Source organism: Mauremys mutica, chromosome 3 (assembly GCF_020497125.1).
Source record: "Mauremys mutica isolate MM-2020 ecotype Southern chromosome 3, ASM2049712v1, whole genome shotgun sequence".
NCBI lineage: Eukaryota > Metazoa > Chordata > Testudines > Geoemydidae > Mauremys > Mauremys mutica.
The window spans coordinates 116,600,769-116,855,087 of record NC_059074.1 but is presented as its reverse complement, the minus strand read 5'-3'; the positions used below and the strand labels follow the sequence as shown (position 1 = coordinate 116,855,087).

At 44.0% G+C, this 254,319-nt stretch overlaps 1 protein-coding gene and 1 long non-coding RNA gene across 4 annotated transcripts; both read left to right on the top strand.

The window, feature by feature from the left end:
- Positions 1-12,910: 12,910 nt before the first annotated feature.
- LOC123366197 lies at positions 12,911-37,598 on the top strand. 2 transcript variants are annotated; one of them, XR_006577958.1, is made up of 4 exons: positions 12,911-13,054; positions 13,264-13,401; positions 13,901-14,088; positions 37,003-37,598. It is a non-coding gene; the product is annotated as an uncharacterized LOC123366197 (long non-coding RNA). The 2 variants fall into 2 exon arrangements; XR_006577957.1 differs by lacking the exon at positions 13,264-13,401.
- A 4,661-nt stretch (positions 37,599-42,259) lies between these two features.
- CNKSR3 (CNKSR family member 3) lies at positions 42,260-243,508 on the top strand. 2 transcript variants are annotated; one of them, XM_045009409.1, is made up of 13 exons: positions 42,260-42,334; positions 192,594-192,757; positions 203,463-203,665; positions 205,035-205,122; positions 212,278-212,319; positions 214,218-214,337; positions 216,173-216,232; positions 225,606-225,674; positions 226,458-226,604; positions 234,075-234,199; positions 236,339-236,547; positions 237,018-237,107; positions 239,020-243,508. In XM_045009409.1, exons 3-13 carry the CDS (start codon positions 203,487-203,489, stop codon positions 239,316-239,318), a joined length of 1,428 nt encoding a protein of 475 aa, XP_044865344.1. In that variant the 5' UTR covers positions 42,260-42,334; positions 192,594-192,757; positions 203,463-203,486; the 3' UTR covers positions 239,319-243,508. The 2 variants fall into 2 exon arrangements, with proteins under 2 accessions (XP_044865344.1, XP_044865343.1); XM_045009408.1 differs by lacking the exon at positions 42,260-42,334 and adding an exon at positions 138,238-138,429.
- The last annotated feature ends 10,811 nt before the right edge of the window (positions 243,509-254,319 follow it).

Here is a 254,319-nt window from a genome sequence, read left to right as displayed (position 1 = left end):
GAAGGCCAAAACCCCACCACCAAAAAAACCAAAGCCCCAACCTACCAACCAAACAACAGAATACATTTCTTAAATATAGGTAAAATGTTAGCTATTCTCCAGTCATACAGTACTAGTACTTCTGGATAGAATTATTAAAAATGCTTGCTACTGGACTAGCAATCTCATGTGCCAGTTCTTTCAGTATTCTGAGATAGAAATTATCCAGGCCCCCTGATTTGGGCTCAGTAAGCTCTTTAAATTTTTCTTCCACCTCAGATGTGGTAATTTCCATTTCTAGTCTCTCAATTCCATCAGCCATTTTACCTTCATGCCCATGTTCCATATTATCATCTGTACTAAAACCTGAGGCAAAGTATTCATTGAGTTTTTGTGCCATGCCCAGATTATCTTTAGTCTCCTTCCCATCCATGCTGCATCCTTCCTAATCCTTCCTTATTCACTTTTTATTTTAAAAAAAACCCTTTTATTATTTTAATTGCTTTCAGAAGAGCTAATTCAGCTTGACTTTTAGCAATTCTCACTTATTCCTACATTTTCCAAAATCCATGATTTCTTTGCTGATCAATCCCTTTTTTCCACAACCTATAGGATCTTTACTTACTTCTAACAAGCTTTTCGCAGTGGTTATTAATCTAGCTGGGTCTGGAGCCTTTGGCTACAAATTGTTTCTCTTGCTTGGGATGCAAATTTCAGATACACCTCTACCCCACCATAATGCGGTTGTGAGGAGGCAAAAATCCCTACTGTGTTATAGCTGAAACCCCGTTATATCGGGGTAGGGGCGGCAGGACTCTGGCAGTGATTTAAAGGGCTCCAGTCGCTGCAGGGAGCCCCAGGCCCTTTAAATCGCTGGTGGAGTCCCGTTGCCACAGCCCTGGCGTAGGGGCGGCAGGGCTCCAGCAGTGATTTAAAGGGCCGAGGGCTCCCCGCAGCAGCCGGAGCCCCAGGCCCTTTAAATCACCAGCAAACCCCGCTACCACAGCCCTGGGGTAGCAGCGGCAGGGCTCCAGTGGGATTTAAAGGGCCCGGGGCTCCCCGCAGCAGCCGGAGCCCCGGGCCCGTTAAAGCGCCGCCGGAGCCCTGCAGCTACTGCGCTATACGCGAACCTGTGTTATATCGGGTCATGTTATAGCGGGGTAGAGGTGTAGTTTTTGTATCGCTGATTTGAAGAAATTCCAAGCCTTCTCCATATTTAGGTCCTTGAGCTCTTCAGTCCAGCTGACTTTTTTAAACTAAGTTCCTTAATTTCCCAAAGTCTGCCTGTAGCAGGGAAGGCTAATTAGGTACTGTGGTTGTAGGGGGCAGCCCATGGTAGGTAGAGGCAGCAGGTCCAAACCCCCCTTGCCAGTGATGAATGAGTGAAAAATTTCTGTTAGATTACTTTTGTTTAAACAAAACCAAATGACTCAGTCAAAACTGGGTTTAAAAAAAACAAACAAACAAGCCACAACCTTAATAACAACTTGATGACTGCAGAGGAATGAGAACCATTTATTTTTGGTCTTAATGAAATTCTTGTTAAATGTGACCACAGTTATAATCTTAGTCTGCCTGTGTACAAAACCCTCATTAAATGTGAATTTTATGGCACATATTTCCAAAAACCCTACTTCCTTTTTATAGGAGATTTTATAAACAATATCCCCTTTAACCATGAAATGTTAAATGTTATTAGTGTCTTACCCTTTACAAATACTTAGCTTTTCAGTACAGGGAAATTCAGCCTTTGTACACCAGCTGATGAAATCCTAGCAGGAGAAAATAAAGCTAGAGCAGGGGCAGCAGAACATGGGGGTTGGGAGCAGGCTTTCTGGCCCCGCACTGCCTTCTGGCTTGGCTGGGGGAAGGACCTCAGGGGGAAGGAGTGGGGCCTTGGGGGCAGGAAGCCCTGGCTCCCCCACTTTTGGGAAGGCTTCACCACCCCTGACGTAGAGTAAAAACTTTTTTTTTTTTATCCATGGGACTCTGCAACTGAAAGCACAACTTTTGTTCTAGGACACAACTGGAGATAATATGCACATTTTTAACAGTGAGGATAGTTAAGCATTGGAGCAGCTTAATGAGGGATGCAACAAATTCAACATCATGTGGAGGCTTTAACACTATATATATTTCTGAAAGATAGGCTCTTGTTCAACCACAAATGTGGCTAAAAGTAGAAGTTATTGGGTGATAATTGATGACCTGTGTTATTTAGGAAGTCAGACTTCATGATTATAATAGTCCCTTCTGGCCTTAAAAATCTATGCATAGAATATATTTCAAACCTGCTTAGAGCAGTGGTTCCCAAACTTGTTCCGCTGCTTAAGCAGGGAAAGCCCTGGGCCGGTTTGTGTACCTGCCGCGTTTGCAGGTTTGGCCGATCGCGGCTCCCAGTGGCCACGCTTCGCTGCTCCAGGCCAATGGCGGCTGTGGGAAGCGGCACGGGCTGAGGGACGTACTGGCTACCGCTTCCAGCAGCTCCCATTGGCCTAGAGCAGCGAACCGCGGCCACCGGGAGCCGCCATCGGCCAAACCTGCGGATGCGGCAGGTACACAAACCAGCCCAGCCCACCAGGGGCTTTCCCTGCACAAGTGGCGGAAGAAGTTTGGGAACCACTGGCTTAGAGGGTTCAAGGCTCTTGCAGTAGGTCTCTCACAATAATGTGTACCACTGATGGCTATATACAAACATTAGAAATCTGGATGTTTAGGCAGCATTTTGGCATTCAGCACCATGTGACATGGTGAATGTTAAGTCCTTGGGGCAGCCGGTGTAGGAAACAATCACTTGAGGCCAGAGAGCAGACAGCTAACCAAAACCTCCATTTTATTTACAGAAAAAGAGAGCTCACTCAGCCGGTTGAAACCGGCTGAGCTATCCCTGAATAGTCTAACTCAGTTGCCATAGTAACAAAACCCATGACAACCAAATACACAACATATTCCTCCCCCCCTAATAAGAACATCCCCTAAATAAAACACACACTAAACTAGAGAAGGAGGGTAGACTGCCTCCATTCCCGGCTAAACCCTGGGGATTATTTTGCCCCATAACCGTGGGTTCGCCCTAACTAAAGATCCAGCCGATGAGGAGGCCTTCTGTCTCTAGGTGGATTACAGCGAACTTCTGGTGTTGTTGCACCCAAAAGTACTAGGGGCTCAGGGTCCGCAGCACGAATAGGTGAGGAGGTGGTATCAGCTCGTGCTGGGCAAAGGGGTATCTCAGCTGCCGGCAGTAATGGAGGAGAACAGTCAGGAACAGGTGACTCATGATTCGGTGTCTCACCAGGAGGGGTGAAGTCAGACCCCTCAACTGCAGATGGGTCCTGCAGACTGGCATGACCTGGCAACAGCTGATCTACATGTCGCTGCCAGGTAAGATTCTCTGCAGTCCGGACTGTATAGGAAACAGGTCCTGTTTGAGTGATGACTGTGGCCGGGACCCATTTAGCTCTGGAAGTATAATTCTGAGCCAAAACTGGCTGTCCTGGGCTAAAGGTTCGGTCTTTTGCTCTGGGTGCCCGTCTGATGACTTGATATTGCTGCTGATGTTGCACAGTTTGTCTGGGTTCAGAAGGTTTCAGCAGATCAAAGCAAGTGCGCAGCTGTCGTCCCATCATTAGAAAGTCTGGGGAAGCCTGGGTCGTCGCATGAGGTGTGTATCTATAGGAAAGTAAGAAGGTATCCAGACGCTTTTGAATGGAGTGTTGTCCCTTTGCTGATTTCAAAGCGTTTTTCATTGTCTGCACAAATCTTTCAGCTAATCCGTTGGTGGACGGATGATATGGTGCTGACGTGATGTGGTGTATCCCATTTGCCTTCATAAAATTTTGAAACTCCTGAGAGACGAACTGCGGTCCGTTGTCGCTCACAAGTTGGCAGACCAAAACGACTAAAGAGTCCTCGTAGTTTTTGGATAGTACTCTCTGCAGTAGTGGACTGCATTATAGAGACTTCTGGCCATTTAGAATGGGCATCTACTGCCACCAAGAACATGCTTCCTTCAAGGGGGCCAGCAAAGTCAACGTGAATACGTTGCCACGGGTTTTCAGGCCAGTCCCATGGGTGTAGGGGTGCCCACTGGGGTGCATTTCTTACACTCTGACATGACATACAAGCTTTTGCCTTCTCTTCAATAGCACTGTCCAATCTAGGCCACCAAAAATAGCTTCGTGCAATTTCCTTCATGCGCACTATTCCACAGTGACTGGAATGTAGCTGTTCTAACATCTGCGATCTCAGGGGTGGTGGAATAATGACACGCCTCCCCCACAACAAACAACCAGATTGGACCGATAACTCCGTCCGCTTGGACATGTAGGGAACAAGGTCGGGTGAGACCGGAGAGGTTTGTCGAGATTTTCCATGCATCACCAGTTCCATAACTTGGGATAATACTGGGTCAACGCGAGTTGCCTTCTTTATCTGAGTAGCAGTGATGGGTGTATTCTCTACCTGTTCAAAGTAGAAGATTTCCTTTTGGGCACTATCTTGATGTTTGATCGGTAAAGGCAACCTTGAGAGGCCATCTGCATTGCCGTGCAGAGTGGATTTCCGATATTTGATTTCATATGTGTGTGCAGAAAGTATCAATGCCCAACGTTGCATACGACTAGCAGCTAATGGGGGAATGCCTGTGTAGGGTCCAAAAATTGATGTCAGAGGTCGATGGTCTGTAAGAAGAGTAAACTTTCGCCCAAACAGGTACTGATGAAACTTCCTAATTCCAAAAACAATTCCTAATGCCTCACGTTCGATTTGGGTGTAGTTAGTTTCTGCTTTGCTTAGAGTGCGTGAAGCAAAAGCAATAGGTCTTTCTTCTCCCGAAGGCATAATGTGTGACATGACCGCTCCCACTCCATAAGGGGAAGCATCGCAGGCCAATTGCAGGGGTAAGGATGGATCAAAGTGTGTTAGAACTTCAGAATTTAACAATGCATCCTTAGCTTTGTTAAATGCAACATCACAGGCTTCAGTCCACTTCCAGGCCTTGTTCTGCCCAAGGCGCTCATGAAGTGGTTTTAGCAGTGTGGCTAACTGTGAGATGAACTTTCCATAATAGTTCAGTAGTCCTAGAAATGAGCGCAGCTGGCTTACATTTCGAGGTGGGGGAGCCTCCACAATAGCTTTAACTTTTGCAGGGGCCTTATGAAGACCTGCAGAATCGATGATGTGTCCCAAATATTCAACAGAGGGCTTGAAGAATTCACACTTGTCTTTGCGAACTCGTAGGCCATACTCTTCCAGTCTTTGTAGGGTAGCCTCTAAATTCCTTAAGTGATCCTCTTCATTTCTTCCAGTGACCAGGATATCATCCAGATAGCACTGAACTCCTGACAAGCCACACAAGATCTGGTCCATAGCCCTCTGGAACAGGGCGGGAGCCGATGTGATTCCAAGGGTAGGCGACAGTATCGATAAAGCCCCTTATGAGTCACAATAGTCAACAGCTCTTGGGACTTTTCATCGACGTGCATCTGTAAATATGCTTGACTCAGATCAATCTTACTGAACTTTTGTCCCCCAGCCAGGCCTGCGAAGATGCGGGGAAGCGGGTATTGCTCTGCACACAACACTGGGTTGACAGTGACTTTAAAATCACCGCAAATCCGGAGAGAGCCATCTTTCTTCACTATTGGAACGATAGGAGTGGCCCATGAGCTATGGGTAACTGGTATTAGGACTCCATTGGTGACCAGGCGCTTCTGGTCTGCTTCAACTTTTGGCCTGATGGCATATGGCACAGTTCGGGCTTTCAGATATTTTGGTGGACTGCCAGGTTTAATGTTCAATGTCACAGTGATTCCCTTCATACTTCCCAAATCATCTCCAAAAACAGCAGCATGTTTCCTTAGTATAGGGGTTAGACTGGTTTCTTCTTTAGTCATCCGGTGCACTTCTGCCCAGTTCAGCTGAATCTTCCCAAGCCAAGACCTACCCATTAAGGCTGGGTAGTTACCTCTCACCACAAACAGTGGCAATTTAGCTGCCTTTCCATTGAGCTCCACCTTAACATCAATAGTGCCCAACATGGGCACAGCTTCACCTGTATACGTCTTCAGAACAGTTTTTGTTGCCTTAAGCGGAAGATGCTGTAGCTTTTCCTTATACACAGTCTCAGGAACCAGCGAGACAGCTGCACCGGTGTCTAGTTCCATGCGTATAGGTTTGCCCTCCAATAAGGGGGTTACCCAGTATTCATGTGAGCCCGCTGCCAAAGACAAAACATGCAGTGGCACTTCCTCTTGTGAGGAGGTGTCACCTTGATCATCCTGGGTCTGCTCTAGGGTATGCAAGGTTCCTCTTTTTGTCGGCCAGACCACAGGCCTCTTTTTCTTTTGTTTACAGGCATACTCAATGTGTCCCTTTTTGCCACAGTGTCGACACACCAGGTCCTTACACCAGCATTCTGATGCCTGGTGACCCAGCTTACCACAGCGGTAACATTCTTGACTCTGCACCGTTTTGTGGGTCAGTTCTTGTGACACTTTTTGCACCCTAGGGGATGCACCGATGTATTGTGCCTCCCTTGTAGCCAGTTCCATGGAGACAGCAATATCAACAGCCTTCTGTAATGTAAGCTGAGCCTCTGTCAGTCGGCGCTTCCGTATAGCTTCACTGCAGAGGCCACACACTAACCTGTCACGCAGGGCATCATTTAACATCTCTTTAAATTCACAGTGTTCTGCTAGCTTTTTTAAAATGGCTACAAATTGTACAACTGTTTCATCTTCCTTTTGGTCTCTTTTGTGGAACCTATATCTTTCAGCAATTACCTGTGGTTTTGGGGAGAAATGAGTCACTGTAAGATTTAGTCTCAGGCTTAACAGGGTGCAGTAAGCTGTGTAGCAGAGAGTAGGTTTTAGCCCCTACAACAGTTAAGAATATTGGCACCTTCTTCACTTCTGTAATGTCATTTGCAATACCAAAAAGCTCAAAACGCTCAGTATACACATGCCACTGCTCTGTATTCTCATCAAAAGGCTCCAGGGCCCTGGTCAGAGTAGCCATGATTTTTAGTTTCACTTTCACAGTCAGTGCAAACAAGCAGCTTTTTTTCTTTGTTTGGTCTTTACCTTGACTTCTACTTCCTTCTGTTACTGGAGCAGCACCAGGATCCCACCCTCGTCACCAGTGTTAAGTCCTTGGGGCAGCCGGTGTAGGAAACAATCACTTGAGGCCAGAGAGCAGACAGCTAACCAAAACCTCCATTTTATTTACAGAAAAAGAGAGCTCACTCAGCCGGTTGAAACCGGCTGAGCTATCCCTGAATAGTGTAACTCAGTTGCCATAGTAACAAAACCCATGACAACCAAATACACAACAGTGAACACTTGCCACTATTTGTATTAATAGCTAGTGGCTAGATTTTCAAAATTATTTAGGCACTTAAAGATGCCTCATGGGTTTTTGAAAAGCACCTAAGTGGGTTAGCCACCTAGCACGCGCGCACGCACACACACACACCTACCTATCCGCTTGAATTACAAACTCACTTCTATATTTTTGAGCTCTGCTTAGATTCATGTATTTCAAGGCCAGAAGGGACTAGTGTAAGGCCATAGGAATTAATTCAGGGAAGTCCTGTTTGAACTAAAGCATATTTTTTTTACAAAAAACAACCAATCTTTATTTAAAAATTGCCAGTGATGGAGAATCCACCAGAGCCTTTGGTAAAATGTTTAAATGGTTAATTACTCACTGTGAAAAATTTGTATTGTACTTCCTGTCTGAATTTGTCTAGCTTCAGTTTCCAGCCATCAAGAGAGCTTAAGAATGATATATTTAAACACTCGGTATATTAGTTTTTCAGAGAGAAATATGGAGCACAGACCCTGCACCACTGAAAAAATTTAAAATTAAAAAAGTCAGTAGCAACATTCCCCTGGATTTAAATAATTGCAGCACTGAACTCCTAGTGAGACTTTAAAGTGTTTTGAATAATGCTTTTGGACACTTCTGCAGTATCTGTTTAACATACCAAATAAATGTTACAATAGGTCATCATTTCAGTCACTGATATGAAGGCAAAACTGATATTTTTCACTGACCCACCTTGTCTTTTATGAATTTATACACTGAACCTGAAAGGTTCCTCAGAGGAAATCCTGTTATGCCCTTATTTCCGTCTCAATTTCCCCTCATTAGAAAATACATCTTTTACTTCCAAATACCTCCCTGTACCATGTAAACGTGGGTGAAGAGCTCTATCTTTCATGAAGTAACTGTTCTAAAAGATAGGCATAACTCCTGCTGATTTCAATCTTTAACATAATTATTGTGGTCAGCAGGAGAGTGTTAAACTTCACTGTTCATAATTTGATTTCCCACTTAAGAACATAAGTACATAAGAACAGACCAATCTAACCTAGTACCTTGTCTCCAACAGTGGCCAGTAGCAAAGCTTCAGGGGGAGTCTTGGAGAAAACCACCCCTTTCTTTCCCTCCCAGTTTCTGGCAGTCAGAGATTTAGGGTCTCTCTGAGCATGGGATTATATCCCTGACCATCTTGGCTAATGGGTGGCAGGGCTCCAGCTGTCAGTGCCACACAGTACCCTAGACTGAAAGTTAAATTGGTGCAAACACTCATGATGACGTGCACCGCCAACAGAAGGAACTAGTGTGGACATGAAAAACCAATTTAATTATGTCAGTGGCTGTACATCGATGTAACTAACTCAAATTAGTTTTGTAGTGTAGACTTGCTTTGAGTAAGTTTCCCAGACCTGAAGAAGAGCTCTGTGTGGCTTGAAAGCGTATCTCTCTCACCAACAGAAGTTGGTCCAATTAAAGATATTACTTCACCCACCTTGTCTCTTTAAGTATTGTCTTGGCATTCAGCCCCAATACAAAAGGCATACACCCCAACAGGATAAGAAAAAAATTAAAAAAAAAAAAAAACTTCCTGTGTGCATCCAAGTCAGGGGGGGCAGAAGGTGGATCAGAATCTCAGGTGCTGAATGCTAGTGTCAGGAAAACGCTGAAACATGCTTGTGTGTTCAAGAGAAGTAGGGTGGTTGCTAGCAGGCGTTTTCTCCCTTTGCTGGGAGGTCTATGCTGTCTTCACCTCTCAGGTTTTATACTATTCTGGCCTCTTTAACTCTTCAATATCCTCCTCCCTATCTATCCTAGGCCTCAGGAGAGAGAAATGCCTCTTCCTCAAAGAGCTTCAGTGCCCAGACTGTAGCTCTGAACTGTGTTTTTAACCTACTGTTGAACTTGTTACAGGTCCCTCTCTGTGCCCAATCCACACAGGATATGAATCTCTTACAGATCTAGTTACAAAGCTTTAGGTCAAACTATGCCATCTCATTAGGGTTTTAGCACTGGAGTTCCCCATTTCAAACACAGTGTGTCAGACAAGATGGCAGCAGTTACATAAGCGAGGGCTCGTCCAGGATTAAAGCTGCTGTTGCCTCAGACACACCAGTTCCTAGACACCCCAGTCTTTATTTGAAGACCTGGGGAACTGCTTTGTGAAGTCAATGGAAAACTTCTTTACCATTTCAAGACTGCTGTCTTGATGGAGAAGCTAAGAGCCATCTGCTGGTATAGAAATGTTAAGATATTTTTACAGGGGTTTACTTAACAACAATTATATTTGATATTAATTATTTGAGTTGGTTTGGAAAATTTTGAGAGACTAAATTTTTGAAAGCAAATGAAGATTTGTGTAGAATTTTTTCCCCTTGTTTTTCTGACCAGCACTATATATAATCCACTGCTTCCATTGACTGGTCACATTCTATCTAATTAACTCTTATGTGGGCCCTCCAGGGTTTCTACACCACTGAAGTCAACACTGGTGACTCAGCCCTTCTACCACTCCTAACTCTGGGTGAAATCCACCTTAATGCAGAGGGCCAACACAATGCCCTCCACGTCACTTACGCATCTCTTTAGACCTACATGGAGGGCTCCACACTAGCAGCACAGACTAGGCCAGTATGAAAGAGGCTGTATGACCGTAGCCTCATGGATCCAGTCACCCAATTACTCCACAGAGGGGACAGCTTTGACTTGCCCATAAACTGAAAAGTGAATTCACCCCAAATTTCCTCCCTATAGAGTTTCCTAGATGGACTCCAACTACTCAGGCCTTCTGAGGGAAGGGATGAATCTCACCCTTTGTGCCTATATAAAAATTCTGATGAATAACACTCACTTATCTGATAGAAAAAGGGAAGAACAGGACTGGATCTTGATATGCTGGAAAATCCATAATAGATGTAGAGATTGGTATGTGGGCGTGCACTAGTTTGCTTTCAGCCCCACTCCCAGCCCCTACCTTCAAAACTGGATATGCTTTATTCTTCCACATGTTGCTATGTTATATCAAAGATATAAAAAGGTCTTCTGACATCACATGGCTAATCATGCCTTCCTGGTGAATAGGACCTGGCCTTTACGGCCTATCCTGAATATGCTATTGACTTGCTGATAGGAAGCCCTGTTGTGATAACATAGGAATGAATGATTCAGCAGTCACAGGAAAGGGATCCACAGCTGCCAATCCATCCATTTCTATGCAGCCGGAGCTGCCTTCACATTAGGGCGGGGTCTAGCATTGTTTTGTATTTAAATCTTTCCCTTTTTTTCAAATGTCACACATTTTCCACACAATCAGTATTTAAAAAAACCCAATCCAACTGCACAATGGGAAGTCTGAAAGCATTAACTGCCTCTCAGCTGTGATAGCCACCAAATACAAAAAGACAAAGTGCTGTATTTGGAATGTCAAGACAATTTATAAAATTAGTCTTAGGAAGTTTGTGGGCTTCAGTTTCTGTCATTTTGGCCTACTGCAGAACTGTCACAGCCTCTAGGATGATCTAAACACAGTCCTACATAAGCAAAACCAAAATCCTTAATTTATTTTACTTAGATATGTTTTTTTATAAAAGAAGCTTTCTTTAGATTTGTCAAAAGAGACACCTATCCAAGGCTCTATGTAGTCCTGCTGTAAATTATGGAAACAAAGTAAAAAAGCCAGCAAAACACAGGAATATAATTTTGTCAACAAGATTCCATTCCATTTGCTAATAAATGGTTTATGAATGAGTGCAGCACACTGTAAAATGCTTAACATGGCTATGAAAATATTTTTGCTATATTTGGGCAATGCACAATTAGCACAGTTTTTTTTTCACCCTTATCTGAATTAAGTAGAAAGAAATGGAATGCTCTGCTCCTGACTTGAGAACCCATTCAAAAGTAAAGTGTATGCTATACAAGTAGCTGTTAAAATGATAGTATATGGCAGGCTGAGCACATGTCCATTTTAGAATATAAGCCCTGTAAGCTAGCAACTGGTTTAAAAATGACTATTGCTAGAAAAGTGTGATGGCTGCAAAACCAAGACTTGGCCTAAGTGTGTTATAAAATAAATAGTTTCTGACCTAGGAACATATTAATTGCCATACAGACCAGTTGTCTGTCTAGTGTTTGCCAGTGGCCAGTATCTCCCTGCATCTTTCACACACAAAACTACATTCACTACTGTTTTCGGTTTTAAAAAAAATCCACACATTGAAAAGTTCCTAAAATTGGGTTCAAAGTGGCCTATTTTTGCTAATTAAATCAATGAAAAGCTCCTTTCCGTGTCTGTTCACAGAAAGGATTGCCCTCTTGATGAAGAAGCTCAGTTTTTCTATTCACTTGTTTTGGGCTGCATTCCCATTTTTTGAAGGGCTTGAATAATCTCTTGTATCTGGTAATTTAACCATACTGTCTTTTTCTGGACTTCTAATTTCCTTTGCTGTTTAGGGGCATATATGCTTTTTGTGATTCTGTTATGTTATACTTAAAATAATTTGATTCAGTGTGGAGTCTATTTAACTTATTCACTTTTTAATTTAGGGTCCTTTTGACTAACTTCCTTATCTTTTCATAAAAGGGGAGGTAGGTGCTAGAACCCTGCATAAAGATGCAGAGTAATTTACACTGGCTTATACAAGCAAGGGAATGTGGCAGATTGAAGTCTCTGAGATACAAGGAACTAGAGTCTGGCAGAGACCAAGGAGCTCATGCAGGGGAAAATCTAGGAACAGCCATACTTGGGGGGGAAAAGCGTAGGGTGATTATATTTTGTTATTTATGATGACAATGAAAGCAAATCACAAGTTCTGGGACCAGATTCTGACCATAAATAGCATCAGAGAATTCCCTGGTGGAAGGCTACTCTTTGCTGTGTAAAGCTGGTAGAGGTGGTTCTTAGGCCAGCTACCCCAGTATAGGGAGTATGCCAACATAGGGAGAGAGCATTTTGATATGCGGTGTGGCAGTGCAAAGATCTACTCCACCATGCCACCTCTTCACTGATAAAAGTTACAGCAACCCATGGGCTGCTCTAACTCATGTTGGCGTGGGGCTGAATCAGAGTGCCATTACCCCTTCCTTGCCCCCTTTGCTGAGCAGAGCTCAGCCACAGGAAAGAATTTGACTCATATATCCAAATAAGTCTGAATTTCCAACAGTATGACCTCTAGGGAAGATATGACCAGCTTCAGAAAGCATAATTTTCATTTAGTTTGGGCTTTTTGTTATGATCTCCACAGGGATTGTGCTTGGGGTCATTCATATAGTCTCACATCCCATCATAGACCTGCTTCTCCCCTGCCCTGTGCTTTGGATAGTCATTTACATCTCTGCAAAATGGTTGTAAATACTAGCAGATTAGAATAGAAATGATTTTGCACTCACTCTAGACAGGTATAAATAGTTTCTCAAAGTGTGAGGCAGTGAACAATCAGGCCCTCCGTCTCCATTTTAATCTGGCAAAACTCATCCCTGATAGACCCTGATATAATTTCAAAACTGCTCCCAGGTGAAATTAGGGGTGGGGTTGCCAAATCTATTTGCACAAGGGAAGAGTTTACAATCAGTTTATTTGTACTCGTTCAACACCCTCAGTCCTGGACACTAGGTGGCAGTACTAGCACTGTCACACAACACCACCAAACACCAACCCAGCTTAAAAAAACCTCTGTTGCTGAAACAGCTCTTAAAATTTGATAGTGCTTACGATAATTGGTGCCTTGCAATAAAAAGGCACACAAATGCAGCCCTGGTGAGTCATTTACATACTTTATACATTTTTTAATGGGAAACCCTATTTTTCTTTTTGTTTCTGCTCCTCACACTAATTACAGAGGGAGGGGGAATGGAGTGGAAGTACAGCAATGTTTTAATGGCCCCAATGATGTAGTAACACTTAGGTTAGTATTGAAATATGGTTGTGAATTGTTAGAGTACTGTGACATCCTTTCATAATCTCAGGTTTGCAGGGTCTAGCCTCCCTTAGAAGCTGATTTTGGATCTGTTGAAGCCTGTCAGTTGCATTCCTCAGATTGCCTAGAGTGGGTTTGAGTGTGCTGCCTACGCAGGGACCAATGCTTAAAGTGCTCTGAAAAAAGTGTAAGTGGGGTCTATCATCACGTGCCCAACCCCCAAATCAATCCTGTCCCCCCCCAGCTCCCATCAATTCTGCCGTGTCCAGTCTCCATCAATTCTCCTCCCCTCCTAGCCTCACTCTGATCCTCCTTCAGCTTCTGGGGTTCTTCCCCCCCCCCCTTTCAGGCCCAGTGTGGGGACTTCAGGGAGATCCCTTCTCCTCCTTCCCAGACTAGGTGTTGTAGGGAGGAGGAGGGAGAGCACAGGAACTGTCCCTGTTACTCGCAGGAGAGAGGAGGAGGTGGAGTTGCCCTGAGCTGCTGTGCTCTTTCTGCCTCTTCCTTCCCCATCCCCTTCTGGGAGAATGATGAGAGCTCCTGAGCAGAGGGGGCTCTGCCCGGTTCCTGCAGTAGCTCTAATTGTCCATTCTTCCCCAGGAGACAGATAGGTGGGGAAAGCAGCCAATGAGAAGGGATTTTCCCCAGGCCATGCTCCTCCTCAGTGACCTTGTTTTGCTATTTAGAAATTGTATTTCCTGGATCTGTGACCCATTACTACCTGGCACCCTTTAAGCATTGGCTGGGACAGAGAAGAAAAGAGTCTGAGAATCAATCCCGGGATTCTCACATGACCATGAAGGCTGTTACCACAGGGACCGCCATGGCCCTTGACTTCCATATCTTGGCCATGCCCCAGTTCTGATGCACGTAGGTATGTATGGAAACTAGTATTAGTGTTTTTTCTGTGCACTTCAACTTTAAATTTCTAGCAGCCTGCTGTCTGCTGGAGGCAGCTGCCATTTTGAATTCCATTTCAGATGCAGCCCATTACTGGAGAGGTACACATTATGATTTCTCATGTTCTCTTATTTTGATGCTTTTCCCTTAATCCAAAGTAAGTCATTTGGACTGAACTACAGGGTTGCTCTTTTTATATGGCACATTACATTTCTTAGATTCTATTTTGTTCCGTTGCCATGCACAATTTATCTTTTTGGCTATTCTTCAATCAGTATTGATGAGGGTAAGATGGTTATTCAGTTGTCATACAACTTCCTCTCTGGACCTTCTCATTGTGCGTGGTTTTGTAACTTATTGGAGAGCTACTGAGGCTCAGATACTACCAATGATATGAATTTATCTGTTTGCTGAAGGTCATCTACCATATCCTGTTTAAAGAAAACGCTTGATAATTAAAAGTGTATTTATTATAACCAAAAAGTTTAATTAATATTCATCCCGACTCTAAACATTCCTTGCTGACCTGGTGAAGATGAGCAATAATGGTCCAGCTTCAGCACTGTCTTTGAACAATTACAAATATTTTTTAATACATTTAATTGTCTGATCTAGTCACCTTGTGGCTCTGATGCTGCTTTTTCATACATTTAGACTTCTTTCAGGAAGCTCTTTCCATTTTTCTCTTGCTGGACACTTTATCTGCTTTTGACATTGTATTGAACATATCCTCTATGTTTAGACTTCAATTAGGGGGTCAGTTTTTGCATTTGTTAAAGTCGATCATTCTTTAGTGAATTAAGGTGTTTTTTTTCCCCACTGAACAAGAATTAAAAATCCATACCCCGGAGTGGCATAGTGAAGCCGACCTAAGTCCCAGTGGAGTTAGCACTAGGTTAACAGAAAAATTCTTTCCATTGACCTAGCTACCACCTCTCAGGGATGTGGATTATTTACTCTCATGGGAGAACCCCTCCCGTTAGCATAGGTAGTGTCTATACTGAAGCACTACAGCAGTGCAACTGCAGCATTCCAAGTGTAGACAAGTCATAAGAGACTGTTACATAAGTCTTGTTTCTTGTAGTTTAGACTCCTTTTTAGCATTTTTGGCACACAGGAATACCCCATCACAGAGGTGCCAAAACAGTCCAACGCAGGGACTCGTGGGACAAAGGACCAAAACCCCTGCTAGCAATGAAAGGAGATGTGTTGCAGCCAGCAGGATGGAGATGCCTCCAAGAGGAGATGTCCAACAATCAGAGAAAGCAGGCAGCAGAATGTGATAGGTCATCCAATTACCTACTGGCTCCGTAGACAGGCATTCTTGTGAGGATCCCACCATTAGAGAGACACCAGAAGGACTAAAGGAGTCTTGAGGGGTGTACTGGCACCCAGCGCATATGAGATGACTTCACAGGAGGGACAAGTGATCTGAAGGAATAGGAGACATTTATGAGCTAGCAACCACAACACCCAGAGAAAGCTTACACAGATCATCACAAAACGGAGAGATGGAGAACCATCCAGAGGCCAACCCCACAGGGAGGAAGGAGACTCCTCAGAGAGGTGACAGGGAGACAGAGATAAGTCACGCCCAGGGTGGTTTACCTTTGAAGATACCAAACTATCTCAAAACCTATGTAGCCAGTTGAGTCCATGATCAAGATAAGATTCCAACTTGGATATAGGCTATCAACCTCTAGCTGAAGGGGCACAAGGTGGGCATCAACTATTTGTTCTTAATGTTTCTATTAAAATGTTTGTATCCTGATCAGTGGAACTGGAGCCAAAAGGCCTGTGTTCACTGAAGGAAAACCAGTGGAACAGGGACATGGTGGGGAATAAGGCTGGAAGCAACTTAGCCACATGGACAGAGCACTGTGCAGGACTTAATGAAGTTCCACTTGTTCAACTTAACCTGCATTCAGCATCATTCTTTGTGACTGAAACAAGAAGGAATTATTTAGAATATATGTCCCGGACACCTGTAAAAAGAGTTTTTTTCCGTCTATTTAATACCAAGGGAAATGAAGTCTGCAATGCATGTAACAAAAACTGTACACTTTGTGGACTGTAAATAGTTTTAACCTTTGGACTCAAAATATGGAGAAAATATGAAGGATCATGAAAAGAGAATGGAAGGAAAGGGGATGGAGTAAATGTTAACAGTCAAATGGTAACAGACTCTTAAATTAACTAACCTGTTTGAATTTTTTTATTTGATCTGTCCAATATACAATAAATCCAACATAGCTTCTTAAATTAATGAGTGTTTGGAGCAGGAGTCATGCCTAGGGGTTAGAACAGCAACCAGGGCCCAGGGTCAGAGCTGGAGTCAGGGGCCAGATGCCAGAGCCAGGAGTTGGAGCCCACATCAGAACTCGAGATCAGAGATCAGAGCCAAGGGTTAGAGTCAGAAATTGGAACTGAGGGTCAGAGCCAGGATACCTGGAGTGAGGGAAGGTAGAAGAGGACGAGGGGCAAGGTAGGAGCTGTAACAGTCATGGGTAAATGCTTTGAGCAGTCACTGAAGTGCTGCTGCTGCTGACTGTTCCAACCAGTCAGGCAGCCTACTGTGCTCATTAGGTTGTCTGCAGAGTGGCTGTATTGCAAGCCCTGATTCCTGACACTGTGACTAGGATACATTTCACAGGCAGCTGCCTATACATCTTATAGTGTCTCATCACTGCTGTTTCACTAGCACAGTAGACACAAATCTCCGAGTGTTTCTGGTCCCACAACTAGGGTGTGTTCTTAAGACTTCAGGACCCTATGTACAGAACTGCAGGTGCCATAAAGCGCACACTTATCTGCTGCTGTTGAATAAAGCTTTTGATCCTAGGCTATCATATTTTCCTTTGAAGATACAGCCCAGAGAGAGAATGCCATGCTTTTTAGACTCCTGAAAGGCTCTTTTTTACAGAAACACAGAATGACCACTTCATACCCTAGATCACAGTCTTGCTGGAATAGACTTCTTTTCTTTTTTTAAAAAAGGTCTGCTGGTCTAAACTTGTAGTACTAGGGAATGGCAGGGGGTTGTTTTGATAGGGTAAATGATTACTACTCAAATCTATATCTCCTTTTTCCAGGATGTAGCTATAGAGGGTTGCTCTGGAACTTCCAGCCCATCCCCCATTCTTTCCCATGTTACCCCCAAAGGCTATTCATCACAATAAGCCTCACTACATCTGAAGGGTGGATACCATTCTACATCCCTTATATCCAAGTTAACAAAGCACATCTGCCTCAATGGGTGCATCTACACTAGGAAACTTTGTATCTGTTTCCCAGAAATGATTGGACTGCCCCCATATGAGCAGATTTGGCAGGTTTTCATAGCATAGTAGTAAAAAGAGACAGAAGCAAAATTAGACAGCATGATGGAAGAAGTGCTGGCAGCAGGTCTGCACAAGAACTCCAATCGTTGTCTTGTAGCTATACTAGTACTAGAACAGGTCTTCAGTCTTTTCTGTATCTCAATCACTTTTTCCAGATTAGGACTCTCCTTCCATCTAGCCAGGATCTTGTCTGGATTCCCTCTGACTCCTTGACACCCGTTCATGACCCTAAAGTTGAGAATGCAAATACAAGAGCATTGGTGGGGGAATTTCAGAAACCCCTCCATGTAGACACAGCCTCATTATGCTTGACTGTAGCCAGTGAGTGGAATAACCTGGATTATCAGGGGGATATGTGTATGCTTCTGGGAGTAAAGCTGGCAAACAATTGCCAGGAAGAAAAGCATGAAAAAGATGGACAGTGTGAATGATGTGATATACAGAATTGTTTCCTCTTTGAGGGAATCTCAAGTGTCCTGTGACAGTGTCTGAGTGGAACTGATGGGACTGATCAGAAGGTTCAAATCCCATAATTATACTGGAAACCTGCTCAAAAGACAGAGATGGTGCACACATTACAGACATGGCTGCAAGGAGGATTCTGGGCCTACACAGAAAAGTTTTCCGCCCCCAGTGATAAAGCAATCTGAAACAGTTCTAAGGGGAGCTCTTTGCGTGAATGGAAAGTTTAACAGAATTCTCTGATGGCCATAGTCAATCAAGGTGGATTCTTTTAAGAGCTTAGATCATTATGGGTAATAATCAGGGGGTTCTGAGAAGTTGACCTAGTGCTGAGTAAACAGCTTTTCTCTGCTTGTTTCCATTGCAGCAAGTGCCACTTAGAATGTAATATAGTGGGCTGAAATCAAAAGGGAAGCAGCTCGGAGTGCAATGACTCCTCCAGCAGAGCATGGAATGGCCTCTCAACAGAGAAGCCAGGGACTGTGCCAGTTTCTTTCCCACAGCTTTGTCAATGAACTTCAATCATGGTCTGCAACATCCCTGCTGTTCCCAGTCCTAGGTCCCTTTTCTGTGCATAAGTGGTCCACCATGCCGAATAGGTGGATGGGTTTCTAATACCTCATATAACCAGGCTAGTTTACATGGTACTACACAGTACCAGAAGATCAAAGATAGAAAAGTTTTTTTATTATTATTATTTTTTTTTTATTTCTGGCAGGGATTTTCATGAACAGTGAAAGCTGTGTAGGCACCAAAGAAAAGAAGCCAGTTGAAACACAGCTTCTTGTCTCTGTGGCATAATTAACGTCACAGTTGTACAGTCTCAGAAAGCCAGAAGCCTGGAACTGTGCCTCTCTGTGGTTACATGTTTGGGCGCATGGTACTAGCAAGTAGTAACTGTTTGAAACTTAAAGAGGTAAGAGAACAGGGACATTTTCCTGGGAGACAAGTAAACAGCAGATGTAAATGGCCCTTGTTCCAAGCGGCCCTGAGATCACCATATTTATCCTATTATTATTACTTATCTGGATTTTCTGAAATTGGAACCCCATTGTGCTAGGTGTTATGCAGATACAGTCTCTGCCCTGAAGAGTTTACAGTCTAAGCAGATGAGACAGACAAAGGATGAGATGTGGGAAAAAGATGCACAGAGTTGAAGTGACTTGCTCAAGGTCACACAGGAGGTCAGTGACCAAGCCAGGAATCTATCTGGGGCCTTATTCTGGGCCTTAGAAGTATATCTAAGCAGGCACCTGATCTCACAAAGGTAATTTCCCCAAGGACTTCTAGATAAATAAAGGAATATTGTGGACGTCCGGTGTTGGGGCTCGGCCCTCTCAGGCACAGCTGGGACCCAGGGCGCCTCACTACAGACAGCAAGTAGGTCAGGGTCCAGACCCTTCAGCAGGGGTTGAGCGAACAAATAGTCTATAAGACCAGGCCCTGGGTCAGGGCGGGGCAATCAGCAGTTTAGAGCTCAGACCCTTCAGTGGGGGTTGAGCAAACAAATAGTCTATAAGAAAAACCTCCTCAGGCCAGTGAGAAGGGAAGTCTGCCACCCGTGGAAGGGTGGATGCAGGCCCTCCCACTCCACTGCATCCCAGCCCGGGGCCCTAACAGTGGCAGGCAGTCTGCTGCTGGGTCAATGGGGATCCTGGCCGCAACACACTGACATTGGTTCGGGGTCCCCTGGAGCCAGATTAGTGTCGGCTACCCCCGGGCCACTTCCAATCTCCCCTTCTCTGGGTACCTGTGTCTCGCCGGCGTCCTCCAGACCATGGGTTCCTGAGGATACCGGGCAGGGGGAAGTGCAGGCAACTCCTCAGGATACCGGGCACGGGGAAGCTCAGGCCGGGCGGGAGCTTGGCCACCGGCGTCTGTTCTCTTCGGCGACCAGCCCCCAAGTGAGCGCCGGGGCTGGGCTTTTATACTTCCTGTCCCGCCCCTTGACTTCCGGGGGGTGGGAACTGGCGGTGGTGGCTCCGCCCACTTTGGCGGCGTCTGAGGCTCGGCCCTCTCAGGCGCAGCTGGGACCCAGGGCGCCTCACTACAAATATATTTATATGTACCTTATTCTAATGAAGGCCAACAGTTTTAAGAGACTGGACTTGCTTTATTTATGAAGATGAAATGTGTTGATGAAACATGCTTACCACATAAAATTTGGTGGAATTAGTCTAGTAAACAATCTCTACAACATGCAGAAAGAGATCACAACATATAATACGTAGGAATAGAGTAGATATGGAAAACTAAAATTTCTGGGCCCTGATTTGGTTCTGCTGGCACTGTGGCCCCTTTATACTGGTTCTTCCAGTGCAAAGGAGCCATAAAGCTGGCTGAGCCAATCACCTGGGAATTCCCCTGCAGGGGGGTATTCCCCAGGTAGTGTTGAGCTGGCATAGCTAGGCCTATGTCACCATCCTTGCAGCTTCTTGAATTGGGGTTGTTGGAGGCATGACTGGGAAAGAGGGGGCATGGCCACAGTAATTGTGTTCTTCAGCTATTCTTGGCTGCCACAACAGCCCCATGGATACCATTGCATTTTATATCGGGGACTCCCTCACCAGCATCCAAATCCTGGGGACTGCAAAGGTGGCACACAAGCACGTTCATCCTGAGCTGTGCTAAACAGCCTGGAAAAGGAGGGGGGCGATGTTTCCAATTGCATAGAGGCCACTGGGCTATTTGATTAAAGTTTATACAATGGTGAATATTTTTGCATATATATATTTTGACTAGGGGATATTTTTCTCTTATCAATGTAAAAAAGCCATAAGCTCCTATTACTATTTTATGAACGGGAGAAGGTCTTGGATCCAAAGCCCTTCCCTTCTACATACCTGCAACAACATGGTGAAGCCTTATTTTAGCATTGTTTCTGCAAACCAAACAGTTGAGTCTTTGTTTGTTTTTCAGCTAGGCTTGGAATAGTTGCTAAACGGGGAAGCTAAGTACAGTAGTTCTGTGAGCTCCTTTGCTCATCCTCCCCCAAGCTGAGGACTTTATAATCTTGAAGCTTTCTTGAATATTTTCTCAATAGTTACTTGCTAAATCAGTTCAGATTCATGGATTATGGAGTTTAATAAACAGTCTCTGGGATATTTTTGTCTACTAGCAGTTTTGACAAACATAATATTCGAGTTTGAGGGAAGGCAAGTACAGTAACTCCTCACTTAATGTTGTAGTTATGTTCCTGAAAAATGCGACTTTTAAGCAAAATGATGTTAAGCGAATCTAATTTCTCCATAAGAATTAATGTAAAGGGCGGGAGGGTTAGGTTCCAGGGAAATTTTTTTTTTGCTAGACAAAAGACTACACACACACAGAGTCTAAGTTTTTTAAACAAACAATTTAATGCTGTACACAGCAATGATGATTCCGAAGCTTGGTTGAGGTAGTGAAGTCAGAGGGTGCGATATTTCCCAGGGAATGCGCTACTGCTAAATGATGAGCTAGCACTCGGCTGAGCCCTCAAGGGTTAACACATTGTTGTTAATTTAGCCTCACACTCTACAAGGCGGAACGAATGGAGGGAGGGGAGACAGCATGGGAGACAGAGAGACACATCCTGTGTGTGTGTGAGAGAGAGAGATGCGCATTTCCCCTTTAAGTACGCTGACCCCACTCTTAAGTACATTGCCTTGTTAAGTTAATCAGCAAGCTGAGATGCAGCTGCTGCCAAGAAGCTCCCTCTGTCCTGAGCCCTGTCGTGTGTGTCCCCTGCTCTATGGAGATGGGCTAAGTGGGGTGCAGGAGCAGGGGGGAGGGGGACATCCTGACATTAGCCCCCTTCTCCCTCTCCTCCCCCCGCACAGCAAGCAGGAGGCTCCTGGGAGTAGCTCCAAGGCAAAGGGCAGGAGCAGCACATGACAGTGGGGGAAGGGACAGGTGAACTGCCAGCAATTGATAGTCTGCTGGGCAGCTGCTGCACAGGGAACTTAGGGGGGCTGCTGGTCCACTCTGGTTCCAAGCTCCCACCAGCCAGCTGCAACAGGCTGCTCTTCCTGCAAGCAGTGGACAAAGCAGGTGGCTGCCAAACGACATTATAAGGGAGCACTGCACAACTTAAAACGAGCATGTTCCCTAATTGATCAGCAATGTAACAACGAAACAATGTTAACCGGGATGACTTTAAGCGAGGAGTTACTTGAGGTCTTCATAAAGAGGTATTTTTATACTAAGGATGAAACTTATTAGTAATGGCCAAATCTCAAAAAGTTCAGGCAGCAAAGCATCCCAAAGGTTTAATGCTTATCCGTGGTTTCTCCCATCCATGTGAACCTCTTGTATCTCAATTTTGGCCTTTGTTTTTGAAAAACAGGCCTTCTCCTAAGATTTCTGGGGCTTCCTACTTCCAATCAGCCTGACTATACTAGGAGAGCAGCTTATCTGATGATATATTACACTACTTCTGTTTCCAGGGCTAAAGTCCTGATCTTGCTCCACTAAAGTCAATAGCAAAGCTCCTACTGTCTTCAGTGGGGCAGGATCAGGCTCTTGAATTGCAGAGGGACATAACATTAAAAGTAATTGGGTGGCATGGATGGAATAGTTAGCAGAACTTTTTTGAACCCCATTAAAGAACTTTTGAGTGAAGGTTCGAGAGGGTGAGTGGCTTTTTCCTTTTGCCAAATTAGTTTCTCCTTCCCTAGTTTTAACTGGGTATAGCACTAAAATACACTAGTGTTTTATTAGGTGGAGCAGAAGAGGAGTTTTTGTAATGTCCTTCCTCCTGGTATATTGCCAACTCTATGACAAATGGAGAGAGAACAACATGAGAATATACAGGAACCTTTATCTGACCTTACTTCAGTATGCTCAGGATTATAGACTGTGTACTTAATGGCTATGATTCAAGATTCCAGATGTTGACACTTTCATGGTAAGGGGACCCCTTATGCCTTTTGAAAATACCCCTGCATCACAGCAGCCTGAATTACAGCCAGCATCCAAGGAGCTTTGTGGGCACAATGTCTACTATGGTGTCACTCCCATGATTAAATTAAAACTTAGTGTTACTGAAGGCAACTTCTCTGAGGGACCTCTGCATTGGAAAAGGGAATGATAATATGAAATGAGCTTCCAGTGAATAGATTAAATAAAAAATGACATTATTCATGTATTATATTAAAGAAATAGTCTTCTAGAATATGACGACATATTATTATGTGAGCTCCAAAATAACTTTGTAATGATTCAAGGTGGGAGGCATGGAATTTTCTGGAGCATTGTTTTGTTGCCTTTTTTTAAGGTAGGATTAATTTCCTATTCAGTGTCACCTACAGGTATGTACTTTGCCATTCTTGTCTGTTGTTATGTTTGTTTCTTTGTTAAATGCCAATTTTGAACTTGTACTATGTCGTACGACAACTGTCATTGAATCATGTGTCCAGTTTTGAAATAATAGCAGAAGATTCACCATCTTCTTTGGGTGTTCATAAAAACACCCAAACATAAAGAGCAGCTCAAACAGCAATCTATCACATCACTCAATCAGCTCAAGTTTTTGTTGTTTTTTTGTGTCTTCCAGATGATGGTTTCTGTATTATGTAAATACATCAAAGGTCATAAAATGTACAGTGGTAACTTTAGCTTCTGCATTTCAGCCTCTACTAACCACATCTGACCCAATGTACACATGAAAATGGTGAATCATCGTCATTGGCTTTGACAGTGAGGAAAGAACTAATGTGTTGATCATCTCTGTACAGAGAGAGATCTGTTCCCAGTTAGTTGTTGTTTTTTACATTTCCCTTTGTTTTGTCAGTGCTGCAAACATTCATAGTTTTCTGCTGAGTGCTTTGTTTGTATGGTTGAAGTACTCTTTAATTACCTGTGATTGGATGGTTTTACCCTTCTGCTTTTAAACCAGAGTTCACATGCTGTATATAGTCAAAAACTCTTCCCTTCCTGGTGCTTGATTTAAGCAGTAAAGAAATTAATAATAGAAAAACATAGGGTCTGATTCTAATTTACATTGAAGTCACTTTACACCACTTTGGCATGTAAATGTATACTGAGTTTAAATGTATTTTTTGCTCCCTGTAAGGGTCCTTTAAATTGATATACTAAGGTCCCTTTAAAACTGTAAAATGTCCTTAGTGTGAATTAGGGTACGTCTACACTACGGGATTATTCCGAATTTACATAAACCGGTTTAGTAAAACAGATTGTATAAAATCGATTGCGCGCGGCCACACTAAACACATTAAATCGGTGGTGTGCGTCCACGGTCCGAGGCTAGCGTCGATTTGGGAGCGTTGCACTGTGGGTAGCTATCCCATAGCTATCCCATAGTTCCCGCAGCCTCCCCCGCCCCTTGGCATTTCCGGGTTGAGATCCCAGTGCCTGATGGGGCAAAAATCATTGTCGCGGGTGGTTCTGGGTACAGCCTCACCCCTCCCTCCCTGAAAGCAGCAGACAACCGTTTCGCACCTTTTTTGCTTGGTGAACTGTGCAGACGCCATAACACAGCAAGCATGGACCCTGCTCAGCTCAATACCGCAATCGTGGATGTTTTAAACACCTCGCGCACTCTCGTGCAGTATATGCTGAACCAGGACCTTCAAACCGAGTCGAGGAGGAGGCGGATACGACAGCGCGGCAATGACAGTGATGAGGACGTAGACACAGAATTCTCTCAAACCGCGGGCCCCTGCGCTTTGGAGATCCTGATGGTAATGGGGCAGATTCTATCCATTGAACGCCGATTTTGGGCCCGGGAAACAAGCACTGACTGGTGGGACCGCATTGTGTTGCAGGTGTGGGACGATTCCCAGTGGCTGCGAAACTTTCGCATGCGTAAGGGCACTTTCATGGAACTTTGTGACTTGCTTGCCCCTGCCCTGAAACGCCATAATACCAAGATGAGAGCAGCCCTCACAGTAGAGAAGCGAGTGGCGATAGCCCTGTGGAAGCTTGCAACACCAGACAGTACCGGTCAGTCGGGAATCAATTTGGAGTTGGAAAATCTACTGTGGGGGCTGCTGTGATGCAAGTAGCCAAAGCAATCACTAAGCTGCTGCTACGAAAGGTTGTGACTCTGGGAAACGTGCAGGCCATAGTGGATGGCTTTGCTGCAATGGGATTCCCTAACTGTGGTGGGGCGATAGATGGAACCCATATCCCTATCTTGGCACCGCAGCGCCAGGGCACCCAGTACGTAAACCGGAAGGGGTACTTTTCAATGGTGCTGCAAGCACTGGTGGATCACAAGGGACGTTTCACAAACATCCACGTGGGATGGCCAGGGAGGGTTCATGACGCTCGCGTATTCAGAAGCACTACTCTGTTTAAACGGCTGCAGCAAGGGAATTACTTCCCAGACCAGAAAATAACAGTTGGGGATGTTGAAATGCCTGTCGTTATCCTGGGGGACCCAGCCTACCCCTTGATGCCATGGCTCATGAAGCCATACACAGGCAGCCTGGACAGTGGTCAGGATCTGTTCAATTACAGGCTGAGCAAGTGCAGAATGGTGGTGGAATGTGCATTTGGCCATTTAAAGGCGCGCTGGCGGACATTACTGACTCGCTCAGACCTCAGCCAAACCAATGTCCCCTATGTTATTGCTGCTTGCTGTATTCTCCACAATCTCTGTGAGAGTAAGGGGGAGACCTTTATGGGGGGGTGGGAGGCTGAGGCAAATCACCTGGCCGCTGATTACGCGCAGCCAGACACCAGGGAGATTAGAAGAGCACACCAGGAAGCGGTGCGCATCAGAGAAGCTTTGAAAACGAGCTTCATCAATGGCCAGGGTACAGTGTGACTGCTGTGTTTGTTGATGAACACCCAACCCCCCTTGATTGACTCATTCCCTGTAAGCAACTCACCCTCCTCCTTCGAGTACAGCTTACTTATGCAAATAAAGTCACTCTCGTTTAAAAATCATGAATTCTTTATTAATTCATTATAAAAAGAGGGAGAGAAGTAAGGGTGTGGTTTGGGAGGAGGATAGGAAGGATGGAGAAGGCCATTAAAAATTTTTCATATTAACGACAGCCTTCTGGTTGGGCTGTCCACGGGGGTGGAGTGGGCGGGTGCACGGAGCCTCCCCCCACGCGTTCTTACACGTCTGGGTGAGGAGGATATGGAACATGGTGAGGGTTGAGGGTGGTTACACAGGGGCTGCAGCGGTACTCTGTGATCCTGCTGCCGTTCCTGAAGCTACACCAGACGCCGGAGCATGTCAGTTTGATCACGCAGCAACCCCAGAGTTGCATCCCGCCACCGCTGATCTTCGTGCCGCCACCTCTCATCTCGGTTGTCCTTCCTGTCCTCACGTTCACTGGCCTCTTTCCTGTAATTTGATACCACGTCCTTCCACTCATTCAGATGAGCTCTTTCATTGCGTGTAACTTCCATAATATCCGAGAACATCTCATCTCGCGTCTTCTTTTTCCTGCACCTTATCTGTGCTAGCCTTTGGGATGGAGGAGGGACGCTTGAAATATTTGCAGCTGCATGAGAGGGAGAGAAATATTTTAAAAGATACATTTTACAGAACAATGGTTATACTCTTTCACAGTGAACAGCACTATTCACCTTACATAGCCCATGTGATTTCCCTACAAGGTCGCATTTTTCATCTTAATACTGAGTGCCTGCAGCTCTGTAGTTACAGATCTCACAGACACAGGTCCAGGCATCAGAATTCAGCTTGCATGCGGCCATGGTAAGCCACTGTCTTTCGGCTTCTGCAGTGATTTACCCCTCCCCCCAATGCATGGCTAATACCACGCTATCTCCCTGCTAATCAACACCCTTCCCACCCCCCCACCCACTGCGTGGCTGGTAGCTTGGGGAAGCCCCGCTGGCCAAACACAAAAAAGATCATCAGCATTTCATTCCTCCCCTCCCCCCGCTTGGCTACGTGGAGGAAAGGATTTTTTTTTAAGCTGCTGCAGTCCACGAACCCAGTAAGAAAATGGCCATCCACCTTACTTAAATTCCTGATTTTTAACCAGGTTATCCTGAACGATATCACTTTGCTGAGGATAACACAGCGAGATAAAGAGCGGATGCTTCTTGAATGCCAGCAATCACCGGGACCATACGCTGCTATGCTTTGCCAAGCAATGATACCGGACTACTTGCTACATGCATGGCGTGGTAAAGTGTCCTACCATGGTGGGCGGAACAAGGCTGCCTTGCCCAGAAACCTTCTGCAAAGGCTTCTGGAGTACCTACAGGAGCGCTTCATCGAGATGTCCCTGGAGGATTTCCTCTCAATCCCCGGACATGTTAACAAACTTTTCTAAGTAACTATACTGTCTGCGAATGCATCCCAAGTCCTCAGGGCAAATCAATCATTAAAAAACGCTTGCTTAAAAAACAATGTTTGCTATTTACAAAGGTACACTCACCAGAGCTCCCTTCCATGGCGTCATTGTCTGGGATACTTGCTTGGGAGGGCTGGGAGGAGGGTAATTCCGATAGGGTGATAAAAAGCTCCTCGCTGCTGGGGCTCACGGAGTGCTGTGTGCTCTCTGCTAGGTCTTCCTCCTCTTCTTCATCTTCATCTTCCCCATCTGCATAATCCTCAGCCATGGCAGAGATTACAACCCCCACCTCGGAATCCACGGTCAGGGGTGGGGTACTTGTGGCGCAGCCCCCTAAAATTGCATGCAGCTCAGCATAGAAGCGGCATGTTTTTCGACCTGCCCCGGACCTTCCGTTTGCTTCTTTGGTTTTCTGGTAGGCTTGTCTGAGCTCCTTAACTTTCACTCTGCACTGCACTGAGTCCCTGCTGTGGCCTTTATCCGTCATAGCCTTAGAAATTCTTTCAAATACTTTTTCATTTCGTCTTTTGGAACGCAGTTCTGTTAGCACTGAATCCTCTCCCCATATTGCGATCAGATCCAGTACCTCCCGTGCAGTCCATGCTGGGGCTCTTTTTCGATTCTCAGGAGACTGCATTGTTACCTGTGCAGATGAGCTGTGCGTGGTCACCTGTGCTGATGAGCTCTCCACGCTGGGGAAGCAGGAAATGAATTTCAAAAGTTCGCGGGGCTTTTCCTGTCTACCTGGCCAGTGCATCCGAGTTCACAATGCTGTCCAGAGCGGTCAGTGGTGCACTGTGGGATACTGCCCGGAGGCCAATACCGTCGATTTGCGGCCACACTAACCCTATTCCGATATGTTAACCCCGATATTAGCGCTACTCCTCTCGTCGGGGAGGAGTACAGAAACCGATTTAAAGAGCCATTAAAATCGATATAAGGTGCCTCCTAGTGTGGACGGGTACAGCGTTAAATCGGTTTTATGCTCCTAAAACCGATTTAAACGCCTAGTGTAGACCAGGCTTTAGAATCAGGCCATAAAATTCAGCATCTGAGGGCATGTCTACACTTACCTCTGGAGCGATCGACCCCCGGGGGTCGATTTATCATGTCTAGTGAAGAAGTGATAAATTGACCATTGAGTGCTCTCCCGTTGACTCCGATACTCCGCTGGAGCGAGAAGCATAGGCGGAGTTGATGGGGGAGCGTCATCAGTCGACCTACCGCAGTGAAGACACTGCAGTAAGTAGATCTAAGTATGTTGACTTCAGCTACGTTATTGAATTCTCCTCAGCCATACCTGAGGAGAAGTCTAAGGCCTTGTCTACCCCAGGGGGTGGGGGGTAGACAAGGCCTTAGACTTCTCCTCAGGTATGGCTGCTACTAGGGTTCTGACCTCAACACTAATCAGTCTACATCCTCACTCCTCTCTCTTGCACTCTGCTTAGGTAATGAAGCACCTGCCTCAGTGAATCAGCAGAATCCACTTAATCCTTTCCGAACAGAATAAACATCTGATAACAGAGTGGTGTGGTTCAGGTAAACGTGGCTAGCCTGTTCTATTACCAATTTCCATACTCTCTAAAAATTTCAAAGTAACATAAAATGCGATGTTTTTATTAAAGCATGTGGATTAAACAGATGGAGGAGGAGAAAGGAAAGCAGTGTGAAAAGCTAACACATTTCCAAATTCTAAAATAATTTTAGAACATTTCCAAACTCTTCTAGTTTTCCCTTAAAATGTTATGAATTTTAAAAGAAAAACATTGTTTTAGAACTTCTGAATGAAATAAAGTAATAATAAAATCTGACATTTTATACTCCCAAACTTTAAAATAATAATAATAAAAAAATATTCTGGGGCTCCTGGAGTGGCCCAGTTCTGCAGCCCTTATTCACCTGAATTAAATAGGATTATTTATGTAAGAACTATTCATAGGAGTAAGGGTTCATAGAATCATAGAATATCAGGGTTGGAAGGGACCTCAGGAGATCATCTAGTCCAACCCCCTGCTCAAAACAGGACCAATCCCCAACAGAATCACACACCTAAAGAGGTTCCTGCTCTTACTTAAGTTCTGATTTTTAGGCTGGGGGTTCTTGTCTGATCTAAACCAAGCCTCTCTGTGTTTATCAGACCTCATTTATTTGCCTCTTCTCTCTAGGGCCTGATCCTATCCCATTGCTATCAGTGGAAACAGGATAAGTCCCATGCAGCCAGTTTCTCAAAAGTGGCCATTAATTTGGGGTACATAAATTTTTGGGTGCCTAACCTGAGATACTAAACATGATTTTAACGGTGCTGAGCACCCACAACTCCAACTGAGGTTAATGGGAACTGTGGGACATCTCTGAAAAACCAAAGGTATTTCAGATTGAGTACCCAGAAGCTGAGGCACTCAAAATCAGTAGCTACATTTGTAAATGTTGGCTTTAGCATCTATTAGGGGATATGTTCTCTTGCTTCCACTGTGTTCAGGTGAAGATTCCCAGTTTTGTTTTGTATTTTTAGAGAAGTGATTCTCTTCTATCACATTTAATCCAACTCCTAGAAGAGTCAGTGGCAAAACTCTATTTGATTTCAGTGGGAGCAGGATTGAGCTCCAAATAGTCTGTTGATTTCTTACCATATGGATCAGTCACACATTACAATATGTTACTTCACTTTTTCTGCATATTTATTTTCCCAAGGGAAGAAATAATGTGTTCTAATTAAGAATTTTAAAGTTCTTAGTTTCTTTTTCTTAAAAAAACAACCCCCCCCCCAAAAACAACAAAAACTTGAGCTGATTGAGTAATGTGATAGATTGCTATTTACGCTGCTAGGAGCCTAAAAGTACATTTAGGCCTTGGCTACACTTGAGAGTTACAGCGCTGTTGGTGGCTTTATAGCACTGTAACTCACTCCCCGTCTACACTGGCAAGGCACATACAGTGCTGTATCTCCGTGGCTACTGCGCTGCTTGTACTCCACCTCCACAAGAGATATAAAGAGTATAGCGCTGCTGCTGCAGTGCTGGGGCGCCAGTGTAAACAGGGAATAATCTTAGTACGCTGTAACTGACCTTCTGAAGCTTTCCATAATCCTTTTAAATGAAGGTCCTGCTCTTTGTTTTGTTGTGAACTCCGGGCTCCCGGAGCTGCTTATCAAAAAAACAAATACAGCCACTGTTTGCTGTGAATGAGCAGAGGTGGGGGGCTCCCTTTGGAACCCCCACAGCTAGTGTTTGCTTGAAGAGAGGGGAAAGGAGGGGGCTTGAGGAGAGAAGCAGCACGGCGGGCGGGAAGCGGGGAGGTCCGTTTGGGTGAGCGGCTGCTTATCTGGTCTGTGAGGGGAAAAAAACAAACAGCTGTTGTTTACTTTCAGTAAGTGAGAGAGGGGTGGGGGAGGGGGTCGGAACTTGCAAGGCAGGGAGCTGGCACAGTGTTGGCTCCAAAAATCCACTCTCTCTCTCCCCCACGCTCCCTGTCACACTCCACCCCCCCATTTTGAAAAGCACGTTGCAGCCACTTGAATGCTGGAATAACTGCCCATAATGCACCGCTCCCAATGCCGCTGCAGATGCTGCAAATGTGGCCACGACACTGCGCTGTCAGTGTGGACAGACTGCAGCGTTTTCCCTACTCAGCTGTACGAAGACGGGTTTAACTCCCAGCGCTGTACAGCTGCAAGTGTAGCCATACCCTTAGTCAGGATCAGCTCTAGCCATCAGCAAACGAAGCAGGTGCTTGGGGTGGCACAATTTCAGGGGCGGCATTCTGGCCACCTTTATTTTATTTTATTTATTTATTTTTGTTGCTTGAGGTGGCAAAAAGCCTAGAGCACTGAGACCATTTAGAGAGAGAGTAATGAGGAGTCTACTACAGCCTTAGCTAAAGGCCATGTGGCTTTTGGCTCATGCATTTAGCTCCAGATTCAATCCCACCTGCTGACGACTGGGGTCTGTTGGTGTTACACATGCTATGTCCGTCTAACCCAGGGGTGGGCAAACCTTTTGGCCTGAGGGCTGCATCGGGTTTCGTAAATTGTATGGAGGTCCGGTTAGGGGAGGGGTCGTGGCGTGGCCCCCACCTCCTATCTGCCCCCCCCCCGGGACTCCTGCCCCACCCAAACCCTTGGTCCCTGATGGCCCCTCTGGGACCCCTGCCCTATCCACACACACCCGCTCCCTGTCCCCTGACTGCCCCCGGACTCCCACCACCCCATCCACCCCTTCTTCTCATTTCTGATCCCGCCTCGGGACCCCTGCCCCATCCAACCACCCCTTCTCCCTGTCCCTTGACTGCCCCCGGAACCCCTGCCCCTGACTGCCCCTTGCCGCCCCATCCAATCGCCCCTCCTTTCTGACTGCCCTCCTGGGACTCTTGCCCCCATTCAACCCCTTGTTTCCCCCCGACCACCATCCACACCCCAGCCCACTGACCACCACCCCGAACTCCCCTGCCCTCTATCCAACCCCCACTGCTCCCAGCCCCCTTACTGCGCTGCCTGGAGCACTGGTGGCTGGCGGTGCTACAGCCACGCCACCTGGCTGGAGCCGAGCCACGCTGCCGCCGCCGCCACCACGCAGCACAGAGCACCGGGTCAGGCCGGGCTCTGCAGCTGCGCTGCCCCAGGAGCTCACTGCTCTGCCAGTCAGAGCATTGCACCGGTGTTGGAGTGAGCGAGCTGAAGCTGCGGGCGAGGGGGGACAGTGGGGGAGGGACCAGGGGCGAGCCTACCGGGCTAGGAGCTCGGGGGTCGGGTAGGATGGTGTCATGGGCCGGATGTGGCCCGCGGGCCATAGTTTGCCCACCCCTGGTCTAACTGGTTCTAAAATAATGACCAGTAGCATGCACTATTGGGAAGGACAAAATAAGAGAAACAGTTTTGGAATTATTTTTACTTTTCTCCCCCTTACTATTAAAAGATTATATTGGGGTATGAGATTGCTGCCTCAGCAGGGCTAAAGAGGTGGGGGGAGTTAGGTCAAATGAACACACTTTCATTTACTATTGGTGAAACACCCAATAATCCTCCAAGATATGTTACACATGTACTGTAACTTGGGCTGGTCTGTGCTGGGAACTTGCATCGGCATAGCTGTGTCTCAGGGGTGTGGATTTTTCATACCCCTGAGAGAGACATAGCTATGCCGAGAGAACCATCAGGAATTCTTCTGTTGACATAGCTGCCACCTCTCAGAAAGATGACTTAATTACAGTGACAGGAAAACCCCTCCCGTTACTGTAGAGTTTACACGGAAGTGCTACAGCGGCGTAGCTGTCTGTGTAGACATACACAAACGGGTGCTAACTGTGATGTTTCAGTGCTAATTACTACATCTTTATGGAAATGGAAAAGGAACATGGCTAAGGGTAGGATGCTTCCCTAAACAACCCTTCTGCAGCAACAGTTCTACGGGAGTGAGATGGTAACTTTCCAGTCTGCCCTGAGAAATGGGCAGGGCATAGCAGCAGCAGCATCCAGGAGCAGGCCAGAGAGCACACTGTGATTCAGTCACATTGCTTCCCTGCTCCCACCCTTTGCTATGCATGGGAATCAAGTTACTTCACCCCTCTTTGTGGAGCTGCTTGCTTCCCCTGTGCACCTGACCAGCTACTCTGTCTGATGTGAAAGGGGGGCAGAGAGTGGGAGGAGCAGTGACTCTGTCTCTGCCCCCTCCCTGTATGGAATTTATTGGGTGAATGGCTCCTGCTGTCTTTACTAGGGCCAAGGTAACGATGTGAGTGGCTAAGCAGAGCTTTTCTTGGTCTCCTGTGCCACACAGTGACTGCTGTAACAATCTAGTCTGTAGTGTTAACAATTAAGATTGGTGCCATTATCTGCAGTAATGCGATACAAATAATTCAAGCTTCTGCAAATAAACTGGGCCACGCTCCTAGCTTTATGTATCTCCTTTTCTCCAAACTTTCCTCCGCTAGAGTCATCAAAAGAAACGACATGCCACGTCTAACCCATTGTGAGATCATGGGATAGGCTCTGCATCCCACCTCTGCACTTCATCTCCATGTTAATCTTTCACATCTATCTCATGCCCTTCCTTGGTACTGTTCTTTATAATTGTTTTCCTTTTTGTCTCTCTGTGTTCTCCCATTGGGCTGACTTGAAATTCAGACTCTCAGCTATCACTGCCTCCATTTATAAAAACGACACCACCACCCCGCAATCCTTTGATTCCTCAACTCTGCACTAGAAACAATATAGCCCAGAAAAAAAGTGAATCTAACTTTGTGTAATTCAATCTTCAGCTTCCTCTGATCCTTGGCTCCTAAGTGTGCTTTTGTGGTTTGTGATGTCAACAGGACCCTTTAAACTTGGATAAAAACTTGCATAGAATTTCACTAGCTGGCTTTGTTATGCCATTGAAAAGTGTTGCAGATACTTTCCCCTTTGCCAAATGAAATCTTAATTGTTGGTTGTTTTTTTTTCCCAAATCACTGGAGAAAGCCACAGCTTCATTCTGGATTAAGTGTTTCATTATATCTATTACTAGAGCTTCAGATTTTAATTCCTACTTGTCAGAGTGAAACAGTGGAGGAATTTATGGACAGTCTTCAAGAGTTTCCTCTCTCTTTTTGTCTCTTTTCCCTGGACCATTAACAATAAATTTCACATTACTACTGATGTGCTTTTTAGGTGCAGAAATGCATGAGCTCTCTGTCTTTGAATCATTGAAAAAACTTGTCTGTGTGCTAAATGGAACCCACAAGTTTCAGACATGGATATAATGGAAACTAAATTGCATCCATGTTTGGGAGGACTATTGCTTTGGCTGTGGGAAAGTTTAACATACAGGGAAAGCAGCACATTTTCCTCTGTTTGTTAGTTATTTATCTATACACACCCAAGACGACAAGGACTCCAACCTTTTAACAGAAACTGTTTGTATTTTTGTCTAAAGAGAAACTTTCTCCCTAGTTCCTATAATGTGGTGAAGACTGATCCAGCCCTTTGTCTTAACCACTGTAAATAACCACTACATGGTTCCAACACAGGAAACTCAGTTATGAGTGCACATGGTCTTATACATCAGTGCAGTTACCAGTAAATATCACTAGGGATTTCTTCTCCATTTGCTCCCACATATATTCCCATAAAGGAAGAAAAACTTTATAATGTAACAAACTTTTTTATTTAAAACACACCAAGTTTCCCAGAGAAACTACATTCCCCTCACAACCTTAATACTGACACCATTTGAGTGGCAGGGTAGATCAGCGTCCAACCACATTCAGTTTTTAATCTGTATTAAGCTATCCAACAAGGGTGCCAATTAGTGCCTATTGTGATATGGACACCTGTCTTCCGTGGTCTGAGCTGAGACCCACTAACTCATTTCACCTGAGCTATTAGACAATCATTACCTGGTAACAAATTTTGGTCTCTTAATGACTAGGGTGAGATTTGAAACAGTGATATAGTAGAGGATAAAGGACACCTGATTTTATCTTTCCTCTGGCCAGCCACCAAAGCTCCAGGGCAATGTTGGTTTAACACTGCATCCAAAGGTTAGCACTGCTGACACTGCAGCGTCTCTGGTTGCTGTAGGCCAAGTGATGTGCACAGTCCTGCTCTTCCTCTTGATGCATGCATCCCGAAACAGATGAATAGGTCCTGGGAATGGGGGGAAATCCACTGCCAGGTTAATGGAGATAAATGACAGTACTACTTATTCTGAATCAGATGGAAAAATACCTGCTAGAGATAGGCAGTTCTGATTATTCACTTTTCATGCATCCTTGGTTTCAGGTTTGGTTTCTCATCTTGGGGTTCTTTTGGTGAACAGCATTTTACTAACCATTTCGTTGCTGCCTAATGCACCAGGTATTTGAGACAACCTCTAGTGTTACCTCAAGAACATGAACCACCTGGTTTATTAAGTTCTAGTGGTGTTCCATATACCCAGTATGTCCCTCTGGAATGCTTTAGTTCCAATGAAACATGCGGCCTTATTGAGCTATACTTGGTGCTGTTAACAAAAGCTTAACTTGGCTAATAAGGAAACAAGCATTCCTTTCTCTCAAATATCAAAATTCCTTGGGGAACATCAGGAAGAATAACAAAAAGAGGGTTTATTTCTTACATAAATAAAGTTTTGTTCCTGCACTTGTGAAAAGATTCTGATCCATCTCTTTGATTATTGAATATCATTGTGATAACTAGTGATCCAAGTAATGAAGCAATGAAATGGATCAGAGTGTCTGCCACTGTAATTCCATGTTGAGGTTATCCATTATTTTTTCAGCAGCATAGCACACATTTCTGCATTAGGAATAAACTTTTTTTGTGAAGAGGATCTTCAGAATTACTTTGTTCATGATTGCAACTAAAGGTTTATACAGTCAAAGAAGGAAAATTAAGCGATTTACAAATGAAGCTTAATATCTTTAACCTGCAATTTTTTTGCCATGTACTTAATAACAAGACACTTTGATTTTGAGGCCAGATTCTTAGCATTCGACCTGCCAGTTTCCAGTTGGCCATTATTATCCTGAGGAACAGAGCAGAATCAGCAATTTGGTAGAATAAGATTTAATAATAGTCTCTCATTTTAAATGTAAAAGCATAATCATGACCATTTGTGGTCACTTAAAGTCACATGGCACTTTTCATAAAAATAAAGGTGTTGGTCCTAGGGTCCTGGACAAATTAGAATTTGTCCATCTGCATTTGGCCTGCCTAAAATCTTGCTTTTAGTGTCAATTGATAAGGTTCTCTTTAGCTTCTGCAATTCACTGAAGTAATACTCTTCACTTTGCTTTGTGTAATATTGCTGTGAGGCATTAAACAAATAACATGTGTAGCTCAGAGTTGGCTATATTTAAGTGGAGGATGAAGCAGGGCCTTGGGGGGGGGCAAGTGGGGCAATTTGCCCTGGGCCCCACAAGGGCCCCCATGAGAGTTTTTTGGGGCCCCTGGAGCAGGGTCCTTCACTCGCTCCGGGGACCCCGGAAAACTCTCGCGGGGCCCGGGCCCCCGGAGCATCTTCCGCGGCAATTCAGCGGTGGGGGATCCTTCCGCTCTGGGACCTGCCACCGAAGTGCTGGGTCTTCGGCGGCAATTCGGAGGCGGGGGCCCCCCCACCACTGAAGACCCCAGGGCCCCTGAAACCTCTGGGCGGCCCTGGGATGAAGCAATTCCTGTAAGATATTACAATCATTTATTATACATGAAATTTCTTATAAATAAAAAATTGTAAGCAATGCAATGTAATTAACTTACAGTTAAAATAAAAGGATAATAGATTTGGGTCTAAGTTAACTACATTTGACAGGTGAGGCTAGAGCTGAGACTGACTCTAGGTGTGGATCTATGAACATAAAAATGTAGAGAGTTCCTAGTCTGGAACTGGAAAGTGTAGTATGAAACAACTTTCCTTCTAGATGTGCCATCAAAAGTGACCTGCAAAACTAATACAAAACTTAAGACCAGAAATATATACTATATTTTGCTTCTAACTAGATGCATTCAGCAACGAAAATCAGTTTAAATTCCCTTTTTTAAAGTTCCTTTTCAATGTCTATGAAGTCCACCTCTGGCATATTCTGGTTTGTGAAATCCTCCCAGAATGTATCTTTGTGACAGCAATTATGCCAAAAATGCCATACAATCTATGGTAGCACTGATGTCCCAGAATGATAAATTTCGGGATGTCTAGCAATGTAGGACATGCCAGAGGATTTCACAAGTGAGGATAAAGAACTTTGTACAGTGTAGCTCTGCTGAATATCCCTGACATTTTGGATTGAGGTAGCATTTAGCGCACATTTCTGAGTTAATTCCATTTTTTATTCCAGCTTTGTAGCCCTCGTGTAATATAGACATCCTAAGTGTGAACCAGCTAGAACCTGGTAATCTTATCCAGCAGCCTCAAGAAGGCAGACTGAGGAGGAAAACTGGCTTGCATCGCCTCAAAACAGCATTGTGAGCTGAAAAGAAGGAAGAAAGATGCTTTGTCTGGCTTCAGGCATAACTGGGATAAAAGGCAAAAAATTGTGCGGCATGGTCTTGTATTTTCTGAGATCTTCATGAAATTCCACTCACCTTGACCCCACCTGTTACCTATTGTGTATAAAATGCTTATGCTTTTCATTATAAGGGGCAGTAGAAAATCTGTAGACATTTTTGGATAAAAACCCAAACAGATGAAGTCAGTGGGTGGTCTGTGTTCATTGTGACATCTCACCCAATGACTGAATGCTGAATATTTTGAAATCGCTCACTTTTTAATATAGAAACTAGGGCAAGGGGAGAAGAGGAAAGAAACTAATGTTATGTACCAAGACAATATGTTCTTACTCACCCTGATAAAATAGAAGAATGAAAAAAGGCCTTTTGGGAAGGGAAACACATAGCTGCATATTGTTAAGAGTCAGACTGTTTATCTTTTTGTGTCACCGCCCACTCGCAATGCTTTAGTGTCAGATCTCTTCATATTGTTGCTAATGCCCTCTTGCCTTGTTTTATTAAATGATGCTTTAAATCAAATGCTTATTGTCCATTAAAGAAAAGCTGGTCAGTCATAGGTCTTATCCCAATGGAAATTTCATCTCTGTTTCCTACATTCAGCGGACTTCCCTTGGCTTTCCTTAAGGAAATGTCTTGATTGCTGTACTCTTGCCAAACCTGAGGCACAGTAAGCCTTTTCAAGGGCGGGGGTCAATATGTGTGTGACTACTATGCTGTTGGACAAACGTGTTAATGTTGCTTTTCAGATGTGTGGCAATCTCTACATCAATCAGTTTCCTTCACTTTAAAAAGAAACCCCAAACCAGCAAAAGCACCCATTCACAGTTCTATTAATGTCTTCATTCAGGGCTGCCTTGGCTTCAATAGTCAGTAAATAAAGTACTTGGGCCAAATGTGGGCCCTCTGCTTCAGTGGGACTCCTTTGTACAGTGACTGAACGTTAGTTGAGAAGGCATTTAGGAATTCTCTCCATTCTTTTGTGTGGAAACAATGCCCCTGAAATTTTCTCGACTGAGATTTTAAGAAATGTCCATATCCCCAATTTTATTTGATTTTTCAGCACCTGGGACAGGTAGGGCATCAGGGCCAGTTCTGTTATGCAAACTCGCTAGTGTATATGTATAACTGTGTTGCAGGCACAACACAACAAAGCCCCAGTTCTTGATTAGGGCATCTAGGTGCTATTATAATATGAATAGTTTGCATTTTCTTTCCAAAATCAATGTTTAGTGTTACTATGTACTGCTAATCTATCCATCTACACATTGATGTTACTATCTCTCTTCATTGTTAAATCTGCGAGCTATGCACAAATCATACATAGTGTAGAATTCTTCATATACTGTAATCTAGGTTCCTATTTCCTCCACAGTGGCAGACAGAAATCTTTTTGTGTTTGTTCTCTTTCCTCTGTGTTGTTTTATTTATTTTTTATTGAAGGAAAGTAGTGAGTTTTACCCTCCATTCCAAAGAAAGTAAGGTTTGTGGCAACTCTAGCCTACTGCAGAAATGAATTTCCACTGTTGGGCTGGCTGTCAAGAACACTCTGTTTCCAGCTGCTAAACAGCTGTTGCATTCCACCCCAGAGCGGGATGCGTTTAGGTGAAATAATTCATCTTCCTGTCACACATGTGCACACACATATGTGTGTAAAATGCTTTGGGATCCATCTAGATGACAGGTAACAACTAATAGGAAAGGCATGTTTATTATTAACATTGCAACTGTAATCCTTCTCATGTTTAAATAAAATAGCTGAATAAAAAGTACCACCTACTTAATCTAAAAAGGAAAAAAACCCTACTTTTACTAAACAGCCACATCTACCTCTTACAAAGTTTTCAAAGCTCAGATCCGTTTATAGTTATTGTATGTTCCCTATAGTGCATGCTATATGACAGTAAGGTGATTTAATACAATTGTCGTATTCAATATGTATATCATACTTTCTTAGAACTATAATAAATTAAGGTAGACAAACCTTGTTTGTATATAGAGAGGAAAAAATTCAGCATCTGACCTCTAATATTTTGGAGTAGATTCTCAGCTGGTGCAAACTGGTGATCCATACCGACTGGGATCTGACCCTTGGTATTTCTATTATTGAGTACAACTTTTGTTTTTAAATATTTTGGGCCTGATGCTTATTTACACTAAGGTTCCCTTTACGTTGCTCTGGCAGCATAAATTAAATTTAACTCACTGTAAGACTCTGCCAGAGTGGTGTAAAGGGGCCTTAGTATCAATGAGGTTCAGGCCCATTATTCTGATAGGCAGGTACACCTGTATAAAGCTGATGTCAAATAGGACACAGAGACTTTTTTTTGCAACACTGTACAGATTTCTTGTTATCTGTAGTTTATATTAAACACAAGCAGAGCTCAAATGCCAATTACATATTAACTCCAGAGGTGAAATCCAGGCCCCATGGAAGTCAATGGCAAAACTCTGACTAGCAGTGAAGCCAGGATTTCAGCCCAGGGTTTTTTTCCAGTAGTTTATGTAATAAAACATACATAATTTTAAGAGGGAAGGACTTTCCCTTCCATTGTTTCAGGCCCCTTTATTGCATTTGGCAGCAGCTCAAACAGCTTTGTGACATCCATCCTATTCAGAATTTTGGATCCTTCAGCAGGGATACAGCTGGAAGTTGTTTCTGCTGTTACAGTGGATTAATAATGACACAGCAACTTTTTTGGATGTGGGGATTGATTTATTTATTTACATATTGCTTTACCCTTTGTCCAGTGAACCTGAGCTCTCTTTGACTCAACTAGCCCTGACAAGCAGCAATATTACTGAAGCTGAAGCTGGCTAAGTTTCACTGTGTCAAGATAACATCCAGCGTGCACATCTCCCATTGACTTCAGTGGGAATTTTGCATACCAGACCTCTACAGGATCAGGGCCCAAGTCAGCAGAGACTATTGGTGTTAATGCTTCTAGCAATGAAGCTGCATACACTGCAGAATAGCAGGAGAGAGTGGCTGTGCATCAGCTGATACTGCTGATGGGGTGATGGATTAGTGGAATGAGAAGAATTTGTTTTGTTCTGAAAACTAGAGGATTAACTGCTGCCCCTGTTGACTCTGGTGGTGGGAGGAGAAGGAGATGATAGGGCATTTACCACAATACCCCTCACTGCACTGGTCTTTTGCTTCACCTACATCCATCCCTGCTGTCGGCATCTTTCTCTGCCAGTTGCTGTGATCTTCACCCTTCTTTTTGCAATGAAAGGAATATCTTTGTGGGGCTTTGCTGGTAGCAGAAAAGGAGCACTTGTATTTCCATGCTCGTCCCACTCTGTCCTTGGTTGCTTTTGCTTTTTAACTCTCTTTGGTGGTGGTTTTTGTTAGTCACATTCACAGACCCTCAATTTTTTACACCCTGTTGCTCTGAACTTCCTTCCAAACCAAAAAAGAATTAGAGATGGGTCTGAACTGAAAAGCTGGGTTCCAGCCTGAACTTCCCTTATGCCAAGGTGTATTTGGATTTGAGGTTTTGGTTCAGGCCTGTCTCTTAGGAAAAAAATAATAATAAAGCAAACCATGTGTTAATTTAATTTCCTTCCAAGGAAGCAAAAGCAGGCTGCTTAGTGAAGGTGAGGCTTTTAGATGCAATGCAGCAAATATTGATTGCAGTACTTTGCATCTCAAAGGCTCTGTTTTCCTATGTCTGACACAGTTCAGCAAGGTACCTATGCAGGAGCCTATCATTGACCATGTGCGTAGTTCCATTGTAGTTAATGGGGCTGCACACTTGATTATAAAATAAGGAGAGTACCTGAGTACCTTGCTGAACTAGAGCCTCTGCCTCACCAACTTCCAGTGCCAGTTAGTCGAATACATATTACTCGAGAAAACAAATGTATAATATCCAGACAGCTGAATCCCAACACAGACCCAAATCCAGCAATTGGATCTGCACGAACAGAGCCCCACTGATTGATCCCTGTGCCACATGAGGCACGAGGATCAATCAGTTTGTATCTGAGTGCAGGGCTGGGGCCTTTCCTTATAGTTGACAACAGGGATATACATTATATAAATCATAAAGCACTATAGAATCTGAGCAAATGGTGGGCAGAGGCGTGATCGAGTACCCTGAGCACATGCAGGACTGGGAATAGGGTGACCAGATGTCCTGATTTTATAGGGATAGTCCTGATTTTTGGGTCTTTTTCTTATATAGGCTCCTATTACCCCCCTTCCCCCCGTCCCGATTTTTCACATTTTCTGTCTGGTCGCCCTAACTGGGAACCACCAACTCATTGGGTCTGATCATCCAATCAGTTGCATGTGCAACTCCCACTGAAGTCAAGAATTCTCTGTGATCTAGAACAGGTCACTGAACCTCTCTTCCCCCAGTTTCTGGACTGCAAAATGGGGTTATGTACCTATCACACAGGAGTCTGGTGAAGCATTGTTAATGTCTGTGAAGTGCCTTCACAATTAAGAGTGTTATACAAGGGCTAATCATAGTTATTCTAACAAGCAATAATAGAATGGTAGAATAGGGTATAGTGCTGTAAGAAGTATCTTTTTGCACCAATTTCTGCTGTTCATCCCGCTGTATCTGTTTTCCTTACAATATAATAAACCTGAACTGTAAAACACAAGGGCAAGAGTTTTAAACATGGGTGCCTGAAATTAGGCACTTGAATCCCTATTTAGATACCCAAATAAATGGCCGGGTTTTCAAAGATGCTGGTACTACAAGAATTCAATGCCTGTGAAAAAATTGGGCCACTTATTTATTGCAGGCACTCCAGACTTGAACTTTTTTTTAACCCTCAAATTATGGGATACTCATGTAAGATCATTACTTTTGTTTAAAACTGTAATCAAAGAAACCAAAAGAAAAGCTGTTTTACATGTAAGTATTTTGTTTTAAAAAGTAAGTATAAAGATTGACAAACGGGGGCCATTGTTTAGATGAAGCAGATCATTCTCCCTGCCCTATGGCAGGCCAGCCCATTAATAAGGCGAGTTGAGCCGGTGAGTGAGAAACAGCTGAAGATTAAATATTCCCTTTCACCTGTGGCATTTGTGATATGCTGCCTTGCTTCTCCTCACATAATAATCTAAAGTGCTCAGTCACAACAGGGAGTGGAAGCAACCAGGAGCAAAACTTGTGAGAAATGCTGAGAAGAATTTGCTGAGTGAGATTTTTTTTTTTTATTATTCTGTTTTGAAAAATGTATTTAAAGTTACTTGGTTTTGCTGGGTGAGGGAGAGGCTGGGGAGGACTTGGCCGGGGCCAGCTTTTAGATTTTCTTCTTTTGAAATGAGAGAAATCCTTTTTAACAACAAAAGTCAGAGAAATGGAAAAGGGAGGGGGGGCGATCCATTTGAGAAAACCACCAAACTAATCAGTTTTATCCTTCTATTGGATCCTTCACATTATTCTTAGACTACGGGAAATCATTTCTCCTCCTCCCCAGCCTGAAGAATTCTAGTTACATGAGTTCATTATAGTGGCACCTGGTTGCAACTGTAATAGTTAACGTTGCATCAGTGAAGTGCTGCTGCCAATAGTTTGAAGAGGGGCTCCTGCAAAAATTTCTCCTGGTAGCATGAGAGAAATCCTGTGAACTGGGCATGGTTAAACATGCTCAGACTTGCAAAGAGGAAAAAAGACATTGGGAATCCATTTGTCTTCTCATTCTTAGCAAAAATGTTTTCTCACAACCACAGCCAAGGAAGGAGGCAAGACCACCTGGCAAACAAATTTTATGAAGCTGCATCTGTTGAAATGTTTATATTGTCCTCCTGAAAACTACACTCATTAGACTGAAGGTAGTGTGTGTTGTTCAGCTTGAACAGTTAGAAGTGGGTGTGGGCATAAAGACCATGTAGGGAGTCTGGGGTTTCTTTCCCCGTGAAATTTTAGAAAAAATACCTTGCATTTGGTTCAACAGCTGTGTGCATGAGGCAAGGTATTTGTCCTTCAGAAGTATTTTTATGAGCCCCAAGGATAAACCATCCCTGGCAGGGATAACTACACTGTATTCAGAAAGGAGTGAGCCCCATCAGAGGCAGGGAAAACACCCAAACTTCCCTTCTACTGGGTGGCAACATTTTAACAAGGTGACTCAATAAGCTGCCATAAACCTCTGCAGCACATCACTGGGTTGTAATTGTTTCCATTTTAATCCCTGATTTGATAATCTGCATCTTCTTTAATCCAACTACAAAGGAAGTACAAATGGATTTTGATTAACCTGACTGTACTGTAGTAAATTCCTGTGATAACGGGACTCCACTGTTCTCCTGCTTACTCTGTCCAAGACAAGATTTATAATTCTGGGGAAGAACACCCTCTTTATAGTGCCCAACTCATATACAGAAGGACTTGGATATGTGTGGCTCATTGAGATACTTCTATGATGCACATGGAGGTCAGGCTATGAGCCTTGTTAAGATGTTTTATCTTTCTGTTCACCAATATGACGAAAATAATCCATTTAAAAAAGAACAAGTGATCCAGCTCCCTCCAGGGAGAATGGCTGTGTCTGATGTACTAAGACCCTGGAGTTGCATCTAGAATCTTTAGTAAATCCTGATGTATGTATTTTTCTGAGTTACAGCTTAGCTCTCATTGGAAAAGAGAACATGAAGAAAGGTTTTCTGGCTTTTGATCAGTAATTTGAGTTGTTTGGAAGATAAAAGCTATCCAACAGAAGTCTTTCCAAGGATTTGCTGTGGGATCTCAGATTCCTTGCACTATCTCAGTTCAAGCTGTTTTATAAAGTATCACTGTAAAAAATGATGATTTAAATGAGTTCAGAGTGAAACAGAAGGTTGATTTAACCCTTTTGTGGGTCTCTTCCAACATCAGACGTTTGTTTCCTTCTCCTCACAATGATAAAAGAACAAATAAAAAAGATCTTTTAAAAACATAGACTGCCTCTTACTATGCATGCGTACAATGCCTAGCATAATAGGGTCCTGAATTTGGAGGGGCCCCAAGGGGCTACTCTAATACAAATTATTATTAAGAAATAAATGGGTGTTACTTACCAAAACCAAAATCACATTTCTCTTCCTAGATGACAGCTGTTGGAGCTGGCAGTGTACCCACTGTGCCAATGTACTGTGTCCACCTTGGCACACACAACTGAGCCTGCATTAGTTCAGGCTACCCTAGTTCTTACCCATATAAAATTTTGAGGTAAGTTACAAAGAATGTTCCTTCCCCAGCAATCAATGGAAATGCTCTTGTGCATGAGCCAAAGGTGCTTTTCAATTGATTGCTGTAACTTCTCTAGTGTATGAGCCCTTATTGTGCAGTCCATACCCCAGCTAGCTATCGTGCCCCAGCTGTGCTGGTGGATGTACCAGTTATGCCTTAAGTTTCTATTGATCTCTGTGGAAAGTTGGGAACATAGGAGGTGCTGCCCTGGACTAGCAAGGGTTAACTTACTTTTAGATGATCTGCCTTCCTGTCAGTTTGAGGGTGTCCCTGCCAGCAGGTATATGGGATCTTGGGGAGCAATTACCACACGGGTGGGGTGCAAAATAAACTTTATTAAGAAAATACAAAAACAGGGAAAATTCAATAGTGAGGGGTATGGGGTTGTTAAGGTAGACAATTGGGGAGGGGTTCCTTTTTGGTGAACAGTAAGGGAGTTTCAATAGTGGGGTACAACACAGTAGGATGCAATACAGTGGGTAATCAGTTAACACTGAGGTATAAATGTAACAGGTAGCTAGCGATTTCTATGTTAAAAGGTGTGTCACAGCAGCATATAACCAACTAACAGTTATGGATAAAATGTGTTAAATAACAAACAATTCCAGGTAAAAATGTGTCACAGTGGTGTAAATGTAGAATGTGAGGGGTACCAGAAAGGAAGAAAGTAACCAATGGGGTTTTATGCTAGAGATTTAAACTTAGTGAGACAGAGCAAACAGGTTGCAAGCTTAAGCAGCAGAGAGAGTGTAACAAGGTAGAAAGACACAGAGAAGCTGGGGGGGGGGTGTTTGCAGTGGGAAGACAGACAATTACAATTATAAAGAACACAGCAAAATCTTATTTATGAGCTAACTTAACCAAGACTACACAAATTAAAACACAATGCAACAATTCTCTAAGCCTAACTTACAAAAGTATAATGCTAAACTTAACTTAATGGGTGCACCTTATGCTAAGGATAGTTCCAGAGGGCTGAGTGGTGTGTGTGCAGGACACAGCTCCAAAGAAGGGGGGGGGGGGTGACTGCAGCAGTGGATACAGCTGAAAACAGTCCAAGGCAAAGCCCACAGGAGCAGAACTTAGCAGCAGCACAAACTTATTTTTAGTGGCAGAGTGCCACAGAGTTTAAGAGAGAGGTTTTAGGACACAGACCAAGGTTTAGCTTGAGTCTGTGTGCTGGGGAGACAGAGCCAGCAGCCAGGATAAGGGGGGTGGTGGTGGTAAGAGAGGCTTTAGGACACAGACCAAGGTTTAGCTTGAGTCTGTGTGCTGGGGAGACAGAGCCAGCAGCTAAAATAATAAAATAAAAGTATAGAAAGTTTCACAGAGGGATTCTTACCATCCCCCAAGGCAGCAACAGAGGCAGAAGCAGCACGAACATCAGAAGGCTTGGTACAGTCTTGATAATCAGGAGATCTCTCAGGCAGCAATTCGTTCTTCGTGGGGGGGGGGGTTCAAAAACAGGGGTACGCTCAAAAATAAAACGAGAGCGGAGAAAGGACCCCCAGAACCCCTGGCTGATCAGACCAGGCAGCAATGCAAGAACCTTTCTGAAGTCTGTTCAAAATGTCTGTTTTTAAAGGCAAACCCTGGCAGCTTCCCGCCAGTAACTCTGATTGGTTCCCCTTCTCACAGGGAGGAGAGCAAGCAGGGAAAAACTGCAGGTAGCCACAGAGGCATGTCAGGACTAGTCCTGAGCCCAGAGGTATGACTCATGCCCAGGATCTTAAAAACACAATAGTCTTGCAGCTCTGGATAGAGCCTACCCTACACCCAGCCCAGGTTTTAACAAGGTGATAACAGGACTAACCCTTTGAACAGGGCAGTGGTCCCACTTAGCATAAGTGGCCATTCCTTTGAGAAGGGCAATGGCTTTTGTTAAACAACTTAAGGGGCCCTCCCTTTGAGAAGGGCAGAGGCCCTGGTAACAACTTAACAGCCAGGGAAGGGCGGCCACAGAGGAGAACAAGAACAAAATGGAGTAAGGGGACAGCTTTAAGAAACAAAATGGAGCTGTAACAGACATGCCCCCCTGGCCGACCTGAACGGGCTGTGAGGGGGATATCCCATGCAAAGACCAAAAAAAAAGGTAAAAGAGAAAAGAAAAAAAAATAGGTGTTTTACAAGTCGTCGTCTTCGTAGTATGGAGGTGGTGGTTTGCTGCTGTCCAAGGGGATGGAGGAATACCTCACCTGCAAAGGCAGGGCTGACACAACCTTACGAATTAGCTGCTTGACCACTGCCATCCCCAACAAAAAGGCTACAAGAATAAAAGCAACAGTAATAAGCCACTGCTCAATGGACTGGGCCCAGGATCCCACTGCTTACGCTCCTTACGAATCTGCATGGCGAAGGAGGACAGTTGGTCAGCCACGGCTGAGATGTTGTTCCACCCAGGCTGAAGGTGCAGGCAACATTGTCCCTTAAAGCGAGGATCAGGGTCCTCTAAGGCAACACAAAAGTCCTTCTGTAGGTTGGTCTGGATCAGAAGATGGTTCCGCTCGGCGTAGCTGGCTAGGATAGTGAGGGCGTCACTGGTGGTGTGGCACGTGAACAGAGGCTGATGAACCCAGTCTGTGTCGTTGCAGGCTGAAGCTGGATGCTGTGGAGTCAGGTTCGTGAGGGGGAGGTACTCCCAGAGGAAGGGGGACCCTCCCTCTGAGGCCTCTGGTCTTGTACAGGCAACGCAATCGTGTGATGGGGGGACATCTGACAGGTTCCCGATGAGGACCTCCTGTAGGGCGTAGGCTCTCAACCAGGCAACCAGGGGGTTTTCTCGAGGCAGGGCGGCAATCATGGCGACTGATTCCCCCCACTGGGACACCGTCTGGTCTATAGCTCTACTGGTGAATGGTGGCCCTCCATTGGTCTGGATCTCTTCGGGTGCCCCCCAGGCAGCAATTACCTGGAGAAGGACTACAGAAACAGCTGGTGCAGTAGATCGCCTGAGGGGAGAACACATTAGATACTGTTTTGCCCCCGGGAGGGGGCCAATGAGGTCCATCTGCCAGGTTTTACCCGGGCTAAAGTGCTCAGGGCTATAAGCACCATGAGCATAGACAGGATTGTTAGTGACTCGTGCTTGTTGGCAGCTCAGACACCCTTGGACAGCTTGGGTGCACTGCTGCCTACACACACTCGATGTTCGTCTCCCTCGGTCAGTCAACAGCTGATGTAGGGCACGGGCAGGCAGGTGCCCCCACTCTTTATGGAGCCAGGTGATGAAGGGATCGCTGCAAGAGATAATGTTAACCTGGAATGTGTTACATTTATATTCTTGGAGTTGTGGATCCAGGCTGGAATGAAGAGGGTTACTGTCAGACCTGTGTGAAGGACAATGGGTAACAAACCATGGCAGCTTGGACTGTGCTGCCAGTTGAGTAACCTGTGCCCATATTTCTTCATGAGCGGTGGGCCGTCCTTCTCCCACCAGGATGGACACGCAGTATCTTGAGTCCACTCCCAGGACCACACATGTTTTCGGGCGGGCTGCCACAATGTGAGAGGCTGCCAACAGGACGCCTTCTGCTTCGGTCTTCTGAGCTGAGCTGGAAAAATCTAAGGGTTTAACTTTGAGGGTGTTACAGGTAGCACATAGCATTCCTGCTCGGGGAGAAGGCGATGTGCCCCCATCAGATACAATCCAAGGGGCATAGGCACTTAGTTGGCCAATAGCCCCCGGCTCAGTGGGAGCTGTGGTGGAGGAGGACTTAAGGGCCCAATGTCCAAATACCTCTTGGGCCTGGTAAACAAGTCGCTCCCAAGTAGCAGGGGCTCCCTGGAACTGGGGGGCCGGGGTGAAGGTGAGGTATGGGAGAAGCTCCACATGAGGCCTCTTTAGGGTGCCTGTGGCAGATTTACCCCATGGGAGAGCACACTGGACAGCAAGCATGGCGATGCCCACAGGCCCATCTGTGGGTATGGGTCTGTATTTCCAGGGTGTGGGGTTGAGCAATTCAGGCTTGTGGGGGGCACTGGCACCCGATAGGGTGACTGGTAGTGCATCGAGCACGGCTTTGGCCAGTTTAAAACGCCGTAGTTCCTGAACCCCAAGGAGGGGCGTGGGTCCCACTAGGGCCCGAAATGTTATTGGTGTGTGGTTTATGTGTGCATGAACCTTTACCTCTGAGCAGGGCTCTGTGCTATTGAGGCCTTGCACATAAATGGTGTGTCCTGTGGGAGTGTGAGGGATGTGAGGGGGTACAATGGACACCTGTGCCCCCGTGTCCAGCAAAAAGGGGATGACAAGACCCTTGTCAAAAACTAGCGGATAATAGGGACGGGGGTCCCCTGGCCGGGTGCTGGCCGCCGCCAAGCACCCGGCCGCTATTCGTTTTTTGGCTGGGAAGGTTTTGGGCGCTCTTCCCATCCCAGAGCTATGGCCAAGGCTCTTTGCTGCTCACTATTGAGCTTACGTACAACCTCCTTAGTGAGGCCCTTGTACAATAAGAACCCAAAGATTTTGCGTTCTGTAAATGAATGTTGTGAGTACTGAGACCTGGGTTGTGGACTGGCGTGTGGTGGGGGTGGACTGGCGTGTGGTGGGGGAGGACTGGCGTGCGGTGGGGGAGGACTGATGGGTAGAGCTTGGGCTGAGGGCCATCTTACTTTCTCGAGGGCTTCATAGAGTCGCCCAATGGGGCGCCTAGCATACCCCCTTAGCCACAGAACTGCCCCAGTGTCAGGGGTGGTACTGCTATCCATGGCTAAGTCAATGGCAGCTTCGGCTATGGGTATCTCAGTGGGGTCAATAACATGCCTGAAGGCATTGACCTGGTTAATCTGGGCCTGAGTAAGTCCGAGAGGGTGTAGGGCAGGGGACCATAGCATGATGGACCCCCCTGCGATGGCACATCTCAGGGAAGGGATGTCCTTGACGCTTCCTCTGGGGACTTGGACCCCTTGAAGGGAGTGCTGTAAATGGAGGAAAGCCAGGGCTGGGGCAGTCAGGGGCCATGCGGTGTTAGATATCACCGGGCTCCCTGAGAGACCCCGGGACCAGCTACTGGTCCTGGCTAGTACTATGCCCTCTTCTCTATTTACTAGCTCCTGTCCATGTTCCAGGGCCAAGCGGCCTAGCCACAGTAGTGGTGGCTCATTGGCTTCCCTAGCAGTGTCTGAGATGAACTCCTTCATCTCTGCTTTGGAGCGGGGTCGGAGTTCTGTCACCTGTGTGGTGTTGCCCTGGTCATCAATCTTTATACGACTGATGGATACTGGCAGGGCTTCACCAGAGGTGACAGTGGGTGCAGGTTCATGGGCTTGGGCCTCTAGAGGGGCTGAAGGTAGGGCTGGGTATAGTGGGGTTTTCTTGAGGGGAGATGAGGCCTCTGGGCGGATATATGGGGGTGGTTTTTCAGGGGATTTATTGGGACTGGGCAGGCTAGGGGTCAGTGGTGGTCCCTCCTGGCTAGGCTGGCTAGTGGCCTCCTTGGCCGAGGTCATTAGGGCCCCATGGAAAACAGTTAGTTTATCAAGGGCCTGAGCCAGGATCTCATAGGTAACTGTGGCTACCTTTTGGGGCTTATATATGTCATGCCACAGTTTCTTGGGCTTTCGAATTTCATCCAGCTTCTGCACCAGTTCTGTTAATATCTGGTGGGTGGGGGACCCCTGCAAAATTCGAGGTTCAGGGGTGAGCTTAGATGGGGCCCCCCCGCAGGCTTTCATGACCCTTCCCACCTCTCTCCAGAGGCGGGTGGGATCTGAATCTGCGGCTGGCTCTCCTGCCTTAGTGCAGACTGGCCGGAGGCTGGAATCAGCAGGGCTGGCCCTGAATGTGGGGTGGCAGGTTAGGAGGCACCCCACATCAGTGAGCCCCAGGTGGGTGGTATACACCCTGGAGCTCTGGCCATTGCCAATAGTACAGACCCATTCTAGGGTCTCAGACTGCTGTTTACTTTGCAGCAAGTGGTATTGTAGGTGGTTGGTCTGATCTTCCTCTGTCCCAGAGGTCTTGGCCTCTTTCCAGGGACAGGGAGGGCAGTAATTGTTACCCCAAGATCCTGTTCGTGACGCCATGTCCCTGCCAGCAGGTATATGGGATCTTGGGGAGCAATTACCACACGGGTGGGGTGCAAAATAAACTTTATTAAGAAAATACAAAAACAGGGAAAATTCAATAGTGAGGGGTATGGGGTTGTTAAGGTAGACAATTGGGGAGGGGTTCCTTTTTGGTGAACAGTAAGGGAGTTTCAATAGTGGGGTACAACACAGTAGGATGCAATACAGTGGGTAATCAGTTAACACTGAGGTATAAATGTAACAGGTAGCTAGCGATTTCTATGTTAAAAGGTGTGTCACAGCAGCATATAACCAACTAACAGTTATGGATAAAATGTGTTAAATAACAAACAATTCCAGGTAAAAATGTGTCACAGTGGTGTAAATGTAGAATGTGAGGGGTACCAGAAAGGAAGAAAGTAACCAATGGGGTTTTATGCTAGAGATTTAAACTTAGTGAGACAGAGCAAACAGGTTGCAAGCTTAAGCAGCAGAGAGAGTGTAACAAGGTAGAAAGACACAGAGAAGCTGGGGGGGGGTGTTTGCAGTGGGAAGACAGACAATTACAATTATAAAGAACACAGCAAAATCTTATTTATGAGCTAACTTAACCAAGACTACACAAATTAAAACACAATGCAACAATTCTCTAAGCCTAACTTACAAAAGTATAATGCTAAACTTAACTTAATGGGTGCACCTTATGCTAAGGATAGTTCCAGAGGGCTGAGTGGTGTGTGTGCAGGACACAGCTCCAAAGAAGGGGGGGGGGGTGACTGCAGCAGTGGATACAGCTGAAAACAGTCCAAGGCAAAGCCCACAGGAGCAGAACTTAGCAGCAGCACAAACTTATTTTTAGTGGCAGAGTGCCACAGAGTTTAAGAGAGAGGTTTTAGGACACAGACCAAGGTTTAGCTTGAGTCTGTGTGCTGGGGAGACAGAGCCAGCAGCCAGGATAAGGGGGGTGGTGGTGGTAAGAGAGGCTTTAGGACACAGACCAAGGTTTAGCTTGAGTCTGTGTGCTGGGGAGACAGAGCCAGCAGCTAAAATAATAAAATAAAAGTATAGAAAGTTTCACAGAGGGATTCTTACCATCCCCCAAGGCAGCAACAGAGGCAGAAGCAGCACGAACATCAGAAGGCTTGGTACAGTCTTGATAATCAGGAGATCTCTCAGGCAGCAATTCGTTCTTCGTGGGGGGGGGGGGGTTCAAAAACAGGGGTACGCTCAAAAATAAAACGAGAGCGGAGAAAGGACCCCCAGAACCCCTGGCTGATCAGACCAGGCAGCAATGCAAGAACCTTTCTGAAGTCTGTTCAAAATGTCTGTTTTTAAAGGCAAACCCTGGCAGCTTCCCGCCAGTAACTCTGATTGGTTCCCCTTCTCACAGGGAGGAGAGCAAGCAGGGAAAAACTGCAGGTAGCCACAGAGGCATGTCAGGACTAGTCCTGAGCCCAGAGGTATGACTCATGCCCAGGATCTTAAAAACACAATAGTCTTGCAGCTCTGGATAGAGCCTACCCTACACCCAGCCCAGGTTTTAACAAGGTGATAACAGGACTAACCCTTTGAACAGGGCAGTGGTCCCACTTAGCATAAGTGGCCATTCCTTTGAGAAGGGCAATGGCTTTTGTTAAACAACTTAAGGGGCCCTCCCTTTGAGAAGGGCAGAGGCCCTGGTAACAACTTAACAGCCAGGGAAGGGCGGCCACAGAGGAGAACAAGAACAAAATGGAGTAAGGGGACAGCTTTAAGAAACAAAATGGAGCTGTAACAGACAGAGGGCTTTGAGATTTTTTTGGCATAGCCTGTGAAATATCTGCTGCATGAACTCCAAAAACTTGCCTGAGGCTTATTTTAAAGCCCTGATATGGACACTTTAAAAACATGTTTAACGCTCTTGCTTCCCAGTAGGGCCATATCCAACACTGATGGCCTTTTGAAGAATTCGAACAGTGTACAATCAGTGCTGCTAGTATTCTGTGTTGCTCCCTTTCACTTCTTTCCCTCTCTGACAGTTCTGCACACGCTTCATCACAAATAATAATAATAATACAGCTGGGGGCGGGGGGGCAGAAATTAAAAAGTCCTTTGCTCCAAGTCAGTGAAGAACTTTTGAAAACCCCACCCTAAATGTAACAAAGGCCAAACAGACTTGTACAAAGAGCACTCTATTTAAAGAAATCTGAAGCTTTGAGGGATCTATCAACTACCACATCATATTGGCCTTAATATTTTTGGAGACAGATTGTGATTTTCTTTTTTAGCAAGGATTTGGAATGCGTAGAAATGTAAGACCTGGGCCTCTGATGATAATGCATTGCGTCCGTCTATTTTAGTTGCTGTTGATAGCAGCTTCACTGGAACAAGAAGCCCCCAAGTCTGAATGGGGCATGTCTTGAAACAAAAAAACAAACTGTGCTCCCCTGCCAATGTGAACCCCTTCTAAGGAACTACTGCCAATGTAATTGGTGCTCTTGGCTATTGGTTTTGTATATGAACCCTTCCAGGTAGCTGTGATCTATATAGATCCTGACCCCACACACAGTTTTCTGACCCCCCATATTTGCCATCATGAGTTCCTGTGCTCTGTCCAGTTTGTGCACATTGCCCTTGTGTTACAGCGTTCAGAGTGAGGGTTTTGTGCATGGGGAAGATTCTTTATACTGATAACTTGAAAAGAAAGTTGGCTCTAGAAAGGCATTGTGCACATGCTCTAAGTTAAGCATGTGCTCTCAGGGGCTTTGCTACACTGGGGCCATAGAGGGCATGCAAATAGATTCCCCTCCTCCCCACCACCACTCCATTTTTAGGTGTGCGTTAAGCCCTCTTTAAATGGAGGCCTTGCTTAAAAAAAAAACCCACAAAGAAATGCAATGTCCTGATGTAGCATGTCCTTCACTGGAACTTGTGTTCTTCTGCTCTAAGAGTAAGGAAAATAATCCACCTTGGGTTTTGTTGTTGTTGTTGTTGTTAGAACAGGGATCTCTAATACAGCTGAACTGACAGAAGCTAAAGTGAAACAACACCACAAAGTAGAACACCCAGATACTACAGGGAAAGGGGCTAAAGTAATACACTTATCAGACGGGTAGCCGTGTTAGTCTGGATCTGTAAAAGCAGCAAAGAATCCTGTGGCACCTTATAGACTAACAGACATATTGGAGCATGAGCTTTTGTGGGTGAATACCCACTTCATCAGATGCATCCAACGAAGTGGGTATTCACCCACGAAAACTCATGCTCCAATACGTCTGTTAGTCTATAAGGTGCCATAGGACTCTTTGCTGGTAATACACTTAATTTATCAAAATATGTACAGTCATTGTTTTTGGGTAGGCAAAAGAATATTAAACATAATAGTTGTCTGTACCCAAAACATTATAATGAACTTTAAAAAAACAAACCAAACCGTGTGCAGCTGAGTTACCTTTTGCCATCACTAGTATTATTTAAGACTACTGGCCTTAGGTTGTTCTCCACCTTTTGAACCAACAACATGTTTAAATATTGACCTTCTTTAAAGAAAGTCTTGTTCAAACTCTGTTCTGAATCTAAGGATGGTGGCTAGCTCTAGTCAGCAATGCTACTGCAAGCATCTGGCTCAAATTCAGGTATGCAGGAACTTAAGGCTTCATTTATCCAAAAGCTTGAATTGTCTTCCCATACATCTGAGTAGTCTTAGCTGGCAATCAGTCAGAAAAACAGAATTCTTTACCAGCAGAATGCAAGAGGTGAAGATGTGGGTTACAGGCATGGAGGATGTAAGATGTCATGGAAGGCCAAGGAAGAGCGGAAATTATGCTTTTGCCAAGATAAAGGAATACAAACAGCTGCATCAGTTCAACAGCCCTGAAAATAATGGCATAGCTTTGAACCTCTGCAGTCCTAAAAATTCTGAAGTCACACGCCTGGAAGTTTTCCTTGTTTCACTGGTAGCCTGAGCTTTTGGGGAGTCATTTGTTCTACTAACTCTTTTGTATGCCAGCAGCACTATCAACCAACACCCAGATCCTCAAAGATATTTAGCTGCCTAACTCCCATTTATTTCAGAAGGAGCTAGGTACCTAAATACCATTTGTGGATCTGGGCTCAAATCCTTAAATTCCATATCAAACTCTTATTGACTTTGATGGGCTAATGTCTGGGAAACAGTTCAGTAAAAACCTCAGGATGTAGACTTAGATATTGATTCTTAAGATCTGTCAGAAGCAAAGCTACTCTGTTGTATAAAGATTCTGGAATTGAAAGGCAGTATGCTCTAATATGTGGTTCTTAACCTGTGGATTATGATCCACAAAGGTGCTATAAACATGTGTCAAGAGGCATAGGGGTGGAAACTACAGGTGTGGGGGGTGCTGCAGCTCTGGGGGATAGGGTAAGGGGGTTAGCTTTCAGCACCCCCACTACTGAAAATGTTCCAGTGCCACTGTCAAGAGGTTGCTACCACCCTGCTCCTCTTATATTGCTAAATGGGAGATGGCAGTAGTCATGCAGTAGTCATGGTGTGGAGGAAGGTTGCGGTATGAAAAAGGCTGAAAACTACTGGTCTAATGGATTTATGGGACTGAGAGACCGGCATTAGACTTCTAATCCTGGCTCAGCCACTGCCTTGCTGTGTGGCCTTGGACAAAACAATTTACAGATTTGGGAAGGGAGAAGGGGGAACTGACACAGAAGTGTTTTCAGGATTAACTGGTGTTTATACAGTGCTTTGAAGAGACTTTGGAAATGTTTTGTGCTTTGAAAATGATGCAAGTATTATTAATGCCAATCCAGTCTCTCTGCTCCAGCATAAAATATTCCTCGGCTGAATCTGCTGCTTTACAAAACAATTTACATATGCATAAAGGAGACACTATACCCAATACAAGTTCTAACCAGTTACAGAAGTCTTGTTATCAACATCTCTGCACCTTGGGAATGCAATGCTGAGAAAAGGAATGGAATCTTAACTTTATAAAAGAGAAAGTAGGAGATATCTGGTCTGACCAGATCTTTGTCAATATGACACTTATTAACAGCCCAGTTAAGATTATATTTATTTCGTTGGTGACTTCATTTTTGTATGTGACGGAAGACACTTTGTCTATTTTAATATATACCTTTTTCTGGCACTAATTTGTATCTCCCAGACTATCTTCTGTAGATGTCCCTGACCTCCCTGGAACTGGTGTTTCAATACCACACGAAGCAGTATTGGTGGAGCTGCTGAAAGGCACTGCTAATAGATTGTGGGAGAGGGAGATTATTGGGGGTTGAGAGGAGGTTCATTTTACACTAACATATAGCAGCTAACTGTTTAATAATGTCATGAAATTTAAAATTTGTCACTGCTTGTCCCTGTTTCTTGGCATGACCCTGGTAATGACTGTGTACAGTACATCCTGGTTATAGTCAGCCATCTTTCTGCTAATGAACATGTTCATAAATTTCCATTGATCTGGCCATCTTAGGATAATAGCCTGTAAAGAGCAGCATTTGGCCGATGAAGGACAAGAGAGGACCGTGCGAGAGTGAGTGAAGTACTGTCAGTCATTTATATTATACAAAATTGGTACAAAAGAAGGAAGGCGGGAAAGATACAGAAATAGGAATGCACAATTACAGACTCTGTACCCACACAGAAAAATCAGTCTATAATAAAGAACAACCTTTAAGAACACTTAAAGAATCACGCAAGGTGTTTGTGACCAGTTGTGTATCCTGGAGATTATTACTACAGGGTTGATCCACTGCAGGTCTAGAAGTGGTCCATGTACAAAAGCTGTTAAATGGTTCTGTGCTTACCCCATTTCCCTTATTGGCACATGGACACAGGTACATCGGGGGCTCGGAATCACTGGTAGCTATCGTGGGCCAACCCCCTCCAACTCTGTGAGTGGGGCTTAGCAGCTAAATGATGTTTGACGTTTTAGATTACTTTGTGTGGCTGTCTTCCCTCTGTTAAGCTGTCTAGAGTGGCTAACCACTGTGATTGCTACAGTTGCAGCGCTGTACGTGTAGACAAGCCCTAGCAACTATAGCTCTTACTGAAGATGCTACCTGTGCTGACAGGAGAGCTTCTCCCATCAGCGTAGTTATTCCACCTCCCCGAGAGGAAGTAGCTATCTTGACAGAGAAGCCCTCCCATCAACACAGTATGGTCTCCACCAGCAGTTTTGTTGGTATAATTGCATCATGCAGGGATAGGGATTTTCCACATCCCTGAGCAATGTAGTTATACTGACACAAGTTTGTAGTGTAGACCAAGGTCCAACCTCAGGGCAGACTGTCAAAAAGCAGGGCACAAACCCCAAACTGGTTGTATGCTCTATACTTAGATTTTACCAACCAAGTAAAAAGTGAACTCCTCAAGCTCTATAACTGCCTTAAAGTGGAGTCACAGACAGTCCCCGTGGGTATCCCAGTCTATCTTGCCACCCAGGCAAGCTTGCCTTTGTGATCGATGGTCCCTTACACCAAAAATCACAGAAATATTTGGGTTACTCCCAGTCCCACAGGACTAGTCACTTACCTTGGTCAAGAGCATCCTCAGTTCTCTCACCAAGACAACGCTTGTAGCCAATCCTATAATAAAACTAACTAAATATTTATTAACTAGCAAAAAGAAATCAGAGAGTTATTTACAAGGTTAATGCAGGTAAACATACACACACAAATGAGTTACAGTCTTAGAATCCAAAAGGTAATAGAAGCTGCTGCAATATGCAAGCTTTCTATGTCCTTTAGAGCTAACCAAAGCCATGCAGCTCGGGGATCCCTTGCTTATACTTAGAAATATTGCCCTTTCCAAATTCCAAGCAGCATTGTGATAAAGTTCTTTCAGGTCAGTGATTTTTATTCCCTTCTTCCCAGAGCTCAAGCTCATGGGATGAGTTCATGTGCAGGTGGTCGCTTCTTGGAGACAGGGGAGAGAGGAATGCAATTAACAAAGTCTTTGTTCTTTCATGTTTCACAATGGCTCATTTGGTTTTAACGGGCCTTGTTGGTGGGCAGGACCAGCTTTTTACATTTACCAACACTGCTTTTCTGTTTGGTGAGTTACACAGTTATAGAGATTTACAATGTAAACACTCAATATAACTTTATACCATGGGATACAGATGTTATAAGTGAGATCAATATATGCAGCATCCTACAAGGATTTCATTAAGTCTAAACACTATACACATTCTTATAAACTTAACATCTATTTTAACAATATTAACGCATAGATGAGCCAGACTGGTTTCCAGCTATGCATTTGTCAGTGCTCAGTGAGGCCTAGGAGCCTTGGCATCAGCTGGCACCTAGTCTGCCAGCATTACACCCTCATTTGGACATTTCTAAGAATGCTTCTTACAGGGCTGCTCTGCATATCAGGGCTGGATTAATCTTTTGTGGGCCATGGCACCCAGACCATGGCCCCACCCCCTGTTCTGCCCACACTCCACACCTCTACCTGCAATCCACCCTGAGGCCCCGCCTCTGCTCAGCCTCTTCCCTCGGAGGTCCTGCCAACCACTTGCACTGCGGCAGGGCTTCCCAGAGGATTCAGGGGGCCTGGGGCAAAGCAATTTTGGGGGGGGCCCTTCCATAAAAAAAGAGTTGCAATACTATATTCTCGTGGGGGCCCCTGCGGGGCCCAGGGCCTGGCACAAATTGCCCCACTTGCCCCCCCCCCGGGTGGCCCTGCACTGGGGGACGGGGTGGAGGGGAGCGAGCGGTGGCAGGGCCTTTGGGGGAAAGAGACCAAGTGAGGGCAGGGCCTTGGGACAGAGTGTGGGGGGAGTGCAGATGGAGGGGAGGTGGGACCATGGTCTGGGCAATGGGACCCCTTCTGAGTGTGGGCACAGTGCCACAGCTCCATTGTAAACTTGGTACTGCTGGATATCCAAACACCCTACTAGTATGACTGTGGGTGACTAAAGCCCTTGGTAACTTTCCGGAACCTTCAGTTGATTTTGACTCCTGAAATGCAGTTCTGCCTTTAATCAGCAGGTGGAGTGAGCTGGCAATGCCAAAGAATGCAGGAACCTGCAGAAGGGAACCATGTAGCTCCTGCACTTTTGATAGCAGTTTCCTACTCTTGTGCTTTTCAGAATATCAACATCTTCCAATTTGAGTGCCTAAAGTTAGGCACCTAACTAAGTAGCCTGATTTTTCAGAGGTGCTGAGCACCACACACATCCCATTGACATCAGGGAGAGTTGTGTGGTGTTCAGCATCTCTGAAAATCAGGCCACGTTTACACAGGGGCCTAACTTCAGGTGCCTAAGTTTGAAGACATTGGCCTACCTGCCCAGAAAATAGTATCACTTAGTAACTGGCACTTGGCTGGTTTGAACTGAAATCCCTGGTGCTGAAGCCCCTTTGGAATGCAGCTGTTGTTACTGCAGCATTAGTGCATAAGCCATTCACAGGGACTAGACAGTTCTCTCTCAAATGTATCTCTTTATCCAGTTTGTCTGAGGTACTTCTGTTGTGTCTGTCTCCTTCGTATCTAGGTCCCAAGATGCTGAAATTTGTCCTGGGAATTGCCAGAAACAGCTTAGATGACTGCTTGTGACCTCTGTGTTGGAGGTATGAACTCTTTCTCAGCAGCCTCATAGTTCTTAAATACCCATGAAACTAACTGGGCTTAGCTTTTGGTATCTGGATTTTGTCCAGCTTGTACTTGTATTTATAAGCTTCATTCAGTCCTCGTGTCTGTGAGTGTTGTAGGATCCCAACTCATAGTTTCTGAAGTTATAAGAACATAAGAATGGTCCTACTGGGTCAGACCAAAGGTCCATCTAGCCCATTATCCTGTCTTCTGACAGTGGCCAGTGCCAGGTGCTCCAGAGGGAATGAACAGAACAGGTAATTATCAAGTGATCTATCCCCTGTCGCTCATTCCCAGCTTCTAGCAAACAGAGGCTAGGGACACCATTCCTGCCCATCCTGGCTAATAGCCAGTGATGGACCTATCCTCCATGAATTTATCTAGTTCTTTTTTAAACCCTGTTATAGTCTTGGCCTTCACAACATCCTCTGGCAATGAGTTCCAGAGGTTGACTGTGTGTTGTGTGAAGAAATACTTCCTTTTATTTGTTTTAAACCTGCTGCCTATTAATTTCATTTGGTGATCCACTAGTTCTTGTGTTATGAGAAGTAGTAAACAACACTTCCTTATCTACTTTCTCTACACCAGGCACGATTTTATAGACCTCTATCATATCTTCTCTTAGCCAAGCTGAAAAGTCCCAGTCTTATTAATCTCTCCTCATACGGAAGCCGTTCCATATTCCTCAACATTTTTGTTGCCCTTTTCTGAACCTTTTCCAATTCCAATATATCTTTTTTTGAGATGGGGCAACCACATCTGCACACAGTATTCAAGATGTGGGCGTACCATGGATTTATATAGAGGCAACGTGATATTTTCTGTCCTTTTATCTATCCCTTTCTTAATTATTCCCAGCATTCTGTTCACTTTTTTGACTTCTGCTGCACATTGAGTAGACGTTTTCAGAGAACTATCCACAATGACTCCAAGATCGCTTTCTTGAGTGTAACAGCTAATTTAGACCTCATCATTTTATATGTATAGTTGGGATTATGTTTTCCAACGTGCATTACTTTGCATTTATCAACATTGAATTTCATCTGCCATTTTGTTGCCCAGTCACCCAGTTTTGAGAGATCCTTTTGTAGCTCTTGGCAGTCTGCCTGGGTCTTAAATGTCTTTAGTAATTTTGTAGCATCTGCAAATTTTGCAACCTCACTGTTTACCCCTTTTTCCAGATCATTTATGAATATGTTGAATAGGACTAGTCCCAGAACAGATCCCTGGGCGACACCACTATTTACCCCTCTCCATTCTGAAAACTGACCATTTATACCTACCCTTTGTTTCCTTTTAACCAGTTACCAATCCATGAGAGTCATCTTTTGGTGTCTCACTGTTGTCCCCATCGCACCAGGTAAATAATCATGTTACTTGAGGTCTGTTCCAGGATGAGAGATTATAACTGAGCAGAACACTTCCTGCAAGTATTCACTGCTGGATTTCTCCAAGTTTCTTTGAGCTGTAGTTGGAGGGTCTTTTTGCTTGTGCGGCTGTTCAAGATGCTCTGATGAAAACAAAAAGTTCTCTGTGATAAGCCCAGCCAGTGAGCATACATCTAGTGGTAGTCCCTCTTAGGCACCCATGCAGTCTTTACATGCTGTCATATCTATTCCAGCTCTACTTAAGGATTAACCACTAAAAGGAAAATGTAAATACACCCAGCCTATTTAAACACATGCCAGGTTTGTTCTAGGTGTGTCATTTAAAGACTGGAAGTAATTTGCGGGGTAGTGAGGGTGAGTCTGTAGATGAACTAGAGTTGCGATGAAATCTGGAAACTAGAGCTGCAGGTGAGCATTCATTCTCCCTTTCACACTATGATTGGTTCTGCTTCAGCCCTTGCTGACCTGTGATGCATCACAGGACCCGGAACCAGTTACATTAGGCTCCCCAGCAAACTGTAAGGATTCGAGTCAGCAGGCCCAGGTGTGCAACCACAACTGGTGCTGGACTTGGATAATCTTCTGCAACAGATGCAGCACTGGTAGTTTACTCAGGCATCAGCCCTAACCACTAACACACTTGCACATTAGATGTAATGGGTGCCACTGCATTAGCAATATGCTATATAACTAGTCTGTGCCGTTACATAACTAGGGATATCAATTGCTCTAATTTCTGTGTTTGTTGATTCCGCAAGAATTTAAACCAAGCTGGCCTTGCTTGGCCTTGGATTAGCATGCAAGCACTTTGCAGAGGTATTTGCCTCCTTGCTAGACTGACAAGACATTTGTAGTGTAAATAGGTTTATAGGTGAAGGAGGCCTCCTCATCTTAGAAACAATGGCAAAGCCTTTTTGTCTGAGCAGGCAAAGCTTTTAGGAGGCATTTTAGGGCCTAATCCTGTGAGGTGCTGAGGACCTTCAACTCCCATTGACTTCAAGAACAGTGGAAGTGCCCAGCACCTGTTTGGTTAGGACAATTAATAAAGAAGAAAAATTTCCTTTATTAGTATCAGAAAACAAATGCTGCAACAAATGCTTGCCTAACTTATATTCCACTAACGAGCTGATATTATCTGAATAGCACAGAATACAGTTGCTGACTGTGCCATGAGGCTTCAAACAAACTGCTACTTTCCTCTGACTGTCCTCTTTCCCCTGAGCCAAAACTGAACACTGCAACAGGGGAGCTTATTTATTTATTTATTTTAATATGTGGACTATATCTTAATAGACTGTTTCATAGATCCCTCCTTTCATATTTGTGATAATGTGTACCTTCCATCCTCCCATACCCAATCATGTAACCTCCTTATGGCAGCTACAGCAATTGCTTACCTGGTAATGTAACATTAGAAAAGTATTTGATATTAAACTGTCTTTTCACATGACTTATCAGATGGAAATTAGGAGAGTCAGCACCATGTTACCAGCTTTCAGACCATCACCAAGTGCTCCATGGACCATCAGTGGTCTACGGACTTCAGCTTGAGAACCATGGTTAGAATAGGGTCAGTGTACAAAGAGATTATTTGGATTCTTGCTGTCTCTCACCAGAAACAGTATCAGGTACAACTGCTCTAATGGTACTTTCAGCCTAATACACCATGAAGCTGGCTTAGTCCATTGCAGCAGAGAGTCCATCCAGAGGATGTCTGGAATTCTGCAATGTGGTCACCATCTCTCCTCCTCGGGGGCTTCAACAACTAGCCAGTGACACCACAGAAATAAGTGATGGTGACTGGGAAAGCCCAGGGTGAGAACAACCCTACATCAAACTTCACTGATGGGTCTTTTACAGAATCCCAGTTGGTACCGCAAGAGCACCTTTAATCTCCCTCACCTGCCATTTCTCTTGTAACTTTCCACCCTGAGGTGCATTGAGCTAGGCTCACAAAGGAAGGTGCAATCTGAACCTCCCTGTGCCAGTTAGAATGAACCTTGCCCAATGGAAGTAGTTCATAACCCAATGTTTGGACTTGACTCTGACCGCTGGAGAATTGCCGAGGTAAATGTCCTAGTGCTGACTTGCTCCCTTTTCATTCAGTGCTATCACTGAGTGTTTACACCCAGCCTGCAATTGGCTTCTGCCTTATTTATGCCTAATTTATAGCTTGTTAACCTTGAGTTTGTTGATATCTAGCAGCTAGGTTTGCATTTCATTTATAGTTTGTTTGCACCTAGGCTACAGAATGTTAACAGGCAATTTATCTCTAATTTACTATTTTATAATTAGATGAATTGTTTATATCTACTTTATTTTCAGTTTATAAAATCTGACAGGGAGACATTTTATGATGTAGCACAGGTCCTGATAGAACAGAACAGGAGCTTCATTTAAATTCAGGAGTGCATGTATTTCTGTGTTTTGTTTGGCTGAACTACTGAATAACCTGCAGTGTTTGTGGACTGGAGAAGCAAACCATATATTTTAAGAAGTGGAGAAAGTGAATAATTCCACATTAAGGGTCAAATTGTCCAGTCAAGAAAAGCCCACTGTGGGAGTGTGGACTAAGTTGTTTGTATTATGAGGCTCCAGATGGAATCAGGTTCTTATTGTTCAGGTCTCTGTAGAAATGCAAAGCAACAGTTCCTGTCCCAATGAACTTATGTACTAAGTTAAGACCAAACACAATTAGCAAAGTCACAAATATTTGCAGAAGAAGGGGGCTGGAGGGTGAGGGTAAACAGTGATTGGAAAAACATGGTTATGTTTGCTAGTTATGTGACAATTAGGAAGTCTAAGTGAATATATATACAGATGCTCCCTGACTTACTCAAGAGTTCCGTTCCAGAATGCCTTGTGTAACTTGAATTTTGCATAAGTCGGAAACGTATCTCCGACCTTTACACACAAAAACTCCACAACTCCTATTTCTAGCTTACGGAACTTTTTCCATAAGCTTGGATTTGCGTATGTTGGGTTTATGTAACTCGGGGAGCATCTGTATAAGAAATATGCTTGGGCAGATAAAGAGTTTAACTTCACCTAAGTATAGGGAAATTGGCGCCCTGGAATCATCAGGTTATTCAGCCAAAACAGGCTCCATTTGCACTAAGCCAAAGTTTTATAGGTTAAGCGGACTTGCGAAGTCACATGATGTTATCTGGAGTCTCATGATATTTGTTTATTCTTAAAGAAACAGTTCCTGTAGTCAGGTGGTTATGTGAAACACTTTTCTTTTGAAATGAGAGCTGAGAAAGTTTCTAAGCCCTGGTCTACACTACGAGTTTAGGTCGAATTTAGCAACATTAGATTGATTTAACCCTACACCCGGCCACATGATGAAGCCATTTCTGTTGACTTAAAGGGCTCTTAAAATAGATTTCTGTACTCCTCCCCGATGAGGGGATTAGCACTGAAATCGACCCTGCTGGGTCGAATTTGGGGTAGTGTGGATGCAATTCGACGGTATTGGCCTCCGGGAGCTATCCCAGAGTGCTCCATTGTGACTGCTCTGGACAGCACTCTCTCAGATGCACTGGCCAGGTAGACAGGAAAAGCCCCGCAAACTTTTGAATTTCATTTCCTGTTTGGCCAGCGTGGTGAGCTCATCAGCACAGGTGACCATGCAGAGCTCATCAGCACAGTTGACCATGTAGTCCTAGAATCGCAAATGAGCTCCAGCATGGAGCATGTATGTGCAGATGAATCTGTGCTATCTGAACTCTGAACTCTGTTCCAAAAGACAAAATGCCGGAATATTTGAAAAAATCTCCAAGGGCATGAAGGACAGAGGTTATAACCTGCAGCAGTGCTGCGTGAAGCCTACCAAAGAACCAGAGAGGCAAATGGCTGCTCCGGGTCAGAGCCCCAGCCATGCCGCTTCTATGATGAGCTGCATGCCATTCTAGGTGGTGCCCGTACAACTACCCCACCCCTGTGCTTCCCTTCTCCCCCACTCCTCCCGGGCTACCTTGTCTGTTATCTTCCCATTTGTGTGACGAATTAATAAAGAATGCATGAATTTGAAACAACAATGACTTTATTGCCTCTGCAAGTGGAGATCAAAGAGGGGAGGGGAGGGCGGTTGGCTTACAGGGAAGTAGTGTGAACCAAGGGGGGGCAGGTTTTCATCAAGGAGAAACAAACAGAACTTTCACACGGTAGCCTGGCCAGTCATGAAACTAGTTCTCAAAGCTTTTCTTATGCACAGCATGCCCTGCTGTGCTCTTCTAACCGCCCTGGTGTCTGGCTGTGCGTAATCAGTGGCCAGGTGATTTGTCTCAACCTCCCACCCCACCATAAATGTCTCCCCCTTACTCTCACAGATATTGTGGAGCACACAGCATGCAGTAATAACAATGGGAATATTGGTTTCGCTGAGGTCTAACCGAGTCATTAAACTGCGCCAGCGAGCTTTTACACATCCAAAGGCACATTCTACCACCATTATGCACTTGCTCTGCCTATAGTTGAACTGCTCCTTACTACTGTCCAGGCTTCATGAGCCTTGGGAGCAAGGGGTAGGCGGGGTAGGTGCGATTGCGCGGTGCTGCCAACTGGGAGAGCAGCCTGAGGCAGAAGCCTCCAGCTGGCATGATATTCCAGGCAGAACTGAATCTCCATTAGACAAAACTTAAAGAAGAGAATGACCTGGAGTCATTCCCATTTTTGTCCAGGCGCTCCTGACCAACCTCACTGAGGCCAGCCAGGAGCACCCATGTCTGCCCAGGTGCCCCCAACCAACAGAGGGAGGGAGGGGGGCCTGATGATATGTACCCAGAACCACCTGCGACAATGTTTTTGCCGCATCAAGCATTGGGAGGTCAACCCAGAATTCCAGTGGGCGGCGGAGATTGCGGGAACCAACTGTGGGATAGCTACCACAGTGCAATGCTCCAAAAGTCAACGCTAGCCTTGGTACTGTGGACGCACACCACCAACTTAATGTGCTTAGTGGGGACACACACTGTATCAAATCAATTTCTAAAAAATTGACTTCTATTAAATTGACCTAATTTCATAGTATAGACATACCCTAACCTTCATGGTAATGGAGAAAAGCTTGAAAATGTGAAACCTAGTAGCTCAGAAGCAAGAACACAAAATGTGATTGTTTAAACACTTCTGGGATTTTTGAAGCCAATTTTTTTATTTTTGGAGGGGTCTGTCTCCTGATATTGAGGGGTTGGGTTTGGCAATAATGCTTAAAATTGCTTTAAAAAAATCAGCCTGTGGCCAGGGTTACCTGGTGAAGTTGAGCGGGAAAAATAGATAGAATCTTGAGGAGAGAGAGTGTCCCTAGGAGCACTTAAAAAAAAGCGCTCAAACTAATTTTAAAAAGTTTTAGATTAGAAGGCCCCCAAATCTGCTGTGGCCTCTTCATGCCACCCCAGCAGTATAAAGGGGCCATAGAGAGAGAGAGCAGAACTGGCTCCCTCAGGAATTCTACTGTTTAAGGAAGCTTCCCTGCTTGGCATAGAACTGGTGGAACAGCTCTTGGCCACCCTACCTTGCAGCCTTTACTATAGGGCCATGCCAGAGGGCATGAGGGGTGTGGCTGGAGTGCACTGTGCTCCAGCTACTCTCACCTGTCCATGCTTTGTAAGGGGACTATGGGCAGGCCAAGTGAAAATCTGGGGAGCCTTGATTATACGTCTACATGGGACTGAGCAGGTCTCTGGGCACTTGCAGAATTCAGGAGGCGCAAAGGTGGCTTTCCCCTCTTTCATTCTGTGCCCAACACATAAATGGGGAAACAGAGAAATATGCCTAGGGGTATAATCTTGAGCGGTACTAAGCTCCATACATTTATTTTACCTCAATAGGAATGGCAAATGCTCAGCACCTCTTGGGCCGTAGCTCAGAAGAAATAGATTTTCAGGATACGTTTAAGGAGGAAGCTGTAGTCTGGTGGCCCAACCATCCCCTGCCAGTAACAGTGACTCTTCCCCTGAAGCTACCTAGGAAAACACCTCTACACACACTTCCTGTCAGTATAACAAATCATGTCCAAAACAAATGTACATGTGAAAACATCAGAAATGCCTTTTCTGTGCCCCAGGAACCAGTGAGTTGCCCTTGTGGGATAACTGGAACTGTTACCAGAACCTTACTGATATAAATTGGTAAAGCTTCATTGATTCATTGTCTCTCTGCTTTCTCTTTAAAAGGGCAAATCCAAACACAAAACCATATTTAAAAGTACAATAGAAATGAACCAAACCAGGGGGTTGATTGGTCATTTTTGCCTCTGATCCTGTTGGTGACCAAAATGCATGTTGATTCTCCATTGTGCCTCTTGCATCTCCCTGTACTTCTTCATTGAGAAGGTGATTAGAGACAATGGTTGTCTGTGTTGATCTTCCTGCTCCTGAATCCTATGTTGGATGGGCGCTCCCCTCTAATTGTCTTGTCCCCTGCTGGAAGAAAAAAAAATTCCTTTTTCTTCTGCTCCCTAACCTTTAGGAGTAGGGAACATCTTTTTCTTCTCACTTGCTTCCCTGCCTGATGGGGTGGGAAAGGAACTTCTCTCCTCTTTCCCCTATAATAGAGGAGATGATGATGGAGACTGAGGGGGGTGGTTGGCAGGGGGAAGGGACTTGTTCTCTTTCTCCTTCCTCCTCCGTGTGTGGAGGGAACATATCTTGTCTAGTGTGAAAAGTGCCATCAGAGCAGACACAACTTTGGGCCTGATTCACTGCTCACACCAGTGTAAACTCTGTTGAGCCCAATTTTTCTACTGCCTTACACTTGTGTAATCATTTAGATCTGTGAAAGGTGGGTGTAAGAAAAAATGCTTCCAGTGGTGTGAGTGAGTGAAAAATTCTGATTTGGCAGCATTTTTCACTACTTTGTATAGCTGTGACAACACAAAGTGCGGGGCAGTAGAGAATCAGGCCCACAGACTAATGTCAAGTTACTTATGGGTAGAAGTGAGAAGAGAATCAGGTCCTTTGTTTTTAAGGTTTCCCCTGCAAGACGTAAGTATTTGTGATGGCCTAGACCTAAATTCTTGGTATTTGGGTCCCAGGGTTTTGTGTTGGGCCCAGCTCTAGTAAGCATGGGAAGGGGAAAGAAATATCTGCACTTTGACTGAAAAATAGGAAGCTGTCCGTAACCACAGCAGAAATAAAACTAATTACAGTACAAAATATGCAGTCATGAAAGGAAAACATTCCATTGCCTGCATGGTGTCTCCTCCACATGAAGAAATGAAGTTTGAAAACTGACGTAGGTATTCCTAATCCTGCTTTGATGACTCCAACTTCCACATAGTAAGGGCTGACAGGTCACAGGGTGTGATTAAAATAAACAGATCCAAGTTGAAGAAGGGGTGTGTGTGTGAACTGTGTTTTTGATAGACCTACATGAAACCTGTGAACTTGAAGTTTTGGGATAGAGGTCTGAAAAAACAGGCATTAGGAACAGTCTTGAGTTTTATAAAAGGAAACTGAGAAAGTCATAATTTCTGACCTCCTTCATTTGTTATGATACACTAGCATGCTGGCTAAAGGAAATAATGAGATATGTAATGACTAAAAGGAGTTCACTTAGATCATTGACAGAGAGAACAATACTACATGCACTTAAAATAGTAATTGGTGATATTAAATTTGGGTTCCCAAGTTTAGATGCAAATTAATAAGATGATTATTTGCATGTTGCTAAAGGAATAGTGAATTGTTAAAGGCTGTTTTCCTCTCCTTTCTTCGTGTGTTTTTCCGTGAGAAAGGAGGTCTGGTTCCACATGTTTCTGGTGAAAGAAATGCTTTCATCATCTGCCATTGGTGTTCTTTTTCTATTTTGCTGTCTTTAGACAATGAAAAACTAGTCTTTTGGGTTTCAGGCATTAACAGTAGGTGACAATTTTGGCCTTAAAGTTTTAAATTAAAAAAAAATCATTATGAATTAAAAAACAAAAAACTAAACATTTCTATAACCATTTTATATTTATTTTAAAAAGCCTTAATTTTGAGCATAAACTACCTGACTTTCTGTCTTGTCTTGTCTTGTCTTGTCTGTCTGCTTCTCTCTCTCTCTCTTTCTGTGTGTGTGTGTGTGTGTGTGTGTGTGTAAAAGACTGCAAAGTGTTCATACTTATTGCATAATTATTAGTCCTCATGTATGTTGTGTGTGAAATGAAAGACCAATTGATTTTTAACAATAACCATACTACTCCATTTAAAGAACTAACAAATTTTGTGTGCATATCTTTTCAACTCCATGAAAAACTGTATGGCTTATAAATTATGGGCCTGATCCTGTGAGAAGTTGAGACCCCTCAACCCTCTGAGGTTGCTCAGCATCTCTCAGGAGACATTCTCCCCTTAGTTGGTGAGGCCCTTGGAGAGCTCCATAAAATAATCAGGAACAGAAGATAGCTTTATGTAGGGTTGCTATGCAGAAAAACATAGCAAAATGGGAATAGTTGGTGGACATAGATGTTTCACACCCTGATCTCTCAGTAAGTTCTATGTGGCGGGATCCATGCACCTGCACAAAGCCCCACTGAAGTCACTGGGGTTCCATGTAGGTGCTGGGGGTTGCCTGCATGGAGCTCAATGCAGGATCAGGGCATTAATTTCACTTGAGATGGACTTGTATAATGGAATTCATAGGTGGAGTTTTGGCTTGGCCCCTTACAAAGAGCAGGCCATTCTTGAGGTGTACTTCTAGACTTGAACTTTGTGGGTGCTCGAATGTGGTGGTTTAGTATAAGCCAATCTTTGTTTCAACTGGTTGTTCCCTAAATTTCCTACTCAAATGTACATAAAAGACACTTCCTAAGTCACCCCTGCTGAATGTCAGCTCTTGGTTTACTGTTCAGTTGTAAACTGGACTCAGTTGTTACTGTTGTGCCTGTAGTGTAGAGGCCTGCCAGCATTAGTTATACATTCTTAATGGGTATTGTAACTTGGCCATCAAAAATCACTTTTAGCTGAAGTGTTAGCCCCTGCGAGCCAACTTCTTGTGTGTATGGTGGTGGGAGGGGATCTCAAAATTAGCCCTTTTGGCCACTCCTGTTCATTAAGCAGAAGTTTCCATGGAACTATCCACAGAGATTCCAAGATCTCTTTCTTGGGTGCTAACAGCTAATTTAGAACCCATCATTGTATGTGTATATTTGGGGTTATTTTTTCCAGTGTGCATTATATTTCACTTATCAATGTTTAATTTCATCTGCCATTTTGTTGCCCAGTCACCCAGTTTTGTAAGATCCCGCTGTAATGCCTCACAGTCTCCTTCGGACATAACTATCTTGAATAATTTAGTATTGACCGCAAATTTAGTATTTGCCACTTCACTGTTCACGGTGGAAAAAGCTAGAGAGAGAGTTTTGGCCAGGGAATTTGGTGTTGACTAAAAAGGGTTGGGGTTGTATGCTAAGAAACTATTCTTTTGTTTCTGGTTCCTCTTGTATTTGGAGAAGCAGGACCTCGTATGTTCCTTGTAAATAAATAAGATTGCATCAAAGTAAATACTAGACTCCATCAATTTCCATTCCTAACTGGAATATCCCCAAGGCCCTAAACTTTGACTAGCCAGTCAGATCAAAAACATGCAACAGTATTTTAACTTTCAGATTGCTGTGCTGGCCCAAATAGGTCCTTTTTTCCCTATCAATATCTAAGTGCTGAATGGTACATATTGACATTGAAACCAACCATTAAAGTCAACTGGATGACGAAACCATTCTCTCAACAATCATTAGTAGATGTACATGATAGATGCAATGGATTAAAAGATTTTATGCCTATAGCCGACCAGCTAAACAATGTACTTTAACACCTTTAAAACGTTTCTTTCCCTTTGTCAAGAAACACAACTGTCCAACCCTTATAAAGCTTGAATCATATCTCATACAAATTCTCAACAACACTTTACAAATATATTGGTGGATCTGAATACTTGAGATGGACTGACATTGGGGGGGTGGGAATGCAAGACTTTATAACCTTCATCTTCTCGATGAAACTTGTCTGTTTTTTCCAGTGGACATTTCAGTTGAAAGTACCTTCAAGTTCTGTTTCTTTCACATGAAGGCTGGGCCAGAGTAGCAATGACCATTTCAATTACTTTTTATTTCATTTTCTTTCTGTTATTTCTTTTTCCATAGGAAAGAACATCTTTAAATCTGTATTTGGATTTATGGTAAAGCAAATAGTTTTTTTAATTTTTTCTTATGATTATAAAAGAAAACCAAATATAATTTTAGCTCTTTAGGAATTCCTTATTTTATATCCGAACATCTAAGATGGCAGCAGCAAACATATCGGAAGGAGGTCGGTCATGTCAAATACTCAGTATATCCCCAGGTCTTCCAACATGTCTGTGATTATGTGCTTGCCTTGAACAAGCTAGGATTAAAGAGAGGGTGAAGTTGGTGCACACACAAAAAATTGTTTCCTATGTTTGTGTTCACACACACAAAAAATAGCAAATTGAAACATTTCCAAAAAAGACAGGTGTGCAAATTCTTCCTTCTGAGAGGAGGTGTGATGCTGTTTAAACTGCTGCTTTTAAGCAGGGTTCATCTCATCACTTTTCAGAATGTAAATATTATGTTTTTAATTAAAGCAGCTGCAGGACATCTGAGAACAAAAATGTTATCATGAGATCAGAATATCGCAGCCCAGGCTTCAGTGACCCCACAAATCAGGCAACATTCACTACTTGATGCATTTATTTTTGAATGTATATTTAACTGCACGGTTTACAAAAACAAACCAAAAAATATGTGCCTGTACATTTGTGACCATTGTACCTCCACTTTTTGTCAACGTAATAGAGATGTGAATACATGATGAATAATGCAGCTCTAGTTGCCAGATTTATTGGGCAAAGCCTGATTTATTAGTCTTACTCCATGTTCATTCTATATGGGCAGATACTGGGGAGTCTGTGGGAAAAGGGAAGGCAACAGGGAGCGGGGTGTTGACTGTGATCACTATATAAAATAAATTAACTATTCATGGATGGTGAAATGTTGTGGGAAGAAACAACTTCAGCTTCTGTTTCCAGAAAGAGTATTCTCATAGCAAATGCTCCAGGCAGTATTGTATTTATAAATGGACAAACAAAAAACATGGTGAATTATGAAGGGCAGACTGATAAATTGTATATCTACAGGTATGCACTTAATTGCACTCTTTTTTGCTGGTATAATTTTAAAATGTTAACATAAAACAAATTATTGCATAAAGATATTAGAGAAGTTAATGTGAAGAAGCATTTAATAGCTCTTATCACAGTTATGTATCAGAGGGGTAGCCGTGTTAGTCTGGATCTGTAAAAAGCGACAGAGTCCTGTGGCACCTAATAGACTAACAGAAGTATTGGAACATAAGCTTTCATGGGTGAATGAATCCCATGTGTCTGATGAAGTGGGTATTCACCCACAAAAGGTTATGCTCCAATACTTCTGTTAGTCTATAAGGCAGGGGTCGGCAACCTCTGGCACGCGGCTCGCCAGGGTAAGCATCCTGGCGGGCCAGGCCAGTTTGTTTACCTGCTGCGTTGGCAGGTTCGGCCGATCGCAGCTCCCACTGGCTGCAGTTCACCGTCCCAGGCCAATGTGGGTGGCAGGAAGCTGTGGCCAGCACATCCCTGAGCCCGCGCCGCTTCCTGCAGCCCCCACTGGCCTGGGATGGCGAACCGCTTGCCTGAGGTGGCCGACCCCTGCTATAAGGTGCCATAGGACTCTTTGTCACTTATCACAGTTATTTCTTTACAAATTGCAATTTAATTCTATCACACGGCACATGGCAATTTAAAAAACAGGCATCCAATGTACTTGTTGGCACTGGGCTATTACTCTGATGGACACTTTTTAAATATGTGATGTGAATAATGAAATTATCTAACACAAGGTGTCCCAGTTAAACAGATGCAAAAACCTACAAGTTAAATACATTACATAAAATCAGTTCCTAACACCATGTCCCAGTTAAGCAAATGTCCCTATTAGCTAGACCCTGATTAAATGGAACCAACTGTATTATTTTTTAATGCTTTTACCTACCGTCGTACTGCCAAATATGTAAATCCATCAAGATACAATATAATCTCAATATAATATCTGAGAGGATGTGAAAGATTTTTAAAATAGCCACAATTTAGATGTCTTCATCAGTCTGATAGTAACCAAATAGAGAAGAAAAGGGTAAGAGAATAAGTAAAGAATGCTTGATCTAAGCCTTTGGATCAGAAGCTGATTGTCTGTGGAGGTCAGGGAAGGATTCACCACCACCAGTGCAACTGGTTGTTCCCTACATTTCCTACTCAGATTTACACCAATGCAAAACATGGCATAACTGACATTCGGGAAAGGTGGGGAGGGTTTATTTTCTTCTAAAGTAGCAGATACTGGCAAAGGCAAGTGTTAGTGTTCCATACCTGCCTAGGAGAGAATAGTACCCAGGTCGTTAATGGTATTAGTTAAAAAACAAATATCTAGGTGAAATTAAATTTGTTTTTCTCTACCGCTGGAAAAGTTGAGTGGAGTTAACTCCTGGCACTCTATTCTGATGTCAGAATGTCATCACTGCTATGCTCTACTGTGACGCCTGAGATCAATAATGAAAAGAAAGAACTAAGTTTCATACATCCTTTTGATATTAATATTAACAAATACTGTAGATTTTAGATTTTAAGACCTACATATTACTGTCTCATAAAAGGCAGATGTGAACTGGTTTGGATTTTAAAGTCTCAGGATTATGTTATTTCAAAGCTAGTAAGAATTTTTTATTTTAAACCGTCACGAATCAGGAGCTATTCAAAAAGTATTCTACATGACAAGATACAAATATGTGCAATCACAACCGGCAATGGGCAAATATTTGTCTGTATGATTTGAATGCGTATCTAAAAATCTCAATCTGCTTTGATCTAGACAGAAATCCAGCAAGGAAATGTGAAGAGGCTTTCTCACCAGACTTTTGGTAAGAGAATCAGTCCAGCTGGGTCAGCAGTATCTCAGGAATAGCGTCTCAAAGTATTCCAGTAGTTCACCACTGGGCCCAGTGAGCAGGGCCGGCTCCAGACCCCAGTGCGCCAAGCGCGCGCTTGGGGCGGCGTGCCGCGGGAGGGCGGCAGGCGGCTCCGGTGGACCTCCCGCAGGCGTGCCTGCGGAGGGTCCGCTGGTCCCGCGGCTTTGGTGGAGCATCCGCAGGCACGTCTGCAGGAGGTCCACCGGAGCCGCGGGACCGGTGACCGCCAGAGGACCCCCCGCGGCGTGCTGCCCTGCTTGGGGTGGCACAATTCCTAGAGCCGCCCCTGCCAGTGAGAATCAGGAAGTAAGAAAAAGGGGTATGTTGGGGGGGGGGGGTGAAGAGGGAACAAGGAAGGCAATTCTATCTGCTCCCATAGATTTAGTTTCCACCTTTGTTATGATGACTCACAAATCTAACCCTGACCTCTCCCCTGTCTTTCATGTCACCTAGGCTTTCCTTGGTGTCATCTTCACATTTTTTCTTCCTCCACCACACCTTGCAGGATCTTGCCAAATCATGCAGCTTCATACTATCTCTGAAATCTGTTCTCACAGCTAATCTCCTGATTCAGGCTATGACTGTTTCTTGCCTCAACTCCTGCAACTTCTTCCTTTCTACATATGACCAGACAGACTTGTACAGTAGGTCTTAAAGTCTGTACTTATACAAGGACTTGCAGTATCCTGCCATTTGGAGAGACCTTCATTTATTTCAGAGGAACAAGAGTGGTGACATTTGACAGAGTATATAGTTTGCAACCTTGTAAGAGTTCACTGAACCTGAATGGCTCTGTGCTTTTCTCCCTCCCCGCCACCCAAAAAAAAAAAAAAGAAAGTAAAGAAGAGAGTAAGGTGATGTCAACCCTTTTCACAGTACAGGCTGAGTTTTGGGTGCCTCCACTTCGCTTCACAACCATATAGCACCAGGTCTGACTCTGAGCGATAGTGAATGGGAGATAGAAATGATATCATATCATCTGTGAGAATTGTGCACAAGTGATAGAACTCAGCATTACTACTCTTGACACTGCACCTTGAGTCTGACTATACTGCAGGATCCCAGTTATTGCTGACCTCCCAGAAAAGGAAAGCAAAAGCTGGTCAATCAATGTCCTCCTCATTAAGTTCCCAGTAGAGTATTTTTGTTGGGGGAGAGTTTTCCATTCTGACCTTCCCTCTGTTTCTGCTATTGTAACAACTATTGAGGCCTTCAAATTGGGATTAGAGGTAATTGCTGTTAAAGGATTTATTATTTATATTACAGTAGTTCCTAAAGACCCCAAACAAGGTCACACTTTGTTGTGCTAAGCACTGTACATACATGTAGTAAAACAGTCCCTGCCCCCAAAGAACTTACAATCTAAACAGGCGGGAAACAGAAACACCAGAGAGGTAAAGAGACTCGCCAAAGGTCACAGAGTAGGTTGTTAGAAGAGTTTGGAATAGAATCCAGGTCTCCTGAATGCCTCTCCAGGGCCCTATCCACTCATTACCTGAAGGCATGGCTTATGGCCTAGGCTGGGATCATCCCCTCAAGCTCTCAAAAAGTGAGAAATTACATGTAGAACAGGTTACAAAAGTGCCTTCCTTTAGCCGTCCTCCTTACTGCCCTTAAAAAAAGCACCAGATTCTAACAAAAAGAAAATTAGGTAATTTTCAAAGGAACAAGCCCTGGAGCTAGTAGTCAGCCTCAGCATCCAAGCTACATGCTGGGGATCTCTGGTGGAGCCAGAGAAATGGAATTTGAGTCCTGGGACACAAAGAGGAAGCCTTAGGGCTGCAGTACATCCTGCTGTTATAGGCCTAACTGCCTGTGTTGCTACACAGCAGAGAATGGTAGTTGTCGGTCTCCTCATTCCTCTTTTTTCCTGTCTCCAATAAACTTGTAGCTGGAGTGCAGGAAGTACCAATAAGAGCTCTGTGGTGCACAGGGTTTGTGGTGGGCTACATACTCCAGTCAGTGCTGCAGAGTTGGAAGAGACGAGTAAGTCACAAACAATTTATTGTAGCTTTTTAAGTTAAGTTATTCAAGTCGTCTTCTCGGACCCTGGACTGACCAATCAATACAGGATAATAAAGAGACAATTGTATACATCAGAAATTCAAGGACCCAACTGACTGCTCTCCTGTTGGACTTGTTTATCATGTTACTTTCATAGACAGCCACTCCCCTCCTTGACTCATTCATTAAGTCAAGTTGTTACTCAAATCATAATTGAAAAGGGCAAGGACCAGATGAGATGACTTGTTTGCATCATCCTCTCTCACCCCTCCTTGTAGCCTGTAAACATTTGGAAGCCATTTTTGGCCTAAGTTTGGGTCAGCTGATGTTTGTCTGTCATCCACTGATTAGACAGATTCTGTTAGGGAGCACAACTCTGTTGCTATAATGATACAGTACTATGCACTTCTTTAGAGCCTTGTCTATGAGAATCAGAAAACATCTTGCACTTATCAGTGAACTGCATTTCACAGAACCCCTGTAATGTAGGTTGGTGGTGTTATTCCATTTTACAGAGGAGGAAACTGGCACAGAGATCAAGTGAGTTACCCTAGGTTGTGTGACAGTGCCAGGTATAGCATACAACTCTCCTGACTCCCTGTGCCATAAGTATGTAAGTTTGGTTTCCTTTGCTAACAAAACAGTTGGGTACTAGGATGAGGAAGGTCAACGTCAATTTAATCCATGGTAAATGAATTAATGGTCAAATTTCTATGGTTGTGTAGTGGACACTGTATGGAAAAATTCCTAAGAAGTCATAGCATGTCTTAGAGGATGAAGTACTATTTGTGAGCAGTGGCACCAAGACATGAAATTTTTGTTTATGCTTAGTGGGCATATTCCTAGCAAGTCAGTGCATATTTGGCAAATTACTGTACTTATTTCTGCATCATGGCATATTTTGAAGTCCCACTTGAGGTAGAGCCTCAGTTTCCTTAAAGAAGTTTTGAAGATTCCTCTCCCCACCATTTTTCAGAGTTTAGACCCTCATCCACTTTGAATGTCAGCTCTTTGGGGGCAAGAACTGATTTTTGTTCTCTGTGTGTACAGCACCTAACATAAATGGGTTCCTGGTCTATGACTGGGGCTCCTAGGCACTACTGCAATACAAATAATTAACAGTCACCCAAATTTCCCATGTGACAACCACTATACATTCCCTTCCATCCTGCAAAAGGACCAGGGAAGGATGAAACTACTGAGACTAAGGCCTGGTCTACACTAGGACTTTAAATCGAATTTAGCAGCGTTAATTCGAATTAACCGCTCAACCGTCCACACCAGGAAGCCGTTTAATTCGACCTAGAGGGCTCTTTAGTTCGAATTCGGTACTCCACCCCGACAAGGGGAGTAGCGCTAAATTCGACATGGCTATCTCGAATTAGGCTATGTGTGGATGCAAATTGAACTTAGTAGCTCCGGGAGCTATCCCACAGTGCACCACTCTGTTGACGCTCTGGACAGCAGTCCAAGCTTGGATTCTCTGACCAGCCACACAGGAAACGACCCGGGAAAATTTGAATTCCTTTTCCTGTCTGGGCACTTTGAATCTGATGTCCTGGTTGGACATCGGGGCGAGCTCAGCAGCACCTTCAATGATGCAGAGCTCTCCAGCAGAGGAGTCCATGCAATCCCAGAATAGAAAGAGGTCCCCAGCATGGACAGACCGGGAAGTCCTGGATCTGATCGCTGTGTGGGGCAAGGAGTCTGTGCTTTCGGAGCTGCGCTCCAACAAACGGAATGCAAAGACCTACGAGAAGGTCTCCAAAGCCATGGCACTCAGAGGATACAGCCGGGATACAACGCAGTGCCGCGTGAAAATGAAGGACCTGAGACAAGGCTACCAAAAAGTCAGAGCGGCAAACGGACGCTCCGGAGCCCAGCCCCAGACATGCCGCTTCTATGAGGCACTGCATGCCATTCTAGGTGGGTCTGCCACCACTGCCCCACCAGTGACCGTGGACTCTGAGGATGGGATAGTGTCGACGGGCAGTTCCTCGGCGATGTTCGCCAATGGGGAAGATGAGGAAGGGTTTGTGGAGGACGACGCAGGCGACAGCGCTTACAATACCGCTTTCCCCGACAGCCAGGATCTCTTCATCACCCTCACAGAGATCCCCTACCAACCCTCCCCGGCTTTTAACCCGGACTCAGAATCAGGGGAAGGATCAGTCAGTAAGTGCTATAAACATGGAAACATTTATTTTTTAAAAAACATGAATAAAAACTATATAAAAACTATATAAAAACTTTTCCATATAAAACTATATAAAAAGAAGGTCCACACATATAGGGATGGAACAGAAATCCTCTTGGGACACTTCCACGAAGCTCTCGTAGAGGAGCTCGAAAAGCCTCCGCAGGAGGTTCCTGGGGAGAGGTGCCTTATTTGGTGCTCCGTGGAAGCACACTCTTCCGCGCCAGGCCATCCTAACGTACAGCGGAATCATTGCCTCCACCAGCATGGCAGCATACGGTCCTGGTCTGTGCAGGGATTCTAGCAGCATCCTCTCTCTCTCTCTCCGAGTGACCCGCCTCAGGGTAATCTCGTTCGGCGAATGCTGCATCTAATTAGGGCAATTAGTGTACTGTTACTATTGTGAATGCTTGACTTTTACTTTGCATAGCAATGACCTTCGTTTAACAGCCACGTGTTGGAGGCCGCAGAGGAAAAGCATACAGTGATCTTTCCCGGGCACAGCCGCGAGGGGCTGGAACAGGGTCAGACTTTATGCTTTCCAGATTGCCTTCAGCGGGAGGGCACAGCTATCCATTAACTGTTAAGCAGCCTATAGTGTAGTGCTTACCAGGCCTGGCTGTTACACGGATTCAGCTGTACCGCCCCGCTTGTCCGATCTCCTGTGCAAGACCGCAGCCAATGAAAGCGTATTCCGAAATCTCGAACTTGTCCTGAGAGCTCGTGAGACTAGGTGCCCTGTATGGTCTTGTTCACAGAAACTGAGTAGACTGTGTTCAGTGTTCGCAAACATGTATCTCTTCAAGGAAATCACTTCCTTTTTCCCATCACACAGCTGCGGCTCTTTCACGAACTGCCCCGGCTTCCCCCTTACAGAGGCTGGCGCAGATTAGGCGGCGAAAGAAAAAGACTAGGGACGACATGTTCTCGGAACTGATGGCCTGCTCCAGAGCCGAGGCGGCCGAGCAGAGACAGTGGAGGGAGACCCTATGTCAGCACCAGCGCTCACACAGCGAACGGGAGGACAGGTGGCGGCAGGAAGACCAGCAGGCGACTCAAACGCTGCTTGGGCTAATGAGGGAGCAAACGGACACACTCCGGCACCTTGTAGATGTTCTGCAGGACCGCAGGCAGGAGGAGAGAGCCCCCCTGCACTGTATCTGCAACCGCCATCCCCCGCCACAAAGTCCTGTCCCCCCCTCACCCAAAATAACAAGAAGGAGGGGCGCTAGGGGCCGTGAAAACTGTCACTGCACCTCAGCAGAGCGCTCATGTACCACACAGCTCTCATGCCATAAATTTTGAGAAGTGCTTCCCTTCCTGGATCACCCAGTCCAAAATCCAAGTTTCATCCCCCCACTGTGTAGTTGAGTATTAAAAGTAGTTTGTTGTTATTCACTGTTCCCGTCACGTTTTTCTTGTCAGAAGACTTTGTGTGAAGGGGGGGAGGGGTTTTTTAATTGCATAGGACAGCCTCCATTACCAGGGTACAGACTTGGGGGCAGGATCAACAGCAGGACACACACAGACTGCAGTCACTAGGCACCAGGGTCAGTCTGGGAGGTGAATGCTGTCCCGGGTCAGTCTGTGAGGTGTATGCTGCCCCAGGGTCCTAGCGCCTGCCATCCACAAATGGCAAGGCAGGCTGCCCTTACCATGCCCTTCCACCCTAGCCACGAGCCTCTCCGATGCCCTGAGCCCCAGCAAGAGCCCTCATCCACGGACACATACTCACCCTTCCCACACACCCCTCACCCCTTCCTACGCCCCAACCCCCAGCCCAGAGCCTGCATCCAAACTCCGTCCCAAAGACGGCACCCCTCACCCCTTCCTGCAAACCCACCCCTTCCTGCACACCCACCTGCAACCGTCCTCCCCCCAGAGACCGCTGTAGGAGCAGGAGCCTGTCATTCCTCTAGTGTAGAAGCGGTCTGTACATCAGTGCACACCGTACCCACCACAGTCTGCGTCCATGTTTCAACCCTAGAACAGGAATTCATAATTAAAGAAAACTTTGTTAATAATCAGTGTTCCATTAAATTTATTTTAAAACGTGTGTTGGAAGGGGGGAAACCTGGAGAACGGGGTATGTAACCGCAGATCGAAGTCAACAGTCACTGAAACAGGCTCAGGTTCAGCTTCTCTGTAAATCAAGTGGACAGTCATAGGTTACCCTGCTCTCCGAGGAACCTAGCTTTCAAAGCCTCCCGGATGCACAGCGCTTCCCGCTGGGATCTTCTATCGGCACGGCTGTCTGGCTGAGCGTAATCAGCAGCCAGGCGATTTGCCTCAACCTCCCATCCCGCCATAAAGGTCTCCCCCTTGCTCTCACAGAGATTGTGGAGCACACAGCAAGCAGCAATAACAACGGGGATATTTTTTTCGCTGAGGTCCGAGCGAGTCAGTAAGCTCCGCCATCTCCCCTTGAGACGTCCGAAAGCACACTCAACCACCATTCTGCACTTGCTCAGCCGGTAGTTGAATAGTTCCTTCTCACTGTCCAAGGCGCCTGTATAGGGCTTCATGAGCCAGGGCATTAGCGGGTAGGCTGGGTCCCCGAGGATCACTGTAGGCATCTGCACATCCCCAACCGTTATTTTGTGGTCCGGGAAGAAAATACCTGCCTGGAGGCGTTTAAACAGACCAGAGTTCCTGAACACACGCGCGTCATGAACCTTGCCCGCCCACCCGACGTAGATGTTGGTAAAACGTCCCCTATGGTCCACCAGTGCTTGCAGCACCATAGAAAAGTAGCCCTTTTGGTTAATGTAATGGCTGGCCTGGTGGGCTGGTCCCAGGATAGGGATGTGAGTCCCATCTATAGCCCCACCGCAGTTTGGGAATCCCATCGTGGCGAAGCCATCTCTGACGACCTGGACGTTTCCTAGAGTCACTACCTTTGAGAGCAGTTGCTCAACGATTGCGTGGGCTACTTGAATCACAGCAAGCCCTACGGTAGATTTGCCCACGCCAAAGTGGTTCGCTACTGACCGGTAGCTGTCTGGCGTTGCAAGTTTCCAGAGGGCTATGGCCACTCGCTTCTGCACACTCAGGGCTGCTCGCATCCGGGTGTCCTGGCGCTTCAGGGCAGGGGACAGCAAGTCACAGAGTTCAAGGAAAGTGCCCTTACGCATCCTGAAGTTTCGCAGCCACTGTGATTCATCCCAGACCTGCAGCACTATGCGGTCCCACCAGTCCGTGCTTGTTTCCCGGGCCCAGAATCACCGTTCCACACCATGAACTTGACCCATTGCCACCATGATCTCCACTGCGCGGCGTACCCTGCTTTGTGAGAGGTCTGCACCACTCTGTGACTTCCTGTCCTCACCGCGCTGACGGAGCATTCTCGCCCGATTTCTCAGCAGCTGATTGTGGAAGAGGTGGACGATAAGGTGCGAGGAGTTGACAACGGCCATAAGTGCAGCGATGATCGCAGCGGGCTCCATGCTCGCAGTGCTGTGGCGTCCGAGCTGTAACCGACCAGAGAAGGGCGCGAACAGATTTCCCGCCGGCGCTTTCAAGGAGAGAGGGCGGGAGTGACGGTTGAATGATGACAGTTACCCAAAACCACCCTCGACACATTTTTTCCCCCAGCAGGCATTGGGGGCTCTACCCAGCATTTCAATGGGCAGCGGGGACTGCGGGAACTGTGGGATAGCTTCCCACAGTGCACCGCTTCCAAAGTCGACGCTTGCCCCGTTAGTGTGGACTCAGACAGTCGAATTAGTGTATTTAGTGTGGATACACACGTTCGACTTCATAAGGTCGATTCCACAAATTCGAGTTAAGTAGATTCGAAATAGTCTTGTAGTGTAGACGTACCCTAAGATTCTGGAGGAATTAGGCCATAGTGGTTTAAACTTGCAATGTATTTCTATAAATCCTTGAAGATTCAGAAGTTAGTTGTCTGAACCTGGAATCATCTAGTGCCAAACACTGATCACGAAGCAATTGGCTGTTGGTTCAGATCAGTTCCACAGCCAGTTAGTAGGGACATTGAATACAAATCTATTCCTTGGGGATATGACACAGGATTAAAATATGATTTAATTAGATGTAATGGCTTCTGCATTTCTTTTTCTGCACAAGCTTCTCTACCTAGGGTTGTCACCTGTCCATGTTTTGACTTTTGTGTCTGGGTGCCATTTAGGTTTGCCAGGTGCCCAGTTTTTGACTGGAAAGTCCAGAAAAGGGGACCAGGCAGTGTCTGGTCAGATGTGCTGACCGGACACAAAAAGTCTGGTTACTGCGAGGCAGGGGAGGCCCCAGGTCATTAACCCACACCAGTCCCTGCTCAGTCAGGGCTACCTCCAACCTGCAGGCAGGCTCCTTGTCAGGTGGCAGCAGCTCCTGTCCCAGCCCAGGAGCAGAGGGAGCCTAGCTGTTGCAGGGAGGGAGGTGGAGACAATCCAGCAAGCAATGGGGAGAGAGAGGGAGAGGAGCAAGTAATGGGGTGTAGTCTTGGGTGAAGAGGTGAAGCAGGGGTGGGGCTTTGGGGGAAGAGGCAGAGCAGGGGGCATGCCCTTGGGGTCTGGTTACCAGTAATTAGAAAGGTGGCAACCCTAGCTCTACCAGCCAATGTTTGTGAATGAATATCTGTTAAAGGTAGACCCTAAAACAATGGTTTGACTTCCATTTTGGAAACATGGTTCTTTTTGTTTTGTTTTGAGTTAATGAATGAGAAATGCTATCAGAGTGGAAATTGTTATTCATTCTTCTTGGCAAGTGACTGACTTCTGAATGAATTAATGGTGCTTACCTATTTGCTCTATTCCATTTTAAAAAATGTTTGAGTTATAATGCTGTTAATTCACATTTTGGTACTAAGATATTGTGAGCACAATCTTACTTATGTGCCATCTCTTACTAGAGAGACAAGGTGGGTGAGGTACTATCTTTTACTGGACCAACTTCTGTTGGTGAAAGAGACAAGCTTTTGAGCTACTACACAGAGCTCTTCTTCAGGTCTGGGAAAGGTACTCAGAATGTCACAGCTAAATACAAGGTAGAAAAGATAAGAAGTTAACAAATGTTGCAAGAGACCATTCAAGGTGAAGTGGGTAGTTAACACCTCTTCAGTCATAGGATAAAGGAGGTATAGTGGGTTACAGATTGTTGTTCTGAGTCATAAATCCAATGTCTTTACTGAGTCCATGATTTTTATTGTCTAGCAAAATTATGAAATGAAGCCCCCAGGCTTATCTTTTGAAAGTGATGTGCCGGTTTCCTTTGAGGATGAGGACTAAGAGGTCAGATATGGAGCGACTGTTTTGTGAAAAGTGTTTGCCCATGGATGGTAGGGTGTTTTTGTCTTTTATTGTTTTTCTGTGTGAGTTCATGTGAGAGCATGGTGAGTGTCTGTTTTCACCCACATAGTGGTTATTGGGGGATTTAGTGCACTGGATGAGGTACCCCACTTGTTCTGATAGTCATGTGTAGGACCCATGGATCTTGAAAAGTATGTTGCGGGGGCGGGGGGTTGCATCTGTTATGGTAGGGTCTGGTACTGCTTGGAGTTGGTGTGTACTGGTCTGCGGGGAGCTTATTTCCAATGATGAGCTTGGCAAGGTTGGGTTGTTTGAAGGTCAGAAGAGAGGTTTGAGGAAAGATGTCTTTCAGGATGCGGGTCCCCGTCAAATAAGGGTTGTAATTGTTTAATGATACTGTCAGGCTATCTAGAGTGGCTCATGACAGTGAGTGCCAATCTCTGGGCAGACTGTCAAGAAACAGGGCATAAATCGCAAACTGGTTGTGTATTCTATACCTAGATTGCATCAATCAAGTAATAAGTGTGAACTCCTCAAGCATTATAGCAGCCTTAACATGGAATCACAGACAGCCCCCTTGGGCACTGTGGTCTATCTTGCCACCCAGTCAAACTTGCCTTTGTGATATATGGTCCCTTACACACCACAAATCACAACCATATTCGGGTTACACCCAGTCCCAAAGGACCAGTCACTTATCCCACGTCAAATGTACCTCATATCTCAAAGACAACACTTGTAGCCAATCCTATAATACTAACAAAAGATTTATTAGCTAAGAAAAATAAATGAGAGTTATTTACAAAGTTAAAGCAGGTAAACATACACACACACACACACGAGATACAGTCTTTGGGTATGTCTACACTATGAAATTAGGTTGATTTTATAGAAGTTGATCTTTAGAAAGCGATTTTATACAGTCGATTGTGTATGTCCCCACTAAGCGCATTAAGTTGGCGAAGTGCGTCCTCAATACCATGGCTAGCATCGACTCACGGAGTGGTGCACTGTGGGTAGCGATCCCACAGTCCCCACAGTCTCTGCTGCCCATTGGAATACTGTATTAAGCTCCCAGTGCCTGATGGGGCAAAAACATTGTCGCAGGTGGTTTTGGGTACCTGTCATCAGTCTCTCCTCCCACCCTCCTCCCTCCGTGAAAGCAACATCAGACAATCATTTTGTGCCTTTTTTCCTGGGTTACCCATGCAGATGCCATAGCACAGCAAGCATGGAGCCTGCTCAGCTAACCGCTGCTGTTGTGAGCATAGGACAACCGCTGCTGTTGTGACACAAGGAAGAAAGGAGAGCAGTAGAATAGAGACCCTGGACTTCAGAAAAGCAGACTTCGACTCCCTCAGGGAACTGATGGGCAAGGTCCCCTGGGAGAATAACATGACGGGGAAAGGAGTTGAGGAAAGCTGGCTGTATTTTAAAGAAACCTTATTGCAGGTTGCAGGAACAAACCATCCCGATGTGTAGGAAGAAAAGTAAATATGGCAGGTGACCAGCTTGGCTTAAGAGTGAAATCCTTGCTCGTCTTAAACATTAAAAAACAGCTTACAAGAAGTGGAAGATTGGACAAATAACCAGGGAGGAGTATAAAAGTATTGCTCAGGCATGCAGGAGTGAAATTAGGAAGGCCAAATCACACTTGGAGTTGCAGCTAGGCGGAGATGTTAGGAGTAACAAGAAGGGTTTCTTCAGATATGTTAGCAACAAGAAGAAAGTCAAGGAAAGTGTGGGCCCCTTGCTGAATGAGGGAGGGAACCTAGTGACAGAGGATGTGGAGAAAGCTAGTGTACTCAATGCTTTTTTTGCCTCTGTCTTCACAGACAAGGTCAGCTCCCAGACAGCTGCACTCTGCAGCACGGTATGGGGAGGAGGTGACCAGCTCTCTGTGGGGAAAGAAGTAGTTCGGGACTATTTAGAAAAGCTGGACGAGCACAAGTCCATGGGGCCGGATGCGCTGCATCCGAGGGTGCTAAAGGAGTTGGCTGATGAGATTGCAGAGCCATTGGCCATTATTTTTGAAAAATCATGGCGATGGGGGAAGGTCCCGGATGACTGGAAAAAGGCTAATGTAGTGCCCATCTTTAAAAAAGGGAAGAAGGAAGATCCAGGGAACTACAGGCCAGTCAGTCTCACCTCAGTCCCTGGAAAAATCATGGAACAGGTCCTCAAGGAATCAATTCTGAACCACTTAAAGGAGGGGAAAGTGATCAGGAACAGTCAGCATGGATTCACCAAGGGCAAGTCATGCCTGACTAACCTAATTGCCTTCTAAGATGAGATAACCGGCTCTGTGGATGAGGGGAAAGCAGTGGATGTGCTATTTTTGGACTTTAGCAAAGCTTTTGATACAGTCTCCCACAGTATTCTTGCCAGCAAGTTAAAGAAGTATGGGCTGGATGAATGGACGGTAAGGTGGATAGAAAACTGGCTAGATGGTCGGGCTCAACGGGTAGTGATCAATGGTTCCATGTCTAGTTGGCAGCCGGTATCAAGTGGGGTGCCCCAAGGGTCAGTGCTGGGGCCGGTTTTATTCAATATCTTCATTAACGATCTGGAGGATGGTGTGGACTGCACCCTTAGCAAGTTTGCAGATGACACTAAACTGGGAGGAGTGGTTGATACGCTGGAGGGTAGGGATAGGATACAGAGGGACCTAGACAAATTAGAGGATTGGGCCAAAAGAAATCTGATGAGGTTCAACAAGGACAAGTGCAGAGTCCTGCACTTAGGACGGAAGAATCCCATGCACTGCTACAGACTAGGGACCGAATGGCTGGGCAGCAGTTCTGCAGAAAAGGACCTAGGGGTTACGGTGGATGAAAAGCTGAATATGAGTCAACAGTGTGCCCTTGTTGCCAAGAAGGCTAATGGCATTTTGGGTTGTATAAGTAGGGGCATTTCCAGCAGATCGAGGGATGTGATCATTCCCCTCTATTCAGCACTGGTGAGGCCTCATCTGGAGTACTGTGTCCAGTTTTGGGCCCCAGACTACAAGAAGGATGTGGATAAATTGGAGAGAGTCCAGCGGAGGGCAACAAAAATGGTTAGGGGGCTGGAACACATGACTTATGAGGAGAGGCTGAGGGAACTGGGATTGTTTAGCCTGCAGAAGAGAAGAATGAGGGGGGATTTGGTAGTTGCTTTCAACTACCTGAAGGGGGGTTCCAAAGAGGATGGATCTAGACTGTTCTCAGTGGTAGAAGATGACAGAACAAGGAGTAATGGTCTCAAGTTGCAGAGGGGGAGGTTTAGGTTGGATATTAGGAAAAACTTTTTCACTAGTAGGGTGGTGAAGGACTGGAATGGGTTACCTAGGGAGGTGGTGGAATCTCCTTCCTTAGAGGTTTTTAAGGTCAGGCTTGACAAAGCCCTGGCTGGGATGATTTAGTTGGGTTTGGTCCTGCTTTGAGCAGGGGGTTGGACTAGATGACCTCCTGAGGTCCCTTCCAAATCTGAGATTCTATGATTCTATGATAGTAAACACCTTGTGCATTATCCTGCAGTATGTGCAGAATCTGGCTAGGAGCCGCCAGCATGAGGACGATTGTGAGAAGGACATGAAAGATGTTCCTGAAAGCAGGGGATATGGCAATTGGGACATCATGGTGGCAGTGGGGCAGGTTGATAAAGTGGAACACCGATTCTTGGCCCGGCAAACAAGCACAGACTGGTGGGACTGCATAGTGTTGCAGGTATGGGATGATTCCCAGTGGCTGTGAAACTTTCGCATGTGTAAGGACACTTTCCTGGAACTTTGTGAGTTGCTTTCCCCCACCCTGAAGTGCAGGAATATGAAGATGAGAGCTGCCCTGACAGTTGAGAAGTGAGTGGGGATAGACCTGTGGAAGCTTGCAATGCTACTGCTACTGCTACTGGTCAGTCGGGAATCAATTTGGAGTGGGCAAATCTACTGTGGGGGCTGCTGTGATCCAAGTAGCCAAGGCAATCACTAACCTTCTGCTAGCAAGGGTAGGGGCTCTGGGAAATGGAGGGAGGGATACCTCAGTGGTTTGAGCATTGGCCTGCTAAACCCAGGGTTGGGAGTTCAATCCTTGAGGGGGCCACTTAGGGATATGGGGCAAAAATCAGTACTTGGTCCTGCTAATGAAGGCAGGGGGCTGGACTTGATGACTTTTCAAGGTCCCTTCCAGTTCTAGGAGATTGGTATATCTCCAATTATAAATAAATAAAAATGTGCAAGTTATAGTGGATGTCTTTGCTGCAATGGGGTTCCCTAACTGTGGTGGGGCAATAGATGGAACGCATATCCCTATCTTGGCACTGGACCACCTTGCCAACCAGTGCAAAGGGTACTTCTCAATGGTGCTGCAAGCACTGGTGGATCACAAGGGACATTTCACCGACATCAATGTGGAATGGTCGGGAAAGGTGCATGATGCTCGCATCTTTAGGAACTCCAGGCTGTCTGAACAGCTGCAAGAAGTGACTTACTTCCCAGACCAGAAAATTACTGTTGGGGATCTTGAAATACCAATAGTTATCCTTGGAGACCCTGCCCCTTACTCCCATGGCTCATGAAGCCATACACTGGCAGCCTGGGCAGTAATAAGAAGCAGTTCAACTATAGGCTGAGCAAGTGCAGAATGGTGGTAGGATGTGCCTTTGGACATTTAAAAGCTTGCTGGCACTGTTTGCTGACTAGGTTAGACCTCAGCGCAACCAATATTCCCACTATTATTACTGCTTGCTGTGCACTTCATAATATCTGTGAGAGTAAGGGGGAAATGTTTATGGCGGGGTAGGAGGTTGAGGCAAATCGCCTGGTGGCCGATTTTGAGCAGTCAGACACCAGGGCGATTAGAAGAGCACAGCTAGGTGTGCTGCGCATCAGAGAGGCTTTGAAAACCAGTTTCATGACTGCCCAGATTACGGTGTGACAGTTGTGTGTGTTTCTTCTTGATGTAAACCCGCCCCTTTTGTTGATTTTAATTCCCTGTAAGCCAACTACCCTCCTTGCTTTGATAACAGCTGGCAAAGGAAATAAAGTCACTATTGTTTTGAAACCATGCATTTTTTCTTTATTAATAACAAAAAAAAAAGTGAGATAACTGACAAGGTAGCCCGGGTGGTTTGGGGGAGGAGGGAAGGACAAGGACACATTGCCTATTGTAGCCACACTATAAATCAAAACTGTTTGAATGATAGCCTTCTGTTGCTTGGGCCATCTTCTGGAGTGGAGTGGCCAGAGACTTCCACCCCCCGCGTTCTTGGGCATCTGGGTGAGGAGGATATGGAACTTGGGGAGGAGGGCAGGTGGTTATACAGTGGATGCAGTGGCGGTCTATGCTCTTGTTGCCTTTCCTGCAGCTCCACCAGACTCCTGAGCATTTCTGTTTTCTCCCCCATTAGCCTCAGCATCGCCTCCTGCCTCTGCTCATTGCGCTCACTGAATGCTTTCCTGGCCTCTGTCACTGTATGCCTCCATGCATTCAGCTGCGCCCTATCAGTGCGGGAGGACTGCATGCATGAGCTCAGAAAACATGTCATCGCAAGTGTGTTTTTTTCGCATTCTAATCTGTGATAACCTCTGTGACAGAGATGATAGGGGGAGTGTAGAAACATTTGCACCTGCGGGGGGATAAAAAGGGAGAGTAGAATTTAAGAAGATACATTTCTGAGAACAAAAGAGAGACTCTTTCACAGTGAATCAAGCAATTCACAGCAGACAGCACATGTGCTTTAGGTACAAGGTTGCATTTTGCCTTTTATATTGAGTGCCTGCCAGTATGGTGACACATCACACATGGCTGGGCAACAGAATTTGGTTTCCAGGCAGCCATGATAAGCCAAAGGGTACGCAGGGTTGGCTTCTTCCTCCATCATAACATGTGGGAATGGTTTCAAAGTGCAGCGCTCTCCTTTCTCAGAGCAAGCAATGCCAGTTGGGTTTGCCGTTTAAAAGGAAGGGCTGTGGTTTTCGGGTGGATGTGCAGCACACCCCTCCCCACGCCCCACCGTGTGGCTATTCTCTGGGATGATCCCTTCACCCCTCCCCCCACCACGTGGCTATTATCAGGGATGATCCCTTTTAGCCAAGTGCAAACAGCCCAGCATGAATGGGGTCCTTTTACTGTTACCTTACAAAAGTTTTCCTATTTGAACCAGGTGACCATGAATGATATCACTCTCCTGAGGCTAACAAAGAAAGATATAGATCGAATGTTGCTTGAATGCGACCAAAACCCAGAACCATTCACTTCCATGCTTTGTGCTGCAATGATTCCAGACTACTTGCTACTGGCTTGGCATGGAAAAGTGTCCTACTGTGGAGGATGAAATAAGGCAGCCCTCTGCAGAAACCTTCTGCAAAGGCTTTCAGAGTACCTCCAAGAGAGCTTCATGGAGCTGTCCCTGGAGGATTCCCACTCCATCCCCAGACACATAAACAGACTTTTCCAATAGCTGTACTGGCCACGAATGCATCCCAAGTCTTCAGGGAAAATCAAACATTAAACACAATTGCTTTTAAACCCTGTAGTGTAGTTACAAATGTGCACTCACCAGAGGTGCCTTCTCCACCTTCAGGGTCCGGGAACCCACCTTGGGAGGGTATTGGCTCCAAGGTGATGAAAAGGTCCTGGTTGCCAGGGAGAACGGATTCTCTGCTTACCTACTGCACATTCTCCTCCTCCTCATCTTCCTCATCCACAAAATCCTCCTCCCTGCTGTGTGAGACTCTCCCCTTGCAGGTATCCATGGACAATGGTGGGGTAGTGGTAGGGTCCCCCCCTAGAATGCCATGCAGCTGATTATAGAAGCGGCATGTATGGGGCTCTGACCCAGAGTGACCGTTTGCCTCCTTTGTCTTTTGGTAGGCTTGCCTGAGCTCCTTAACTTTCACACGGTACTGCTGTGTGTCCCTGTTGTAGCCTTTCTCCACCATGCCCTGTGCAATTTTGGCATATATATTAGCATTTCTTCTTTTTGATTGGAGTTCAGTCTGCACAGATTCTTCTCCCCATACAGCAATCAGATCCAGTGTCTCCCATTCGGTCCATGCTGGAGCTCATTTGCAATTCTGGGACTGCATGGTCACCTGTGCTGCTGAGCTCCATGCTGATCAAACAGGAAATGAAATTGAAAATTTCCCAGAGCTTTTCCTGTGTACCTGGCTAGTGCATCAGAGTTCAAAGTGCTGTCCAGAATGGTCACACTGGAGCACTCTCGGATAGCTCCTGGAGGCCAATACTGTCGAATTGCATCTGCAATACTCCAAATTTGACCCAGCAAGGTCGATTTTAATGCTACTCCCCTCGCCGGGGAGGAGTACAGCAGTCGATTTTAAGAGCCCTTTAGGTCGACGGAACGGGTTTGGATGTGTAGACCCATTGCTTATAAAATCGACCTAACGCAGCTAAATTCGACCTAACCTCATAGTGTAGACCAGGGCTTAGGTTCCTAATGGTGATAGTAGCTGCTATAATATGCAGGGCAAGCCAAGCAGCGTGGGGACCCTTTGCTTATGCCTAGAAATATTGCCCTCTCTGAATTCTAAGCAGCATAGCGATGATAATTTCTTCTTGACAGGGATTTTTATGCCCTTCCTTCCCCCAGCGTTCAGCTGTGATGGGACCAGGGTTTGTGAACTATGGGTGTGGAGGAAGCAATCAACAAAGTATTTTGTTCATTGAAGTTCCACAATGGCTTGTCTGGTGTCTACAGGACTTCTTTTGTTGGGGAGAAGATGATGCCCCCTTGTATTAAATTAGAATTTCACACTTGGTAATGCTTCTCCAGTGACGGTGGGGTTTGACAGTTTTAGCAAACACTTTCATTGTTACAAAGCAAACACTTAAATATAACTGTATAACATGGCATACAGATATTATAAGTAATATTAATACATGCAGCATCCTACAATCATTTCATGAAGTCTAAACACATTCTTATAACTCTACTATCTACTTTAACTATACTAACACACAGGTAAGCCAAACTGGTTTCCAGCTATGCATTTGTCAGTGTTCAGTGAGGGCTAGGCACCTTGGCATGAGCTGACATCTAGTCAGTCAGCGGCACGGATACCCTATATGGGTTCCGGTATGGGATAGTAGGTGACAACTAAAGGTGTGCAGTCAGAGGGTTGTTTTTTTTCTGTATTGAAGAAGGTTCTCTAGGGTATTTGGGTGGCCTGTTCCATGATGTGATCTATTTCTCTGGTGGAGTGTCCTTGTTTGATGAAGGTGGTTTTAAGTATGTTCATGCATAGGAGAACCCACCAGCACCCCCCCATCAGCTCCCCTCCACCACCCCCAGTGCCTCCCACAGATCAGTACCTCCCCCTCCCTCTCCGTGCCTCGTGCCCACCATAATCAGCTGTTTTATGGTGTTCAGGAGGTTTTGGGGGGGAGGAGGAAGAGCGAAGACATGGCATGCTTGGGGGAGGGGGCGGAACTGGGCACAAAGAGGTGGGGTGGGGCTTTGGGGTAAAGGTGGAGAGGGGGCGGGGTCTGGTGCAGAGATGGGGGTCGAGCAACCCCCTGGCACTTTGGAAAGTCAGCACCTGTGTGTTCAGGTGTGTATCCCAGACTTTCTTCTTGGAGTATATTCTGTGGTATCTGAGTGCCTGGCTATAGATAACAGATTTCTTGATGCGTTTGGGTGGTTACGGGATCTGCAAAGGTAAGAGTGGTGATCCATTTCTTGTATACGGTTGTCTGTAGGGGTCTATTCTTGAACCTGATTGTGATGTCCAGGAAGTTGAGGCTAGAGTGGGAGTGTGTAGGAGCTGGATTTTATAATGTACTATGAGAATTAATGTATGATTTGATTTCATCCTGTCAGCCACCCTTTTTCAATAGCGGAGAGGAATGACAGACCGGAACAATCCTTCTAATTGATTATGGTCACCTTTTGTTTTAGGATAAGTTATAATGTCTACTCTGGTTTCCTATATGTATTACAAATTAGGCACTCTAGTTAAATATACATTTCTTTGTTTTAAGGTTTAGTAAGTAAAAGACAGGATTCTCTATTGTGTCTATGTTAAGTAGATTAGAGAAACATTGAAGGCAAGGTTTAATTTGCAATACCTTTCTGCTTGATATAAAATAGTACTGTTTGTATTCTCAATCTGTTTGTGTGAATGAGGATGTATGCATCAGGAAAAGATAAGGTGTGAAGGCCATTGTTATAGCCAGAGTCAAGGAAGAAGTAGTAAAGAGACATCAAAGAATCATCAATGTGCATCCATAATGAAGGGCAGATTGACGACCCTGAGGTAAAGGCTGGCACCCCTGAGGACAATTGATTAAATCAAGACAAGAACAGGATGACCCTCTTGGAGGTGTATTGGAATGTTTACACCAATTCACAAACTGACACAGCAAAATCCATAGACTTCAACAAAGGAAAACAACCTATCAGAACCAGGGTGCTTGGCCATGGAACTTGGGTTCATCTTGCCACACTCCAGGAGCATCAGATTGACTGGCCATTAGATTGACTCAAGCTACAACAAACTGGTAACTATGAACATCACTGGCAGGACTCTGTGTGTGTGTGTGTGTGTGTGTGTGTGTGTGTGTGTGTGTGTGTGTGTGTGTGTGTGTGTGTGTGTGTGACTGAAAAGCATATGCTAACTGTTGTATTCTCAATAAATGCTGCGTATTTACCTTCCTCTATAAAGATCCCGTGTGCTTTGTATGAGCATAACAAGTGTTCTAGAGAGAGTTTGATGGATGGGTGGTAGTGGTTGAAGTTGTGATGGAAGTGTATGAGGCAGTTTAGGTCATCTGTCCATAGACTCATAGAAACATAGGGATGGAAGGGACCTCAGGGAATCAAGGCAGGATCAACGGCAAGAGGATGAAAATATCGTTGATGATATACCTCAGGTATATCATTTTTTGGTGGTGCATTTGTCTAAAAAATCTTCAAGAAATCAGTGCTCTATAAAGATGTTGTGACACTGGCAAACCAGGTGTCAGCTTATGCCAAGATCTCCATGCCTCATACTGACAAATACATAGCTGGAATCAGTTTGGTTCATCTGAGTGTTAGTATTGTTAAAATAGGTATTAGAATTATAAAAAGTGCTTAGTCTTTAGACTTTATTAAATGCTTTTAAGTTGCTGCATGCATCAATCTCACTCATAACATCTGTACTCTATACTGAAGATAATATTGAAGTGTTTGTATTATAAGCCTCTATGACTGTGTAAATCACCAGATAGGAAAGAGACATTATCAGTGGAATTACATTGATTTGCACCTGGTGACGGATGTGTAACATTGACTTTAATATCCTCAGTAATAGAGTCCAGTGAAGGATCAGGGCTGTAATTTACTTTCTGTTGCCAGAGAAATGCTGGCCCATCAGGGCAGGGACTTTCTTTTACTATGAGTGTGTACAGTGCCCAGCACAAGGGGGCTAGAGCGTGGTTGGGCCTCTTGATGTTACCCTAATACAAATAATAATATAGTAGGCTTTACTTTTTAAAATTCTATAACAGGGATATCATTCTCTATTTTTCCATAAGAATTAGTTCCAGGTACAGTGCTTCCTAGAATTATAGTATTCATAGATCCGTAGAATTTAAGGCCAGAAGGAATCATCTTGTCTGACCTCTGAATATCACAGGTCATTAAATTTCACCCAGTTACCCCTGTATGGAGCCAAATAATTCATGTTTGGCTAAGGTATATCTTCCAGAAAGGCATCCAGTCTGGATCTGAAGACATCAAGAAATGGAGAATCCAGCACTTCCCTCAGTAGTTTGTTCTGGTGGTTGATCATCCTTGCCGTTAAAAATATGTGCCTTCTTCTCCATTTGAATTTGTCTGGCTTCAGCTTCCAGCCATCAGTTTTTATTATGTCTTTCTCTGCTATATTAAAGAGCCCTTTAGTATCTGGTATTTTTTCTCCATGAAGGTACTTATACACCATAATTGCAGCACTTCTCAATCTTCTTTGCACTTGGAGTTCATGTTCAGTTGCTTGTCCACGATGACCAGTGCATTCCAGGATATCTGTTCTGTAGGTAGGGTCTGCGTTCCTTGTACCAAGATGAATGACTTTGCATTTGGCTGCATTTAAACACATTTTGTTTGAATGGGCCCAGCTTACCAAATGGTCCAGATCACTCTGTATGACTGACCTGTCTTCATCATTATCCATCACTCCACCAATCTTTATGTCATCTCTAAGTTTTGTGACTTTATATTTACTTCCAGATCACTGATAAAAATATTGACTAATGCTAGGGTTAATGCCAATCCATGAAGAACCCCTATAGGAGCACTCCCATGGGATTATGATTCCCAGTTTTTGAGATCTGTCATGTAGCCAGTTCTTAATCCACTTAATGTGCTCTATTAGTGTTGTATAGAGCTAATTTTTTAATCAGAATGTCTTGCAGTATGCAATTTCTATTGACCAGGACAGTCAGGCCAAGGCTCAGTCTGGTGAGGTACTGAGTGCCCTCAACTCTGCCTGACTTCAGATGGCGTCACAGGATCTCATGGGAGTGTTCAGCACTTTTCAGGATTGAGCCCTGCTTCGTAGCAGGGCTGTTGCCTGCAGAAGATAGTGTGGCAGGTCTCAACACTGAGTACAGCTATCAAATGGAGGGTTCTGCTAATGGGTTAAATCTAATTTCAGTGTCTGGATATCCGTTGGCAGATAACTAGTTGGATAATAATTGTCCTGTGTGTGGAGGAGGCACTGAAAGATTAGAATTTCTCTTCATTCACTTTTACTGAGGTTTGCAGCCACTTGCGTATAAGCCCTAGAAACAGATGTCCTTAAAGTTTGTGTTTTGGCTGCTTTTGGAGTGTCTGCCATAAGGTCTCTCTGACTTGGGAACACAGAGTTTAACTGTCCTTATTCAGCATGACTGACACAGTATTGTCAACAAACAAGCTTCCACTGAACAGTACATTACAGAAGGAAAATGTAAATGTTATATAAATGTTGTGCAAATGGTCTGGTTAGATTTTAATAATTTTTATTGTCATGGGCCAAGAAGTGCTTAGGTCTGTGAAGTGTTTAGGTAATGTGAAGCGTAGAATCAATTATTAGAGCTGGTCTCGGCTTTAAAAATCATCACCCTATACATCCATAATGGCATTTTATGAAGCATAGACGGTTTGGTTAGAGCAGTGGAAAACCTTGGATGAAAGGTGCCATACAAATACAAAGCATTATAGTTCAACAATTACTGAACTAAATGTTCCCGTGTCTTCCTGTACATCAGCATGTTGGCCTACATGACTTTATTTTGGTTTGTAAAATGTGTCTGTGTATAGAACTGCTGTAAAGTGACCTATTTACCTCCAGAAGCATTAAACCGTACAGTAAACTGCTTGCCACAGTGAAAACCTGCAGACAGATGTTTCCTAATGAACACTGAGCGTTGTTGCCAGTTCCATGTGAACAGCTTAAATAAGAACTTTTCAAAACAATACCCATTTTGTGGATGGCTTTCCCAAAGTAGCAAATGTCTCCACCAAAAGCAGAGAGCTTCCTGGCAGAATGTAGGGATGTGACAGCTGTTGGAGCAAATGTTCCCACTACTTAAATGTGTGTTCATGCACCCACAATTGGGGTTTTTTAAAAGACCTCCCAAATACACCAGGATTTCAAAAGGCAAAAGAGGGAAAGGAAGTGCCTGAATAGGATCCTTTATATACTGTAGCTGAGAGATCCTTCTTGTGGTAATTCAGTAAAAGTGTCTCTTCTCCTGTATTTCTATAATTATTGATCTGCAAGCTGAATGAGAAGATAATTGCCTTGGGGCGAAGCACACTTGCCGAGTGGAAAAGTTGATTCTGTAGCTTGGTAGACCCTTGGTAGAATGGGCCTGATTTTTAGAGGTACTGCATACCTCCAGGTTCCATTGACTTCAGATGGTGGCATGGGTGCCCAGGCAGCGGTTCAGGAAAACAGACCCTAATTTTTTTTTTAAAGGAACGCCATCAACTTAAAATGCATATGGTGTAAACAAACACGTCTTTAGGGTGTTATTGCTGACATAGGTATATTATTACTACAGAACAAAATTCAAAAATCCAATTTACTTGTCATGATCTGTGCTTTTTGTTTGTTTTTATGTATTTATCTCATCTTGGCTCCAGAAAATCAATGAAGTCAACTTGTATATAGTAATTTTCCCAGCAGCAAGGTAGGAGGGTCCCAGAGCTTGGGCTGCAGCCCGAGCCTGAAGGTCACCACTGCAGTTAAGCAGCCCCTTAGCCTGAGCCCTGTGAGCCCAAGTTAGCTGGCATGGCCTAGCTTCAGGGGTCTAATTGCAGCATAGACTAACCCATTACCTCTCAGTGCCTCAGATCCCCCGCCGTAAAGAGCAATACTACTACTTCCCTACCTTACAGGGGTGTTGTGAGGAAAACTACATTAAAGATTGTGAAGCGCTTTGAGATCTACTGATGAAAAGTATTATATAAGAGAATGGTATTTTTATTATTATTATTATTATTTATTATTATTATACACACTAGCTTCACACACTGTCTAGTTATGTGAAACATAGACCCAATGATTAGAGCTGGTTAGAACATTTTTAACTAAATGAAAAAATGCTGTTTTGTCAAAGCAAAATGTTTCATGGGGATGTCTCGATTTTGGAAAAGTTTTCATCTGGAAGGTGAAGTCCAGGGCTTACTGGTCACTTCTGATGAGAGACACTTGAATTGAAATCCTGAGCTTTTGGAACTGAAAACACCTATTTTGACATCATTCCCTTTTATGAAACATTCATAAGATTTTGTTTTTGCTCCAGCGCAGAATTAAAACCTCAGACATTGTTGTAAAAGAGGATTGGCATCCTCCTGCAAGCCCTACCAGTGATGTACACTCACTCCATTTTCTGTACACAGAAAGATGCAGCCTTACACTGGAAATTTGGCTGTATTCATTGAATTCTGAATTTCTTGCCCCTTATTGTGTATCTCGCCTCAACACAAAAGACACAATGGAATGGGCCAGATTCTGATCTCACAGTAGTAAAAGTCCAGAGTAACTCCCATGACTTCAAAGACGTTATTCCTGATTTACACTGGCGTAACTGAGATCAGAACTTGGCCCATAATCACATTCATTTTATGATGGGTTAAAACATGTGCCCCTTGCCACTGTCAAATCCTAATTACTACACAGCCATGTGTAGTTAGAATGGGAACTATTTCAAATGGTCTTTTTTTGTATCCACTGCTATTTTGGGTATGTTCCCCTTTGACGTACATGCCTGGTAACAATTAGAGCTGCTCAGCTTTGAGTAAAATTAAGGCTGATAGCTAAGGATTTTAGTTATTTATTTTAAAAAATTTTCAATGTTCATTTTCATACAGGAAATACAAATGTAGGGCTTGATTCTCCTCTCACATGGGTGTAAATCAGGAAGGACGATGTATATGATGAAATAAGGGCAAGTTTTCCTTTTCAAAGTCAAAGGATTTTTTTCACCTGAATGGCAATAAGATTAAGTGATATAGCCATAGGGATGGATTTTGCCCTAGTGAAACCTAACTGTAGTGCCCAGCTGTGGGAAGAGTTCCTGGCCATCCACACCCTTTATCCCACTGAAGGGACCAACAGCCTATGGTGACAACTGAGGTAGAGAAACCTAGAGAACTAATAAGAATAACCTTGATTTGTGGGGGGATGGTCAGTTGGCATGGCTCTTGTGGTCCAGCAGATAGGATTTAAAACTGCTCTCCTCCAATGTACATCCACTCTGACACAGCTGTACCTGTAGGTGCAGGTGGTGCAATGCATAGGTGCTGGAATTAGGGGAGCTAGCTGGAATTAGCTGCACCCCCTGGCTTGAAGTGGTTTCCATTATACACAGGGTTTACAGTTTGGTTCAATGGCTGTCAGTGCCCTTACTATACAAATTGTTCCAGCACCCTTGGTGCAGTGTGCATCCCCCCATGCAAGTGAATCTGCAAGTGAAAAAGGGATTGGGTAGAGAGGATCTAGACTTTTAAATGTCCATCAGAAATTCTCAGGTTAATTTACAAGGCCAATATATCTATCTTAATGTTGGGGGGGCCAATTGTACAAGGTGCTGAGTCCTCTGAACTGAGTCCTCTGGACTTCATCTAGCAACTTCTGGGAGGTGCTCAACCCCTTTCTGGATTAGGCCAGGGATTCTGAGGTCTCCTCTCCCCATCTGACCTGAAGTGGCCAGTACAATTGGTTGAGATGATCTCACAGTCACTCCCTGGGTTTCAACTACTCGGGGGGTGGGGGGTAGCAAGAGGTTCTCAGTGGAAAGTCCCTAAATCAATAGTTCATTTTATTTCACAGTCCATCAGAAGCCATATCTCTTGACTCTCAGAATATTTCTATAATTTAACATTCCCTGGTTTGGGCAGGTAGCCAGGAGGAAGGGAATTTATTTTATCAGTGGGTGGGACTGGCAGACCGTGGGATTGGTTTGGCTATTTCCCAGTAGTTAGCAACATCAGTTTGTTTGTTTTTCTCTAACTGTGTCCTTGCATGGTATCATGATATAATGGAAGCAATAGAATTTTTACAAATACTGCTCAGTAATAGCTGAAGACATTGGTTTCCTAGGAAAAGCTCCATTATTATGGAGTGGTTGTTAAACTCTTGGCTTACAGATCAAATCAGTCCTATGCGTTAATTTCAGATATCCCACTAGCCTGAAATGTATGCAGTTGAAAGCATTCCTGTTAAGGAAAGCATTTATTCACATGCAATGGAGTCAATGGGACTTAAGCACACACTTAAGTTGTTTCCTGAATCGGGATCTTGGTGACATGTTTCACCCAGTCCTTTCCAGCCAAAGCCTTCATATTTTATTTTTTTCCATGGGGGGAAACAAATATGGGGGGGTAAGGATGACCCTTTCCTTATGTATCAGAGGGGTAGCCGTGTTAGTCTGGTTCTGTAAAAGCAGCAAAGAATCCTGTGGCACCTTATAGACTAACAGACATTTTGCAGCATGAGCTTTCGTGGGTGAATACCCACTTCTTCGGATGCAAGTGGTGGAAATTTCCTGGGGCAGGTATATATATGCAAGCAAGAAGCAAGCTAGAGATAACGAGGTTAGATCAATCAGGGAGGATGAGGCCCTGTTCTAGCAGTTGAAGTGTGAAAACCAAGGGAGGAGAAACTGGTTCTGTAATTGGCAAGCCATTCACAGTCTTTGTTTAGTCCTGAGCTGATGGTGTCAAATTTGCAGATGAACTGGAGCTCAGCAGTTTCTCTTTGAAGTCTGGTCCTAAAGTTTTTTTGCTGTAGGATGGCCACCTTAAGATCTGCTATTGTGTGGCCAGGGAGGTTGAAGTGTTCTCCTACAGGTTTTTGTATATTGCCATTCCTAATGTCTGATTTGTGTCCATTTATCCTTTTCCTTAGAGACTGTCCAGTTTGGCCGATGTACATAGCAGAGGGGCATTGCTGGCATATGATGGCATATATTACATTGGTGGAAGTGCAGGTGAATGAACCGGTGATGTTGTGGCTGATCTGGTTTGGTCCTGTGATGGTGTTGCTGGTGTAGATGTGTGGGCAGAGTTGGCATCGAGGTTTGTTGCATGGATTGGTTCCTGAGCTAGAGTTACTATGGTGCGGTGTGCAGTTGCTGGTGAGAATATGCTTCAGGTTGTCTGTGGGCGAGGACTGGTCTGCCACCCAAGGCCTGTGAAAGTGTGGGATCATTGTCCAGGATGGGTTGTAGATCCCTGATGATGCATTGTAGGGGTTTTAGCTGGGGACTGTATGTGATGGCCAGTGGAGTCCTGTTGGTTTCTTTCTTGGGTTTGTCTTCCAGTAGGAGGCTTCTGGGTACACGTCTGGCTCTGCTGATCTGTTTCCTTATTTCCTCATGTGGGTACTGTAGTCTTGAGAATGCTTGGTGGAGATTTTCTAGGTGTTGGTCTCTGTCTGTGGGGTTAGAGCAGATACGGTTGTACCTCAGTGCTTGGCTGTAGACAATGGATCTTGTGGTGTGTCCGGGATGGAAGCTGGAGGCATGAAGGTAGGCATAGCGGTCGGTAGGTTTTCGGTATAGGGTGGTGTTGATGTGACCATCACTTATTTGCACCGTGGTGTCTAGGAAGTGGACCTCCCGTGTAGATTGGTCCAGGCTGAGGTTGATGGAGGGGTGGAAGCTGTTGAAATCGTGGTGGAATTTTTCCAGAGTCTCCTTCCCATGGATCCAGATGATGAAGATGTCATCGATGTAGCGTAGGTAGAGAAGGGGCGTGAGTGGATGGGAGCTAAGGAAGCGTTGTTCCAGGTCGGCCATAAAAATATTGGCATATTGTGGGGCCATACGGGTGCCCATAGCAGTGCCACTGATCTGGAGATATATATTGTCAGCAAATTTGAAATAGTTGTGTGTGAGGATAAAGCCACAGAGCTCAGCAACCAGGTGTGCTGTGGCATCATCAGGGATACTGTTCCTGACAGCTTGTATTCCATCAGTGTGTGGGATGTTTGTGTAGAGAGCCTCTACATCCATGGTGGCCAGGATGGTGTTTTCTGGAAGGTCACCAATGCATTGTAGTTTCCTCAGGAAATCAGTGGTGTCACGGAGATAGCTGGGAGTGCTGGTAGCATAGGGTCTGAGTAGAGAGTCTACATATCCAGACAGTCCTTCAGTGAGAGTTCCAATGCCTGAGATGATGGGGCGTCCAGGATTTCCGGGTTTGTGGATCTTGGGTAGTAGATAGAATAACCCTGGTCGGGGCTCTAAGGGTATGTTGATTAGTTCTGGTGTTAGTGTAGGGAGTGTCCTGAGTAGATGGTGCAGTTTCTTAGTGTATTCCTCAGTGGGATCTGAGGGAAGTAGCCTGTAAAATTTAGTATTGGAGAGTTGTCTGGCGGCCTCCTTTTGGTAGTCAGACCTGTTCATGATGACAACAGCACCTCCTTTATCAGCCTCTTTGATTATAATGTCAGGATGGTTTCTGAGGCTGTGGATGGCATTGCGTTCTGCACGACTTAGGTTGTGAGGCAAGCAATGTTGTTTTTCCACAATTTCTGCCTGTGCACGTCGGCGGAAGCATTCAATGTATAGGTCCAGACTGTCATTTCGACCCTCAGGAGGAGTCCATGTGGAGTTCTTCTTCTTGTGCTGTTGGTGGGAGGGTAACTGTGTATCCGTGCGCTGTTCAGTGTTGTCCTGAAAGAATTCTTTGAGTCGGAGATGGCGAAAGTAGGCTTCCAGATCACCACAGAACTGTATCATATTGGTGGGGGTGGCAGGGCAGAAAGAGAGTCCCCGAGATAGGACAGACTGTTCTTCTGGGCTGAGTGTGTGGTTGGATAGATTGATGATATTGCTGGGTGGGTTAGGGGTACCACGGTTGTGGCCCCATGTGGCAGGTAGGAGTTTAGACAGCTTACAGTCCTTTTTCCTTTGTAGAGAGGTGAAGTGAGTAATGTAGATCTCCTGTCTTATTTTAGTGAAGTCCGTTTGTATGGAAGTTTGGTTATTGATGAGAGTCTCCAGGTTGGAGAGCTCTTTTTTGAGGTTTTCCTGTTTGCTGTATAGGATGCTGATCAGGTGGTTCCTCAGTTTCTTCGATAGAGTATGGCATAATCTCTCACTGTGGTCTGTGTAGTATGTAGATAGTAGTGGATTTTTTACCTTTAGTCTATTAGGTATGATGTCCATCCGTTTGCATTTGGAAAGGAAGAAGATATCTGTCTGTATTTGTGCAAGTTTCTTCATGAGGTTGATGGATTTCCACTCCATACGGCTAAATGCAGTGCCTTGCATGGTGTCAAGTATCAGAGGGGTAGCCGTGTTAGTCTGGTTCTGTAAAAGCAGCAAAGAATCCTGTGGCACCTTATAGACTAACAGACGTTTTGCAGCATGAGCTTTCGTGGGTGAATACCCACTTCTTCGGATGCAAGTGGTGGAAATTTCCTGGGGCAGGTATATATATGCAAGCAAGAAGCAAGCTAGAGATAACGAGGAATGGCAATATACAAAAACCTGTAGGAGAACACTTCAACCTCCCTGGCCACACAATAGCAGATCTTAAGGTGGCCATCCTACAGCAAAAAAACTTTAGGACCAGACTTCAAAGAGAAACTGCTGAGCTCCAGTTCATCTGCAAATTTGACACCATCAGCTCAGGACTAAACAAAGACTGTGAATGGCTTGCCAATTACAGAACCAGTTTCTCCTCCCTTGGTTTTCACACCTCAACTGCTAGAACAGGGCCTCATCCTCCCTGATTGATCTAACCTCGTTATCTCTAACTTGCTTCTTGCTTGCATATATATACCTGCCCCAGGAAATTTCCACCACTTGCATCCGAAGAAGTGGGTATTCACCCATGAAAGCTCATGCTGCAAAACGTCTGTTAGTCTATAAGGTGCCACAGGATTCTTTGCTCCTTTCCTTATGTAATTAAACTCCTGCATATAGAGTTATGGTAGCACCCAAGTAAGTTGTAGTTGCATATTGAAAATGCAGGAAGCTGTTGCTGGCCACAATGGAAAGAAAAATTGACCCATTTCCAGAGCATTGACTGAAATAAATGCCACTTCTAAAAATATAGTCACCAGTGAATGAAAGGCTTGCTGTTCTTTCAAGCTGTGTATTGCTAGTCATACTGCTTGCCTTAACAGCTAAAACATTATACTCTACATCAAAGAATAAACTAGATTCATACATGGTACAACGTGTGAAAGAAAGCAGGGCCGCCCAGAGGGGGGGCAAGAGGGGCAATTTGCCCCAGGCCCCGAGCCCCACAGGGGCCCCCACCAGAGTTTTTCAGGGCCCTTGGAGCGGGGGCCGTCACTCGCTCTGGGGGGCCCGGCAAACTCTTGCGTGGCCGGGCGCAGGAGCTTCTTCTGCTCCCGGTCTTCGCCGGCGGGGGGTCCTTCTGCTCCGGGACGGAAGGACCCCCCGCTGGCGAATTACCGCCGAAGATGGAGCGGAACACGCCACCGAGTTCAGCTCGGTCTTAGGTGGTAATTCGGCGGCGGGGGGCCCTTCCCTTCCGGGACCCGCCGCCGAAGTGCCCCGAAGACCCGCGGCGGGGGTCCCCCCGCCGCAGAATTACCGCCAAAGACCGGGCTGCGCTTCGGCGGCGGGTCCCGCTTTGGCGGTAATTCGGCAGCGGGGGGGCCCCTGCCACGGGTCTTCGGGGCACTTCGGCGGCGGGTCCCGGAACGGAAGGGTCCCCCGCCGCCGAAGACCCCGGGCCCCCAGAATCCTCTGGGCGGCCCTGAAAGAAAGTATTAGGTGGCATGAATACAGATGGCAGAATCAGGCCCTAACACTGAGTGGCATATTTCATCAGATGTTTACTGAAAGTTGTATCTTAGCATAGTTAGTATTTGAAATGATGCCAGTGTTTGGATACTTACCACACTCTGGCATGCAAATTTATGTATAAAGTAATTTTTAAGATCTCTCATTGTCCAAAATCTGTGACACTGAGATTTGCCATGGCAATTTCCCAGGAGGCAGAGGTCTGCACCTAGTTTCCATGAAAATCCCATCAATGTTTTTATCAGGAATAAGTACCACTGCCTTCATGTGTGCTGGTATTTGCATGTTTCTGGTTAGGTTAATAAAAATTGCTTGCTGGCTGAGTTTATTATTAATAAAAGTCTGCAATTGTTTAGCTTTGTCCTAACCCTGAAATTGCAGGGAGAAGGTTGTTAATGGACTGCACTTAAGGATGCCAGGAGCTGCATTTGCCCCTTAGGCCATGATTTTGGGTGCTCCTTCTCCAAATTTCCACTGCAGAATGCTCGCACCATTATTTGTATAATGTTCTAATTCACAAAACCCCTTCAGTAAATTATGTGGCCAAAAAAGTCATGTGGAATAGAGCAAGATGATATAAGGTGGAACACCTTGGGTGAAATCCTGGCCCCATTGAAGTCAATGGGAATTTTACCCTGGACGTCAGTGGGGCCAGGATTTCACCCACAGCTTTAAAAAATGGGTAGAGGGCTTAGCAGGCTAATCTCTCTCTCTCTCTCTCTCTCTCTCGCTCTAAATGTAGCAATTTCCAGACCCATCTTAAAAAAGTCTGCTTGTAGTGGTCGAGCAGGACTGTACAAATTGTTGGCAATAATGTCTGCCACTGCTGGCTCTGCCTTGTCCACCATAGACTCTCTTCTCCTGCCTCACGATACCAGGCAATCCCATTAAAATCTTTCTGCAGAGGATCCCCTTCCTACCCCATTGCGTGTAAAGAAGCTGACATGTGGGGCCCTACAATACTAGTAATAATAATTTAGGTGAATCAGAGCTATGTAAGTGCACACTGGATCATTCTCCATTTCATGGAATGAAAAGTTCCAAAAAAATTTGATACAGAAATTAATTAAATGTTTCATTTCAGCATTTCGTACCCAAACAAAACTTTTTGATATTCCACAATCTAAGTATTTCATTTCAGTTTATTGAACTGATGCAAAACGCTTTGTTTTGAGTCATATCAACATTAAATTGCATTTCCTTATGGTGGCATATTGCCTCATGAGAGTTGTGTTTGGAAGCTTGATGCCCCTATCATTCCCATGGCACAGGTTCCCTGGCCAGACTACAGCTCCTGTCATGTATCTGACAATCATGTGACTCCCATGATGCACCATGCTGGTCAGTCAGAACAAAGACTGTATTGCTTCATAGGAGAAATAGTCCTGCCAGGGAGCCCATGGCCCCATAGGACAGAATGGGGGCCTGAACTCCAAAACCCAATGCACCACAACAGGGGAAAGCAGTTTAATGTGAAACTGACCTAAAACAAAATACTTCAGGTGTCAGTTCAACAATCTGAAATATTCTGATGCATGCTGAACCCACCTGAAATAAAATACTTCCTTTTGGTTTTTCCCACAGCATATTGAAACATTTCACAAAACATTTGATTTTGCAGAAACTGTGTTTTCCATCGGAAAATCATCCCCACAAAATATTCCCCAGCACCTCCAAGCTTAAACTCTGTACATCCAAATGTCTCATTTGACCTCTAAGCATTATGGGCTTGATTCAGCAGTGGCTACATAATCAGCTGCTTCAGATAAACAGGGCTGAACTATACTCTCCTTTTTCTCTCCTCAGTTTTTTTTGTGGTATCCCCCTTTCTTCTTGTACACTTCCACAAAAAACAGTGGCACTGCATTCTGGCTAGACAACATATGGTTTAACCTCACCACCTAATCATTTTCAGGTAATTATGTTCCAACACCCAATCAATTTTTATGTAATTGGGCGGACAGGTAATGTCTCCTTGTGGGTAAATTTCTCTTCCACCCTCAAGCTCAGGCAGGTGCTGGTTTGTTTGGTTATTTGTTTTGACCTGGTTCTTATTTTTATCATCACTCACTTCAAGTCATTAGTTTTGTTTCCTTAACTGCTTTGATCTATTAACTAACTTCAAAACCAGACCTCCTAAATAGCAGTTGACTCCCGTATGTGCGTCAATTGATTTGTTTTCAACTTGCATAAAACATTTGTAAAGGAGGCTTGGCCTTGTTCAGTTCTCCTCCATCTGAGCTCAAACACATAAGATCCCTGCCCTGAGTAAGAGTGCCAGACCTTTCTTTCCCACACACACAAAAAATAAAAAAAATACAGAGCATCTCATGGCAACAGCTGTCAGGTAAAACCCTAGCCTAAACCGCATTAGGGATGCATGTACTCCATGGTGATCTCATGAAGAATTCCTGCAGCCCAGCATAAAAGCTCAGCTAAGGCCAGCCACTCTGGGGAGATCCAGCTGTTTCAGAAGAATGCTAAACATGTCTGAGAGGAATAGCCCCCCTCAGATGCAAAGCCTCAACTTGCACAAGGGAAAAAATAAAAAAGATTCCAATTTGGTAAAGAGATGTGTTGAAGTCTTCCCCCTGCCCTGCCTATCTCCTTTCCATTCCTCTCTCCAACACAGACCCAGTGTGGCTTGCCTTCTGAATGGGTAGTGTTACTTGGTGACTATATTAATTCATGTTTCAGAGTAGAAGCCGTGTTAGTCTGTATCCGCTCCTGTTATATTAATTCATGTTACTCTCTTTCAACATCCCATAGCAACAACAGGCAACTAATCTCCTAATTTCTCCTAAGTATCCAAGGAATTTTATAGTGCTGGAGGGAAAGCAGGGTGTGTTGATACGTGTTATGAAGAATGTTAAGAAAACCTAAGCTTACTGGATAGAAATGTAAGGTTTCAAAAATCAAATCACATGACACAATGTATCTGAACAGATTATAATGCTGTAGCTTGTGTCTGTTATGGTTGCCGCCCAGTGAACATTGTCTCCAGACATATTCAAATCAGGCTGAAAACTGAAATTACTTTAATCTGTCTGCAACTCTGAATTAATTTTGTACTGGTTATATCCAAAGCACCTTTAGAAAAATACAAAACTTGACACTAGTTCTTTAAAAATGTTGGGGTGGGGGAAAGGCATCAAGTTAAAATGCTTTGGGTTTTTTATTGTAACTAATAAAAAAAAGACTGGAGACGGGATGGCTGAGGGACTTGATAATGGGGTAAGAGGCCTTTCACCCCAGTGGCCAGCAGTTTGAATCTAGCCCAGACCAATAGTGACCTCAAATCATTAGCATTTCACACCTTTTCAGTGCTCTATGTGAAATAAGTTGGAGGTGTCAGTTCTGCCCCTAATGGACAAATATCGACTGGAAAATAAAAAAAACCTCCATCATAGTTGTCATTAGTAGCATCCCTGTTGGCACCCTGGTGGAAATTCCATTGCTCTGTATTGGTTTCTGCTGTTCTTTGTTGGTTTTAATTGAACTCTGATAGATAACTCTGATGGTTTTAACTGAACAATAGATAAACTGACCAGTAGAAACATTGCTAGGTTCCAAAACCCAGGTACCCACTGGAACCAGATGAATATTTTTAATTAGTATTTCCACAAGAGCTTTTTCAGAAGAGAAGCCAACCACAGAATGTGGACTCAATTTATTCCTACAGGTGGTTTTGACTTGGAGCAAGAATAGACACACCTGATAACCATGGGGGAGTCTGTTCTTATGTTATTTCCACCTCTGTTTAAAACCAGTTGGGATTTCCATGCTATGAAATTTGGGTCAATGCTACAATTAGTGTGTGCTTAACTGTGCCTAAATTCACTTCCCAAATGTCTGAGTCTTGACCATCACTTGTGATGACACATGGGAAGTGAACGTGGAAGAATAAACTCCTTTATGTAACACAATCAGCTCCACTCCATAGCCAGGCATTTGCATGGCTAAACAGTCAGCAAGTCATTCGGGCTTGGAGTGGGTATTTTTTCCATTTGAAACAAAGTATCTAAATGCAAGTATTTCTTCCTTCCCAGAAACAAAAGTCACATGGACATGATTTGACTTGACAGTAGAAACAGAGCTGACCTGACCCGTGGCATCAGGGTCTAATGGACTAATGCTTTAATCCACTAAACTACCATGTCAGCTCAGCTCTCCCTTTCTATCCATTGTTATGCAGAGAGCTGTTCTCCGAATTTCTTATGCCAGGCTGGTGTAGGTACCGTTTGTGTAAATGTTGTGGGCCTCAAGATAATTCGCTACATATTTTTACTGGCCATCTTCTTTGGATTAGTTTATTCATGGATCTTTTTACTCTTCCTCCTTTTCTGTGTGTGCACATGTTGTAATGTGTGTTTGTGCTTGGGTGTGTTGAGCGGCATGTTGTATCTCTAGCTATGTGTGCTGTGAGAGGGGTAAAGGTCTCTGGTGGATGAGTCCAGTATCTGTATTTTTAAGTGGGGTAGTTTGATATGCACACACTGTTTTTAGTGACCTGATAGAAAAGTCGCCACTTGGATCCCTGTGTGGCTTGGGCTTGAGCTATTCTGTTTTGTAGGCTTCTGTAAGTAATTAGGATTGAATTAATTGTGAAATTTATTGCAGGAGTCTTTTCCCCTCCCCTACCTCCTCATGGCTTCCACATCTGTGGCTAGAGTAAAAGCATCCTTGGCTCAATGATGTTCATTATCTTAACTAATTTCTAAATCTTTTGCTTCCTTGAAATTTTGTTTCCAAAGGAGTTAAAAATCTGGAACAAATCTGCTGACTGAATATTTTTGTAATTATTTGAGCCAGGAAGGAATCTTTGTTGATGAAAGACAGTGGGAAATGGATCCTTTCAGCTAAGTATGTACTAAGATAACAGTCTCCTGTGACATGCAAAACCTCTCTTTGTCTTTATAAAATGACCTTGCCTTCTTTAATAGGCAGTCCCTAGGAGAACATGGAGAAATGGTGAAAAGAATGTCTATTTTATTAATGACTACAGTTCAATGATTTAGGGCCAGAGCAACAGATAGCTGCCTGAATTTACTCCAGATGCTGGTTATGTTATCCTGATTTCTGGCAGATGTTTTAAAATGCAGTATAGGCAAAGACAGCAAAGAACTTTTGTATATGTAATCCCCTGGCATAAATTTACCACTCTAGTGCAAAACCTATTGTAGGGGAAGTGAAAAACATTGGAGATCCTGTATCACTGGATAATTCTACAACAAGTAAATCCACTTAAGTTCCATGTTTTTAAATGAATTGTTACATTACATACATCATTGTTAAACCCCTCTTTTAATAAAAAATAGAGCAGCAGTTGATTTAGAGTGTTGCATTCAAGACAGCAAGTCTCTGAACATTGTGTTAAAAATGTGAAACAATATCTGCTCTGATTTACTCTATAGCTTTTTTTAAAATGGTATTATACCTGCAGAGTACATTCTGTCTTGGAGTCTGGCCCTCCTGGGCGTGACAACGATCAGCATCTGTGAGATTTCATACATTTCACTCAATCTGTTGATGTGTGGGATGATTTTCTCTGGCTTGTGAGCTAATGTTTTTAAAAGGGAATTTTGTGTTTGTAGTAGGCAGGCCCAGAGGTTGAAGTTCTTTGCTTACTCATGGAACAGATACAGGAGTCAGCTGCAGTGCTTCCCCAGGCTACCAGACAATCTTTTTAGGTTGAGTTTCCATGTTCAGGTCCCTATTCAGGAAGGTACTTAGGCATATGCATAAATTTAAGGGCGAGTCTACACCGGGGGGAGGGAGCGGTCGATGTAAGATATGCAACTTCAGCTATGAGAATAGCATAGCTGAAGTCGACGTATCTTATTTCGACTTAGCTCCAGTCCTCACAGCGCAGGATTGATGGCTGTGGCTCCCCTGTCGACTCCGCTTCCACCTCTCGCCCTGGTGGAGTTCCCAAGTCGACGGGGAGCGCAGCGGGGATCGATTTATCACTACCTGCCGATCTGGTGGGTACTGTGGACATACCCTAAGTGTCTGTGTAGTCTCAGTGAACTCAGTGGGACTACTCAAGTACTTAGATGCTTTGCTGAATCAGGGCCTCAGCTGCGGTTGAGTGGGTTGAACATAGGAGTTGGAGTCAGGAGACCTCAGCTCTGTTCCTTACTTTACTTCTATCTGACTATGGCCAAGTCAGTTACTGTTTATGACCATACCTGTCTCATTTGAGGTTTAATTAATTAGAGCCTGGGATGAAAGATGTTATGTCATGACATGACATGACACAGCGAAAACGAAATGCCCTTTGTGCTTTACTTGATAATTTGTTTCTGTATCTTACATTGTCTGCGTTATAATTGTTTTTTATGACATAATTAGTTTTGTAGTTATATGGAAGTTCTAATTTCCTTGCAGTTAATTGAAAATAATTAGAAATGTATTATAACTTTGCCAGTGAACATAAATTTTCATAATGTAAACTTCACCTATTTTCAACATTATAGCAATGCAGTTGTTTTAGCCTTATGTATTATATAATATATGTGGTACATGGTATACTCTTCTTGTGATGTGTAGTGCTTTGGCTGTTCAGTTTCCATTAGTGTAGAAAGCTCCGGGCATCAATTTTTAAAATATAACCCTTGACCTGTATCTGCACTACTGCAGAAGCATTTGAGAAGAAAATTAATACTGAACTATAACTGATAAAAATCAGAACCTTTTACATTTTAATCTTGAAGCAAACCCAGAACTAAACCTAATGACAATCTATGTCACATGACCACTAGGAACCCTGATGGACAAGGTGGAACATGAAACAGCCTGGAATTTAGAGATGGTGCAGAGAAGTCACCAAAAATTAAAATGGGAAAAGTTTTCATTTGTAAAGATGGCTGAACTATACTTCTACTTTTTAGTGTAAATGAGAATCATGCCTCCCTTGTGGACACAGAGATCCACAAATGTACTTTTAGATGAATATACAGTAGTTATTACACTCCTTACAACCAGGGATGTGTCCATGGAGGAGGCATAGTACAAAAGTTCTAACTATCCACCAGCAGGCAGGCACTGCATGTAGCAGAATAACTGTCCCATTATCTTATATTACTGGACCTGCATTTATCAATTGGCCTTTCTGTACCTGCATTATATATAAGCTCTTTTTCCTGACCTTTAAGCCTGGGCCAACTCTGCCCCGGCTCCCAGTATACATCTCCAATCTTATTTCCTACTACTATCCTTCACTCCTCCAATACATCATGCCTCACTGGCCCCTTTATATGCTTCCCCTACTCTCTTCTCCATTCCTTCTTTCACACTGTCCCTTGTTCCTGGAATATTCTCTCCATCCTAGTATAGTAAGCTGCATCCTTTTTCTTTCAGTTCCCTCTTTAAAACACACTGGTTCTGCAAGACCCAAGATCTTTACTGGTTGAAATCTACAGCTTACCAAAACTAAATAACACTTCCCTCCTTTCTTTCTCCAACAAAAAGTGACTACTGCGTCACTATCCAACTCAAGTATGTGCTTTGTGTTTCATATCTATTGCTGTCTTAGACTATATGCTCCTTGAGGCACAGTTTGTGTCTTACCCTATATTGTGTACCAGGCCAAGCACACTTCAGTATGTTACTAATAATAAGAGCAGGCACAAAAGTCAGGAATTCTTAAGATAAGATTTCTCCAAGGTACATATTTTCAAAATCAATCCTCAAGTGCAGGAACTGAGATTCACACTGAAACAACAAAGAAATCATATGAAAGCTTTATTCATATTTATTTAGAAAAATGTTTTTTTAAATAATCATCTAACTTCTCGCAACAGAGTACAGATAAAATTTATGCTGTTAGTGCCCTCTGATTGGCTTGAATGGTTAGGCCTCCTTCCTCCCCCACCCAAAGTACGCAAATAACCAGATAGCTGGATAAATAAAAATAGAACAATGCTTTTAAAGGCATCTGGATATAATTCTGAACATAATGGAATTGTACAAAGAATTATCTGTCCACAGAAAACTTCAGAAATGCTGTCTCCTATCTGAACCTCCATAAAGAAGAGCTGCCAAGTTTCAAAAACAGCCTAGTAGGGAGATTTGGAGGAGATTGTCAGTTCTTCCTGTTCTGCAGGAAATAAAAAGTGAATGTATAATGCAAATAAAAATACAGTGGCAATACAAGAGAGTTGAAACAAAACCAGAAAACTTAACAGACTCGGAATATTTTAATATCAAACATGGCCAATCCACGAGTAGACTAAGGACAAGATTTGTAAAGATTGTTAGGTTCCCAGTGGGATTTTCAAAAGCTTCTGGGTGCCTAACACCCAGTGCTTTTGCAAAATCCCACTAGATGCCTAAATACCTTTAAAAATCTGGTCGTAAGTGATTACAAAGGAATGGACAACATGAATGGATCGGCAATGCAGGACCATAATTAACTGATGACAGATGATGGAAGTTTTCCAAAAGGATCAGATTTTTGGCTCTGTTCAGATAAACTCTTAAAAACTTGGCTGTTTATCTATATCTCTTGGGCGGGATATTAAAAAACTGGGCCTAATTTTTCTCCCATTGTAGTCAATGGCAAAACTTCTGTTGACTTCAGTGGGAGCAGAGTTATGCCATCATTAAGTGCTGTTGAAAATGCCACCCCCTGTATCTAAAAAATGGAGCAGTATGGCAAACGCCACAATGAGGGCTCGTTGGTTTGGTTTGAATCCACTTTGGTAAAGACAAGACCCAGAACAGAAGTTCTTTATGTTGCATATTGGTTACTGGGGTGTTAGTGAATATATAGGTATAGGGCATATCATGTTAATATTGTATTATACCCAGCATGTGGCAGTTACATTAACCAAATTATATTGTGTTTTTCCCACAACTCTATCCACTTTGCTCACTTATTTCAAGAGATATCTATCCCACAAGACTCTGCAGTGCTCATTGTGGCTTTTGACATTAGCAAATATAAAGCCTGTTATAGGCAAAATACATTTGTTGCGTGTCCTAGTACAGGCACTTTCATGGGCAACTGGTTTAAAATGTAGTATCCAAAACAGAGACAAGGAAAGGTACCGAACAACATGTTAAGGAACTGGTACAAACTAGTGAGTTGGATCTTCGGTGACGTACAAAGTACTTTCTAACTTGTAAGCTACTGACCTATAAATATAAATGGTTTTGAGGATGCCTTTTGAAGCACACCTACTGTGTAAGGTGAACATGCTGTGAGATAAGAATTGCTTCCCAAAAGCTGGGATATGTCTGTCTCCCTTTCAGATTGTACTACTTTGTCTTAGACAAAGGCTAAATTTTGTTATTCAGTCTCTTGAACATTTTTCATAACAAAGCCCAAGTGTAGTCAATCAACTGACTATATTTTTAGCAACAGAGGTTTCAGAAGTGTTTGCAGGGGTTGAACAATGAAGAACATACCACATCACCAAGTATCAGAAGCTTCATGAACCACAATGAAACCATGACTTTCAGTCTTCAGTGATAGCAATTAATTTTGCTTTGAATTTCAGCAAAGGGCCACACACCAAGAACAGGTTCACACAATACCCTGTGGGTTTCAGGTATATGTATGAACTCCACATGTTTTGCAGTCCGGTGTGAAAAGTTCACAAAGCTCCAATAATGAATGCATATAGGCAGTAGCCCACTTGTTAGATTCAAATACATTAATCATTTGGGGCATGATTTTATTCCCATTCACTTCATGGGGAGCAGAACTGGGCCCTTTAAATGATTTATTGAAAATACCCTGTGATGGGATAGTCTTCCCCTTATGGGTAGTGGTGCCTAGGGGTTAGCCCACCTCCGTCGTGGTGTGGCCCTTTAAGATTTTGAAAAGGGCTGATGTATATACAAGGACCTAGGAGATCTTGATAGAGAGGAAACTGTCCAGGGAATAAGTAATGTTTGGGAGGAAATCCTGTCACTGTTTCTTTAAGGGCTTGAGAAAATTCCCAAACCTGAGGGGAAAACATTATGGGCCAGGAAGGCCAGTACTAAAAACCCTCACAGCGGAAGGGCCGTTAACACCCCTGAATTTAAAAGGGAGCTGTACTGAGGAAGGTGTAGGAACTAAATACATTAGACCCCTGAAGAAGGGGAATATTGTTTAAAGACTCTGGAGCAACATTTCTCAAATTGACCACCGTGGCCGCATGCGGACACAGGGGCTTTTTGTGCAGCCACAGCAGCCTCCTAGGTGGTGATATGGGGGGGGGGGGCGCTAAGCATTAGCCCCTGCCCCTCCCTCCGTGTTTGCTCCTGGATGTGCAGTGCCCTCCACTGCCTCCGGAGAGAGGTGGGGCACAACGCTGCAGGAGCAAGGGGAGTTCTTGACCCACCTTGGGGGAAGGGGGTTTGGGCGGCAGGCTCCAGCGGTGGGACTTCAGGGACCAGGCCGTGCGGCCCCGGTCTCCAGCTGTGGGGCAGTGGGTATTGACCCCCCTTGGCTATGGCCACTCGGCCCAGGCCTCCAGCTGTGGGGCTTCGGCCTCCAGCCGCATGGCAGCAGGCGCTGACCCCTGGCTCCAGTCTCAGGCTTCAGCCCCAGCCACATGGCAGCGGGCTCCAAGCACAGGGCTCTGGGTACCAGCCCCTGGCTCTGGCCACAGGGCAGCAGGTGCTGACCCCTGGCTCCGGCCGCAGAGCTTCAGTCAGCCTCTGGTCCCCAGTTCTGGCTGAGTGGGGACGGGCACTGGCCCCGGGCTCCAGCCACAAGGCCCCAGCTCCATGTGCTGATCCCCTGCCCCAGCTGCCTGGCTGCAGGCGCCAACCCACAGCTCTGTTCCCAGGCTCTGGCCACATGGTGATGGGAGCTGGCCTCGGGTGCTGATCCCTGGCTGCACAGCAGTGAGCACTGGCTCCAGCCATGCAGCAGCGGGTGCTGACTTCTATTTCCAGACACGCCCTTTTGGGCTCTGGCACCCAGCGCTGGGCTCTGGCCATGTGGCAGTAGACACTAGCCTAGGGTGACCAGAAAGCAAGTGTGAAAAATTGAGACAGGGGTTGGGGGTAATAGGTGCCTATATAAGAAAAAGCCCTGAATATCGGGACTATCTCTATAAAATCAGGAGGTCTGGTCACCTTACACTAGCCTTGGGCGCTGACCCACAGCTCCAGCTCTGAGCTCCGATCCCTGGTTCCAGCCACACAGTTTCTGTCCCTCACTGCGTGCTCTGGCAGTGAGCACTGAGCCCCAACCCTGGCCACATGGCAGTAGACACCATGCCCTGGCTCTGGACACGCAACAGTGGGATTCATCATTCATCCCCATTGCCCTTGGTCCCCGCTGCCCCACGACCCAGTATCCATCCCCCTGCCCTCCCCAAGACCCTGCTGCCTCCCCCTGCCCTGCATCCATCCCTCCATCGCCTCTGGCCCCAGCTGCCTCCCTCTTTGCCCCACGGCCACATCCAGGGCTTAATGGATCCTGGGGCTTGCTGAGAAAAGTGATATCAACAAACATGCAAGTATCACTTTTCACATCAGACTTACTAGCTACCTGTGAAAACTGATACTTGCATGTTTGTTAATATCACTTATCACTTTTCATAGCCTCCCAGGTAACTACTAAGTGTGCTGTGAGATTAACACAGCAAGCCCCAGGACCTAGGATGGGGGCGCGAAGGGGGAGGCAGCATTATTTTTGTTATTGAGTCTGCCAAGAAACCCTACAAATACACATTACGATGATTTGGATGTGAATCTGTGCATATTTAATTGTTTTTCCTAAGTTAATTATTTTAGGGGAAAAGTGTCAGTGTGGCCACAGTGAGAGTTGGTGGCCGCACGCTGAGGCCACCAAAAATGTGTTGCAAGAACCCCTGCGGAGGGAAGTGAGGGGAATGTGCCTGCAGAGACTTGCTCGGTCAGCTGAAGGCACTACAGGGTGGGCATGCCCTATGGCATACCTCAAAAGCATTACTCCCTATTATGGATAAATGGCCTGAAAAATTGTAGTGTTAAATGGTAACATTGTTTTAAGGATTCCAAAGTGCCTGAGAGAAAATACATCTTTAATTAAAAATGCTAAATGGGTGTGTTTTGCTTTTTTTAAAATATCTAAATACAGTTCTAACTTTTCATGGCCAATTTCTAACCTCATAAAAGTAACAGTTTGTATTTTAAAAATCTGACAGTCCCTGCACTGTGCTGATACAAGCAGGCATTGATACAGATATAGGGCCACACAGCTGCTTAGTGCAATCCAATAACTTCAGTGGATTACACCAAAGATTAATTTGCCCTGCTGATTCTATGTGGGGTGGATACTTCTCCCTTTGAATTCAATGGTAGAACTCATGTTGACTTTAATGGGAGCAAGATCACGTTCTATGTCTTTAATTCAGAGTGAGACAGACTACAGCCATAAGATGCTTTGGTTTATTTGGCAAAGGAAGACAGGCATTACTCAAATATGTCTCTTATTTTTGTTTCATTTTTGTGATCATCTGTATTTTTGGCTTGTGTGTGTGTGTGTGTTTGTTTGTGTGTGTGCATAAATATTGTCATTGGAAGAGCTAGCTATTGTATATGAATATATATGATCAATAAGACTTGAGAATGCATTTTTCCTATTTTTAATTTAATTTTTTTCCACACAGAAAGGAGAAAATATATATTACATGGCAGTAGTTCTGTATGTGAAAACTGTACTTTGTCCTACATGAAAATTACTAAAATATGAAAGGAAAATGCATTCTCAGGTCTGACTGATCTTGTAACAATTCTCAAATACTGCATTAGTAACTGTTTACATAAACCATACCAACTGTTCACCAGTTAAAGACTTTACCTTTCTTCACATAGAAACAGCAGGGAAGCAGACATGTGGCAGAGGAGCTTGCTATTCCAAACAACATAACTGATCATTTAAAGGACCATCTGGAAAACTTGCCTTCAGATAAACTGCTGATGAAGGCTACAGAATGTTTAACACTTAACCACAATACTACACAATTATCACACAACTTGCAGGGAAATGGGCACAGTAGCACCAGCAGTTATTGGTTCACCTTTTAGTATTGCTTAACACCATGGGCTTAAATGTTCAGATTTGGTTTTCACTTTGCCTGGCTAAATGGATTGTTCTACTGTATTTTGCATTATGAACCCAACAAAAGGTCTCTCACACCACTGGTATCAGTGTATATGGGATTATGTTCCTTAAATCATTTAATATTATATTATGGAGGTTCATTCTTGCAGATTTAGAGTATACAGTGAATTGAAAGCAGCTCCCCTTTGGTTTTTAACAAAAGCAACTATTTAATGACTCAGTGAGTGGAAATGGATGATTACTTTCCCCTAAATGAGGTATTCCAGTTGAGAGCAATTCCTCAAAATTAAGGTTTGATTCAGCAAGGTATTTAAGCATGTGTCACTTTAAACATAGGAGTAGTTCTGTTTCATAGGGACTGCTCACGTGCTGAAGTACCTTGCTGTATCAGCATCTGCTTGAACAAAATTCCCAAACTTTCTTATGCTAGGTCTGCACTAGTGGGTTGACAGTGGCACAGCTGTACCGATGCAGCTGCGCTGCTGTAAGGTCTTGCATGTAGCCAATCTATGCCGACAAGAGAGAGCTCTCTAGTCGACATAATAAAATGACCTCAAAGAGTTGCCATAGCTATGTTGGTGTTTTTTTCACCCCCACCCCCAAGTGACATTAATTTTGCTGACATAAGTGGTAGTGTAGACATGGCCTTAATCAACAACATGGCTGGTTGCTTTAAATTTTTGAATGTACATTTGTTCAAAATAAAGTCAATGAGAAAAAGAACAAGCAGCTGTGATGAGAATTGTAAAATAAGGCATGATGGGGACCTCATTGTTAGAAAGTAATTATTTTAGAAGACACAAAGACGTGATGTGCCAAACCATCTCATGCCTCACCAAGCGAGTAATGCATTTTTAAACCTGTTTTGTTCAAATACTATACTGGCAGCCTTAACTATGGCCTTCTCTACCACGCACATGCTATCACAAAGAAAGGCGGAAAAAAAATTACATTGAGCACCATAAAGCTAGAATGTTATCAAAAGACAGGAAAACATTACTATAGAAAAGGATTTTCCAGTACAATAACACTGAATGAAACAGGGACTTGTGAAGTCTTCGGGATATGTATTTTTTTCTATTGAGTTTTTCTCCTTTCAGAAAATAAACAAAGGACTAACAATATTGTCTAGGTAGCCCTCTGCTTTTTCAAGGCAAAAGGTACTGAGATTGCCGGCCATCATTTTAATTTGAACTATTTGATCAATGCTCTCAATGAGAAGAGGTTTCTGTTTTGACACAAACATGCTGGCAGAATTGCCAGGAGTGAAGATGAGTTAGGACTTGATCCAAAACCCACTGAAGTCAATATCGAATCCCATTGACTTCAATGGGCTTTGGGGCAGGCCTTTAAAGGCCAACAGTGAAATCCTGACCACCCTGACTCTCATTGACTTCAATAGTGCTGGGATGTCACCCCCAGAAATCTGCACATGCAAGGTGTCTTGTGTTCACATAGTTTTCTTACACCTGACATTAAAACCTTGGGGCATGGTTTGCAGAGTTTCTGAGCACCCACAACTCTAATTCAAGTCATGGCACCTTTTGAAAATTGGACCTTGTTTATGTACTATTGATATGCCTTTTGGGAGCAAGCTCCAGAAAAGATCTTAAAGAAACGTAGAAAAACTAAAGAAAACCAACTTAAAGTTATGTGGAAAATGCTTAAGGAACCTCAGCAGAGTTGTTGCATTTCTTAGCCATTTCTCATGTAATATTAACATTACAAAGCAAAACAGTCAATGCACATTAAGGGGATGATGTTCAAAAGCCCCTAAAGAATTTAGGAGCTGAAGTCCTGCTGATGTTCAATAGAACTTATGCTCTGCACTCACTTATTGACTATCTCACTCTAAGGTGGACCCAGTCTTAAAAGTATGTGTGTGTGTGCGCGTGTGTAAGATATATAACTAAATATTGTGGTGACTTAGGTGTTCATGAAAGAGAAGATATATAATAGCTGCACAAGGTACACATTCCCCAATAGCTCTGCTAACATAACATCTTTTATAAAAGACAAGGGTCTATCCAAAGCAGAGTGAAAATTCTGATGGTTTGTTCTCATAGAGTTGTGCTGTGGATAAATGTCCATCAGGAATCCTCCGGCTGAGCTGGCTGATCTCCTGAAACTGCTACAGATTGAATGACTGCAAAGACTAATACCAATACCCTCTCTGTTATACGGTGCTCTCTACGTTAGCATACACGATCCTCTCACAAATAGGTGGTCCTGCCAGAATGTGGTTGAGGCATGTTAGCAATGCAGCATGGGAAAAACTTCGGGGCCTGTTCCAAAGCCCATTGCAGTTGACTTCACCTCCATGCTGTACCCATTTTGTGGCTATGAAGAGGCTTTTAAGTCTTGAACTCTGTCCATTTTCTGAACGTGCTTTTTAAAAAAGTGAATTTCATCACACAGGCAAAGATCGCTCCCAACTAATAAATGTCTGTGTAGTTCTGTTAATGTGGAAGAGCCAGAAACTCATGCTGAACCACAACTTTGACTCATGCCTAATGATGACCATGGCAGTACTTGTGTAAGGAGTAATACACTAGATACGCCAGACATCCAATGTTTTAAATATTAAAACAATTCTGCCAATCTCTGGTGGCTCTTGGAAAGAATAAATGTCTGTTGTCTGGCTTGTGCTGCAATAATACATACTACAGACATATTGCACACACAAGAAGCCAAGGACTTCAAACAACGTTGTCTCATTATGGCCTCAGGCATAAACAATGCAAACACAATTGATGTTGATGCTGAAATTTCTGTCCATTGGATCTTTAAGCTGTTTTTGATGTTCTTGACCTATTCAGATCCTGCAATTTTTCCTTTACATCTTTCTTGTATGCAGTTTGGTTCTGAGGATTCTGTTACTGAGAGGGAAGTCACTGCTGTGGTTTTTACACAAAGGAAGAGAAAAGTTTCTGGCATCAACTCGATTCCTGCACAAGTATATAATTCTTTCCTTGTCTGGTGGACTCCTTGCCTGTTGTTCAACATTTTAATTATATTATCATATTTGAAATAATTCCTCTAAGCTGGAAAGGAAATATAATTATCACTGTATGGGAGACAGGGAAGACTTGTAGATGTGTGTGTTTACTGGAAGTAGTTTCCAAAGTTTTTTTGCCAGATTTCTGTTATGAAAATTACTGTCCTGAGGGGAGACAGTAAACCTATTTTTGAAGAGTAGATAGGTTTCAAGAGGGACTATTGTACTTCAGATACTTGCTTTACCCTTTCTTATATGATTAATAAGGACTCCCTAAGAATGAACCAACAATTGTTTGTGACTTTTATTGCCCTCAAAGTAGTCATTGATTCAACTGACAGTCTTACTCTGGTCCAAATCAATAGAGCTGTGCAAGCCAGTTCCAGTTCATAGACAGACTGAGAGACCTTTTTTTCCTGTCTGTCTGCATGGACTTCCTCAGCCAGAGTTTCACTTTGAGTTTTAACTTTGAAATGAGGAAAGAACTGGCTCTTCTACAAAAGCAAGAAGAAGCTGGAAAAATCTGTGAAACACATACAGTAAAATTACTGTATTTCACTATTGCTCTTCTGATTATTTTATTTAAACAGAGAAGTTTAAACATCTCAATGCTGATAAGTAAAAAAAGAACTAATCTATAAAAGTCAAAACAAACCCATGAGTTTAATTTTAAATTCCTATTTGAAGCAAAAGACAAATGAGTTATGGTAGTGATACTTTCACAACACAAACAGCATTACTGGTGCAGACTGGTGTGCAAGTCTCATAACTAGGGAGTTCAGCTCCAGGTTCTGCTAAAGACTTCATATGGGACCTGAATAAGTCATTTAACCTCTAAGGGTACATCCAGACTACCCGCCGTATCGGCAGGTAGCGATTGATTTAGCGGGGATCGATATATCATGTCTCGTCTAGATGCGATATATCGATCCCTGAACGCGCTTCCTGTCGACTCCGGAACTCCACCAGAATGAGCGGCGGTAGCAGAGTCAACGGGGGAGCCATGGCCGTCGATCCCGCGCCGTGAGGACGGGAGGTAAGTTGGAATAAGATAGGTCGACTTCAGCTGAAGTTGCGTATCTTACATCGACACACCCCCACCCCCCAGTGTAGACCAGGCCTAAGTCTTGCAAATTTTCTCTTATCTGTAAAAGGAGGACAATACTTTCCTATATGTCTATATACTTGTAGGGCCCCATTGCTGTAGTACCAGAGCGCCTCACAAGCATGATCAGATTTAAACTTGCAACACCCTTGGTGAGATCCCTTCATTATAGGTGAGGAACTGTGCATAGAGAGATTAAGGCCCTTACTCTGGAAACTCTGGGGGCAAGTCTTCACTACAGCGCTACATCGGTGCAGCTGTGCCAATAAGTACTTGGTGAGAAGTGGGTGTGGACAGTGCAAGACTTGCATCGCTTGGAGGGGGCCTTTTTCACACCCCTGAGACGTAAATTATATTGACTTAGGCTGTGGTGTAGACCTGCCCTTAGGGTATGTCTATACTGAAATTAAAACCTGTGGCTGGTCTGTGCCAGCTGACTCAAGCTAAAGGGCTCAGGCCAAGGGGTTGTTTCTATGGTGACCAGACAGCAAATGTGAAAAATTGGGATGGGGGGTAATAGCCTATATAAGAAAAAGACCCCAAAATCAGGACTGTCCTTATAAAATCAGGACATCTGGTCACCCTAGCTGTTTCATTGCAATCTAGATGTTTTGGCTTCAGTGCTGTAAGACCCTACGAGATGGGACAGTCCCAGAGAGAATATCTACACCTCAAATAAACTGACCCTTAACCTGAGTCAGCTTGCACGGGTCAGTTATGGGTGTCTAATTGCAGTGTACACATACCCTTGGACACATGCTTCCCATTGAAATTAATGGACCTATTGTCAGACCTCAAGTTAAGTAGGTGTGTAAGATGTTTTAGAATCAGGATCTTAGCAACTTGCCCAGTGACTCGGAGGATAACTGACAGAGCAAGGAACTGAGTCCCAGTTCAATGTCTTACCCACAGGGCCACATGTAATTAGTGAGACAATTCATTAAATTTGCAACATGGTTCGAGAGACGCTGTAGCAGTACAAAGTAGTATTATAAGAGCTGTGGATTTGCCTTTCGTTGTAGTGTGTTTACTGATGTCTAGGTAAACTGTTTATAAATTAGTGGGGGTTTCTATTCTTGGTGATACTGCATTGTTCGGCTGCAGTAATCAGTTGTAATATGTTTGTCTTGCGATCTCAATTACACTTAAAACACACATCAAACCATGTGAGTCAGTGCAGGAAAACGTCAAAACATCTGCTCAGATTATTTGAGTTTTTAAATAGGCAATTGAAATATTTCCCGTCTTTCCCTTATGTTTGAATCCCCCCATCCTCATAACTAACTTATTTTTCCATGTAAAGCCCCAGTGAAAATAATTAAGAGTTTCCTCACAACTAGCTTATATTCCAAGAGACTAGAGTCTGGAAACAAATGTATAATAGTAAGAATGACAGGCATCTGAATTAAAATGTTTGCTTGCCTACCTTGTTTATCCCCTCCAGAAGAAGAGGAAGAAGAAATATATATACTTGGGGGAGTGTAGGGGAAGAAGGGGTGAAGAGAAGAATTCTGCAGTATTTTTGAAAGCGAGCTCCTATATAACTTTAAAAATCTATCTATTTCTAGCGCTGCCATCACCAGACCATCTCTAGGCACAAATACAAGAATTAAAGAACCATCAGCACTCTCGGTTAGATTGGCCTCTCTGCTCTCTCATTAGTGGGACCTATTCCTAAGGTCTTCCTCGGAGTGAAAAAATAAAACAGACCAGCCAGAGATGGCAGAAGGCATTTCTGGCCACTGCTGTAATACGCAGGAGCCCTGGTATTTGTCAGTAAGGGTTAGGCTGTAACATGTGCTACTGTTGCCATTCTGGCATGTGTGGCATGCTATAGGCAACACCAAGAGATGGCTTGAGTAGCCCCTTGGGCTGCCTAAATTATGCTGGAGGCTGTTTCAGCCCCTGAAATAGCCAATAATTGGAAGGGTGCAAAAGTGGCCTAAAGATATTCCCCCTCTCCACTCCCAGCGTTGTACCATCTGTGCTTCACCTCCTGGAGGCACTGGATCTAAGCGGAGGACAGAGTTGAGTGTGAGTCGAGGTTTGTGCACCCTCTGATAAATGATTGCTGGACAGACATCCCTGACAGATGGAGTAGGTATGGCTTCTGCTATTTTCTCAAGGTGTTTCTCCGTCTCTGCCAGCATTTTTTCATCCAGGGGCATAATTCTTCTGGAGCTGAGGAAGCTGGCCGTGATGAGAGTGTCTCTCTTCTTATGTGTGGTCCAAGGGCTTGGTCAAGCGACTGAGGGTCAAGACTCCAGGGTGAATCCTGGTCCCACTGAAATCAATGGCAACACTCACTAACTTCAGTGAGGCCAGGATTTCACCCTAGGCTTCTATTTAAGGCTGATATTGACAGGCTGGCAATCATTCTGTACTACCACCTGTAAAATATACTTTGAATTTAACCACCCCGAGGGATGCTGGGAGGCTTAGTTAGTTAGTTGTAAACAATCCTTGAATGAACAATGCTATATAAGTACAAAACTATAAAAGAAAATGGTTTTACTCAGTGATTTGAGACTGACTTTCTAAAATAACTCAGAGTTAAGCAATGCAAATAGATTATAAGGCAGAGCCCATTTCTACACTGTTACTGAGGCAATTTGCCATTAGGGTCAAGGGGATTTCACCTTAAGTAAGAAGTGCAGGAGGAGGCCCTCCATATTTTTTAGCTGTGTTTTGCAAAGTTTCAGCAGCCAATGTACCTATAAATAGCTATTGCAGCAAGCAAGTCCCAAAACTCACTACTGGGAGATTTAGTTGTGAACCTGCTGACTGAAACCTCTATTAAAGAAAACTAGGAAGATCGAGGTATAAGACCTACCTGATCCAGACTGCAATGAAATCTATAGGAAATCAGTGAAAGGATTGTTTTTCATCTACTTAAGAGCCTGGTAGTTCCATCAACAGCTTTTGATAAACATCACACTAGATTGCTGTGGTTATTTATGGCACACTCACAATTACTGTTCTATTCATGGTAATAAATATAGTTTTATGATCAACTGTAAACCCATAGAAAATGAAACTAATTTAGCAAAGGCAAGAAAAAGTCTGACCAGTCTCTACTTTAAAATCATAACAACACTTAGCCCTCTTCAGAGCATTTTACAAACATCAACTAACTAATTTTCACATTAAGTAGGTGAGTGAGGTAAGTATTAGTTACCCCATTTCAGACATGGGGAAACTGAAGTGCAAGGGGTATGTGATTTATACCAGTCTGTCAAGAGAATCAGTATCAAAATTGGGATTAGAGCTCAAGAGATCCTGATGCTTCCAGCCAAAGGGTCAGTCTAATACACCCCCTCCTTTCTCTTCATTGCATTCAATATTTAGCTTATGGAAAAACCCTTTATATTAACATTCTGATTTAACATGTATATTTTGGTCTTACAGAAAGAAATGTCACAGTTTTATAACTAAATAATGTTAGATTCAGGACTTAAAGTGAAATGACTGCATACATTTTGGTCAATTTCATTTTGCTGTTAACATCCCCCTACTGATTTCATTTCACCGTTAACATCCCACCCAGAACACCATGAGTTGAAATCCTCAGCTGTGGCCATGTAGTACAAATTGCATCTTGGGAAGAAAGGACACAAAGGTGACTTCTGCACTCCCCAATGCTGAGCTGGCTGTGGGATGAGCCAGTCCCCTGGTACAATTTAGATTAACAACCCTCAAATTGCTCTAAATTCTGCCTGCTCCCAACACCCCCAAAGGGCTGAAATGGTAGGTTGGGATTTCTGGAGCATAGGGAAAACATGGCCACACTCCCTTTACTGAAGCCCGTGGTACAGCACAAACCAGCCACAGAGCAGTCCAGGATATTCTTCTGAACCTCTCAAAACGAAAATCATTCCAATGGAATATTCCATATTCAAAGTGCAGACAAAACAGAGCTATTGCATGCGGTGTGGAACACTAACATCTTCATGTTGTAGCACATATACAAAACTTCACTGACAGATAGGGTGACCAGACAGCAAGTGTGAAAAACTGGGACGGGGGTTGGGGGGTAATAGGAGCCCATATAAAAATAAGCCCCAAATATCTGGACTGTCCCTATAAAATCGGGACATCTGGTCACCCTACCGACAGAGCGCGTGATGATTTCAGATATCAAGGTAGGGAATGGGATATAAATGCCCATGCAATCTTGTCCCCCTTCTGCACATGTATTATAATATAGTCATTAATTACATGATCACATGCTAGTTTTTCCATAAGGACCAATCCCAGTTCTGAGGCTGATTCACTGTGAGTCACTTAATCTCTCTCTCTCAAGTTTCCCAATCAGTAAATTGAGATTTCAAATACTTACCTACCTCAAAGGGTTGTTGTGAACGCTAGTTAATTAGGGTTAAATCCTCCTAATAGTCTGTGAGTGGTCCCATGATTTCACTGGGATTATCTGAATGAGTATGACAATGCTTGAAAAGCTCTCTATAAATGCTAAACTGTTGTTTTGTTGTTGTTGTTGTTGTTATGAGGAGTAATAAATGACATGCTACAGTATGAATGGCACATGTTCAGGGAAATCATTCCCTAATGACAAAGGGAGGCACATGATTTCTATTTTTCTGCTTTTCAAAGTTTGCCAATATTTCTGGTACACTGCGAATCCCACATTAATAAATACGTAAACCCTTTAGACACATGCAGTAAAATACAATGATGCTCTCTAAGACAAAGATTTGCTAAAGGAACAAACGGGATAAGGTCAAACAACTCCTACATGCAAAGATATACATTGTAATATGCTGACCTTTAAAAAAAAAAAAGTCCAGTAACAATAACTTTCCTGTGCTCTGAACTGAAAACATTTACGCTTTTTAAATTTGGTGTGTGATGCTGGGCTAGTCACTTAACCCCTTAGGTTAAGTATGTCTACACTGCAATAAAACAGTTTCCCACACCTCTAAACGGGGATAGTAATGCTTACCTACCTACCTTTGAAAAAGGATTTTGAGATCTAAGCCCCAATCCTGCAATTGGATCTGTGCAGACAAAATCTTACCCCTATGTAGAACCTCACTGATTTTGTTGGGACTCCACCTGCAGGGATCTGATTTCCAGCATCAGGGATTTGCAGATTAGGACTAGATCAGAGGTTCTCAAACGGGGGGTTGGGACCCCTCAGGGGGTCAGGAGGTTATTACGTGGGGGGTTGTGAGCTGTCAGCCTCCACCCCAAACCCTGCTTTGCCCCCCCCATTTATAATGGTGTTAAATATATTAAAAACTGGTTTTAATTTATAAGGGGGGGTCACACACAGAGGCTTGCTATGTGAAAGGGGTCACCAGTACAAAAGTTTGAGAACCACTGGACTAGATTCAGTCTCAGCCCTGAGTATAGGGCAGCCATAACTGTATCACCTCTGGAACAGCACTGTGAAGGATCCGGATTCAGACACACCTCCCCTGCTCCTCCCTTGCTGTGGCTGGGGGTATATGACATTATTTCACCCCTTTTCAGGGTGCACTTGACCCGTTTGTTGGCTGTGTGGAGGAGGGAATGGAGCCATGGCTCTGCACTCCTGAGACCCTTCCTGCACACGTGTTTGTGGGTGGGAGTGTCAGGCATTTGACGGCCGGGACTCAAGGTTCCAGATCCACTCACGGTAAGGGGACCCCTCAGGACTTGTGAGAATACTGTGCATCACAGCAGCCTGAGTTACAGCAGGCATTCAAAAACTCTTTGGGCACACAGTCTGCCATGGTGTGTCACTCCCACATGACTCCCTCCCACACCCAGAGCTCCAGTCCAGAAGCCATAATGCAGCTGCATGGCTAAAAGGGAGTCCTTATTCCCTCATACTCCCCTACATAGTCACCTTAGGGTTAGGGTCAGTCTAGCCCTAAACGTGCTATATATACTAATTATAATTAAGCAATTATTATAATTCCTTTGAGAGAATACAGTTAAAATTAAACCTTACTGGACTGAGATTAAAGATAACTTTTACATTCATTATATAAACAAGGAGGGCACATTTTCAAAAAATTGTAAATTCTAAATGGTGTAAATTTGCAACTTTGATTATTTGCATGTTCAAAATCCCCATATTTCCACGCACAATGGCAGAGCATACAAATTGGGTAATTAGTTCTCTATGGTTACCTGATCTGTTTCCACACTTACACATGCAAATGCTTGCAAGACCAAATTTTCAAATATAGACGCTAGGTTGACACCCCTGGGAAACGTGGCTTTCAAATACTCATCCGTCATTGTGGAAAAACTTTTATGAATGAGGACTGGAGGGAGACAGCAAACTATTGATCGGCATGTTTGTCTGAATGAAATCGGTGCGATGCATTTTGAGTGAAATTCATATAATTGGACAGCCCTTGTTTTGGCCATCAGCAGAGGATTGAACTCCATCCTCCATGGATATACCAGATGTAAGCAAAGAAAGAGCACTAACGTGTTTACTGACACCACAATCATGTCAGACAACATATTGGGATTAAAGATGTCCAGTAAAATATGCAGCATCTGAAGTCATGCCGAGGGGCAATGCTATTTTTCAAGTAGGCATTGATGGACATGAAGAAAGCTGGTAAGACTGATTTTCCCCTTCTCCTATTGCAGCAAGTATTTTAAACAGAGCCATGATTAAACAAATAGCAGTTCATCTAATAATGCCAGCTAATTACATCATGACAGTCACTTATCAGTGAATTTTGTTTTAAGGGGAGAAGAGAGTGAGATGATGCAGTTGTAGAAAACGCAGTTTAATACACAGTTCCTGTCTGGGTTTAAACTGAAGAAACACAGGTAAGCAACTCAGAAATGGACCCATGTAAGAAACAGGAGACAAGTTATGAACTCTCTGCCTCTACCCCAAATGAGGTCCTAAAGACCTCCTTCAGCAACCTGAGGGTAAGTGGGTACAGTACATACAGAGTCAACACAATCCCATCTTTTCTAAGAATGCTAAATCAGCCATTTTAAAAAACTGTCAGATATACAAGTGAGGAATAATTAAGAACCACACGGGAATGTACCAGCTAGTCTGCTGACAAAGGACTTGATTTGTATGCCTTAAAAGGAGGGGGGGGGGGGAGATATCTAAGTGGGATTGGGCCCAAAGTTGATGACATCTGCTGCTCTGCAGATGAATGCTCTAAAGCCAACAGAGAGAATCATTTGCTTTTCTTCTTACAATCTGGGGAGCTCAGCACCTGTTTAGACAATGCAGAATCATTGTTACATTAACCATTGTTAAACTGCTAAATGGGCACTGCAAGCCCCATCTGTTTATTCAGTCTTTTGCCTGAGGTGGGTTGGTTAGGAGGGAGTTGCTTTTTTGTTGTTTAAATTTAAATGACATAGGTACTATGGGGAATCTGTAAACTTCTGGCTTTTGTACCAATATGTGGATTTTAACTAATTGCATCGCAGTCTTTCCAAAGTGCTTGGAGACTGACTGACAGGCACATGGTTCATAAACTGAATAGCAAATAAATGAACCACAACCTAACTGAAAAACTGAGCAAAATGATGGTTCTCTGATAAGTGAAAAATAATTAATATTGATAGGGTTTCACTGTGCTTGTTTGTGTATGTGCGTGTATATATATATATATTTTTCCTCCTCTCACTCAAAAGTCTTAACTTTATGTTGTTTCTATTTTTCAAAACTATATTTCTAAACTGCTTTATCCTGCTATAAGCCTCAACAGACTCTGCAGCAGGGTGCATGCATATGGATCTGTTCACTTGCATGCTGTTGCAGTAGTGTCTGAAAGCCCGAGTCATGGACTACAACCCTATGTGCTAGGTGCTATACAAACACAGAACAAAGAGACAGTCCCTGTCCCAAACAGCTCACAGTATAACTATCTGACAAGAGACAACAGGTGGATACAGTAAGGTAGATGGGGAGGGCAGGGGGAGCACAAGGAAACAACGAGACATTATGGGAGAGCATGATAGACAGTGGGCCCAGCATGTCAGCTGCCTAACCATTGTGACGACAAAGTGGGTAAGGTAATATCTTTTACTGGACCAACTTCTTGAGATTGACAAGCTTTTGAGACACACAGAGCTCTTCTTCTGGGTCTGGGAAACTTAGGCCTGTTCTACACTACAGAGTTAGGTCGATGCAAGGCACCTTACGTCAACCTAACTACGTAAGTGTCTACACTAAAATTTTGCTCCCACTGATGTAATTCATCCACTACACCAACTTAACTCCACCTCCATGAGAGATGTAGAGTCAATGATGAGGTAGTTAAGTCAATGCTGTCTCAGTGTAGACACAGTGTTGCCTACGTAGACAGTTCAATTGGTGCAAGCGCTCCTGATGAGCACGTGCACTGTTGACACAAGGAGCAAAGTATAGACACGTCACATGCATCCAACAAAGTGGGTATTCACCCACAAAAGCTCATGCTCCAATACGTCTGTTATTCTATAAGGTGCCACAGGACTCTTTGCTGCTTTTACAAATGATGTAATTACTGCAGTGGCTGTATGCTGACATAAATTATGTCGACTTGATTTTGTGGTGTAGACATGCCCTACCCAGAGTGTCACAAGGTGGAACAGATTGTTCAGCATAAGTAGTTAACATATATTTCAAGGGACCATTCAAGGTGAAGTGGCCTGTTAACACCCCTCCTATCATAGGGAGGAAAGAAAGGGGGTGAGTGGGTGGGAAAGCAGCTGGGGGAGAGGGGTTGTAGATTTTTGTAATAGGCCATAAATCCAGTGTCTCTATTCAATCCATTATTTTTAGTGTCTAGCAAAGTTATAAATTTAAGCTCCCAGGCTTATTTTTTGAAAGTGTTTTGCAGGTTACCTTTGAGGATCGGTCTGATAGGTCAGATACAGAGTGATTGATTTGTATAACTTTGCCAAACACTAAAAATCATGGACTGAAAAGAAACACTGGATTTATGGCCTATTACAACATCTATAACCCATTACAATCCCCTCATCTGCTTTCCCACCCCCCTTCTTTCCTCCTTATGACAGATGTGTTAACGGGCCACTTCACCTTGAATGGTCCCTTGAAATATCTGTTAACTACGTATGCTAAGCAATCTGTTCCACCTTGCAAATAGCTGTGACACTCAGAGTTAGGGGAAGTCTACACTACAGCTGTGCTACTCTAGCGCTATAATGAAGATGCTCTAAACCAGGGGTCGGCAATCTTTCAGAAGTGGTGTGCCAAGTCTTCATTTATTCACCTCTAATTTAAGGTTTCATGTGCCTGTAATACATTTTAACGTTTTTAGAAGGTCTCTTTCTATAGGTCTATAATATATAACTAAACTATTGTATGTAAAGTAAATAAGGTTTTTTAAATGTTTAAGAAGCTTCATTTAAAATTAAATTAAAATGCAGAGCCCCCCAGACCGGTGGCCAGGACCCGGGCAGTGTGAGTGCCACTGAAAATCAGCTCACGTGCCGCCTTTGGCACGTGTGCCATAGGTTGCCTACCCCTGCTCTAAACCAAGGCATAGTTAATCCACTTCCCCGAGAGGGGGTAGCTATGTTGGTGGGAGAAGCTCTCTCACCAACATAGCGCTGTCTACATAGAGGGGTATAACTATATTGCTTTGGGGTGTGGATTTTTCACACCCCTGAGTGATGTAGTTATACTGATATTGGTCTGTAGTGTAGACCAGACCTATGTTTCCCAGACCTGAAGAAGAGCTCAGTGTAGGCTCAAAAGCTTGTCTCTCTCACCAATCAAAAATATTACCACACTCACCTTGTCTCTCTAATATCCTGGGACCAACCCGGCTATACCACCACTGCATATACCCATTGAGCAGTTTAATAGTGTTGAACAAGAAGTTTCATGCACACATGCTCACTCATCACATTAGAGTTCACCATTCTGCTTGAGTGGGAAGAGGAACAGTGAGAGCGTCATGCACTTGACAAATGGGCCTCAGGTACGGAGAGCAAGAAGCTGTTGCTGAGCAAGGTACCCTGGGGATGAACATAGTATAAACACCCAGATAGTTTCCCCTATGTTACTCTGATGTTGGTTAATGGAAAAGTGATTCTGAGATGAGGGACATACTTGGTAATGTGGAACAGTTGAAGAAAGTGGGCTGTGCGCTAGTTCATACAGACCTCAGAACTTCTAAGTATATTCTGTCAGTCGCTGGGGATTTGCTCTGACCACATGGAGTGGCCTTGGACAAATTATAAACATTTCCTCAGAAGACAGTGAGCCTGAAAAACATTTAAAAACTTAACATAGCTTCCAAAATGAGGGTAATAATGAGAGAAACAATTTACCGAGATGGATCTCCAAAACCAGGAACACCCAGAACTGAAGGGTTTAGAGTAGGAATATCAACTAGCATGCTAGGGTGCTAACATGGGAAGGGAGCGGTCCTGGGGAGCCTGCAATTGCTGCTGCTATCTTGGAGAGCAGTTCCACCTCAGGCAATCAAAGATTCCTTCTCCCTTCCCTGCTCTCAGCCCAGCATCTATCAGCATTTTAGGGGGAGGCAATGTCTTTTGTTCTGTGTTTGTACAGCTCCTAGCATAATGGGGTCTTGGTCTTGGCACCTACGATAATACAGCTTCTATTACTACTAAGCATGCAGCAGCCTGCCTTGTCTGATGCCCTCTTCTTCCTTGTTTTGGCGTTACCATCTCCAGGCATTTGAAAATCGTATGTCAGGTCCCCCCAAATCATGAGACTATCTTAAAAAATCATGAGTTTAAAAAAAAACAGGGTTCTTTTAATTTGGCTTCTAGGTTTTGAGCCTTTTAGAGTTCATGTTTTCAAGCTTTTCTCTGCAACTATGAGGGCTAAAAATGTACCTTGTTTTTATGAAATCTGAGATTTCATGTAATCACAACTCCAAGAGCCAGGGCTTTAAGAAAAACACCATAAGAGTTGTGATAAAATCTTATGAGTTGGCAACACTGGGGAGTGTTTCTTGCTCCACTCCTGGTCTTTGTGGTGCTCCTCAATGTAGTCAGTGGCTCCCACTCAGTAGTAGGACTCTGGCCACCTGAAACTAGAATTAAAGTGAGAATGGAGAGGGAAAGCCTTTCTCTAAGGCCTGGTCTACACTGGGAGGAGGAATCTAAGTTATGCAACTTAAGCTACGTGAATAATGTAGCTGAAGTCGATGTACTTAGATCTACTTACTACTACTTACTACTACTTAGGTGTCTTCACTGCGGTAAGTCGACTCCGCCTGCGCCTCTCATCCTGGTGGAATACTGGAGTCGACGGGAGAACGCTCGGCAGTTGATTTATCACGTGTAGACTAGACGCAATAAATCGACCCCCGTTGGATTGATTGCTGCCTGTCGATTCAGCGGGTAATGTAGATAAGCTCTAACACATAGACAATATCCTAGCATAGTCTCAGGCTTGGTCTACACTAGAGAGTTGAGTCGACATAAGGCAGTTTATGTTGACCTATGTCAATATACTGTAGTGTCTACACTACAGCCTTGTTCCCACTGATGTAAATGCCCCTACTACACCGACATAATTACTCCACTTCCATGAGAAACGTAGGGCTTATGTCGGTGTAGTTAGGGTGGTGCAGTGTCTGTGTAGCCCTTACATTGGCTGTTGGCTGTCTTGTCAATTTCATGGCTCTGCTGGATCTGTGAAATTGACAAGAAAGCCGGCTTCCGACTCCCCAGCCGGGTTGCTGCCGGGTCTCTACTTCAAGCTGGGCTGCCATCTGGGCTTTCAATGTGGGCTGCCGCCCAGGCTCCCCACTGGGAGCCCTACTGCCCCCCAAGGTCCTGGCTCCTTGCTGGGAATATGGCAGCCGTACGGACTTCAGGTGCGGATCTCCCTGCTGGAGGCGAGACACCCTGGGCAGCTTCCCCCATTCCCAGCTGGGAGCAGGGATGCAAGAAGCCTGGGGTGCAGCTGGGCTCCGTGAGGAGAGCTGTGTGGAGCTTAGAGCCCTGGCCCTCACAGAGAGATCCCCACACTGCCCCTCTTCAGTCAGTAGAAGTGCTCCTGGTCAGGACGCGCACCACCAACAGAAGGAGGGTAGTGTGGACATCAGCCACCGCAGTAATTACTTTGCATGACTGGGCACAAACAGATTGTGGCTTAGGCACTACTGCAATATAATGTTAAATAATAAATAATAATAATAAATAATACTGCCAGGTGGTTAGGGATGTTCTTCCCCACACACCATCAATGTCCCCAATTTCTGCCATCAACCAAGAAGCAGAGGTAGGGGTCGAGAGACAGAAAACATAAAAATAAATAATTTTTTCCAAAGATGAAAAATAATCTCCCCCCAATTGCTAACCTGTGTGAGTCCCCCAGTTACAGTGTGGGTGGAGTGTATGGCATTCCTTAAAATGTTTACTGCAACTACTGATCTCGCATGGCTTGGAATTAAATTCCTCCATTTCCTTACATTATGCCCCTGAAAAAATCCCTATGGTATAGCAAATCCTTGCTTGATGATATATTTTGGAACAGAGCAACTGAAATTGTTTTCAGAGCGAGTTCCCATTTTAGAGGCCCTGTGCAAGAAATTTCAGTTTAAAACACAACATCCAAATACTTTGTAGATGGAAAAGGAATCAACCATTTACACCTCTAGTCCCATTCTATGTTCTCTGATCCCATTGTATCAGAGGATTGCTATTCCACTTAATGTAAAAGGATTAAATTTTAAAGATTAACTGTTTTGCTGGAATAGTCTCAGTCTAAAACATTTAAAGAAACTACCTGACAGAATAAATTAGATTATAATACTTCTTTGCATCTCTATAATTCCTTCCATATAAGGATTCAAAATGCTTTAAAACATGAATGAATTAAACCACACAATGCCCCAGTAAAGCTGTTTTGATATTATCACTGATGGGAGACCTGAAGCAAAAATGATGAATTAACTCACCCAACATAAGGAACTAAATTAGTCTATGACAGGATCAGAAGCAGAATTTAGATCTCCAGCTTTAACCACTAGACAATACTCCGGCAATTACAGACCGGTAAGTCTAACGTCGGTACCGGGCAAATTAGTTGAAACAATAGTAAAGAATAAAATTGTCAGACACATAGAAAAATATAAACTCTTGAGCAATAGTCAACATGGTTTCTGTAAAGGGAAATTGTGTCTTACTAATCTATTAGAGTTCTTTGAAGGGGTCAACAAACATGTGGACAAGGGGGATTCGGTGGACATAGTGTACTTAGATTTCCAGAAAGCCTTTGACAAGGTCCCTCACCAAAGGCTCTTATGTAAATTAAGCTGTCATGGGATAAAAGGAAAGGTCCTTTCATGGATTGAGAACTGGTTAAAAGACAGGGAACAAAGGGTAGGAATTAATGGTAAATTCTCAGAATGGAGAGGGGTAACTAGTGGTGTTCCCCAAGGGTCAGTCCTAGGACCAAACTTATTCAATTTATTCATAAATGATCTGGAGAAAGGGGTAAACAGTGAGGTGGCAAAGTTTGCAGATGATACTAAACTACTCAAGATAGTTAAGACCAAAGCAGATTGTGAAGAACTTCAAAAAGATCTCACAAAACTAAGTGATTGGGCAACAAAATGGCAAATGAAATTTAATGTGGATAAATGTAACGTAATGCACATTGGAAAGAATAACCCCAACTATACATACAACATGATGGGGGCTAATTTAGCTACAACGAGTCAGGAAAAAGATCTTGGAGTCATCGTGGATAGTTCTCTGAAGATGTCCACGCAGTGTGCAGAGGCGGTCAAAAAAGCAAACATGATGTTAGGAATCATTAAAAAGGGGATAGAGAATAAGACTGAGAATATATTATTGCCCTTATATAAATCCATGGTACGCCCACATCTCGAATACTGTGTACAGATGTGGTCTCCTCACCTCAAAAAAGATATTCTAGCACTAGAAAAGGTTCAGAAAAGAGCAACTAAAATGATTAGGGGTTTAGAGAGGGTCCCATATGAGGAAAGATTAAAGAGGCTAGGACTCTTCAGTTTGGAAAAGAGAAGACTAAGGGGGGACATGATAGAGGTATATAAAATCATGAGTGATGTTGAGAAAGTGGATAAGGAAAAGTTATTTACTTATTCCCATAATACAAGAACTAGGGGTCACCAAATGAAATTAATAGGCAGCAGGTTTAAAACAAATAAAAGGAAGTTCTTCTTCACGCAGCGCACAATCAACTTGTGGAACTCCTTACCTGAGGAGGTTGTGAAGGCTAGGACTATAACAATGTTTAAAAGGGGACTGGATACATTCATGGTGGCTAAGTCCATAAATGGCTATTAGCCAGGATGGGTAAGAATGGTGTCCCCAGCCTCTGTTCGTCAGAGGATGGAGATGGATGGCAGGAGAGAGATCATTTGATCATTGCCTGTTAGGTTCACTCCCTCAGGGGCACCTGGCATTGGCCACTGTCGGTAGACAGATACTGGGCTAGATGGACCTTTGGTCTGACCCGGTACGGCCTTTCTTATGTTCTTATTGACATGGACAATCATTTATTTTTCTTTTAGGAATGGGCCCTAATTTCCTATGCCAAGGATTCTTCATTTCCCAAATTAGTGAGAGGGATCCTAAAAGTTTTTATGCTTTAATACTGGGTGACCTTTTTTTTCATATGAGCGCTCTGCAGCAGACTTTTCCTGCATTGCAGCCCCACCCCATAATCAGCTTCTGGGAGAGTGCAAAAGTGTGCTGCAGCTGCATTTTCTCTCGAGCCTAAAATCATTACCGGTCCATTTGCTCCTTGCTGGAGAAACTGACTTTTTAGATTTGTCCAGGTCTCCAGGTTCTGTGGCAGTACACAACATAGAGCTGGTTGGGGCAGTTTTCTGTTAGAATTATTTTCTAAAGGAAAAATCACTTTCTGACTAATCAAAATTTTCCACAAGAAAATTTCAATTTTGCCAGACAATTTAGATTTTCCATTGTAAAACCATTCTCACCTCTGAGGCCATCCTGCTCTTCAGCAGCCTACCTGGCTGTGGGCAGCCTCTCAGGGGTTTTAGGTCTTTCAGGGTCCTGGCTCCTTGGCAGCCTAAAAACCTTAGCTCCCAAACTGTCTGGCTTCCCAATAGAGCAGGCTCCTGGAACTCTGAGCAGCTTGGGGAACCTCAGAAGTGTTTAGAGAAATACAAAACGAAATGCCCTTTTGATTTTTTTTCTAATTTTTTTTTTAGAATTCCTGTTCCATGGGAAAAATTAATTTTTCATTCCATTTTAGAATGGAAGTTTTTTGAAATTTCAGAATTTTCCATGGAATGTGAATTCCAGTTTCTGACCAGCGCTGCCCTGCCGAAACAGCAGTATTGAACCTTGGTAATATGTTACAGCGGGCCCCTAAGGTAGTATAATTCAGGTAAAAGAAAAATGTCTTTTTGCTAGAAGTAGAATAAGATCTTCCCCCCACTTTGTAATCAATTGCCCTGTTGAATGAATGAGGTGTGAATGAGGAAGGCTGGAAGGCAGGCACCTCCAGACAGCTGCAACCCTTGGAGAGGGGATTGGAGCCAGACCAAGGACAATCAAACTTGTCAAGTGGGCTGACTAGAGAAGAGCAGCCATACTGACTGGCCTCGGAAGGGTTAGGCCTCGGCTACACTTGCAAATTTGCAGCGCTGCAGCAGGGTGGGAAAACACACCCTCTCCAGCGCTGCAAATTGCGGCGCTGCAAAGCGCCAGTGTGGTCAAAGCCCCAGCGCTGGGAGAGCGGCTCCCAGCGCTGTACGTTATTCCCCACAGGGAGGTGGAGTACGGACAGCGCTGGGAGAGCTCTCTCCCAGCGCTGGCGCTTTGACTACACTTAGCCCTTCAAAGCGCTGCCGCAGCCGCGGTGCCGCGGCAGCGCTTTGAAGTGCAAGTGTAGCCAAAGCCTTAGAAGCAAGCACCTTCCTTTGGGAACACCCTCTTTGCAGCATTGGGACAACCCCCAGCCCAGAGAAAAGCAGGAAAAAGGACCAATTTTGATGAGAGACAAGATCAGTAGAACAGGTCAGCCACCGACTCGCCGCTCGCCTCCTCACCTCCACCAATTATAAAGCACCTCCGCCATTTCCCGCCCGCTTGGCTCATCATCCCCCCACCCTCCCCGGCTTGCCTACTCACCCCCCACCGCCTGCTCGCCTCCTGAGCCCCACTCCCCTGGCTCATCTGCCTCCCTGCCACTGACCACCCGGCTTGTCATCCCCCCACCCCTCCCCCGGCTCGCCTACTCACCCCCTGCCGCCCACTCATCTCCTCAGCAGCCCCCCACCCCGCTGCTTGCCTAATCACCCCCCACGGGCTGCACAGTGAGCCCACGTGGGCCACATGTGGCCCGCATGTTGTGCAGGCCTGGTCTACACAACCAATTTATGCTAGCATAACTATGTCACTCGGGGGTTTGGAACAACCACACCCCTGAGTGACGTAGTTATAATGACTTAACCCCCAGCATAGACAGCACGATGTTGAAGGGAGGGCTTCTCCTATCAACATAGCTAGCACATCTCGCGGAGGTGGAGTATCTATGCCAATGGGAGAAGCTCTCCTGTTGGTGTAGGTAGCGTCTTCACTAAGCACTGCAGTGCCACTGCTCTAGGTGTAGATAACCCCAGAGTGTTGAATATGGGCACATAACTTTTGTTAGTAGACCTAGGGGGAAGATGGGGGTTGGGAGAAGGAGGCTGATGGTTTGAAATCTGTGAAAAAAATCGTAGAATTATTTTTCCGCCTGTTTGTTGTTGTTGAAACTGTGACTGATTGAAAAGGTTCCAAACAGCTCTACTCTGTTCAAGTTGAGCATGTGCATAAGTGTTTGCAGGATCAAGGCCATACATCTTATTTTACTAAAGAGTCTCTTCTCTCCTGGAAGCACATCTGAGCCCATTAGTGAGCGAGATGTGCATTCTAGGGCCCTGCTTTGGCAAAGACTTAACATGCTTCACTTTGGGCAATCCCACTTTGATAGTGCTACTTCCAATGCATAAAGTTAGGCACGTGGGTTAGGTCTTTGCCTGTTTGAGGCCTAAGTGGCACTTAAATTTTCCCAGATTATTTTCTGGAGCTGGGGACTTCTGCCCCGCAGAGTGTGCTGGGGCTCCTGTGGATTTGAAAATATTTACTGGAGCTCCGCTCCTGATGAGTCTGGCTGAATTTAAGCCCTGGGTCTCAGGTTGGATATTTGAGTTCCATGGGGGGGTCCGCCCCCAACTCCTTGCAGGATCCAGGTCAGTGCTTAATTTGTAATGGAAAAGGTGCCGGGGCTCAAGCAATTGTTTTATTTTTATAACTGAGGTAACAAGCCCTGAGGTTGCTGGGACCAAACCTACAGGTGCCAGGGCTCAGCCGTGCAGCCCTGCCTAGGGTGACCAGATGTCCCGATTTTATAGGGATAGTCCCGATTTTTGGGTCTTTATCTTATATAGGCTCCTATTACCCCCACCCCATCCCGATTTTTCACATTTGCTGTCTGCTCACCCTAGCCCTGCCAAACGTTAAGGGCCCTCTAAGGGAAAATGAGACTCACGAAAAATAAAGAAAAACTGGAAGGGAAACTGGTTAAAGAAAAAAAATGTCCCTGCTGGCATAGGTGCTGGAACTAGGGGGCTGCTGCTGCACCCCCTGGCTTGAAGTGGTTTCCATTATATAGTTCGCCGGCTCTCAGCACCCCCCATTCATAGGGAATGAAGCCAGTCCTGGGGACGGGTCCCTGCGCCCGCTCCCCTCGGGAGCCTGTAACCCCAGCGCTGGAAACCCAGCCGTGCAGAGCCCAAAGCGCTTGTGGAGGGCGCGTGGGCGCCGGCCCGGCCCGGCCCTGCTCAGGAGTTTCACTTCAGCCCCCGCTCGGGCTGCAAACAGCTGCACACGCAACCTGAGCAGCGGAGCCACCGGCCGCTCCCCGCCCGCCTCCGCTGGGCGCAGCCTGCGGAGCCGGGGGAGGGCAGGGGGCGGGGCCGGCTGGGGCCGCCGCCGCTGGGCCGAGCCGGGGGAAGCACGTGGAGGAGGAGCCGGCGGGAGGCAGGCGGAGCTGCTGGAGGGGGCAGCCCGCCCAGCCGGGGAGCGGGGATGGGCGCTTGAAAGGGGAATCTGTGGCCGGAGGAGGGAGAGCGGGACAAGTGGCTGGCGCAGGCTTCCCGGCAGGGACCTTTGTGGCGCGGCTCAGCCCGGCGGGAGAGCGCCCAGCATGGAGCCCGTTACCAAGTGGAGCCCAAAGCAAGTCGTGGACTGGACCAAAGGTAAGAGAGACACTCAGCCGGGCTCGCCCCGCTCAGGGGAGCCCCCGGGGCTCGCCGCCAGGGGCCCCACGCGCGCACCGCGCTTGGCACAAACTTTCTGCGTAAGGGAGCAGCTGCCTGGCGGGGACTTGCCGTGTCCAGCCACCCCCCTGGTTTGTGGGGCGCTGCCGAACAAGTTCTCCCTCTTCCTCTTCAACGCGCTGTGTGAAGCTCGGCCGCCTGCTAGCTCCCCGGCTCTGCTCCTACCCCTTCCGGGGACTTGCTGCAAGCAAACACGCCGCCCTCCGGACATGTTGTTGGGGGAGCCTCGGCTCTGGAGTTAATGTTAGTAGTTCTCGCCGCCTCCTGCTTTTGTACACACAAGTGCTCGTGTTGCACAGCTCTGGTCTCCTGCTGGTCTCTGTGCAACGCTCCAGTTGCTGGTGGTTGGCCGTCAGGGGCGTACCGTGACTCTCCGGTGATCCTTTTGAAGAATCCTGAAATGCTCATTAAGTAACACCCTCTAGAATCGTAGGGCTCCTGAATGCCTGGCTAAACAGTAGTAGTTCTGCTTTGAGCCACTCAACCCCCCAAGGGAGGAGAGGAGCTGATAAAATGACCCAACTTTGCAACTTGAAGGATATGTTTGATGTTGACTCCAAGTCAGTCTCATGGGCAGGAAAAATTATTTTCCATGAGTATGTGTAAGCTTGGCACGACTTGTTTAGGATTTCCAGAATCCTGCTGGAAACCTGGCAGTTTGCTGGGAGATTTCCAATCCACTTACATGACTTTGGTCTCCTAGCGCCATAGTTCAGAAACCAGTGAAGTTATAGTATTATTTTTGGGGAGGAGTACATTTTGACCTGGATTTGCTTTGGGTTGAGATTGAGGGCTGCATGGTACTTTGTGTGTGTGTTTCTTCTTTAATTGGATTCTGTCCAATGCTCAGTCCCTTTGACCCTTTCACTTGTGGTCATATTCTTTTGTTCAAAGAATGTTACAAGTATTATGTGACTCATTCTGCAAAGTTCTAAACTAAGCCAATTACTTAAAAAAAAAAAGGCATGGAGTTCATATAATTTTAATGGCAAACTGCAACCAGCTCTAGTAAGCAAGAATTATTAATCCCATTTTACAGATGGAGAAACTAAGGCCTGGTCTACACTGGGGGGGGGGTCGAACTAAGGTACGCAAGTTCAGCTACGCGAATAGCGTAGCTGAACTCGAACTACCTTAGTTCGAACTACTTACCCATCCAGACGCCACGGGATCGAAGTCCGCGGCTCCCCCGTCGACTCCGCCACCGCCGTTCGTGGTGGTGGAGTTCCGGAGTCGACAGGAGCGCGTTCGGAGTTTGATATATCGCGTCTAGATGAGACGCGATATATCGAACTCCGAGAAGTCGAACGCTACCCGCCGACCCGGGCGGGTAGTATAGACGTAGCCTAAAGGAGTTAGTGTTAGATCTGTGTTTGGAATGCTGAGCTCTAGGTTCTGTGACCATACCACCCATCTCTCTCATTTATCCACCAAAACTCCCCACCCCATTTTGAGGCTTCATCAACATGTTGACATAGCTGTTGGACGCTTCAGTGTAGCTGTTGTATCTGAAAAGAGTGCAGAGCATCTTCAAAGCTGAACGAATGGGTGAGTTTTTTTTTTCTGGAGGATGGGGAGGCAGGCACCTGAAGAAGTCACACTGCAACCAGACAGCCCTATGTTTGCAGCTGCAGGATGCCATAACTTTGTGATCACTCTGGATTTTTTGTGTGATCGTCTCTAACCCGTTGGTAACACTGTTTTGGAAAGGCAGCTTTAAAGTGTTTAATGTAGAGGTGGGCAAACTATGGCCCACGGGCAACATCCGACCTGTGGGACTCTCCTGCCTGGCCCCTGAGCTCCTGGCCTGGGAGGCTAGCCCCGCCCCATCCTTGCTATTCCCCCTCTCATGCAGACTCAGCTCACTGCGCTGCTGGCGCAGTGCTCTGGGCAGCGGGGCTGTGAGCTCTTGCTGGGCGGCACAGCTGCAGCGCCACGGCCTAATCTGGTGCTCTGTGCTGCATGGTGGCATGGCTGGCTCCAGCCAGGTAGTGCGGCTGTCTGTCCTGTGCTCTGGGCAGCCTGGCTGTAGTGTCGCCAGCCACTGGTGCTCCAGGCAGTGTGGTAAGGGGGCAGGGAGCGGGAGGGTTGGATAGAGGGCAGGATAGTTTGGAGTGGTGGTCAGAGGGTGGGGAACAGGGGGGTTGAATGGGGGCAGGAGGTTCCAGGGCGGCAGTCAGGAAGGAGAGGGGGAGTTGGATGGGGCAGTGGGGGGCAGTCAGGGCAGGTGCTCTGGGGGCAGTCAGGCACAAGGGGTGGTTGGATAGGGCAGGGGTCGGGGGGGTCAGAGGGTGAGAAGGGGGGGCTGGATAGGGGGCAGGAGCAGGTCATGCCTGGTTGTTGGGGGAGGCACAGCCCACAGAAACCTGATGTGGCCCTTAGGCCAAAATGTTTGCCTGCCCCTGTGTTAATGTCTTGTTTTGTTTTTTCATAATCAAATCCTGGCAGCTCTAGTTTGACTTACTTTATGGTCCATTTCTTAAAGACAGAAATCTTGTCACATCATAGAGTATTTTATGAGCTGCTGTTTGTATGTTGCAATATTGCTACACAGAGAGGAAAATGATTAAGAATTGGGTGAGAGCTTCATTTCCTGCAACCTATCATTTACATCTTTTTTTGAGAGTTTATACATTATATTGCAGGGTTCACTTGTTAGATGGAATTGGATATAGTAAGATGGATCAAAATGTTCTGTTGGCTTCAAGCTGACTTGAAGCTATGATTACTTGTGGAGAGAGAGTTTCCCATTAACCAGAAGCCCTCACTTAAGTATCTTAATGCTGATTGAGCTGCATAGCTGTGGTCAGTGCTTGGCAACTTTGTCTGAAGACTAGATAGATTTGGAAGCCAAGCTAGTGTTTTGATGTAGGATGACATGGGTAATTTCAGCATTTGTGAGTCTGAACTCATGTAAGAATGCTACAGCACCTATGATGATAGGGCATGCAAGCAGCCTCTATGAAAGAGAATGCTGTAGAAATGTGATGTAATGCATAACTTCACAACATAAATAACTTCCATAGAAAGATCTGTTTCTTTCAGTGGTGTTGATTTAAAAGGAGTTCATTGTTTTAATGAAATATGTCTTGCTTTGTCACGTGGAATATTTACCTACTACATTCTTTCCTCTTCACTAGTCTGTCTCTTGCATTTTATCTTGGCATTGAAAGTTTATTGCCTTACTTGATAAAGGGATAAATCTGCTAATCATTTGAAAAGGTTTTATTGTGTGCCTTAAGTAAACTTGGTTTGTTTTCTTGCATAATTTATTTTAGCTTGTCTATTCCTTTTAACAGGTCACTCTTTACTTGGGCTCTCACTTAATTAGTATTACACAGAATAATCAAGGTCTGGTTGCAGCTTAATCATCTGATTGACACTAAGACACGTGTGCTTTGAAACGAAGAGGCTCATAGGAGTGAATAAATTAAAGACCCTGTCATTGATTTTCAATTTCACAGTGTGAATTTGACCTCTTAGCTTCACATCAGAAAGCTCCTTCTGATATCACTCCATGCATGACAATTTTGTAATAAGGAAATAGGCAGGGAAAAAGTTTCTTTATGGGTATGCGTTAACTTCTGTCGTATCTGAATGTCAGAATTGGCACCTAAAAGCCTGTAAATAACTGGGTAATAGCCATGTTGGCACAATGTTTCATGTTTAATTTTTAATCCAGAATAAGTCTGTTTTTCAGCCCAGCACTGTCAGATTTTATTTCTGACCAAAGAGCAATATTTAAAGTTTTATCCTGTGATTACTATCGCTCACAAAGCTGAATTTTCTAGGACTGTTTTCTAATTACAGCATGTATGCACAACAAAAAAAAAACAACCCTCCAAGTCTATAACTAGGGGCTTGGCTACACTTGAGAGTTACAGCGCTGGTGGTGGCTTTACAGCGCTGTAACTTACTCCCCGTCCATACTGGCAAGGCACATACAGCGCTGTATCTCCCTGGCTACAGCGCTGGCTGTACTCCACCTCGGCCTGGGGAAGTGCTGGGGTGCCAGTGTAAACAGTGATTAATTGTAACTGACCTCCGGAACCTTCCCATAATGCTTTTTAAGTAAAGATAACACTCTTTGTTTTGTTGTGATGTCTCTCTTTGTTTTGTTGTGAACTCGGGGCTCCCCGGAGCGGCTTATCTAAAAAACAAACACAGCTACTGTTTGCTCGAGCAGAGGCGGGCAGGGGGATGAATGTCCACAGCTAGTGTTTGCTTGAGGAGAGAAGCAGCCCGGCAGGTGGGGGTCCATTTTGGAGCAGCTGCTTATCTGGTCTGAAGGCTATTTGCATTTAGTGAATGAGAGAGGAGTGGGGGAAGGGGTAGAAACTTTTAAAATGATTGAAGGTTGGTGCTGTGTATCTTCAAGTCCTTAGCTCCCTGCCTTGCAAGTTCTGACACTGTGTCACACTCCACCCCACCCCCGTCCTTTGAAAAGCATGTTGCAGCCACTTGAACGCTGGGATAGCTGCCCATAATGCACCACTCCCAACACCGCTGCAAATGTGGCCACACTGCAGCGCTGGTAGCTGTCAGTGTGGCCACACTGCAGCACTTTCCCTACACAGCTATACGAAGACAGCTTTAACTCCCAGCGCTGTACAGCTGCAAGTGTAGCCAAACTCTAGGTTTGGAAGGATTAGATTTTTATCAGTAAATGTCGGTAAACATCAACTTCACTGTACACTCAAACTGATGAAAAATATTTCTATCAATCAAAATGTATAGATAGGCAAAGTAAGAAAAATGCTACTTGAGAACTTAACATTTGATTTAAGGATACTTTATATACTTTGACATATGATGATGACAGTTTGTGTGTTAATGGTTATAAAGGTTAAACATTTTGAATCACAGTGTCTGCTCTCATTAAATAATTGTCTGACTTGCCAAAACTTTCAGTTGTGGGAAATTAAAATGGATTAAAATAAAAAATGCTTACAAATAAACAGCCATAATACTCATCAAAACTATAAAAGGAATACCTGTAGCATTTGTTTAGGTATATGTGCGCCACTGAGTAATAGCTAAGATAATCTTCAGCATAGCTGAACAGACAGCACTGTCTGAGGAAAAACTGCCTTTGTTTTGGTGCTCTGTTCTACCTGTCCTCAGAACTGTGATGGCATAGAGATGAATCCTGACAAAATGGTATAAATAGATGCAATGGGGGAGGGCAGTTCTCGGTGGAGCATTCAGATTAGCAGATACTTATGCATTCCTGTTAGACAAGGATTAATAAACTTTAGAAAATGTGAGGAATAAGAGGTATAACCATTTAGATCTGGCTAATCCCATTTGGAAGCTCAACAAAGACTGTGAAAGAGGTTTTCTTTTCTACTAAAGCCTCATCAGCTTCCAATTCTTCTAGAGCAGAACTTCTGGAATTCCTTTCTCCTTTTAAAAGAAATCCAACAAAACAACCAAACAAAACTTTTAGTAGGAATATCAGTAGAGGCACTTAGTTAAAGTAAATTTGACTTTCTCTTTTTAAGGGGGGAAGTGTGGCTAGGGCAGGAGTCGGCAACCGGTGGCTCGCGGCTCGCCAGGGTAAGCACCCTGGCGGGCCGGCCCGGTTTGTTTATCTGCCGCGTCGGCAAGTTCGGCCGATCGCGGCTCCCACTGGCCGCGGTTTGCAGTCCCAGGCCAATGCGGGAGGCAGGAAGCGGTGCGAGCCGAGGGATGTTCTGGCCGCGGCTTCCTGCCTCCCGCATTGGCCTGGGACCACGAACCGCGGCCAGTGGGAGCCACGATCGGCCAAACTTGCTGACGCGGCAGATAAACAAACCGGGCCGGCCCGCCAGGGTGCTTACCCTGGCGAGCCGCGAGCCACCGGTTGCCGACCCCTGGGCTAGGGTATGTTTTCTGGCTTTTGCACTTGGATTTATTGACAGGCTAACTACTGGCTTAAGAAATGATGATATAGAAGCTTATATTATAGGATTTAAATTGATTTTGAATATGGGCTTTAGGCGCACACAGTTTTATGTAAATGTGTGTATGGCCTTATTGTTGGGCATCAAAGTTTAACAGCTGATACAGACCAGTTACTGTCACTTGCTGCCTCTTGTTGATTGAGACTAATACTCCATGATTCTCCTGGACAAGTGTATTAATATAAATGTTTTTGTGATTTTAAGTGGGCTGAATTGACAGTACTGGACACTGCATGCAGTAAAAGCAGAGAACCATGATAGCTAGCTAAACTTGTTTGAAAATAACAATGTTTGATACATGTCTTCATTGTTCAACGTGCACAGAATTTTTCTCTGAGCTGTGCTCAAGACTACCCTCTGACAAGTCTGTAGTGCTGCTTCTGAATATTTGTAATGATAGCTGAAAACCATATTACTTTTGTGTTTGCTTATAGTGTTTGAAAACTGTTTGGGGCATGCGTACTGGCCCTAGTGAGGACAGTGCTTCGGACTCATCTTCTCTGCTTACAGGAAAAAGTCCTGAGTGGCTGGGAAGCTTTTCTGCACTGACCCACAAACTTGCCTCAACCCCATTCTGGGGCCCACCTTTAGCAGTGAGAGCATACTTCATTGTCTAGGTCAGTAGGCCCCTATGGTGACCGCTAGGAAGGGTCATGCCAGTTGTCGTGTAGTCACCTGTTCACTGGAAACTGATTGATTGTTCTGAGGTCAACAACCCGTCTTACATATGATGTCTGACCAGCCATTAAATAAGAGTGAATTCTGGTTCTATTGAAGTTGGTGGGAGTTCAACCACTGACTTCAAAGAACTGAGGATTTTGCTCTCAGGGCTTCACTACAGAATCAACTCCATGCTCTTACGCATTGTCCCTAACCTGATTTCTGCTGATAAACACATCCTTTCACCTAAGTGTGTTGTTGCTTTTATACCAAGGGCAGTTGGTCTGCCCTAGCGTATTCAAAGTACTGCTTATGCTCCAACTGGTAACCTGCTCACTTTGCAATGTGGGCACAGGCTGAACCACTCAAGTGCTGATAGTCTTCCAGTGCCTTCCCACAATTTCCCTGTGTGCTCAGAAGGACAGCCAAGTTTTACCACTATTCACTGTGAAAGAATCATAATGTGGTTCAATTGCAGCCCTAAAAACTGTGGGAAATGATGCCAGGAGTCCTAGCACCCTCAGATGAGTGAGTGCAGCACCTGTGTGGAAGTACTTGGCTATAGCTTTGACAGCAGCCACACTGCACTCAAGGTAGGCCAACCTGGGTACTGATGACTGAGGCAATTGTGCAGTGAAGGCATACCTGTAGTCTCTTCCAGTCTGGGATAGATTCCACCTAGTTACCAGGGCAGTTTACTGGCATAATCATACCACTATAGTTAACACTAGTATGGCACGTGTGTGGACGCTTATTCTGGAATAAGACTGTCCATGTGCGGAGTTATACTGGTACAACTATAGCGGTATGATTTATTCTAGTAAATTTCCCTGTGTAGACAAGTTCCCAGAGGCCTCAGATCTGATTTTAGCCATTTTGTGTTCATTCTTCAGAAAAAATGTTGATAGAGAAGAATGTAGCTTTGTTCTTTTCCAACTTTTTTTTTTATGGTGTGATTCTTTTTTGTGTAAAAGCATAGTTGCTATTACTTCTTCCTGAAACAGAAAGGAATATCACCTATATTTCTTTTTTTGTTCTATATAGCCATGTTCTTCTCTAGCTGTTGACATGCCTGTATTAATTGTTGGTTTCAGAGTAGCAGCCGTGTTAGTCTGTATCTATAAAAAGAACAGGAGTATTTGTGGCACCTTAGAGACTAACAACTTTATTTGAGCATAAGCTTTCGTGGGCTACAGCCCACTTCATCGGATGCATAGAATGGAACATATAGTGAAGAGATGTATATACATACAGAGAACTGTGACCAAACGAAACTGCATACAGCAAAGATAGTGTGACGACATACTGGAGTGTAGACTCTTTCATTGTGTATATCTGTTATATTACAAAATAGATTCTATATTACAACGTAGCCCTGAACCAAGATGACATTTCTTTCTTTTACTGTAGTTCAGGTTAAATTACTCTGCGCATCTACTCTTGGGTGTCATTGGCTTCTGCGCTCTGGTATGTTATAAACTACTCTGATTTTTGTTCTTGGTACCCGTAAATACAGTTGTACTAAATATATCTTAATGCATTTCCCTTCTTTTTCTGTTTTCTTACTAGTTAGCAGCAATTCATCTTGAGAGGCTCTTCTTGACTATTTAAAGCTCTTTGTGTTTTATGTTGCTTAACTTATGCAACTTGGAAAAGGTTACTTGTACCACAATTGTTTATGCTATTAAGTTGGAAACCATAGCTGGAACAACTATGAATGGCACATAGGCACCCGTCTTCTCTAAGCCCTCACTTTTTGTAATGCTTTCTTGGGAAAACTGAATAATGTTGTAAGGTAACAAATAATGTTAAGCACAATATTGTGGGGATTATAGATTTTTTTACTTGCAAGTACTTGCATCTCCAGTCTTCTGACTTGAAAGTTACCTGTAGTTGGGCTGCAGAAGATTTTTTGTTTTTCATATTTCTAAATAAGAGGTTTTGCATAATAGACCAGGAAATGGCTTTGAATGGACACTTTCTGTCTATTGAAATTATGAATAGAGCCAGCCGGTAAATGCCCTGTTAGTGAAGGTTGACGATATTTAACAGATCACTTATCTGGATTGAAACTGACAATTTTTTTTCTTTTTTTTAAAGTTGCACAACCAGTTTCTATTCTTTTCTTTAAAAAAAAAAAGTTTTATTCATTTACCTCCACTGAGATCAGTGAATGTGTACCAAAAAACAACTGAAGAGGAGGAACTAGCCTTTGCATTAGTATATTTAGCTCATATTTTCAGATTTTGCTGTGTTGCAATTTCTTGAGCAGCTCAGGGGTTCCATGAATGAGTGGCTTTTTTTTTTTTTAAATGTGAGTGTACACAGTCAGTTCTTTCTGTTTACTTTGCCATCAAATGGCTCATCAAACTTTTAACCAAGGATCAGAAGTCTACAGACAAAATACTAGCAGGTTATTTAAAAAACATGTTGAACTTTGAAACAGTGACTTAATAGAAAGTTGTTTGTTTTTTAAAAGTTTATAATGTAAATACTCTTTGCAAATGGAAATATGCAGGAGTGATGACAGTGTGTTTAAGTGTTTTAGGAGCCAAAGATGTATGCTCAATTTTAGCGTACTGGAGATGTCAAGCGTCTTAATTGAGAGAGACCCCTGTAAATTTCTCAAAAGCAGAGAGAGGTAAATAAACCCAAGCCATAGCTTTTCCCTTTGAAAAGCTTTTCAGTGACAGGAAATCGTCTGTATCTATTATTTTATCTGGAGTTGAAGTAGGGGAAGCCTTGTTCCTGTTTTTAAAAACGGGTGCTTGCTAGTTAAAGTGGTGGGCTCTTGCTTTATGCTTTTACCCTGATGGTTTTTTTTCCAGAGTAGAAGAAAGCTGGTCACTTTTAGAATGTAAATCTTTCTGGGGCAAGTACCATACTTCCTTATGCTTGTACAGTGCCTGGCACATTGCAGAAAACCAATAGTGTGTATTGGACAGTGTGCTGTCGATGTTGCCACAGTCTTGGCTGAAAACAAACAAACAAATCTCTACTTTTAGCTCTTTTTCTATAACAGATGACACATGCCTCATAAATGCAGTTCGAAAGGGTATGTGTGTATACATTTTTGCAATCATGTTTTAAGTTGTTTTTTAAATATCACAGTCCCTGGACCTGTCTGGAGTGAGCTGTTTTCTTGCAGGTGTGCAGGAAACAAAAACAGACAATGACTACTAGTAACCAATAATCCTAAACTCCAGGGAAGTTCAAAAGAAGTGACTTGACCTCAATTCCCCTCCCAAAATATCAGGCTGCCACTCAGTTTTCTTTGTCTATTGCATTTTCTTGTTGCAATAGAACTTACACAGATAGGGAAATGTCGCAGATTACAAGTATTAATGAATTAATCCAAATAATGGCCCTGTTAATTGACTCAATGAATCAATAATACTTGTATTTAATATTCATAATGGTGTTATCTCACCCCTCGCTGTTTCCCACGTCTTAGATGTTATGTTTTCCTGGGCTGTTCGCAAGCAGGAGAATATGGGTTGCAGGTCAGCTTGGTTGCCACTAGGGAAGCTGTTCTTGCTGAGAAGTCAGCTTCTCTGTCTCCTTCTCTGACTGTTCTCCCCCTGCTGATCCCAGCCACGTGGGGTGGCAAGGAGGTGGCTTAGGCAGGAAAAATGGGAAGCTCTTATGGGGACCAGGGGCTAAAATGGGCTGCCTTGAAGCAACCCATTATCTATCTATAGTACTTACGTGGCCCCAATTGTATCTGAGCTGCTCATGATTTCCTCTCTTCTCTTTTTTTAAACTGTTTAGAGAGCATTGACAGATTCACAAATCGTTGGTGTGTAAATATCGGAAACAAAACAGTCATTACAACAGTGAGCTTTTGTTTAGAGACATTATATAGTAAAGTCATCAGATCTTTCCATAGAACAGGGTGTTACCCTGTTACAGAGTGTGCATCCTTTCAACACTTGTGATGTCATTTCTAGTGATTTTTATCAGGGGCAGAGATTGTGAGGAGTATGCAGGGGCATTCTCTCCCTCCCCCCACATGGATACATCACAGGGGTGATGTGTGGGGGGTGGAGGCAGATTTCCCCCTTCTATTTGGCTATTTTCTCCCTGCAGAAGAACATTTAGGGGGTGGGGTGTGAGCGGTGACATTGACAGGTGCTCTGTGTGTGTCAAGGTCAGTTTCCCCACTTGGGTTGCTAAGGGGAAGGCAGGAGAGCAGCACCTGATGCTCACAGCAGAGCTCCAGCTTGGAGCCATTTCACTTTGACTAGCCTATAAAGTAAGAGACTTGTTCCAGAAACACAGGCATCTAGACATTCTAATCAGCACCAGTAACCATCGTAAGAAAGTGAACATAGATCTGAGCTGCTCCCAAGCATCTGAGTAGTGTACAGCATTGAGTGGGTCAAGCCCAGGAGAGTGACAGAATGAACAGAGAAGGTTAAATGTGAATGCAGTGTGCTTAGGCAGATGGGCAAAGGGGACAGGCTTTAGTAATTTTTTTTTGTGTGCATTGCATGTTTATGTATCTCTAAAACCAGGGAGACATTATTCATAGTTAAATGAAAGTGCTCGGTTCTGTTTATTCAAGAATTTGTTTTTATACTAATGTTGATTTTTAAGTGGCAGCTGGTAGACATGGCAAATAATTAAGGGTGATTAAATAATTAACCTAAACTGTATTTGTGATTTCAAGTACACTATAATTTAAGTATCACTAACAATCAGTAAATCCAGAAGTTAGACTTATATTATTAATAGTATTAAGCCCCCTGCCCTCCCAAATATAGAAATTAAACTACGCCTATGATTTTTATTAAATTGAGTGAAATCTCTGATAGATATTTAACATATTATTCAAAATAATGGGACAGCATGCTGGTGTTGTTTTTTTTGTTTTTTTTTTTCTGGTGAATGTATTTTGAGTATTTTGAATAAAAGGTAACCAAGTATTTACTTGTTCTGTTTATTTTGCTGGGTATATAATTGATGGCTTCGATTTTTCCATAACAACCACCTCCCATACTTCTTGAACCATTTCTCTGCAGTTGGACTACATGATTTTTCTAATGTAGTTATCCTCATCATCCCTGTGAAGTAGGGCAATGCCATTATCCTCATTTTACAGATGGGGAATTGAGGCTCATAGAGACTAAGGCCATGTCTATACTAGAGAGCTTAGAGTGTGGCACAGCTGTACTGATGCAATTGTAGCCCATGTAGCCGCTTTATGCTGACGGGAGAAAGCTTTCCCGTCGACATAATTAAACCACCCCCAATGAGCGGTGAGCATGTCAGTGGGAGAGTATCTTTCACTGACTGACATAGCACTGTTCACACTGGTTCTTCTGTCTATGTAACTTACCTTGCTAGGAGTGTTTTTTCACACCCCTTAGTGACATACTGACAAAAGAGCTAGTGTAGATATAGCTTAAGTGACTTGCCTGAGGTCACAGAGGAAGTGTATGGAAAAGCAGAGAATTGAATGAGTCTCCTGATTCCCAGGTTAGCACTCTTCACTGCTGGGCCATGCTTCCCTCCCACCCAGCAACTGTTCCCTCTCAAATCCTCTGATTATTTGAGGCTTCCCATAGACCTTCCCCTGCCCATCTCTTAAGTGGGGTACACACACCTGCCCACATTTGCTCCCTGACCAGGCGGAGGAGTGTTGCAAGGGAAATCTGGTGTCATCTTGACTCTTTGCCCTGGCACTAAAGCAACAGAGTGTTTTCAAAACTGATGTTTATGGTTTTAGGCAAGCTATTTGCACACATGTAAATGAGCTAACTTGCATTAAATGTCACGCACAATGCTGGACAAAACTTGGAAGCTATGAGTTAGTGATTTGACAATGGCTAAACTACACTTGTGTGGGTCACTTAGCTGTGTACTGAATCAGGCTGTCGAATAATGTGTACGATCTTAGTGCACTTAACAGCAGGGTATGTGTCAGTGTAATTACTCATAAATCCCTTTACATGAAGATGGTTTCCTCCCAGTGGCACCTCAGTGATTGATCCTTCTTAGTGCTTTGTTGGCTTTGTTTATACCTATACCTGCAGTTATTTGTACCTAAGCTGGTGCCTGAAAGCACAGTTGCTGTCATTGAGTCTTCAAAGTGAACTTGCTCTTCATTTGCTGCTTGATCAATGGAAAGAACCCTGTTAAAATCTCTCCTTAATTTGGTGTACATCAAGCGTATGGGGCAGATCGTCCCATTGAATTAGATTGCAGTACATGCACCCATGCTAGCGTGATCCTGATTCCTCTGTCTCTTTCACATGCAAAATGGGTAACAACTGGGTTGCCATCCCACTAATATTATTGGATAGGATTTTGTTTGTGGTGTTCTCCTCCTCCTGTGCCACCCAGAAAACCAGCCTCCATGCTACAGGAGTGAAATTTCCTTCACTTCAATCAGCCTTTTATATAACAGCTCTACAATGCATCCCCTCCCCTCCTTGCATGAGGATCTTGCCCTGCAAGGACAGAAGCTTGTGCTTGTTTAAAGGACATGTCAGCTCCACTTTCCCAGCTAGCCTGGGACTGCAGGGGCAGGCCTATGAGTGTGGCTGCCACCCCATCATCCCATCCCATCCCATCCCATCCCGACTGTCTTGTGGCAACAGTAGGCCAGTGAGGGAGCTCCTTCAAGAGAGGGCTCTCATTAGGTGATTGAAGTTGCATTAGCAGTCTGGGTTTGTTAGCTGGGGCACAAGCAGTTGGTTATGGAGCCCAAAAGGTCTCTGCCCCAAATTTGCCCTCCACTACTAAATGCTGGTCCAAGATACTCCTGTTGCTGCCATTGTATTTCAGAATGTGCATATGTTGTGACTCAGACATAACATTTTACTCCCATTAAACTTGCTTATCAAATTATCAGTCTCTCATTGTCTGCTAATCGCCCCCTTGAATGGCTGGTATGGACCCTTTGTTAAATCAGCCTGTTTCTGGACAGAGGTAGTATTGCAGCTTCAGCCAGCATCTTGAAAAGTTAGTTTGAAAGTCACGTTGCCCAAAAAGAGGTACTGTGGTGGAGTGCTGTATCTGAATGGATAACTTGGCACTGTCTGCTCAATAATATCCTCATTTACAGTATTTACTTTGGCACATGGAACTATAAGTTTTCTGTGTAGGACTCCCCCGCAAGGAACTCCAGAAGGCAAGAAGGAACAAGTTCAGACATGTCTTAAGAATGTGGGAACAATACAGGGAGACCCCTTTTGGAAGATGAGAGGATGGTGCTTGGCCCGAGGCAGCTTATGAACTGGGGAGAAAAAGCAAGAGTGCAGTAAAAAGCACAAATCTGAATTCTGATGTGAGATTGTTACCAAAAATATTCAGGAGAAAAAGGTGTTAGACTTTCCCCAAACCATTACCTTAACTATAAAGTGTCAAGATATAACGTTTGAAATAATTGTTGTCTGCTCCAAACTAACAATATAAAGACCAAAAAACTGCATTGCTAATACATTTACCAACAATATGAAACACACGAAAGATGGAATTTTCAAAGACGACGTAAGAGCTCACCAGTGCTACTGACCATTAGTTTTCTCACCTGGTAACTTTTGTTGAGAATGATTTTAAGAAACTGTATCTGTTGACTGCTTAACTTCACTCTTTCCCCTCCCAAACCCTCAGTACAAAATTCCTGTTCCTCAGTCTCTAGAAAGTAGTAGTTTAAAGTGATGATAAACCACAAACAGAACTTTAAAAAATTCCTAAAGAAAATAAGAGTGGGACTTTGGAGGAAATACGACATGATGTACTGTTGTAGAGTGTGTGTGTGTGTGTGTGTGTGTACAGACTCATACTCAGATTCATACTTTCACCTGTGACGAATGCTCAGCTTGATGTAAAAAGACTGACTTAAAATATTTGTATTTAATAGCAATTGGGTATCTTTTAATGAGATCTAATTAACATTGGATGACATGAATTAGGTATATGTAAATATATACAAAAATTAACAAACTCTGTATACAGTAACTCCTCACTTAACGTTGTAGTTATGTTCCTGAAAAATGCAGCTTTAAGCAAAACGATGTTAAGCGAATCCAATTTCCCCATAAGAATTAATGTAAATGGGGGTGGGGGGTTAAGTTCCAGGGGAATTTTTTTTTGCTAGACAAAAGACTACAAACACACACACACACACACAGTATAAGTTTTAAACAATTTTAATACTGTACACAGCAATTATGATTGTGAAGCTTGGTTGAGGTGGTGAAGTCAGAGGGTGGAAGAGGGTGGGATATTTCCCAGGGAATGCCCTACTGCTAAATGATGAACTAGCATTCGGCTGAACCCTCAAGGATTAACTCGTTGTTAATGTATCCTCACACTCTACAAGGCAGCACGAATGGAGGGAGGGCAGACAGCATGGGAGACAGACACACACCGTGTGTGTGTGTGTGTGTGTGTGTGTGTGAGAGAGAGAGAGATGCGCGTTTCCCCTTTAGGTACGCTGACCCCACTCTTAAGTACATTGCCTTGTTAAGTTAATCAGCAAGCGGAGACGCAGTTGCTGCCAGGAAGCTCCCTCTGTTCTGAGCCCCGTCGTAGTGTGTCCCCCCTGCCCTATGGAGATGGGCTAAGTGGGGTGCAGAGGGGAGGGGGACACTCTGACATTGCCCCCTCCCCCCCCTCCCCGCACAGCAAGCAGGAAGCTCCTGGGAGTAGCTCCAAGGCAGAGGGCAGGAGCAGTGCATGGAATTGGGGGGAGGGACAGATGAACTGTCATCAATTGATAGCCTGCTGGGCAGCTGCTGTACAGGGAACTTGGGGGGCCGGCTGCCGGTCCACCCTGGTTCCAAGCCCCCACCAGCCAGCTGCAATGGGCTGATCTTCCTGCAAGCAGTGGACAAAGCAGTTGGCTGCCAAACAACGTTATAAGGGAGCACTGCATAACTTTAAACGAGCATGTTCCCTAATTGATCAACAACGTTAACCAGGACGACTTTAAGTGAGGAGTTACTATATAATCAAAGTATAACAATCTTGAAAACCAAACTCACAGATTAACCTTTGGAAGGTATTTTGTGTGACTCGCTGGAGTGCAGCTTCCCTCAGTGGTACCTACACTTGAATAAAGCTAAAAGACTATTTTTAATTCCCCCCCCGGCCTCCTTTCTGGCATTAACGATCAGCTGTAATCTGACTGTAATTAAGAGAGCATGTGATGTCAGTCTGTCTAGGTAATGAGGCTCATCCGTGGGGGGGGGGAGCAAATAAGTGGGCTATCACAGCAATGCCAAGCACATAAAAGACCCCTGCCTGAGTATTGGATAGATAATTGCCTGGTGGGAAGGGAGCGGGTGGCGGGTGGCGCTTGTAGTGGCATAGCGGATGCCCTTTGACCTTAAGGTCACTAAGATGTGAGGACCTGTTAGTCACATTTGAGAGATGTTTTCATACTTGTTACTGTCTTTTCTGTGATTTCCTGACCACTTTCCCAGACATTTGTGGTAACCCACCAGAGCATATGCATGTGCACAATCTGTCTGTGAATGGTGGGATGCTGGCATATTAGGATTTATTTAGTCTGTTTAAAAAAAAAACCAAAACCCAACCCAACAAACAAAAACAAAAAAAACCCCACCAAAAAGTAGGTAACAATTTAAAAAGACTCTGCAAACTTCTTGGGGGCAGGGCCAGTGTTATCTATGTGTTTGCACAGTGCCCAGCGCCTACTGTAGGTATTTATATGGTCCCTCATTACTGTAGCATGTGAGAACCTCACAATCTTTATTGTATTTATCCTGACAGTATCCCTGTGAGTTGGGGAAAGACTATTACCCTCATTTTACAGACAGGGAAATGAGGTACAGAGAAACTAAGCAATTTGCTCTAGGTCATACAGGAAGTTTTGGTAGAGGAGGAGGTTGAACCTGGCTCTCGTAAGTCTCTGGCTCCCATCCTAACCACTGGATCAGCCTTCTTTTTTGTGTTAGACCTCTAGGTCAGGGTTCACCAGTTTAAAAAAAAAAAAAGAAAAAATTTGAGATCCACTTTCACATTTTTGGGGAGGGATAGCTCAGTGGTTTGAGCATTGGCCTGCTAAACCCAGGGTTGTGAGTTCAATCCTTGAGGGGGCCACTTAGGGATCTGGGGCAAAAATTGGTCCTGCTAGTGAAGGCAGGGGGCTGGACTCGATGACCTTTCAAGGTCCCTTCCAGTTCTAGGAGATTGGTATATCTCCAATTATTACCTATTATTACCTATCACAAGCCTCTAAGTGCGACCCTCCCCCCTAAGTTAAACATACCATTTAATATATTTAACACCATTATAAATGCTGGAGGCAAGTGGGGTTTGGGGTGGAGGTTGACAGCTCATGACCCCCCATGTAATGACCTTGCAACCCCCCTGAGGGGTCCCAAACCCCTGCTCCAGGTGCTGCCATAATACTGTATATAAGGAGTGACATTTTGTCCTGTAGGGATATTAAAGAAGGTTTATATTAAACATGGTTTATATGAGAAATGATTTATTGATTTATTGTTAATTAATACTTTATAACTTGAGGTTTATGTTAGAAGTAAATTTGTGATTCCCAACATTTAGCCTCTAACTTGCAAGCCACCAGCTGTGTCTGTGTGAACCCTGCTCAAAGAGATACTTGGTATAAAACTTGTTAAACATTAATTAACTCTAAGTAAGCCAAAACAGTAGCTGTTATAGTGTATAGATAGAGACCCCCACCCTCTGTAAGTTTTCATCTCACTTTATCTTTGCTTGTTAAAAGACAGGGAGTCTCACATAAATTGGTAACACCCCAAAAAGTAAAGAGACAGTGAACTAGATGTAATTAAGATAGAGAATGTATGTGAATGCGTGCCTAGTTTAAACAATGAATGAATGGTTAGGGAGTTACCAGTCTGAAGAATTCAGTGTAGGCTGAAGGTGTCAAGTGGGATCAACCAGATGACCCCCACCACCTCAAAGGAAGGAAAAACAAGCATCTGAGGGCTTGGCTACACTTACAGTTTGCAGCGCTGGTAGTTTGCAGCGCTGGTCATCCAGCTGTGTAGGAGCAGCGCTGGTGTGTGGCCACACTCACAGCTACCAGCACTGGTGTGTGGCCACATTTGCAGCATTTCCAGCGCTGTTGGGAGTGATGCATTATGGGCAGCTATCCCAGCATTCAAGTGGCCGCAACGTGCTTTTCAAAAGAGGGGGGTGGAGTGGGGTCTAGTGTGACAGGGAGCGGGGGGAAAGAGAGAGTGGATTTTTGGAGCCAACACTGTGTGTTAGCTTCCTGACTTGAAAAATCAGAACATTTTTCCGACCCCTTAGTCTTAACTCTTAATTGCAAACAGCATGTAGGCAACACGACTCCCCGCTGTTTCCCTGCCTGCCTCTCATTTGATTGTTTACAGCCAGGTACAGATGATCACAGCAAACAGGAGCTGTGTTTGTTTTTTAGATAGCAGCAGCAACGGAGGAGCTCCACAGAGCTCGTTCACAACAGGGAGGAGGATCTCATTTGATTGTTCACAGATTGATCACAGCAAACAGGAGCTGATAAGCAGCTCCGGTAGAAACGGAGCGAAACGGAGCTCCTCCGGAGGTTCACAACAAAACAAAGAGAGGCTGCATAACAAAACAAAGGGAGTAATTTAGTTTAAAGCATTCTGGGATATCTCCTTATTCCCTGGAGGCCAATAAAAGCGCTGGTGTGTGTCCACACTTGATGAGCAGCGCTGGATCACCAGCGCTGCAATCGCTACACCCCAACCTGGCCAGGTGTACAGCCAGCGCTGCAGCCAGGGAGTTGCAGCGCTGGATGTGCCTTGCAGGTGTGGACAGTTACTAATTGCAGCGCTGGAAAGCCTCTACCAGCGCTGCAACTTGCAAGTGTAGCCAAGCCCTGATAGAATGGAGCCAGCCACGTGCTGATTGATTTAGCAACAGCAAAATGAAGCAACTCTCATTAACTGACATAGGAATAAATTCCTATAAAACTGGACTCTAAAGACTGAGGACTTTGAGTCTATGGTTCTGCTGCCAGCCTCCAGGAACATCAGATGCATCTGACACAGACTCGGCTCCATCCTCATGACCAAGGTACCTGGCCAGTAACTTGGCATGAGCAACATCTAGGCTGGTAACTATAACATCTATACAGAACCTGAATGAATGATTGTGTGAATGAATATGTGTGTGTGTGTGTGTGTGTATAAGAAATAAGTAGTGATAGAAATAAGTAGTAAAACAATGTTGTCCTGCTGGTTTTTATTGGTATAACAGTCCAAGCCAACCAGGTACTGTTGAGTGTAAAGAACTTAGCCTGACTGCATGTAGGACAGGTGAAATATTGCTAATTGACAGACCTCAAGTTGGCCTGTAAGAAGGCAGGAAAGCAGCTGCTGAATAGATTCAAGGATGACCTACTATACAGAAATGCTGTCAGGTGTTTTGTGCTATCAAATTTCTGTTAATTCTAAAATGTATAGGTCTACTTATACTTTCAGAATGTGTCCCATTTTTACCTTGATGGTATTCGTTGGACCCCATTCCAGAGTTTAATTTTAATCCATGCTATATCTAAAATCATGCCTATTCTACAGAATTGGCCATAGAAGTGGAACTAGTTGCAACCTGGTTATCCCTGGACATGATAAAAACATAGTCAGTAAAATACCTTCAGTTGTATGCTTTAAAAAGTAGCGTTAAAATGTATCCTGTTAGAGAACTCTATTATATTCTTGATCCACCTGTTTTAAAAGTAGTGCAAATCTTGTATTTCTAAGGCTCTTCTCAACTTGGTATCTAAGCATCAGATAGTGATCGTAGTAACATGGCAACATTTTTTTTTTTTTAAATGGCAGAGGTTTTAGCTCAGTAAGAATTGTATTAAGACAAATCCCAAGGCAGTCTAATTGGAGAGGAATTTCAGCTCTCTGGAGACAAGTCACATGCCTGACATGCTTTGGGGCCTTTTGTTCAGTAGACATTCACATAAATATTTACTTCCCAGATCCTGAACTCTTCTGAGAACTACGTATACTTCAGTTAATAGAACTTGGTTACTGGAGGAAATGCTGGATGATGAATGGACTGTCCATGGACTGTCAGACCCATCCATATATGTTGTACATTCAACTAAATTCTTATTGGTCAATACTGTATCATTGTCAGGTTTCCAAGGATTAAATGTGTTGCAATTACAGCCCGTGGCGTAGGAGGAGCAAACATAAAAAAGGCGCCCCGCCCTTGGCTCCTCCCCTGGCCACGCACCCCCTTGGCTCCTCCCATTTCCCTCCCAGATTAACCCTGGACCCGGCTCAGGACTCCTGCGGGCTTCCCGGGGGTGTGGATACCCCCGTCCCTTCACGGTCCTGGGAGAGTCTCTCCTGCCCAGTGCACTCTGCAGGTGTCCCCCGCCGGGCTGCGCCGCCTGGCCCCACCCGTGGGGTCCCATTTCCCCCACTTCAGGCTCCTGCGCTGTGCCAGGGCCCCCCATCCAGACAGCATGGCCTGCGCCCCTGCCCTGTGGCCCCGGGGAGCCCCTCGCCCGGACCCCCCAGTGCAAGGCACCGGACCCCCGCCACTCACCTTCCGTCCTGCGCTGTCGCCTGTCCCCAGCCTGCTCCCGGCGCTCAGTGCGCTCCATGCGGGGCTCGCCAGCCAGGCGGCCTTAAAGGCTCAGGGGCCCTTTCGCATCCCCTCGCCGCATTAGCAAGGGGCAGGGAGCGCTTGGCCGCCGAGCCCTGAGCTGCTGCAGGAGGTGGCTGCGGCGATGTTGGGGCCGCGCTGAGCATGGGGCGCAATGGCTGAGGAGCCGGCCCCCTCGCTCCTCCGGCTGTGACTGCCATGCCCCCTCCCCCCACATGTCTCCTCCGGCCGTGCTGCCGCCAGCACTGGCCCAGCAGGTGCCACTTTTTGAAAATGTGCTGAGGGGAAGCAGCTGCTTCCCCTGCATCTCGCTAGCTACGTTACTGATTAAAGCATATTAACAGTTGGTAAATTCTGCTAAACACCTGTTGTAGCTATACTAAAGAGCATAATGAATTTTGGTAAAAATTGCTTAAAACTGGGGCTTTGGAGCTGTACTCCAGCTCCAGGCAAAAACCTGCAGCTCCACTGCTCTAGAGCTGCTCCGCGCTCCAGCTCTGGGCTCTGCTCCAAAGCCCTGCTTAAAACCACTGTGCCCTCACACAAAATTGCTAACTTCTGAAACCTCCGTTTACCTTGACAGCATTCCCAAGAGGTGCTCAGCATCTTGCAGGATTGGCCCTTTTGAGGTTATTGCCTTGTGTGTGTTTGAGTGACTATTTTCTGCAAACTTCGGCATCCCACTGACTCTAGAACACACACCACTAAAGAAAAATAATCTATGATAAATGTTGCCAACGTAACATGTTTAAGCACGAACTGGTGCTAAAGAAAGTTTGATTACAACAGTAAATGCACATCACATAATTAAAATTAACTAGGCTTCCAAATATTTGATATGAATTGGTGTTTTAAACATATAAAAGTCACAATGCTACTAGTCAGCTTTCTTACAGTTAACAGCATTGCACATGTGCTTGTATGCAGGCAAGGACTTTGGCCATATTGAGAAGTAACAATCAGTGTGCACCTCACCTTGGCTTTATGACATGGAATAATTAAAGGACAGATAGGTAATTGTTATAGCAACTATACAAATATGGGAATGAGGAAAGATGTGTACAGATCTTGTTTGATCTCAGAGTCAAACACAATGGAGTCTAGTAAATCAAATTTCTAATGCTGTAGATGCTAAATCGTACTGTGATGGGCTGCCTCCCTTTAAGGTGCCTCCTGATGTACTGGGATATCCCGCCTGGGCCCCTTTTGCCCTGTGTTGATGAGCCAGGTTCTTAAGCCTCCTTTAGCACACACACAGGCAGGGCAACACTCAGCTGCAGAAAGACAGACACTGAGATCAGCTCTGGGAAGACTCCGCTTAAGGGACTTGCTCCAGCACTCAGATGCCCACCTCCCCTGGAGTGCAGACCCAAAGGTCTATTGTCTTACGCTGTATAGAAACATCTGCACGGCACAAGCTCATAAAAACTCGCCCTCTCCCTCAATGTGGAGAGAGAGATGCACAGATTCTTGGGCCCCCCCCACTCAGATATGGATTGCACAAACTGGGTTATGTTATAAACAAGTTTATTAACTACAAAAGACAGATTTTAAGTGATTATAAGGGATAGCAAATAGAACAAAGCAGATTACCAAGCAAATAAAGCATGCAAACTAAGCTTGATTCACTAAAGAAACAGGTTACAAAATGTAATTTCTCACCTTAAATGTTATTTTAGGTAAGTTTCAGTAGCTTAGAGTTCCAGTTATTTCTTCAAACAGACTGGACCCCTGTCTCAGTCTGGACTCACCCATGCTTTTCTTTCAGGTTCTTTCAGCAGTCCTTCTTCTCAGATAGGGAATGGAGGAGAGTCCAGATCAGCCCTCCCCAGCCCTTAAAAAGGATTTACCTTTGACCCCCATCTCCCTTACAGTGGGAAAGTACCAGCAGAATTCAAGGGGGTATTTTTCATCAGGTGACATTATCACCTGACCTTGTAGTGTCAATGCAGCATCCCAGGAAGCACCTCAGGAAGGTGGGAGACTAGTATCTTCAGAGTTCTATTGTCCTTCTTAATTGGGTCATTCCGGATGATAGCCTACTGTCTGGTGGGCGTTTCCCCAAGTACATAAACAGTTGTTGTTCCATAGTCAATATTCCTAACTTTTTAGATACAGAAATGATACATGCAAACGAATTGTATAAACACATTCGTAAATCATAACCTTTCCAATGATGTCTTACATGAGCCATCTTGCATAAAGTATCTTAGTTATGCCATATTCATATCATAACCATATTTTTATGAAGAATATGGAGTGTAATATCACACATACTACATGTCTTAGCATGTCAAACTTATCAATATAGCATATTGCACCATGCCATTTTGTTTTTGTCAACATAAACCATTGCACTGTTGTGGTGTGGTTTAAAATGTTTTTCCAGCATGGTAAATTGTAAATAGACTGGTAACAGCATGGCCAGTTCCAGAACCTTGCATGTTGATGGAGGGCTTGGAGTCAGATGCAGAGCAGTGGGGGGTGGCTCTTGTTAAATCTCATATTTGGCTGAAGTTGAGGTCTGTCTCTGCTGCAGAGGATTTAGGGAGCTCGACAGAGGGGTCCTGCAGGGAGAATCCCTAGGAACAAGCCTGACTCAGAAGGAAATGTAGGCTGACGATTGTTTTGTTGTACAAATTAACACTAAAAGCAACTCCCAGAAAAGAGATGAATTTGGAACAATAACCTGTTCTGTGTTGAGGGCAGAGTGGGGGCTCTGTGCTTCACAGGGCCCCTAAGGAAGGAGTTGCTTGTGGCTATAATTTATTTATGATTTATAAAGGTCCAGTTCTGTAGCTATTCCATGCATTGAGCATCTATATAATCTGTCCCAAAGGGAAGTTTGTGAAGAAATAGCTTTGGAGTGAAGACTTGGATTCTACAGAGGGACGGTAGTTGTCAAAACTCCACAGCACAGACACTCATGGCTGCCCTTTGGCATTATTTCTTTTTAAGCACAGTCTTTAAAAATAAGCTAAAATGCTTAAAATAAAAGTAAACTTCAAAATCCCAAATCATATTGTGTCTGTGTAGACTTAAAACTGCAAATACACTTCAAAGCAAAATACTCTGGGTTTGGCTACGCTTGCAGATGTGCAGTGCTGGGAGTTACAGCTGTCTTCGTACAGCTGTGTAGAGAAAGCGCTGCAGTGTGGCCACATTTGCAGTGCTGTTGGGAGTGGTGCATTCTGGGCAGCTATCCCACAGAGCACCTTGTCCCATTTTGGTGCCGTGGGTTGTGGGAAGGGGGCGGAGGGTGCGAGTCATTCTGCTTCCTGTCCCAACGCCCCGTGATGCATCGCTTCACATCCCAGCAATCCCTGATTGTCCGTCCACGTTTGGCGCCATCTTGACTCTCTCAACGGTTTCTGTGCAGCGCGATTTCTGTGGGAAATGGAGCCCGAACTGCTGAGGAATATGCTGACGAGTCTGGCCAGCACATCGCGTTTGGCAGTTGAGCTATTCCTTAAGATCCAAAGTGATGAGTCTGATGACGATAGTGAGTCGCCTGACACGTATGACACTAAATTGCTTCTGGCATTCACGGAAATGCTCAGCACCGTGGAACGCCGCTTTTGGGCTCGAGAAACAAGCACTGAGTGGTGGGATCACATTGTCATGGAAATCTGGGATGACGAGCAGTGGCTGCAGAACTTTCGGATGAGAAAAGCCACTTTCATGGGACTGTGTGCTGAGCTCGCCCCCACCCTGCAGCGCAAGGACACGAGATTGAGAGCTGCCCTGACGATGGAGAAGCAGGTGGCTATTGAAATCTGGAAGCTGGCAACTCCAGACAGCTACCGATCGGTCGGGAACCAGTTTGGAGTGGGAAAGTCGACCGTTGGAATCGTGTTTGATGCAAGTTTGCAGGGCCATTAATCGCATCCTGCTAAGAAGAACCATGACTCTGGGGAACGTGCAGGACATTGTGGATGGCTTTGCACAAATGGGTTTCCCTAACTGTGGAGGGGCGATAGATGGGACGCATATTCCTATTCTGGCACCACCCCACCTAGCATCAGAGTACGTTAATCAGAAGGGGTATTTCTCCAGGGGTCTCCAGGCGCTTGTGGATCACCGTGGGCGTTTCATTGACATTAACACACGCTGGCCCGGAAAGGTGCATGATGCACGCATCTTTCGGAACACTGGCCTATTCAGGAAGCTGCAGGCCGGGACTCTTTTCCCAGACCGGAAGATCACAGTAGGGGATGTTGAAATGCCCATTGTGATCCTTGGAGCCCCCGCTTACCCGTCAATGCATTGGCTCATGAAACCGTATACAGGGAAGCTTGACAGGAGCAAGGACTGGTTCAACTACAGGCTGAGCCAGTGCCGAATGACTGGAGTGTGCTTTTGGCCATTTAAAGGGACGCTGGCGATCTCTGTATGGGAAGCTAGACTTGGGGGAAAGCAGCATCCCTGCGGTTATATCCACGTGCTGTACCCTCCATAATATTTGTGAAGGGAAGGGTGAAAGATTCAGTCAGGCATGGACCTCCAAGGTTCAACGCCTGGAGGCTGAATTTGCACAGCCAGAGAGCAGGGCTACTAGAGAGGCCCAGCACAGGGCTGCAAGGATTAGGGATGCCTTGAGGAAGGAATTTGAGGCTGAAAACCAACAGTAATGTTTGGTGCCTTGCACGGGAGTGAAGTGCAGTGGTTACAATGTAAGTAGGAATCTGTTTTTCCTAAGCTGTTTTGCAGTGCCTGTTTCTTTCCTGGGCTGAGGTATCTTTGACTTTCTGCAATAATAAAGACTGTTTTCAAAGCCAAGAATTCATTTATTGAAAAGAAAATAACTTTGACAGACACACAACATTTTGGGAACCTAAAAGGGCAGGGTGGTGGGGAACTATACAGTCACGGGTTTGAATATGTCCTGTCTGGAGTGCTGTGCAATGACTGCTGCACTTCAGGATGCCTATACTGCATGGTGATGGGGGTTGAGTGCAGAGGGTAAGGGTCGTAGTTCTCAGGGCTGGTTGGTGAACGTACAGGTGTTGGAGGCAGCTGGTGGTGGTAAGAACCTGGATGCTGGGGAAGGGGGTTTTGAGCTGACATTGGGGCACAAGGGAAAGAGCTTTGGGACGGGGAGGGGAGGGTGGCGCGGTAGTGCTCTGCCTGCATGGCTACGAGCGCCTCGATAAGCATCCTGGCATGCCAAGCAGACTCTATCAGCTGCTTTGTGCTTTTCTTCCTGGCCACTGCGTTTTTCTGGCGGCTCCTGCTTTCCATTTCCCTCCAGTCCTGCACTTTTTTATTCTCTCTGGCAGAGTGATCCATAACTGCTTGCAGCAGGTCTTCTTTGCTTTTTCGCGGCTTCTTCCGGAGGTTTTGGAGCCTTTGAGCTGTTGATAACACGGGCAGCAGCCGAGAATTCAAGGTTGCTTGTGGAAAGGCAAAAAAGAATACACTTAACAGAGGCAGCATTGTTTATATCTGAGACAGTTATTCCCACACAGTGAAGAAGTAACATTTTTCACAATAGCATAGTTTTCCCATCCCAAAGAGAGCGCACAGAACCCACAGGAGCCCCGAAATGGTGAGTAAGGGGGACTGATTGCTTCAGGGCTGTACTGGGGTTTCTGTGCATTGGGAAAAGCAAACAGCTGCAGGGGGTACCTACACTGAACACACTCCCAACATTTTCCACAGGAGTTGATCCTGGAAGATATCTCGCTGCTGCGGGTCACCTGGGAAGAGCGGGAGGGTCTTCTACAGCAATGCGGATTCCGCCCTGGCCCCTATACATTTTGCCTGTGTTCAGCAATGGTCCCCCCCCTCCCCTCGTGGCACAGTGGCGCGGACGCTTTAGCCTGACTGGGACAAGGACCACAGTGGCTCTCCCAATAAACTTGCGCAAGCGCATTGCCCATGCTCTGGCTGAAACTTTTGAAGAGATTACCGAGGCCGATTACCGCGACGTGATAGACCACATCAATGCACTATTCCACTAGGCAGGCATGCATACATGCAGCCCTAACCCTCCCTCCTCTCTCGAAAAATTTCCATCCTGAAAATAAAAAGCCGCTCACCGGGAACCCGCTCCTCTGTTTGTCCTCCACCAATTACCGGCTGCTGTGACTGGCTACCTTCCTCCTGGCTTGAGAAGAGCTCCTGGCTGCATGCCTCCAGGGACTCCAGGGTGTCTTTCCCCCCAACCCAGTACCCTCACTCTCGGTTTCCTCCTCCCCCCCCTCCTCCTCCCGCACCCCCCCCCCCCGCTCTGAAGTGTCCATCGTGGTCCTCGGATTGGCGGTGGGGTCACCCCCAAGTATCGCGTCCAGCTCTTTGTAAAAACGGCAGGTCGTGGGGGCAGCGCCGGAGCAGCGGTTTCCCTCGCGGGCTTTGCAATAGGCACTCCGCAGCTCCTTCACTTTAACCCTGCACTGCAGCGCGTTCCGGTCATGGCCCCTTTCCAGCATGGACCTTGATACCTGCCCATAGGTATCGTAATTCCTACGGCTGGAGCGCAGCTGGGATTGCACAGCTTCCTCCCCCCCAAACACTGATGAGGTCCAGCAACTTGCCATTGCTCCATGCTGGGGCTCGTTTGGCGCGTGGAGGCATGGTCACCTGGAAAGATTCACTGATTGCACTGCACACCTGGCTGAGCAAACAGGAAGGGGATTTTTAAAATTCCCGGGGCATTTAAAGGGTGGGTCACCTGAGGCCAGGGCAGTAGAGTTCGAACTGATGAGCAGAGTGGCTGAACAGGCATTCTGGGATACCTCCGAATACCTCTGGAGGCCAATAACGGCGCTTTTGGTGGCCACACTGGCGGAGCAGCGCTGCATCACCAGCGCTGCAGTCGTTATTCCCCAGGCAGAGGTAGAGTACATGCAGCGCTGTAGCCAGGGAGATACAGCGCTGTATGTGCCTTGCAAGTGTGGACGGTGAGTGAGTTGCAGCGTTGTAAAGTCACTACCAGCGCTGCAACTCTCCAGTGTAGCCAAGCCCTCAAACACTTCAGTTCCTCTTACTTCCCTGCTGAGATATAAGTTTCTAGCATGATTTGGGAACACAGTTTGCTTCAATCTGTGCCACAAGACTAAACTGAAAACTCTGAACCCTGTTTTAACCAGGTTTGACAAAACAAGAGTGTTCTGTAGTAGTGGGATGACTGAAGACTGGTCTCTGTGCAAATTAGGATAGGGCTTGTGATATCACCTGTGCAGGAAAAATGTGCTTTGCTGCAAAGATCATTTTCCTAGCCCATCGCTTTGATCATGTCACCCTTTCGTGCATCCCTGGCTCCCCTTCTCTGTCACATCAAACAGGAGCTACTTCTCCATTTTCAGGGCCCTTTACAGCCTAGTCCCTTGCTCCTTATCATCTGTCTTTCATTATTGAGATGTTGATTCCTTTGTCTGATCAGCCAATGATGCCAGCCACCATTACTCGTAACATTTTTTTAACAAGTCCTTGGTGCTTTCTGCCATGCTGCCCCTCATGCTTAGGAGAAATGCCTCATAAATAGCTGCAAAACTAACTCATTGTTCTCCAGCAATCTCCTTAAAACTCTCCTCTTGTGATGCCTACAAATAACGCGACAATGGTTTAGGCTGCTGGAGTGTTGAGACCACTGCCTTTGTTGCTGACCAATATTGTCTTTGTTTCCTTGTGTTCCTCAGTCTATCTCTACCTGTTGTCTCTTGTCTTATACTTAGATGGTACCTGTCCCGAAGAGGTTACTATCTTCTTGTTCTGTGTCAGTACAGCACCTTGCACAATGGGGGTCTTGCTCCGTGTTATTAATACAAATAATAACTCTCCACTGGCGTCAGAACTCTGGTTCTAGTAAGTGAAAACCTTTGTCTCTTTGTCATAAGGAATGTATCCACAATTTGTTTTTAATTTGGGAGTTCAAACAGTATTTTATTTTCATAAGTCTTATTCTGCCATATTTACGTGATTAGCAGCAGTTGATAGCTAGTGATTCTTATAGGAGGGGCATAAACAAAACATCTGGTGATAACTAAATTGTAGGGTTGCTACTCATAAATGTTGCATGACATTTCATAGTCATCTCCTAGATTGCTATCTCAAAGGCTGGTTATCTGTCAACTTCAGCAGCTTTTGCCTTACTGCATCATATTTTTTTGACTAGCTCATGGATGTAACAATAGCTGTGGTGGATTCCCACATGTATATTATTCATATGTGCATACACAAAGGGGGGAAAATGTGAGTAATAGACCTTGTTGCAATCAACCAGAACAGTTCCACATGGTAGCACGAGAGGAGGTTGCCCGATTTCTTCCTGGGAGCCAAGAGGCAGTTTTGCAATATTTACTCCTGCTTCCACTGTGGGAACAAGACATCAGAGCCTTAATTACTGGCGTTCGGAAAAGGAGCTCTTGTGACTAATGAACTACTCCTTAAACCATAAAAATACATACCCTTTTGAACAGAGTGAGCTCTTAATTGCATGTTTTAGATGAAGGCCTTAGAGCAGGGATTTGCTGCACCGCAGTAACCACATGAAGTTACTGAGCACATAAACCTGATGTATGAGAAATACAAACAAGTAACACACAGTATACTAATACAGTTTTAAAACAAAATAAATTTGGGCTTGACCTGTATAAACTTACTATTTATTTTTTTAAAGGTCAACAAAGGCCCTAGCTATGTTTGCCAAAGTGTATAAACATGTCTCTTCCTGGAAGAAAGGTGTTGACCTAATTTCCATGGGCCGTGTAGCTGGAGCCTAAACTATTAAAGTATTAGTTGACCAGCCATGAAGGTAAATCCCTCAGAAGCATGCTTCAAAGGGAACATTTTTAGTTTCAGTAACCCATGTGTTTTTATACCAAAGAGTATTGACACTGTAAGCGACTGAATTCCACACTTCTCCATCTCATTTTTTTCTTAAAGGAAATTAACAACTCTGTCTTGAGTTAAAGTTCTCCTATTAGCAATGATAAGCAAGGGCAACTAGATTGCTAGAGGTTGGGTAAATGGGATGCATAATCTATGACCAGAAGCTATCATGGACGTCTGCCTAACTGACCTAAGTGGAATTGGTTGGTTGTTATTTCAGTCCATTTGTCAGTGACCAGGTATTCATATCACAAAAGCCATTGCCACAGTTGGCATTAGTTGCTTACTTGTTGGGAGTCTCAGCAAAGCAGTTACTCCTGGGGGAATTTTGCATCACTCTGCGTGCGCAGAATTCATGTCCCCTTCAGGTTTTTTTGCTTCCCTGCAGAAAAATTACTTTTGACGGGGAAGCTACAAGAGTGGTCACGTGCCCCTCCCCGGCAGCACAAGCAGGTTTGTTTGGGCACCGGGAGCAGCCAGTAGAGATGTAAATCACCGCCGGGGCGGAGGGCTGGGCAGTTGTGCATGAGAGAGGGAGACACTGTGTCCCTCTCGCTTGCTATAGCAGCATGTGCGGTGCGGAGGGGCAGGGTTTTGGGGTGTTTCTGAGGAGTTAGGTGTGGGGCAGGCTCTGTCCCCCTCAGGCAGAGCAGAATGTAGCAGCCTGCCTGTTTAGTGAATTATTCCCATTATCTTTGTGAATTCCCCCGTAGTATAAAACAGGTGTAAAAGTTTTAAGGCTCCTTTACATTGCCAGAGTGGTATAAAAGACAGTATGGCCTTATAAATGCTTAGGGTGCTTCAGTGATTTTAACTGGTCTAAATTTTTGGACTGAAAAAAATTCCTGTCAAAATGTACTCTGTGAACTGTTTGCTACTGACCTTTCTGGAGATGGTCAGTAGCCAGTATAAATTGTGAGTTTTATCCCCCAGCCCTCACTTGCTCTTCAGTTGCCTATGTTGTAACACTGAGCATATGGCTGCACATTTGTTGACTAATAACTAGAAATAAAGGGTCAAACCTAGCTACATTACTATTAGACAAGAGGGTTTGCTCCTCACTCCCTTTCTCCATCCATTGTATTGTATTTTAAATAAATTACCAAAATACTTGAAACCAGAGTGATTATATTGTTGTTTTGTCAAATAAAATATGCAGAATTTTAAAATACTGTGCACAGAATTTTTAATTGTGCAGGATTTTTAATTTTTTGGCACAGAATTCACCCAGGAGTAAGCAGTGAAGGATTTGAATGGGTTGGAAGCTGACCTATCTTCTCTGTCCTAGATTTGGTCCCTCCAGGTCAGAGTATAGTGAAGCATGCACTGCCGTCACTGTATATGAGTAAATGGAAGACTTTGATTTGCTAGGGATATAAGTCCAGTGTCTTTGACAAGCACTAAATTCACACATGCAAAGAAGGTGCAAGGATGGAAGTTGAGAGAGAAAAATGGTAATTGGAGAGATTTAGTTCCTGCATACTCACAAATATTGGTTGTTTCTAATTCCATTAAACCCAGAATGGTAAACTTCTGGGATGCGGGGAAATTTCATACTTGTTTCCTGTGTCACGTGGGAGAGGTGGATTTCCATTGAGAGAGAAAACAATGAGTTTAAAGGATAATTGGTATATCTCCAATTATTACCTATCTCCTAGAACTGGAAGGGACCTTGAAAGGTCATAGAGTCCAGCCCCCTGCCTTCACTAGCAGGACCAATTTTTGCCCCAGATCCTTATGTGGCCCCCTCAAGGATTGAACTCACAACCCTGGGTTTAGGAGGCCAATGCTCAAACCACTGAGCTATCCCTGGTAATATACTATAAAAATTTTCATTGTTTGTCTTGTGGGCAGCTTCTCTTTCCATTCCTAATCATGCTATCTCTGGCAATCAAATCAATTGCTAATGGGGAAAAATAAGATGAGGGAAGTAGTGCATTTTATTGAACTTCAATGCAATGTGATTTTTAAGTCTTACACAGCTTAATGTTGTTCCACCTTGTCCCTGAACACATCTCTGCCTACTAATCCTCTTTCTCAACATGCTTCCCCTTTCTCCTTATCCCAATCCTCTTCCCTATGCTCAAGCTTCCCTGCTGCTTCCCTCTAGATATCTAGCTTTCATCTTTTCCCCCGTTCTATTGAATAAACTGCCCAGTTATCTTATTTCCTTCTCTACTGGCATTCCTGTCATTGAAACCAGCCTGGCTGCCTCCTAGTTGTTTTCAAAGTTCTTTGCAGTGAAAAACCCAGACAGTGTAGAAAGAACAAGGGAGGAGGAATGCCACATGGCTAGCCAAGTGCTCTGTGGAACAGCAGTGGTTTATGGAGTGAACATGGTTTGGAAACTGCTGATACAGACCGAGTCTTTCATCATTCCGCAGTTGGTGGTGGCCAAATTCATTATTACGTGGTTGCTGTTATGATGACAACTCTCAAACCAGTTAGTAGTATGTCCCCTTTCTAATGAATGGGATCAGCTTTACAGAAACCAGCATCACAACTGATACCCTTACTGAATCGGCCAGAAGAGAGGCCAAGGATGTAGTGGGAATGGCGACTGAATGATGCTCCTAGTGGCAGGCTCTCTAGCTTGATGCTGAAGCTCGTCATGGAAGGGTTGTGGGATGCATATATTACTGCTGCTTTGTTGCTGTCCTGTGAGTAGAGACTTCAGTTTCCAGAGCTGTCAGTTTGGCATCTTGCAAAAACATTCCTCTTTTTAAAACTGCCACTAAAAATCCCTCGAAATCATGACCTCTCACAAATAAAGGTTAGCTTGATATAAAGAAGGCCACTATAGGGCAAGTAAGTGCATGGGAGAACAAAGCTGTTCAGTGATCAGTGTCCAGAAATCATTACATAAAATCAATTCTCATGTAATTCAGGTGCTAAATATGAGGTAACAAAGAATCCTGAAACCTCTTAAATGTCAAAGTGACTTTAGTCCTCTAACCTTGAATTTCTCTTTGGTTTTAAATTCTTCTCTTGCAAAATAACACACATGTTTGCACCAAAGTACTACTTTGAGTTTACATTGGTACATGTGCGCCATTTGGCATGATGAGCACTTTTGCATGATTTGGAACAGTGAAAATGTGAACATAGGCTGGAAATTTTAATATGATCACACCAATGTACAGGTGACCATCCAAAAATAAATCCTAGATTTTAGTTGCCTTGGGTGGTTCTTCTTTTCGGGTAGATGGAAAATATAAGGCCCGCCAGTGCTTAGCTGAGACAAAGTGGATAATGAGGAAACAGTCCAGTCTGCGAGTTTGTTGTCAAAATTAAATCTTTCCATATTGTTCGAATTCACAAAGCTCACAAAATTTCTGAATCAAACGTAATATCCTTTGATTAGCAGATACGTCAGTCACCACAAGTTTCCATGCCTTTTAGTTTTATACAGACATTTATCCCCAACAGATGCAACCTTTAAAAAGTGATGTGTAGTTTGCAGGGTTAAAAAACCCCCAAAACCAACACTCTAATTTTGCTAGGGATTTTATAGCTTTTTACTTGTTTTGAGTTAGTAGCACTAATAAAACCTTTTTGTGATAGATGTGAATATTACTCCTATAAAAGATTGGGGGAAGGAGAGAGCTTAATATATTGTTCCAGCAACATGGTTTCCAACCTAGAAAATGTGTTAGAGATACAATACTGTTTTTGTTAAAGAGAGTTAAAGGCAGCTAGGCTTGTTACCAAAAAAAGAGAACTAACAAAGCTATAAGTGTTGTTTAGAATAGTAAACGTGCAACATGGTTCTTCTTTTCCCACCTGTCTACCTTCCATTCTCCCTGTGTCTTGCTATTTTTCATCCAGGATCATGCTGCATTGGATTTCTTATGGAATTGTGTATTTTTTTTATATATAAAAGAACATTGGATGGGTGCGGCGTTAAATCGGTTTAACGCTGCTAAAATCGGTTTAAACGCGTAGTGTAGACCAGGCCTGAAACTCCCATGTCATTAAACAACTAGAAGAACAATGAATGAACAATTGTATAAGAAACTGAAAGAGAAACAAGTTTTTTCTTTTAAGTGACTCTAGAAATAGGTAGAGGTGTAAGCGAATGGAGGATTGGATAGAAAACTAGGCCAAGGACCAGACCCCTTTCTTGTTTTCAGTGCTGATTGGCCTATGCTAGCTCTGTCTGGTTCTTACCTTTGGGATAAACTACTTCTGTGCAATGCAGTGCTGCCCCTCCCACCCCCTTACTCTCTCTCTAACATAGCACTAAGATATGAAAATGGAGAATTCTGTTAATGTTATTAACGTGTGTAAATATGACTATGTAAAAACTTTTGTTTGCTTAAGCCATATTCTGATTGGTAGTTCCATGTCCTTAACATTAAATTGCTGGAAGGGCTTCCCACAGTAATTGGCCCTTAAAAGATGGTTCTGTATTAAGTTACAAGTCAAGCAGACTGAGGAGAGCAGTTAGATTTGAGAAAAGCGACTGAAATGCTGCCTGTTCTTGCAATGCTTAAGTTAATAGAAAGCTTCTCTTCCACCAACAGAATTTGGTCCAATGAAAGATACTACCTCACCCCCCTTGTCTCTTTTGGTGACTGCTGCAACATAAAAATGAGCAGAACTACTATTACACCTCTACCCTGATATAACACTGGCCTCGGGAGCCCAAAAATCTTATTGCGTTATAGGTCAAACAGCGTTATATTGAACTTGCTTTGATCCGCTGGAGTGTGCAGTTCCACCCTCCTCGGAGCACTGCTTTACTATGTTATATTCGAATTCATGTTATATCGGGTCGCATTATATCGGGTCGCATTATATTGGTATTACTAGTACTCAACACTGAGGTTGCAGTAGTGGCAAGTGGCTCCAGTCAGGATCAGGGCCTCATTGTACACCACAAAAATACATGCCTGTCCCCCTGGGATTAAACTATCAACCATTTATAGGACACTGTATCCCCTCGTACATGTGTGTAGTTAAGTATTCTGTGTTTGCACAAAATCTTAGAGACACTGCCTATTAAAATGTTAAAATGACTATACAAAAAATTCCAATTTCTAAAAAAGCCCCTTTTAAAGTAATGCCATTTAAAAAAAAAAATTAAAAAAATCCTGTTTGCATAAAGGTCTTTTTAGCAGGTGAAAAACAGACTGACTATACAGAGAAAGAAACCCAAACGGTGCCTGTGTTCTCCTTCTGCCCCCAAGGGTGTGTGTGTGTGTGTGTGTGTGTGTGTGAGAAATTCAAAACTGTGGCAAGCCTTCCCTTGTATTAATATTATGGTGGTGACTCGAACTGGGTGTTACAAGTTTGTTTTAAAAAGTAGTATTAACACTTAAATTGTTACAACTGTGATTTGATGAGAATATTGCATTAAGCTGTATAGGAGAGGGGTGAACCTTCCTGCTGCTAGTGTTTCAATCTGTGGCTGTATTTGTAGTGATTTACTCGAGCTTTACTTTCACAATCAGGTGAGCTGAGAGAATTAAAATAGTGGAGGGTGGTGCTAAATGTATTTTCATTGCCTCTCTCAGCAGGTCTCATTTTAAATGTCACTCTGTCTTTGCCTTTTCAATGTAAAATCAGAGCACTTGGAACAGGGAGAGAGATGGGCTCATTTGAAGAGCTACTCTCTCTGATGAGGCATAAAAGTGATGTTCCACCTCTCTTTAGTGCAAGCTAAAGGCAGGCTAAATGCCACTTCACAGCGTCCTGACTGACCTATTCTCCCAGTAACTTGGGAATCTAAGGTGTGAGGCTGCAGGATTCTATATAGTGCATAACATGCATCTGATATCTAGCTAATTGTTTTATATTATCTTGAAGAATGGAACACTGTTGTTTGACCTAGAATTCACCTCAGGTGGTGGCGACAATGGTGTAGTCCACAGTGTAGACTTGAATTAGGTGCTACTCTGTCAACAGCACTTTTGGTGGTGGTAACATAGTGATAAAAAGGCCTGAACTCTGTGTGCAGTTTCCACCACTGGAATTATAGGGCCTACCATTCTCACTGCAAATAAGGCTTCAATGTGATGTGATTCACTACAGGAAACCAAAGCTTGTTTGTTCTGTAGACATTTCTTTTTAATGGAAAACAATGCTTTGGTTTTCATAACCATGGGAGTAACTTTCTAAGTAGGACCAAATTAATTTGGGCATAAGCTTTCGTGGGCTAAAACTCACTTCATCAGATGCATGGAGTGAAAAATACAGTATGCAGTATAGCATCTGATGAGGTGGTTTTAGCCCACGAAAGCTTATGCCCAAATAAATGTGTTAGTCTCTAAGGTGCCGCAAGGACTCCTTGTTTTTGCTGATACAGACTAACTTGGCTGACACTCTGAAACCTTTCTAAGTAGGGACAGTATTTTGAGCTCATTTTTGAAAGTGAAATGATGAAATATTTAAAGACCACTCTTGAGGGGGGAGAATTCTCTTTTGAGCCTTGTGCATATGATAAAACTGAGTGGTATGAAAAGATTGAATTTAGTAAGGTTATGAGAGCTGGAAAAATTTGAGAAAAACTGAATTCTCTGTAGGTTATTTCAGTTTAGCGAAAACTTCTGTATCTGCTAGTTGTAGGAGTGACATCTTCTCACAAACTTCTTTTGTGAGGCAGTGACTGCTGCTGGCTGAGGGAATATCTTCCAGTGTTGTAGGATCTTGCTTGCTTGGCACTGGCGACTGCTATGGTCTCCAGTTGTTGTGGACCCACTGCTTCGAATTCTGGGAAGTGTTCACTCTGTGACAAGGTGCTAGTCTTCATATTGTATGACATGGGCTATGTATAATGGACTCTGAAATATATATGGGACGGACTTAAAATCTGGTTACAGAGAGAGTTCGGCAAAGTTGTGAATGTTACTGCAGTAACTATTTGTCCAAGGAGCTCTAAGCTGATGTTGGGGTAGTCAGCACCACTAAATAGCCTAGGAAAATTCCTAGTGAGTTTCCTGGGAAGTTCAGCAGCCCAGGAGATCCAAAAACCCTGGGGCGTTCTTTCCCCACTGCCCTTGTGGCACGTGCGCACATTGTGCAGTGAGGGGCTGGTAAGAGGCAAGCTGTGGTAATTATGAATGGGTTGAGGTGCTCCTAGATTCACCGTCCTAGCCTGCTTGGACTATGTTAATGCACTGTAGGCACTCAGAGTGCACCATCAGGGTCAGTGGGGCAGTTAGAGTGTAGCCCATGGTTTTGCCTCCTCTCAGATAGTCACTCAACAGTCGGGAGCAGGAGGGGTGGATTTCCAAGCAACCTCCACAATTTTTTTTCATAAACTTCCTTAAAATTCTGAGTGACATGTCATGTCAGTTTAAAACGTAGTTAAAATGTGTTAGCTTGCATTTTAAGACATGTTAGTTATTTTTTTAGTTTAGACTCAGCCTTAACGCAGAAGTGATGCCACTGTCACTCTGTTCCTGTGCACAGACTTCTGTTTTCTGCTTCCAGCTGCTGGGGAGGATCCAGTAGCTCTTTGACCCCACTCACCTGGGAAAAACCTCTCTTCTTCCTGGATAACTGAGTTTTCAAGCCCTCTGTGGAACAGAGTTCTTCCTGGCAGACTCTAAAATAATAATCATAAAAAAAAGATGGAGACTAGGGTTGGGTCCTGATATAGGAGGAGATCTATGAAAAGGCATCTCTGTTGCTGAACGGTTCACTGAGTAAAAAAAAGCTATAATCAAGATCATGCATTACATTGCTGAAGCCAGTAGAGAAGATCATGCTGATGCTCAGCCATGCTGAAAGTAGTGCGCTGGGACTTGTAGCCTTGTTGACTGTGCCTTGTATTTCAGGTAAACTGGAAGGGTCCTTTGAGGTGAAAATCAGTCTACATACCACATTAAACTGAGGAGGTATGTGGGTTTGGAGAGAACTCGATGTGGTTTAGTCTAAATGCACAAGTTTCACTGAGTTAACTAAAATCAGTTTCTTTAGTTAAACTTGTATAATTTTTCTGTGTAGTGAAGGCCATAGTTTAATCAATGCAACACTTTCTTTAGATATGTTACCAGTCTTGCTAATTGTTCTGACTGGGTGTTGCTGATCATGGCACAATCTGTAAGGTCTTGTTAGATATATCTATATGATCATTATCTATATTACTTCTGGCATATTTTTTAATAGAATATTTCTGTTTTGCCTCCCCTTTAAAACACACATGCATAAAATTGCTTTTGATAATTGTTCTGTCACCATGCTAAAAGCTATTTATTTGCAGACAGTTTTTCCCAGCCATGTGTTTTCGGTCAGCCAGATGATTTCACTAATAGGCTGTGATAAACAGTAGGCTACATCACAACAATTACTTGAGATGATTACTGTTGGAAGAGCTTGGCTGAAATTGTTAACAAGTTCTTCACCTAAACTGGGTATTCAGCATACAGAACATTTTGTAGGGTGTAATGTGTGTATGGGTAGTTGTTTTTGTTTTTCTGGGGAAATGAGTGGAATGTTAAATGCAAGTGATAATGAACTGGGGAAAGATACAGAATGTAACCAGATCTGGGTCACATTTTTTTACTTGATGGCAGTATAACCATGTCAGTGGCACTGGTTATAATGACTCATTTAAACACTACATTTAATTATGTTAAAAAAAATGGAAAGGGATGTTTCTTACTTCAGAAGATATTCTCCCGTTTCCCTTGAGCTCTGCCTCCCTCACCCGTTGTCCCCCTTTGCTGTGGAGAAATGTTTGGGTATTACCAACAGTGCTGCAGTTGGGGCTTACATCACCCCCGGCCATCTAAGCAGCACTGTATGTCAATTTAAGTAAAAAGTCTGGAAATGCCTTAATAGTGCTAGGATGCGTGCCCATCCATTTGATTTTTGTCTCATTCATGCTGTACACTAGTTAGGGATGCAGGTGAATTGTATCTTGCCACAAATAGGGTTGGTTGTTTTTTTGTTTTTGTTTTTTAATCTACAGAGTCATGTATAATGCTGTCAGCAATGCCACTTCGTGGTGTTGGTCATGAGACTGCCTGGGCTTGCCTATGCAGTGCAGGTATACTTTATTTTAATGTGTATTGCATGCATTTGCTGAAAGCTGGTTTTGTAAGTAGTTTTTGTTGAAAATAGAAGTGCCAGGTGTCTGCAGTGAACATGTGGACACGCTTTGCTTTCATCTGATTTATTACATTTGTTAACCTTTCCACACATTAACAAGTTTAGTTTAAGATTTAGCCATATGTAGCAGATTAGAGAAATGCCAGAGCAGCCCATAAAGCCGCTTCCTCCAGTGACATTTAAATTCGATGCAAACACTTGATGCAATTTTTTCCTCGTGTCATGTGCATGTGTGTTACTACAAACTGTGTGTGGGGGGAAATGGAGAAACATTGGGGGGGGGCGAGGGGGCGTGTGGTGGGGCCTGGGTTGGTGGGAAGGGAGTGCTACCTAGCCCTGTTCTGCCCCCAGCCCACCTTTGGCTCCAGCCTCAGCTCTACCCTGGCCCCAGCTCTGCCCCCATTCCCCCTCTGCCCCAGCTCCTCCCTCACCCCTAGTTCAGTTCCCAGCTCCACTTCCAGCCCAAGCTCCTCTGCTGAGCCAACTATGCAGTAATGGAGAGTGGGATGGGGGGGCACGGGCAGATTCCATTACTGGGGAGGGGGGTGCGACAGGAAAAGTTTGGGCACCACTGCTCCAGTCAATTCCCCCGGTTTTGGCAGAAGTAGGAATTAGTGAGGAGTTAGCATTGAAGAGCTGCCAACAGCACATCCTGCTGCCAGCACTTTGAGACCTGGATGTGGGCCTTGTTTGTAATTCCTGTGCTTCCGCCTGTTACAAGTTGAGTATTCAGTGTCTCAGGGAAGAGTCTGGCTACTAAAGTTGGAGTGGTAAATCCTTAAAGAGGGGCACACTCATCTTTTCCATCTCACTGAGCCATTTTCAACCTTGGTGCCTAAAGCTATTTAAAGGTGAAGTCAGTGGTTTTGTCTTGACTAGGAAAAGTGGCCAACTTTAAGTCAGACTTAGTTAATGTGTTCTAGCTAATCCTGACCTAAACTTTCCTTCAGCTGCACTAGGAAAAAGGTTGAGGTTAGGTCCGCTTTAGTTAGCATGTAGTCACTAAGCCCAGCCTAATGAATCCACTTTTCCCTAGACAAAGGCTATGGGTGGGTGACTATATGCTCTGAAAATTAGGCCACATAATACGCACCTAAAGTATGGGGCATTCAAGTGCTTAATATTATTCGACTAACCTTGACAATTTTGTCTGTATTTGTGTTAAAGTAATTTAATGAGGGAAATAATGCATATCCCCAAGATTATGCAATCCTTGCTAGCTGCCTTCAAACCTCAAAAGGGGAGAGAGAGAGATGGAAGTAACCAAGCAACTTGTAGGGCATGGCTATGCTTGCAGATGTAGAGCGCTTTGAGTTAAACCAGCCTTTGTAGAGCGTAGTAGGGAAAGCGCTGCAATCTGTCCATACTGACAGGTGCAAGCACACTGGCATGGCCACACTTGCAGCACATGCAGTGGCATTGGGAGTGGTGCATTATGGGCAGCTATCCCACAGAGCACCTCTTCCCATTCTGACACTGTGCTTTGTGGGAAGGGGGTGGGGGGTGTGGGGCAGTCTGGGTCTTGTCCCAACACCCCGTGATGCATCGCTTCACATCCCAGCAATCCCTCTGCTTCCGTGCACATTTGGCACAATCTTTCAGTGTTTTTTGTGCTGCACACTCTGTCTTCCCTTTTGGTCTGCGGAAATGGAGCCCGAACTGCTGAAGAATATGCTGACGAGTCTCCGTCAGCACCACGTTTGGCAGTCGAGTTACTCCTTAAGATCCAAACTGACAGTGTGGACTCAGACGATGATACCGACTTGAGTAACGCATACAACACAAGATTGTTGGCTTTCACGGACATGCTCACTACTGTGGAACGCCACTTTCAGGCTTGGGAAACAAGCACATCATCATGCAAGTCTGAGATGACGAGTAGTGGCTGCAGAACTTTCGGATGAGAAAAGCCAGTTTCATGGGACTGTGTGAAGAGCTCACTCCCAGACTGCGGCGTAGGAACACGAGATTGAGAGCTGCCCTGACGGTGGAGAATCAAGTGGCTATTGCAATCTGGAAGCTGGCAACTCCAGACAGCTACCAGTCGGTCGCTAACCAGTTTGGAGTGGGAAAGTCTACTGTCGGAATCATGTTGATGCAAGTTTGCAGGGCCATTTTAGTCGCATCCTGCTCAGAAGAACCATGACTCTGGGTAATGTGCATGACATTGTGGCTGGCTTTGCACAAATGGGTTTCCCTAACTGCGGAGGGGCGATAGATGGGATGCATATTCCAATTCTGACACCACCCCACCTAGCCTCCGAGTACGTTAATCGGAGGGGAATTTCTCTATGGTTCTCCAGTGGATCACTGTGGGCATTTCATTGACATTAACACAGGCTTGCCTGGAAAGGTGCATGATGCACGCATCTTTCGGAACACTGGCTGGTTCAGGAAGCTGCAGGCCGGGACTTTTTTCACAGACCAGAAGATCACTGTAGGTGAAGTCGAAATGTCCATTGTGATCCTTGGAGACCCTGCTTACCCTTTAATGCCATGGCTCATGAAACCCTACACAGGGAGCCTTGACAGGAGCAAGGTGCAGTTCAACAACAGGCTGAGCTGGTGTTGAATGACTGGAGTATGCATTTGGCTGGTACTTTCTGTATGGGAAGCTGGACCTGGCCGATATCCGCATGCTGTACCCTCCATAATATTTGTGAAGGGAAGAGTGAAAGCTTCACTCAGGCATGGACCTTAGAGGTTCAACACCTGGAGGCTGAATTTGAACAGCCAGAGAGCAGGGCTATTAGAGGGGCCCAGCGTGGGGCTGCAAGGATTAGGGATGCCTTGAGGGAGCAATTTGAGGCTGAAAGCCACCAGTAATGTCTGGTGCCCTGCATGGGAGTGAAGTACAGTGGTTCCAATGTTAGTTGGAATCTGTGTTTGCTACGCTTACTTGCAGTGCCTGTTGCTTTCCTGGGCTAAGGTATCTTTTACTTTATGCAATAATAAAGAATGTTTTCAGAGCCAAAAAATCCATTTATTGAAAAGAAACACAGCTGCTTTGGAAACAGAAAGGGCAAGAGGGTGGGATGGGGAACGGTATAATCACAGATTTGTGTATGTCCTGTTATCATACTCGGCCTTCCTGTCTGGAATGCTGTTCAATGAGTGCTGCACTTCAGGATGGCTAAACTGCATGGTGATGGGGGTTGAGTGCAGTGGGTAAGGGTCGTAGTTTCCAGGGCTGGGTAGTGAAGCTACAGGTGTTGGAGGCAGCTGATGGCGATAAGAACCTGAATGTTGGGGAAAGTGGGTTGGAGAGGACATGGTGGCTCAAGGAAAAGAGTTTTGGGACAAGGGCTGCAGAGGGGCGGCGGGCACTGTAGTGCTCCGTCGCATGGCTCCGAGCGCCTGGATCGAGTCCACTTGGCACACCAGGATGCTTATCAGCCGATCTGTGCTTTGCTGCTGGAACTCTGCGCTTTTGTGTCGGCAATGCGCATTCTGCTGGTGGATCCTCCTTTCATTCTCCCTCCACTCCTCCACTTTTAGATTCTCGTTAAGTGACTGCTGCATCACTTCATGCAGCATGTCTTCTTTGCTTCTATGTGGCCTCTTCCTGAGTCTTTGCAGCCTCTCGGCTGGTGATAACACGGATGGCTGAGATCTCAAGTTTGCATCTGTAAAGGCAAAATGTAACATTTAACAGAGGCAGCATTGTTCACACCAAACAGAGCAATGATTCCCCCGCACTTAAGGAGGGCAAGCACAGTCTACAAAATAGCATAGTTTGCCCATCCCAAAGTGAGCGCACATAACCTACGGGATCCCCAAACTGGTGAGTAAGCATAGGGTTCAGGGGGAATGACTGTTTCATGGTTGTACTGTCCTCTGGGTTTCTGTGCCTTGGGGAGAGCCAACAGCTGCAGGGGGCCCCTATACTGAACACTGTCTCCACATTTTCTACAGGAGTTTGTCCTGGAAAATATCTCGCTGCTGAGAGTGACCTGGAAAGCAAGGAAGGGTTGTCTCCTACAATGCAGCTTCTGCCCTGGCCCATATGCAGCTTGCCTGTGTGCAGCAATGATCTCCCCCACCCCCCTCACAGCGTGGACATGTTAGCCTGACTAGGACAAGGACCACAGTGGCTCTCCCAAGAAACCTGCGCAAGTGCATTGCCCAAGTTCTGGATGAGACCTTTGAGGACATCACTGAGGCCAATTACTGCAATGTGAGAGAGCATTTAAACACTTTATTCTGCATCTAGGCATGCATGCAGCCCTAACCCTCCTCGCCCCAAGAACCTGCACTGAACAATTTTCTTCCCAAAATAAAAGCCACTTACCAGGCACCTCCTCTGGTGTTTGTCCTTCCCCAAGCACCGGCCGCTGCGACTGGCTACCTTCCTCCTGGCTTGAGAACAGCTCCTGGCTGCATGCATCTAGGGATGCCGGGGTGTCTTCCTCCGCCTCAGCACCCTTGCTCTCGCTTTGCTCCTCCTCTTCTTCCTCCTGGCTTGTTGGACTGGGCTCTGAAGTGTCCATGGTGGTACTCAGAGTGGAGGTGGGGTCACCCCCAAGTATTGCGTCCAGCTCTTTTGTAAAAACGGCAGGTCGCGGAGGCAGCACTGGAGCGGAGCGGCGGTTTGCCTTGCAGGCTTTGTGGTAGGCATTCTGCAGCTCCTTCACTTTAACCCTGCACTGCAGAGCGTCCTGGTCATGGCCTCTTTCCATCATGTCCTTGATATCTGCCCAAAGGTATCGTAATTCCTACAGCTGGAGCGCAGCTGGGACTGGACAGCTTCCTCCCCACAAACAATGAGGTCCAGCACCTCACCGATGCTCCATACCGGGGATTGCCTGGTGTGTGGAGGCATGGTCACCTGGAAAGATTTGCTGAGAGCCCTCCATGCCTGGCTGAGCAAACAGGAAGGGGATTTTCAGAATTCCCAGAGAATTTAAAGGGTGGGTCTGATAGTCACCTGAGGACAGGGCAGTAGAGTTCAAAGTGATGACCTGAGTGGCTAGAACAGGCATTGTGGGATACTTCTGGAGGCTGATCAGAGCACATTAACAGACCAGGGCGTCCACACTGGAGCCGGGGTGCTCCAGCGGGGGTGCATCAAACGAAGTGGAGTACCCGGAGTGCTCTAGCCGCGGAGTCAGAACACTCTGTGCCTTGTCAGTGTGGACCGGTCGTGAGTTAGAGCACACTGGGCTGCTTTAATGCGCTCTAACTCGCAATTGTAGCCATGCCCGTAGAGTTGTCTTTAGTTCTCTTCCTGCATAATGCACAGGTCTGATGCTCTTGATGTTCCTACTGCAATGCTACATGGTGCCGCTTCGTTGGCTTTCATGTGACTAGTGTAGGTAACTCTGGCCATCTTTGTGTCACTGTGTACAACTTGTAACAGGTAAATACAGTCTTATAAATGTGTGTGATACGGATTAATATATATATTAAGGTCAGACGGGATCATTATTATCATCTAGTTTGATCTTCTGCATAACAGAGGCCATTTCACCCAGTAATTCCTGGATCAAGCCCAAATGTTACCCACAGTGCGTGTTAAACTGATTTGGGCTGAGGAATAAAATGAATAGCATAGCATGGCTTTTAGAAGTCCTTGCTGTCTCATACTGGGAAGCATGTATGTCTCTCTTTCTGTGTATGCACATGCTAAATAAAACCAAAACAAGCCAATGTGTGCAGATATAATGATTGGGGATGATCTTTATGCAGAATGCAAGCAATTAACAGGTTTTTTGGCTTCTGAAGCCTTTGGGAGATGTGTGTGTACTACAATGACTCTCTCTGCTAGCAATCTTTAGATTTTCAGTGTATAGCCAATGGTTTCTTGCAAACGTACACAGCTGCACTTTAGATCTTATAGTATGACATTTGTGGTGGTGTTATGACCTATTTTTCAGTGTCAGGTGTGACGAAGGTTCATGGTTGGCTCTTAATCGATATCTTCATGCCAAATGTTTTTATTAAGTCACTCTGGTGAAAGCCAAATTAAGTTACATTGTTACCTTTTTTTTAAACACTGATGTGACAGTACAGTTCATTTTTCTATTTATATAGCTTTCCAGGTATTGGAGTTCTATTTTGCTTGTAATTCTAAATCTTAAAACTAGGCCATAAATAACAGGAAAATCCCTACGGAAAATAATGAAAACGACTTATAACTCTAGCTGAAGATAACGAAAGAAAGATCCAGGGCTCCCATAATGTTATGTCTAAGATTTCTCTGAAAGTGAGCAATTTTAAAAATGAATTTTGGTTGCGCTTTAGCCAAGATTTCCCTGGGAATGGGCCACAGGTCTTTACATCATTATTTCTCCCTGGGATGTTTTTCACTCAGTACAGTATTGTGCTCTGATACTGTCTGCCTCTATTGAATACGTTTGTTTTGTTGGTGAAAACTCTGCAGTTAGAAATCATGCTTCAATCTGGACCTATAAATCTGAGTGCATTGCTGCTTGCTGTCTGTATCACAACCTGGATTAAAAGCTGCATGAACAGCTGTGCAGTTCACCATTGTCTGTTTTTTTCGTAGCGTTATTTACAGGGACTGATGTTTGCTAGACTTTTTCACTGGAGTATGAAACTGTGGCTGTATTTTTCTCATTAAATTGTCATGCTACAATTCAATATTAAACCTTTAGCCTTTTTAATAAATTATTTGAGATTATGGAAGGATCTTATGCCACTGTGGTGGTAAATATCCACATATTTAGTTCTGTTAAATAACAAAGCTATGAAAAGGGTAAATTGTTGTTGTAAAAAATAAACTAAAAAGTTGACATTTGCTTAAGGCTCTGCATTGTCAAACCTGTAAATCAGTCCTATAGGTACAGCATGGAACATACGAATGCCAGTTTCCCTCTACTTCCTTGCTAATGAATGCTATCCAGAAAGACTGCCTCTAACTGCTACACTACCACAGATGCTGCTTCACCAGTTGTAGCAATGGTTGGAGCACCAGTGTAGATAGGACCCATGCCTTCTTGCTAGTGTGTTGGCTAAACCTGCTTGGTATAGATGCAGTCCAAGGGGCGAGAGGTAATTCAGTCTGGATAGACATTCAGTTAATTCAAAATAACAAGTATGCTAATGCTGGTCAAGGTGATAAGATTTATCAGAGGTGGCCAATCCGCATGCGGCTCTTTTACAGTTAAAGTGCGGCTCGCGGAGCTCCCCCATACCGCGCCCCCCTCCATTCTTCGCTTACCAGACTGGAGGGAGCGGGAAACTTGGGGCTTCTGCCCTGCAGCAGGGTAGTGGGTGTAGGGGCTTCTGCCAGAGACAACTGGTGCCTGCTGTGTGTGTGTGTGGGCGGGGGGGTACAATTTAAAGGTTTGCCCCTTTAACAGCTTGAGTCAGACCCCCTTCTTACCCTCAGCATTCCCTCCCTGCAGCTCCCGTGTTAGCTCTGCTTGGAGAGGTAGTGGCAAGCAGCTGGGAGTTGTAAGGAGGGGCTGCTGCTTTAGCTCCATGGGGAGAGGCATTAGCAAAAGTAGCACCTCTCCCCATGGCTGCAGCTCCCAGTTTGCCGGCTCCAGCACCTGCCATGCAAGGAGGGGGCCCAGTGGCACCATTTGACCAAGTGGGGCCAGCAAACCCTGACAAAAATCTGGGGGGAGGCATGTGACCCCCACATACTCCCCCCTGACCCCCCCGCATCACTTCTGGCTTCTGCACAGCGGGGAGGGGTGTCTTGGGGCTTCATCCCCATGGGGCGCATGTGCCAGGGCTCAGGGCTTCAGCTGCAGTGGGGCTGGAGTCCCGGCAGGTGCGCCCTGGCTCTTGAACTTCTGAGATTGTTGCATGAGGTTCAGAGGGTCAGTAAATTTGGCTACCCTGTTATGTACAAAGCTTTGTTTTATCTTGAAAAAGGGTTATGGGTGAATGTGGACTCTATGGATTTAATTTCTGGGAAAACTTTAATAAATAGTATTTTCAGGTCAAATATATTTATGTACAATACAATATCCATCATATACAAGGACAACGATTGTCGCACAAGATGTGTCCTGGGATCTAGTGGGACAGGAGGTGTCCATTAGCAAAGCTGAAGACTGGATACCTCTTCTATCCCTGTTGTGATCTGCGTCATGTGAGGAAATGAGGAGGGAGGCATTCTCCTACGTGTGGCCAAGCTGGCAGGCAAACACTGGCAGTCCTTCCAATCCCATCTCTGAATGACAAGGAGAGAGAAGAAAGAACCCATACACGAGGCCATGCTGTTCTCTGCAACGTCAGCAGCTAGTAAGCACCAGACCTTGTTTGCATCACCAAGACCTACTTAAATGATTTGACAAAAATTTGGAGGAGCTCATATGCCCATAAGTAAACTTGACTGTGTAAGGTATAAGAGTTTTATAAAAATTATTTTTATGCAGCAGAGAGTCTATTATGTTGTGACCAGACTATTCTTTTTCTCCTAGCTTTTTTGTAATGTGATACTTAGGCCTGATCTACACTCGGGGGGATCGATCTAAGGTACGCAACTTCAGCTACAAGAATAGTGTATCTGAAGTCGACATATCTTAGATGGACTTAGAATCACTTACTTTGCGTCCTCGCGGTGCGGGATCTACGGCCACCGCTCCCCCGTCGATTTTGCTTCCGCCTCTTGTCGAGCTGGAGTTCAGCAGTCAATGGGAGAGCAATCGGGGTGGATTTATTGTGTCTACACAACATATGATAGATCGATAGATCGAGCGCTACCCGCTGATCCGGCGGGTAGTGTAGACGTACCCTTAGGATCAGATAATGACTGTGCTGTGACTGATTGACTGTGAAGCAATTTACATATACAGCCAAAAGCACCTTGAAAGAGGTTTGTTTGTTCTGCCTGATATGCTAGAATGGGGGTCAGCAATCTGTGTTAGAAAATTTTTCAAACGTCTCCTGGAAGCTTGCATCTTCTTTTAGCAAATCCAAAAAGCCCTCTAAGAAATGGCATAATCTGATGATACTGATGATACTCAAAGTGAGAGAATATTTTAGATAATTCAAGATGAATGGTAAAGCAAACATAACAAGAAATACCCAGAAGCGGGTGCTGAATACCTATTGCTAACTCTGATTTGGGGGTGGGGTCAGGTGGGGAGGGAACATGAATTAACACAGAAATTAGTTTCAACTTGCTCCTTTAAAAAAACAAAACAAAAAGCCTGTCAAAGGAACTTGAACTTTTTGGTTTGCTGAAGATTTCTGTGACTGCATCATTCCCTGACATTCCATGGGTTGCATATGGCTAATGGTGTCAGTGATGTCACTCTATAGGGTCCTATCAAATTCAAGACCATGAAAAATGCGTCACGGACCATGAAATTTGGTCTTTTGTGTGCTTTTACCCTATACTATACAGATTTCACAGGGAAGACCAGCGTTTCTCAAATTGGGAGTCCTGACCCAAAAGGGAGTAGCGGGGGGAGGGGGAGGGAGGGGTCACAGTATTGCCACTCTTACTTCTGCACTGACTTCAGAGCTGGGCATCCAGAGAGCGGCAGCTGCTGGCCAGACGCCCAGCTCTGAAGGCAGTGCACTGCCTGAAGCAGTGCAGAAGTAAGGGTGGCAATAGGATGGCATGGTATGGTATTGCCACCCTTACTTCTGTGAGGCTACTGGTGGCAGCTCTGCCTTTAGAGCTGGGCTCCTGGCCAGCAGCTGCTGGTGCTCTCCAGCTGCTCAGCTCTGAAGGTGGTGCTGCCACCAGCAGCAGCGCAGAAGTAAGGGTAGTAGTACCGCAAACCTCCCCCCTACAATAACCTTGTGGACGCGCCCCCCCCCAACTCCTTTTTGGGTCAGGACCACTACAATTACAACGCTATTAAATTTCAGATTTAAATAGTTGAAATCATGAAATTTACGATTTTTTAAAAATCCTATGACACTGAAATTGACTAAAATGGACCATGAACTTGGTAGGGTCCTATCCATAACATAGCACTTCCACTGTGCTGCAGCCTGCCTATATTAGAGCCAGCTGACACTCTCCTGAGCTTGCTGTGTAGTACCTCTCTCTAATATACACCTCTACTCCGATATAACGTGACCCGATATAACACGAATTTGGATATAACGTGGTAAAGCAGTGCTCTGGGCGGGCGGGGCTGTGCACTCTGGCGGATCAAAGCAAGTTCGATATACGCGGTAAGATTTTTTTTTGGCTCCCGAGGACAGCGTTATATCGGGGTAGAGGTGTCTCTCTTCTACCCTACGACACTTGGCTACTTCAGTCTGAGCTGCTTCTCTAGCTTCACCGAGCTGGCTTGCAGCTTTTCTAGGTCCTGTTTCCCTTTTCCATCTACCTGCTATGGTGCCCCTGTGCCTACTTCCTGCTTTCCTACTGTCACCCCCACCTACATTAATGATGCCACATGGTCCTCCTAACCGCTACAACTTTCATTCCCTTCAGTGCTGTAGTTAAGAAAATGAATTAATGGGGTTAAATGACAATAATAATTAATAATGAAAACATAATATCAGATATAAGAATCCAACACTGTAGTATCGCCAAAACATGGGATAGGTGGGGCCCTTAGCCGAGGATTGACATTCTTTAAAACCAGTAGAGGATTGGGTTGAGAGGTTGGGTTTTTTTGTTTTGTTTGTTTTCTTCCTCCAGGGATGGTTTCCCAATGGTAGGTGTCAGTGCTGCGGTAAATGCTGAAGTAATGGGAGCAGAGTAAGGCCTGGTCTACACTACGGGCGGGGGGTCGAACTAAGGTACGCAACTTCAGCTACGCGAATAGCGTAGCTGAAGTCGAACTACCTTAGTTCGAATTTCCTACCTGTCCAGACACCGCGGGATCGAACTCGCGGCTCCCCCGTCGACTCCGCCACCGCCATTCGCGGTGGTGGAGTTCCGGAGTCCACCAGATTAGACGCGATAGTTTGAACTCCGAGAAGTCGAACTCTCCACGTCGACCCGGCGGGTAAGTATGGACCTACCCTAAGACTGTAATATCCTCAGTTAGGAAGGTCAGATTTTTACAATGTCAGAATGTTTGCTTGAGAGTGACAAGGAAACAGATAAGACTTTGGCAGTCAACATGAGACCTAAAATGCTATCCAAAGTGTCCACTTAATTGGTTTCTCCAATTAGCACTAGAGTTTAGCTATTCTTTTACAGTCAGATGCTATATTGGTGTTAATGACTTTGGCAGATCAGATAATTTGTTTTACAGAAGGGAAACCAGGTATTGGTTTCTAAGTTTTCAGTCTGTTTCCATGTTATGTCCTAATTTAAATTGTCTGATATCAGCCCAGCATACAGATTAGGCAAAACAAATCGCTGTTGCATATATGTGGGTTCATGTTGTGTTGACAAATCTTTTTGTCCTCTATTAATATTGAGTCAATTTTTCTTTCTTTCATTGCTGAGTGACTGGTCTTTTAAATAGTGGAAATTTTAATTCCCTGTGCACAGTGAACTGTTGGCTAAGGCTGGAACCCAACTTTATTTTTTTCCTTTTAATAGTTCTGTTTTCTTTTCATGATTCAGAATGACCTCCTTAATCATGACAATTTGAGACTGGAAACTAGCTATAATTGTCTAATGACTGGTATCAGTGTGAATCCATACACTCAAATATTGTCCTAATTTTCTTTCACTGATACAGACTATCAAGTAACTCCTGGGATGTTTTGAGTGGTGATGAAGGGCTATTGTAGACAAGAGAGTCTAGACTGTTGTAAGGATCTGTTGCACATCCCCATTCTCCAAAAGTAAGGGGAGAGATTTGAACATTTTAAATAGACACTTTGGGATTCCTTGGAGGATTTTCGGGATATTAGTAACATGAACCTGACTAGGATTTTTTTTAAATAACTGGAAAAGAGGTTAGCTCTTATGTCTAGCCTCTTTGGTTTTTAGTACACACATTATAAAGCTATATCGCATATAATCATTATCTATTATAAACCCTTTTTCCATATCCCATACCTCGCTGACGTTCTAGAGCAGTGGTGCCCATACTTTTCCTGTCCCCGCCCCCCGTAACGGAATCTGTCAGCCCCCCTCCGTTATAGCACAGTTGGCTCAGCTGTGGCCTAGCCCAGAGTTGGGCTGGGGCTGACCTGGGCCCCATCACGTGCCCCCTTGTCCCCTGTGGTAGCTGAACCAGACCCTGCTGCGTGCCCCCGAACGTTCCTCCATTTGCGCCCCCCCGCCCCCCCCGGTGGCATGCCCCATGGTTTAGTGACCACTGTTCTACAGACATATTTGGAGTGGATTTATAACACTGAATATAGACTCTTTCCAACTTCATATTCTGAATTGGATTTTATGAGACGCAAGAGGAAAACTAGCTTGCTTTTCTGAATGGGCTACATTTTTTTCTAAATTACAGTGGTATACATTTCGAGTAACTCCATTGAAATCAATGGAGCTAACTATTTACAGAAGTGTGACTGAGATCAGAATCTGGCTGGCCCTGGATGTGCTACTGAATGATTCATTAATTTGCCAGAAGCTAGTCTACTTTTTTCTTCTTCTTTCATTTAGTTTTTTTTTTTTAAAGTTGCCTTATCACATACCGTACAGGTAATGGGTTGCCCTTCCTAGTAGAAGCACATATATTCGGTGTAGCTTTGATGCTACTGTCCATTGTGTAAATCTGCTGAAACTGAACTGGAAAGCAGGAGATACAATATTGTATTTCTTTTGAAGTGCTCTGCATCTAAAGAGTATCTGAAGAACTAAGCTTTCTGGAAAATCCAAGTTCTCTGAAGCATCCGGGTTCTGCAGATGGAAAAAAACTGAAGTGTATTAGAGAATCTCTGCATTGCACAAACTACATATATAAAACTGATTGATAGAATCTGGAACATTTCAGATAGTTGGAGGAGATGGAATGTTGCTGATGTATCAAGATTCTCATCACATGATGCATTTTGAGTGCTGTTTTTAAAAATGTTTTCCAAATTCTTTTGTTAAGCAGACTTACATGAGTTTGTCTGAAATTTCCTTTGCCCTGTTACAGGAATATGAGCTCTTTTGGCTTACATACCATACATAAATATTTCATTCACACTATGGGAAATTCAACAATAGGCTATAAATCTGGTTGCAATTTCAATTTAAAATATAAAAAATATCTCTAACACATGTTCCTTAGTGCCGGAAAAAAAAATCAGTGTGAATCCTTAATATAAAAATGCTGGGTTTCAAGGTCTTCATTTCCTGATTTTTTTTTTCATAAAAATTATTACCTTTTCATCACTTTGGTCTTAAACATGTTTCCCTCCATGAATAATCCTTGTGCTTTGGAGTTGACTGTTTTGGATTAATAGCCACATAATTTGGTAGCATTATTTCAGTTTACAAATATTCTCATATAGTGACCATGAAAGTACTGTTCTTAAGGGTTATTTTGAAAAGCACAGGATTTTTCTTTTAAATACATATTTTCAGAAATAGATGTGATTGTAGAGATTCAAGAAGAGGAAAAAATGAATAGGGAAAAGCCCCAAGGAAACTGAAAGGCACAATTATATTTCTCATGGGGATGTGCACATTAATGTGTCTGGTGTCTCTTTGTGTAGAGTTCATTTAAAAAAAAAAAAAAGCCAAAGAATCAGTCAAGAAAACTGGGTTAGCACCCAGGACAGATACTAGGAACACGAATATTATGTCCAAGGGGAAAAAAAAAATTTTTTTTAGTAGTCCAAGTAAAATGTAGTTGCTTGAGGTGTCTGTACAATTTGTAATGGAAACTATGGGCTTCCAATGGGAAGTGATGGGAAACAGTGGCCTACAGAAGAGGCATTAAAAATGAGGAATGCCAAATATGTACTGTATATTAGCCTTTTTGTTTTTAAAAAGTGAATATTTTAAACAATGAAGGCCAGACTTTCTGGGAAAAGAGTTTGCATACCCCAAAGGGGAATTTGGCACACGTGAGAGAGAGAAAACACTAGACTCAATTTTCAGAACCCTCAAGGACTCGTCAAAATAGACTGCAATTTTAATAAGTGACAGTGCACTAGGAAATTCGTGCTCAGCCAACTTGCATCTGGGCACTAATGCAGGTGTTGGCAGCACATAACAGCTTTTTTTTTTTTTTTTTTAAAGCACATGTATGTCAACAGTCATGTATATGGGTACATCCACACAGGGTTCGACCGATCACAACAACTAAGCATGCATAATTCTTGGAAAGGGACAGACTGCCTCATCCCAGTGGTGCCTATTGCTGCTGTTCATTGCTTGTAGGCTGCCATCAGAGCAAGTTGAGTGCATTAAACAAGTTCCAGCCCACATGAGCTTGCAGGCTGCAAGGATCCTGTCAGTGGTGGCTGTAGCTTTTTTGCCGCCCCAAGCATGGCAGGCAGGCTGTCTTCGGCGTCTTGCCTGCGGGAGATCCACCGGTCCTGTGGCTTCAGCGTACCCGCCGCCGAAGCCACAGGACCGGCGGCAGGCAAGCCGCCGAAGGCAGCTTGACTGACGCCCTCTGCAGCGTGCCGCCCCAGGCACACACTTGGAGAGCTGGTGCCTGGAGCTGCCACTGGATCCTGTGGCTAGAAATTGTATGGCAGTAGTCACTTTACACTTTGCTGCTATTGTATGAACACATTGCATTTAACTTGCAAAGTCCCCTTTCATTTTCTCACAGATATGGATGTGGCAAGCCTATATGTCTGGAACACTTGGTTTTCTGTCACCTCTGGCAAGTTGATGAGTTGTACTCAGTACTCTCATCTTTCATCGTTTCTGTTCAGGATATTATTACTGTTTCCATTGGTGATATCTGGAACCCCCACTCCAAACTCAGTGTAGAAGGAAAAATAAATATTAATACTAAGCTTTTGAAAACATATTGATACATTCTTGTCAACTTTTACAATATATGTTGGATATTATACAATTGTTATGTATATGGGCTATATTTCAGATATGTAGCTCTCATGTCTAGCTGTGTATTTTGTCAGTCACAGTGATGCATCAGTATAAAGCTGACTGATTTGTGTGATTTGTTTTCCTTTATTCTGTTTAATTATGTATACAAGTTGGAGAAGGGCATTAAGAGGACTGCATCAACTTTAAAAACACTTTTTTGTTTGAATATTTTTTACCTTCTATTCTTATAATAATCTTAGATGTTAGTTCTAATTGTAAGGGATTAGAGAAGAGATTTTTCTTCATTTGATTACACGATGTATAGTTGCTTTTCATTGGTTCCTTTTCATAGTCAGTTTCCTCTGTTTTTAAAGATCTTCCATGCAGCACCAAAAGATGGAATTTATTTATTTGGCAAAACTAGGAAAATTATAATTGTAAAAAATCAACAAGGGAGCTCAGACAGCAGGTGTAGTATCTGGAACTAGTTTATATATACATACAAAAACAAAGCTAACTAGATTTCATGGTGACTTGGGGGCTTTCAACTTTTGCAGTGAGGAATGGATGGTTCAGGGAATGACAGTAAATGCAATTCGTCTCCTATAAATCATGGAAATGTTGAGACGTGAAACATCTTGATTACTTTGACTTTGTGTCCCTTCCCTTCAGTGTGGTGTTCTTCTGTTTTTTTAAACTGGACTTTTTTTTTCCAAAGTACACGCCTCGATTTTTCTTGCTTCCTATAAAGCTCATCGCTTATCTCGTCTGCTAAATAGTACAGATTGTTACTTGCTGTGTTCTTCTGTAAGGGTCTTGAGTCAATCCTAATAACCGATTCAGGGTGGGCTGAACAACATAGCAGCAGGCCTTGTTCCCCAATTGAAAAGATCCCAGTAAGGAGTACAGTCCTCCACAGCGCTACACTAATCTGAAGCTAAGGGGAGCATATCTATTTGGGCATACTCCTGGAGTGTGCACTCAATTGAGAGCATGTTCCATGTTAGGCATGTGTCTGTTTTGTAGACCAGACTACTTGGTGCGCTTGTTCCCTTTTTTGCCAATATGCAACCTCATGTTAGACGGTGATTGCTTGATAACCTATATTGGTGACAGCATTTCTTTGTGCTGTTTACAGTTAAACAAAAATTATAATTGGTTTGTGTCTCTCACTCTCTTGGTAGGCTTGGATGATTGCCTGCAGCAGTATGTCCCCAAATTTGAACGGGAGAAGATAAATGGTGAACAGCTGTTACAGATTTCCAATCAAGATCTCGAAGAGTTGGGTATCTCTCGAATTGGACACCAGGAACTGGTTCTGGAGGCGGTGGATCTTCTTTGTGCACTGGTCAGTTATACAGTGAACATATAGATGTGGTTTAAGAAACTTCTTGTGCTCAAAATGAAACTGTAGAAAATTGTTTAATTCAGATCAGTGCCATCTCAGTAGTTCTTGCTTCTGTTTCCCCCTGTTAACATACTAAGTTACGGGTTGTATTTGAAGAATGAAGTTATTTGGGTGGCACTAAGGTAAAATCATGTGGTTCCTGTCACTTTACACATTACCGAGAAAAATAAGTACAGTGCATTGGTCATAAAAAAGACATTGTGGAAATGGCAGATGTTAATAATTGTTGATACGAACTAAACTAGGCTAGCCGCATCCCTTCTCCATAAAGTAGCAAAACTATAGAACTCTGTACTCTTGTAGATAATTATAAAGAGGCCTTTAAAAATGATTTAAGGAATATTTTGATGGTAGGAGTACAGAACAGGAGGACTAAAAAAGTCGTCGTATCTGAAATTTCAGCTGTTCCCTCCTTCCTGTTGTATAATTGTATGGGTTTTAAATGTAGACCTGCTTTGGAATGAATGCATAAATTGCTGTCTGTATTGGTGGTACAGTATTAGATACAGTTTATTTAAAAGCCATGGTTTGGACACACTTTGAGTATGTGTTAGATGTAATGCTATGAGCTAGAGCCAGAAATATATACAATTACATCACTGAGAATGGTGGGAAAGAATTCTCAACAATTCTTTTGCCATTACTGGCCTACATTCCATTCATTATGTAACATTTGTTGCACTGAGTGTATTCTTCTTAAAATGGACAGAGCTTTTACTTCGTATGAAACGTGCTATTCTTGCGTCGGAAAGGTGGTACAGAGATCATTTGTGCTTGATTAAAACAAGGACAAAATGGGATATCCTATAACACAGCAACTGTGTTTCATCAAAAGAATTTATAAATATTTTGTTCAAATACTTCAGCCAAAGCATTTGTACAATAGCAAAGGCTTTTTTCCTAATTATTTTTGTGTACCAATATTTTTTTTAATGTTAAGTGAAGATTAATGGAAGAACTGAAATATCATTCATGCTGTGGGGGCGGAGTATAGTGTTTCAGGCAGGGGGGAGAGAGTCTAATGAAGTAGTAAATGTACTGTATACTGGCTTGAGTGAAATAATGGATGTGGCAGCCACCCTAAGGCATTTTTTCCCTTACTATTATAATATTAGAATAAAACAAAGCTGGATGACTGCCAGAACCTAAAGCTGTGTTTTATCTCCTACAATTTCCTCCTAATTTCCTTTGTAGACAAGAGTTTTGACCTCAGACCAATTTCTGGAAATACTTTGTGTAGTACAGCTCAAGTTAATGCATTAGACAGAGTTCATATGCTGTAACTGAAATGTCCTTGTTCTTTTTTTGGGTGGAGGGAGTTTTGGGGGGAGGTGTTCCTCTGTTTTAGCTATGTCCTTTGTTGTCATCTTAATTTCTTTTTTGAGTTTTAGGAAAGGCTTTGTATCAAATCAGCCTTAATTTTGTGCTCCAGTGTTTCTGCTTCATGTTTGGATGTCAGTCAGTTTTTCATGACTTTGCTAGCGCTTGCACTTTTCATGTGAGGGAGAATGTCTCCTCCTCCTTCTCCTTCCCCCTACCATCCTCAGGTCCTTCAGATACAGTTTTATGCATTAATGCGTTCTGGTATTTTGTGCTGAAGTGACTGTTTTTTCACTAAAATTTTAACCCCTGAATTAAAAAGCCAAAAAATAAACCATAATTACTATTAGAAGCATACCTTCTTCCTCTACCTCCTATGATCTACTCCTACGTGACCTGGCACATATTAAATGACTTCTCTGGATTTATACCCCACAATGTGGCCTTGTCTAGGATCTTGATGCTTTTTTGCCTTTATGAAAGATTGCCCTTTCCCCTAGTCCTGTCTAGCATGGTTCTTTTCTGGACCTCTTTCAAGAGTGTCCTCTGGTCCCACTGCATACCACAAGAACTCCTGTGACCCCCAAAGAAAGAAACATAGAGTTGCCTTTGGAGCATCTTTCTCCTTAAATGGTCGCCAGATTGTCAATCTCTGAGATTTTTTTAGGGCCATCCAGCACTGAATAAAGGAGAGTCTGTGGCTAAGATGTCATTATGAAAAGGACATCAAAGAAAATCTACCACATTGAAGGATGAAAGCTAATGATATTAAAATGCCACTGTCAACTTGAAAATAACTTCCATATGTAAATGTTGTCTGTTCCTGTAGGAAACCACCCCTAAGATAGTATAGTATAAGTGAAGATTAAAGTAGGTCTGTTTTTTCCTGTTTATTTACGTTGTGCATTTGACAGTTCATTGAGTGAAATCAGTTTCATGCTTTGATTGTATATCCTCCTCTTAGTCTTTTCAGAAGAGTGTTTACCAGTAACACCTGCAGCAGTACTGTAACTCAAGAGACAAGACAGCAGGCAAGTGTGCGCTCTGAGGAAAGGGCAAAGGGCTCCCCTCGGAGCATGTACGTTTATTGCATTTGAGCCTGCCTAAAATACCCTTCTCAACAGGTAGATGGGGCAGAAGAAACTTTTTTTTTTAAAACTTGGATTAAAAGGGTGCTCTGTCAGAAAATGAACTTTTAAAAAAAATCAAATTGAGTATCTCTGGCTTTACATACATTAAAGGAGGAGAAAACAGGGTTGTATTTGCTGGGGAGCAGACACTTCAGTTGACTGAAATTTTAAAGGGACATACATTTGCTTTTTAAACTCCAGTTAAACCACAGAAACGGTGGCACATATTTAAAAAATAAGATGTCACCGTGAAGGAGAAATGTGCAAAAATCACCTGAAAGGGTGGTAAAATTGTGGAACATCTTGCCAAGGATATGACTAGAAGAATGAATGAAGAACAATGCAGGCATTAATGGGAAATAGCTTCATCTTTAGTTTGCTCTCGGGATTAGGGTCCTGAATTCTCCTGTATCTTATAATACTCCTATATATATTACAGTGCAGACTAGAACTTCAACCATCATAGAAAGATGCAGCTGTTTTTTATCTCTACCTTAGAGTTGAGGATCTTGGTGTGGCGGATCTGCCTTTGTTAGTTTTGCCTGATAGGACAAACTCTTCCCTCATGCTGTAGCAATGCTTGTGATGTTGTATCTGTGTGGTACAGTACAGTGTAATGATATTTGGTGTGTCATTGTCTTCAGCATCATGTGAAAAATTGATCAGATCATGCATGGCACAAGACCATCATATCAAGTTGTATCATGATGGCATTTTTAGAGGATTCCAGTACAAAGTGACATCATATAAGCAGTTATTGCAGAATTGACCTGAAAAATTAAAGGTGAACCAGGATGGATAACAACCTTTGTTTTAGGTTAAGTGTACTCTGCTGTGCTTGTGCGGTAACTGTCCATGTATATAAATTTATAACTTGAGTTCGTGGAGGTTTCAAGCCAGCAACTTACCCCAGCACTGCATTCACTTTAACGTTTTGAGGCTGAAGGAAATTGGAATCAATGTATATTCAGACTTGACACTTTCTTGGATCTTTTGCCCCTCCCTGCAACACTTTATTAAGAAGTCTCCAGTTGAAAATATTTTTTTAAATGTCAGCTACTTCTGTTTCAGTTACCTAACTTAAGTAGTTGTCAGATCAGTGTATTCTTTAGTAGACTCTAAACTATAACATGGTTTGATGGGAGTGGGGGGAGTAGACACACTTTGAGGTGTGTTCTTTAAGCTGTACCCTTGCATATCTCTTCCCAAACTAATGAAGAACCAGATAGGACTGTCTGACATAATGTGCTCCCGAGGGCCCACTTCTTTGTGTGTTTTGATGAAAAATGAAGTTTGTTGTATTGAACTAGAAAACAGTTTCCATATACATAAGCAACAAAACTGTCTGTTCTTGAAATAATAATCAGTTAAAACATTAATATCGGGTTGTTTTAAACTTCTTCTTTTTAAAGCAAAAAGCTAAGTTTTTTGGGCTTCAGCTACCTGCCAAACATCGGCGACTGATACTGTGTATAAATAGGGAGGGCAGGCATGATTGGAGCATAGGACTGAGTGCCAGCAATTCCTGGATTCTAATCCTGACTCTAACTCCTTTGGTGGCCTCTGGTGAGTCACTTAATTTGTTCTTAAAGATGGAGAAACTAAAATGAAGTGGATTATATTTAGCCAGCTCCTGGCGGTGTTGAAGATTGACTGACTGATATTTGTAAAACATTTTGAAGATTAAAAACGTTAATTCACATGAAAGAAGGTCTGATTAAATCAAAGAATTAATTGGAGGAGATCAAGCATCAAAATAACATAGGTGTTCAGATACCATGATATTAGGTGCAGAATGAGAACTCAAATAGAATGGAACAGAGTTAAATCCAATCTGGAAACACTCATTTTCCCATAAAACCTGTGAGAGAGAGTGATTTTTCTTTCAAGCAGTTGTGAAATTGCAGGTTCTTCTTTGAGTCGTGTCTTGATGGGTGCTTGGCAGCGTTCCGGAGTGAATAATGTGGAACAGATGGGTACTAGAGATTATACACCAAATACACCATCTAGTTCCCCTCTCTACGCCCCACAACACCTTTCCCCATCCCTCTTCTGGGATCTTTTTCACGAGAGTCGACTATGTCAAGAGGTAGATCAACTCCTACAGTTAGGAGCTATAGAACAAGTACCTCAACATCTATGGGGCAAGGAGTTCTGCTCTCGTTAAACTTCCCAATTCACAAAAGGAAGGGAAGTTGGAGACCTGTCCTGCATGTCAGAGCTCTCAACAAGTTTGTTGAGGCTCAAAAGTTCGAGATGGTCACTTTATCAATGATCAGTCTCCCTGTTCCAATGATGGACTGGACGCCTACTTTCATATTTCAGTATTACTGGCTCACAGATTTATCAGATTTACTCAGATTTTCTCAATTACCAATACAGAGTCCTCCCTTCAGACTTTCATTAGCCTTGAGAGTATTTTTCACAGTTCTCTCAGTGGTAGCCACTCATGTACACTCACAAGGGATAATGATCTACCGTTATCTAGACGATTGTCTCTTCAGAGCCTAGTTGCTCCAGGTGGCTTGTCAAGCCACTGACGACATGATATGCTTGTTCACAGATCTGGGCCTTCAGCTCAACACCAAAGCCTTCCTACCTCAAGACAGGTTCCTATCCCTGATGTTACTCATAGATGCAGCTCAATGCATACCTCAAATACTGGCCAGACTCTGCCTCCAACTCCTGGGGCATATGGTGGCGAGCACAGCTGTGATACCGCATGCCCGACTCCACTTGCAATGCCTACAACTATGGTTCAGTTCGGTTTACAGGCCGAACAGAGACAGTGTGGACAAACCCCTGTCACTACTTACCAGGATCAAAAACTGCCTGGCCTGATGGAAGAACCCAGCCAACGCATGCAAAGGGATTCCTTTCTCATAGGCATCACCATTGTCGCTCCTTATCACTGATGTATTGCTTAGAGGATGGAGCAAGCCTCTAAACAGCCATGCGACGCAAGGCAAATGGTCATCTGTGGAGATATCCTTACACATCAATCTCCTTGAATTGAGAGTTGTCAGGAACGCCTGCACCCATTTCCTCCTGCTGAGAGCAGGATCACATACGAAGATCCTAATGGACAACATAGGCTGCATGTACTACGTGACCCGCCAGGGAGGGGCCAGGTCACCCTCTCTGTGCACGAACGCGATGAGGCTATGGAATTGGTGCATCTCTCACGGCATCACCTTGTCCACAGCTTACTTCCCGGGCTCTCAGAACTTGATAGCAGACAAGCTCAGTTGCAAATTTCTGCATGACCACGAATGGGAGATGCACCTGTCAGTTCTTCACAACTTGTTCGTGCAGTGGGGAACACAGTCCACAGACCTGTTCACTACTTACCAGAACAAGAAGTGTCCATGATACTACTCCAGGGTAGAGATGGGACAGTAGTACTCTCTGGGAGATGCTCTCCTTCTCTCCTGGGACAAGGACCTTCTTTACGCCTTCCTTCCATTTCTTCTTCTGCTGAAGATCCTGCTAAAGATAAAGGGGGATGGAGCTCACATAATCCTGATTTGCTCCTACTTGGCCAAAACAGACCTGGTACCCTTACCTGATGCAGCTTGTGATGTGCTTGCTGATCTCCCTTCTGAACTCTCTGCACCTCCTCTCACAGGACAAAGGTCGTACCATACATCCCAACTTGGGGATTCTCTGCCTCAAAGTATGGCTCCTACATGGTTCCAGCACCTAGAAAGGTCATGCTCAAGGGAAGTGCAGGAAGTTCTGTTACACAGTAGACAGTCCTTCACGCAATGCACTTACCTGCAGAAGTGGTTCCAGGTTTCAGATTTGGTGCATGTCTTAACAAATCTTTCCGGTGTCAGCAACTCTTTCACATATTCTGGAATATGCTCTGACTTTTAAAAAAATTGGGGTTATCCCTGAGCTCTCTCAGGGTCCACTTAACAGCCATCACAACATTTCACTGACCCATAGAGGGATACTCAGTACTATCGCATCCAACCACTAAAGGTTCCTTAAAGGTATAACTAACCTCTTCCCTCAACCTTGACTTTCTACCCCGCATGAAACCTAAACCTGGTACTGAAAGGGCTGACCAGGCCCCCCTTTGAACCTATGTCTACCTGTTCACTGACATACCGATCGGTGAAAACGGCCTTTCTGATAGCAATCACCTCGGCTAGAAAAATAGGGGAGATAGCTGCTTTAATGGTGCAGCACCCTTACACAGTATTTCTTCCCAGGCAAGGTTATGCTCAGGCCGCATCCAAAGTTCATTCCTAAGATAACATCCTCATTTCATATGAATCTGTCTATCCATCTTCCCATCTTCTACCCCAAGCCTCACCGAGACAATAGGGAGGCCATACTGTATACCTTAGACGTTAGGAGAGCCCTTGCATTCTACCTTGATGGGACAAACACCTTCAGGAAGTCCCCTAAACTGTTCCTCTCCATGGCGGAAAGATCAAAGGGCTCAGTAGTATCAGCCCAAAAACTCTGTAAGTGGGTCTTGAATTGCATCAGACAGTGGTACCAAATTCGTAACATGATCCCTCCAGATGCTATCCATACACATTCCATAAGATCGATCTCCTTATCTGTTGTCTTCTTTAAGGATGATCCTATTGCAGGGATCTGCAGAGCAGTGATTTGGGTGTTAGCCCACACCTTCACAGATCACTGGGGACTCCGCCTCTGATGCCATCTTTGGCTCCATAGTACTGTCATCTGTGACTGACCCAACTCCGAAGTCCCAGCCCTCCAAAAGGGCTGCAGCTTTGTAGTTACCTACAATGGAGCATCCATACGGACACTCCTCGAAGAAGTTGCTACTCACCTTGTTCAGTAATGATGGTTCTTTGAGATGTGTCTCCCTATGGGTGCTCCACAACCCACCCTCCTCCCCTCCACTTGGAGTTCTTGTTTATGACTCTGTGGTAGAGCATGAACTGAGGACAGTTAGCCCACATGCGCTGACTAGCCTCGTGGCGCAGCACAAGGGAAGAAAGCTCATGCACGGGCCTAGTGGACACTGCTACCGAAGTACTCCGATCAGCAGTGCAGGGAAGCAGTACCCGTAGGGACACACATCTTGAAGAACCATTGTTGCTGCACAAGATGAGTAACTTCTTTGAGTGCAATAGTGATAACTGTTGGCACAAATTAGGCATGCAGTTGCATTCTCATTTTTATGCATATGACTGCATGCCTGAGTGCTTGAAACTCAGGCCTTGGGAATTCTGCACTTGTCCCCCACCCTGCCTCATTTGAAAGGATCACAGCTCTTTACAGAGTGGTTCTAACCACTTCATCGCTTGCTGTCCTTGAGGGTTAAAAAGACCTATAACATTTTCAGTCCCTAGTGAAGGGAAGGGATATTCTGTGTGCCCTCTCCCCTTGCCAGAGTAATTAGGCTTTTATACTCTTCTGGCACACAGCTATTTTCACATTCTTGTGGCTGCAGGAGCTGGCTCGGCACTCAGAGCTGGTGGTGAGGAAGCAAGCACACCAAAAACAAACAAACATTGCAGCATTGTGTAAGAGAGGATGAAAAAACTTGGCTGCAAGAAACTCGTCAGAATGATGTTCTCCTGTTTGTTTTTCTTTAAATCGAAAGGTGGCAAGTTTATATGGCTACAGAATGTAATGCTCAGACTTTGTTTATTAAAGCCAAAATTTTTCCTGCTCTAGGATGATGGAAAACTTAAGGATATCCTCTGCTCTTGGAAGGGTGTTGTTTCTTAGACCACATCCTCTCTCATCTCAGCAACACATCTCTAGCTATACTCTAGATACTGTGTGCTCCCTTGTCAAGTGCTTTAGTAGACTTGTGCAGTGTATACCCACTGGACTCTGGCCAGAAATGGGAGGCAGTTTTAAAGGCAATTTGGTGGCTGAAAAATCCCATTATGTTTTAGCTTTGTGGATTCTTGTGGGGAGTTCTGTAGACATTTTTTTGGGGAGGAAGATTTTCTTTTTATTTATTTTTATTTTATTTTAAAAGTTCCAGGTCACTTGTGCTAGTTTTTCAGTCCAAGGTATCCCAGACTTCATTATGCACGTTTGACCGGGAAAGCCACAGAGTACATGCAACTTGAGTAGAGTGGAGCACAATCTGCATAAGAGATCCTACATCAGGAATATTGCCAGCAAAGCTGGAGCGCTGGTCAAGTAAGCTTAATGGAGTGGGAAGAGGCGTTTTCGAAGGCCATTTAAGAGGGCTGCTGGGAGAAATGCTATGATTGAGGGGAGGAAGAGGAGGAGGACTGAGATTTGTATGGGGACAACTGGTTTGTTGTCTCTTATCTCTTACAAATCAGTATATTAGCACTTAGATACAAAGTGCAGTTGAAAATCATCAGAAGGCTTCCCCATTCCCGGCATGTGTTATAATCCAACATGTTCCTGTAATTACTCTGAGTTGCTGTGTAGGTTTTTTTTTTTTTTTCCCCCCCCTTCTTTCTAAGTGATCTTTGTGCTGAAGTGGTGCCCTTGGGCTGTGTTTAAACAGAGGTTTTTGTAAAGTCCATTGTTGCCATGGCATTGGTGTAGCTCCAACTCTGAGCATAGTTAGTCTACAATGCTTGGGATGGTGGAAATTCATCTGTGCAATAGCAATGTTGGGAGAATTTCACAAAAATCTCAGTACAAACAAGACCCTAGAGACTAGGGCCAAGCTTTTTCAAACATGACTAGTGGTTTTTGGATACCCATGTTTTTTTGGTCCTCAGCCTGAGGTGCCTTAAAAGGACTTTATTTTTCAGAAAGTGCTGAGGGACCTATCTGCCCTCTGAAATCAGAATTCTTTATGATGTCTCCAGTGAGGTATCTCAAATTATTAATCACATTTGAAAATCTTGGTCTTAACCTCTGTTGTCTACAGAACGGATACAGCATGGGTTTTGTGACTGACATTTGGACTGAGGCAAAATGATTTTGCATAAGCCAGCTGGATTCTAATTTTTGTTACTAGTGACTTGGGCTGCATTTGAACTCGTGACCTAGATGTTGCAAGTTTTCTATGTATTATTGCTCTCCTGAGCCATCTAGTATTCCATAGGTTTTGCCCTTTGTGAGGGGAAAGGTGGAAGGGACTTCAAAGGCAATTTTCACTCATGCATAGTGTTGATGCTGTCCATACACTTGCAAATAAATGCCCTTCCTAGTAGGGGGAACACTTACTCAGAACTGTGAAATTATAAGCCAAAACCCTGGTGTAAATATTTAATCACATCTGTTTCCTGGTAGTTCAGCTTTTGTCCCCCAGCAGGTTTAAACTCCCCCCCCCTCTTTTTTGCTGGAACCTAGCTGTGTTCCTTCTGGTTTTCCACCATAGTCCTGGGAGCAGCCAGACTTCCGTTCCCTTTAATGGGAGAAAAGTGAAATCAATGCTACTGTGTTACAGTAAGAATCAAGTAATGTGATGGGATTTGGGGCCCTAATATTTTGAAATTCTGAGTTCCCCTCAACTCCCAGTGACTTCAGTGGAAATTGATGAGGTTTATTGCATAGTAAAGTCAGGCCTTCAGTGAGGTAGCTTGTGATGTGTTTGCGTGGCATTCTGCAGCTGGAAGTCGAATCCTGCTACATCTGAATGTTCAGAAATCTATGGACTGCTTTTCAAGTCCTTGCATCTGGGACAGCACCTACACCTGCTTTCCAAACCAGTTACTTACACACCCACAACAGGATTTGGGGACTTCCTGCGTTCTCTAGGAGTTAAGAGCGTTGAGGATAACTAGGATTAATAGCATACTTTCAAATGCCTAATATAGCCCAGAGACTGCATTTCACAGGGCAGGTTATCCAATGGTGTCTAGTTCAATCAAAAACAACAAGGAGTCTTGTGGCACCTTAAAGACTAACAAATTTATTAGAGCATAAGCTTTTGTGGGCTATGACCCACTTCTTCAGATGTAAGATTTGAAGAAGTGGGTCATAGCCCACAAAAGCTTATGCTCTAATAAATTTGTTAGTCTTTAAGGTGCCACAAGACTCCTTGTTGTTTTTGCTGGAACAGACTAACACAGCTACCCCTCTGAAACTAGTTCAATCAAGTTACTTTTTTCCCAAGCAACTTTTCTTTTGTCAAGAGAGAGAAATTATAGGCAACTCTCTGGATCCTCCATCCCAAATAATCTGTTTTATGGTGCAGTTAGCTTAAATGGGATCTCTATAATGACTTAAACTATTTAAAACAAATCTTTTTCTTGCAGAATTATGGCCTTGAAACAGACAATATGAAGAACTTGGTTCTCAAATTGCGAGCTTCTTCCAACAACCTGCAGAATTATATCAGCAGCCGGAGGAAAAATTCAAAGTATGATGGAAAAACATCACACAAACCCCCCAATGAATTCCTCACTTCAGTGGTGGAGCTCATTGGTGCTGCTAAGGCCTTGCTAGCATGGTTGGACAGGTATGAGATTGGTACTCGCATTTAAAAAAAAAAAAAAGTCCATATGGTCACTTGCGTTCGTGAAATGAATTATTTCTGTTTGCAAAGGCAGCTTCTAGAGTGATGTCTGGATGTAAATATCTTTGTTCCAACCCAGACCCCCACTTTATTTAAATCTTAGAATGTCAGTAATTAGCAAGTTGAATTGCCAGGCTGTTGGTGGCTGCGGGGCATGGGGTGCTGATATTGCTAAAATCAATGGATTTGACCAGTATTTACAGTGGTGGAAAACTCCCCCCCCACCCCCCCTCCAATTTCCCTAGTGCAGACAGGGCTTTAAAGTAAATTCTCTCCTCCCCCCCCCCCCCCATCTCCCCACTCCCTCTATACAGATGCAGCTTTCTGCTCCAACTCCTCACACAAAATGATTGTTTGAAAAACAGCCATTTGTTAACCTGGCTTTAATTTTTGACTGAATTTGCTCTTTCCCAAATGTGTGCTTCAAGGGCCTGGAAAAAGACAGGCAGCAAGAGAGACTCCTTTGCTTTTCCTTACACGGGCTAGGGTTGCTCTGTGACAGCTGCTGCGGAAACAGACAGGCAGCTGAACAGATAGTGTCCCAGCAGTGATGCTGGGACACGATAATAGATGATTGTAAATTATCTTGCATGTTGCCAGCTTTCCTAAGGACCCAGCTTGTCGGGAGGGAAGTCAGGAGGAGATCATGGGGAGGAAGAGCTGTTATCCCATGAATGGCCCTGCTGTCACTGTCAGGTGCTGTTCCCTGGCAGTAGCTTGCTCTTCTCACTTGGTTCTTTCCTCCGGTCACTGCCAGCCCCCACCAACTTTCCTGTCTGCTAGCCCCAGCAGCAAGATGGCTGACTTATCTAACTTTGAGCCCAGTCAGTGTTTTGGAACTTTTTCCCTTCTCTCCCTGCCCCTCATAAAGTAGCAGGTGGGGCTGAGGTGCCCCTCAACAGCTCTCTAAAGCTGTCTCCTTTAAGGGAGGGTATAATCACTGAGCTAGACTTGAGTCCTTTGTAAACAGTGCTGAAAGGTTAGCAGCTGTTCAGATTTACCTCTTAGAGCAAAGCAAGCCATTACAGAGGCTGATCTTGGCTGAGATATTTTTCATGATAGAGAATACACTTGTTATAAGGGTAGTTTGTTCCTCACCATATTGGTGCAATTGTGTTAAATGGCACTTTAGTCTATTTACTGCAGGTACGTTGTTCAGATAACATTTTTACTGTATTAACGTGATAGTTCCAGCATGTCTCAGGTTTGCTACTGACCTGCAACTGTGTAAATCTATGTGCTGTGCCCATTAACAGCCAGAGTTGGAAGCTGAGAGGGCTCTTCATTCTAAGGGGTTTTTGTCTTGTTACAGGGCCCCGTTTACAGGGATTGCTGACTTCTCAGCGACCAAGAACAGAATCATTCAGCTCTGCTTGGATCTCACCACCACAGTTCAGAAGGTCAGTTGACTTTTTCCCTCCTCCCTGCTTTTTTTCTCACCTCTCCAAAAAGAAAGGAAGGTGGGTGGCTGGGGAAGTAACTGTGCACTAGTTATGTACAACTTGTTAGTGAGGAAAACATATGCTGGAGTACCATACACATAATGATAATGAGCAGGTGCATACTGGCTGCTACCAACTTTGGTCACTCTGTTCTCCTGCAGTTGAGATTTTTGTTCAGTTAATTTCAAAACTTTTCAGCAGTGTTGATCTAGCTGTCTGATCCGGCTCCCATTTTAAAGTCCATTAGTGTTTTCATTAACTTTAAGAGTTGGGTAGGCCCCGGGATAGCTGCTTTGAATTTGAAAACCTGCAAGCTGCCTTTTTAACTCCAGTTAGAATCAACGTTGGTAACTTGTTTTAATAAATACAATAGCAACTCAAATTATACCCTGGAAGAGAGCAGTAGCCGCTGGGTGTGGACTGCAACAGGTGACTGGAAGAACTGCCTTTCCCTCACGTTTCTGCTTCCACCAGGCTGGCTTCCGCAATGTTATATTACAAATTAACTATTAGTTGTGATTGGCTTAAATCGTAATGGCTAGAGGGGCATTTGGCATGTAAGTTACTTTCAGCAGACCAACTCATTTCATGCTTTGGGTATAAGCTAGGGTCAGAGTGGCTGGCTCCCACTCTCCTTTGATGCCTCAGTATGTACCATACTGTGATATGCAGCTCCCACTGATGCCTGCTGGAGCATGGAACTCCCTCGTAGAAGGTGGACAGGTAAGTGGTGTGTGTGACTGGGGATTTTATTGTGGGTTTTTTTGAAGATGGGGTGAAATCTATGGCATGGGCTTGTGCACTTCTTTGCATGTGAGAGAGAGACTTCCTGCCCAAAAGCTATGTCATTTTCAGAAACTTTTCAAAACCATGCATATATTGAAAGAAAATGAGTTAATTGCCTCTCCCCTTTTGGGATAACTCCATGCTCCTGCAGGTAACCTCAAATGATTCGTGCTGGAGTGTCATAGAAAAAACAGGAACAGGGTTTATTGTTTAGTTGCTCAATGCCCTTCTTACCCTTGCTCTGGGGCATTCTGCGCATAATCCTGTAGCTAGCTAACTTTTAACAGTGCATTTGCAGATCACTATTCAAGGCTTCTCAGTCTACCTCTGCTTCCTTCCCTCCCCCCGAATCCTCTCCCCACAAGTTCACAAGCCTCCCTTTTTAACCAGTGTGTGGAAATTAATGAGATGCTGCTGCTTTTAGAATTGTTTCTAACCATGGGAACAATCAGTGTTGGATCACATTTATTAAACAGGCCAACTCAAATTGAAATAATTGGGAATGGGGATTGTGATTGTGTTTGGTGGGGGAGGAAGGGATGGAGACATGGGCCTATCTGCCTTATCAACTCTGCAGTTTGAGAGTCATGTTTAGAACATGAATTTTGGTAACATGGTTAAAGCAGGGTTAGTCACTGGCAAGACTTAATTCCTGCACTGCTTGCATGGTTCACAGGGACTCACTGAATAGTTTGTTTTTCAAATACCCAAAGGAAATTCTCATTAAAAAACAACAACTTTATATCGGAGTCACTGTTGTATATTTCTATCAATTACTGAAGAGACAGCCCTTCAGAGAACCTGGTAGTTTTCTCAGAGAACCTTTCACAACTAAGTTTTTTCCAAACTTTCTACTATTTAAGTTACACTTAAAACAAAACCAAATAAGGCATACGTAGGCCTGGTCTACATTAGAAATTTAGGTTGACACAAGACAGCTTACATCAACCTAGTTGTGGATGTGTCTTCACTTTAAATTGGTTTCCCACTTACGTAAGCACCCTCTTATGCCAACATAGTTACACCACCTCCGTGAGTGACACAGTGCAAGTATAGACACCGAATTACTTGTGTTGAGTCTAACTGTCCTCCAGCAGCTGTCCTACAATGTCCCACGCTGACCTCTCAGGTCATCGTTATGAACTCCACTGCACAGGCGTCATGGAGACGGAGACTGGAAGCTCCCTTTCCCTTTAAAGCCCAGTGAATTTTTGAAATTCCTTTTCTTGGTTGTCCAGCTTGATGAGCGCACCTAGCAGCTCTCCATTGTTGAGTACAACTGCCCAGCTGCCCATGCCGGCTACGTGCTCCAGAAGCACTCCAGCTTGGAGTAGACAGGAGATACTGGGTCTCCTAGGCCTGTGGGAAGAAGAGGCTGTCCAGGCACATCTCTGAACCAGTCATAGAAATGTTGACAGCTCTGAGCAGATGGCTCAGGGGATGCAGAAGAACCGGTACGATGGGGACCAGCAGCTGTGCAGTGGGAAAGCTCAGGAACTGCAGCAGGAGTACCAGAAGGCCAGGGACGCCAACAATCGATCTGGTGCTGTGCCACAGATGTGCCACTTTTACAAAGAGCTACAAGCCATACTCGGTGGAGGACCCCTCCCAGCGCACAGCACTGCGGATACCTCTGAGGAGCCCACTGAGTCACAGGCCCCTGCTGTGCACAGCAAGGAGGTGGATGAGAAGGAGCAGTAAGGGGGTCAGGTGACCTGGGATCCAGGTACGTAGCGAGCCAGGACCTGTTTTTGACTCTGCCATAGTCTCACCAGTTGATCACGGGCAAACCCGATGCAAGGAAAAGAATCTCAGGTAAGCGTTTAGGTAAATTTTCAATTACAGGGATGGCAGGACATATCTTCTGACTTTTTTCATTAATTTACTCATGCTAGAAGAGGTAGTGGTACAACAAAGAGACATCGAGTTGTTAGGCGGGGGCCACACAGAGCAGTTTGTTTATGTATACAGAGGTATCCCTTGAATCCTCCTGAGAGATCTCCATGAAACTTTCATTAAGATACTCGACATTCCTCTCCTGAAGGTTTCTAGGGATGGCTGTCCTATTTCATCCTCTGTGGTAGGCTATTTTCCTACGACACTCAGCGATAACTTCAGTAGGCACCATTGCAATAGCAGTACAGGCTAGCAGCATATGGAGTTGGGCAGCTTTAGGACACCGCAGGAGCTGTGGGGTCTCTGCCTTTGTAACCCTCAGGAGTGAGAGATCAGCTAAAATCTCCACTGCCTGTGGAAAACGGTGGCAGTGTTCAGTGTCATTGCCCTACACTACTTGAATCATGCAAGCAAGCAATTCGCTTCTCATTTCCCCAACCCCCGGTGGGCCGTACTCGCCATGGCTGGCGCTGTGACTAGTGCCGTGCACCAACAATCCCAAGCAGAAGTGAGAATGAGAGGGGAGCAACTTTCCCTTTCTGTAATGAATATACTGACTATGGTACCTCTGTGTGTTTTATATTCTGCTGTTGTCATTGCGACCTTCACACTCCATTTCACACCTGCAGAATGCCTGAGCCAGATACAGAGGAGAAAGAAGAGGACTCAGGATGACATGTTCAGTGAGATCCTGCAAGCCACTGCCGCATCAGACTGCGAGCACAGGGCCTGGAGGATGAATATTGCGGACAGCTTGAAGAAGGAAAGAGTGGAGAAGAGAGAGCTCCAGCAGGAAAAGGAGAGGGAGATGCACCAAGACATAATAGCTTCTAAGGCAGAGCAAACAGATGCTGCAGACTGTGGTGGACCTGCAGGTTCAACAGTCCCGGGCTCACCTCACTCTGCAGCCCATTGAGAACTCCATATCAGGACCTCCCTATACCTCCCCTCTACCCCTGCAACTTTCCATGTGGCATCAGGGGCCTCTTCACTAACCCTGCCATGCCACCCAAGGGACATTCAAGACAATCATAGCTAAACATATCTGAAAGCCACAGTTGGTGTATGTGTAGCTGAAATAAGCATCAGTGTTCTTTCCCCTTCATAAGTTCTGTTCTCTTTATTAAATTTGCACTGATTGTGTTTTTTTGAATATAATTCATCTTTATTAGTTCATAACATATGCTGCCAAATGCTCAGCAGTTCTGAAAGCAGCGAGTTACCTATTATTGCACAGTGCCACATAACTCAAGAGATGATTCACAAACAAAATTAATACGTGCCTTGACAACGTTATATTCCTACATGTACAGTGATCATCGAACGACTTCTGCAGAGCCAGGTAGAGCACACTACAACATACACTGTTCTTGCTCAGGGTTAAAATGGCCTTTCAAAGCCTCCCGGAGCAATATAGCTCTGCACTGAGCGATTCTAATAACACTTGAGTCTGGCTGTTGAAATTCAGATGACAGCTCCTCCACCTCTGCCCTGCAGCCCGATGGAAACTTCCCCCCCTTTTCTTCACATATATTATGCTGGACACAGCAGGCAGCTGTAACCATTGGGATGTTTCTCACTGAGGTCCAAACAACAAAAAGCACGTTCAACTGTCATTCTCCACCTCCTGAGCCAGTAGTTGAATTGTTCTTTGGTGCTGTCAAGGTGGATGGTATATGCCTTCATGAGCCAGGGGAGCAAGGGGTAGGGCTGGGTCCCCCAGAATCATTTTTTGGCATTTCAGTATTTCCAGTGGTAAACTGCTGATCAGGAAAAAAGTCTTGTAGCTTTCTCAACAGTCCTGTGTTCTTAAAGATGTGAGCATCATGCATCTTCCCTGAGCCGCCAACACTGATGTCAGTGAAGAGTCCCCAGTGATTCACCTGTGCTTTCATAACCACAGAAAAGTAGCCCTTCCTGTTTGGTGTACTGAATGGCAAGGTGATCTGATGCCAAAATAGAGATGCAAGCCATCTATCGCACTGCAGTTCAGGAGCAGCACTGGTGCAAATCCATCCTCTATGTCCTTCATGTTGCTGAGAGTCTCAGTCCTGCATATTGGCTCTGCACACTTGCCTCACAGCAGCCCTCGTGGTGGATTTCCCTAATTGATTCCCGACTGACCAATAGCAATCTGGCATTGCAAGTTTCCACAGTGCGATTGCCACTCAGTTCTGCACAGCAGTGCAGCTCTCATTTTGGTTTCCCTGTGCTGGAGGGCTGAGGCAAGATCATTGCACAGATCCAGGAATGAGGCCTTGCACATCCGAAAGTTCTGCAGCCCTTTTTCATCATACCAAACCTTCATTATAATGCAATTCCACCAGTCAGTGCTTGTTTCTCGGGCCCAGAAGCAGCACGCCACCATCTGCATCTGCTCCCTGAATGCCACTAACAACCTTGAATTGATTCTTACCATGTCCCACAGCAGTCTGTCCTCCAAGGAACTGTTGTTTCTCCCTCCTTTATTTGGTGGTTCTTGTAGCTCTGGAAATATTTCAGGATCATGCAATCTGTGCTTGCAATGCTTGTGATAATAGTGCAGGCTCGATGCTTCTTTCAGGAATGGTGGACAGAAGAGGCCATGCATGTTTGTAGGATTTTTAAAAAAAGGCATGAAAATTATGGGATACAGATAACATTATGGGATGGAGACAGTTGCAAAATGGGACATTGACCCCATGCTTTCAGTTACCCATGAGTGACTCATTTCAGCCCCATCATACATTGACAAAACTTCCCAAAAGAGAGTGTGCTGTATAGTGGTGAGTTGCACAGTGAGATACCTACCCATGGTGCACCGCACTCTGCATCAATACGAGTGCTCCTGGTGAGCACGTACACAAAGAGCCAAGTATGCATGAGCACAAGCGATGTACTAACCGTGGCATCTGTATGACAACATAACTCAACATAACTTGAGTCAACTTAAGTTTTGTAGTGTAGACATGGCTTTATTCTGTCCCTGTATGGCTGTCTACAGAACAGCCAAAATTCAGAAGACAATTCTACATGGAAACAGTGCACATTGTCATTACTTCAGTGACTGAAAATTGAGAAGTGATCTAAAAGGCTTTTTAGTATCTTACTCTTGTTGATATATTGTTGAAGCACTTAAAACAAAGTACATCTCTCTTTACATTAGTATAGCAATGTACTATAGCAACTGTCTCCAGAAAAAGTGAGGTTTCTGTCTGTTCGCTAAAAGTGACTGCCTTTGGAGCAATTTTCAGGACAAGTCTCAAAAGCATATGGAGTATAAAATGTAAAAGTGTGGTCAAACTTGGTATAGATACATATGCGGTGGCTCTAGCCCCCTTAAGAACCAGGCCAAAAATTAACTTAATGCTAAGGACTCTGAGTACTGAGCTCACGCTTCCAAAACATGTACATTTATGTACAAAACCCAAGTTGTGTGCTAAGTTCTTTGACTTCACGGCAAACTATATAAAAATAAATAGACTTAAAGATTTAAGATACCTGCATATGCAGACTGTGAATACTTAGTCTTCAGCAAATCCTTCTTCGTAAAATCTTTGTTAAAATGTCTCAATCTTTTATAATGAGATGTGACAGTTGTGCAGTTTGGAAGGCTGGTGTGATATGGGTCAGAGTTAAGATTGTTCAAGTGATTTTTGTAATGTTTGTCTCTCCCCCCCACCCCGCCCAAATATGACATTGGGATTTGGATTTTTCTCCAAATATAAATTTTTCTAACGTCTTATTATTTTTGAGAAAATAACAGTCTTAATGTGGGTTTCTTAAATAATTGATACATATTTACAACCGTACCTGTAGTTTAACCTTTTTTTCTCCCCCTTCTTTTTGTCTGGGAATGTATTGGTGTGTTCCAGTTTTGCTGTCTTTTTTGTTTTTTTCCCCCAGAGAACAATGGTCTCTTCTGTAATCTATTAAATGAACTCTTTTCAGTTCAAAGTCTTTTGTACCTGGGCTGTGTAAATAATGCTTTGTGTGCCGTTCCCTTGCCTTCATGAATGCCATCAATAGCATATTTTAAAAGCACTTCTGAAGCTATTTTTAACCAATTTTTTTATCCATTTTGAAATGTTGAATACAGTAATAGCTGGCTCAGTATTTGTAGCATCTAAAACGAGCTTGTATGGTTTACCTTAACAAAGTCCATCTTTATTTGTGCATAACTCATTTTTCCTGGAAAATTTTTCTACAATAACTGAAGGCTTGTATTCTTTTGACATTTTGAAGGTCTGTATTGCCTTTTAGACTAGGTGTCAAAAAATTGTTGTTCAATGGAACATTTGATCCCTAGAAGGTGAAGCAGATGTCTGGTTAATCCCTGCTCCAAAGATACTGCCCTTTTTGCTTGATGTCAGGAGTAGCTGTATTTCAGTATTTTGCAATCTAGTCTGTTTGCACAGTTCTGTTAATTTAGTGCTTGTTTTCTCTTTTTAGGATTGCACTGTGGCTGAAATGGAAGATAAAGTTCTACATGTAGTAAGTATGCGTTTCAGTGACAGCCTAGTTATTTGCATTCCCGTTTATTTCAGTGACTTCTTGATTACTCAGACTGACAGAGCTGAAATGTAAAAACCCCATTGCAGGGGTTTTATCATTCATTATTCTTTCAGAAGGGATAAGTGAGTTTTTAATGGTATAGAAGTCAGCACTGCTAAATACAGTAGATGATCCTTAAGGTTTTATTCCATAGGCATTTCTTCAAGACCGATGTCTGGCTCAGATTTTAAGGGGAGGGGAAGGAATGTAAAAGGATGTTAGACCAAGTAAAGCAAAATGTCCATGATTCACAGCGTGGGATGTATCACTTTTATTTAATAGACAATGTACTTTGTGGTGGTCCTTGTAAAGGCACTCCTGCCTATGGAACTAGAAAGATCTATGTCTAATTATACTTCATTTTGAAAGCTCTGAGTTTTCAAAATTGTTTTGAAGCAACCTTGTGACCAACAGTGGGATGTAATGAAATGCTTTTAATATTTTGTAACAGTTAATCATCGCTTCCTGCTTTTGACATGAGCCAGGCTGTGTTCTTTGATAAGGCCTTCCGTTTGCTGATAGATGCTTAGGCATTCAGTAGCACAATAGCTAAAAATAATTTTGTCCATAAATAAGGAAACCAAGCAAATAGGAGTTTTCAGTTTCTCATTTTTCCACACCCCATTCCGTATACGTACTGTTGTTTGGAATTCCCTTGTTTTAGCAGTTCCTTGTATTCATGCTTAGGCATTGTTTTGATTTTATTTAAATTGCATTATTTCAGTTGTATAAATCTGGTTTAAAATAAAAAACCTTGAGAATATTTTACCCTGTGCCCACTGTGATTCAACAGAGCTATCTTTATACAAAGCTGCATTTTGTGCGGCCCCTTAATTACATACATCTCCATTGAGTGAGAAGTCCCAAGGGCACTTGGAGATATTTACTGTCTCAAGTGAGCTACCTTCCAGTTTCACAGCCAATTACAAATAAATGCTATCCTGAACATTTTAAAGCCTCTTTTTTCCCTTAACTATTGAAAACAACTTTAACTTAAATACACTGTATTTTGTGTCTTAATATAAATTTAAACAATGTGCAGTGTATGGGAAGAAAGTAGATGTTTTGACCATTGCATTTTCTCTGATTAAAGAGTCATTTTTCCTGTTTGAAACTTTTAGAATGTAAAAGACAAATTACTCCTTTCTGATACATAAGCCTGACTCTCACTGACTTAATTAGTCCAAGTTACATATATATGTTTAAGGTCAGACTGTGTCCTTCGAAATGGTATTGGTTTGGGATTGGATATATTTTGGTAACAAGCAAATATAAGTTTGTAAGGATCCTATGTAAGGATTCCAGCAACTGGCACAAAGGAGATAAATAATGCTAAAATATTTAATTGTTAAATGCCTACCCACTCAAAAGCTTGGTGTAGAGTACTCCTCAGTTGTCATTGGCTTCTTTAGCACCATCCTGACTTACCCTTCTTAAAGCAGATCTAAATAACTGTTGGCACTAAAGATAGTCAAATGTTCTGGATTTCAAAATAAAAATTCCAAAAAAATGTGGACTAAATTTTCGCAAGTGTTGTGGTGTCGTAGTTGCCTTTTTTCACAGGCAATTGTAGTGGCACCGTGTCTACATTAACTGTCCCAACGTTCCTGTCACTGGTGGTAGCAGTAATGGCAGATTTTTACCACAAAAACCTAGCGTAGACAAGGCCATAGAGGAGAATTCTCTGAATTTTCTCATATTCTGCTAGCTGTTCTATCAACCTTTCTTAGTGGGCCACGTTTTATAATTAAATAATTTCTGCTTTATTGAGAAATTGGGGGGCAGGGGAGAGGAATTTTAGAATATGGCTTTCCTAATGAATTTTTGTTCATTTTCAGTCCAAGATTTTAAATGGAATTTGTGATAAGATGATCAGATCAACTACAGATCCATTGATGAGCCAGAGTGCATGTCTGGAGGAGGTTCATTTAACCAACATTAAACCTGGGGAAGGCCTGGTAAGAACACAGCTGTGTCTGCTCCTCTAGCTGTTCTGTAGTTACTATGTCTGCATTGTTAGTGCCTGGCACTGCAAGCCGTTACACCTATGAGTATTGTTTACTCCCATTAAAATCAGTAATGATTCAGTGTGGGAATAACTAGACTCATGGGAAAAACTGTCTGCAGGATCAGTCCCTTGTTCATAAAGCCACAGCGGGGTGTGTGCTGGAGTGAGAGCCAATGGTGAGAATAAGTGTGCGTTTAAGGCATTTTTGAGGTGGTAATATACTGAGTACACTTGGCTATTGGTGGGATTCATTGATGGAAGTGAACAAAGTGGTCCCTTACCTTTGCTGGTCACTTATATCAGCTACATAGAGACTTTCTGAAGGACTTTTTTTTTTTTTTTTTTTTTTTGGTCTGTACTTTTGTGGGAGTTTTTGATCTGTAGTTTTGGTTGGGTGTGGGGTGTCTTTGGGGTTTCTTTCTTTTTAGCAGGGGTGTGTGGTAAACCTTTGACCATGCAATGACATATTGTGTAATTTCACTAGCTGGATCTCAGCACTGCTGAATATGGTTGGTCCAGTTGGATGTTCCAGTGAATGGTGTTTACAAAAAATGAGACCTTTCTGGCTGGAATGGAGGTGGTTCACATTTAAATGCCTTAAAGGAAACTGAAATATTTATCTGAAATTATTTAACTTGCTCTTAAAACTAGGAAGAAGTGAGAAATATCTTTTGTTGAACAGTTTAAAAAAAAAAAACCACGTTGGGTGCTATTATGGAGAACCTACAGTGTTTTGAGCTACATTATTGCAGGGCTAATGGAAGAGACACAAATGAACTAACCATGTTCCAGAACTATGGCATCCTCTTCAGTGAGGTTTTTGGGTATCAAATAAGGGCATTCACAGAATAGCAGCTTGATAGCTTGTGCTCTGCAAGAAATGGGAGGATGGTGAAGGAGGGCAGGGAGGATAAATCTTTGCAAATGGAGAAGAAAATCAAGAATGAAAAATGTTGCGTTCATGTTTCTAAGTGGTGGATGGTAATTCCTGGCACATAAATAGAACTTGCATGGCACTGCATAGCTAAAAAGCACAGCACAGACAATAAGTAATCTTCAAAATAGCTTATCAGGAAGGAAAACTACCTGTTACCTATATGGAAATTGATATACAAGTCTCCTATGCTGCAGAAGTCTACCCTGTGTAATTACAATGTTAGTGTTAGCCCATTTGCAGATGGTATGTTAGAGAATTCACATGATCACGACCTATTTCATTAGCACTTATCCTTGCATCCACACCCAGTAGCATAGTAAAGTGGTGCTAGCGCATGGTTTGCCTATGCTCCTGGTTTATGCCAACACTGTAATGTTACAAGATGGCTTGCATTAAGAACAGAGATTTTTGAGCTTGCTTGTCTGTAGAATATTTGTAGCAAACTTGTGAGGAGATGCTTGGCATGCAAGGGACTCTAAATGACTTTATCTAAAATTCTCCAGGATAGTCAAGGCTATAAAGAAGTTAAGTTACACTATTTAAAAATAAATATTTTAAAGATCATCTGTGAAGGGTGAAGTATAAAATTCCAATCTCTTTAACTTGTATGTACTGAGTGCCCAAGAATTCAGGAAGAGAGGAACATTTAGCACATTGATACTAGATCACACTACTTACAAATGTGAGTCAATGAATTTTCATATATTTGATGTTTTTTACACAGAATGAGTCTTAAGTTTGTAAGATGTTGCTTAACCTGTTATATAATTGGTATGCAAGCTTTTATTTTTGGCACTGCCATTCTTAAATTTGACTATTTCCATTTCTTCTCCCCACCACCACATTAGGGAATGTATATCAAATCAACTTACGATGGATTACATGTAATTACTGGAACTACAGAAAATGTGAGTACATTTAATTCAATTTGAAGTAGATATATTTTTAATTTAAACTATTCTGGATGAAGCTATGTTTAGGCAGATTCCTGAGGCTTTTGTTTCTGCCATGTATGGATATCAAAATCCTATTGCGTGCGACTGTGTGATACACCATTGGTTTATCCTGGATTTGTAAAGACTATGCATATGTATATGTTTTAATAGAATAACACAAGGACCTCAATCTTCTGTTGACATAATAGCTTGGTCAAGTAGTCACATTTTGTAGGAGACAGCCTTCTACATTGTGGTGGAGTACATCTAGATATGATCTTATGTTTCTCTTTCGGTGATGGCCCTGAGAAGGGCCGTTTCACTTGACTGTCACTTGAGTTGCTTTTTAGACTGTGAGGCCATCAATTGCTGTTTGGTTGCCATGTTGATAGCATTGGTTATGCCAAAGCACTTCACAAGAGAGACTTATTGTATAATGAAAAGGCATCAAAATGTGTAGCATTACAGAACAACATTTAGTGGGTAGCCAACACCCTCCAAAACACGAACTGGCAACATTTGTGAGACAAGCTCTGGAAAATCTGCTGCGTGAACTTGAACTCTTCAACACCATATGTCATCACAACGAGAATCGGTGAGTTTGAGATCCCCAGCGTCTATAAGCCACCAATGTCCCCTGTACCACACAGGTTTTTACTGAATCACAACCACCCTTTTTTAATATGGGTTAGAGACCTCAATAGCCATCAGACGTCCTGGGATTATGAGACAATGATACTTCACATGAACAACTTTTTGGGTGGGCTTCGAATCAAGACAAGCATCTACTGTTTAGTTCCAAGCAGCAAGAAACCTTCCGTTCTGCCGGATGGAGACAAGACTACTTGCTGGACGCGTGGTTTGTATTCTGTGGCCGGAACACGTGGCCTCTAGTTGTGGAACAAGCTGTCCTTCACAATTTTATGCATAGCGAGCACCCGCCTGTCGTCATATACATTGCTCTCCAAATCCCCCTAATCACATTACTACCAAGGCCGTGTGGGAACTTTAGGAAGGCCTATGGGAACAGCTACTCAGAAACCACAGAAAAAGTGGTTCACAGGATACCTGCAAACATAGTCAGCTTCATCAGCCTTCTTAAAGAGGGAACATCACTCTCCCCCTCCCACTAACTACAGAAAAGCCCACAATTCTTGTTAGTTGACAGTGAGGCATTCCTAAAGGAGTACTGGATAACGGGTGATCCTGCTGCTTCAACTCCTGGAATCACTGAACTCCACGTAGCTTTTGCCCATCACTCTCATCTAACAGAACCTAGATTCCACTCACTCAAGCAGGAAAGCCAGAAGCTGGAAATGGGTGACAGGGGATGGATCACTTGGTGATTATCTGTTCTGTTCATTCCCTCTGGGGCACCTGGCATTGGCCACTGTCAGAAGACAGAAAACTAGGCTAGATGGACCTTTTGGTCTGACCCAGTATGGCCTTATGTAAAGCCTGGAGGCGTCCCCATAATCTGGGTGGTGTGAACTTTCACCAGTGTAGAATGCCACATGTCACAGCCAATGCCATCACCACCCAAATGTTCCTGAATTCAGAGTCTGAAACAGATTGTCATCACAAAAGGAAAGTGAAGAAAGAGCTTCATTGCTCCTTATCTGACTGCCCAGTAATATCAAAGTCATTCATGAGAACATGTGGACAAGGCCATAATGCTCATCAACTGTGTCGAGGCTGCAGGCATGCAATGGTATCTTCCCACAATTTCTGAAAAACCTAGGTCAGCATAGCTGTGTGCATGCCCTTTGCCAAATGCCCAAGGTATGGCAACAAGCAGAGGTCACTGGCATCCTAAAACTGGGGAGAACGATCCAAAAAACTATCTTATTATGGATAACATACAAGCTCTCGGAAAGCATCTTTGAGGTCTATGTCCCTAAAGAGCAATCTGGGTTTCAACCAGGACAAAGCACCTATGATCAGGTAAACTGGTAACTCGGATCAAAGCTGGCTGTCAGTGCAGGCTCACAACAGCAGTGGCCTTTGTGGACCTGTCCTCGGCATATAACACAGTTTGATGGGATGGCTGGCTTCTGAAAGTGTCGAAAATAGTGCATTGCAGAACACTGCTCCTACTGACAGTTATGCTCACCAACTGCAAGTTTCGCATATACCTAATAGAACAGACCCAGTAGATCTCATCTACTGAACAGCAGGCTCCTGCAAAGGTTCCGTCTTGGCACCATTGCTCTTGTTAATGCTGACATTAGTATTAATATTAACATTATGCCATCAACCCAGTCATGGAAATTTGGCTACGTGGAGGATCTCGCGCTCGTCATCCAATCGAGCACTTTCACTCCAGTGGAACGCATCCTCGCAGAAGATCTGAAAAAACTGCAGAAGTACTAGCGGTGAAGGTGACTCGGATTGAACCCTAAAAAACCCCCAAACAATCCTTTACGTTTCACCTGAGCAGCTGCCATGCGAAGAATTACCTGACTGTCACACCAAACTCAGGCACGAGGATTTCCCACAATATCTTGGAGTGGATCATAGCCTCACATGTTGCCAACGTCTGAAATGACTGCTGCCAAGATAAAGGCTAGGAACAATATAATCCACAAACTAGCTGGGACCAGCTGGGGAGCAGATGCTGACGCCTTGCGGACATTCACATTCACCCTTGTTTTTTCTCAGCAGCTGAATGTTGCGCTCCAGCATGCGCAGGTAACATACCTATGAAACACTGCTATGAGAATTGTCACAGAAGTGCTGATGTCAATTCCAGCAGTCAGTCTCTCCATCCTCATGTATATCTTGCTTCCATCCCTCTGAAGAGAAGCAGCAATAATATGATTGGATGATAACAAACCCAAACTTGCTTATCTACAAAGACCTCCAATAGCCCCGGAGATGCTGCCTTAAGTCCAGGAACCCCTTCTGGTTATCGGCCAAAGGACCCCAAACCTGAAGACTGTCACCAAAAGACAAATGGCGGAGGCTGTGGCAAAATAGCAGGGTGAAGAATCAAGACCTGATCACTGATCTCACAGACCAGCCACGTGGCTTCACCACGTAAGATATGAATCACAGTGAACCACGTCAGAACATTGCTGGGGCACTGCAATTACCGACTACACGAATAGAAAAACAGCCTGTATTTGAATGTGGAGAAGATATTCAAATTATTTAACATCTAGTGAGCCGCTGCCCACTAAGATCTTTCTCTGGTGGGATAGCCTTGATTCATTCCATGTCTCTGGAAGCTATAGAGCTAACAACAGTCTTGGACATTGATCCTGATTGTTGCTTTTCAAGTTGACAGGCTAACGACTACCAGAATAGTCACATAACGGCTTCTGTTTCCATCATAGAATCATAGAACTGGAAGAGACCTCGAGAGATCATCTAGTCCAGTCCCCTGCACTCAAGGCAGGACTAAGTATTATCTAGACCACCCCTGTTTGTCCAACCTGCTCTTAAAAATCATCAATGATGAAGATTCCACAACCTCCCTAGATAATTTATTCCAGTGTTTAACCACTCTGACAGTTAAGTTTTTTCCTAATGTCCAACCTAAACCTCCCTTGCTGCAATTTAAGCCCATTGCTTCTTGTCCTATCCTCAGAGGTTAAGAAGAACAATTTTTCTCCCTCTTCCTTGTAACAACCTTTTATGTACTTGAAAACTGTTATATCCCCTCTGTCTTCTCTTCTCCAGACTAAACAAACCCATTTTTTTTCAGTTTTCCTTCACAGGTCATGTTTTCTAGACCTTAAATCATTTTTATTCATGCAGATATATAAATGCCTTCAAAATACCATTGGCATTAGAATATTTGCCTTATGGAATTACCAGAAATTATTGTTCAATTACAAAGTTTTTTATGGGTTCTTATGTAAACAAATGGTTGCTGAGCAAATATGCTCTTCTGTATTTTGCTCTTATTAGGACAACTTCTCTTTACCAAAGGAGATCAGGGAGGGTAGTTTAGACCAGGAATAAACTATGCACTTCAGTGGCAAAGTAAGATCACTAAAAGTTTTTTCCTCTTGGGTTTAGGATGGTGCTGTCTAGATCAGGGGTGGGCAAACTTTTTGGGGCGAGGGCCACATCTGGGTGAGGAAATTGTATGCAGGGCCGGGGCAGGGCGGGTGGAGTGCGGGATGTGGAGGAAGGGGCTTAGGACAAGGGATTGGGGCAGAGAAGGGGTGCAGAGTGTAAGAGGGGGCTCAGGGAAGGGGGTTGGGGTACAGGAGGGGTACGGAATGCAGGATGGGGCTCAGGGCAGGGAGTTGGGGTGCACGGGGTGCAGGGTGCAGCAGGGAGCTCAGGGCAGGTGGTTGGAATGCACAGGAGTGCAGAAAGGGGCTCAGGGCAGGGAGTTGGGTGCAGGAGGGGTGCGAGGTACAGGCAGAGGGCTTAGGGCAGGAAGTTGGGGGGCGGGGGGCAGGAGGGGTTTGAGCTCCAGCCCGGTGCCGCTTACCTAAAGTGGCTCCGGGGTGGCAGTGGCGCACACCAGGGCCAGGGCAGGCTCCCTGCATGCCTGCCCTGTCCCCACGCCACTCCAGGAAGTGCTGCGGCCCCTGGGTGGGGTGGGGGGGGCAGAGGGCTCTGCGTGCGCACATGGAGCCCTTTGCCTCCCGGCCCGGGGGCTGCTTCTGAGAGCAGCGCTGGGCCCGCAGCACCACCAGGGGTAATCCCACGGGCCGGATCCGGCCCGCGGGCCATAGTTTGCCCATCCCTGGTCTAGATACTAGTCCACTGGTGTGCTGAGACTGCTGCCTATTTATTAGGTGCTGTACAAGCACACAACACAATAGGGTTCTGGTCAATGACTGTGGCTCCTAGGTGCTACTATAATCCAAATAGATAATAGTAGTAGGAATATATCTACGTGGATGGTGTGGTTGCTGAAAGGAAGAACCTGTGAAGTGCAGCTTGTGTGATGCTCTTTTCTAGTTAGAGAAAGGACTGGTTATTCCTTCTGGACCCTTACTAAGTTATAGTGATTAGGGAGGAGTGGGTGGAAATCTGTACTTACCATTTATGATGAAAACTGTTATCTTTTATATCTGCCAATTTTAATCTTACTGGTTTATTTGGCATAATTTGTTCACAATAGGCTGAAAGACTGAGCCTACTGTTTAGCAATGTCAACGTTTTTGATAGATGTGAAAGATTGTAAGTTTAGTCACCACTAACTTGTACAGGTAGTTGAAACAAAGGCTGAAAGCTCTGAGTGAGACTCTGCTGCAGCCATAAACCAAAACTCTGAAGCCAAGTGAATCTGTAACTACCAATTCTTCTCTCAGGGAAACCACATTCTCCTTGGAGTAATAACATCAACTAGGAGATGAAAGTGAGAGATCTACTAGCAATAATTAAACTCTTTCCCTCCATTCTTTCTGATGACAAAAGATGTAGTTTATGTCTGGCTACAAACTACCTTTCTGACAAAAGTGGTATCTTCATTTTATTTACTATTCAAAAAATCACTTTTTATCATATGTGAATGAAACCTTTTGCCAGGTGGCTGTTATCAGAACTCCAGTACTGCACCAACCACACTGAATGGTTCCAGGAAAGCAATACACTATCTAATTTCAGTCAGTTGACAGGACAGGATTTCCAAGGTCTTCCTGCCTATTTGTGATTTCCTGTGTTGCATGAGAACACACTGGCCAAAACAAAACTTTCCACCTTCTTCCATGTTCTCCACAGGAGTGGATTAGCTGCCTTGTGAGCTGAAATTAGCTATTGGTTTTGCCTCAGTGCAGGGGGCTGGACTTAATGACCTCTCACGGTCCCTTCTAGCCCTACATTTCTGTGATTCTATGATTCATTAAGCAGTGAGCACTGAATTCAGAGTATCCTACAGGATGATCAACAGCCTCCTTGGGAGATCTCAGATAATTAAAAGGTCATCAAGTCCAGCCCCCTGCACTGAGGCAGAACCAAGCAAAAACCTAGACCATACCTGACACCTCTTTTGTCTGGCCTATTCTTAAAAATCTCCAATGATGGGGATTCCACAACCGCCCTTGGAAGTCTGTTCCAGAGCTTAATTTCCCTTACAGTTAGTTTAGCTATTAGGGAAAAAAAAATTAAATCTTCCTGGCTGCAGTTTAAGCCCATTACTTGTCCTACCTTCAGTGGGCTTGGAGAACAGTTGATCTCCATCCTTTTTATAACAGCTCGTAGCATATTGGAGACTGTTATCCGGTCCCCCTTCAGTATTCTTTTCTCAAGACTAAGCAGGCATAGTTTTTTAATCTTTCCTTATAGGTCAGGTTTTCTAAACTGCTTATTTTTGTTGCTTTTGTCTGGACTCCCTCCAGTTTATTCACATCTTTCCTAAAGTGTGGCACCCAGAACTGGACACAGTACTGCAGCTGAGGCCTCACCAGTGCTGAGTAGAGTGAGACAATTATTGCCTGACTCTTACATGTGATGCTCCTGTTGGAACATCTCAGAATATTAACCGTTTTCACTACTGCATCTCATTATTGCCACTCATTCAATTTGTTATCCACTATAACCCATAGATCCTTTTCAGCAATACTGCCACCTAGCCAGTTAATCCTCGTTTTCTAGGTGTTCATTTGATTTTTTTTCCTTCCTAAATATAGTACTTTGCACTTTTTTGAATTTCATCTAATTGAATTCAGTGTCAGACCAATTTTCTAATTTGTCAAGGTACTTTTGAAATCTAATCCTGTCCTCCAAAGTGCTTGCAACCCCTTAATATCTTCCACAGCTTTTGTAAGCATACTCTCCACTCCATTATCCAAGTCATGAATGAAGATATTCAGTAGTACCAGACCCAAAACTGACCTGTGTGGGACCCCCTTAGAATGTTTTCTGCAAGCATAATCACAGCCCAAAAGATGCCATTAGCCTTGATTTGGACAGTATTCACCCATCCAAACAGGCATTTCCTTGATGAAGAAGCAAGAGGACAGCAAAGAAATGTAATTACTCATAGTAGCTGGAGCTCCGTTACATCTACAGCATCGTCCTCATTGCACAGTTTACTCCTGTAGTGTCCCTCTATTACACTGAGTTTTGAAGGTCTGGTGGTGGTGAGAGAGAAACAGGCTTTCAGTTCTTCAGTAGCTCAGGGGTATTGCCTGGCTGTCCATGTTGTATGAGGGGAGAGTGAGGCTTTTGCTACGGTGAGTAGCCCTCCCTGTGTGAATTGCACTGTGGACACGTCTATTAGTGCATCTCTGTTCTGTCTGTGTTGCCACGGTTTCATCAGAGTTGATATGTTATGGTAGCAGGAATATTTTTTTTAAATAACTGTAGCAGTAACCTGTGCATGGCACCAGCTTTAGATAACTCAAAGTAAATATTTACACGTTTAACAGCTGCTTGGTAATGTCTAGCTGAGCATGTTATCTGTTTTGGAAGGAAATTAATTTTTAAATGTTTAACACCTATATCTCTCAGTACACATCATGCACACACATAATGTTGTCCTTTTACTTAAATATAATTTGCTTATTTTTTTGATGCAGGCATTTGGATTAAATGACTAAATTAGGGACTTAAGTTAAAACTTGCAGCTTTCATTTAGTAAGCAGTGAGGGGAAAAATGAAATGGCCCCAGCTGCACTCGTTACTTTTCTGTCATACATCTTCAGTATTTGAGACTTAAGGCTTTTAGTGAACACACTAAATGAAACCAAGTTATTGTGTTTAGATTCAGTTATAACAAATGGCAACATAAATAACTAACAGTGCCCACATTGTTTCTTAATAGGATATGTTTAATCTTTTATTATCCACTTCAAAGCTGTTTTCTCTTCTAAAACCTTTTATTCAGTGTAGTTTGGGTAGACATTTTGTTTTTAAATCAAATTTAAAATAGCATAGAGTTAAAAACTCTTTGCAATGCAGCTAACTATTCCATCCGTGCAGAACCAAATAATTTGTGATGCTCTTTTTAGTGCGTTCCTGAATTTTCTTAGCACTTACCAATTGCCACTTTTTCTTTACTTAGATTTATGTTGCTATTGATGATAGCTAACAGCAGATCAGATAGTTAACACAGACTCTAGAACATCCAAATAGAAGTATCTGAGACGACTGACGTGTGTGTGTGTGTGTGTGTGTGTGTGTGTGTGTTGGGGGGCGGGGGAATGTTCTGGGTGTGAGGCTAGGATAAGGAATTGGCATACATGTGGTGTATATTAACTAGAGCTTGGTGTTTTCCTGTCTCATGAAAAATTTAGAGGTTTTGGATGCGTTCCTGATCCGCGTTGGGACCAAATTGAGATCTTTTTCAAGGATGTTCCCTAAAAGAGAGAGCGTGCTTGCGTGCTCCTCCTCAAATAGCCCAAGGGTTAAGGTGCTCACTTGGAATATGCGACACACAAATTCAAGTCCCTCCTCTGCCTGATTTGGACCAGACACTTGAACGTCAGTCTCCCACATCCCAGCTGAGTGCACTAACCCATGGGCTGTTCTGGAGTTCGGGGGGTGGGGAGGAGGAATGTCTCAATTGCTCCTATTAAAGCTGAGTATTTATTTATACAAAGCTGAAGAGATCCAACAGGAGAGATTGAGATCTCAAAACAGCCGGTGGTTAGGGCACTCTGCTGAGATGTGGGAGACTGATGTTCAAGTGTCTGGTCTGAATCAGGCAGAGCAGGGACTTGAAGTTCTGATTCAGGCCAGGAATTACATCCTAGACCTGAGAAACTGTTCCCGATAATAGTTCTGTCAAAACTGGTACATTCCTGCAAAACAATACTATTTTGATTAATTGATATTTTCCAGTGAAAAACCGTTTTGTCAGAAAATTCTCTCCACCTCCAGTAGTAACCCCAGAAAAGCACTATTTTGGTAACTTTTTCTTTTATACACACCCACACAAATGGATGACATGTACAATCATTCCACTGTAACTTGACTTCTCCTGACCCTCTGATGTATATGGATTTTATGGATCTGAAGTATCCTATTTTCCTTCTCTGCTTCTCCTGTGAGACGGAATACTGCTATGATCCTTGAAAAGACTCCCAAGTGTAGTCCATGCTGCAACGGGGCTAGCGCTACGCTTGGTAGGGTTTGCAGGATGAGGACCTGTGAGTTACTTGATGACACAATGTGTTTTAATATCTGTGGGCCATTGTTTGTCATTTAATCACGTGGGTACTGGGAACATAATACACACTTGACAATTCTGTGGATAAATATAGTTTTTTATATATATATATATATATACACACACACACACACACACATTATCTGCTGCTGCTTTAAATATTCCTTTCACAATCTGAGTTTTGGCATAAAAGAGCTGGGGTTTTGGGGTTTTTTAGAAAAAGGGAAAGCCTATTGAAACACATGCCTTTTATTTACTTCTCTGTAGTCCCCTGCTGATCGATCTCAAAAGATTCATGCTGGTGATGAGGTGATCCAGGTTAATCGTCAGACTGTAGTAAGTAATCAAAAGCCTTATCAACCTTTTCCTAAGCCTTGGTTGTTCTGCAAGACTTTTCCCTCCAAGATAATAAGTGGGTAACGAGCTATGTTGTGTTTAGGGTTTTTTGGTGTGTCCTTATTGTAATGTATGTAAAAATGGTTTGACTTTAATGTAGAAGTCATTTCTCAAAACACTTGAAAGTTTGATTTTTATCACACATTGGTTTTTCAATAAATCCCTTGCAATATTTTTGGATAAAATGATATCTTATTTAGGGCCTATGTTTAAAGTGAAATGTTGCATTTGTGTATGTTTAAAAAGTTTGTATTTTTAATTAAATTTTTTTTTTGGCAAATACCTTTTAGCCCCTCGGAGAGTTGAGAGATTCTCCCTCTCCCCCATCATTTTAAGTTCCCTGTCCCATAAACAGTCACGTTTGCATTTAACTTCACACACAAGAGCAGACCCATAGAACTCAATGGCATTAAAGATTAGGTATAAATATATTGGAGTAATTCAGTGTGACTGCTCATGTGTTCGAAGTTGAATATGCATAAGCCCATGCTGGACTGGGGCCTGACCTATCACATGACGTGCACTTGAAATAATTGTGGTACATTTTTGAGAGATGTCCTAAAGAAAAGTTAGCGTTTCAAGTTTTGTACCCTTTTCGGCTGCTTCAGTGGGTGTCTTCTATTTTTTGTGTGTTCATTTGTGGTGTTTGAGAGAAACAGTCTGACCTGGTTATATTCTGTTCATTTTGAATGAATGTAAGAGGTACTTTTTATTCTTTTTAAGGTGGGATGGCAACTAAAAAACCTTGTGGGAAAGTTGCGAGAGAATCCTTCTGGAGTTAAATTGCTACTTAAGAAACGTCCTACAGGCTCTTTTAATTTTACTCCAGCCCCACTGAAGAACCTACGCTGGAAACCACCACTTGTACAGGTGATACACTGACGGAAGAATTGTGTTTATACGTTAATGGTTGGATATGAATTACTTAAAATCCTCCCCAAGATAATTTATTCTTTAATATCTGACATCATCAGCCAATGTGACCATATATCTGGAGTTTTGGAGGTGTTCATCGTGAAGTGGCTGTCCCTTTTGGATCAAAGTTGAAATGAGAAGGGGTCCTTTTTTAGCCAAATAATCTCATCTAACATTCCAAAACAATGAGTATTTAACGTTGGCTTTCATAATCCAAGTTATCAAGGCACTGATTTTAGGAAAAAAAACATTTGAGGCTGAAAGGCTGATAATCTGCACTGATGAATTTTGTAAGTAAACAATAAATACTGAGATTGGTTTGGAGAACTGATACGAGATTATTTTTGCTGGATAAACTAATGCTATCCAATGTATACTTCCTTTTTAGTCTGCAGAAGGAAAAATAGTTCAAGCACTGAAAGAAAAGGGAGTGAGCTTCTTGATTGATTTGGATGTTGAGAAAGCCAGAAAAGGGGTAATGGGTGGGGGAGGAACAGGGGTTAATAACTTCAAAGTCTAGTTTTGGAGGACAGCACGTTGTAGCAGAAAGCAATTTGTTTAACAGCTACAGGAAGAGACAATTAATTACATTCTCATCTAATAAATTACCTATGACTACAGGTACTGTTTTTTCCTTTGATCCAGCCTCTGTTCTGGCACAAGATCCCTATATAGCTATGGGGGTAGTTGTTTCTCAACAAAGTGTATAGATGGCTATCTGGAGTGCTTGAAGGGTGTGTGTATGTGCATGCATGCTCCAGAAAGCTGTAAATCTGATTTCTCTACTACTTTTGAATGAGACTATCAGGTTACACCTGTGCACTTTGAGCAGCATTATTTTACATGGTTTACAATGTGTACACTATTTATAGTACAGAGTCATTTAAAATGTGACTATCCAAAGATCTGGCTGCATATACAAAATACTAATAAACAAATCTATCCAATATACAAACTCTGCCCCAGTGTCCAAAACTAACCCCTCTCCCCCCCACACCATGTTCTCTCTAGCACACCCTCCGTTTCAGGCACTTGAGTGCTATGGTGACAGGTTATAAGAAGAACCAGATAGTCTCCTTCCTCATTCTCCCTCTCCCCTGAAAGAGAGAGAAAATAATTTGAAGCTTTCCCCTTAAGGACATCAAATCCAGGGTCTGGCAGATCACAGGGAGAGAAGTTTACTTCAAAGCTTAGGAGATTCTGAGACTGTCTGGCCCCTCCTGCAGCCTGTCTTGTTAAACCAGGGCCTCTTAGCTTGAGTGCGTCAGCTGATCACAGTTCAAGTAGATGCAGAGGTTTATTCCATTTAGGTGTGTCTGTGCCCATCATGCTGGAGCTGGAGACTTCTTCTTAGAAGTACCCGTAGAGGGGCGGTGGTCATGCCTCGTGGCTGTGGCCCCTCCCCGGTTATATGAGATGCCGTTGCCCTGACCCCTCCCCCCTCCCCCCCCCCCCCCGTTCCTTCTCACTGCCATTGGATGGAGTCAGAGCTCTGTGTGGTTGTAGACTCTCAACCTCTCATTAAGTTTTAGCCTAGTTAGTTAGTTAATTGCTAGATTGTGTCCCTGGTGAAGCCCTTACTGAGGTTTGAACACTGTCCTTTGTGTGTCTCAGTGAGGCTCACCTCAAAGAGCATTGTGCAATCTGTAGAAGTGGACTCAGGTGGTGTGAGACTGTCACATCAAGCAGCACTTCCTCGAACAGGTCATGTAGCCTGTTCTGGTACTGAGGTCCTCCTTGGGCTGAAGATCATCCTTGTGCGTGGAGAGTGCTGCCACCTCTGGTTCCAGGGCAGGCGCCTCTCCAAAGAGGCAGAGGAGCCATTCTCCATCATCAGTGCCAATGAAGAGATCTCATAAGACCAATTGGGACAGCTCTAGGTCGCGAGACGACTCCTCTGCCTCCACCAGGAAAAGAGCGATCTGGCCCGGCACCACTTCTGGCATGCGGGATGGCACGGGTACCTCTGACCCTTCTCTGGTACCAAGTGGGAAGGGCAGAAACCCTGTACCATCTGGTCTGGTTCCGGCCTCTGGGCGTCCATTGAGTCCAGTACTGACAAGAGAGTGCCAGTACTCACGGTGTCCATTTTGTCGGCATACCAGGCAGCCACGGACCTACTCTGCCTTTTGGTCCAGGACTTTCCCAGGGCTGCATCACCTACATCCCCTCTGATGGAGTGAGCCACTGAATCCTTGTGTCTGTCAGCACCGCATCCAGACGCTCCCCTTCCCATGATGGGGATAGAGCCAGTGCTGGAACTGGGGATGCTGCCACACACCCGGCTCGAAGGTTTCCATCATATACAGGGTTTACAGTTTGGTTCACTGGCTCTCAGCACCTCCATTATAAAAATTGTTCCAGCACCTGGATCAGAATCCATACGGGGGACCTCTGCACTGGGACCATCTTCGGCCCTGTTACATTCAACATTGCAGATACTCCCATGGTGGCTCTCACCACCCTCGACGTCAAGGCACTTGGGTGCTGTGGTACCAGTGTTTGCACCCGGACCAACACTGCCTGCGGCACCAACTTACTCGGCCTTCACCAGGGGCACGAATTCCTTTCTTCTTCTGGATGATGGATGAATTGGACTGCCTGTTGGCTCCCTTGGGCATCACTCCTCCCATGTCTCCGAGATCTTGGGGCTTTTCTGATTCTGAGGCAGCTTCATCATCTTCTTGCTCTGCATCACATGATGAGCTCCGAGGGCCACCAATGGACCAATATGACTCCCAGGGTTGGCATATGTCCAGGCTGGGAAGAATTTCCCAGGTCTTGCTCCTACTGGCCACCAATATCATATCATATATATGTATCCGTGACCTTCTTGGACTCAGTGGGATGCTCCTCATTCGCAGTGATCTCATTCCTTGTCCTGTTCAAAGCTGAAGACACCTGCCAGGTCAACAATAGTGACTGCAGATCAGCCGCAAGTCTAGGCATTGGCAATCTTCCTCCCAATAGAACCTCCAGAGTCCTCCTTCCCTCCTGGGTACACCTTCCTGGGAGTAAGAGAGGTTTGTCACTCAGCCAAGACCCTCATCCTCATTGCTGGAGTACGCTGTGCTGCTTGGTTCTGGAGGACTTTTATGCTGTGTAGCCTCATCCCTTGATCTCCAGGAGAATACACACAAACTAGTAGATATTCTACAGTCCAACTTCCCTATGAGAGTGGCCCTCCCGATTAATGCACTCCTCGTGCCAGCGAGACACCTCTGGAGTACACCTGCCTTCGTATCACTGGTGGCTTAGTATATGGAAAAGTGCTATTTTGTCCCCAAGCAGGATTTGAGGGGTTCTGTTTCTGCCTGACTCTTCCCACCCCTGCCTCCATCCCCAACCCCTCCATCTCTCTTCAGGGACCCCTCTCACAAGATACTGCTCATCAAGCTGGTCAGCTCTCTGACATTAGGAGCAGTAGAGGAAGTTCTGCAGGAACACTGGGCCACAGCTTTTTTTCTCCCGGTATTTCCTGATACTGAAACCGAAGGGCAGGATGAGACCCATTTTCAACCTTCACGGCCTCAACAAATTCATCAAGTACATGAGATTCCGCATGGCCATTCTATTGGCTATCCTCCCCGTGCTGTCTCAAAACAACTGGTACGCTGCTCTGCCTTCAGGACGTGCATGTTCATGTGGCAACTCTGCCGAGGCACAGGAGATTTCTCTGTTTTGTAATAGGAGAATGTTACTTTCAGTATATGGTTCTCCCGTTTGGTGTCTCTTCTGACCCTCGAGTCTTTACCAAATGCATGGTGGTGGTCATGGCATATCTCAGGAGAAAGGGAATCCACAACTTCCTGTACCTCGATGACTGGTTACTCACAGGTGGCTCCAGAGAGGAGGTTCTAGCCCACATAGACACCACATAGTGTTTGTTTGACCATCCTGGACTCATTTTAAACACCACAAAGTCAACCTTGGCTTCTACTAAAAAAATCAAATTCACTGGGGCCTTAGATTTTGAGGTCAAGGGCGTTCCTGCCAGCTAACTGCTTCCAGGGATTTCAACGGCTCTGACTCAGTCTGCAATCTCAGGCCTCCGTGACAGTCCGCATGTGTCTGAGCCTGTTGGGTCATGTGTCTGCTTGCACGCAAGTGGTCCAGTTTGTCAGGCTGTGCCTTCGCCCCCTTCAGATGTGGCTCAGGATAGTTTACCACCCTGCTCTGCATATTCTGGATAGGTTGGTTCACCGTCTTTCAGTAGTCCTAGATTCCTTGTGCTGGTGGGAGTCCCCGCTCAATGTGTGCCAAGGAGTCTCCTTTGCTTGTCCATTGCCAGCCAAGTCAGTGGTTTCCTTCTGGATTGGGGGAGGGAGGGGTGGACATCTGGACTCATTGAGGGTGCAGGGTCTGTGGTCAGGACAGGAAGCCTCACTCCGTAACAACGTGTTGGAACTTTTGGGCCATCTACAATACGTGTCGTGCCTTCCAGGACCACATCAGACACTCAGTGGTTCAATTACTCACCAACAATACCATTGTGACGTAATATGTGAACAAACAAGGTGGAAGCGCATTCCATGTTACTCTTTCTCTAGGGATCAACTTGTGTCAATTTTGTATTGAAGAACACATCACTATGGTAGCAGTCCACTTGTTGGGAGTGCAAAATTGTCTTGTGGACCACCTCAGCAGGGTTTTTTCCCCTTAGCCATGAGTACTCTCTGAAGGAGAGTGTCTTCCAGGTTGTCTTTGCAACATGGGGCATCCCCGCGATCGACCTGTTTGCAAGAAGGGAAAACAAAGTTCTACTATTCTGCTCTTGACGGGGGCCTCAGCGCATGCTCTCTCTCAAATACCTTCCACTGCAGCTGTTGGACAACTCTTCTGTATGTCTTTATACCTATTTTGGTCATTCCTCAGGTCCACCCTCAAGCTTAAGGTGGATTGGGCCAAGCTCATCCTCATTGCTCCAGCACAGCTCAGACAGTGCTGTTTCTCAGATCTCCTTGCTCTGTTAATTCAACTTCCCACTCCCTTTGTCTCCATCCTGACCTTGTCACTCAGAACCACAGCCGGACCCTGCATCCTGTGATCAGCTCCCTGCATATTATGCCATGGCTGAATGACGAGGAAGAGCAGTGTTAAGAGGCTGTCCAACAAGCCTAGTCAAAAGTAGGAGGAAGTCCTCCACTAGGATGGCCTACTTAGCGAAATGGAAGAGGTTCTTGGTGTGGTCCTTAGCCCATTGGATCCAACCAACAGGGGCTTCCATCCAGGGCATCTTAGCGTACCCGTTACATCTTCAGAAATCAACCCATGTGCTCAGTTCACTGAGAGTGCATTTGGCAGCAATATCAGTGTTCCATCCCTCTATTCAAGGGAAGGTTTGTTTTTTTTCCCTAATGCCATGGTGGTGATTTCTGAAGGAGCTTCTCCACTTGCATCCTTTGGTCCAAGAGCCAATTCCGTTGTTGGACCTAAACATGGTTCTGTCGGCTCTGATGGGCTCTCCATTTGAGCCCCTTGTATCCTATCCACTTCCCCTCCTGTCTCAGAAAATTGTATTCCTGTTATGCTTCTTGCTGAAGCAAAGGCTATGTGACTCACAGGTCCTAATGGCGGAGTTGCCTTACACTCAGTTTTTGATGGGTAAGGTAATGCTGTGACCACACCCAAAGTTTTTTATCCAAGGTGGTCTCTTTCATCTGACTCAGCCGATTGTATTTACCTGTGTTTTTCCCTAAACTGCACTCTTCCCTGGAAGAACAGTGCCTCCATACTCTGGATGTCAGGTGATGTCTAGCCTTCTATCTAGACAGGACTAAGCCATTTTATGTCATATGCGCACGCATGAAGGGGGGAGTAGTCTCTGCACAGACCATCTCTAGATGGATATCCTGTAACAAGACTGTCTGAGCTGGCATCGACTATGCCTCGTCAGCGGTCCACGAGAGCGCAAGTGACATCCATAGCATTCCTCAGTGACATTTTCCAGACTGGACGCTTGCAGGGCAGCCTAGTGGTCACTCATAGGTATGTTTACAGACCATTATGCTAATATCACATCTTCCAGAGCAGATGCACACCTCAGAAGGGCAATCCTGTGATCTCTATTTCAGTAGACTTCGAGCCCCGCCTCCAGATTGGGCTATATGAGGCATATTACTTCTGAGCCGCCTATGTAGATTACATGTTGACATCTACTCCAAGAAGAAGAAGAAACGGTTACTTAATGTCACTGGTTTTTCATGATGCAGATGTGTATTCCACGACCTGCTCTCTGTCCAGCCTGCATCGGAGTCTCCTCATGGGCTTTTGGTATGACGGAACTGAGCGGGGTAGGGGTGTGCTGCCTCATATAGCCAGGCTTTGGGCCACAGTCACAAGGCTCAAGTGCCACCCCCTATGGGTACTGCTAGGCAAGAGTGTCTGGCTCAGCATGCTGGGTGCGCACACCCTTACGTGGAATATACGTCTGCATTACATCTCAAAAACAGTTACACTAAGTAACTTTTTCTTGTTGTGGTATCACAAAGAGGGAGAGGTGGTCTCAGTGGTAGTCAGAAGCCAAACCATTTGTTGGCTTTCTAGGTCAATCTGAAACTTCACAGAGAAATCAACTGGTGCAGCTTTTATATTTATCCCTTTGGAAAATACCACTTGATAAATGAGCAATCACTTGGTGCACTAGCAATGTGGGTTTCAAGGTGTAGCTTTATGTAAAATGGGTACTATTGATCTAACCACAAGGTGACAAAATCATGGATAGCTGTGGAAAGGTCTTCATTTGAAAGTAAAGGATACAAGCAAAGATTAACACTCCTTGTAATCTCTGCTGCACTAGGAAGTTGCGAAACTGAGTAAGAGGTGGCAGGGCAAACCTTCCAAATCGTGGGGCAAATATAGTCCATGCTTTTCTTCCTCTACCCTAACAACATTACCTCAGTGTTAGCAACATTGTCTGATATCTTGCTCTCATCCATGCCCCTTAGATATAGGGTAAATTGTTCAACCATGGCAATGGGTTGAATGAAATATTTCTTCAGCATACTGAAGACATCCATCACAGTCCCTACATCAGCAATAACTTCTATAATCTCATGTTCACATTGAATAGTCTGTTTCAACAGTGAATTTCACAGTGGGTAAAATATAGTAACTCTGATGATCAGGCTTCTTCTGGTGGGTGGTAGGAGATGCTGGAGAAGATAATTTCTAAAATATCTTACAGGTATTTTATTGCTTTAAAAGAGGGGAGGGGATAGCTCAGTGATTTGAGCATTGGCCTGCTAAACCCAGTGTTGTGAGTTCAATCCTTGAGGGGGCCGCTTAGGGATCTGGGGCAAAATCAGTACTTGGTCCTGCTAGTGAAGGCAGGGGGCTGGACTCAATGACCTTTCAAGGTCTCTTCCAGTTCTAGGAGATAGGATATCTCCATTTATTTAATTTATTTTAATAATTTAATTTCAGACCAGTCCTCCACCAACTACAACTCAGTCACCAGAAAGCACCATGGATACCTCGATGAAGAAAGAGAAGCCAGCCATCCTGGACCTCTATATACCTCCACCACCAGCCGTTCCATATTCTCCTCGGTATGCAGATACGCATGCACTACTGAACAAAAAGCTCCTTTTTATCAGACTTCTCTGTGCTGGCCTGCCTGCAAAACTCTGCGCAAATTATCTTGAGGAAATTGCAGATCTTGCAGATTTTCTCTGAGTTTAGTAAATGCATAAGCCACTAAAAGTATAACAGTACTTCTTATTGTTGGAGAAAACAGTTGCGTACAGTTTTAGAAAATCACTGTATGCAACATAGAGCAGAATTGCCCAAAAAACATTAACGGATGCTATTATACCATGTGAAAAACCACTGAGTAGCAAAAATATAGCCATATTTAATCCTTTTCATGACATACTTTTTTTCCAATGTTCTGTTCTTATCAGCTTCAGTAACTACTTGGAAGAATTTTATGGTTGGAAAACAACCGGTTTTAAATTTGTTAGACACGAAGAACCCTAAAACTCAGGAGTATTCTAGGCAGAGTGAAAGTGTCAGTTGGCAGGCTGTATTTTTGTCTTTGACGATCTAAATCCATAATAAAATTCAGACTTAGTCACATGAGAGAGAGAGAGAGATCGATCAGGCGGTGGAGATCATGCTAGCTTTAGGCTGTTCCCAAATCATTGGTGATCTGACCTACCTAGTCTCCCATGGTAATACTCCTGAGAAGTTGCTGGGTGCTCAGCACTTCTGAAAGTCAGGTCACCTGTACATAAATATGAAACGTAAACGTACATAAATAAATAAGTATTTAGCAGCCTGACTGAGATGCTCGGGTTTTTAAAACGTTGGTCTTCAGTTCTAAAATTTGTCAGACTAGATATGCTTTGACTAGCATTTTTAAACAGCTATAAGGTTTTTTGGGACCAGAATAGCAAATCTAAGCCCAACTGCCTGCACCTTGAATGAGTGTTTGTAAGGATAGAGTTGGAGTTAGGGGATGGAGAGGGCAGGGAAAGGTAGTGGATAATTGTGTGCTAGTTTTGTTCCCTTAAGGAAGTAAACATGGGAAGCTTTTGGCAGCTTTTTTTTGTATTTTTTTTGTATTTTCTATGCTGTTGTCATTTCTCTCCTCTCACCCTTAGAGTGAAGAGAACCATGGGCATTTGCCCAGTGTGACTCAGTTGCCTCTTGCATATGGTGGTGACATAGCTGAGCTCTCTGTAGGCTAGACACTCGCTTCAGTTCTATGTGTCTCTGTCTTTGAATCCCTGTAGATATGACTGTACATGTGGCTCTTGGGCCTCCTGGAAGTCTGGATAGGTCTGGAATTATATGAATGAGGGTTTGGGGGCCTTAAGGTGCATATGTACTCAGAGCCTGCTGTCAGTTTAATGGCTCAGCTGGTTGGCAGCTCCTTCAGATGGTCATATAATAGTGGGTGTAAAAAGTGGGTCAGATCACAGCTGGGGGGGGGTGTGTTTGGTTTATTTATTTATTTTTTATTTTTATTTTTAGAATTAAACAGGTGCTTCTGGTTTTCATGAACATATGGTCACACTAGGAAGAGAAGTTCATGCAGAAACCACCCTAGAACATGTAAAAATCTAACTGGAGTATTTTTTTTTTAAATAATTAAAAACTCTAAGATAATCATACTTTGGTAAGTGGGCAGGGAAGGTGATATATTAGCTAATGGGAGCATCATTTGTAATGACTGAAATGCCAAACCTTGCAAATAAGGATACACACCTGAAACTGAAAAAAAAAAAATTAAGATCATCATTATTTTAACCTGCACTTTTCCCTTCAAATAATTTTAATGCGTTCACAAGAGAACCACAGTATCCAAAGTACTTCATCTGCTCTGTATGTTTGACCACTAGAGGATGAGGGCCCTGTTGTCTTCAGGATAGAACTTTCAGTTCTGGTCCCTAAAGTTTTGTCTGTAGCCGTTTATAAGGAAACGGCTATGTTTTACATGTGTTAAACTACTAGCTCATCACTGAATTTTTTTGGAGGGAGTAACTTTTTCCTCCTTGATAAATTATGTTTAATGAAGTCTTCCCTCTCTAAACATGCTGCATTTTCTGCAAGTTCTTGGGACTTTATTTGTACAGCAGTTAGTTGAAAGAAGCATGATTATCAGCTAAAATAATCATTCTGGACTCATGACTGCAGTACTAAAATATCTTTCACGTTGCTAATTGAGGCAAATGTCCTTTCAGGGATGAGAAGGAGAGTCTCGTTTATGGAGGAGGTAATAAACCTAAGCCGCCATTACCTGGCTCCAAGGGTGCAGAGTCTCCTAATTCTTTCCTCGATCAGGAAAGCCGAAGGCGAAGGTTTACTATTGCGGATTCTGATCAGTTGCCTGGGTATTCCATGGAAGCAAATATACTGCCAACAAAGATGAGGGAAAAAACACAGTCTTATGGTGAGTTCATGCCTGTTTTTATAGTTGCTATTCAGGATTTAAATGCTTCAGAGAGTGTGGAGAAAAAATGAGTGTGAGTGTGAGAGAACTGCTGGCTGAAGTTTAAAGATAATCTGAGGAAAACATAAACAACAAAATTCTAAGTTTTTGAAACCACTTATTCATTTCACTAAAATTAAACCCTTTGTTCATTACTTTAATGACTGGCATCAAAGCCCCACTGGATGAGATCAGATTTTGGTTTCTCATTTGTGCATTGGTTGTAACTTTTGGTGGTCATTTTTAGTAGAATTGGAGATAAGCATTTTGTGTGGCTGTCAGATCTCCTCATAATGCTTCCTTGTTTTATAAGCAAAGTGTCTTGAAATAATTTGTGTTCCCACAATACTGTGATGAGATAAATAGAGATGAGATAATGTTCCCCTAAACTTAATGGTACATTCCTCTTATAACCTCCATGTTGCCCTTAGGAAAACCTCGCCCTCTGTCGATGCCTGCAGATGGGAGCTGGCTGGGAGCTGCAGATCCTTTCTTGAGGCCCCGAGCACCAGGGAGAAAAGGCAAGACTATTAAAACAAACAAAAACTTCCTTCTGTCAGGGGATGAATTAGATAGAAAAAATCTTAAATTTAGGAATAAAGGATTGTTGTTTGCAGATAGATGTTCAGCACTGATATCACTGTTTTATGCTTTTAATAAGTATTACTAGCACAAGGCAGTGGTTGGACAACTCAGGCTTACTTTGCATTGAGACCAAAACCTTTATTGTTCTGTCTTTCAGTTGACTTAAGCATTTGTGGTGGGTTGGACTGATTAGGGCAGATCTGTACTTGTATTTGTTTCTGCTTTCTACTAACAGCTGTTCCATTTCATACATGCCCTTCCTGTCCCTCCCACATCTGTCCCGTGAATGTTGAGGATTAAGCTGTTTCTTGATCGGAGCTTTTCTGTTTGTTCAATCTGAAGTAGGGGCTGGTTTTGAAGCAAACTAGAAGCGGAGCTTTCCAGGAATTATCCCCACTACAACTGCTGCTAGTGTCGAGCACTAGAAGCTTGAAGCTCTTAGAAAGTGGTTGGGATGAGGGGATGACTTAGCCAAGTGATTGCAGAGAGAGGAGACCAGGCGAAAGGAAAGGGAGAGAAAGCAGGAGTGCTATAGACAATGCTTATCTCAGGAGAGACAGTGCACCATTGTCAGACAGACTAGAAGCACTTCCTCTGGAAATGCCAATTCAAGCCTCAGCAACTGTCAAGGTAAGAAATCCAAAACAAAGGACTCTTCCAAAATTTTGGATCCAGGTTTTTTGTTGCTAATGGGACATGGTCCCATTTGAACAAATTTTTTAAAATGAAGCCAGGAGAAGATCCAATTGTTTTTTAACATATACTCATGCTGGCAAACTGACTAGTGATTAAGCATTAGGGCTTGACCTGCTTGGCACTTTGGGGTCAATTTAGGAGGTGATGGATCCTAAAGCAGCATACACAGAATGGGAGAGAAACTTAGTATGATGATGTTGGATATTAGCTTCTGGTTCATGTGTTAATTTAGCATGATTCCTATTGTTTCTCCAAAGTTCAGGTACTGTAGTGATAGGGGTTGTATAAGAACCTGTGCAGAATAAGAAAGCAGACAGGATGAACATTGTTACCTGGTCTTGAAGTCAGTTACAGAAGTCTATGTGCATTTCCAAGAAAAGTCATTGCAATATAAAGAAGCTCATTTGAGGTTTGCAAAATGCTGAAAACTGACTAATTAGCCTATCCAACAGAATGATCAGCAGGTGGCAGGGCTGCTTTTTGTTTCGATTTTAGGAGGTTTTAGAATGTACCTGAACTGTTAGTACAATATAAATGTACAATCAGAAATAAAGAGCTTAAATTTATATCTTCAAAATATTTGATTTCAAGGGTCCAAACAAAATATTGTGGCTTTAAGAGGGTTATAGCAAGTCAGGAGTAGGTGCATGTTCAACTTGTCATTCAACAGTATGAAAACAATATTATTTCGTTCACCTAACATGCATCATCATGGTACTAACTCATGTGAAATGTTGCTTTACAGCAGGTCTGCCCTGTTTGAGTCTTCCACTTAACCTTCAGACACTGTTCCGTGCTTATCAATTTTATTTTGTTTTGGGTATTGAATATCCTTGCCATCTTGCCAAAAATACCTCTTTATTGGCTAAGTGTGCACAGATAGGGCAGGTGGTTGGATACCAGCTCTCCCAGGTTCTGCCATTGACTTCATGGTCTAAGCATGGGAAAGTCACTTGAAACCTCTATAGACTTCAATTTACCCATCTGTAAAATGGGAATAATATTTATTCACCTCATAAGCACACTTTGTTCCTTAATTGATATTTGTATCATGCCTTGAGATCCTCTCAATAGTTATAAAAAAGCAAGATTGTTACTTAATGAATTTTAGAGGCAAAAACTACATGATTTCCACCTTCTGTTTTACTGCAGGTGAAGATGTCCTCTGCAGGTACTTCAGTAATGAGAGGATACCCCCAATCATTGAAGAAAGTTCCTCCTCGCAGCAGCATTTTGCAAGGCCAGTGGCTGACAGGCAATTAGTGAGGGGCGCAGACTACATCAGAGGCAGCAGGTGCTTTGTGAACACAGATCTTCATAACAGTGCGACTATACCTTTCCAGGAGGAAGGAGCTAAAAAACTCTCTGTTACATCACCCACAAAATCTTCCTCCACAGAGCCCTCGCTACTGGTCAGTTGGATCACAAGACTTAAACTGTTGACTCACTGATTGTTTGATAGAATTTGTTCTCATCTTCTGTTACCAAGTGCCTTTGTTCCTCAGTCAGACTTCTTGCTTTTCAGCTACAGTATTACATAGTGACTGGTGTGTTGATCTATTCCTGGAGAGTTGTACACATCTCCCCTTTTTTGGCTCTAATAAACTGGAACGGAGAGGATTGGATAATGTGAGATGGAAGTGGGATAAAGGTCTAGTTTCTTTTTCCTGCCCCAAAGTTGAGGGAATTCATTCCTCTGGAAACAAGTAAGGCTCCAGTGAATCAGAGGTCATATCTGGTCTGAAATCTGTATGACCTGTGCAGAAGCAATCGTTGCATTAAAATGAGGTCCAGTGGCACTTCATTTGCTAAAATGCTCTGATGCCGCACAACCTACTGGCTTGCCGAATATGTAGGGCTAAGCAAAAATCCAGAGCTGTTCTCCTGACCAGAAAGGCAAGAGGGTAAACATCTATTTTGTATAATAATGTGGTGTTGTGGCAAGTACTGCTGCAGCTTTAACTTTATAAGGAATAAAGGTAGCTTCTTCTCTGTGATAACCAGAGAACTGTGTTAGGAATATATTAAACCTGGTTTATAATCCAGTTATTGAGATCTCCATACAGGCAAACGAGTGTTCTTTGATTTGCTGCAGTGCTCATCCATGAAGATGTGGATTGCTACAACATGCCAAGAAAGAGCATCTATAGAGGTGGTAAAAGAAATGTATTTTTTCCTTCATTGTTTAAGAATGATTTGCTGTTAACCAAAGTATCCATATAAAAACAAACCCTGTTGGTTTTATGGAACCTCTACAGTGGTTCAGTTTTTGAACTGATAGATGTGTTTTCAGAAAGAAAAATATGCTGTGACACGTTACACTAGTAAGACACCTGGCTATTTTTAAATGTAGCTCCAGTTTTTCACCTTTAAAAGTCTCAAGTAGCAGCTGGTATTTGGGAAAGGGGAAAAAGCTTGTAAAATTATGGTTATTAAAGAATCATTGTTTAAAACTGAATGTACAAGAGGTTGTTAGTATGCAAAAAAAGTGTTTAAATTAAGTGTTAAATATAGCTGTATATTTTTTTTACTCTTAACCATATGTAGTTTGTATATTCCTATCTACAGCACTGTGCACTAATTAACCAGTGCCAAAAAAACTGTTATGTTCTCCATTAAATCAACAGCCAAATGCTGCATTGGGTGATTTTGCAGTAATGACAGAGCCTCCTGTGTTCCATCTACATTAAAGAAAGGAAAAACAGTTTAGTGTCTGTCTGTACTATGGATTTTAGCATGTTGGGGTACTGCCCTGACTATGTTATGACATAGCATGGTTTTGCCTATGTAGGTGTGACCAAGCTGATGTTATGAAAATGTTATGTATGGAACTCTGTTATGGCCCTCTAGAGACCAGGTGGTTAAATTCAGCTCTCTGGTAAGTTAGTGCAACTCTGACTTCAATGGTGATTTATACTAGGGTGGAATTTGTCCCTAGAGCTGTAACACCATTCTGTAACACGGTTATAACACAGTTTGGTCCCATCTTCATAGGCATGACCATACCACGTTATAATGGAGAGTAGGGCAGTAGTACCCTCACTTTCAACATGACAGAACTGGTAGTGCAGACAAGGCCAAACTCACTTGTAGTTCAGTCAAGTTCCACCTGTGTGGATGGGGCGGAGCTGAGTGCAGAAACTTGCTTTGGTATAAATAGATCTAGGCAACCAACTCTGTGTGTTAGACGCCACTTACAACGTAGTCCAGCCCTGTGCACGTAGGCGATGCTGGCTGCTGTTGAACTGTGGTCCAATTCAACAACTGCTGTTAAAGTCAGTGTAATTCATAGTATACAAGTTCTGCTTGCCTTTGATAGCCTACGTTTGATAGGCTTAAAGGTGTCTGTAGAAGTACACCTGTTTGAACAGGGCTCTACGTGTGTTCCGATGGGTGGAATCAGAGATGTGTGCTGCTTTTTGTTGTTGCAGGGTTGCCTCCAGAGAATACTTTGCCCCTCCTGGGTCTGGTAATGGTGGCTCATCCAGTCTGATTCTCTGGAAGCCACACTCAGTCTAACAAGAATAGTGAGAAAAGCTTGCTCTAATTTAGCCAAACTTCGTAAAAACTTCGGTAGCCATTACAGCTTAATCTACGCTGGCTTTTAAATTGTGCTGAGAATGGTTCTTAACCCTAGTTTGGCTCTTAGGTTTAGTTTACTCTGTTCCAGCGTTTGTACTGATCTGATTTGGCCAGTTAGCATCCCTATATTTTGAACACTATTATAACAGTTTGGTCACTTCCACACCCGTCAGACAAACCATATTAGAAATCTAAAAATCTGTCTCCCAGCTATTCCCTCTTCCTCCTCTCTGCCTTTTCTTTAAAGTTAGGCTGCAAAGCAAAACTAAACTTTCAATCTTGCTCTTTACTGCATATAAAACATAGCTTCAGACTTTTTAATAAAAACAAATGATATTGCAAGTCTCGTGCTTCTTTCTCTTTGGTGGAGCAACCCAAAAGTGATGTCGCACACAGCTGTAGCAGCATTGCTCATTCCCTCAGTGAGAGGTGCTGTGACACTGATGCTAGGGGACAGATTTGTAAAGCTATTCAGGTGTCTATAGATGCAGCTAGGCACCTAATAGGTTTTCGCAAGTGCCTAGGTAGGTACCTGATTCCCATTTATTTCAATTTTGACCTCCCTTTGATTTCAATGGGAATTTAGTGCCTAGGCACTTCAGAAAACCCCACTAGCCCCTATCTGCATATGTTTACACCTAACTACCTTAAAATATGGTTCTTGGCCTTAAATTTTTTTCCATAAACATCATGAAATGTAAGGCCAGAAGGTGCCATTAGATCATCTAGTCTGACCTCCATATTATCACAGGGGATTGTGTGTACGTCTACGCTACATTTAAAAACCTGCGGCTGGCTTGTGCCAGCTGACTGAAGCGTATGGGTCTCAGGCTAAGGGGCCGTTAATTTGCAGCACAGACGTCTGGGCTCGGGCTGGAGCCCGGGCTCTAGGACCTTGCAAGGTGGGAGGGTCCCAGAGCTTGGGCTGCAGCCTGAGGCCAAATGTCTGCACTGCAATTAAACAGCCGCTTAGCCCGAGTCCTGCTGAGCTGTGGCAGAGACTGACACTTTTAATAGCTAAAATCATGGTCCTACTAAAGACACGGAATTTATGGCAGATGACAACAATTTGTAACCCACTAACCCCCCTTTTTCTGTCCTATGACCACAGAGGTGTTAATGGGCCACTTCAACTTGAATGGTTCCTTTAAAACGTGCTAACTACTGATGCTGAACTATTTGTTCAGCCTTGTATTTAGCTGTGACACTTTTGGTATGGTGTCCACCAGAGACTTACATCGGTATAACAACGTCACTTAGGGGTGTGAAAAATCCATATCCCTGAGCAACATAGTTATACCTACCTAACCCCTGGTATAGACAGTGCTATGTCAAAGGGAGGGCTTCTCTCATTGATGTAGCTACTCCCTCTCTGGGAGGTGGATTAACTAGGCTGACATAAGAGCTCTCTCTCCTGTTGGCATAGGAGCATCTTCATTAAAGCACTACAATGGTGCAGCAGCACCAATAGAGGGTTTTAAGTGTAGACCTGTCCTTAATACCTTTCGCAGACCTGAGGATGAGCTCTGTGTAGCTTGAAAGCTTCTCTCTCCAACAGAAGTGGTCCAATAAAAGATATTTCCTCACCTGCCTTGTACCTTGTAATAGCACTGAAGCTGCACAAGGTGGGGAAAGAATGAATGCAATAAAAAAACCCAGTTCTGCAAGAAACTGAGTTGGAGGAAGCTGCCTCTGCCAATTCCACCACAAAGAAAACTGCTTTTCTGAGAGCAAGTCTGCAATACCTTCTTCCTAAACATAACTGCTGTGAAATAATAAATCACCCCATATCAGGTCTGCCAAGGTTAACAAGCACCAACAGGCATACACTGGTAGCAGAGCACGATGGACTGGCTCCAGATGCTGCAAAAGGCACATGCTTATCAACCATGCTTTAATGTGTGTTTGACCAAGCTGCCTGAGCTTGCCCCTCTCTTGGGGAATAAGTCTCTTAGCTCTAGGCTTTGCTTACCTTGTTTCAGCGCAGATTGCAAGCTCTTTTTGTACTATTGCTTTCTTTGTGAAGCTGGCATTTTGCAGGCTTGATAGAGGTGACTTTGGCAATCCAGTACTTTTTTTTTTTTTAGACGGGGAGGCTACACCATCTTTCTTTCCATGGGAGCATCTGGGGAGTTTTCCTTTGAGGTAGGGCTGGCAGAGGCAGAAGGAAAGAGACACTAACATCTTAGCAGCCCAGTGGTTTCAGTTTGTAGGCATAAACTGCCCAGCACAGAGATACCTAAAACGCAACCCTGCTGTTGGTTTTCTGTATCTTAGAACAGACTAAACTTACTGCTGTTCTCTGACATCCTTGTGAACGGCCTACACTGGCTCTTTGTTTTCATTGCTGGTGAATCCAATTAATAAGGAACACAGCATATCAAAGAAGCTGGACATATCACCAAATATAATGGTTGTGTATGTTTTATATATTTGATAGTGTATGTAAATTAGACAAGTCAGGTTCCTGGCAGTCTGCCACCATGGCCCTCTTTGGTGCACCTGGTCTACCCTTTTGAGGACCCAATCTTAATTTTCTGCCCAGGGACACAATTAACACTTAAAGCAATCACTGAAAGTTTCTGATCCAGTTTTAAATTATTAGTGTATATCATAAAAGTGTTTCTGGGAGCTGGGGTTCTACAGTGCAGTGTGTTACTGCACAGACTTTTTACCTCCGGAGACCTGGGTTCAGGGTGCAAGTATCTTCTCCTAGAGCTATTTTGTCCCTCTACAACATGGGGAAGAGGCTGAATAGGGAGAACAAGGGGAACAATGCTTCAAACTGGGTTGGGTTACAGGAGAGGCAACAACCTTCCCATCGTGGCGGTGGGCAGGGTGCAGGAGAGGAGGCTAGTAAAACCCTGGAAAGAGGTGTAGCTATTAAAACATCTTCAGTCCAAGAATCTAGAGAAAATCCCAGGCCCAACCTCTGAACGCCTGTCCTTTTTTTGCTCTGATTAAGGCTCTTCCATCTCTTGGGCAGCATGGCCAGGTGTTTGCTTCCCACAGTAGCTGTGCTCTTGCTTCCTTGGGGAAGGGTAGGGGAAGCAGCTGGTCAGGAGTTTGTGCAAGGAACATGGTTAACTTGTGGCTCCACACCTGCTTTGCTAGGAAAGCACGCCATGTTGCCCCATGGTCATCTTTCAGTTCTGTGAGCCCACGCTCTATGTGGAGAGGCTGCAGTTGGTGCTCTGAGAGCATTCTGTTTGTATCCTGGCCTATGATTCATGTGCAAGTGATCTCCCCCACACCAAGGCAGGGAACATTTAACCCTTAATACCTTTTTATACCTGAAAAATGGCCATACAGCTGGAACTCTGTACTGAAGGAGGACTGGAGTGGCAGAGGGGCTGGTTCCGGCTATAACTGGGGGGGGATTGTCAGAGCTGTGAAGGAGAAAGGTACACACTGGTGACCTGTATTATTGACACTGGTAGAACCGTGTACCAGGGGCCTTAGTGTAAATGACAATCAAGCCCTACATCTTTTTCAAGCTAATATCAAGTCTCTCTCACGTTTCATGAGCATTAAATGAATGACAAATCCAAAAACCAACTCCTGGGGAAATGCACAGAATAAAAAGAGCAGGAACTTGAAGATAGCATAGTGTATCATCATTGCCCCAAGCAAGGTATATCTGGTGGTTACTTCCCTATCTGATTTTCCTTCGCTGGCAATGAGAAATTAAAGAATAGACAAGATAAGTCTTACTTGAACAGCTCTCTACCTCCACCCCAAGCTTCGGTATTAATTAGCTGATGTTTAGCAGATAGCAAGACGATACAGAACAAATGCAGCTACTGGTTTAGCTAGAAGGATTTAAAATACAGAGAAGAACCTGCAGCAATGAAGGCCAGATTATGGCAGAGTCTGGATTGTTTATTCTGTACCATGACTGCCTTTGTTAAAAGTTCTAACTCTTTTTAACATTGTTTGTTTGTAACATGGAAAAGTATTAAAAATGTGACTTATACAAAACATTCCTCTCCCTTCTTAGTTCTCAGCTGGAGAAGGGAGCCTCATTGTCTGGTGTGTATGTGTGTCTATGTGACTAACGTTTTTCTCTTAGCCTTGCATTATCTCTGACACCACCCACCTTATTCAAATAGCTGTTTCTGACTCAGAAAGGGAAACTTCTGAATGTTTTTGTTTCTCATGGGTTTACTGCACACATGCTGCAAGCTTAAGTATATTTCCTGAGAGGTGCTGAGCAAATGTAATGGCCACTGATGGCAACAAGTATTGTGGGTGCTCTGCAGCTTTTGGGATCCGGACAAAACTTGGGAAACATACAAGTTCAAGCTTGCCTGTTAGTACGAGCTTGGCTGCCATGAGTTTGACTATTGGTACGTAGGCTGCGCGTACGCTAGTGAGTAATACCTAGACTAATTTTACTAAAGAATACAGCAACAGTTGACCTTTGTGTGTGCAAAAATACTAAATGTACAGGAAACTGGTAGTATTTATTAGCCTGCTGTGGTACAACAGTGTAGAATCACTGCATCTGTTTGCAATATCATGCTGGGGGATGGAACATCACATTTTAATGGAACAACATTAGACAAATCAGGTACCATGCCACAAAAAAGGCTGGTGTACTGAATTTTAGCATTAGTGAGTGGTGTGTGTGTGTGTGTGCCTTGTACATTGAAGTTGCAGGAGTGTTTACATCAAAAGCAGTGGAGGGGGATAGCCAGGCCCATAGAAGTCTGCAGAGTTAAAGTGAAATAAATGAACTGGTAGAATAAGGACAGTCTGTAATGCTGCCCACCAGTGACACGCATACAGGGTAAATTTTGTGTGTGTAGTTTCTTTAAACCAAAGATTAAAGGAAATTAACAAGATGTTTCCTCTTACTAAGCAAAACTTGCTTTAAAACACTATTCTGTGTAGACTTGTGTGTTCATTGAATACAACATGAAACCGAAAACTCAGCCAAATCAGGAAGCAGATGGTAAAAATTGGACAGCTTTATATTTGGAGGAATGACTGGACTTCTCTCTGCGGGAATATGATTTAAGTGACTTGTTTTTCAAGTACAAGTTGTAAAGTGATGGGTTTTTTTGTTGCATGCAATGAGCAGGTGTCCTTCCTCTACTGTCCTACACTCACATCCACAGCATAGAGTCCAATTTAAACCCAATTCTGGGCTTCAGTTTTAACCAAGAATTCAATAGTAAGTTCAGCCCCCACCTATTTTCTGGTTTTGCTGCTGCTAGGATTCCTTCCTAAGAACTGTTCAACTTTCATCCTAGGTCCTCTTTGAGTTCTCCTGCCTCCCTTTTATCTAAGTAGGGTAACAACCCCTGGACCTATCAGTCATCAAAATGTACCTTCTAAACAGCCTTATTGCACATGGTTTCTAGATTTTTTTTGTACTTGTTTATCTTTCTCCATAACTAAGCTTACACCATCTCAGAGCATGACTTCAGCATCAGATACTCTGATATGGAAGTGAAGCGTTGGCTGGATTATTTGATTCTGTACAATAAGGAAGGCTCTCTGCTTTACCTTCCTCTTTTTGGCCCTGATCCTGCATCAGACTTGCTGTGCCCATGCAGAACCTAATAAAAGATCTGTGCAATTGTATGGATGTGCTCTTTTCTTCGTGTAGCCTTTGAGTTGTATAATGGGCTAGAATGCTTAAAAAAGCCAGGGAATTCATTAAAAACATTAAGTGTAGGAAGAGTGCTCAAAAATAATTAGTTACACATTTTGGAAGGTAGGGGACCAAGATCTGCTCTAGCCTGCTAAGAGTAAATATCTCCATATTCTCTCTATCACAATTTTAGCAACATAGTGCCAAATCTAGAAAGAAAACCCACACAAGTTCTAAAGTGATTACTTTCCCAATTGGCTTATTTCTGATTTGTGTGGTGTTAAAATATATGAAACAGGGACGCTCATTCAAAGTGAAGCAGCAAAGAATCCTGTGGCACCTTATAGACTAACAGACGTTTTGCAGCATGAGCTTTCGTGGGTGAATACCCACTTCTTCGGATACCCACTTCGAATACCCACTTCTTCGGCTACCCCTCTGATACTCATTCAAAGTGGTTATATATAGCTCTGTACATAGGACTTGAGCTGTAAAATATATGACAAGAGCAGTAGAGTGCTTACTTTTAAGTGTAATCTCATGGAACTCAACTGCCTGCAGTGCGGCATCAGTTTTAAATAGAAAACTCACAGCAAGCTGCACTGTGAGAACTCTGCACTGTGAGAACCATGTAATAGGCACATTCACCTTTTTTGAGGGAGGAAATAAGGGACAATTAGATTAGATAGAACTACAGGGTAGTTGACTTGTTTGCACACTCAAAACATTGGGTGATAGTGAATACCTGTCACCTGAGATGTAGTGGAAATCAGTTAATTTCTTTAGAGCACCAAACAGCAGGTGATTGCTACTTCTGGTCACTATGGACTTAGTCTAGAGCTAAAAGATTGAATTTCAATAACAATATCGCTGACCTAACGTTCTTCAGAGCTGTGGTGTACTGAGGACAGTTTGGAATGGCAAGCTCTCACTTTAAGAGCAGGGTGAAGGGCTTTCCGGGTCCTGAGGCAGCCCCTGAAGTTTGTAAATATGGGTGTAGGTTTTCTTGGCCATAGGAGGTGGTGCCAGAAAGATGGTGGCCAAGAGGGCTTTTGTTGGAGGTGATCCAACGCAGTCCTCAATGTACCACACAAGCCAAGCAAGATGTGTATATTTTAGTCTAGTTAGGCACTAGACATGAGATGACTGCCAACGCTATTTCTCTGATGGGGAGAATGAGGATTATATTTTTAGTAGAGAAAATAATCAGACCTGAGTTTTCTCCAGCTCTGTGCCCAATGGGAGAGAGACACATTGTAGCATGACCTAGAACAGCTGTAAATATACCTTTTTACAACTCCCTGCAGGATTACCTCAATCATCCCTTGAAAGAATGCAAGCACCTCATTCCCAGGTGGAGTTTATGCAGTAAAACCGATCTCTTTGTAAGAACTTGTCTGTTCTTAGGGGTGTATGTGTGTGTGAGTTAATGCTGGAGCCTGAGGCTATTTATTCACAGAAGTGGCAGAAGCAAAACAAACATCTCACTCCTGACCTGGAAGGACCCCCTCTAATGTCAGATTGTAGTTCAATTCTTGTCCTCTGATAAGGCCACAAGTTTGCCAAATAGTGGTGGTTTGGAATGAGGAAATCTGCCCCTTGGGAACTGGATTGAAGTCAACCAGCCATCACATGGCAATCACTAACAGTTTAGGCTGGGGCTGAACTGGTAAATTGGTTACCAATCACTCTTTTAATGTAAATGAGCAATAACATTTCACATGTGAGTATGGTCATCCTTCAAGACTGATCTGTAAGAGGAAATGTAGTTAAGAAAAGCTCGCTAACTAGAACACACTTGGAGAGTCTAGTGAACCCAATGGACTATTCCAGCTGAAGGCAGAGCTGCTGTGGCTTTGGGATTGGTCAGGAAGGGTTTTTTGTTTTTTAAATGGTTAATAGGCTTCAAACCATTCCTCTGTGGCTTTAAGAAGTTTCTATTGTAGAGGAATATTTATATTGGACTGAGGTATGTTCTATGGTGCTGAATAGAGATTCAACTGTCTGTTCCAACACTGACCTTTCACTTTTCTGGATCTTGCTGGTCCAATGATCAGTGATAAAAAAGTTCATGCCAACAAGTATGCATAAACTTAGGTTTTAAAGGAATCCAGAAGCTGGAAAAAGTTTTTTCAGGTGCCATAGATACACTATTGTCCAAGGATATATGCACCTGGCAAAGTGAATTCTAAAGCTGTATCCCAAAACATTTAATTGGGTTCAATTATTGCATGATCATGGGAAACAAGACTGAGTTTATTACAAGTATTTATGGCAATTATATTTATAGTATACAGGTTCTCTCCACATAGCATTATTTTATCTTTGCAATGGCTCTGAATACAGCACAAGCCTATGCCCTCTTATAAATTAATTTCTGGCGGAGAGAGAACATAGCTCATCTCTCACTAGACTGTAATGAGATGGTGGATGGAGAGTCATCAACCAGCCTCATTATGTAGCTCTGAGAGTGTTGTTGAGTGGTTAGTAAGAAATCTTATCCTCTTACAGTTGGGAGAGTCATTTATTCTCTTCTGCCTCCATTTCCCCCAATTTGCCAACATCTAGTGCCTCTTAGATTTGTCTACTGGCCTAGTTCTGCAAAAGTCCTCCTGCCTACTAGATCACAGTGTCTAAAGTGGTGTACATGTAATTGACTCACCCATGATCAGAGGAAAGCATGCCATGGCCTGAATTAGAAATTAGGTCTTCTGGCTTAGAGGTCTGTACTTAAAATTCTACGGTATTCCTCCCTCTCGTGATACATTTGTAAGAATAAGTTCCATTTATAGATGTACAAATGAAGCTTTTTTTTTAAACTAGCTATGGGTTTGTTTTAGATGAATTTTTCACAATCCAAAATCTTCTACAGAAGTACATTCCACTCAATATATTGATGTTTTAGAATAGTTTGATATCAAAGTTCTTGATTAACTGCTTCACATAAGCATCCACCATTTTTTTTTAAGTGGAACCTGAGTACAAGAGAATCTGATGTTGATCAGAACTTCCTGCAAACTAGAATTATATTACATTAATTCCAAGTGGTCTCTTTCCAAGAATTTATTACACAAACAGTTAACTATAAATTCTATTTTAATTTATAGTGTTTATCCAGCCATTTGTTTTACTGCCTAAGATAACATCAGCCAGAGCCTTCCTGTTCTTTTCAGTAATAATAGCATTGCCTGGAAAACAGTGTTTCCAGGAGCGATCCTCATTTCCAAGCCTTTGATTTTTCTAAAAATTCCTCTGATACTTAGTAAGCAGTCAGTTTTGACTCTGCTTAAGAATTGCTTGGACCACCCTGAGTAGCTGTTGTGTCTGGAAGCTTGGTCCTTCATCTTGAAACACACAGGTCTCTACGACTTGAGCCAAAGGAAAATCTGCTTTTTTCCTGCTTGCTGAACTATAAATCCTGATTGCAGCCCCTGGTAGTGAAAGGAGGTGGAGCTATAATCCTGATCTCCTCTCTTCTTTCCCTTTTCTGTCCTCTCTATCTGCTAAGCTATTCCCTATGGAGGAAGAGTTAGTAGCAGGAAAGAGAAGATGCACACAGATTTTTGTGAGGAAGAAGGGGTGAAATAGGCATCTCCCAGATGCGACACCTCTTCCCCATCAACTGCTAGTGCTGCTCCACCTACTGGCAGGAAGGTGGGGAGTCTCAGAAGCAGCGGAAAACATTAAGATCTGTTTCAGCAAGTGCTCTCCTGACCCCATGCAGCAAGGGCAGAAGTTGGTTAAGACAACTTTAAGGACTAGACCTGAACAATTCTCAAAAATCATTTTAATCAAGTAGTGTCCAGCCCAAATGGGGATCGGGGATGGGGCGTATAATCAGGCTCCCTGAAGAAATTTTTAATCTGGTTTCCTAGCATACCCTTCCAGAGTGGGCACAAGCTCTTAAACCAATATCATCTCCAGTCTGTGATGAACAGAGTGAGGGAGGAAACTAATGATAGACCTACTGAAACCTGCTCGCGGCCCCCCCCAGGGGGCCCCAGATCCCTGGTTGAAAACCACTGTTCTAGTACACATAGACTCTCAGCACAAGTAGATGCATGTGTGCTAAGTGTGCTGGAGCTAGCGCATTAAAAATAATGGGGCCATGGTGGTACAGTCAATGGCTCGGTCTAGCTGCCCAAGTAGAAGAATACCCAACCATCCCCCCCTCCCCCGAGTATGTACTAGAGCTGCCAACCATGCAGCTGTGGCCACATTGCTGTGTTTATGTGGTAGCTCCAGCAGCACTAGTGTATGTCTGTCTACCTGTGTCGGGAGGCATGCTCCCAGCTGCTGTACAGACATAGTATTGCTTGGATGGTTGGGTGTTGGTCTGAGACACCTGCTGCACAGGAAGGGTATCAAGATATGGGCTTGATGCGGGAATTGCTGGGTGAAATTCTATGGCCTGCATTACGTGGACCAGCATGGCTGATCCCTTCTGGCTTTAAGATGTTTAAGTCTATGAATTGGGACAAAGAAGATCATTATGAAAGAAAACAAAGCCACTGGCTGTTTGAGGAACAGAGGCACCACCGCAACACGTTCCTCAGGTGGCATCCTAATGGCCCCTTCCACCCAATGATGATAGGACCTCTACTCACCCGTGGCCAAATATCCCACCCAATCAACCAATGCAAACGAACATTTCCCACAATCCAGTGGCAACACTATCAATTAAAGCACCAGCACGTACCATGATTTTCATCATTCTCAGAGATGTTAAACTATTTGCAATGATGAACAATACATTCAAAGTGTCACTTTCCCCTACCCCAGCTCTAAGGAGATTGCCAGGACTGGTGCAGATTCCCACCAGGTACTTGGGCTGCAATGTGTTCCTCTAGAATTGGTTCTCAAACTTTTTTTCTGCAGACCACTTGAAAATTGCTGAGGGTCTCGGCGGACCAATTAATGATATTTCCAGATCTTTTTTGTATTGTTAGCTAACTATTGTAAAGTGCTATATAAAAAAACCCTTAATAATAATAAACATGTTTTTGTTCTATAAACAAATAAAAGCACCAGAGGGGTAGCCGTGTTAGTCTGGATCTGTAAAAGCAGCAAAGAATCCTGTGGCACCTTATAGACTAACAGACGTTTTGCAGCATGAGCTTTCGTGGGTGAATACCCACTTCTTCAGATGCAAGCCATTTCACCCACGAAAGCTCATGCTGCAAAACGTCTGTTAGTCTATAAGGTGCCACAGGATTCTTTGCTGCAAATAAAAGCACACAACTCATATTTTAATATCAGTAGTCTTACCTTTCTAATATGATGGATGTGCTCTCTGTCCCCCTCCATGGCAGCCCCTGAACTGGGAAGAAGTGGGGGGGTCTCTCCTGCCACAGCAGCCCCCCAGCTGAGGCTGGGAAGGAGGGCCATCTCTACCCGGCAGCCACAGCCCTGGCGCTGGGGAAAGTCTCCTCTTTCTCTGGCCACCGCAGTCCTACACATTCCAAATTCCCCCCACCCCCTCTTTTTACCCTACTCCCACTTGTCCCCTACTCCCACCAAGGCCACCACCTCACCTTACATGTGCGTCTTCTTCAGGGTCCAGGCAGCTAATTAGCGGAGCCTGCGTGGCTTCACTAATTAGGTGGGTGGCCCTTCATTCTCCTGTGTGCAGCCTCCCAGGCGCACACCTTAGTGGGAACTATCCGCAGACCACCTGAATGGAGCTCGTGGACTACAGTTTGAGAATTACTGCTCTAGACAGCTTTAGCAACGGTTTATCTTTATTCACTGACCAACTGACACAATTTCTATAAGAAGGACTTAGATTTCTGTAAACAGAGTGTTCAACCCTCCGGCAGAGTTTATATTTTGTATGTTTGTCCTCAAAAACAATACTGGGAGTGAGCAGTTGTCTGGCACTGAGTGCTTTCCCAGAATGCACTGGGCCTGATTTTTCTTTCACACTGCTTTTACACCAACTCCATTGGTTTTAATGGAGTTGCTCCTGATTTACACTGGCACGAATGAGAGGAGAATAGGGTGCAGTGTATTAAATTGAAGGTTTCAACAAAGAGGCACTGCAACTAGAGAAGTACAACAGGCACTTCCTCGTGTTTACTGAGAGCTTACTGCGTGCAAGTTTGTATTAGCTAGCAGTTCCCCGCTGCCCAGAAATCTTCAGACTTAATGCTGTTCTAATAGGCTATAATATTAACACTTTCTGACTTCAAGCATCACAAGCTTTCAAAATGCTGCTACGGAGAGGGAGAGAGAGCTTTCAAAACAGCACTGCTGCTCAGCTTGCTGCCTGGTAAGTATGAGTCTTCACTGTCTTCTGACAGAGAAACAGCCTGGTGTGTTTGGTTTTGTTTTTTTCCTAAAATCAACCCATGTCACAGGCAGCTTCAAAATTGGTGAGCCCTCAACTAGATCTTTTATAAATTTTTATTTTATTATGCATGCTTTAAAATAGATTTCTATTAAATAAGTCCACTATCCTACGTATACACTACAATGAGGGAATAACTCAGGGAAAAGGTTATTAAAAACATTGAACTGTAGCTGTTGGCAGCCACTGATCTGAATGTGCTACTCTCCGGATAGTTAAACATGCCCTTCCTCTGTTTCTCAAATAGAGATTGTGTTGATGTGTACTACTTGGACTATTAACTATGGACTTGATTCAGAAAAGCACAATGTACCATTTGTGCATTTTCTGCAAAGTTCGCGTGGAAAAACTGCATAAGCGGAGTGGTCTGAATAAGGCACGCTCTATTGGACTGCTATTTTCTTCTGCATGCAGCTGGAGATGCCTCCCCTCCTTTTGTCACCCAGGAGAGACTCAAAAGAGAGCAGAGAGTCAAAGGAAAAAGTGCCACGCTCTAGCTTCAAATGCAGACTAGTTAGAATCAGTGGGGGTTCTCTCTGGTTCTGGTAAAGTAAAAGAATATCCAGTGGAGTGTGTGGTACGGTTCTGAGCTGCCCCAAGGAAGCCTTCATTTATAGTTAAGAAGTATTTCTCAGCCTTGTTTTTTGTTAAACGTGGGTATACTTCTAGCAGCCTTCCTTGACCAAGAGCCTCAGCTTCACTCAGGCCGTGCCTCTTTGAGCAATGGGCATGTTCTGCGCTGAGCCTGGGCCACTTTAGAGTAGCACAAGGGTTGCTGTAAAGCAGGGGTTTTCAAACGGGGTCATGAGGTTATTGCCTGGGGGGTCACGAGCTGTCAGCCCTGCTAGGTGCGGTGCTGACTGCCAAAGTCAAAATAAATGAAAATTTAATTTAAAATTAAATTGAAATCCCCATTTTT

Bases quoted from the DNA above. Each gene is read 5' to 3' on its own strand.
- CNKSR3 (XM_045009408.1), top strand. From the start codon at position 138,378: ATGGAGCCCGTTACCAAGTGGAGCCCAAAGCAAGTCGTGGACTGGACC. The intron at 203,666-205,034 runs GTATGAGATTGG...GTCTTGTTACAG, and splicing joins TTGCTAGCATGGTTGGACAG to GGCCCCGTTTACAGGGATTG. The intron at 216,233-225,605 runs GTGAGTACATTT...ACTTCTCTGTAG, and splicing joins TTACTGGAACTACAGAAAAT to TCCCCTGCTGATCGATCTCA.